This window comes from Enhydra lutris, unplaced genomic scaffold (genome assembly GCF_002288905.1).
Source record: "Enhydra lutris kenyoni isolate GAN:26980312 unplaced genomic scaffold, ASM228890v2 scaffoldscaffold1, whole genome shotgun sequence".
In the NCBI taxonomy this organism is placed as follows: Eukaryota; Metazoa; Chordata; class Mammalia; order Carnivora; family Mustelidae; genus Enhydra; species Enhydra lutris.
In genome coordinates, this window is record NW_019154085.1 from 28,594,242 (window position 1) to 28,851,871 (window position 257,630).

Consider the following 257,630-nt stretch of genomic DNA (forward strand, 5'->3'; position numbering starts at 1 on the left):
CATCGCCGTGAATGATGGCCCAGGCCTTCCGTGCTGCTGGCACTGACCAGCAACAACCAGGCCACCTGCCCTTTGCTTATAAGCCAGCAGGTGTCACTGGCCCTAGAGACTTGGGTTCCATTCCCAGCTCTTTCATGCAACATCCAAGTGACCTTGGGCAAATTTCACTTCTCTGACCAACATGTTCCTTCACCTTCCACGGAGATGACACCCTTGAATGTGTCAGGACATTTTCAGGTGCCAGTGACATACTCAACACTAAGGAGCTTAAACCAAGAGGAAAACTTACCAGCCGGTGAAATAAAGAAGTGGGAAATTATGTCCTGGTGAGTGCAGGCATTGCTGGATCCACGGATTCCAAGGGCAGTCTTATCATTGAGCTCAGCTTTCTTTTGCAGTGGTATCATTGTTCGTCAGGTGTTGCCCCTGCAGTGGAAAAGACCAAGTCTGCAAGTTCCAGGCTTACAGGATACTAGTTGGTTCATCGAGTCAAGCCGAACTTCCCCTCGTCCCAGGGGTTGAGTTTCATTGGTTCAGCTTGGGTCATGTGCCCAATCCTGAGCCAATCAGGAATTAGGGAATGGGCCCCTCTCACTGGCCAGGTTAGGTCACATGACCACACTTGGCAGGGCAGTGTCAGACCCAGCTGGAAGGTGCGCTGGGAGTGTAGAAAATGTCACCCAGAGTAGAGGGGGTCTGATACCAGAAGTGATGTAAGGTAACAAAATCATTGACAGTCACCAACAATTCCACTTATTAGAAGCTATTAGGAGAGTCCGATGAGCAAGGGCACATGAAGTCATTTTGGAAAATGCTACATCAGATTCCTAGGGCTATAATACATTATATAGAAGAAATGGAGGTAGATAGGTGGCCCCAAAGGTATTTGAATAATACCTCGTTTAAAAAATAACCAGCAAGCAGTTCATTTTTTCCTGAATCGCAGGCTGGCTGTCTCTAGGGTCAGGAAAGGAGAAGGGGAGGGAACACTAAGCAGGCAGCCATCAGCGCTCTGGGGAGGAACAGAGACCCAGGAAGTCACCATGTGATAGGGAGTAGCCCTCTGCCTACCTGTGCGTGCTGTGGGCGGTCTTAGTCCTCCAAGGCCCTGGCCACACAAGGAGACTTTGAAAGTGGGTAGGAACCTAACCCAGGTGGTCAGTAAACCCTAGGCAATGACACTTACTGAGTTCCTAACCAGAGGCAAAGCCCCACAAAGATGCAGAGAAAAACACCTGTCTTAGGGTTCTTCAGAGGAACAGAACCAACAGAAAGTGAGATGATAGATGATAGATAGGTAGGTAGACAGATAATAAGTGGGACAGGGTGGCAGGGAGAGGACTCGGAGAGGGACGGGTCTGGATAGGAACATAGGTTCTACCTCTGGTTGACCTTTGGTGATGCCAGACAGGCATCTCATGTCACCGAGCCTCGTTCTGGAACAACTGGGAGAACTAAGTGAGATGCGCAGTGCTGTTCAGTGAAGAACACCTCCCCCGCCCCACACTGTTACTAATAAACATAGGGCCAGTCCCTCAAGGACTATAGGACAAACTGAACACATGGATTCTGGAGAAAGCCCATCTGGGCTGGGGTCCATACTTCCTTTTTTTTTTTTTTTTAAAGATTTTATTTATTTATTAAAGAGAGAGCACGAGCCGCGGGGAGCAGCAAAAGGAGAGAGAGAAGCAGACTCCCCACTAAGCAGGGAGCCAGACCCAGCGGCTCCATCCCAGGACCACAGGATCATGACCTGAGCCAAAGGCAGACACTTAACCAACTGTGCCACCCAGGTGCCCCCACACTTTCCATTTATTAACTGGGTGAACTTGGGCAAGTTACTTAACCTTTCTGTGCCTCCGTCTCTCCTGCATCCACTGAGGGTGTGGCCAGCACTGCCTCGGAAGCTGATTGTGAGGACCTAGTGAGTTGATACCTGCAGAGCTGGGCACAGAGTGAGCCCCTCTTCACGTTAGTGGCTGTGGTTCCTTAGATGCTGATCCCCGTGACTCAGAGGATACAGGCTGTCCCTGTCATAGATTCAGAGAGGCCAACCTGCCCAAGACTGCCGCACAACTAGTAGGTCAACCTGCTACAGAGCGTCCCTCCACTGGGGAACCTCCACTAGGAGGCGCTAAGCGGGGGGGGGGGGGGGGGGGGGGGGGGGGGGGGGGGGGGGGGGGGAATGGTAGCAAGGGTCTGTGGCAGATCTCTTCCAGACGTTTAAAAATCGGCCGAACAAACTGAATGTTGATCCTTCTGTGAACCACATTGTCACATTTCTTTCTCTGCTAGCAGGAAACGGCCAGCACAAATGGGAAGAAATGGCCGGGGCGGGGGGATGAGAAAGTTGTGGACAGACTGGTGGGAACTCTGTGCAGCTCCAGGGGCCTGACCAAGGAGAGGGGAGGGGGGAGGAGGGAAACTCTAACCGGTAAAGGGCTTGGGGAACAAATCTGCCTTCAGGTCAGGAAGGGGGGTGCACAGTAGGGAGAGAACTACATGGGCACCCCTTCAAGAGCATCTAGACCATAACTGGCTTCTTTTTTTCCAACTTTGTCCTAATAAGCAAAAATATTTTTTCCAACTTTATGTCATTTACATATGAAAGCAACAGGGTTTGCTTTTGTAGATCTTATTTAAATCTCCTTTTATTAACAACCTTATTGATCTATCATGGACGTAACACCAAATTCATCCTTTTAAAGTGTACAATTCAGTGATTTTTAGTATATGCACTGTTTTGTGATCATCACAATCTAATTTAAATTTTTTTAAGATTTATTTATTGATTTGAGAGAGAGAGCACGCATGTGGGGGTGGGGAAGGAGGGGCAGAGGAGGAGAGAGAGAGAAACCCAAGCAGACTCTGTGCTGATCCAGGAGCCCCACATGGGGCTTTATCCCATGATCCTGAGAGCATGACCTGAGCCAAGAGTCAGTTGCTTAATCTACTGCGCCACCCAGGGGCCTCATAATCTAACTTTAGAACATTTTCATTTATCCCCAAAAGAACGACAGTGCCCCTTGGATGTCACTCCCTGCCTCTGCGGACCCACACCAGACAGCAACTGATGAGCTTTCTGTCCCCACAGGTTTATACAAATCACAAACATGGCATCAGACAATACGTGGTCTTTCGTGACCAGCTCCTCTCGCTCAGGCTGTTCTCAAGGTTCGTGTTCCAACACCTCTGCATACTTTACTCTTCTTATGGTTGAATAATATTGCATTGTGTGTATATACACCATATTTTGTTTATCCGTTAGTCAGTTGACAGGTGGGTTCTTTCCACTTTTTGGCTGTCATGAATAATGGTGCTATGAACATCTGTGTACGGGTTTTTGTGCCAACAGATGTTTTCAGCTCTCTTGGGTATAGACCTAGGAGTGGAATTGCTGAGTCATATAGTAACTCCACATTCAACTTTTTGAGGAACTAACAGTAGTAAAGTCGTTGTGAGTTTTCTTAATGCGGCTGACAGTTGCTTATGTGCAGAGAAAGGCTTCTTCAGAATGCACTGTGGCTTTTAAAAATTAACACTCAAAATAAAATTTAAAAAACAATTAAAATTAGGGGCACCTGCCTGGCTCAGTCGGCTAGGGCATGAGACCCTTGATCTTGAGGTCATGAGTTCAAGTCCCACATTGTGGGTAGAGCTTACAAAAAAAAAAAAAAAAAAAGAACCTAGTAAAAAACAAAATTTAAAAAACTAATACTCAGTTTCTTAAATTGCAAATTTTAAAACATAAGCATTTTAAAACTTTTAAGTTCAACTTATCAGTCCTATTTTCATCATAAATCCAGTAAATGTTAATAATAACTTTTAAGGGGACTTTGATTAATAATTGGTCCTCTTGGGGCGCCTGGGTGACTCAGTGGGTTAAAGCCTCTGCCTTCAGCTCAGGTCATGATCCCAGAGTCCTGGGCATCGGGCTCTCTGCTCAGCAGGGAGCCTGCTTCCTCCTCTCTCTCTGCCTGCCTCTCTGCCTACTTGTGATCTCTGTCAAATAAATAAATAAAATCTTTAAAAAAAATTGGTCCTCTTTTCAAAATTGCAGCTGCTCTCAGCAGTTTATGTTATATTTATTCATCCCAGATATTCTACTTCCTTTTTAAAGGGAACTGATTATTATATGTCAATTATATCTCATAAAGCTGGAAAAAATAAAGTAAAAAAAAAAGAATCCAGTTATCTTAAAAAAAGAGAAACCAGCCTCCCAAGTACTTTATTTGTAATCTAATAAAAATAAACATATAAATATAGTAAATTTGGGGGCACCTGGGTGGCTCAGTTCAGTGTCCAACTCTTGATATCAGCTCAGGTCTCAATCTTAGGGTCATGAGTTTGGGCCCCGCGTTGGACTCCATGTTGGGTGTGGAGCCTACTTATAAATACATACATATGGAACCCCCTGGGCGCCTGTGAGGTTAATGATGATAATAATAATAATAAATACATACATACAGCAAATTTAAGGTTTTTCATTTTATTTTATTTTTAAAATTTTAATGTTTTTAAAAAATGTTTTGGTTCTATTTACAATTCCAGTAAGAATTTTTTTCATTTTACTATTTTTTTATTAATTTCTTGTCAGCATAACAGAATTCATTGTTTATGCACCACACCCAGTGCTCCAAGCCATATGTGCCCTCCATAATACCCACCACCTGGATCCCCCAACCTCCCACCCCCTGCCCCTTCAAAACCCTCAGGTTGTTTTTCAGAGTCCATAGTCTCTCATGGTTCATCTCCCCATCCAATTTCCCTCAACTCCCTTCTGCTCTCCATCTCCCTATGTCCTCCATGTTATTTGTTATGCTCCACAAATAAGTGAAACCATATGATAATTGACTCTCTCTGCTTGACTTATTTCACTCAGCATAATCTCTTCCAGTCCCGTCCATATTGATACAAAAGTTGGGTATTCATCCTTTCTGAAGGAGGCATAGTACTCCATAGTGTATATGGACCACATTCGTCCATTGAAGGGCATCTTGGTTCTTTCCACATTGATGCTATGCCATTATAGCATCAATGGCGACTGTGGCCATTGCTGCTATAAACATTGGGGTACAGATGGCCCTTCTTTTCACTACATCTGTATCTTTGGGGTAAATACCCAGTAGTGCAATTGCAGGGTCATAGGGAAGCTCTATTTTTAATTTCTTAAGGAATCCCCACACTGTTCTCCAAAGTGGCTGCACCAACTTGCATTCCCATCCAGTAAGAATTTAACTTCAGAGTTCAGTCTAAATCAATTATTCAGCTGCCCAATGTATGTATGTATGTATGTATGTATGTATTTTTTTAAGAGTATTTATTTATTTATTTGACAGACAGAGATCACAAGTAGGCAGAGAGGCTGGCAGGGAGAGAGGAGGAAGCAGGCTCCCCACCAAGCAGAGAGCCTGATGCATGACCCGATCCCAGAACCCTGGGATCATGACCTGAGCTGAAGGCAGAGGCTTAACCCACTGAGCCACCCAGGTGCCCCCAATTTATTTATTTTTTAAAGTTTTTTTGTTTTTTTAAGTACTCTCTATACTCAATGTGAGGCTCGAACCCACAACCACCAAGCTCAAGAGTCCCACTCTCTATGACTGACCCAGCCAGGTGCCATTCAACTGCCTGATGTAAATTAGAATCTCAAGACTTGTCTTTTTTAATTTTTTTAAAGATTTTTTTATTTATTCATATGAAAGAGAGAGTGTGTGCAAGAGTATGAGCAAAGGGGGAGGGACAGAGAGAGAAGGAGAAGCAGGCTCCCCGCTGAGCAGGGAGCCCCATGTGGGGCTCGATCCTGGGACCCTAAGGTCATGACCTGAGCTGAAGTCAAACACTTAACTGACTGAGCCACCCACGTGCCCTCAAGACTTATCTTTTAAGCATCCTTCTATGCCAAATTATTTTAAAGGACTTGAAATACCAAGTAGGCACAATATGACACGGACAAAAATTAACATTGTTAGTTCAATTGTCTCAAGCAATTCTACACATAATTCTTTCTTTTTAGTCTATTTTTTTTATTTTTTTATAAGTACATAATGTATTATTAGCTCCAGGAATACAGGTCTGTGAATCGCCAGGTTTATACACTTCACAGCATTCACCATAGCACATACCCTCCCCATGTCCATAACCCCACCACCCTCTCCCTACCCACCTCCCCCCGACCCCCTTAGTTTGTTTTGTGACATTAAGAGTCTCTTATGGTTTGTCTCCCTCCTGATCCCATCTTGTTTCATTTATTCTTTTTTTTTTTAAGATTTTATTTATTTGACAGAGAGAGAGAGAGATCACAAGTAGGCAGAGAGGCAGGCAGAGAGAGAGAGAGGGAAGCAGGCTCCCTGCTGAGCAGAGAGCCTGATGTGGGGCTCGATCCCAGGACCCTGAGATCATGACCCGAGCCGAAGGCAGAGGCTTTAACCCACTGAGTCACCCAGGCGCCCCTTGTTTCATTTATTCTTTTCCTATACCCCAAACCCCCCACATTGCATCTCCACTTCCTCATATCAGGGAGATCATATGATAGTTGTCTTTCTCCGATTGACTTATTTCGCTCAGCATAATACCCTCTAGTTACATCCACATCATCGCAAATGGCAAGATTTCATTTCTTTTGATGGCTGCATAGTATTCCATTGTATATATATACCACATCTTCTTTATCCATTCATCTGTTGATGGACATCTAGGTTCTTTCCATAGTTTGGCTATTGTGGACTTTGCTGCTATAAACATTTGGGTGCATGTGTCCCTTTGGATCACTACGTTTTTATCTTTAGGGTAAGTACCCAGTAGTGCAATTGCTGGGTCATAAGGTAGCTCTATTTTCAGCTTTTTGAGGAACCTCCATGCTGTTTTCCAGAGTGGTTGCACTGGCTTGCATTCCCACCAACAGTGTAGGAGGGTTCCCCTTTCTCCGCATCCTCACCAGCATCTGTCGTTTCCTGACTTGTTAATTTTAGCCATTCTGACTGGTGTGAGGTGATATCTCATTGTGGTTTTGATTTGTATTTCCCTGATGCTGAGTGATGTGGAGCACTTTTTCATGTGTCTGTTGGCCATCTGGATGTCTTCTTTGCAGAAATGTCTGTTCATGTCCTCTGCCCGTTTCCTGATTGGATTATTTGTTCTTTGGGTGTTGAGTTTGCTAAGCTCTTTATAGATTTTGGATACTAGCCCTTTATCTGATATGTCGTTTGCAAATATCTTCTCCCATTCTGTCAGTTGTCTTTTGGTTTTGTTAACTGTTTCCTTTGCTTACACATAATTCTAAATCTTCCCGAAGTTGGTAATTACCTATTGAGAAGACATTGGAAGATTACCTTCCTGAGGACTATGGTGGGGGTCGGGGGTGGGTGGGCAACTCCTTTGGTGATGGAGGTTTTGGAGAAGATTTGTGTGTGTGATTCTTTCAGGCTGAGCCCCTTTTTGTAGCCACTATGATGCAGACTCAGACACTTACAAGGTGGGGACCAGATCGGCCACAACCTGGGGTCTGAGTCCTATCATAACTCAGTTTTCGTCTTTGTCACCAATCACTACCCGTTCTGTAGCACTTGTTTGGATTCAACCTATTGTCTATTTGCTGCTTCATTTTTCTTCGAATTCTCTCTAGGAGCCAGACTGGCTTGAGTCATGGCTCTGCCAATTACAGTTGCCCCTTGAACAACATGGCGGCTGGGCCCACCAACACTGCCCCTCCCTTTCGGACACGGTTGAAAATCTGGGCATGGGGCACCTGGCTGGTTCAGTGGGAGGAGCATGTGACTTGATCTCGGGGTCATGAGTTAGAGGCCCACATTGGGTGTAGATATTACTTAAATAAATAAACAAATTTAAAAAAAACCCTGAAATTTGTGTCTTAAAAAAAAAGGAAAAACTTTTTAAAAAAGAAAGAAAAGCTAAATATAACTTTGACTCTCTCCAAACTTAACTACTAATAGTCTACTATTGACCCAAAGTCTTACAGATAACATAAAATGTTGATTGACACATTTTGTACATTCTGTTATTATATATGGTGTTCTTCCAATAAAGTAAGTGAGAGAAAATGTTATTAAGAAGTCACAAGGAAAAGGGCTGCCTGGGTGGTTCAGTCGATTAAGCATCCACACTCTTGATTTCAGCTCAGGTCATGATCTCAGGGTGGTGGGATAGAGCTCTGTGTCTGCTTGAGATTCTCTCTCTCCCCCTCTCCTCCTGCCACTACCCCCCATCTAAATAAATAAAATCCTTAAGAAGAAGAAGGAAAAAGAAAACATTAGGAAGAGAAAACATATTTACATTACTGTACCATATTTACTGAAAAACATCCACATATGAGTGGACCCAGGCAGCTCAAACCCGTGCCGCCCAAGGATCAACTCTATCAGCCCTGTGACCTTGGGAAGACATTTAACCTCTCAGTGCCTCAGGTTTCTCAGCCATGAAGTGCAGGGGAAAAAAGGAACTGCTCAGAGGGTTGGTCTGAATATCGAATGAGATCACCTGTGTCCAACTCTCCAGAACAGCGCCAGGTCTCTGGTGAGCATAGCTTAAGGGTTTGCTGTGACTGTCGTTGTTGTCACCATCATTCTCACAGAGGGCACTATCCACGGGCATCTAAGTGGGGTCTACGTGTGTGAGGTCATGTCTGACTCAAGGTCACAGCTTCCAAGGTCATTTTTTTAAGTTTACTGTTATTATTATTTTTTAGTAATCTTTACACCCAACTTGGGGATTGAACTCGTGATCCCGAGATCAAGAGTCACATGCTCCTCCAACTGAGCCAGTCAGGCACTCCCTAAGGTGATTCTAATGACCCATGTCATCCCTCTGCCATGTCAAATGTTCCCTCTATAGGGCAATGCTTCAGGCATGGCCTGAGTTCCAAAGCCCACGGTTCCTACCATTGTGTCCAGGTCTGGGTGTTTTGTGAGATGTGTTGATGGCCCTTTAAGAGGCGGTAGCTGGCTTCCGGTTGCCATGGAGACAGCTGGACGCAGCCTGGGTAGCAGAAGGCAGCATGTCCTCTAAACTTCAATCCACAGGTGGGAAGAGGGCTGTTGGCACTGGAAATTGAACAGGCATCTTCTCCTCTTCTCCCCCACCATCCTCCTTGAGGTGGCCTTGGGGATTCTGCTTTGGGGACTCCTATCCCACCCCTGTCCCTCTCCCCAAGATTGCCATCTCAGCCTCTCCTCCCTCCCTAATCCCCAAAGCCAAGGACCACCAGCCCTCAGCTGAAGAGAGTCTGCCAGCCCCAAAGGCCAATGCTGAAGCCATCCACTTCCTCAGCACCCTCGGTGAGCCTGGACAGTGGGGGCAGTGGGGGCACAGATGTGGAGAGGAAGGAAGAGACAAGGCCCAGACCTGGCAATGTCTCTCTCAGCCTTGATTCCCCTGGGACTCAGAAAGGGTTCAAGGGTTATTGATTTTTTTTTTTTTTTTAAACACAGAAAGGTTTTTTTGTTTTGTTTTGATTTTTTGTGTGTGTGTTTTTTAAGATTTTTTTTATTTATTAGAGAGAGAGAGAGCATGAGCAGTGGGGAGAGGGAGAAGCAGGCTCCGCACTGAGCAGGGAGCCTGACATAGGCTCCATCCCAGGACCCTGGGATCATGACCTGAGCTGAAGGCAGATGCTTAACTGACTGAGCCACCCAGGTGCCCCAATAATTGTTTGTAAAGATTTATTTATTTGGGGCACCTGGGTGGTTCAGTCGTTAAACCTCTGACTCTTGCTTTCAGCTCAGGTTATGATCTCAGAGTCCTGAGCCCCATGTCAGGCTCCCTGCTCAGCCAGGGAGTCTGCTTGAGATTCTCTCTCTCCCTCTCCCTCTGCCCCTCCCCACCCAGCTCCTGGGCTCAGGCTTTCTCCCTCTCTCTCTCTAGAATAATAAATAAATAAATCTTAAAAAATAAATAAATAAAATAGAAGATTTATTTATTTATTTATTTGAGAGAGAACACAGAAGGAGAGGGAAAAGCAGACTCCCCGCTGAGCAGAGAGCCCGACATGGGGCTCCATCCCAGGATCCTGAGATCATGACCTGAGCCAAAGGCAGAGGCTTAACCCACTGAGCCACCAGGTGCCCCTATTTGTTGATAAATGTCAAGAGAAGACCCCAAGGACATGGGGACTCGGGGTGGTGGTGGGGTCTTCACCTGCTGTCTGTTGTACAGGCTAACGGAGGGAAGGCAGGAGCTGCCTGGGACCCAGGAGATGAGGAAGGGGTGGGTGGAGACGGTGGGGCCCTGCGGGTGGGGGGGTTCTGAGAGTTGAGACCCAGGAGCTGGGGCTTTATCTGTGCCCATGGGAACCTCCCCACCCCCAGAGCAGGAGGAGCTGCAGATGCTGCTGTTCTCTGAGACTCTGGCCATGGTCTCGGACACGGGGGAGCCTCAGGGAGAGCTGACCATTGAGGTGCAGAGACGGCAAAACAAAGACGAATTTGGTGTGATGTCACACTGCCTCTTCGTGCACGCCTTTAGCCATGGCTTCATGGACAAGATGCTCTGCGGAAACTCCCTCCTGGGTAGACTTGTTGCTGCCTGAGGCTTCACCTCCGTCCTTCCTCCCTCCCTCCCCCCTCCACCCCCATTCCTAGGACCTTCACTCAGAACCCACCCTGGACTTCACCTTGAGACCAGAAGGCAGCTAAGAGGGTGTGCAGGAGGTGGGGGTGACAGGGATGTTAATCATAGCTGCAGACTTACGACAAGAGCACCTCTTAGTTTCCCTGCAGTCACAGTCCCCCTGCGTCCTCCAGCCTGGGCCCCCACCCTCCCGCCCTACGGTCTCCCAGCCTGTCGCCTGTGATGAGGTCGTAGTGACGCAGCCTTCCTCTCCTGCCCCAGGCTACCTCTCATGGAAACTGCATGTCATGGAGCAACATAGTCAAGAGTTCATCAAGGTACCTCCTGGAGCCCCAAGCCTAGAGCCCAAACCAGGGAGAAAGAATGGAGACCCGGGGAGGGAGGGAGGGAGGGAGAGAAGAATGAGGGGACACAGCGGGATGTCACCCCCAGCTCTCTCCAAGTTACCCTGTAATCCTCATCACACTTGGAAACCAATCCATCTGGGGCAACAGGTTGCGTCTCACGACCTTCTAATACACGAACCCTGGGTCCAGTCCACCCAGGGGCTCCCCAGGCTGAGAGCCCAGTAGCTCCGTGAGGACCATTTGGGCCAGCCTTTCCCAGAGCCTGGCCTTTTCCAAGGGCCCGTCACCCCCTCACCTCCAAATTCTCCTGCTCTGTGCCTCCCACACCCAGCTGCAACCACTTCATTAACTTCTGGAACAGGACCAGTTTTACACGCTGGAAAGCGCTCGTGCCTAAGAACTTTCCCACAGAAACTATACCCCACTTTTAAAATCCATGTTCTGAAGGGCATTTGCTTTTTAACTTTCTATTACACCATCATATGCCTTCTGGTCTTGAACTTCGCTACAAAGCGAAGATTTTCTACCCAAATTTCCCTCAGTTTTCTCATTTCTAAAGGAGAACGGGGCAAGGCGACCTGTGGGGGTGCTGTTCATGTTCAATCGGGACCCAGGCCAGCTCCTGCTTCTCCCCTCCCTGCTCTGGCCCTTAGTTTCGCGTCCTCCCCATGGAGAGGAAGATGACTTTGGTGAAGCAGGATGACCAGCTGACCATGACCAGAAGTGTCAAGGAGGGGGAGGTAAGGCGAGAGACAGGTAAGGGCCGTTCCCCACATCCTCTTCGAAGCCAAGAGCAGGGGCCAGATTGTGTTAGGACGGGAGCCGGGCATGGAGACTCGGCAAGGACCCTATATGAGCCCAATACCTGGCTTTCCCGTCCTCCCCACCCCTTCCCAGATGGAAGTCCCTGACCCAGACTTTTCCTGAACAGGAAGTCAAGACCGAAGTGACTTTTATCCCAGGGAGCTCAACCACGGGCTTCATCTCTGAGGCTGCCAACCTGGTGTTGCTGAGGGTGATGGCCTGGCGGCAGACGGTGCCCAGCAACGCCCGTTTCCTGGCCTTGGACACGGAGGGCGAACTCTGCTACTCCACTTACGTGAGGGGTCTCCCTGGGTGGGGGACTTGGCCTTGGCAAAAGCCAGGAGGGGCACGGAGGTCGCCGAAGCAGGGGAAAAGACAGCTTCAGGGGAGGAAGAGCGGGTGGGCTGGGGCCCTGCCGGTGGGACTTCCAAGGGCAGGAGAAAGCAAGTCTTCACGTGTTCAAAGATCACGTGGGGGCAGGTGGCATGAAAAAGAGGAACCAAATCGGGGAGCAGTTGAGAAGCAATGCTTCTTGCCCAGAAGTCAGTCCAGGAAAAATAAACATAGCGGAGGGCTGCTTTTAAAAGACGTATTTTTTTAACATCAGGAAATGCACCATTTCCAACTGCATTTTTATTATGTCTCAGACCTGAAGGGTTCCTTTTTTTTTTTTTTTTTCTTTTTCTTTTCTTGTGGCTAAAACTTCATGATCGACATACCTAGGACTTTCTGCCACGTGCGATTTTAAAGCTATGCTGCTAAGCACACATTTTGGGGGCTGATTTGACCAACTTTGTAAATGACATTCCAGTCTTTTCTATCACAAACATGACAAACGGCAGTGTATTTGATACAAACAGGCCCATGTCACTTCCCCCACCTTCTCTGAAACACAGGTCCTGCATTAGCTCCTTTCCGCCCGTGTCCACAGCTGCTCCCGGCATTTTAAATTGTAACGACAACAGGGCGGCCTGCAGCAGGGGCCACAGATCTCAATCTAGCCCCCTCCTCAGAGCATCATGGACCCCTCCCTCAAAGAGCCTCCCCACGCTCCCTGACCCCACCTCCTCAGGCTCACACCTGTTGGATGATCTCATCCCGTAACTGAATCTGCCAACCAGGAGAACTTGGTCATCAAGATGATGAGGGGAGCGTAGGGCGAGTGCAGCATGGAACTGGCCTTCTACAAGGGGACCCCCACTTAACTTGGGGGTGCGATTCAAATCCTGTGGTGGCTGAGGGCCTGGACAGCCAAGGGTTGTTTGTCACTGATAAACAAGGAACGAAGCAGCAAGATGGAGAAGAGGGCCAGGGTGAGATTTGGGGGAGATGCTGGTGGGCATCCACCTCACCTCCCTCCCTCTTACCTTGGCTGCTGCCAGCAAGACCTGGGCTTCCAGAAGATCCAGGTGGACCGCCAGCAGGTAGAGGTGTTCATCGTGGAGCAGACCGTCCACTCAGTGAAAGGCATCCCCAATTCCTGCCAGTTCTATCTGCTGTCGGATGGGTGAGCTACTGACAGTGGGGGTTAGGGGGCAATGTGGAGCACAAACCTGGGAGCTGGATCCTGGGGGCGGGCATGGGGCCAAGGAAGACTACTGTCTCTGGGGACACGACCAGGAAGAGCGCCCCCCTGCTTTATCCACATCATTCATTCTTTTCCACATCATTCACACATTTACTCCTGATTCGTACCATGTCCAATCCGTGCCCAATAGGTATGCTTCCCTGATGCAGTCTCGCCCAAACCTCACCAAGGAGCCCTGAATGGCTGAGAAAGTCAATGCTAACCTCACAAGGCCTAAGGCATGGTAGCTAAAGCAGCTGCCACCGCTGGGTGTAATACCAAAAAGCACCAAGGTCTGAACAACGACACTGGGTAGAATCAATGTGCGTTGGGGGGAGAGAGGGACATCCTGGCACATTGCCAAGTTGTCACTAGCCCAGCACAGGAGCGAAATCATGAGAAAACTGGGGAGGGAGGGGGGGAAGAATTTGTTTCTTGAAATTTCCAAAGAGGTATTGATAGAATCATTACATTGGGAAAACAAATAATCGGAACATCGTTGGCTTCCCTTATTTTATAACTTAGCATGTTGTTTCGATTTGGGGGGTCACGAAGCAGCAGGCTCGTGAGGTTTTTTTCTTTTAAGATTTTATTTATTTGACAGAGAGAGAGATCACAAGTAGGCAGAGAGGCAGGCAGAGAAAGAGGGGGAAGCAGGCTCCCTGCTGAACAGAGAGCCCCATGCGGGGCTGGATCCCAGGACCCTGAGATCATGACCTGAGCCCAAGGCAGAGGCTTTAACCCACTGAGCCACCCAGGCGCCCGTGGTGAATGTTTTAGTGCACACCAGCACACATCTTCAAGCGCACAGACAAGACCCAGTTTGAAAAGCGGGTCCATTATCTGGGGACCTAGGAATGAACATGACCCTAGAACTCAGAGATAAGTGGTGTTGGGGAAGCAGCAGCAAAGGGAGGCCCCCAGAACCGCTGTCAGAGGGGTGGGCTGGTGTAGGAAGACTCCCACTCTCACACCTGCGTTGTATTCCAGGCACCTGGCCAAGAGAATCCAGGTGGGTTCCCCCGGGTACTGCCTGATCACCCAGATGCCTATCTTGAGGGAGAAGGGTGAGTGAAGCCGCTGGCTGGTGGAGACTTCACGGAGAGGTGGGGAAAACAGGAACCTTCCGGGATGCAGAGGCTGGACTGAGTAGAGACGGGGAAGTTTTGCCCTCCAGCCCCTGACTCCAAGGCAATTAGGGGAGGATCATTTTGCAAGGACCCCCTTCCAGCAACTCTGGCCATCTGAGCAGAACCCGGGGCTCCACCTGGGACTGCAATTTGAGTATTCTTGGGCATGCCCCTGTATCTGGGGAAGGTTCTGGCGTGAGAGAGTGCCGCCTTCCTCCCTCCGCACCCAGATGAGATTGAGCCTCGCCCCGTATTTGAGAAGAAGCCCCTGGTGTGGGAGGAGGATATGGAGCTCTACTCGAGGTTTGTGGACCGTAAGGTGAGGAGAGGCTGCAGCCAGCCTGGGGTCCCCATTCCCCCCTGCGCATGAATTCCACCATTACCGATGCCACTTTGTGCCTGCTTGAGAGGCACACCGGGACGGTTGGGGGGCCCTCCTTGGAGCGAAGGGAGCGGCGGAGGGGTGCTTCCGGGGCGCGGGGTCCCGGGTCCCGCTCAGGCTCGGTCCCCGCCAGGAGGAGCTCCGTCTCAGCCACAGCAGCTACCTGCGGCAGCACCCCGAGGCCCAGGCGCTCATCTCGGACTTCCTGCTCTTCCTGCTGCTGCGCCAGCCCGCAGACGTGGTCACCTTCGCCGCGGAGTACTTCGGCCCCTTCGCGAAGCGCCACCCCCCGACCCCCGCCTTGCGCTCCTCCCACCGGCCCAGCCCCTTCCGCTCGCTGGACCCCCGGGACCCCTTGCACTAGGCGGGGCGCGGCGGGCGGGGACCAGCCGGAAGTCGGGCCGTAGCCGGGGGCGCAGCGGGGAACCGGAGGGACTCACCCCGGAGGCGCGCCTTGCGAGCTGCGGGTTTTTTTGGGGGGGCAATAAATGGGCCCCATCCCCGCAGTTCCGCTGTGGGCGCGGGAACTTTCCCTGGCCAGAGTCTTGTGTCTTGGCTAAAAAGAGGAACTGTGAACAGAGTTTATCCAGCGAACTTCACGCTTCTTCCAAGATGCTATAATCAATACTCCCATTTTACGGGTAAGAAAAGAGAGGCGCGGGAAGGTTAGTTAGTTAGTTAGTTAGTTAGTTAGCGGGAGTCAAACCTGGACGTTGGATGCTAACGTTAGACTCTTAGTCCTTAGGTTTGTAGGGATAAAGGGGCAGGGCTTCTTGGTGCCCCGAAGCATAAACCAAATTACCCTTCTTCCCGCCCCCACCCCCCACAACCAAGAAAAAGAGCAGGGGCTGCTGGGGGATCCGGACCACCATGGGCCTCGCTCATCACCTCTGAAGCCTCCCAAGACATGTGGGCCGCCAGCTCTCACCTCCACCTCCTTTTCCACTGACAGGAACCCCCAAGCTGCTTTCAGGGTCCCCAGTTACTGGCTCCCTGAGAAAAAAGGATAGGCAGGGAATCATCGGCTCCAGTCTGGCCAATGGCTTGTTTCTGCCCAGGGCTGGCCACGGCTCATCTGCAAGTATCAGGCAAGCTTCTCCAGGACAGTTGGTAACGGGCGTGCAGGCCGCATCCCCCCACTTACCCACTCATGGGCCTGCCTCTTCCAGCTGAGGGAACCCCCCACTTCCCCGACCCCCCAACCTCTGCCCTGTGATGAGGGCAGCCATGACTGCAGTCTCGGGGCAACGAGGCTTCATGGAGAACTATGACTTGAATTAAGCCTTAAAGAATTTTTCTTAAATATCTTTTCTGTCCTCATCCCTTATTTCAAAAAGAATGCATGTTCATTAGAGGAAACTGAGAAAAGGGTGCTAAACCAAAAGAAGAAAGTGAATTCACCCCAGTTTCTCAGCCTAGAGGCAGCTCCTCTTAACATTTGGCAAATATGCTCTTTACTCTTTTTTTCTGATGCATAAAAGTGGCCCATGTTCCTTTAGCATTTACTCTGTGAAGTAGTTGTTTACTGTCTTAACATTACCATTTTTTATTATTGAAGTATAGTTGCGATACAATGTTATATTAGCTTTGTGTTCAGCACGTTCTTAAAATTCCTTTTTCTAAAGACAGTTTGACTTTAGGGGCGCCTGGGTGGCTCAGTGGGTTAAGCCTCTGCCTTCTGCTCAGGTCATGATCCCAGGGTCCTGGGATTGAGCCTCGCATGGGGCTCTCTGCTCAGCAGGGAGCCTATTTCCCCTTCTCTTTCTGCCTACTTGTGATCTCTCTCCCTGTCAAATAAATAAATAAAGTCTTTAAATAAATAAATAAGCAAAGCAAAGATTACTTTGCTTTAAAAAAAATAAAATAAAGACTGTCTGACTTTAAAGATTTTATTTATTTGCCAGAGAGAGAGAGAGAACAAGCACAAGCAGGGGGAGCAGCAGGCAGAGGGAGAAGCAGGTTTCCCGCTGAGCAGGGAGCCCCATATGGGACTCAATCCTAGGACTCTGGGATCACGACCTGAGCTGACGGCAGACGCTTAACGACTGAACCACCCAGGTGCCCCCACGTCAAGCACTTCTACATAGAGTGTTTAATCTGGTCTTTAAAACTCCAAGGGACTTTTTTTTTTTTAACAAAAATGAAATCATACAGTAATACATGCTCACTGACTGATAATTACATACTTAATTATATTCTTTAAAAGTTTCAAACTTTACAGATAAGGCTGGAAACTTCTGGCCCCAATTTCTTCATGTTTTGTAACCTTTTTCCTGCATTATAACTGGCTTTCTTTCATTTAGCAGTGTATTTTGAAAGAGTTCCATGACATTATACAGTCTTCTGTTTTTGATGACTCTACCATAATTTTTTAAAAGGTTTTTAAAATCCATTTTGAGAGAGAGAGAGAACACGAAGGGGGAAGGAGCAGAGGGAGAGGGAGAGAGAGAATCCTCAAGCAGATTCCACACTGAGTACAGAGCCCAATGTGGGACTCCATCCCAGGACCCTGAGATCATGACCTGAGCCGAAATCAACAGCCTATTGTTTAACTGACTGAGCCACCCCGGTACTCCAAATGGCTCTACCATAATTTAACCAATCTCTCCCCACTGCCTGCTTTTTGTCTTTGTTTTGGTGTAGGGGCTGGGGTTTGGCTACTATAAACAGTACTGCATTGAACATTTCTCTAGCAAAATCTTCACACAGATCAATAATTATTTACCGAAGGATACGTTCTGAGAGGTGTAATTGTTGAATTGATCTTAAGGCTTCTGTTTCACGTTCCCAAATTCTACATGGGTAGGATTTCTATTAAGGATCAGCTAAAGCACTCCAGGCAGAGAAAATGACCTGAGTAAAGAGTAAAAGTAGGAAAGTGCCATGTGTGATTACGGTCCATCACTACGGGCCACAGATCTTCCCGAAGTGATGAAAATGGTCTGTACGTGCCACATCCAATATGGTAGCCACTAGTCATATGTGGCCACTGAGTGCTGGAGATATGGTTCATATGACTGGGGAACTGGAGTCTTACTTCAATTTCAATTTGGCCACATGTGGCCAGTGGCTGCCATATTGGACAGCGACAGCTCTCGAACGTAAGGTGTCTCCATTCAACCTGACAGCTCATCAAATAGTGGGTCCCTTCCACGTGCCAGGGTCATTCTGGGCAGTGGGAAATCATCAGTGACAGGACAAAGTTCTTGTCCTCATGATGCTTACAGATTCCACAGGGAAAGAGAGAGTAAACACAAGAAGTCCTTTCATATGTGCAATTCGGACATTTGTGGAAAAAGTAAATAAAGCCAAGTCGTGGGTAGACAGTGACTCAGGGTTGGGGGCTTGACTTCAGAGAGGACCCTCCCAGCATCTCAGTTGAGCTGGGATCTGAACGAATGCCAAGGAGTCCAATCTGCGGAGAGCTGTGATGGGAAAAACATTCTAGGCAGAAGGAAGAGCAAGCAAGGACTCTTGAGCATGTTGCTGTCAGGCCAAGAAGGCTGGAGCACAACAGGGCGGGAGAGGCTGGAGTACCAGAATGCTTAGTCATCGTGATGCAGGCAGGGCTGGGTCACAGAGGGCCTCCCCACCCCGCGCCGGCCCCGCAAGTTCACTTCATGTGTGGAGAACTGAAACCAAAGCTGCTTGGCCCAGTGCACCCAGAACACTCTACAGAGATCTAGACAGTCATCTCCAGTGCCTGATGTTCTGCAAGAAGGAGGGCAGTGACATCTGACCCACTGAGATCCTTCCTCTGTTGAGCTCCCTTATATCCGGCGGCTTGCTGTGGGAGAGTATCAGGTCCAGGCCCTACCTGCATGGCACACAGCCAGCCTAGAAGAGAAGCGACATCAGTCAAGGGTCCCATGAATGAATGTATGAGTGCAGAACATGGCAAGTGCTAAGAAGGAAACGTATACACACAGCAGTGGAGGGTTAAGTGTGCACTTGACCTGGCGTGGGAGCCCCAGGAGACAGAGGGAAATGAACAACTATAATGAGAGCAAATGCTAGATGGCACTTATTATTTTAATCCCTCTACACATGGTAATTCATGTGATTCTCACAACACCCCTGTGAGGTCAGTTCTATTATTGTACCCATTTCACAGATGAGGGAAACGTTAAGGCCAAGACCATGCAACTGGTTAGTGGCAGAGCTAGGATTTAGACCCAGGGACTCTGCCTTGAGTACATGTGCCCATTCACTCTGATAAACAGATCAGATGTGGCTCTCTGGAGACCCATCCCGGAACAGAGACGAGGCGTTATCCTGCTTTACATATTTCCAAAGTAGGCTTGACTGTTCACTGTCTTTCTCCTTCCCTGAATACCCAGAAACTGCCCGTTCCCTACTGCACGCCCCCTGACAGCAGCCTCACTGCTGAGCTGCTTGGGAAGGGCACTGTGCCTCATGAGGGAGCACAGAGCCTGGACCTGGCGAAATCAAAGAAGGCTTCCTGGAAGAGGTCACACGGGAGCTGCATCCTGAAGGACAAAATGCTATTTGCCAGGCAAATGGTGTGGGGGACGTTTGAGGAGGAAGCAGCATGTGCAGAGTCCTAGAGGTGAGAGGGAGAGACCTTGCAAGGTTTTAGCTACTGCAAGAGGTTCAGGATGGGATGGTGGAGGTTCAGGGAACCCAAATGAAGTGCTGCCTACCCTCCGGAGACTGACAGAGCCCGGAAGTGGGACAGGCAAATGCCCACATGCCTGCCTGCCTGTGTGTTTTTCTTTCCTCCCACAAGAAGCCATAGGTGAGCAGATAGACTAAGAGCGATGCTACAGATAGATGGAGCCCCACAAGAAAAGTCTTACATTTAGGCGCTGTACAACAGACTCTCAGCCCAACGTTGGTGACGTCCTTGGAAGGTGCTGACATGGCCTCCTGAATCTCTATGCCACGCCTCCTGACCTTTGATTGAATCTGCTGTTCCCCACAAACCAGCATTTGTGATAAAACCTGTTCTTGTTCAGTTTGATGGTCTCCTCATTTTGTTTTATGATCTATTGCGTGGAATTGTCCCCCATTATTCCATCCTCACAAATTTCCCATGTTTGAGCTCTGCTGAATCCCAAGGCTTGGGTGGGCAAGTGTGGGCACCCAACCACCAGAGGCAGCAATGTCACTAGCAGAAAATGTGTCTGGGGTTCTAAAGGACTGACAGTGGCCGATGACATTTTGGAAACCCATTTACAAAAGCAACCAGCTGTGGAGTGCTAGATGCATTTCTTGGGCTTCACAAACACCCTTTGGGGTAAATGCTTCTATTATCCCCACTTTCCAGGTGAGGAAACTGAGGCCCTAGGAAATTCCTGAGTCACAGAGCTGGTAAAAGTAAGATCCAAGGGACACCTGGGTGGCTCAGTCAGTTAAGCCACTGCCTTCGGCTCAGGTCATGATCCCAGAGTCTTTGTCTCTCTGACAAATAAATAAATAAAAATCTTTAAAAAAATATTTTTTAAAAAGTAAGATTCAAACCCAGACCATTTTATTTATTTATTTAATTTTTTTTTTTAAGAGAGAGATCGAGAGTGCGACCGCAGGCAGACAAAATAGCAGGCAGAGGCAGAGGGAGAAGCAGGCTCCCTGCCAAGCAAGGAGCCCAATGTAGGACTCGATCCCAGAATCTTGGGATCATGACCTGAGCCGAAAGCAGCCACTCAACCAACTGAGCCACCCAGGAGTCCCGGTCACGTTTTTAAATCAATGTTATTGAAATATAATATTCATTCAATAAAACCCATCCTTTTCCTCCATTTTAAATACTGAAATAATTGCAGATTCATGCTTAACTGTAGGAAAAAAATTGAGAGAGACCTCAGGTACACATTGCCTACTCTCCCCAGTGCTAACATCTTGCAGACCTGTTACACAATGTTATAGCCAGGATTTTTTTCCACTTTTTGGTGGGTGGCAAAATGTATGTGAAATTTATCCATTTAACCATCTTTGGGTGTATTAATTCAGTGACATTCAGGATGTTCACACTGTTGTGCAACTATCACCACCATCTACTTCCGGAACACTATTATCGTACTAGAATAAACTCTAGACCCACTGAACAGTCAGTTCCCCTTCCCCCTTCCCCTAGATCCTGGAAACGATCCTACTACTTTCTGTTTCTATAAATTTGTCTATTCTGAGAAACTCATGGAAGTGGATATGCATGCAATATTTGTCCTTCGGTGTCTGGCTTATCTCACTTACCATAAAGTTTTCAAGACTCATCCATGTTATATCTGTATCAGACTTACATTCCTTTTTTTAGAAAGATTTATTTTTATTTACTTCTGAGAGAGTGGGGAAGGGGCAGAGAGAGAGAAGGAGAGAGAGAATCCCAAGCGGACTTCCTGCTGAGCAGGGAACCCAACCTGGGGCTCCGTCCCACAACCCTGAGGTTATGACCTGAGCTGAAACCAAGAGTCAGATGCTCAGCTGACTGAGCCACCCAGGAGCCCCCAGACTCTCATTCCTATTTGACGCTGAATAATAGTCCATTGTATGAATAGATCACGTATTGTTTATTTATCTCTTGATAAATATTTGGGCTGTTGCTGCCTTTTGGCTTTTGTGGAAAATGTTGCTATGAACGTGGGTGTCAAGTGTCTATTTAAATCCCTGCTTTCGATACAACCAGGATATTGACATTGACATAATCCACTCATCTTTTTCAGATTTCCTGTTTCATTTGTACTCATTTGTGTGTGTGTGTGTGTGTGTGTGTGTGTGTGTGTGTGTGCGCGCGCGTGTGCGTGAAGTTCTATACAATTTTATCATGTGTGTAGGCTTGTGGATCCACCACCAAGGTCAAGATACTTGAACGGCTCCAACACTAAAAGGATCCTTCAAGTCACCCTTCCATGATCACTCTCCACCCTCTCCACCCTCCACCATACCCACTGGGGTCCACTAATCTGACTTTCACTTCCAAAACTTTGTCATTGCACAAATGTTCTGTAAATGGAACAATACGGTACGTAACCTTCTGAAATAGGCTTTTTTCACTCAGCATAATTTCTGGGAGATTCCTCCAAATAATTGTGTATTTCTATAGTTTGTTTCTCTTATCGAGGCATTACAATCCATAGCCTGTAGAGCAGTTAGTGTAATCATTCTTCTGTTGAAGGACCTCTGGGCTAATTCTAGTTTTTGACTATTACAAATAAAGTTGCAACTTATATACAGATTTCTGTGTGAACATAGTCTTAGTTTCTCTGGGATAAATGCCCAGGAGTACATTCTCTGGTATAGATATACTATAGTTTGCCTAACCATTCATCTAGTAAAGGACGACAATGTGGGTTGCTTCCAGTTTGGGCTATTATGAATAAAGCTGCTATAAAAATTCATGTGCAGATTTTTGCATGAATATGAACCATTTCTCTGGGGGAAAATGCCTAGGAGTGCAGCTGATAGATCATATGGTAGTTGCATCTTAGGTTTTTTAAAGAAATTCCCAAACTCTTTCCAGAGTGGCTGTACCATTTTACCTTCCAGCCAGCAACATATGAGTGATCTAGTTTCTTCACATCTTTGTTAATATTTGGTATTGTGACCATTTTTTCTTTTAACTACTCTGATAGGAGTGTAGCAATATCTCATTAGCATTCTAATTTGCATTTCTCTGATGGCAATGATGCAGAACATCTTTCCATGTACACAGGATGTCCATCTGTACATCCTATTTGGTGAAATGTCTGTTCATGATTTTTGCCCATTTTTAAATGGATTGCTTGATTTTTTCACTGTTAAATGGTAAGAGATTTTTCTCTTTGTAGAAAGATCCTGGTCCTTTGTCAGATATGTGGTTTGCAAACATTTTCTCTGAGTCCTTAGCTTGTCTTTTCATCCTCTTAAAAGGGTCCTTCACAGAACAAATGGTAATTTTGATGAGGTCTGGTTTATCGATTTTTTCCCTTATGGATCATGTTTTTGGTGTTGAGTCTAACAAGCCTTTATCTAGTCCTAGATCCTGAAGATATTCTCCAACTTTTTTTTCCTAAATATTTTATAGTTTTATATTTACTTTTAACTCTGTGATCCATTTTTTTTTTTAATTTGACAGAGAGAGATCACAAGTAGGCAGAGAGGCAGGCAGAGAGAGGGGAAGAGAAGCAGGCTTCCTGCTGAGCAGAGAGCCCGATGCGGGACTCGATTCCAGGACCCCGAGATCATGACCGGAGCCGAAGGCAGTGGCTCAACCCACTGAGCCACCCAGGCGCCCCTCTGTGATCCATTTTGAGTGACTCGGGCTTCATGAGAACTCACTGTGCATGGGCAGGCTTTGCTATTCTGCAACAGCTCCAGATCCAAGGGGGCCACCATGCAGATTTCTGGAGCCCTAGCTCAGTAGCTTCCCTCTTATTGATACTCTACAAGGAAGCTCTGCTCTTAACCATTACACTGTACTGCCTCTTCTGTAAGGTAGAGGTTGTGCAGGTACAGATCAGTCATTAGTCAATTATACTGACTGAGTCCAGGTAAAACTCCACAAAAGATGTGGTGAAGAAGACCTCTGACTTAGGATTCTCCAGAAAAACAGAACCAATAGAAAATATAGACAGATAGACAGATAGCTATTAAGGAATTGGTTCACATGAGTATGGAGGCTGAGGAGTCCCAAGATCTGTAAGCTGGAGAGCTGATGGTAGTGTAATTCCAGTATGAGTCTGAAGGCCTGAGAACCAGGAGAGTCTATGGTCTAAGTTCTAGTCCAAACTAAGCTTGAAGGTAAGAGAAGCCCAATATCTCAGTTCAAAGACAGGCAGAGAGAGTGAACTTTCCCTTCCTCAGCCCTTTGTTCTGTTCAATTGGGTGGACGAGGCCCACCCACATCAGGGAGAGAAATCTGCTTTACTCAGCCTGTGGATTCCACTGCTAATCTCCTCCAAAAATACCCTCCCTCACCAACACATCCTGAATATTTGACCAAGTATCCGGGCACACTATGACCCTGCCAAGTTGACAATAAAATTAACCCTCACAACATCCTACCCCAGCCATCCCCACATGAGCCCAAGGTAGTGATTGGGAAATTTGAGACAGTGGCAGCATGTTGAGCAAAATGATTGCACAGGGACAAACCATGACGTCCCTCTCTTCCACGTGACCTATCATTCACTCTTCTTCCTGAGCCCCCACCTCTCCAGTCCCTCCAACCTCCCCCATCCATGAGGAGCCAGGAAATCAGTTGCCAACACCCCCTATCCAGCTCCCAAGCTTTGGCTAAAACGTTTGAGCCCACATGGGGATATCATATCCTGGTTCATGGCTGGGCCCCAGAGCTTGCACCTGTTTTCTCTGGATCTTGAGGTCTCAGATCTTGGAGTTGGAAACCCCAAAGATTGGTTTTGAATCTTTCTTGGCAGAAAAGGAAGGCCACAGGATAGAGGATGGGAGTGGACCTGGGAAGAAGAAGACCCTGAGGGAGGAAAATGACGGGGGCACAGGACAGACAAGGAAAAACAATCGGGAACTGAAAAGAGTCTTAACCCCCTTTCATCCAGAGGATACAGACTGATAACACTCAAGTGGAAGCTAGCCTAAAGGAACATTTTGTTTAAATTACACAGTATCTTCAATTTGGGGGGCCTACGATTCAAGAAGCATATGTTGCCTAAAACTCAAAATCTTCCAATATCCTTGACAGATCAGAAGACGTGGTGACAGCGGACACACATTCTCACAGGACAACTGGCTACAATTCTGTAGGCATGTCCCCTTTGGACAGAGTATGTGTCTTTTTTTTTTTTTTGACAGACAGATCACAAGTAGGCAGAGAGGCAGGCAGAGAGAGAGAGGAGGAGGAGGCAGGCTCCCTGCTGAGCAGAGAACCCGAATGCGGGACTCGATCCCAGGACCCCGGAATCATGACCTGAGCTGAAGGCAGAGGCTTTAACCACTGAGCCACCCAGGCGCCCCTGTGTCTTTGGTTTTGCTGCAGTCTCCCCACTCCTGTCACCCACCGACGCTGAGTCTCGGCGTCATTCCTCATTGAACTCTGAACTGGCACTGTTTTTCTTTTTTTCTTTTTCTTTTTCTTTTCTTTCTTTTCTTTTCTTTTCTTCTTGTTCTTCTTGTTCTTCTTGTTCTTCTTGTTCTTCTTGTTCTTCTTCTTGTTCTTCTTGTTCTTGTTCTTCTTCTTCTTTTTCGGATTCTATTGATTTAGGGGCGCCTGGGTGGTTCAATGGGTTAAGCCTCTGCCTTTGGCTCAGGTCATGATCTCAGGGTCTTGGGATCAAGCCCCTCATCAGGCTCTCTGCTCAACAGGGAGCCTGCTTCCCCCTCTCTCTCTGCCTGCCTCTCTGCCTACTTGTGATCTCTCTGTCAAATAAATCAATCGAATCTTTAAAAGAAAAGATTCTATTGATTTATTTGACACAAAGAAAGAGCACAAGCAGGGGGAGCAGCAGGCAGAGGGAGAGAAAGAAACAGACTCCCCGCTGAGTAGGGAGCCTGAAGCGGAGCTCGATCCCAGGACCCTGAGGTCATGACCTGAGCTGAAAACAAGAGTTGGATGCTTAACTGTCTGAGCCACCCATTTGCCCCCCAGGCACTGTTTTTCTGACTCCCTACCTGTCTCATATTTTATCTGACCTTCCTGGCTTTCTTGGGCCCCTACTCTTTTGACCTCTTCACAAGTCTGAGCCCTTCCAGTAACAGAAGAAACAAGTTCAGAGAAAGGTACGGCCTGGTGATAATCTTGAGTGACTCAGTGGCAGAATCGGGACCAGAGTTCCAGTGCCTCATTCTTCTGAGGCTCTCCTTGGCCTGAGTCTTCAAGGCCTGTCTCCAGGCAGTGCCCAGAGCTCTTCTCCTCTGAGGCACTCAATGGGAAACTGAGGCCTGCTAGCCATCAGGACTCCCACTGCTGGGGACTCCAGACTGAAGAGAAGGGCCTGACTGCTTGTGTGGGCAGGGAGTCATGTGATCTGGACATGAACGTCTGAGTAGCAGGAACTGTCTTGAAATCAGAGCTACATTGGGAGACACAGACCGAACGGCACTTGGAAGGGGGCCAAAAGTGTGGTGGGCCTCAGGCCAGGAGGGGAAGGAAAGTTCCTGCATTTCGGTCAACGAGACTCTTCCGCCAGAGCTCGCCACTTCTGCCTTTGGAAAGTGTTTCACAATGTGTGTGAGGACAGCTGAGATCAGCTGAGGGTGGAGAGGAGGTGTGGGCTTGCACACGGACGGGCAGGCACCAGCCCTCGGAGAGAGAGTGTGTGTGCTGAGTGGCCGCGAGCATCCCACTCGCACGCACAGTGCCTGAGTCTGCCATCCTCATGACAGGTGAGTAGCCCCCCTCCAGGGCCAGAGTCCTAAAAGGGGGTTGGGAGTAGGGGAGAGTCAGGGACTGCCATGGGTATCCTGGCCTCGACCCAATTCCAGACAGTAGCCTGGGGTTGGGCTCTTTTCATCCCCAAGTGCTGAGCGTCCCCTTTGTCTGTTCTCTGAGGATTTGGAGTTCCTGGAGCTTACCTGTCTGATGGAGGAGACAGGGTGAGGCCACGGGGCTTACATGTTGGCATCAGTGTGCCCTCCTCAGAGCCCAGTGTCCCCCTCTGCATCCTTTGTGGCAGGAGAGACCTGGATTTGAGAATCTCTCTGCCCACATGGAAGGAGAGTAATTCTAGCAGCTGTACTCCCACACATCTTCTGAAATATTTGGTTGGTCGGGGCGCCTGGGTGACTCTGTAGGGTAAGCGTCCAACTCTGGTTTTCAGCTCAGGTCATGATCTCAGGGTAGTGACACTGACCCCCAGATTGGGCTCCATGCTCCGCGTGGAATCTGCTGGAGATTCTCTCCCTGTCCCCCTCTCCCTCCCCCTTGCATGCGCTTGCTCTTTCTCTCAATAAATTAAACAAACAAACAAAAAATAAAATCTTGAGACATTTGGTCAACGGTTGGAGGTGATGGGCCCAAGATGGGAATCAAGGGCCCCTGTTCACATGGGTCTTAATCTCTCCACTTTGTCAGGAAGCTGTAGGGGGGAAGAACAGAGAGCTTTACACCTGGGCCACCAGAAAGAAACCAGGCACTCACCGCCCCTCCTTGGGGCCCTTTGCAGGTGACAAAGACCCTCAAAGACCAAGCAGGCCCAACTATGGCTCCATCTCCAGCCCACCCAGCTCAGAACCACACGAGCAAGAAGCTCTTAGAACAACATACCTGAGTGAGAAGATCCCCATTCCCGACACAGAACCGGTGAGAATGCTGGAAACGTCCTGGGGTCTTTCAGGACTGACAGGATGTTATAGGATCTCACAGGCCAGGGGAAAGAGATCTTCTGAAGACCATGGGAAGTCCCTTCCAGCTCTGAGCAGCAGTGACTGACAGTGGCGACTGGTCCTCTCCTGTTTCCATCCTTAGCACTTACCTAGGGGGCTCACATTTTGTCTAAAAATGATCGAGTGGATTTCTGAGCGAATCTCAGCTTTCTTACGGACAGAAAGGGACCTGGAGCAAGTTCAGGCTGGAGCCTCTAGGATTTCTTGTGGTACTAGAGAAAAGGACCAGGGCGAGGACACCGGGAGAAGTGACGGAAGCTGCAGGCTACTTTCTAGGATGCTGTCAGCCTGCTCTTCCAGAATCTTCAGCAGATCCTTAGGCTGCCAGGCCTTGCCCTGGAATGGGATGGGGAGATCTTAGGCTCAGTGGACTCCAGAAGGGAGGGACTGTGGTTTGAAAAGGGACTGGAGAAGGAGGAGCAGGACCAGGGAGACCCCCTGGAAAGACCCCCTCTGGGCTCTGAGGATCTGCTGAGTTAAGCATGAGGCAGACTGGTCAGTCGTAGGCCAGCTGCCAAACTGGACAGATCCAGAAAGCAAATCCACTATGACTCAGCAAATCCTGCTGCTTCCTCCCACTCCATGCCCTCCACCCCAGGGTGGCAGCTCCAGGAATGGGGGAAAGGAGGAGACAGGGCTAGATAGCCTGGGGCTGATGAGCCCAGAGGGGTTCAGCGGGGGCCCCAACATCTCCTCCCTTCACTCCCACCTGCAGGGTACATTCAGCCTGAGGAAGCTATGGGCCTTCACGGGGCCCGGCTTCCTCATGAGCATCGCTTTCCTGGACCCAGGAAACATTGAATCGGATCTTCAGGCTGGCGCTGTGGCTGGATTCAAAGTGATTGAGTCGGGGCACCCTGGGGAGGGCAGAGCCCCCCCCACCCCGCAATTTGACACACTTCCCCAGAGTGGACTCCATGGCTGGTGTTGGGGGGAGCAGGCATCAAGTTCAAATGGACCCAAAAAGGGCCCCCAGGGCTGCCCTGCCAGTGTGGGCCGTATGGGGGAGGGGTGCTGGTCTTCTGGCTCCATCTTCTCTATTCCCTCCCCAAGGGGTGTCCTTGGCTAGAGGGTACCAGCAGCAGCTTGGGGTTGCCAAAGGGTTCCCCACCCCCCTCCCGCCCACCCCTCTATTCCCCCTCACCCCTCACACCCACACCCCCCCCCCACCGAAGGCCTCTCCCTGTCTTCTCACAGCTGCTCTGGGTGCTGCTGTGGGCCACAGTGCTGGGCCTGCTCTGCCAGCGGCTTGCTGCCCGGCTGGGCGTGGTGACAGGCAAGGACTTGGGTGAGGTCTGCCATCTCTACTACCCTAAGGTGAGCTTGGTGCGCCTGGACAGGGAGCACCCACAGACCCCAAGCCCCAAACAGCTATATACAGCTTCCATGGTCAATAAACACATCATCTCAAGTGAGGCATCACAAATCCATTTGATAGATGGGAAGACTGAGGCTCAAACTAATAGCACACAGACTGAGAGAGATGTTAGAGATACCTGTTCGTTTTACAGGAGGGGACATTGAAACCTGGGAAAGTGACTTGCCCAAGGTGCAAGTTAGGTAGGCATTGGCTCGGGATGGTCATTGGCTGGAGTGGACACCGGGGACCCTGCTGCCGGTGACGGTCCCGGTGGGAAAACAGAAACCAGGCCACAAGATATTTCAAAGGTATTTAATGCAGGGATGCAGTCACGAAGCTATGGGAAGGGCTGGAGGAGCAAGGAAAGGAGGTGTTACCCAGGGATCAGAAAGCTGCTGGGCAGCTGCCCCAGTCATCATTTGCTGCGAAGCTTCTGGAAGCACAGCCACCAATACTGAGAGAGCCCCAGCTGCCAGGTGCTCTTGCTGGCAACACTGCCAGGAACACCCCTAGAAGTAGGGGGGAAAAAACGATCTCTCCTTGCCTTTCAATCTCCCTTAATTGTTTCCTACAAAATCTAACTGGAAGCCAGCCGGCGAGGCTGGCAGGCGTCGCGAGCCGGCTGCCTGCCCAACCTTATCATGCAGGGTACAGAAAGCCATGGGACATCAACAAATAATGAGGATAACTGGCCCATCATTGGTAAAGGGTTGCCTCTTCCCCCCAGGTGCCCCGCACGCTCCTCTGGCTGACCATCGAGCTAGCCATCGTGGGCTCAGACATGCAGGAGGTCATAGGCACCGCCATTGCGTTCAGTCTGCTCTCAGCCGGACGGTACCACCCCAACGGGCCCCAGCTCTGCAGTCCAGGGACCTCCCTGGACTTGCCTGAGTCCCTTTGACCCAGCCGAACCCTCTGACTTAGAGCTGTTGTGCTGTGTTGCTGGCTGCCCCCGGGGGGGGGGGGGTGTGTGCATCAGAGAGATGCTGAAATTCTGAGAGACCCAGAAACGTGGAGTGAATTGTCTCAAGTCACACAGATGCCAGTCACCACTAGGGCTTCAGAACTGCAGCCCCGAGCTCCAGGCCAGGCTGGTTCCGCACCCAGCTTGGCCTTTCCTCGTATTTTGTATCATTTTCCCATCCCCAGCAGGCTCCGCTCCCCTCTCCCTTAGCTGCCTGGAGCCACGTGGGTCCCTGCTCCCAGGAGGCCAGATTCCACAGTCTCCTGCCTGCGGAGGTCGGGGGTGGGGGGGCGGTTTCCAGACCCTTGCCTCTCCGCTGGGCTGACCCTGGCCACTCCGGTTTCAGAATCCCGCTCTGGGGCGGCGTCCTCATCACCATCGTGGACACCTTCTTCTTCCTCTTCCTTGACAACTACGGTGGGTGCGCCGCTCCACTCACAAGCGACGGGGTATAAACCACGCTCTGCTGTACTGAGAGGAGAGAAAGGCTCGCAGCCCGCTCACTCCGGCTGTGTGTGGACTTGAGCGAGTTACTTGGACTTGGGTTTCTTCATCTATACTATTACCAATCGCTTACAATTGTTGTTGGTGTTGTTACCCTTTGCTTTCCCCCTAGGGTTGCGGAAGCTGGAAGCCTTTTTTGGATTCCTTATTACTATTATGGCCTTGACCTTCGGCTACGAGGTGGGAAGCCAAGGAAGCCAAAGCCGCAACACTCCCCTCCCCCTCCCGCCCAGGCCATTCCTCCCGGCCCCCTGCAGAGCCTGGGAGAGGGAGGGGGACAGCGGCTTTTAGCCACGCCCCCTAGCGGCCAGGGTCCGGGCGGATGGTGGGAACGGCCGGTCACCCAGGGCTCGGCCTGACCAGGCGTCTCCCCACAGTACGTGGTGGCGAGACCCGCCCAGCTAGCGCTTCTTCGGGGCCTGCTGCTGCCCTCGTGCCCGGGCTGCGGCCGTCCAGAGCTGCTGCAGGCCGTGGGCATCGTCGGCGCCATCATCATGCCTCACAACATCTACCTGCACTCGGCCCTGGTGAAGGTGAGCCAAGCTGGGAAGGGGAGGGAGTGATGTCTGCTCCCCTCCGCCCGGCTCTTGCTAGTGCGGCCACCGAGCCCGGAGCCCCGCCCCTTTGGCTCCCGCCTCCCTGATTTCAGGCGGGAAGTGATTCATTCTCTACTTATTCAATGTGTAGTAATAGGGTGTCTACTGTGCGCTGGGAATCAGGGAACAATAATGAAAAGGCAGACAAATCATCCGCCTTTCTAGGGCTTGTATTCTAGTGGGGCGGACAGACCAGGAGCAAGTAAACAGGTAAAGGAAAGAATTATAGATTGTGGAAGGTGCTTTGAAGGAAGGAAACAGAGAAATATGATAATGACTAAGCAGGAGCTGCTTTAGAAAAGTTAGTCGAGAAAGGCCTTTCTAATGAGGTAATCTTTGAGACACAAAGGATGGGAAGGAAGATCAGGGGAGAAGATATTCCCAGTAGAGGGGATGGCAAATGCAAAGGCCCTTAAGGCAGGATATAACTGGGCATACAGGAGGGGGGTCAGCTGACCCAGGCCTGTCCCAAACTGCCACGGGGAGAAAGAAGAACTGAGGTTTGAAGGGAACAGAAGTAGAAGTGTGAAGATGGAGAATGTTGGGGGAGCTCTGAGGAACTTTGGCTCTTTCCTCCCCTCTGACCTTCGTAGTCTCGAGAGATAGACCGGTCCCGCCGGACGGACATCCGAGAAGCCAACATGTACTTCCTGATTGAGGCCACCATCGCCCTGTCTGTCTCCTTCTTCATCAATCTCTTTGTTGTAGCCGTATTTGGGCAGGCCTTCTACCAGCAAACCAATGAGGCTGCGGTGAGCTACACCTCCACACACAGACACAGCCGGCCTCCCCACCCCCCAAACCCTGCGGGCTCTGCTGGGGACACCAAGCAATGCATCTTAGCCCTTTGAGTGTGTCTGTCCCACACTTTCTGCACCGGTAGGGGAGGGCATCTGTGGCCTGGCCTCTGGCTGAGACCCCTCCCCCACTTCGCTGGGGAGTCATGGCTCCTCCCCAGACAACCTAAGGTGGGGGTTTGGAGGGGAGACAAGGCACAAACATCCAAAGGAGGTGACTGGGAGGGAGGAGCTGAGTCTTGGAGGACCCAGCAGTCCAACTGTACCTTGAAGGATGCCAGGATTTGTCCAGCCAACTGCGGGGAGGGTATTCTGGGAGTTGGGGCCTGCTTGAACATGAGCACAGAGTTGGGAAGGTTCAAGCAGTGCTTTTCTTCTCTGAGTCCTCTCTGCTGATCATCGTCATCATTAGCAGATAAACCATCATCCATTCAGCAAAGATTTACTGAGTATGTTATGGCTCAGACAGTGCCTCTACCCTGGGGACAGAGCAGCCAATGATACAAAGCTTCCTCGCTGGGTCTCTGGGATCTGGGACCTGTGCCTCTCTCCTTTCTCAGTGGGTTTTTGCCATGCGGGTCTGACAACTGCTAGCCAGGGGTGTGGGTGCTTACTGAACGCTGAGCACTGCAGGGGGTGGGGGAGGACTGGCCATGCCTCCGGGGATGCAGGCACTGCCACTGTCTCGCTCTGTGGCCTTAAGGACCAGGCGGTCCAGGCCTGTGCTAAGTGGGTCCAGTGTACGGGAGAGGGGGCTGTGGAGCAGCTTGGGTCACTGCCAGCCAACTCATTGTGGTAATGCCAGCTCTTACAAACCCAACAGAAAGAACCCTGGAAACCGGGTTCCTGTGTGGATTCTTCTCAATTTTAGATGTTGGCCACAAATTCACATTACAGAGGAAAAACATTCGTTAGTCAAGGAAACTGTCTGGCCGGATTCAGCCTGGTCACCAGTTTTCGACCCCTGGTTAAGGCCTGGCTGTCTGATTTTCTGAGACTGTGCACGTTACATCTGATTTTCTGAGACTGTGCACATCACCTTCCTACTGTCCCGGTGCCCACAGTTCAACGTCTGTGCCAAAAGCAGCCTCCACGACTACGCCAAGATCTTCCCCAAGAACAACCTTACGGTGGACGTGGACATTTACCAAGGAGTAAGCACCAAGCAGGGGTGGGATTGGAAGGTAACGGTCCAGCCCCAACTGGGCTCATCGCCACGCCCACCTCGGGGTGGAGCTGTGCGAGGGGGCGGTGCCACAGGTCTAACCACACCTCGCCCCGCAGGGCGTGATCCTGGGCTGCGTCTTCGGCCCGGTTGCCCTCTACATCTGGGCCGTGGGGCTCCTAGCGGCGGGGCAGAGCTCCACCATGACCGGCACGTACGCGGGACAGTTTGTGATGGAGGTGCGGTGTGGGGCGGGATGGGAAGGGCCAAGGGTCCCAGGTCAACGGCTACACTACTGGGGGGTCAGACAGCAGCCTCATTACTCCTTTAAGCAGCCCAGAGGCGCTATTTTAAGCCCCGCTTTAACGCTTTAACGATGAGAAAATCTGCAGAGAAATGAGGCTACTGGCTCAGTAGCTCACTCACTACTGGCTGCAGACCCACGATTAATAGGAGCCTTTACCCCAAAAGCTTAGTTTTAAGCATGCAGCTGTGGGGGAAACCCCTATTCTCATCCATCCTCTCTCTGCCAACTAGCATCAGAGCTGCTCCCATTTCAGAGATGGAAAAACAGGGGGTTCGCCCTGGTGCGAAATGGGCTGAGGGACGACAGAGGATCCCTCCTCTGGAATCCCTAGTCCTGAACCCCACCACAAAGGTGCCCCACTACCCCACACCCCAGGGCTTCCTGAAGCTGCGGTGGTCACGCTTTGCCCGCGTACTCCTGACTCGCTCCTGCGCCATCCTGCCCACGGTGCTGGTGGCGGTCTTCAGGGACCTGAAAGACCTGTCAGGTCTCAATGACCTGCTCAACGTGCTGCAGAGCCTGCTGGTGAGCCCGTGGTCCCTGGCACCCCTGCACCTGACGAGCTGCACAGGAACCACAGCAAACCTCCATACGCAGCCTGTCCCCCACCCTTAACACTCATCGAAACACACCTTGCCTCTAAGGCTCACAGCAGTTCCCACATGAACCACCACTGTCCCCATTTCACTGACTGGAAAACTGATGTACACCCTTAAGTGACTGGGGGCAGAGCTGGCATCCCAGACTGGGACCAGAGCGCCCAAATGCTTTCTCCTGCTTTGAAGCCTCACAACTTTGGAAGGCACAGAGGTGGAGAGCCTGAAGGCTCTGAGCGATGAGGGGACTTGGCCGAGGACACACAGGCAGAGCAGGACAGGAGCCCTGCTCCACTTCCCCCTTCTGGCTGCATTGTGAGGGCAAGGCCCCTCAGCCCCATCCTCCTGCTTCTCCCCAGCTTCCCTTTGCTGTGCTGCCTATCCTTACGTTCACCAGCATGCCGGCTGTGATGCAGGAGTTTGCCAATGGCCGGTGAGTACTGCCCACCCCCAACCCTGGACTTTCAGTTCTGTATTTGATCCTCACACCCACCCAGAGATAGGAATTACCAGCATCCAAAGAAGCTCATGAAGGTTAAGGAACGTGTGCAGGGTCGCCCTACAATCAAGAGTGGCGAACTAGGACTGGAATCTGGGGAGGGAGGCTATTTCTAGAACCTGAGCTCCTCACCGGCTCACCTCAGACTCTGCTCTTGCCAAATCACACCGGTGAGGAGTCTGGAGGACCCAGGAGACAGGAGCGGGCAAGTGGTCTGCTGCGCCAGATCCCACAGCCCAGAGAAGGTGGCTTTGCGCATGCCCTCGGTCTCCTCCAGGCTGGCTTGGGCAGTGGAGAGAAGGAAGAGATGCAGCCAGTCCTGAGCGGCATCCCTCCTGCCCCCAGGCTGAGCAAGGCCATCACATCCTTCATCATGGCTCTGGTCTGTGCCATCAACCTCTACTTCGTGGTCATCTACCTGCCCAGCCTCCCACACCCTGCCTACTTCGTCCTTGTAGCTCTGCTGGCTGCCGTCTACCTGGGCCTCACAGCCTATCTGGTACTGCAGGGCCAGAGGGTGCCTTGGGGATGGGGGAGGTAAGGAAAGGAGGCAAAGGATGGAGGGCACTGGGGAAAGGGGATTCACCTGGGCTTCCTGGGAGGTCTTGCTCTCTCCTGGACTCACATCATCCCTCTCCCAGGTCTGGACCTGTCTCATTGCCCATGGAGCCACCCTTCTGGTCCACAGCTCCCATCAACATTTCTTGTATGGGCTTCTTGAAGAGTAGAAGAGGGGGGAGATCTCTGGATGAACTCCCCACCCTGTGACTGGCTGGGGTTTGGGATGACTGGGGCAGACGGGCCTGCTGGGGTGTGTGTGAAGGCAGCAAGGTGGAGTGGGAGTTTTGGAGGCAGGCCAACCTGGATTCCGTAGGGACCTGCTGTTTCCTAGGTTGGACAAGTGATTAACCTCCAACCTCAGTGTTCTCATCTGTAGAATGGAGATAACACCAAACTTGCAATGGATGTAAAGCACTTTAACAGTGCCTGACACTTGGGACTTAAAAATAATAGTAATTCCAAAAATATTTATTGAGCGCCTATAGGAGTGACCTGACGGAGGGACCCAGTTGGGGCAGGACACCAGCTCTAAACCGGCGTTTAGGATAATCCGATGAATGCTCAATAAATGCTAGTTCACTTCTCGTCCAAAAGAGCGGGAGAGCAGAAACCGGGAAAGCACGAATCTGCTGGAGTAGCCTCAGACTTTCTGTACCACCCGCAAACCACATCCCAGGCAGTAAAACGGAGGCGCAGTTGTCCCCTCTTCAGGCACCGGGTCGTGGAACCCGAGTCCGTGCCTCGGAGGCCCAATTCATTTGCCATCTCCCCAGGGGACCCCGCGGCCCGGACTCCCACGACGCGCATTTAAAGCTCCCTCCGCCCTGACTCCCAGCTCCCCCTAGGGGCAGGGACGGTCCCAAGTGCCCTCACTCCCCGCCGCTGCCTTTCCCCTCCCCGCCAAAGAGGAGGAGGCGGGCGCTCGAGCCTCGCGCCCTGGGGCCTCGGAATCCGCCAGGCGAAAGGAGGGAGGTGAAGGGGGAATCGTGTGGGCGGGGAACCCCTCCGGCCGCTGGGAGCCGCCCGGCACCCCTTCGCCCCGTGCAAGGGTTGCACTTTATAGACGCTCCCTGGGCTGTTTCTAGGCTCCCCCAAGTCCCACCTCCTGCCTCTCCGGGTGTCTCGGACCCTAGCTCTTGAGCTGCGGAGAGCGGTGGCGAGAGGGGGCCGCCAGGCCTTTCCTTGGGTTGAGCCTGGAGCCAGCTTTGTGCCTGGAAGCACCCCCTTTTGCCCAAGATATGGTGGGGCAAGCTCCGCTTTCTGGTTGGGGCTCTTGTTTATGAGAAGAATTTCCTCTTTCTTAAAAGGGCAACGATGCGAGTGGGGCCCTCCAGGAGGGACGGGATGGGACAGGTCTGGTCCAACCAGGGAAACGGTGGGAGAGGGTGCAGGACCTAAGCTAGAAGGCCGCTGTATCCTCTTCTGGGCTCGGCCCTGGAAAAGGTGGGACCCACGCTAGCTGAAGAGGGGAGATGGATGGGGACCGGATAATAGGAGAAAGAGGCATCTTCCATTACTCCTCTCCAGCTTCCTGGAGGTGTCCCCTGCACACCCTCTCCATCTATTTACTATTAATTGGGTGCCATCCCCGTGACAGACGTGGGGGAGGGAGGTAAAGTCCCGAATTAAAGACGTCAGCTCTCAGGTTGCTCACACTTCAGCAGGGGGAGCTAGCTAAGTAGAGTGACAGCAAATCCAACAGCCAACAGCGGGACGAGGAAAAAGACGAAGTGTGTGTTAGGCACACCTGGAAAAGAGTGAGTCCAGGGCCAGAGCAGGTAACTCCTGAACAGGATTTTGAAAGCTGAATGGGTAAGGGGGGGCAGCCAAGGGAGAATGAACCTCCCAAGAGTGGGGGGCAGGTGTGCCAAACAGACATGCATCCTTGTGGGGAGTTCTTGGATCTGGTAGGGCAGGGGGGGGGTGGGGTGGGAACCCCAGAGGCATGAGCAGGCTGGCCATCAGAATAGTTAAGGCTGCCACTGAGAATGTGGGTGCAAGGAAGGCAGGGAGGAGAAGGGACCAAAGGATTAGCTACGGGGCTACCCTGGGCCTGGGCAAGGGGTTACCAATGAGGTCAAGCCAAGGTCTGTCATTTCTGGGCAGGGAAACGTTTACAAGGCGCTGTTCTCCACTCTCCCCAGTAGCTCTGGTTCTTCCTAGAGGGAGGGACTGGATGCTTCATCAGCCTCTCGGGTGGGAAGGGGCACCAGGATTCTCCCCCCTCACAAAGGGCGATGGGAGGACACCCTCCCTTTCTGCACTGACACCCCCCCCCCCACACACACTTTCATTTGGCTGGGTTGGGCTCTTAGCAACCCCATTTGGCAGATGAGGAAGCTGAGGTGTTGAATGCAAGAGACACTTGTCCACGGTTGCAAGTCAGAACCCCTCAGAGTCCTGGTGTTTCTGGACCCACCGCCCGCATCATCTGATTCCCTCTGCAGTACAAGGAGGAAAATAACGTGGCTAAAGCGCCCTCCAGCCGCTGGAGCAGTGCAGTTCCAGAATAGCAGCTGGGTGTGGACACCGCCCCCCCCTGCCAGGGAGGAAGCCCCAGGCCCAAGATCCTACTGCGTGGTACTTCTGCCAGTTCCTCGATGTCCATAGACAACCCCACCCACCGCCCAAACACACACACACACACACACACACGCACGCACGCACGCACGCACGCACACACTGCAGGGGACCTCCTGACTCCGTGTGGTAAGATACACCTGGAAGGCTTTGGAGCCTGGGAAGGTCTCCCAGGGGAAGAGGGCTTGGAGGAGGCTAGTGTTAAAGTTGGGAGGCGAGGGGGACTGGCGGTGGGTAGGCAGTGGGCAGCGACCCTGCCCAGTGCCGTATTCATTCGGGCAGCTACTTGGCCTCCCCAGGTTCCAGTCTACAGAGAGGGAGAAACGAAAGAGAGGAAGGTGAGCCGCCCTGCTCCAGCCATGGGATGAGGCCAGGGGTTCACTTAGTCCACCACATATTTCCTTTTGGGGTCAGTGCAAGATGGGCATCCGGAGATAAAGTTGACAACCCGCCCCGGGGCTCAACCGAAGGGGGAGGGTTCTCGGCTTGGTGGCCAGAACCCCACTTCTCCCCTCGCCAGAAGGCTGGCTCAAGTCACTTCACTTCTCCGAGCTCAGTTTCCTTATCTGTAAAATGGGAGATGTAGGGGGTCGTTCTGACGAGTGAACTAGATTAGGGGGCACAGCCGGAGCAGGACGCGAACAGAGCGCTCGCTACACGTGGGCGATTATTAGGATTAAATGCAAACCCGCCGGCGGTGTGGGCGCCACACCCACGGTGTGGGCCGCCTCCTCTCTTCCCGGTCGCCGGGCACAAAGCTGGCGCGCCTTCAGGCCGGCGCCGCTCTCCTACCCTGCAGCCCCGGCGCCGGGCCTCTCCCCTCCCCGGCTCCCCCGCCAACCCACCCCGCCCGGGCCTGGAGGACGTGCGCTGCGCTAGCACCAGGCGGCTGAACGGGACAGGACGCGCCCGCTCCGCCCCGCCACCGAGGCCCCGTGGGGAAGGAAGTGCTGGGGCGTGTTTGTCAGGGCTTGACGTTATTATTATTTTTTAAATGGTGAACACAAAATAGTCAGGAGAATGGAAAGAACTTCATAAACAAGAGAAACAAAAACACCCGCAGACCTCGCAGCGCGTAACAGGGGAACTTCCCTCCAGAAGAATCAGCGGGGAACCGCGGTCCCCGCGCCAGCTGGTGTATCCGTACACCCCAAGTGGAACGGGTGTTTCACATTGTATAAACAGCTAATGCTTGTGGACCCCTCCACCGTCAGAAATTGGGCCTGCAGGAATTAAGCGCCCACTGCGTGCTGGCACCGCGTGAACCCCCTCCCCAACAAGTACAGCGTGGACGGCGTGGGGAGTAGACGAAGGGTCTAGGAAGGCCTCTTGGAGAAGGTGGGGTGCCGTCGAGATCAGTGGGATCGGCTCCGTGAAGGAGCTGGAAGCGCCTTCCAGGCGGAGGGAACAGCGCACACGAAGGCCCTGAGGCGCTTAGGGGCTTGGTACCCTGCCGTGGGCGCGGACGCGCGGGGTACCCGATGGAGCAACCGGGCGAGGTTCGCAGGGGGCATTCCGGCGCAGGGAGTTGTAATTTTCACGCCCTACAGTGCCGGGCCACCTGGCCCCGAAACTGCGGTGGGTGTGGACGGTCACAGTCCGGTCAAAAGCACAATCTTGCGGATCTGCACAGCCTTTTGGAGCCGGCAGGGAGCCTTCACTCGCTCAAGACTTTCCTGCGAGGCGGCCTCTGCAAGTACTGAAGACCCAGTTTGCAGACCGGAGAGCGTTATTCCCGTTTCCCAGATGAGAAAACCACGAAGCGGCTAGTCTGTGGCCCTCGCACAGAGCAGGGGTGGAGCCGCGCCGCCCTCGGGCACTCCCCGGCGTGGGCGCTCGGGGCGGGTGGGGCGGGCCCTGGCCCGGGGCGCTCGGCTGTCTGGAACGGTGGGCCGGGAGCAGGTCCTGCCACGCAGCCGCAGAGGCTCGGCCCCGCGGGCGGGCGGCAGGAAGAGAGGCGACGCCCCCTGGAGCGCGGCAGGAACCCGGCCGGGCCCGCCTCCCAGTCAGCAAAGCCGAGCCGCGCCGGCCCCAGCGGTGATGAAAGCCGCGGCAGAGTCCAGGTCACGCCGAAGCCGTTGCCCTTTTAAGGGGGAGCCTTGAAACAGCGCCCGGGTTCCATGTTTGCATCCGCCTCGCGGGGAGGAAACTCCATGTTGTAACAAAGTTTCCTCCGCGCCCCCTCCCTCCCCCTCCCCCTTAGAACCTGGCTCCCCTCCCCCCCGAAGCCCGCGGGGACCCCCCCCCCCACCCCTCCCCTCCCCCCCGCGCCCCGATTCCGGCCCGAGCCGGGGGGGAGGCCGGGCGCCCGGGCCAGAGTCCGGCCGGAGCGGAGCGCGCCCGGCCCCATGGACAGCTCGGCAGTCATTACTCAGATCACCAAGGAGGAGGCGCGGGGCCCGCTACGGGGCAAAGGTACTGGGGCCGCGCGGAGGGGGCTGCGGCTGGGGCACCGCGGGATGGGAGGAGGAAGGGGCTGAGACCCTTCCTGGGACAGTCGCCGCCGCCGCCCCGGGCGCCCGCCACTGCGGAGCTCAGAACTCCCATCCGGAGAGGGAGCGGGGAGAGAGTTTGAACTCGCCGAGGCTCGGAGACGCGGGGCGGGGCCTGGAGCCACTTGGGCGCTCCCGAGTGCTCGAGATGGGGAAACTGAGGCAGGGGTAGAGAGTGGGTTCCTTCCGGGTCTCTCTGACTGGCATTGCGCGTTGCCCGATAGTCGCCCCCTCCCCCCTATTGGCGCCAATGAGGCTGAGAGATGGGGGGTTGAAGAGGGCGCCTTCAGGCCACCCGGTGAGGCTCCGCCCCGGGCCGCGGTCTAGTTGGGTCGCCGGAGGGGGCGCCGAGGTGACAGCGGGCTGGGGAGGGTTGGAAGGATCTCCCGCCAATACACAGCTACGATCCCAACAAACTTCCGCGTCACGCGTGGAAGCACTGAGCCCCTGAGAGGCGCAAGAGTAGGGCAACCACTTCTACGGGTTCCTAGCGCACCCGCGAGTTCTTTGCATCGGGCTGAGCACCAGGCGCCCCGGCTGCAGGCCCTTGGGCGCCGGGCCTGTGCACACACGCACCGACCGGGTAAGCGGTGCAGCCCGCCCGCCTTGGCCGGGCCCCCGGGGCTGGAGGGTCTAGGCTGGGCGTCTGCCCCTCCCTGTGCCGGTGCTGACCTCGGAGGCTAGGAAGCCCCTCCAGGTTCGCCCAGCTCTGGCCAGGGCCTAGCTCCGCCCGAAGGCAGGGGGCCCGGTAGAGGGGCGGTGGAGGGTGGGCCCGTCAATCAGGCGGCGGATGCCGGGCTCTAGGTCGGAGGTCTGGGCGGGGCGAGGGCGGAGGAGGCGGGGCCGGCAGCTGGCCGCGGGACACTGGCTCCAGGCCCCGGCTCCCTGCCTCTGCGCCCAGCCTCAGTAAGGACTTTGGACCCACGTGGGCGGTAAGGATGGGAGCAGGGCGAGAGTGGACGGCAGGGCCCCAGGCCCCAACCCTCCCCGGTTAGGGGCCCCAGCGAGCAGGGGCTGCTCAGGTAAGGTGGGTGTCTGGAGGCATCCCCGGTGGGGCTGATCCCACAGGAGGGATGAAGTTTGGTAAGAAAAGAGAAAGCCCACGGAGAGTAGCCAGCCCGCGGCCGGATGAGGGGGCCTTTGTAATCACACTGGGAGGATCTGTGGGTACCAGAGGGGTGGCCTGGAGTCCAGGCTGTCAGGAGTTTGCATCTGGGCATGGATGCACGATTCTGCCGGCTAGGGTGCACACCCCCACCTCGAGCCTCTCTGCTTCAGGTGACCAGAAGTTAGCGGCTTCTCAGAAGCCCCGGAGCCGGGGCATTCTCCACTCGCTTTTCTGCTGCGTCTGCCGCGACGATGGGGAGGCCCTGCCGGCGCACAGTGGGGCGCCCCTGCTGGTGGAGGAGAATGGAGCTGTCCCCAAGGTGCGTGGTGGCCCGTTGTGGGCATCTGGGCTCAGACTGGGGCGGGTTTCAGGGAAGGGGCTTTTCACGACCTGTCTGCAGGCCATATAAGGTAGGGAGGGCCCCTCTCCCAAGCCCTGTGCCCTCCCTACCAGGCCTTCCCAGCCTGGCCCTGAATGCCCTTAAGATTGCCACCCAGGCAAGGGTCCCTCAGCCAAGGGAACTCTGGATTTCCCCTATAAGATTGGAAGCTTTTCTCTCCCTTGGCTTCCCAGGTGGGGAAGTGAGGCCTCTAGCCAGGCGGCCTGCCCCAGGCCCCAGTTGGGGGCCGGGGGCAAAGCTGGGAAGGAGGTGGCCTCTCCCCACCATTCCTGTGTCTCCTGGCATAGAGGGCTGAGGGAGGGAAGACCCATGTAGGAGAACGGTGGGGCCTTAGGAGAGGCGCCCCCAACTACTTCACCCATCCCTGCAGCAGACCCCAGCACAGTACCTGCTCCCAGAAGCCAAGGCCCAGGATGTGGACAAGATCTGTGTGGTCATCGACTTGGACGAGACCCTGGTGCACAGCTCCTTCAAGGTGGGCCCTGCCCAGCAGCCCTCAGCTCCCTGGGTCTCTGAGGGGGGCCTGCCCTGGACTGGGGGCTGGGGTCGTCTCTGCAGGCCCCGCCCCAGCAGCTCCTTTTCCCCCCACAGCCAGTGAACAACGCCGACTTCATCATCCCTGTGGAGATTGATGGGGTGGTCCACCAGGTGAGGGGCTGGGTGTGGGGGGAGGCGGCGGGCTTGGCACCTGCCTTCCAGACCCCAGGCTCCTCTCATCAGTTCTGAGGACCCCAGGTGGGACTTGGCTAGAGGTGGAACAGAAGGGTCCAGAGGGTGTGAGACTTGCGCCCAGGATGATACATACCCTCGGGGACTTGGCCCGACTCCAAGGCCTGTAGGGAGTGGGGCTCCTCCTCGGCGCCCCCTTGCCCCCCTTGCCCGGGACCCAGTTCAAGTAATTCAGGATAGGCTGTGTGCTGTCCAGCCTGTTCTCCATTACTTGGCTCGGGGGCCGGTGCCCTGCTGCCTCGGGGTGAGGGGGCCGCCCTCAGGCCCCTTCGTTTGCCTAAGGCCATGGTGGGGCAAAGACTGGGAATTAGTGATTCCCCGTGAGGTAGGACCTGAAGCTAGAAGTTGGAGGTTCATTTTGATCCTCTTCTGGAAGGACAGGTGCTGGCCAAGTGGAGCCCGTGGGCCCTGGGACCAGCCTCCCTCCTGTGTTCCTTGCTCTGTTCCCTCCCTGTCCTCAGCCGGGCACCACCCCCCCCACCCCACCCCCACCCCACGCCCTGCCTGCGGGCCAGCAGTCCCCTCACCGGCCCACCCCCTAGGTCTACGTGCTGAAGAGGCCCCACGTGGATGAGTTCCTGCAGCGAATGGGCGAGCTCTTTGAGTGTGTGCTGTTCACCGCCAGCCTTGCCAAGGTGAGGCCCCCCCCAACCCCTCCAAAGGGCTCCTGGGGCCACCCGCTTCCCCTCCACCTCCAGCCTGCAGTCGGGTGGACCATTGGGTTCTCTTTGGGCCTGGATGACCCGTGTTCCACTCTATAGTACGCAGACCCAGTAGCCGATCTGCTGGACAAGTGGGGGGCCTTCCGGGCTCGGCTGTTTCGTGAGTCCTGCGTTTTCCATCGGGGGAATTATGTGAAGGACCTGAGCCGGCTGGGCCGAGACCTGCGACGGGTGCTCATCCTGGACAACTCACCCGCCTCCTACGTCTTCCATCCAGACAACGCCGTGAGTACTGGGCAGGACCAGGTTGGGGGACCGAGAGCCAAGAAGAGGGTCCAGCCGTGGGGGCTTCCTTGGCCTCCCTACTGCTGTGCTGGGTGGTGTCTGGGCCTAATGCTCTCCTGGTCATCTGTGCTTCCTGCCCTCGGGGACCTGTGCCTCCCCCCCAACACACACCCACTGCCGCTGCAGCTTTTCGGACCTTACTGATCATTCCATCCACTTGCTTGGAGGGGGTGCCCACCAGGGGCGGGGGGGTGCCTTCTGCATCCTGGAGCAGATTCAGCTTCTGAAAATCACCAGTTGTGACCTAGTCTTGGGTCCCAGAAACAATGTAGTGGGTCCTAGTTGGAGTTTTAAAAAAAACAAAAGAGAATAGAAAATATCGGAGGGCTTTGCACCCGGGAAGGTTAAGTACCACTTTATAAAACCGGCAGTGTATCGTATAGGTAAACGGAATTCACAGTGGGTTGCTGTCAGGAATGTTTGAAAATCTTGAGTCAGGGGCTCCCCGGGGGGTGGCCCGCCAAACAGTGGGTGCTCAGGGCTGGTCTGGATATCCTGTGCCCGGAGCCACCTGCTCTCCTTAGCACCGCGCATCCCTCTGCCCAGGTACCGGTGGCCTCCTGGTTTGACAACATGAGCGACACGGAGCTCCACGACCTTCTGCCCTTCTTCGAGCAGCTCAGCCGCGTGGATGACGTGTACTCAGTGCTCAGGCAGCCACGGCCAGGCAGCTAGTGAGGTGCCCTGGGGCCATGACCGGCCCCTGACCAAGGCCCACACCCCTCCCATGTGGACTTGTCCTTACAAAAACCCAGCAGCGGTGGCCCACTTCAGCCCTCAGCGGCATGGGGAAGTGGGCCCTCCCCGCCTGCCCGGCCAGGCTGCGCCAAGAGCAATGAGCCTCTGGGTCCCTGTGTCAGTGCCTTAGAACCTCCTCCTCCTCCTTGGGGGACCTGTGGGGCCCTGTGGGGCGCTCCCCCTCCCTCTCCCTCTCTTTGCTGCCATGTTTCTTTGCTGCCAAATAGGGCCCCTTGGCCCTTTCTGGTTCTACTTGGGGGAGGGGCAGGCTTCCTGCTGCCCCATGCCTTGGACCCCCAGCCTGGGAATGGTGGACACCAAGTGCCTTCCTTGCATAGAACCCTTTTTGCCCTGCCCTGTTTTCCCAGGGCCGTGATCGGGTCGGCTCTGGCCTGGGACAGTCTCCAGATGGCTGCAGTTGAGGCTGGAAGGGGCGAGGAATTAGCCTCCCCACCTCCTCCCTTGGGACTGGTCAGCCCCCACCCATCTCTGCCTCCTAGGAGGGTGGGGAGGGGAGATCTGTTATCATTTGGTGAAGGGAATGGGGTGTGTCCTGCGGGACCCCAGAGTCCAGCTTCTCTAGGCTCAGCAGCAGCTGAAAGCTGCTTCCCACACCGAGCCCTGACCTCTCACATCTGCCTTAACCATCCCAAGGCCCTGGGGCCACCACCCCAGCCCTGGTGTTGGGGGCAGAGGCAGGACCCGTTTGTGGTGCCATATAAATATGTATATGTGTATATAGATTTTTAGGGGAAGGGGAGAGGGAAGGGCCAGGGTGCAGAGACCTCCCCAGTCCTTCACCCCTTTCCTGGACCCATAAATTGTGGGGAGGGAGGGAAAGGATTTTTACGTTTTTTAAACTGCTATTTTCTGAATGAAACAGTCTGGGCCAAGGGGCCCCAAGCCCTGTCTTCTGCCCCTCACACCCTCTTTGCTCCAATTATTCATTCATTGAAAACACATCAGCACATTCTCTGTGCCCAAGGCTGTGCTAGGCCCACCAGCTGTGTGTGTGGGGGTCTCTGCATCTCATTGGTGCCCTCCCCCACCCACTTCATACTTCACTGGTGCCTTTCGGGGAGCTGTAGGAGGTGGGACCCTTCTTGGGGGGTTTGGGGGTCTCCAGGAAGCCTGGCCAAGCTGTCCCCGTCCCCCCTGTGCCAACCCACCCCTCTTGTGCTCTTCCCCCACCCCCACCCCCTGCTGGCTGGGGGCAGCTCCCAAGACATCCTGCCTTCCAGCTCTGACTTCTTTATCTGGAACCCCTTCCCCAAAATGCTGAGTCTGGAGATCAAGGCCTTGGGCTCTCCCCAGGGCTTAACGGTTAAGGGGACCCACATACCAGTGCCATGGGGGGTGTCCAATGGAGATATCATTGCCCCTCCGCCCCAGAGAGCTGGGGGTGGGAGGGAGGACAAGGTTGGCCAGAATCAGGTGACCTTCCCATTTAAGTGCCTTCTCTGTGACTGAGAGCCCCACAGTATGACAAGAACTAAAAACGCAAGACCCCCCATCCAGCCTCTGTGGTCACTGGGGGGACGTTGAACGGGGGGGGGGGGAATGGGGGTTGTCCTCAGGCCACACCCTCCAGGGATGTGGAGGGAGGGGCTACCCTGGCCCCCCCGCCCAGGCTTCAAGTGTGCAAGTGTGAGGTGGGCGCACAGTGGCGAGTGGACCTGAGCACACCGCTGTACTGTTTAATTATTCTGCGTCTCGTCGCCTGTTACCTGACCTGCAAAATGGAGAAATGCCCTCTTTGCAGAGTTGATTAAATGCCAGCACGCGGAGGGCTCGCAAGTATTAGCTGTAAAGTAAAGCTGGGCTGCGTCCCTAGGGGAGGCACTGGGAAGGTATTTGCAGGCGGGAGGGGTGTGGCCTCTGTCCCCGGGTAGAGGGGAGGGGCTGCGGCGGGCCCCGAGCGGGGCGTGGGGGCGGGGCGAGTTCCCGGGAAGCCAAGTTCAGCGCCAAACGGAAGAACTTTGGCTGAGGTGTCTGGAAGGGCAGGCAGGCGGAGGCGTCAAGGTCTTTGGGGGAGACGGTGGGCCCGGCGCTCGGTCTCCTTGACCTCCGCGCCTCTTTCCCCCATCCGCCCCTCCACGGCCCCTCAGCACCTACTGGCCGCGCCCTTGCACTGGCCTCCGGCCCACTTCCTGCCTCCGCCCCTCTGGCCCGGGCAGCACTTCCTTTGCAAAACCAGGCAGCCCCAGGCCTTGGCAGGAAGTGCCCTCACGCCCCTCCCCGCCCTCGCCTGCTTCTCACGGTGGCCGCTAGAGGCCTCTCTGTCCTCGGCGACTCCAGCCTGCCCTTCCCCCAACCCGGGGGTGGAGGGGGCTGGAAAAATGGGGGCCATCATCGTTTACCTACCTCCCGGGGGTGGGGTAGTTTTTCCCCCAATACACATAAACACATTGGAAGGAAGGGAGACCTGCTCTTCCAGAAGTTGGTCTCTGTCCCCCCAGCTCTGCCTACCCTGCCCCCACACCCCCTCATCCCCATACCTTGTGAATCCAGCCTCAAGTCGGCCTCCTCGCGCCCCAGATGCTGGTCCGTCCCCCAAGTTGGGGGTTGGGGGACGACCTCAGCGTGTGACAGCTCTGGAAAGCACCGATGTGGAAGGAAGCCCACAGCTCCCAACCACCCCACTCTGAGCTGGAGTCCGCTGGGGCAGGACAAATACCCAGCCCTCTCTGTCTCTGCCTTCCTCCTTTCCCCAGTACTACTGGATTTCTTGCTCTCCCAGTAAACACTGGTTACCCCCAAGATTTGCATCCAAGGGGCCCTGACATGCCAGGGAGTCGCCCAGGGTTCCCAGCTCTGAATGAGATCACAGCCAGTCTCTCCCCACCACCACCCACACAGCCTTCACCCACGTGGAGTTCAACTTAACCACAGGTATCTGCATTCACTGTGTGCTGGGCACGATGCCAGGACCCAGGGACACCCCACAATTGGGCCATCCCTCTGCTTTCGAGGAACCCACACCCCAGTTCTGAGAAAGACACCTGAGCAGACTAAAACCTGAAATGCGGAGGGCCTGGGTGCCTCAGATGATTAAGCGGCTGCCTTCTGCTCAGGGTCATGATCTCCAGGTCCTGGGATGGGGCCCAGAGCCCTGTCTGGCTCCCTGCTCAGCGGGGCGTCTACTCTGCCTTTCCCTCTGCCTTTCCCTCTGCCTCTCCCTCTTCTCCTGCGCTTACGTGCTCTCTCAAATGAATAAATAAAAATTTTTTAAAGATTATTTATTTATTTATTTGACAGAGAGAGAGAGATCACAAGTAGGCAGAGAGGCAGGCAGAGAGAGAGGAGGAAGCAGGCTCCCCCCTGAGCAGAGAGCCCAGTGCGGGGCTTGATCCCAGGACCCTGGGACCATGACCTGAGCCGAAGGCAGAGACTTTAACCCACTGAGCCACCCAGGCACCCCAATAAATGAAATATTTTTAAATAAATATATAAATGAATAAAACTTGAAATGCAATCAAAGCCGAGAGAGAGAGATTGAGAGAGAGAGCGAGAACACGGAAGGTAGGCAGCACAGGCGGCACTTCAGCCCAGCTGGGATGGCCTAGAAGCTTTGGACATGCTTCCTGCTGCCTTGTAGCTCAGAGGAGTTCGGGAAGGCGGAGCAATTCAGGTTAAAGGTGGCCCAAGCAAGGAGTGGCATCAGGAAGGAAGTGGGATGTCGGGACTGCCAGGAAGTGTGGAAAAGGAGAATTTTGGAACACCACACAAGGGAGGAAGGAGGGGAAATGGTGCTGGAGACAGGAGGAGAGGCCGAATCGTGCAGATCCTTAGGCAGACCAAGGGAGTGTGGCCTTCTTATGGGCGGTGGGTGCCATTGAGGAACACTGACTAGGTGGGGCGGTGCTCAAAGGCTGCAGCTGAACTTGGGAAGCTCAACCAGGGGGTCCAGTGACATGAGACCATATGGGGAGACCACAGTCATGGTCTCAAACATGGAGGACGGAAGCCTGGGCTGAGCCAGGGGCGAAGTGAAGAAGAGGATAGAAGGGATGGTTGTGAGAGACGAGATAAACTTGGCCGGAAGCTGTGGCTGCTTGGCTTGGGGGCTGGGGGCAGGGATGGCTGGGAGGGAGGAAGGTTTTGGCAATGTCAGCGGTGAGAATGTATGTAACGGGAGCCTGGTACGGGCAGATATTCACTATTCGCTTGTTACACAGGAGTCAAGGGTGCAGGGGAGCGGGCACCCGATAAAACGCAGCTGGCAGGGCTAAGAGCTGGCACAACCTCTTTGGGGAGCAATTTGATATTAGTGACCAACACTACTTTTTTTTAAATAAAGATTTTATTTATTTATTTGACAGAGAAAGACACAGCGAGAGAGGGAACACAGCAGAGGGAGTCGGAGAGGGAGAAGAAGGTTTGTCGCCAAGCAGAGAGCCTGATGCAGGGTTTGATCCCAGGACCCTGGGATCATGATCTGAGCCAAAGGCAGAGGCTTATACTTTATACAAAATTACTTTTGAGGGGCGCCTGGGTGGCTCAGTGGGTTAAGCTTCCAACTCGATTTTGGCTCAGGTCCTGATCTTGGGGCCTTGAGATCAAACACCCCTTCGGGGCTCCTCTTGCTCAGGGAGGAGCCTGCTTGAGCTCCTCTCTCCCTCTGTCCCTCCCCCAACTTGCGCTTTCTCTCGCTCTCTCCCATAAATAAATAAATCTTTAAAAAATTATTATTATTATTTTTAAAGTTTATTTATTTGACAGCGAGAGAGAAGGCGAGAGAGGGAATACAAGCAGGGGAAGTGGGAGAGGGAGAAGCACGCTCCCCACTGAGCAGGGAGCCCAATGTGGGGCTGGATCTCAGGATCCTAGGATCAAGACCTGAGCCAAAGGCAGATGCTTAATTACTGAGCCACGCAGGCGCCCCTAAAAAATTATTTATTAAATACAGATACTTTTTTTTTTTTTTAAGATTTTACTTATTTATTTGAGAGAGAGAGAGAGAGAGATCTCGGTGCGGGACTCCATCTGAGGACTCGATCTGGGAACTCCGGGATCATGACCTGAGCCAAAGGCCGTCACTCAACCAACTGAGCCACCCAAGCGCCCTGCAGATACCTTTTGATCCAGCAATTCTACTTTTAGGAATTTGTGCTGTGTATAAAATGTACATAGTATAGACTTGTATGCATAAGGATGTTAATTGCATCCTTGTTTGTGATAGCAAAACACTTGACATTAACCTGAGTGCCCGTCAGTAAGGGACTGGTTAAATAAAGATTGCTGTATCTATAGCAGAGAGTACCACCTAGTCTTGAAAAACAGTGAGTTGGAACTATTTGAGCAGCTATAGAATGATCTCCGGGACAGATGACTGGTAAATGAAACAAAGCAAGAGTCCTAAAATGGCGATGGTGAATTCTCATAAAGGAGAAGTACAGAAACAGACACAAATATATACTTGCTTATCCTCCCATTGGGGACACAAGAAATGAGAACTGTTCCCAATTCTGGGAACAGGGCTGGGGGACTGGGTGGGATTCCTCTACCATGGAAGGGACACATTTTATTATACATCTAATTTGAATTCTCTAAACCAGGCATGTTCATTAATTTTAAAATAAAAATCAGTTGAAAATATATAACACAGCTTCCTAAATATAATATCAGAGATAGAAATCATAGATTCCATTTCTTTCCTTCAAACATTCTTGGCAAAGCCTACCAGGTACCCGGCACTAGGGTTTGGCAGTGGGCTAACAGATGTGGTGAGGAAATCAGGTGTTGAAAAAGCAATTACAGAATGAATATTATAAAAGAAGAAGTTGGGGTGCCTGGGTGGCTCAGTGTGTTAGACCTCTGCCTTTGGCTCAGGTCATGATCTCAGGGTCCTGGGATCAAGCTTTACTCAGCGGGGGGCCTGCTTCCCCACCCCGCTCACCTGCCTCTCTGCCTACTTGTGATCTCTGTCAAATAAACAAATAAAATCTTAAAAAAAAAAAAAAAAAAGAAGAAGTAAAAAGTGGTAAGTAAGGAATTTAAGACTTTCGTGCTTCTGGTGTCAAACTGTCACCCCAAGATGACTCCTAATTACAAAGGGAAGAATGTGCCTTTACGGAACCTAATCAAGATGTAAGATACACTTTCGGTTTGTGGGCAATACTGGGGGAAGAGGAACAAATTAAATAATACACAAGGAAAGAGGGGTGCCTGGGTGGCTCAGTGGGTTAAGCCTCTGCCTTCAGCTCAGGTCATGATCTCAGGTTCCTGGGATCGAGTCCCGCATGGAGCCCCGCATTGGGCTCTCTGCTCAGTGGGGAGCCTGCTTCCCCCTCTCTCTCTGCCTGTCAAATAAATAAATAAAATCTTTAAAAAAAAATACACAAGGAAAGACTCAGACAAATCCCCAATGTGAACACACGATGAAACATGTGTCCTTGACTGGGGTAAGTCAACATCAGGAAAAAAGAGGAGGACTGTTCTAGATTTACAAAATACTGAGAAGACGTCCTTCTCAAAGGAAATGCAGGATCTTAATTTGATCATGAGTTAATAAAACCAGTGGTTAGAGTCCTTCTGGGACCAATGGCAACATTTTAACTATAGGCTGGATAGAAGATGATGTTAGAAATCACTGTGAGCATTTTCAGGTGTGAAAATCACATCATAGTTACAGAGAATGCCCTCATTCTTAGGATAACATGTGATAAACATTTTGGGTTCAAGCATCATGATATCTGCAAATTACTTCCAAATATACTGACTTCCATTAACGGGACTCCTTGAGTGTTGAGTATTATACTGTTGCGCTATTATTTACACTTTTCTATATATTCAACATTTACCGTAAGAAAGAAATGGGGAATGATTTTTTTTAAGATTTTATTTATTTATTTGACAGACAGAGATCACAAGTAGGCAGAGAGGCAGGCAGAGAGAGAGGGGGAAGCAGGCTCCCCACTGAGCAGAGAGCCCAATGCGGGGCTCCATGCGGGGCTCGATCCCAGGACCCTGAGATCATGACCTGAGCCGAAGGCAGAGGCTTTAACCCACTGAGCACCCAGGCACCCCTGGGGAATGATTTTTTAAAACCTATGTCCCCCCAGTAGGAACATTCCTGCACTGTTGGGGGGAATGCCAAATGGTGCAGGCACTTTGTGGAAGACAGTATGGTGGTTCCTCAAAAAATTCCAAACTAAACTACCCTATGACCCAATAATCACACTGCTGTGTACTTACCCAAAGAATACAAAAACACTCCATTAAAGGGATCCCTATGTTCATGGCAGCATTATTTACAAAAGCCAAATTATGGAAGCAACCTAAGTGTCCACTAATAGATATGTATATCTCTATATTGGATATATCTCTATATATCAATGGAATATTGATCATCCATAAAAAAAATGAAATCTTGCCATTTGCAACAACATGGATGGAACTGGAGAATATAAATACGAAATAAGTGAGTCAGAGAAAGACCATGAGCCTATGACTTCACTCATATGTGAAATTTAAGAAGCAAAAGAAACAAATAAAGGGGAGGGAATAAAAGGGGCAAACCAAGAAACAGACTCTTAACTCTAGAGAACACACTGCTGGTTGCGGGGGGGCGGGATGGGAGAACAGGTGATGGGGATAAAGGAGTGCGCGTGTTCGAGTGATGTGTTGAGCACTGGGTCATGTATGAAAGTGTTAAATTGCTTTATACATCTGAACCTGATATAACACTGTATGTGAACTACACTGGAATTAAAATTAAAAATAAACAAACAAACAAAACATATGTTCTCCCAAACAATCTTGAGGCTAAATTAAAAAGTCAAGAAGCAAGGGGTGCCTGGGTGGCTCAGTCGGTTAAGCGTCTGCCTTTGGCTCAGGTCATGATCCCAGGGTCCTGGGATTGAGCCCCACATTGGGCTCCCTGCTCAATGGGAAGCCTGCTTCTCCCTCTCCCATTCCTCTGCTGTGTTCCCTCTCTTGCTCTGTCTCTCTCTGTCAAATAAATAAGTAAAGTCTTCAGGAAAAAAAATAAAATATTTCTTTAAAAAAAAAAGGCAAGAAGCAAACTGAAGAAAAGTACAGCATAAACGACAGGCAGATTACCAACCTTAATACATTAAACATATAAACAATACAACAAATTAATTAAAAACTCACAAAGTAGCCAAAATATATACATCTTAAAATGGTCTGTTCCACTGGTAATCAAAATAGCATAAATCAACAAACACAGTGACTGTTTTCTTTTTGGCAGTCAGACTGACAGAGATTTTCTTAAATCTCTCGACATCCTCCCCAGCAGAGGCTAAATTCTCTGTCGAGAAACAGGCAGTCTTCTGGGCTGCGGGTCATACAAGAAATTAATGTGACTTTTTCAGAGACCGATTTGCCTGTTCACGTCCTTGATCCAACAATTCCAATTTTAAGAGTTCATCCCAAAGAAGTAAGAAGGGATGCAAGCCAATGACAAGGATTTAGCGGTAAGGGGGTGCTTGGCTGCCTCAATCGGTTAAGCATTTGCCTTTAGCTCAGGTCACGGTCCCAGAACCCTGGGACCCTGGGACTGTGACCTTGGGCTCCCTGCTCAGCAAGGAACCGGCTTCTCCCTCTCCTGCTGCCCCTCCCCTCTGCCTGTGCTCACTCTCTCTCTCAAGTAGACAAATAAAATCCAGAAAATAAGAAAAAAGATTCAGCAATAAGAATACTCACCACGGGGGGCCCCTGGGTGGCTCAGAGGGTTAAAGCCTCTGCCTTCGGCTCAGGTCATGATCCCAGAGTCCTGGGATCGAGCCCCACATCAGGCTCTCTCTTTGGCAGGGAGCCTGCTTCCTCCTCTCTCTCTCTGCCTGCCTCTCTGCCTACTTGTGATCTCTGTCTGTTGAAAAAATAAATAAAATATTAAAAAAAAAAAAAAAAAAGAATACTCACCACGGCATTCTTCGTAGTACCAAACAAACGGATATAATTTGGAAGTCCGATAATGAACTATTGGTTATATAAACTATGGTCTCTGTCTAATGGGTTATCATGAGACATTGAAATGCCGTCAGGAAGTAACATATAACATGTCACCATAAAAAGGATAGGTAGAAAAATAGATATTAGATACATAGAGTACACACTCACGGCATATGTACTTGAAAGAAATCCTTAAAAATAAATCTCTTGAAAGAGATACACCACAATAAATCACCGATTTATTTGTAGATTATCTCTATAGTGAACTTGTCAATGAGTTTTTCCTTTCCTTTTTGCCTGTCTGCATAATTGAATGAATATAGACTCCTTTTTTAAATGATTTTATTTATTTATTTATTTATTTATTTATTTATTTATTTCAGATAGAGACAGAGAGAGCAAGAGCAAGGGGAGGGGCAGAGGGAGAGGGCAAAGCAGACTCCCACTGAGCAGGGAGACCCATGCAGGGCTCCATCTTAGGACCCCGGGATCATGACCTGAGCTGAAGGCGGATGCTTGCCCCACGGAGCCACCCAGGCATCCCTAGACTTCTTTTCGTGCAAGAAAAAAGATGTTCTTTTAAAAAGCAAAGTAGCACCTGGCGTGTGTTTGCTCCTCTTCGCAGACTGTAGGTGAGCACGCTCCCACGTGCACACACACCTACACTTGGCCTCCAGAACTCTGGGGAAGCTGCGATCAGGAGGAGAGGCTGCCCTCACCCCGCCCACTCCATCCCTGCCCTCCAGAGCACCAGCGTTTGGAGGGGACAGGAGGATTTCTGCACAGGTGAGGGTTGGGGGCCACTGCTCAAGGTGCTGATTTGTCGGCTTTTGCGGACTTCAGAGAAAAGACCCACCCCCAAAAGACTGCCCTGGTTTCCAGTCATCAGTAAGGATTAGGGCTTGGAAATGGAAGCCTTGGCTTCTGGGAGAAAGTGGCAGAGTCCAAAGGCACTGATTTATGGCAGCTAATAAACACGCCAGGTGGAGTCAGTGCCCCGGAAGGGGGTGGGCAAGAAGAGCACCCATGCCCCCTCTGAGTAAGTGGCACTCCGAGTGAAGGAGACCTGTACCAGTGCCAGGGTCCCTTCCATCTGGGAGGGGTCGCAGGTGTGAATCCCTGGGCCTTCCTCCCTACCACCTGCCCTAGGAGCCTTTTTCCCAGGGAATGAGGGAGGACTGCCAAGCCTTGTCATCTGCGCTGGGAGGAGGAAGGGTCCAGGCTCCCCTGCCTTCCCTGGCCACTCATGCCAGCCTTGCGCAGTGAGGCCATGAGCCTTGGGCAGAAATGTACCCTATTCCTGGAAGCTTGCTCACGCCCAGCCAAGGGTGGGGCCTGCTGGCTCTGGCTGTCAGGCTGTCGCTGGGCTCCACCAGCTCCCAGGGACCTGGCGGACACCTGCCTCCCCACCCCCTCACCCATTCTCAATCTCTCTCTCTTTCTCTCTCTCTCTCTCTCTCTGGGGCCCTATCTTCCCTTATATGGTGAAGGCAGTTCCTAGAGGAAGGGGGGTGGTGGGGACAAAGGTCGCTCTCCTGCAGCCAGCTTGCCACAACTCCCTGAGACCTCCCAGGTGGCAGCTGCCTCCCCTGGACAGGTAAGGCAACCCTGTGGGACACTGGACAGCAGGCTGTGGGAGACGACAAGACAGGGGTCCTGGCTTCTCCCTGGCAATGTAGGGCCTCCTTAGCACCCTGGAGAGGAGGTGAGGGAGGGGCTTGGCTTTCAGGAGCGTCTGGAAAGAGCAGGAAGCACACTGTGGCTTCCTGGGCCTCCAATGAAAGAATTTTTCAGTTTCCACTCTAGACAACTGCTCATTCAGAGGTGCACCTGATGCTAGCTTCACCTCAAGTGTCCAACCATCCCGATTGCTCTGAATGGAGACAATCTGGAGACACAGGACTTTGAGATTTAAAATTTGGACACTCCTAGGCAAACCAGGACCCGTCACCCTGACCTCACTCTGCCTCCCTTTCCCCTGCCCCACTCCGTTTCTCTGCCCATTTGTTCTTTATCTGAAACCATTTATTTCTTTGTGCTGCCATTCCCCGTGACACTGCTGGGGCCTCGGCGCCCTTGGGTCCTCGGGTGTGAGCAACAGTCATCAGGAATTGAATGGGCAAAGGCAGAGAGAGGCAGGGGGCTGGTGACTGGCAGGGGCCTTTTGGCCCTGATCCATGCCTGGCCCCCCAGGCCTGAGCTTGTGTCCCATCTCCCCTCCACCAGGACCCACCATCTGGCCTTACCAGCCATGGTGGCTGAAATGGGTGGGTAGTGGGGGAGGTAGAAGCCAAGTCCAGACCAGAATCCTGGGACATCTGTCCACCCCTTCCCAGAAAGCCTGTGAAGGCATCCCAGGTCTGGAGGGACAGAATCTGCAGGCTGGGACGCTGGTGTGTGTCCTCTCTCCCCGCTCTCCTGGGCTTGGGGAAGCAGGAGGCTGTCCTGGGTTTTAGGGCCTGCCGCATCCCTGTCTAGCTCATAAGAGCATGACTGGGGACTGAGAGCAGTGACAGTTCCCCGCAGGTCTCTGAAGCTGGAACACTGAAGACAACGGGGTGGCAGTTAAGCAAGGAAAGATGGAACCTGGGGGAACAGGAGCCCTATCTCCCAATAGGGCTCCAACATGGTCCACCCCTTCCATTCCACCGTTCTGACTTTAAGCCCTGGGAACATTTGTTGAGCATCTACTATGTGCTAAGAGCTGGGGAGCTACACAGATGACACTGTTTAGGTCCTTGACCTTGGAGACCTCAGACTTAGAAACAGATCCTTTCATTACCATGTGGTCAAGGGGTCAAGAGAGGCATAGGTCCAGGGTGCCTTGGAGCCCCCGGGAGGGGCCCTTGGTCTAGCCTGAGGATTCTGGGAAGGTCTCCTGGAAGAAATAAGAACTAAACTGAGTCTAGAGGAGCATGTAGCATTTAGCGATGTGAGGGAATGTGGGGAGGGCATTTGGTAAAGGGAAGAGCAGGGGTAAGGACATAGGCGGAGGGAGAGAAGCAGCCTGGGAGGACCAAGGCAAGCAAACAGTCCAGCATCACTAGAAGGCAGCGAGTGAGCAGAGAGAGGCAGGGGCGCGTTGGGGGCAGGCTGGAGAAACATTCATGTGGACAGAGGGGCAGGAGAGGAAGGGGTCCAGGGTGTTGCACAGGTAACCGACTTTGGGGCGTGGGAGGAAAGGTGCCCTTCCTCAAGTAGGAGGCAGAGAATACTGGGGACCAGAAGGGAGGGGGGCAGCCAGCAAACTCCGGTTGAGGGACGAGGCAGTGCATACCCAAACCTGGGGCCATGCTGTGGGCATGGGGGGAGTGAGGAGCCCGTAGTCCTCCTACCAGATCAGAAGCAACAGCCTCTCAGGGGAGGGCTCACCCAGGGTGGGGTGCAGAAGCGTCTGCTCGGACCAACACGGATGAAAGCAGGAGCTGTTGGAGAGTATCTGGGAGGGCACCTTTGGAGTATGAGCTCACCTCTCAGAGCCACCCCCCTCAGGATCCCCTTGCCCCCCACCCCAGTGGAGGCTCCCTCTTCCCAGTTCAGGCTGCAGGAGGTCCCGAATCCTGATTTTCCTCTAGGGAGGGAGGCTTATCCAAGTCCCTGACCCCCCAAATCTCCACTCATCCAATGGGCAAGAAGTGCCTCCTCCTGTCTACTGTCAGTTCCTCTTGCTGCTCACTCCGAGGATCAGAGCATGTCCCTAGAGGTCATCTAGTTGACCTGACCCTCCCCCCATCCCTAGATGAAGAACTGGGACTCATGTTCATTCAGCCAGGGAGTGCCAAAGAGTCTGTCTCAGAGAAAGGAAGATGTAGACCAAGGTGGAAAATGAAGTAACACAGAAAACCTTTTTCTCCTTTGTACCCAAACTGGTCCTACTGGCCCAGGAGTCCTGGGAACCTGCGGTCTCTGGGGTTGAGAAATGCCTCAGAGAGGGGCCATGGCCCACAGGGGCACTGGACAGGACCCAGGCACCAGGGGTTCCAACAAACACAGTGCTGGTGACTGGACCTGGTCCCCTGAGCTGCCAGAGGGGTTGCTAATCAGAGGCTGGGCAGGGAGACCTTGCCCCAAACTCCAGAATGCCAGGGAGAGATGTCACCCACCCCTCAGGACTCAGAAGAGGGTGTTTCCCAGCAGTAAAGGACCAGGTCATTGTTCTGAGAGGTGACTCAGAGTCAAGGTGCCATGAGAGATTAGATAGGGAAGTTCCAGGCTGTCAGCACGGGAAGCCTGACCCTTGGGTCCACATGACCTTTCATTTGTTGGTCATCAATCCAAGGAGCATTCAAGGAGTCTTCTTGGAGGGCAACTCTGACAGGTTGTGGCAGGCTGGGAGGTGGGCTTGGTGGGGAATGGGGGTGACCTTCAGCTTGACAGGGAAAGGCAGGAAACCAGGGATGAGAGTAACGGGGGACAAACGGCTCTCCACCCTGGCTAATATCAGAGTCTCTGGGAAGTCTTTATTTTAAAGATTTTACTGTGTATTTTAAAGAGAGACCAACCAAGTGGGAGGGTTAGGGGAGAGGGGGAGAGAGAAAGAGAGAGAGAATCTCAAGCAGACTCTGCATTGAGCATGGAGCCCAACATGGGGGAGATCATGACCTAGGCCCAACCAAGGTTGGACCCTTAACCGACTGAGCCACCCAGGCACCCCTCTCTGGAAAGCTTTAAAAACACCCATGACCCGCTTCCCAAAAGGCAGCAAATAAAGTACCCGTGCCTGGGCCCCACCCAGCCTAATTAAATCAGAGTCCCTGGGGATAGACCTGAGCATCATCAAAGCACTGATATTGTTTAAAAGCTCTGTAGGTGATGCTGGCGAGCCCCTGCAGCAGGGCACAGAGCCACAGGTGAAAACAGAATGAGCCGTAAAAGATACCATAAAAGAAGCTTGAGGAGGAAGGTTTCTTTCAGCTCAGTGGGTGAAGGCTGGTTCACACACAGGGAGAGTTCACTCTGTCAACCACCCATCCATCCACCCACCCATCCACCCATCATCCATCCACCCATCCACCCATCCATCATCCATCCACCCATCCATCCATCCACCCATCCACCCACCCATCCACCCAACCCATCCATCCACCCATCCACCCACCCATCCATCCATCCATCCACCCATCCATCCACCCATCCATCCATCCACCCATCCACCCCCATCCATCCATCCATCCATCCATCCATCCATCCATCCATCCATTTACCCACTCTGCAAAGCGCCCACATGGTGTTAGATGCTGGGGGTTCAGTACTGAGCAATATGGTCTCTGCCCTTGTGGGGACTAGACCTTGAGCACCACCACAACAGTGACCGAGGGGTGTTTGGGGATAGCTAGGAAGGAACATGAAACTGCTGCATATACTTTTTCCTATCATGGTAAAATACACATAAGATTCATCATTTTGACCACCTTAATGGACATAGTCCAGGGGCATTCAGGACATTCACGATGTCTGCTACAACCAGCACCACTGTCTAGTTCCAGAATTTTTTCATCATCCCAAATGGAAACTCTGTGCCCACTAGCAGGCCCTCCTCTGCCCCTCCCTCCAGCCCCTGACAGCCACTGATCCACTCGCTGTGGGCATGGATTTGCCTGTGCTGGATTGTTCATATAAAGGGACTCACACAACACATGGCCTTTTGTGTCCAGTTTCTTTCACGAAGCCTAATGTTCTCAAGGGTCATTAGTGTTGCAGCCTGTATTAGCGCTTCGTTCCTTTTTATGGCAGAATAATATTCCATTGTGGGAGAGCCATATATATATATACACATATACACCATCTTTTGTTGATGGATATTTGGGTGTTTCTACCTTTTGGTTATTGTAAACAGAGCTGCTATGAATCCCAAATGCACGTTTTGTTTGAACACCTGTTTTTTCTTTTGGGTGAATACCCTTTGGGGCCCTTATTTATTTATTCTTTGCTTTCCTTTTCTTTAAACCTGCATGATTTTTTTTTTTTTCCCAGTCAAAGGATTAGAAAAACTGTTTGGGGCTAAAGAAGGGCCTTGAACGGTAGGCTGAAGAGTGGGGGTTTAATCAGTTAGGTATTAGGGAGTCGGGTAGGGGTTTGGGCAGAAGAGTGACAAGATCGGAGTGTGGTCGGGGGAACACTAGAGGCTCTGCCCTCAGCCAGCTGGGGGCGGGGGTTGGAGCGCCAAGCCCTCGCCTCCCCAAGTCCCTGAGCCCTGGCCTCCCGCTGGAGCTGTCTGGAGGAGCTCTCCAGGCCTGGGATGGAAGGGCAGCACCAGATGCACCAGAAGCACCTTCCCAGCTTCTCATCCCTTGCTCCCTGTCCCCTAGGCTCCTCCACCATGACCAAACTGAGTGACCAGGTCAAAGGCTCCCTCAACGTCACCACCCCAGGGGTGCAGATATGGAGGATCGAGGTGAGCTCTGCCGGGGTGCTGGGGGCTCTGCAGGCTGGGGTGCACTGAGGGAAGGGAGGAGCCTGAGGTTCCTCTGCCTTCCTGGGGTGCAAGCCCTTGGTGCCTATCCCCAAGGCGGTCTTCCTCTCTTCTCAGACCTCCTCCTACTATCCTCCTTTTCCTCCTCCCATCGTCACATCCATTCTTCGGGTCAGCTTCCTCAGGCCCCTCTCCTGCTGGTTCTCTGCCTCTCCCAGCTCTCCCTGGGGCCAAGGGCAGCAGGACAGCTGGGGTTCCGGGGGTGCCAAGATGGCCCCTCTGAGCTCCCTCCTCTCCCTAGGCCATGAAGATGGTGCCTGTTCCTTCCAGCACCTTCGGTAGCTTCTACGACGGTGACTGCTACATAGTCTTGGCTGTGAGTGGTGGGGGGGGGCGGGCATGGGAGAGGCTGAGCTGAGAGCAAAGGCCTCTGTGGCATCAGGGAGGAAATTTGAGGCTGGGGGAGGGGAGAGGAGGGCTGGCTGGGCTTTACCCCTAGCCAGCATTCCCCGGGTGTGCCAGGGGCTGAGCCAGTAGGACGTCACCCTACCACGTTTCCGACATCCACGGTCCCCTTCGTCTCACCTTCTGGGTTTTTGCCACAACCTGTACTATTGAAGGCATTTCTATTTGTTCTTATATTGCCTCACTTTTCACATTTAAATCCACTTATTCAAAAATGCAACTCCCCATCATGATCATGATGAGTGGAAGGCAGGGTCCCAGGTCACAAATGGAAAGTAGCTCTAGAATATTTACTTAATCCTTTCCTACGCGCATTTGTACACCCCCCAAATCGCCTCACAGGCCTCTGACCCCCCACCCCCCACACACCTCACCTTGGGAAATGCTGCTCATGAAACCAACTTATTTCCAAGATGAGAGGAGCAAGACCTCGAGGGTCTCAGAGAGTCTGTGGCGGGGCGGGGGGCGGGCCTTCAGGGTCCTGACCACCAGCCCGGCCGGCTTCCCCGCCTGCCAAGCTCACCCCCGCCCCTGGGACCCAGGTGTGCGTGAAACCTGGCAGAGCAGGGAGGCGGCAAGCAGGCGGGTCTGTGAGCCCAGGGCCTCGGGCGCACCGTGCATCCCCTCTCCTCCCTAGATCCACAAGACGGGCAGCAACTTGTCCTATGACATCCACTACTGGATCGGTCAGGCCTCGTCCCAGGATGAGCAAGGAGCAGCTGCCATCTACACCACACAGATGGACGACTTCCTGAAGGGCCGGGCCGTCCAGCACCGCGAGGTCCAGGGCAACGAGAGCGAGGCCTTCCGAGGCTACTTCAAACAGGGCCTGGTGTACGGATGGGCGGCGCTGCGGGCGGGGAGGGGCCAGGGCGCGGGAGGGGACCAGCTGGGGCCTTCGGGGAGCCTCTGAGGGAGACCTACCATGGGCCTTTGGAGACTTCTGCTCTTTCCGCTTCCCCACTCTCATTTATGTTGCTGCCCCATCCCTGGTCTATCCCTCTGAGTGTCTTTAGCTGCCCCAGAGGCTGTTGTGAAAGTCTGTGCACCATGAATTTTTGCAGATCAACCCCTATTTGAACATTCTGGAGAGCTCAGTGCCAAAGGAGGCTTCCAGGACATCGCAGCAAGTCTTCCATCTGGCCCATGGGCAGTTGACTTGCTCCTCCATTCCCTAAAGCAGCACTTTCCACTAAACACTCCGATTGCTAGCTTTTCTTGAAAAGCCTAAAGTTCTGGACTCTGGGCTTTTCCTGTGGAAACACACGGTCAAGATCAAGTTGCAACTGACCAGTAGGATAGGCCAGAAGCTCTCTGCTGAGCCACAGTCCCCACCCCTCCCCTTTGTCTTGCTCCTCTTGTTCCCACACTTGGAGCAACAGCCCACCCCTGTGGGCACTGGAGCAGGCTGCTCTCTTGTCTGCTTGGGCTGCCCTAACAAAATACCACAGAATAAGTAGTTTAGACAACGGAAATGAATGTTCTCACAGTTCTGGAGGTTGGGAGATCCAAGATCAAGGTGGTCAGGTGATTGGGTTGCTGGTGACAGCCCCCTTGCTGGCTTGCAGACGGTCACCTTCTCACTGTGTCCTCCCATGGTGAGGACAGTGAGCAAACTCTCCAGTGTCTCTTCCCATAAAGGCACTAACCTCATCACGGAGACCCACCCTCAGGACCCCTACTAAACTTCATCAAAGTCTACCCCCTCCCAAGGGCCCCATCCCCGAATACCACCACACTGGGGTTAAGGCTTCAACAAAGGAGTTTGGGAGGAGACACAATTCAGGCCGCAGCACACACACACACACACACACACACACACACACACACCCGCCTCCGAGTCCTGTCCTGTCCTTCCCCAAATCCACATCACCATTTGCCCTTCTTTGCGGGGCAGGGACTGCATAGGATGGGGAGCGAGGCATCTAGGACGCAAACTTTAAGAAGGCTGAAGAAGGCACGCACAGACAGGCGGAACACTGACCTTGCATTCCCATGACCCGGAGAGGGAGAGCCTCAGAGCAGGCAACGTAGGCACCTGTGCCCCTCATCCTAATCTGGGGCCCCGCCCTCAGCTGGGCTGAGCCCCAACACCTGGGCTCTCTCACGCTTCCCAGCCACTCCCTCCCTTGGGTCAACTCCTTCTCTTCTCAGGATCCAGAAGGGGGGTGTGGCTTCTGGCATGAAGCACGTGGAGACCAACTTCTATGAGGTCCGGCGACTGCTGCACGTCAAGGGCAAGAGGAATGTGGTGGCCAGAGAGGTGGGCATCACCCAGGGCCCTGGGGCAGGGCCTCCTGTCTCCCCTCCCAGCCTGGGCAGAAGGAGGGGATGGGAGGTGGGGATGGGAAGAGACGTGGATTGGGGCAAGTATCTGAGCAGAGGGGTCCTGTGGCCCTCCAGGTGGAGGTGTCTTGGAAGAGTTTCAACTGCGGGGATGTTTTTCTCCTGGACCTGGGGAGGATTATCATCCAGTGGAATGGGCCGGAGAGCAACCGCATGGAGAGACTCAGGGTGAGCCCCAGCACTAGCCCTCTCCCCAGCTGCGCTCTACCCCCGCGTGGTCCCTCGCACCCGCGCCTCTCCTGCCGGCCACACTCGCCAGACTTCTGCCAGGCCCCTCGCGGCTGACTGCCCTGGACAGTGTGTTCAAAGGTAGATCTGAGTCTCCGTGGGGGTTCGCATGCGTTCCCGTGGCGTAACACGGCCCTGCTGTGGGGTGGGTCCCGTGCCAAGCGTAAATGAGGTAGGCAGAGCCTTGGCGCTGGCCTCCAGCCGGCCCTTGAGTGGGGAGAGGAGCTGAGAAGTGAGGGGTGGGTGTGCGGCACTGGGGGTTCTAGGAAGGCTTTCAGGAGAAGGTGGGGTGGGGTGGAGAAGGCCCTAAGGCAGGGGAGAAGTGGCTGGGGTGGGGAGGGCTCAGGGTGGCGATTGCAGGGAGCTGGGAGAAGAGAGAGGTCTCGCTCAGGCTCTTGGAGCATGTTCTGTGGCCAGGAGGCCGTAGGAGAGGGCTGGGGTCTGTTCCTGGTGCCCAGGAGCTCTGAAGGTCGTCCTGACTTCTGAGGGGGAGTAGGGGTATGGAGGGGCTGCAGGCCGTCAGGGAGCCAGCAGCCACCTGTGTGAAGATGGGGATGGGAGAGGTGGCAGGGCCTCTGGGACAGTAAGCAGGGATCCGCTGGCCTTACCTGTGTGGCCAAAGGGGCCGAGGAGAGAGAGGCATTGTGCTTGAGTCCCATGGAAGGGACGCAGTCCCATTTCCTGAAATGGGAAAGGAGACACAGATTGGGGCGGGTGGGGGCGGGGGCGGAGGGGGGAATCAAGTTCAGTTTGGGGCATCTTGAAACGGGTTATCATGGAAGTTGGGAAAATGAGAAGAGAGCGAAGAGCTGCGCTGGGACAGAAATAGGAGGAAGCCCCGGGTCAGGGGCTGGGTGGGGACTGAAATGCCAGTCCCCAGAGCGGAGGCCATCGGACTGAGAAGGGGGAGCCAGGGTGTGAGTGTGTGTGCGTGTGTGCACATGCGTGTGAACACACTTGAGGCCGTGTAGATGCACATGTGTGTGTGTCCGTGCACATGCAAGCTCATGCTGGGGCAAAGAGACTGAGCCCCCCGAGATCCAGGCTTCCGCTTTTGTCCCCAGCTGTGAGTAAAATCACAAATTGCAATGTCAAAATGGAAGGCCCAGCAAGTACACCCCAAACAACCTCCTGCCAACAAGAAACCTGCTTTCCCAAATGGGGTTCACTTGGTGACCTCACGGGGGGGTGTAGGCAGGACAGATGCCTTGTCCCCGGGGTGCTGGAGTGGGGGCTGGGTTCTGCAGGCGCGGCTGGGGGGGCAGCCACAGCCCCTGCCGCCTGCCTCCCCCCCACCCCAACCGGGGCCTTCACGGGTCACTGGGCCCTCCCTGCAGGGCATGACCTTGGCCAAGGAGATCCGAGACCAGGAGCGGGGTGGGCGGACTTACGTGGGCGTGGTGGATGGGGAGAATGAGAAGGAGTCCCCGAAGCTGATGGAGATCATGAACCATGTGCTGGGCCAGCGGAGGTCCCTGAAGGCCGCGGTGCCCGACAACGTGGTGGAGCCCGCGGTCAAGGCCGCCCTCAAGTTGTATCAGTGAGTGTATGCCCAGCTGGGCTCTTCGTGGCCACGGGGCATCCCTCTGGGGGCTGGGCTGTGGGACCCCTGCACCCCCAACCCTGCTGTGCCTTTGTTCTGCAGCGTGTCTGACTCGGAGGGAAAGCTGGTGGTTAGAGAAGTCGCCACAAGGCCACTCACCCAGGACCTGCTCAGTCACGAGGTGCGAGAATGTGGAGACCCCCAGCCCCAGCTCCCATCCCGCTGCACGCTGCCTGGAATCCCCCCAGCAGGATCACGGCCGGGGGCTGGAGCCACTTTGGTCCCAGCAGCTCTGTGGTTGGACACCGCCCGCAGGCTCGGGCTCCCATACGGCATCTCTCCCCACCAGGACTGTTACATTCTGGACCAGGGGGGACTGAAGATCTACGTGTGGAAGGGCAAGAATGCTAATGGCCAGGAGCGGACGGAAGCCATGAACCAAGCCTTGGTGGGCATGGGGGTCCAGGAGGGGAAGGGACAGAAGCAGACGCAGCAGGGAGGGGCAAGTGGGGTCAGACTGGGTGTAGCACCAGGCAGAGGCCTTGGAAAGCTCTGGGCCTGACCCAGCTGGGGTGCTAAGGGTCAGTTCCATAGCCGTCTTGAGGGTTCTCTGTATGTCGGGGGTGGGGGGGGAAGGCTCCAGGCAACCTGGGGGCCCCCTCTCAGGATATGAGCTCCCACCTCAATTTGGTTCAGAGAAAGGAGGGAGAAACGGCGACTGGCCTTCCTGCAAGCCTTCCTGCAAGCGGGGAGTGGGTTGGTCGGGGGCTGGGGCCAAGTCAGAGTTTGGGGTCATTATTAGAGCTAGACTCAGTAACCCTAGCTGGCTTGGGCTCAGCGTTAGAATGGGGATTGGGCTCAAGGTTGGAGATGGCAGCTGGGGATTGGGGTTAGAATTGAGGTAGGCTCAGGTTTGGGATCTCTTTGGGGCTTTTGTGTTGGGACCAGAGCAGGGTTTAGCTTTGGGGTCAGCACTGGGACTGGGGCCAGGTTCAGGTTTGGGCTTGGGAACCAGGGGTAGGTTTGTGGTTGGGTCTGGTTGGGTTCGAGCTAGGCTGTGGCTTGCTTTTGGGGGCCTGTGGGGGTTAAGAGAGGGACACAGCCCCAGCCAGACCTTTTCCTTCCCAGAACTTCATCAAAGCGAAGCAGTACCCACCCAGCACACAGGTGGAGGTGCAGAATGATGGGGCCGAGTCGGCTGTCTTTCAGCAGCTCTTCCAGAAGTGGACTCTGCCGAACCAGACTTCAGGCCTGGGCAAAACCCACACCTTGGGCTCCGTGGGTGAGGACCAGCCCAAGGCAGGAGTGGGGCTCGGAGGGTGCCTACACCTGCCTCCTTGCCTGCTTCCCAGACACACCCCTTCCATGTGCGCCCCCCCCACCCTTGGCTCTGGGCTCCCCCAATAGGGTGGGGGCACGAGGGAACACGGGTAAACTCAGCTGTCCCAAAAAGGGAGCTGAGAAGCACCTGTCTGTCCTTTGGAATGGGGTTGTCTCCCTGGAAACCAGACAGCGTCGGTGTCTCACCAGACAATATTTGCTGGAGGCAAGCTCAGGGCCAGGCCCCTGGAGGAAGATAAAAGGGCTGTTTCTCTCCTGGCTCCTCGGGGAGGCCATGGTGAAGCCCGAGTCTCAGGGTGGGAGACGGGGGTTCACATTGTAACTGCCACTTTCTAGCTCTGTGACCTTGGGAAGACCTCCTATCTCTCTAGCCTTGGCTTCCCCATCTGTGAAATGGATCTAAGAATTGTAGCCATCACTCAGGGCTATTGTGAAGACCCTGGGGACCTCAGCTGCTGACAGCTGGTGTCCTGATGCCCCTCCCCCTTCAGCCAAAGTGGAACAGGTGAAGTTTGATGCCACATCCATGCACGTGCAGCCTCAGGTGGCTGCCCAGCAGAAGATGGTGGACGACGGGAGTGGAGAGGTGGAGGTATGGAGAGGGCAGGAGGCTGGGGCTGGGTGGGGTGAGGTTGGCAGAACCCGTCCCTGCCCTCTTACTGGCCTGGCAATGGCCCCAGGTGTGGCGCATTGAGGACCTAGAGCTGGTGCCGGTGGATTCCAAGTGGCTAGGCCACTTCTACGGGGGTGACTGCTACCTGCTCCTCTACACCTACCTGATCGGCGAGAAGAAGCACTACCTGCTCTACATTTGGCAGGTTAGGTCCTACCCTTCCCTGTCTGGACCAGGGCCAGCTCAGCTCCCACTCCAAGTGGCCCTCACCTTTGAGTTGAATACCTCCGGTGATGGGGAGCTCACCCCTTTTCCATCTTGGGAGTGCTTTGGCTATGAGATCCCATGGGCACAGGGTACCCCCATTCACGACCCTTGCCCCTTCTCTGAGTTCTTGGAGTCTCCCTTCCGATTTCCATGGCTTCCAGAAATTCCCTTCCTCTGCTCAAAGCACCGTGGGTTTCTGGGTCCAGATGTGAGTGTGCAGGGAGATGCTAGGGTGCTGGAGGGAGTGGTATGGTAGCCTTGGTGTTCCCCCGACTAAGAAGGGGAGGAGGTCTGGGGTTAAGGGCGAGGTAGCAGGGGAGCTAGGGTTGGTGGGGGGCTGGGAAAGGATTAGGTGTGGGGCTGGGATCAAACGGGTCTGGGTCACGTTGGGTTTGGGCTATGCCCAGGGCGCTCTTTGGTGGGGCAGACAGTTGGGTTTGGGGCCAGGTGAGAATCAGGGATGGAGTTGTAGCTGCAGCTGGGGACGGGCTCAGGGCTAGGGCCGACTGCGTCTCCCCAACTTCCATCGTGCTTGTCCCCAGGGTAGCCAGGCCAGCCAGGATGAAATAGCAGCTTCTGCCTATCAAGCCGTCATCCTGGACCAGAAGTACAACAACGAACCAGTCCAGATCCGGGTCCCGATGGGCAAGGAGCCACCGCACCTCTTGGCCATCTTCAAGGGACGAATGGTGGTCTACCAGGTGTGGCTGCTGGTGCGCGGCGCCTGGGAGGACCCATGATTGCGGCCTGGTGGGCAACAGGAGATGGGGAAGGAGGCCTGGGGTGGGGGCGGGGGGTGCCCAGGGGTGAAGCGCATCCTCCACGGGCAGGACTGTGTGAGGCCCCATCCCCCATGTGGAACTGGCAGTAGAAACCACCACACCATAGGAACCAGTATGCAATAGGAATGCCCAGCATGGGCAAGTCCGTTTCTGTCTACACCCCCCTCCACCCACACCCAGTCCTCTGCATGACAAAGGCACCACAGTGAGTCTGTCCAAGGGCATCCGTGCCTTCCAACGCAATGGAGCAGACATCTGCCCTCATTTAAGAAATCAGCTGTTTCTCGAGCACCCAGGAGCCTGCAGCCCTCTGCAAGGCCTGTGTTCCTGTGTTCCTGTTGCCAGTCTTGTTGGGAGAGTGGAGGACAGCCAGAGGCACCATGTGGTTCAATGCAGAGTGTAAATACAATAATCTGGGGCAGGCAGGGAGTTTGAGCCCGAGCCCGAGGTGGGGTTTGGAGGGGCTCTTGACATGAGGGTCAGAGTTGAGGCGCTTGGCAGAGGTAAAATGAGGGCTCAGAGAAGGGGATCCGTGACACGGAGCAGGGAGAAGCCCGGCTGAGCTAAACAGGAGGGTCTGGAGAGAGCAGAGTGAGTCTGGGAGGGCAGTGTTGAGCTGGTTCTAGCCTATAAACAATGGGAGCCATTGAAGGTGTCTGAGCAGGGGGGTGCCGTGACCATTTGGAAAGGCTAGTCTGGGGATGATGTGGAAGAAGATCTGGGTACAACCACACCCCATCCAGCCTCTCCTCCACTCTGTTCTCCGTGCCTCTTTCCAGAATCTTCCATGGTCTGTACTAAGTTGCTCCCACTGCTCTCTCTGCAGGGAGGCACCTCGAGGGCCAACCAGCTGGAGCCAGTGCCCTCCACCCGGCTGTTCCAGGTGCAGGGAACCAGAGCCAACAACACCAAGGCCTTTGAGATCCAACCCCGGGCAAGCTCCCTCAACTCCAATGACGTCTTCATCCTTAAGACCCAGTCCTGCTGCTACCTGTGGTGCGGAAAGGTGTGTGCAGGGCCTGGGGGCCTCCCCTTGCCAAGTGGGTCTTAGGGGGTCCCCAGGCCTCAGGGGAGCCCCTGGCCTGTAAGTCCTTCTGGCTCATTTCCCAGCTGCCCTGAGCCAGTCTCCATCCCCCCTCATATTCACTGCCTCTATGCCTGGTTCAGTCTCTCTCATTCTTTTTGTCTCAGCCACCCCTGTCTCTCCCAGTGTTGGTCTGTCTTTGAGTCTGGGGCTCTCTCCATTATCCCCATACCTGTCACTGCCTCTCCTGGATCTCATCTTCTTGGATGTCTTCTCTTGCCCTGTAAGGAGAGTGCAGACTCCTGTCCCCTCTGTGTGCTACGGAGTGTCAAGGACAGAGGAAGGGTGTGCTTGGGGTCCTGATCCGGGCAGGAGGGACCCTCTTGGACCCAGGAGTTCTGAGCCAGTAAACATGGTGGAAGGGGGGGTTAGCCGTGGCCGTAGAGATGGTCTCCCCCAACACAGCTGACTCCCTTTCCCCAGGGCTGTAGCGGGGACGAGCGTGATATGGCTAAGATGGTTTCGGACAACATCTCCAGGACAGAGAAGCAAGTGGTGGTGGAGGGACAGGAGCCGGCCAGCTTCTGGGTAGCCCTGGGTGGAAAGGCTCCCTACGCCAGCACCAAGAGGTAACTATGGGGTGTCTCTGCCCCCAGTTTGCCTTTTTTTTTTTTTAAAGATTTTATTTATTGGAGCGCCTGGGTGGCTCAGTGGGTTAAAGCCTCTGCCTTCGGCTCAGGTCGTGATCCCAGGGTCCTGGGATCGAGCCCCGCATAGGGTTCTCTGCTCGGCGGGGAGCCTGCTTCCCCTTCTCTCTCTGCCTGCCTCTCTGCCTGCTTGTGATTTAAAAAAAAAAGACTTTATTTATTTATTTGACAGACAGAGATCACAAGCAGGCAGAGAGGCAGGTAGAGAGAGGAAAGGAAGCAGGCTCCCCGCTGAGCAGAGAGCCCCATGCGGGGCTCGATCCCAGGACCCTGGGATCACGACCTGAGCCGAAGGCAGAGGCCTTAACCCACTGAGCCACCCAGGTGCCCCACCAGCTTGCCTTCTGAGGCTGGGGAGCCTCCCAGCACCTCCATGCCTTGGCCCAGAGCCTGCAGTGGGCACGGACTGAGGACTCTGTGTACCAGGTCCCCAGAGCTACAAGATGAAGGAAGAAGGGACAGCCCATTGGGCCCTCAGACCCTTTGAGCCCAGGGGCTGTGTCTGTGCTGGTGTACCTGGGGCCCGGTACAGGGGCAGGGAGGACAGTTTCTTGGCAAATGGTGTTCACCAGCTAGGAAGCAACTCAAAGAGAGGGCCAGGGCTTGCCCTTGCAGAAATCTGCCAGAACCCCACTCTTTAGTCCTGACACAGGACCTGGATGCTGTGAAGCCCCAGCCGGAAACACTCTTTCCAGGGGTTTTTCTAAAGAAAACGCAGGGTCCACTATTCCCCCACCCAGAAGCAAAAGGGCATTCCTGCAGTGGCAGGAGGAGGCCTAGAAGGAAGATAGCAGGACTTCCCAACAGTCCTACAGAAAGCCCCGGGAACGCACGTCCTGTAAAGGCAGTGGGATTTCTCCCTCAGAGCGCTGTCGGACTCCCATGTGAGGAGGGGGCCGCTTTTTGCGTGATCACAAAAAAGAGCATTTTCCTAGAAGCTGGGCCTTCCGCGTCAGAGTCCTGTGTCCTCCGTTCTTCTTCTCGACACCTTCCTCCTCCTGCCACAATTTTCTCTGCATCCTGCAGGCTGAAGGAGGAGACTCTTGCCATCGCCCCCCGGCTCTTTGAATGTTCCAACCAGACTGGGCGCTTCCTGGCCACGGAAATCCCTGACTTCAATCAGGATGACTTGGAAGAGGATGATGTGTTCCTGCTCGATGTCTGGGACCAGGTACGGTTGAGGCCTGGGGCCCTCCCTTCCCACCAGCTCAAGCCCCAGGGCCAAGAAATAGTGACTTTATGGACAGGTAAGGTTTGGCCTTCTCTTGGCTCCCTCATTCGTCCTGGGAGTAGTACCCTGGACAACAAGAGCCTAAGAAGAAGGAGGAAGGTAGAGAGGAATTGTAATTGGCTTTATGAGCGGCATATTTCCCCAAAGCCCTGTTTCTTTCACGTGGCAGGAGCATGTTTTTAAGGCTCTGAGGCTCTAGAGAGGTCAGGAGTCCCGCACTGGTAGCGTCTCCAAGTAGAGGGCATCTGTCCAACTTCTTCATGTCCCAGATGCAAAGTCAAGGCCAGATGGGGTCACTAAGCTTCACTGTTGGTCACTGGAGCCTGGAGGAAACGAGGTGGAACGTGGTGGGCCAGGGAGCACGGGAAGGCCTGCCGGAACTCTGGATTCCCCACAGGTCTTCTTCTGGATTGGGAAGCATGCCAACGAGGAGGAGAAGAAAGCCGCAGCCATCACGGCCCAGGAGTACCTCAAGACCCATCCCAGCAGCCGTGACCCCGAGACCCCCATCATTGTGGTGAAGCAGGGACACGAACCCCCCACCTTCACAGGCTGGTTCCTGGCGTGGGATCCCTTCAAGTGGAATGTGAGTGGCTACCCCCAACCCCAAATCCTTCTAGCCCAGCAGGATCTTCTCCAGGAGGCTGCTCACGGCACACCCCAAGGGCAGGGCAGACTTCCGGGCTCTTCTATTTGTTGTGATAGATGACCAGTGATAGATTTTTTAAAGGGGACTGAGGGGGCCTCAAATAAAAAGGCAGACTGTATTAAGTCCATGAAGCCCTCTGGTGAAGGAAGAGGGAAGGAAGTCGATCAAAAACCCAGGCTCGGGACGCCTGGGTGGCTCAGTCGGTTAAGCGGCTGCCTTCAGCTCAGGTCATGATCCCAGCATCCTGGGATCAAGTCCCACATCAGGCTCTTTGCTCGGCAGGGAGCCTGCTTCCCCCTCTGCCTGGGCTGCCACTCTGCCTGCCTGTGCTCTCTCTTTCTCTCTCTGACAAATAAATAAATAAAACCTTTTAAAAAAAAATGTACCAAACTTAAATAAAAGTTGTAAATCAAACTTCATAATCCTTTAAAAAAAACAAACAAAACAAAAACCCCAGGCTCGTGGGTGCCTGGGTGGCTCAGGGGGTTAAAGCCTCTGTCTTGGGTCCCAGTCATGATCCCAGGGTCCTGGGATGCAGCCCTACATCGGACTCTCTGCTCAGCAGGGAGCCTGCTTCCTTTTCTCAGTCTCTGCCTGCCTCTCTGCCTACTTGTGATCACTCTCTCTCTGCCAAATAAATAAATATTTATTTTATAAAATAAATAAATAAATATTTATAAATAAATAAATATTCAAATAAATAAATACTTATTTTATAAAAATTTATTAAAAAAAAGTCTATCAAAAACCCAGGCTCATGACCGTGCCTTTCTTGAGCACTGGATATAGCTCAAAGCTGATGGATATTCTTGCTAAGAGCTGTACTGACCACTTGAACTTAAATTAACTAGAGTTAAACAAAATTGGGCACCTGGATGGCTCAGTCGTTAAGCATCTGCCTTTGGCTCAGGTCATGATCCCAGGGTCCTGGGGTCGAGCACTGTATCAGGCTCCCTGTTCAGTGGGGAGTCTGCTTCTCCCTCTCCCACTCCCCCTGCTTGTGCTCCCTCTCTTGCCAGCTCTCTGCCAAATAAATAAATAAAATCTTTCAAATAAATAAAGCTAAAATTAAAGATTCAATTTCTCACAAGCCCCAAGCTAAGTACATCGTCGTTCCCTATGGCTAGTGGCCCCAGGTCAGAGAAAGAACATTTCCATCGTTGTAGAAATTTCTTTGGGACAGTGTTGGTGGATCCTCAAGCCAGATGGGGATGACACATGTCAGTTCTAAAGGACGGACGAGTGTCTCCCTGGCACCTGCTTCTAAGCAAAGTGGGTCATACATGTGGACCTTACCTGAGGGACAGTAAGACTTCCACACGGTTCTCCTGAACTGGCCCCGGACAGAAGCAGAGAGCAGGTCGTCAAGGCGGAAGCCCGTGCGAGTTTTCTGCAGGAAGGAGGAAGGCCAAAGGTGGCTTTGGGTTCACGAAAGTGCGTAACAGATGATTTGAGGGAATTAGAGCTTAGATGAATTTCCTCAAATGCATTTTTTGAAAGCATTTGTTCAGGGCTTGAGGGGCTGGATTAAGTCTTGAGTATAGATTAAACAAGTCTCCAGGCTGCAAATCTAATGGCCAGAACTTCTTAAATTCCTCTCAGGGTCCCTGGGCCCAAGCTCTGGCCGCCCTTCCTCCCCTCCAGTCTGTGCTGGTTTCCCTTGCTGGCCGAGCGCCATGCTTGGGGCCAGGCCCTGGACATGTAGAGACATGCGGTTCCTCATGGAACCAGGGTTCCTCTGACTCCCTTCAGCCCTCTGCGGCAGGGACTCCTCCAGGCTCTGGGAGGAGCCCCCCGTTCTCCAGGCTGCCCCTATGTTCCCCAGAGCCTCCTCGGCGGAGGCAGCATCTCCGGCCTGCACGTGCCTCTGAAGGCGGACTCCGTCCTTGCGTGGGGCCGAGCAGGGTCTTCCTGACTACTCAGCCCCGTGGGTCTCCACCCTCACCATTCAGCCTCCTTTTTCAGGGTCCCTGCCCCAGTCCCCACCTGAGTCCCCCTCCGCCCCTTTCTACCCCCAGGCCTGAGGCCAACCTTCTTTCAACCCCCTGAAAGGAAGAAAATTCTGCCATGCCCTCTGCTGAGAGCCGGGTCTAACTTGTAATTGGGTTTATGTGCAGAACACCAAATCCTATGAGGACTTGAAGGCGGAGCTTGGAAACTCCAGGGACTGGGATGAGATCACTGTGGTGAGTATGGGGCAGGCGGCTAACTGACACAACCCTGTGGGAGTTGAGAAATTTCCAGAAAAGACAGCTGGGCCCTGGGCTTCCTTTTCCACGGGGTCCCCCCACCCCCACCGGCTCAGAGAAGTGCTTCTCCCTGTTGAACTTCAAGGCCTCCAGCTGTTTCTTCTGCTCCGTGTGCTAGTCTGAGCATGAGTAAGAAAGCCTCTGTCCGGGTGATGGGAGCCAGGAGCGAGGTGGGGACAGCCGGTTAAAACACGGATCCCAAAGTCCCGCTCAGTCCCCCCAGTTCTGGTGCGTGGAATCAGGCTGAGCCCGGGAATATGCCTGTTTTAAATGAAGAGCTAGGGAATTTGACACAGTTCGTCCACTTCAAGAAAGAATGATTTGTCTACTGTGGTCACCCCTGGGGTCCTTTCTCCAGGGGCAAACTGTGGTCTCTCAATTAGTGACCAGAACGGCACTGAGCCCATGGGCGCAGGGTTATGGGACTCTGAAAGCAAAACCTTTCCTTCGGGAAGTTCACAGGCTCACAGGGGAAGGAGCCCCAAGCAGACTTTGTAGAAATGTGTCCCGAACAAGGTTTCACAAGCACGTGGGGTCATCAGCTGATAAGTCTGCTTCCTGGGCCCCACCCGCAGGCTGAGTACCCCGTGTGGCCAATAAACCCTTCTCACTGGGCCGATGGTGTGGCAGGGAAGCATGGACGGAAAGGGCAAGGCTGGAGGAATTTACTGTGACAGTGTCATCACAGATAAGAGAAAGAGGGTCATAAACGTCCAAGGTGGACCTTGAACATCTGTGGGAAGCCATGGAGAGAAGTTCATAAGTCATAGAACGAAATAATCATCTCGGACCCACGGGCTCTGGTTGGATACAAACCACCAAGTTGTAGCTCCCAGGTCAAGCAGGTGTTGTGCTCTGAGGAGTGTGTGTATGGGCAGGTGGGGGCAGGTACGGAAGGCTTCTTGGAGGAGATGCCCTAGAATCAGTGCTGATTCTGGAGAAAAAAGGCAGCCTGGGAGGGAGCCCCAAACCCACAGAATGAACCAGTGGTTTCCTTTTCTTCCCTAGGAGATCGCCAGCTCTAAGCTGGACACATTCAATATGAACAGCAACCTCGTTTCTGGGCCTCTACCCATCTTTCCCCTGGAGCAGTTGGTGAACAAGCCTGTGGAGGAGCTCCCCGAGGGGGTGGACCCCAGCAGGAAGGAGGTAGGTCAGCCTCTAAGGGGAGGGTGGAGAGAGCTGGTGGGCCGTGGGCTGCACAACACTGACGGTTAGGTGAGTAGGTGCTGGGGATGTGCTGGGAAACAGAGCACATCTGGTCCCCTCCTTCCCGTGAGGGGACCTCTCAGTGGGGACAGAGGGTTCAAAGGACCCTGATTACACTATGATTTCATTTCAGTGATGATGAGTGCCACAAAGGTGACGTACAGGTGCGGTGAACGGTCTTCCAAGAAGGAAGCTAACTCAGTCCGAGGTTTCCTTCTGAAAGGTGACCAGGAACTATTCAGGCAAAATGGATTATTCCCGGAGAAGGGGACAGCGTGCGTGGAGCCCGGAGGCAGGGAATGGGCACAGAGGGCAGCGTGGCTGTGGTGTGCGGAGCCAGAGAGCAGCAGGCCGAGGGGCCGGGGGCCTAATGGAGCAGGGTCTGCTATGCCCCGTTAGGGAATAAGGTGTCTGTCCTGAAAGTGGACAGGAGCCATTATGGTCGAAGCAGGGGTGCAGCGGGAGTGGCAGTCAGGTTTATGCCTTTAAAAGACCACAATAGGGGCCCCTGGCTGGCTCTGTTGGTAGGACGTGTGACTCTTGATCGCGGGGTTGTCAGTTCGAGCCCCATGTTGGGTGCTGAGAGTACTTTTAAAAAGTTTTAAAAAGTTAACAAAAAAATAATAAAGATTTTATTTTTAAGTAATCTAGAGTAGGTAGGTGGTGGCTGGGGGAGTAGAGGAAGGGAAGTGGTTTAGAGGAATTTTAGGAGGTCAAGTCAATGACACTGGGTGAAGGGTGTGTGGGTAGGGGAGGAGGGAAGGGAATCATTTTTGGAGATAAAAAGACCCGGGGTCAGACTGAGCTTAGAGGGGGACGACCGTGAGTTTGAGGGTAGCCATGCCATTTGAGGTACGTGGGGACATCCGGGGTGAGGCATATTTGGTGCCCAGGCTACTCAGAGACCTGCTGAGGCAGAGACCCGCCAGCGTGCAGTCCTCCTGGTGGCTGCGGCTGCAGACCCACGTGTGTCACTCGTGCAGAGAGAGTGTGGCAAGAAGAGAGCTTGTTAAACACCCATTTCCAATATTCACTCCCACTATAGGAAAATCCAAAATGGGTGACAAATCTAGCTTCATGGGGGGATGGAGAGACAATGTGCTCTGGGTATGATAAACCATAAAGAAATCTTGCTAATGAATTAAGGAATCTGTAGAAGAGAGATGCCCGATTTCTCCAACAAGTCTGCTATGGGTTTGGGCTCCATACATGTTTAAGTGTATTGTTCCCAGAGCATCTGTGTCCTGCCCTTCACCTTGGCGGCCATGTTCATGCATTCTCTCCCCGATGGACCCATCTGTGTCCTCGCCGGAATGTGGAGATGACCCCAACATACTTTTTGTAACAGTGATGCTGTGAATATTGTTTGCCCAGCACCTTGTACGTGGGAAGTGCTGCGTAAATGTAAGCTGTTATGACCACCTGGGAAAACTGGAGGGAGGGCGAGTGACCGGCCTGATGTGACTGACATAGCTACGGGGCAGCCGAGGCAGAGCCAGAGCCCGGTCCTCAGAGCCCGGTCCTCAGAATCCTGCCGCTCCCATCGTGTCACGTAGCCTGATATGTTTCTAAAAGGCGGTGCAGCCAGTGTCATTGAACCAGGTGACTGAGCGGAGGCTGAACGGATGGTGAATTCTGACCGGGACCAACAGAATCGAGACACCCCCATCATGGTAGACAGTCTACAAAATCTAAGATCTTTTTTAAAAAGTCAGTAGTCTGTTGCTGTATTTTTTTTTTTTAAGAGATTCATTATTTGAGAGAGAGAAAGAGAGTGAGCGAGTGCAGGTGCAAGGGGCGGGGGCAGAGGGTAAGGGAAGGGAATCCCGAGAGATTCCTCTTCTAGAGCGAAGTCCAAGGAGTGGGGCTTGATCTCCAGACCCTGAGATCATGACCTGAGCCAGAACCAAGAGTCAGATGCTGAACCGACTGTGCCGCCCAGGCGCCCCGTACGTTCTTGTGGGAGAGCCGTCGGTCAATGTTAAGTGGAGAGAGTAGGAGGGGTCTTCAGACCTCTGTGGCGCTGCAGACGCGGAGGGGAGCCCGCGACAGGGAACGGTGGGGCGCAGGGTCTGGCTGCAGGCAGTAGCAAGAGGATAATCTGGGTGTTTGAGTATCAGTGAGTAAGCCGCAGAGAGGCGGATGTGGGTATGGGTGAGGCCAGTAATCAGCTGGCAGGACCACAGAGTCCAAGAGCAGGACAAGAGGAAAGATACAAGTCCACTGGGATGGGCAGTTCCTGCTATCCACCTTTGGGGTCAGAGTCCAGAAGTCTCGGCCAAGCTGTGGAGCCAGCCTGGCGGGGGCCAGAGACAGACCTCGGCCTCCGCAGTGAGGGACCCGGGCCCAGGCTCTGCTACAAACTGGAGCTTGAAGTCCACCTACAGAGGTTGTCTGAACTGTTCAGTTACGGGCTCTCTGCAGAGCTGGATCAAACACTGTCCTGGGGCGGCGGGAGTGGGGGCTCGTATTGAAAAGAAACCCATGACTCTAACCACCTTCTTGGTGCCTGGGGAGCAGAGATGAAGGCTGGGAGATGCTCTTGGGTGCAGTTTCAGTTTGGGGTTCTCACGTTGAGTGTGCCTTGAGGATACCTGGCTTGCCTGAAGCAGTATCACCTGTTGGGGGGCTAAGGTCATTTCAGGCAATCCCCTCATCTAATGGAGAAAGATACAGACGCCTGGCTTAGAAAGCTGTCTTCCAGTCCTGATTGCTAAGTCAACAGTAAAAAGGTAGAATTGTGCTAGCCAAGCTTCTGTATCATTCATAGGTTGGGAGAAGCTGGTAGAAGTCACCCAAATATTTTGTTTCCTGCTCAGAATGGCCAGGGGTTTTGCAAGTGCCACGGCTGTATCTGCACGCTAGCTAGGCTGCTGTTTGCTCTGGGCCCACGGTGCTGGGGCGGGGGCTGGGGTGGCCGGCCTGCTCCCGAGATCCCTAGCAAGGCAGGGCCCAGGAGGGCCAAGGCCCTCCCAAGGGTCATGGTTCTCGCTAGCAGAGCTGGGTGTCCTTCCTGTGGTGACAGCAACTGGGTCTCAAACATTCAGACCTGGGCAGATTCCCTTCCTGGCTCATCTGCTTACCCTGTGGGCCAGACTTAAAGGAAGAAGGATCCTCTCGCTTAGGGTCACTGTTTACTGAGTACAGACAGATGAACAAGATACCTTGTTTCCAGTACCCTTTCATGAGTCATACTGTTTTCATCCCCGTAAAAGCATTACAGAGAAGATTTTTCTCAAAGAGAGGAAAACTAAGACGTTCTCAAAGCTAGAGAATTCCCTAGCCAAGCGAAGCCAAATGTCCCAATTCCCTTTGCAGAGCTAGGGTGCTCTTGGAGCTCAGTCTAGTTCATGCTCATCATGTTCCACATTCAGGGATCACACTTCTTGGAGCTCAGCATACCACCTGGCTTCTCCCCGTCTCTTCCCGGGGTCTCCAGACATTACCTGCCCTGTCCTTCAGGTGATTGCTCTGCCACACCTACAGGACTCGCTGTAAACCCTGAGGTGGGGAATGTGACCGTTGCCCTCTGGTTCCTCTTCTTCTAGGCACACCTGTCCATCGAGGATTTCACCAAGGCCTTTGGGATGACACCCACTGCCTTCTCTGCCCTCCCTCGATGGAAGCAACAAAACCTCAAGAAAGAAAAAGGCCTGTTTTGAGAAGCAGGAGCGGCTGTGGTTGGCGAGCATTTCCCTACCTTGCTTGCAGTTGTGTTGTTTTCATGACTGGTATATTAGTCCTATACTAATTTTGAAGTGAAATTTTACCTGTGAGCAACCGCTCTACTCTTCCAGAGTGGTACCTCCATAAAGAGACTGCCGTCCCAATTTCAGCTCTTAAACAGGTGGTCGCATTGTTTTGACTCTGGCGTGGTATGTCACTCTTGATCATCCTGTTCTAGAGCCTCCCTTCTTAGAGAAGAGCGAACACTCCACAGGACATCCTAATTCTGAGGAGTACTCCCTAGGTTTCCCTCCTGTAACTGATGTTTAGCCATGAGAGTGGAAGGAAGCATTTTGTGGTTTCACATCTTTTCCCAAGTAATGGCTTTTCTTTCTCACATACTCTCCTCACTGACTTAAGACGAGAAGTTAAAGGGCCCTCCTTTGCAAGAGCTGAATGGCCTGGGAAAGGGCCCTGTTAGGAAGTTTCACAACACTAACCGGTCCCCAGCGATAGCAGCACACCCACTGGGTCCAGAATGGAGGTCATTTCACCCCCGGTCTGGTACTAATAAGGCAAAGAGCTTAGCTAAGGCCAACGCCGAGTTTCTAAGCTGTTATCCAGAACCTCTGCCACGCTCCCCGAAGGGCCATTTGTCGGTCTGCCCTTCCATTTTCTTGAAGGTGGAAGGGTGCCGCATGGAAGTCCGAGTCGGAAAGCCAACAGAAAGTGGTTTCACAACCTCAACACACGGTGGTTAAGTGTCTGCAAGGATAAGTCCTTTCCAGAAATAACAGTCAAACCAACGCAAGGTTAATAAAGGCTTTAATTTCACACACACAGAAAACTCTATGCATAATTTAAAAAGGAAAACAAAAACAAGGAAAAACCGTAAAGGATACAGAGGAACAGTTCTGCTAAAACACAGATAAAGTGCCGCTCCATACGAACAACATAAAGAATCAGAATCAAGTCACTCTGAACACAAAGAAAGAAAATCACCTCACAAATAATGTGGCCAAAGCTGCCAGCAAATCTGGTAGTGGCTCAATTAGGCAAAGTGTAGGACCCTTCCTCCTGTCTTCCTCTCTATAGCATAAGTAAACAACACTGACAACAGGCCAGAGGAACTGGGATGGAAGGACAAGGTCCGAGAGGGAGGGAAACCTGGGGACAGGAGGTGTGTAGTCTCACTCCCCGTATTGCCTCTGTTCTTGAAACCGGCCAGGTCAGTGGAATGCTCTTGTTTTGGCGTCTGACCTTCTGAACCTGGGTCTTGATCCAGACCTGCATCCCCTCTACTGTTTCACCAGTGAACATGCCTATACTTTGAACCTCTTAATTACTTACTTTATGAAAAGTTCAATGTTACTAAAATCAACTGCTTTATACTTATACTGGCACACTTTTTATTAAAAATTTCAAAACCTCAGACATATAGCACACATGGAAAGAAAAAGTTACTGTGTATAAATATGCTACAACGGAAGAGACAGCCAGAAGTCCAGTAATCAAGCATGCCGTAAAGGAGTCAGTGAGTGCGGTGACAACAGCAAAAGAAAGGTCACAAAACTCTCAAGGCCTACCAAACTGTAGTTTTCCAATAAAATCTGTATGTTTTCCAGATGTTAATAAGACATACCAACAGAGACAAAATTAGGATTTTGAAGTACTGCATTCAAAAGACATCAGATGGCAGAAATCCATTAGCTTTTGTACTACTTAGGGAGCATTACTCAGTGGCAAAGCAAGATGGGGAGAAGGAAGAGGACACGCCTGTTTCGTGGGGGATACTCAACGGGATTGCCCGTGGTACTGGGTTGTTGATTTTTCTAAAAATCTCCAGATATATACAAGATCCAAATGTACTTGGGAGATCTAGCTCTGTTTCCCTGATTTAAAACTCCACCTATGGGGGTGTGGGGTGGGGGGGCTGCCAATTAAAGCAAAGAGAAAAAAAAAAGGAAGTCTGGATGACTAAGAGCATCCACTGTGGTCATTTCAGAGGACAAAGAAGAGTAATATTTTTGTTTTAATATAAAGTCTTTTCAGATCAGGAATGAGTTTACAAATTTCTTTCTGTATGTTTCCAAACCTCACCCCCAAGCTTGCTCTATACTCGTAACACTCAACTATAGAGATGTGCCAAAAATCTCTCAGGTGTTTCCAAATCATTTTCATCATATGACTGTGTCTGTAGCTGTACACGCGCAGAGCTATGTTCATAGAGTTACATAACGGTCACTGCACTATGGAAGAGTAAGTAAATTCATGAATTCACTTGCTGAGGTTTTAATTCTTAAAGTTTCTCTTTTGGAAGAATTCTACACTTGAACAAGAAGAGAAGTAAAGAAATGTAGTCTAGTATTTGCCTCCCAGAGTTAATCAGCTGTTCTGTAAGTATCACTGTACAATTCTAAAAACGTAAACACATTTACATTTATTACATCTGTTACTGAGCCATTAAGTTAGGCCTGAAATTAACAGCCCATGGCAAGTAAACAAATAGCTTTTGGAATCAAAATATAAATAGAAGAACAATTCATGGACTTGCTGCTTCTTATTCTCTCCTGCTGAGACGAAGCGCATGAGTGTGCACACACCTGTAAATACATTCCCCGCAAAACAGAGTCTGTCTTCTCACGGGCCTAAATTACAGTCATGGCTACTAATTAGGGACGGCAGCCACCTGGCCACATGCAGCTTCCAATTCTCCATAATACTAGGTGATAAGAATCAGTAAGTTTGAATTTTAGCTTAGTTTTCCCTTCCAAAAAATTTCAGTTAAGATCAGCTGTCTGCAGAAGTAAGTGCTGTCAAGTTCCAATTCAACATCAGTTAAAGTAATGTAACCATTTTTGGTATTTTCAGTAGAAAGGTGACTGGGTAGGCTGCCTGGGACTGAAGCACTCTGTCCCTCTCTGACTTGTCCCTTCCCAGCGCCAACACAATCAAATGCCCCATTCCCCCGATTCTGAGCAAACTGATCATACTGTGCAAAAAAATAATATATTATCTACTTACACTTTTTAAATATATACAACCAGCTCAAAAAAACAATAAACCCTTTTAATGCGGTCCAGCTGAAATGTCCACCTGTAGTCATGAACCCAAATGAGAACTAAAGCGTAGTGAAAGGGGGGATAACGGAGCACGGGGAGGGAGGGACGCTGACACGAGCACAACAATGCACGGCTACCGAGAAAAAGTCAAGCCCCAAATTCGCAAGCACATTAGCAGTTAAGATAATTCATCTACCTCAGTAACCTATTTTCAACTAGCAAGTCCAGCCCAAGAAATGAAGATCAAATCCAACCAGGTTTCTGAGCCATGAGTACTTCTAAACCACACACACACACACACACACACGCGCGCGCGCGCGCGCGCGCTACAAAAAGCAAGTCAAATGAGGGCACTTCATGGGCATGGAGCTTATGGCATCATTTCTATTTTTTTTTTAATGCCCTAATGCATCCCCACTTCAAAATGTTTCCAGTCATTTCTAACAGCACCTTTCAAAGCTCTCAAATGCAACCACGCAGGAGAAGAGTCCTAACTAGCTATCGAATTTGATCACCACTTCACTCATCTGGGAGAAAACCAGTTATTTTCGAGCAAAAGCTATTGTTTCTAAACCAAGTATTTTCCTCTGCTCTGTTCTGCTCACGTGCAGCCGACCAGCACACCCTTTCGCTACATTCACTGTGGTAGTGTGTAGGTACACGGCGGGAGGCAGAACATTCATCTGTAGTTGAGCAATGTGCTGGGGCCACTTACAATGTAAAAACCAAGAATTTTAGAACAAGTTACTATGTCAGAACATGTCCAAGTGTGGGGTCTGGAGCTCTCTTAAGGTGATCTTCTAGAAAAGACGTTGCACCTCCTGTGATGATGGACTTTAACATGTTTCTTCCCCTTGAAAAACTGAGGTGGTTTTTGTCCCTACCTCAGAACTGAACCAAGAATTCCCTCCTTATTGAAAAAAAAAAAAGTAAAAAATGAAAGAAAATACTGAAGGTTTTTTTGCTACACTTAACTGTGCAAACCTAATGATTCCTAGGCTTACAAAGTTATTCTGTGGACAGAATTCACCCCTCGAACTCATTCTTTTTGTGGCTTCCCCGGCTCCCCAATATCCACGCTGGTCATGCCAGCGGAGTGACTACTGTGGCACGGACTGCTGCACCGCTGCTTAGCCTCAACTCAGAGCACCTAAAAAGACAGAATATATTATACACCTTTGTTATCTTTTGGTTCTTGAGATTACTTAAACCAATCTCATTCTCGTTCTCATCCTGTTTTTAAGGGGAAAGATAGCAAATGATTAAATGCTCAAGCTTCATCCTAAGCTCACGTACTTAATTTCCCACTTGCAGTAGGGCTCCTCGCGGTCCCGAGTGTTTAGCTTTCACACAAGAATCCTCAGACTGAACTCTCCATGTATGAGAGACAGATGCCAGCATTCTTCCTTATCCCCAAGTGTCCTTGCTGGGGAATCCCAACTGGGATATTATTTTCTTACCTCTTAAAATTTTGGTTGCAATCTTTTAGGGCAATGCTTGCTCCATGGAAGAATGACACAGAAGAAAAGGAAAAGATTCTATCTTCACTACCATAATAATACAGATGACATACAATGTATATACTGTGAAGGATATCTTTTTTAAAGAAAATACAAAGTGTACAATGAATACCAAACAGGGGACCATAACCCATTCCAGAGCACCAACAATCCATTTCTTGGGACTGCATGTAAACAGCAAAAGCGTTACAAATCCATGAAGTAATTTTATACAAAAAAGCTCCTCAAGTCAGGCGGCAGAAATGCCTCTCCTTGGCAAGGAGGACAAACTGTCATTCGTGTAACACGGAGAGCTGGATTTCCAGTGAACTTTACTAATAAGAAACACACATGAAAGATTATAGACTTGAGTGAAACTACTCAAGGAACAGAAAAGCTAAATGCCAACTGATATGTACATCTTTCCACCTCTCTCAGGTGAATGGACTCTGACACCTTCATTTCTTCTCCAAACTGCTGTGCTATTCGTTCTGAGCAGGCATACTGCGGTGGCTCATCCCAACTCTTTAAGGCTCCATTCATTCCACGTGTATGTGTGCGCATACGTATGTATGTATGTATGTATATATATATACACACACACATACATTTACAACATGTATTCCTAAGACAAAAGGAAGTGCCACTCTTGTAGGAGAAAGAGAGGGTTATCAGCTACAGATGTGAGACCAAAGTTTCCATAAAACAATTAGCATGGAGCGCTCCACATAATTGCAATTTTCGTCTTTTGGTTTGGCCCTGAGCTGTTTGTTGCTCCCGCATCAAGTAGAATTCCGAATTCTCCTCCTGCAGAGGTGAGGTGAGGTGGGCAGCAGTAAGAAGGAATACGCAGTGCACACTGCCGACCCAGGAGTCTGTTCCTCACAAGGCCTGACGAGTGGTCTTCCCCACTTCCATGCTAAGTGCCTGAGAATTCTTTTCCGTTTCCAGCAGCTCATCAAAGATCTCCCTTAAAAAAACAAACAAGAAACAAAACAGGATATTCAGTGAGCAAAACTGAAGGACAGACAGAAGATAATGATAAAGAGAAGATAATGATAAAGCCTGCACAATCCCACTTGGTGCCTAAATTTTATTAAATAAGCAGCTCATTTATTTGATCACTATCTTAACCCCACGTGCAGATTTTTGAGAACACTGGAGGCACAATGGCACTGGCTACCCCTGGTAACAATGCTATGTAGTTCCCAGCCATCCAGGGAACGCAGATCTTCTAGCTGCTGTAACTGGAAGGTTTACGAGAGGACAGCTTTATTATAGAACAGTCTCAAGTTCCACACCTCAACACTACTGTGAGACAAGTAATTAACATGGAGTTAAGACATCAACACATGGGGCGCCTGGGTGGCTCAGTGGGTTAAGCCTCTGCCTTCGGCTCGGGTCATGATCTCAGGGTCCTGGGATCAAGCCCCACATGGGGATCTCTGCTCGGCAGGGAACCTGCTTCCCCCTCTCTCTGCCTGACTCTCTGCCTACTTGTGATCTCTCTCTCAAATAAATAAACAAAATCTTAAAAAAAAAAAAAAAAAGACATCAACATACAAGCCCTAAGCAAAGATAACAAAAGTCAAAAATTGTCAACTAATAACTGATTTGTCCTTACGGGGGGAAAAAAAAAAAAAAGGAAAAAGAAGAGTTTGGGAGATGTTCAGCCCACAGCTCCAGACCTGGCAGTATCTTACTTGTGCATATAAAAGAAGATATAACCACTCCGATCCCGATCGCTCTGCACAGAAGCCTCTTGGATTTTAGACACCTCGAGATCATTGTAAGTATACCACGCCTGCTTCTTAATGTCGTACACATCACTAATGTAGTGACCTAAAATAAATAAAATCTTAAAATTGTGGTTATTAAAACACACTGCATTTTTCTCAGGTATAGAAAGTTTTGGAGAGAGAGAGAAACAGCCCCCCCCATCCACCCTATCCCCAACATTTCTAAGAACCATTCAGAAAAAATGTACAGGAATTTAAGGGAGAAATATACTACACCAGCACAACTTTCTGGATAAATACATATGTCTGCATATATATATTTACATACAAACATAAAGGGGAATTTGGGTCGTTTATAAATAAAGAAGAAAGCTGCACCTTCAACACAATTCACACTGAGTGTGATCAAAGGAAAGATTTAAAACTTCTTCTTGATGCATTCAACTTCTAGCTCACGGAGACAGGCACAGAGCAAACTAACAGGGAGGAAATGCTGGCTACCTCATTTGTAAAGCGCTGAAATCATCGCGGCCGTTTACCTGAAGAAGAGGTGCTGCCGATGTGGCTGACCACACTAATGAGTCGGTAAGAATGAGGAAGATTTCCTGTCTGGAAAACACAAGTGGGCACGACCTTTAACTCTTCATTTGAATAAAAGCAAAACACTAAATTAAATCTATTATCAAAGCTAACAAGGCCGAGTTTCAGTGTGTGTGTAGTCAAACTCAATAAAAAAAAATCCAGTGTTTATATTTTTCAAACCTTTTGACCCAAGAATTCTACTTCCAACTAAGAATTCATCCTAGGAAATTCCAAAGGAGAATTCCAAAAGGAGAAAAGAGAAAAGAGTACACGTATAAAATCATTCACTGTAGCATTATCTCTAATAATGAAAAGTTGAAACTAACCACAGGCCCAATAGCAGTGGAGTGGTCAGTGGGATACCAACGCAAGGCAGTATTATTTAGTGGGCCAGCAACGCGTTCACTTGTTTTTCAAACCCACATGAATGCACACAGTAACCACAGCTCTAGAAAAGCAGGTATGTTAATGATTAAGTACTGGAAAACACAATGAACAAAATGAAAAGAGCTGCAGTGGTGCTGCAGGGATTACGGATAAACTTGTACATTCTAAATATTTTTTAAAATGCTATTAAAATACTGTTAGTAGAAAAATTGTAAAAACCTGGAAAGTGACATTCATGCACTGCAGGTAGCACTATAAGGTACAAATTTGGGGAAGGAATATAGGTATATGTAAACCAGAAACCATTAAAATGTTTCTCAACTTTGAAGCAGTAATTTACTTTTGGGAATTTACTCAAAGAAGAAAATCTTAAATACAGAAAATATTACAATCATCCACAGTTCCTCAATGTATTTTTAAAGATTTTTCTTTTTAAAGTAATCTCTACACTTAACATGGGTCTTGAACCTACAACCCTGAGATCAAAAGTTGCACGCTCTACTGACTGAGCCAGCCAGACACCTCCCAATGTATTCTTTATTACAGCAGAATAACAGAAACTTAAATATTTGTGGTTAAAAATTAAATGAAATAAACAGTATGTTGATCTGAGGCAATATAGTACATACAGCCAAATAAAATGCTTATAAGTAATCTTTTACATCTAAGCAGAATAAAAACTGTGCTTATGACGTTTTATTTATTTTTTTAAAGATTTATTTATTTGACAGAGAGAGAGACAGCGAGAGAGGGAACACAAGCTGGGGGAGTGGCAGAGGGAGAAGCAGGCTTCCCGCTGAGCAGGGAGCCTGATGTGGGGCTTGATGTGGGGCTTGATCCCAGGACCTTGGGATCATGACCTGAGCCAAAGGCAGATGCTTAACGACTGAGCCACCGAGGCGTCCCTGTACTTATGACGTTTTAAAAGCACACTTGGAGGTAGGGCTAACAAAATAATATGTAAAAATGTTAACGGTAGTTGCATTAGGATAGTGGAGTTCTGTGTAATTAAAATTATAAAATTGGTAAATGGTAAAAAGGTAATTTTTCAGAAAAAAGAAGGGCAAAAAAAGTTTATAATGTATTCTAGTTTAATGTCTTTAATCCAGGAGTTTTTACTAAGTAACAACCAACTAGTTCTGTTATTTCACTTTAAAGATAATACAGTTCTGGCAGAACTATGGGTGAATTCATATATATATATATGACATCGAGAGCCATGTTACTCAGTTACTACCTCACACACACAAGAGGGAGTCGGGATATCTTTCTAGTTTTGTTTCATTTTATTTTGAATCTTGTGTATAAGAAATGAGGAGCAGGGCGCCTGGCTGGCTCAGCTGGTTAAGTGTCCAATTCTTGGTTTTGGCTCAAGTCATGGTCTCAGGGTCCTGGGGTCAAGCCATGCATTGTGCTCTGGGTACAGCAAGGAACCTGCTTGGGATTCTCTCTCCCTCTCCCTTTGCCCCTCCCCTCATCCACAGGCTCTTTCTCTCTCTTAAATAAGTAAGTAAATAAGTAAATAAAATCTAAAGTGTAAAAAAAAAAAAAAAAAGGAAGAAATGAGCAAAGGACAAGAGAAAGTGAAGAGCATCTGATGACTGCCACAGCAGACACTGCCAGTTGGGCCTTGGAAGAAAAACAGCAGGAGAAGTAATGCCGGCAGCCTGAGCAATCCTCCTGAGGGAGTTAAGCAGCCTACCTCTGCATTTCTTTTTAGTTCCTCCGCCTCGGCTTCTGTGTACTCCATGTCTAAAACATCCTCATTGCCAGAGTCCTCATCGGAACCCAATGAATCCAGAAAAGAGTTGTTAAATTCTGCAGAATACAAAGTATTGTGAAAGTTCTTAGAATAGACACAAATGATATGATTAGAAAGGAAAAAAAAAAACAACAACAAAACAGCTTGGGCTACTTATTTTATCATCCTAAGGAAACCTAAAACTTTATTAGGATTTCAATTTACCCAGCCTGCTCTGGGAAGTAACAATTCAGGTACCAGGTATCTGAAACAGAAATGTCCCTTTTCTTTTAAAGAAATTTATATGAAAGGGATATAATGCTAATAAGAAAGGAATACAACTGAAAAAAGGATTATGATTTCACAGATAACCCAATTTCACTACATGTCACATTATATAAACTGTGTGTTAGATTTCAAGTACTTGGTATGCGTCGTAGGTGCTCCCAGCAAATACAAATGATACAGACAAGTGACCGTGAAAAAAATCGGTATCCTTTCATGTTCTTCAATATTACATCTTTTGAAACTTAACAAATACAATGGAAATTTAACCTTTTAAAAAAAAGATTTTATTTCTTTCTTTGAGTGGGGGTAGAGAGAGAGAGAGCACAAGCAGGGGGAGGGAGAAGCAGCTCCCTTGAGGTACGGCTCGACCCTAGGACCCTGGGATCACAACCCCAGTGGAAGGCAGACACTCAACCGACTGAGCCACCCAGGTCTCCCTGGAAATTTAATCTTTAACTTAAGTTTCACTAAAACACACTACACTAACAACTAAATTCAAGATCTGCTTTTTTCTTTAATAAAGTGTTTCCACTGGCAGAATCCATCTTTATGAATGACTTTAAATAAAGAATCACGGGGGTGTGAGGGTTGGGTGTGCACTGGGTGGCTCAGTTGGTTAAGAGGCTGACTTCAGCTCAGGTCATGATCTCACAGTCCTGGCATCAAGCCCCACTTTGGGCTTCTTGCTCAGTGGGGAGTCTGCTTGTCCCTCTGCCCCTCCTCCTGTTCATGTCCTAATAAATAAATAAAATCTTAAAACAAATAGAAAAACCCCAGAATCATTTGTACTTAAGTGTCTCTTTGCTTTAAAATACAATTAATTCCGGGGTGCCTGGGTGGCTCAGTGGGTTAAAACCTCTGCCTTTGGCTCAGGTCATGATCCCGGGGTCCTGGGATCCAGCCCCGCATCGGGCTCTCTGCTCAGCAGGGAGCCTGCTTCCTCCTCTCTCTCTGCCTGCCTCTCTGCCTACTTGTGTTCTCTCTCTGTCAAATAAATAAATAAAATCTTTAAAAAAAGATAAAATAAAATACAATTAATTCCACTCAAATCACAGTATAGAGTTATTTATAAGACATGAACACCTAAGAATGGGAAGAACAGAAAAAGAGACTGTAACATCAGAATTCTGGAAGCTAGAAAGCGGATGGTGCCTGACTTAGCAGACCTAGGAAAGCCAAAGCCAAATCCTAAGCCAGTAACAGAAAATCTGAGAACCAATCCAATTTACATCTTGTTCAAAAGACATACAGTGTCGAAGTTACCAGGTACCCTTGAAACTGGAGGCTAAGGAGTAGACAAAAATAAGGATTTGATGAAAAGTATTTGAGAAACACACTCTCAGGATCCCCTCTCTCCCCACTTCATGCTGCTGAGCAATGAGAGAAGTCTGGAGTTTTAACCTCTGGAGAGGATGAAACAGTGTCTGGATAAGGGATGTCAGGCACATATTGAAAACAGCGGAGGCAGCCACAGTTTGCATGCGGCCAGATGAATGTGACCTCCAGCCCTAATGCTCTCTTTGGCTCCCGAACTTTGGCAGCCACATTTTTTACCTTTAGGCAAAGGCAAGAGATGAGAAAACTCTTTTTTAGGAATCCGACCAGCCCAAGAGAAAGGCCTAAATAATATTAACATCATCCCCAAAACAGTTCTGCCTTGTAAAAACTCAGAGTTGACAAGCTCTAGCTTTCATGTGCTCAGGGCTTCCAACCAACCTTTTAGTCTCCTTTTCTTAATCATGAACCTACAGCCAAGGACTATGGTATCTGAGGAAAGTCTCTAATAAATATAAAGAGCATAATAACCACACAGGACAGAGCAGCTGGAGGAAACAATCTATTCAGGGAGAAGAAAACTTCAAATAAACAAAGGAACTATACTTAATATCCTGCATATTTGAGATGGTATTGCTTCTACGATAACCCCCCAAACACTTTAAAAAAATTAAATCATTAAAAATAATATTTCACATGCTTTTCTGAGTGTGATACATTTCACCATTAAAACAATGTAATTAAAATAATTTCCACACCTTGAAGACTTAACTCTGTTGCTCTTTTGAGGTCATCATCTTCTTTCTGTTCCCAAGCTTCCTAAAGGGATAAGAACACAACTAAGGTTTTACAAGGTATTGAATAAACTTGTTTAAGGAGTATAAAACGAGCTGTTCTGGAAGTATTTTCTAATAATGTTTTCCATAACCTAAGGAATGTTTGGAATATGACTTTCTGAGGGGTGTGGAGAAATTCTCCGCTTTTTCCAATGCTGCCCTCTAAAACATAACCTTGGGGGTTAAAAAGGCTTACATGCGACCTTCTCTAGTCAGTGACATCTGATGTGCTAACCAAAAGCCATTCACTGTGACGCTGTGATGTAATTTCCGTTCTCCTTCCATGTCTGAAATACCTGGCACACAACAGGATCTACTTGGCAAATGGCTCTGTTTTCTTTCCTCTAATTTACAGCTTTTGCCAGTTTTCATGGTGTAAACACTCCCACTACGTATGGCCAGTCTGAAGCTACCGAAGGGATGCTGAGCGTGCAGCTGGGAGGTGGCGAGTATGCCTGAGCTGATGGCGTGTGGGCTCCAGCACATCACTGGCCCCAAGTCTGGGAGAGTATGACAAACAGTATTTCCACAAGACCATTATTCAAACACTTCTATTTTGTTCTTGCTAAAAAAAACCAAACAGGCAAAACAGAACAAAACAAAAACGAAAAACAAAAAAACCACACAAGATACATACTAGATACATGGTGAAAACAAAATGATTTCGTTGTCTGTGGACTGTTATTTCTCTTAATACATCTGAGGTTCTCTTAGGAAAACAAGTACCTTTGAAAATGTCTCAACTGGATGACTAATTGTGAAAATACGGAAATGTTGACTGTAAAAAATTTTTCCCTCTCATCTGCAGAGAAAATATAATTTACAAACTTCATGCATAAATGAAGAAACAATGTAATGTAAGCAGAATACTTTTCTCAAGTCTAGACTTGTTTTTCAAGTTACTAAAGTATATAGGAAGCTCAGAATGAGCTATTCTGCCTTAAAGTCCTGGGAGCAAGAACAGTGTATTCAAAAAAGAAACAGATATTCTCTAAGAAGAAATATGATTAAACTTATCCAGCTCTCAAGTCTATGTGGAAACCCAGGTGGTGAAAGAGTCTTCCAGCTGTTAACAGAATGATGCAGGTACACCGAACTAAAGAAACCTCATCTTATATTTCTCAGCTATGGAAATAGGTTTATAAGATAGTTTTAACTGGGTCAGCTGACAAAAAATAGGATCCCCGTCTTTTGTATATGAAGAAGAGGGGTGCTGAATTTTCTCTTTTCTCCACTATAAGGAACTATTGTTAAGAAATCAGACCTTGGTCTTTAGACTAAAAATAAGTTTTCTAAAACAAATGATCACTATCCATTATTTATAAAATGGGTGACATGAATGCAACTTGATGACCAGGAGGCTAGGGAGGTACTTCTTGTAAATAAGAGGATACAGAACAGCTGGTTCTGAAATCATTTTAAAGTAGCAGTTCTCAACCTTGACTAAACACTAGAATCACTGCGGGAAGTTTTAAAAAATGAGGAAAGCAAGTCAGGAGGGAGGGCAGAGAGGGGGAGTCAAAGGAAGCAAGAAGGAAGGAGGAAAGGGAGGGACAGGGGAGTGAGGAGAAAGAAAAAAAGGAAGGAAATCTAGATGCCCAGACCACATCCTAGGATCAATTCTATCAGAATTCCTGAGGGGAAGAACAACCCAGGCATCAGCAGTTTTTAAAGCTACCCAGATGATATTAATGTGTAGTTAAGATTGAACCCCACTGTTCTAGACAAATTCGATTTTTAAAAAAGATTTTATTTTTAAGTAATCTTTACATCCAACAAGGGGCTCGAACTCACAACTCCAAGATCAAGAGTCACATGTTCCACCAACTAAGCCAGGCAGGGGTCCTAAGTCAAAAGCGATTTCTTGACCTGGTTATTTGTAAACATTAAAAATGTGTTTATTCTAAGGAGTTCTAGTAAACTTTTCCTACTAACATGACTTGCATTACATTGGATTAGACAACCGTGAAGACATCACCTTTCAGTCAGATACCTCAGGCAACTGCAATGGTTGCAACCAACCAGGTCTGGCAAATATAAGCATGAAGAACTAAATGTTTCAGCATAGGTTATTATATGGGGCGCGCAGCTGGCTCCGGTGGAGCGTGCGACTCTTAATCCCAGGGTTGTGAGTTAGAGCCCCATTTTGGGTGTAGAAACTACTTACAAATAAAATCTTACAAAAAATAGATTACTGTATAAGAACAGATAAATGTCAATGGCTGAAATATGAAATTTCAGATAATATTCCTGAGAATTTCATTTTCAAATAATTCACAGGAAAGGATTCACATTGTGAGAAAGTGATGAGAACACTTCAATGCCTTAAAATATTAGTGACAAAATCATGGTGGTCCGCTGGCTGTTTCTATAGCTTGCAAAACAAACTTGGACTGGGGAATGATCTCTATTAACCCACCTTGCTTTTAGCCAGGAATGAACTATAGTAATGGGAGGTTATCAACAATACATTTTATTGCATTTGGATTTTCAAACAAAACCCACAAAAACCAAAAAAACCATCCCTGTTTCTATTTCACACCCAAGGCAAAGCTCAAAGTTTGTTTTGATGTATCAATGATCTACTGTATGTAAATCACTTGGGATAATGCTTGACACACAGTAAGTGCTTAATACACATTAGCTGTTGTTATTCCTGGGGAAGACAGGTATGGAGAAAATAGCAGTATAATCATCTCTTACTTGCTCTTGAAGGCTCTGAGCCAGTGCCTGCTGAAGCTCCTGCTCTTCCCTTTCACGCTCCATATCATACTGCTGGAGCCAATCGACCTCTCCTTGAGATCCTTCTGGAGTTTTGTTTTCTTTATTCTCATCACAGTCTTTGGTTATCTCAGTAAAACTGGCAGAATCTGAGGAAGCAGAACAGGACATCACAGAAATCCTGGCTAATAAACTGAAATCTCTGGACTATAGTGACATCTACTGTTCAGAGAGAAATTTACCTGAGCCTCCTACGTCACTTGCTTGGGACACATGACTTCATCTTACTACATCTGATTCATGGTTTCTCAGTCTCAGCACTACTGACATTCTGTTTGAGGGGCTGTCGTATGCACTGCAGAAAGTTTGGCAACATCCTGGCCTCTATCTACGAGATGCCAGTAGCACCCCTCTCCCCAAGTAGTGAGAACCAAAAATGACAGACACTGTCAAATGTTCCCTGGGGGACAAAACTGTTCTTGGATGAGGATCACTGATCCACTGCAATGGTTCTGAAACTTAACCAATCAGAAGCATTATCGTTAAGGATGGAGAGAATGAATAGCTATATTCACAGCCAGTCATAATGTCACATGACCAAGTACTAGGAACAAAGTATTGTTTAGAGTAAATGAAATAAGAATTAGGCTACAATGATTACATTAATACTGAGATTTTTTCCATCATTAAACTGTATGTCAAAAGAGTGCATATTTTCACATTAATAATCAAATAAACCCTGTACGTATTTTAAAGCCAAAAAAGCTACATGAAATATGTAATAAACACCTTATGTACTGCACAAATATAGGACACAGTATATATGTTTAAAACATTCTTCCAAGGAGGTAAGAAAAAAATTAATCTTTCATTTTTTCTCGTTCCTTCTCAATCTCTAGAACACAGCTAGCGAGGATAAACAGTATAGTCATGATTTTGTTCTGGTGAAACAGATTTTGTTCTGTGAGACGAGCAACATTTCATTATAATTTTAATACAGATAAGAGTGGTAGATATGGGCTTTCTCTTTCTCTAACACTTCACAGAAGCAAAAATTCTCATCTTAATAAGGAAATTCTCATAAAAAGAATTTAATTTATCAACAAGAATTACCTTTACAGATTCATTTTATATGGACTGCTTTAAAATCAGTATATGCTTGGGGTGCCTGGATGGCTCAGTCAGTTAAACGCTGGACTCTTGATTTCGGCTCAGGTCATGATTTCAGGGTCTTGAGATTAAGCCCCACATTGGGCTCAACACTGGGCGGGGAGCCTGCCTAGGATTCTCTCTCCCTCTTTTCCCTCACTTGTACTCTAAAATAAATAAATATGAAAAAAAAAAATTAAAAATAAAAATAAATATGTAAGTAAATAAAATCAGTTTATGTGCTTTACCTGCCCTAATACTGCATTTTAACTACTTAAATGATAGACACTTTTCCACAGCACAGACTATAAAGTCTGAAGTTTACAGCACCTCTTTTTTTTTTAAAGATTTTATTTGTCAGAGAGAGAGCGCACAAGCAGGGGGAGCTGCAGGAAAGGCAGAGGGAGAAGCAGGCTCCGCAATGGGCAAGGAGCCCAACAGCGGACTTGATCCCATGGTCCTGAGGTCATGACCTAAGCTGAAGGCAGACACCTAACTAACGGAGATACCCAGGCATCCCTGAAGTTTACAGCATCTTGATTTTAGACTCTAAGTAAGTAGTTCATCATTTTAAAATTATATTGAATTGCTGACTGAATATTTACCATTAAAACCAACTCTGAATACTCATTAAAAGAGAAAAACCCTCAGGATATATTAAGGGTAAGAGCAATATGATCCCAATTTAAAAAAATTAATATAGAAGATGTCAGTAATTTCTTCGTTCCCCCATTCTTAGAGCAACAGTCATTTCCACAGTCTGGTAGGGACAGCTCTGAAGTCTATTTGACCCTGCCTGTCCCTCTGGCCTTAGCTTACTGCCCCAGGAATGGATATTTGAGTCAACCAATCAGATTGTTCCTGGAAATCTGGAACTGAGGCATTCAAAGTTAGCTGATGTTGAACATTTCAAGTGGAAGAAAGATCTGGGAGTTAAGGCTGCTATTTTAGGGCCAAGATAAATATTACTTTTATTACCAAAATATATGCAATTTTAAAAAGTGACAGAGGTAGAATTTTTCTTAATCAATAATTCTCAGCATTCCATTTATCAATGTGCCCCCACACAATCGTAAATTATACTATCCATGTGACAGAGAACCAATCAGGAACGTTTCCATAAAAAAAAAAAAAAGACTATTTATTTGTGTGTGTGTGTGTGTGTGAGAGAGAGAAAGAGAGAGAGAGAGAGAGAACACGAGAGAACACAAGCAGGGGAGAGGGGTAGAGGGAGAATCAGACTCCCTGCGGAACAGGGAGCCCAATGTGGGGATCCGGGCTCCATCCCAGAACTCCAGGAACATGACCTGAGCTGAAGGCAGACACTTAACCAACTGAGCCACTCAGCACCCCAAGGAAGTTTACTTTGAGATAAACAAGACAGATTTATCTCCAGGACAAGATTATCAGATGTATACAAACATTACTTAAGATCTATGGGAACAAATATAACCATGGAATAATGACACAGCTTTAATACTGGATAGAAGGAAAACCATGTGTTAAAACTCAACATTCTTACACTGAATACAGATTATCTGCCTCTTCCCCTAACCCAAATGAAACCTCCTTTCCTACAGTCTTTATTTCAGTGAATGGGATCACCGCACACTTTTTTTTTTTTTTAAGACAGAAAGCCGGTATCATTTTTTACTTACCCCCTCATATCAAATAAGTCATTATTTCCTATCTCTTAAATCCATCAACTTCTTTCAAATGCCAAAACCTTGGCTTAAGGCACCATTAGCTTTTGGTCTAGACATTGCAGTAACTTCCTAACAGGTCTCAAAGGATTACTTTGGGTTCTTTAATTTATGTGCTACATTGCAGCCAGAATCATCTTTTACAAATACAAATCTTTATCAAACACTTGTTTGCTTAAAAATATGCAATAACTTCCTAATGCTTTTGAAATATAAGTCCAAACTTCTAAACATGTCTTCAGGCCACATAAAAGCTAGAGAATACATGTCTTTCTTTTGCTTTTCTTCCTCAACACCACGCTCCAACCGTGCAGATCATTCTGAATTTTTTTTTTTTTTAAAGATTTTATTTATTTGTCAGAGAGAGAGAGGGAGAGAGAGCGAGTGCAGGCAGACAGAATGGCAGGCAGAGGCAGAGGGAGAAGCAGGCTCCCTGCTGAGCAAGGAGCCCGATGCGGGACTCGATCCCAGGACGCTGGGATCATGACCTGAGCCGAAGGCAGCTGCTTAACCAACTGAGCCACCCAGGCGTCCCTCTGAATTTTTTTTTGTTGTGCACTAACTTGCCAGTCTTTCTCACATCTGGGTCTTTGCAAACACTCTTCCTTCTAGTGTCTGGAGACAGCGAAACCTTACTTGGCCAGTCTTCCTGCCCCTCCTGAGTTGATTCACAAGACAATCTGTTGGGTCCCAAATATTTACTGAAAATCTACTATGCATTGGGCACTGTTGTAGAAGGTGAGGATATAATGATAATTAAAGGAAGATGGCCCTTGTCCTCAAGGAGTTTAAATACAAAGGCTCTGAGATAAGAATGAACTTAGCATATTTTGAGGGACAGAGAGAGACAAAGCCACTATGGCTAAGTAGAGTGAAAGAGTGGGAGAGTGGACATATGTCATGTTGTTTGAGGGGCTGTCGTATGCACTGCAGAATGTTTGGTAACATCCTGGCCTCTATCTACTGGATGCCAGTAGCACCCCTCTTCCTGAGTAGTGAGAACCAAAAATGACAGACACTGTTAAATGTTCCCTGGGGGACAAAAATGTCCTTGGATGAGAATCACTGATCTACTGCAATGGTTCTGAAACTTAACCAATCAGGAGCATTATCGTTAAGGATGGAAAAGAATGAAGAGCCATATTCACAGCCAGTCATAATGTCACATCCAAGAAGCTGGGATGAAGTGTAGTGGCAAGTCAAATAAATTTTAAGCAGAATAATAATGTGATTTATGCTTCAAAAAGATTGCTTTGGGGACGCCTGGGTGGCTCAGTTGGTTGGATGACTGCCTTCGGCTCAAGTCATGATCCCGGAGTCCTGGGATCGAGTCCCGCATCAGGCTCCCAGCTCCATGGAGAGTCTGCTTCTCCCTCTGACCTTCTCCTAGCTCATGCTCTCTCTCACTGTATCTCTCTTAAATAAATAAATAAAATGTTAAAAAAAAAAAAAAAAAAGATTACTTTGGTTGCTTTGTTCATCAAAGAAGGTCTGGAAGGACCTGGGTGGCTCAGACGGTTAAACAACTGCCTTCAGCTTAGGTCATGATCTCCAGTTCCTGGGATCAAGCCCTACGTAGGGCTCCTACCTCAACAGGGACTCTGCTTCTCCCTCTCCCTCTGCTTTTCTCCCTGCCTATGCTCTCTCAAAGGAATATATAACATCTTAAAAAAAAAAAAAAAAGGTCTGTAGGGGGGCAAGAATGGTGGAAGAGGCGTTAGGAATCATTTATAGTGGCTCAGGTGAGAGACAGAAGACTAGAATTGTAGCTATGAAGATAATAAATGGGTGGATTTAGGACATATTTAGTATATCTGACCAGATGGACTGAAAGTAAGGTGTGAAGTAAAACAGAAAAAGTTAAGTGAGATGTGTTTTTTGGCTTGAGTAACTGGATTTATGATGGTACCATTTGGTGACATAGGGAAGGTGTATTTGGCTGGAGAGTGGGGAATGAAAAATTAGTCAAATGGACTAATTTTCAAGTAGGCATCTCAATAAAAAAATTTAAAGCTCATGGGAGAGAGATCTGGATTAGAGGTACGAATTTGGTTATGTGAGGCTGTGGTAAAACACGAGATCACTCAGGGAGAAGCTTCAGCAGAGAAGATAGCTAAGGTTGGTGTCCTGGGAATACTCCAACAGTCAGAGTTCTGAGGTGAGGAGGGACGGATAACCGAAGTGGGTAGCTGGCTTAGTAGGAAGAAAACCCCCTGCCAAGTGTGGTATCATGGAAGCTCAGAGAAAAAAAGCTTATAAAAGTTTTAAATGTTAAGAAGGGAGTGGTGAATTATGTGAAATACTACTAATGTAAACTTGACAAACACCACTTCAGTGGAGTGATGGGGAAGAAAACCTACTTAGAGAGGGTTGACAAGAGAATGGGGAGGTGGTGAGAAAACAAAGAGAATGAATAAAACAACCTTTCAATATTTTGCTGTGAGCAAAGAAAGGGGGCAGTAGCAGTAGGGGAATGTAAGGTCACAAGAGGGTTTTTTAAAGATTTTTTTTTTTTTAAGATTTTATTTATTTATTTGACAGACAGAGATCACAAGCAGGCAGAGAGGCAGGCGGGAGTGCGGGGGGGTGGGGAGTGGGGGTGGGGGTAGGAAGCAGGCTCCTTGCAGAGCAGAGAGCCTGATGTGGGGCTCTATAGATGCCAGGACCCTGGGATCATGACTTCTGCTGAAGGCAGAAGCTTTAACCCACTGAGCCATCCAGGTGCCCCTAAAGATGGGGTTTTAATCACTTTAAAATTAAGACAGACAAAGGGTGCCTGGGTCCCGGATCAGGCTCTCTGCTCAGCCCGGAGACTGCTTCCCCCTCCTCCTCTGCCTGCTTCTCTGCCTATTTGTGATCTATCTGTGTGTGTGTGTGTGTGTGTGTGTGTGTGTGTGTGTGTGTGTCAAATAAATTAAAAAAATCTTTTTTTTTTTTTTAATTAAGGCGGACAAGAATTATTTATTTATTTATTAGAGAGAAAGAGAGAGACAGCAAGAGAGGAAACAAAGCAGGGGGAGTGAGAGAGGGTGAAGCGGGCTTCCCACCAAGCAGGGAGCTCCATGCAAGGCTCAATCCCAGAACCCTGGGATCATGACCTGAGCCTCAAGCAGACACTTAACGACTGAGCCACCCAGGTGCCCCAGACAAGAATAACTTAAAAGAGAGGGAAGACCAGATGCAGGAGAGAGAGTGTAAAATTTCAAGAGAAAAGGTCTTTAGACGGCACAGTGGGTGAAATTCTGAATATGAATAGAGGGACTGGCCTTACATAAGAGCCAGGCTAGTTCCTCTGTAACATAGGCAGAGTTTTCATCTGACTACATCTCTCCTCTTTGAAAAGCACACAGCTTAGCTATAAAGCTAGAGTGTGTGTGGAAAGAGAAGTGGAGATTTGAGGAAGACATAACAGAGAATGAGAAAAGAAATTTACTAAGGAAGTATGACAGAACTGACTAGTCACATTTGGTGCCCACTTAAGAGTGCAGTCATGAATAAGAGAGAAGTCTAGTCAGCACGAAATTGTGATTTTCTCCAGTAACCTTCAGTTTTGTATGGAATACAAAACTAGTTGAGCTGGGAGCTAGGCTGTGTCAGGTGACTGTGACAAAAGAAAAGAGAGGAAGGAGAGGAGAGTACCAAGATTGGCCCACAGGATGGGAAAGTGACAAGAGTTGCTCAATAGCAAAAAAGAATTTTTTTTTTTTTTTTTTTAAAAGTAGGCTCCACACCCAGCATGGAGCCCAACATGGGGCCTGAACTCACAAGCCTGAGATCAACACCTGAGCCAAGATCAAGAGTCGTACACTCAACTGACTGAGCCACCCAGGCACCCCCCAACTGGAAATTTTAATGACATCAAGTTATCACTGAAAACAGAACATAACACTAAGTAAGCTGGAAGGAGAGAAGGATATACGAAATCAAGATTTCAAAGGCAGTACAGTTACTGATGAAGACAAAGTCAAGGGGATCAGTTCTCAAACTACCATGCATCAGAATCATTTGGAATCAAAACACCAAACACTGACTCTTATATCCAGAGTTTCTTATTACAGTAAGTCTGGGGTGGGGCCACAGATGCATTTCCAGCAAGTTCCCACATGATACTGATGATCTAGGGACATACTATGAGAACCACTAATTTAGGATAGGACTTCTATCAGTGATCAAGATGGGGTACGAAAAAGATTTAGAATTAAGATCAGGAATTAAGAAACCAGGCTGTTGAAAGGACCATTTATGAAGATGCTGAATGCTCTAAGAATGTTGATAAGAGAGAATGAAAGGTAAAAGACAGCTATAGAAGGAGAAAATAGGAGGCAAAGTTTGAGGTCTTATACTTCAAGGAGCTGGGATTTTTGCAGGATAAAAGGAGACCAAAGGGATGGAGATGGCAGAGGGCAACAAGGAGAAAACCTATCCCATCTCCAGGCTCTGAATTATCAGGGTATAGGGGAAAAAACAACTTATACTTAAAGAACAGTAGGGCAATCCATAATGGTAGTCTTTCAAAGAAAAACTGGCCTTGACTAAATACTAACAGGACCTAACAACTAAATGCAGTGGGTAAGCTTTGGGTGTACACACATACACATACACACACACACACGAATGAGACAATTGGGGAAATGCATATGGACTTCATACTAGAATTATATATGGAAACACTGTTAGAATTGTTAGGGGCGGTAACTGTTATGTAGGAAAATTTCCATATATTTGGAGATTCAGGCTGAAGTGTTTTAGGGTGAAATATGTTACCTGCAATTTCAAACAGTTACTTTAAAAAAGAAAAGTGCATGTGTGCACATGCGTAGTCTGCAAAGATGGCTTCCAATGAACTAGAGAGTATTGTCACTGTCGGTATTGGTACTCTTGTGTAGTCACCCCAGAGTGAATCTGGGTAGATTCTCACTGTGACTGCTTTAAGAACAAAATGTGGTGGAACTGATTCCCTGCTAACTCTGAGCCTAAACATTACATTAAGGAGGCCAGGCAGCTTCGTCCCCTTTTGTGCTCTGGGAGCCCTGAGCTATCATGTAAGAAGCTGGCTAACTTGCTGGAAAGATCATGTGGAGAGGGACAGGCCCTGAGATTACGTGGAGATGAAAAGATGAAGAGAAGAGGGGGAAGGGAAAGAAAGAATGGGGAGGATATCCAGCCACCCCAATGGACCTGTCCAGCCAACATCACTAAGGTGCCTAGCTGAGCCATCTTGGATGTTACAACCTAGTCACAACCAGACAATCCAGAGTTACAAGAGATATTAAAATGTTTTAAGATACTAATTTTGGGTAACTGCCGTACAACTACATACATAGACACACACGGTGAGGGGAGAAAGCAAAGGTGAAAAAATGTTAAATAATCAATCTATTTAATTTCTCTGTGGATTTGAACACTTTCAAAATAAAAGACTTACAGTGGATTTTGATATTTGATCATTCCTTGGTTTTATTGTTAATTTTTAAAAGTATGACAGTGGGATTGAGGCTGTGTTTTTTAAAAAAGAGTTCTTTTAGAGACACCTGGGTGGCTCAATTGGTAAAGCATCTGCCTTCGGCTCAGGTCATGATCCCAGGGTCCTGGGATCAAGTCCTGCATCAGGCTCCCTCCTCAGCAGGGAGCCCGCTTCTCCCTCTGCCTGCTGCTCCCCCTGCTTGTGGCCCCCACCTCTCTCTGACAAAAAAAAAAAAAAAAAGAAAAAAATCTAAAAAAAAAAAAAAAGTTCTTTTAAATATATTAAAATTTTTACTGATAAAATTATCTAATATCTGGGATTTACTTCTAAATAATCTAGGGGATGGGGTGAAGAAGGAAGATGGGATATATATGAAGCAAGATTGTCTTGTTTATGATAATTATTGTTAAAGTGTTTTAGGGTAAAATATGGTATCTGCAATTTCAAACAGTTGCTTTAAAAAAGAACATTATTGTTGATAACGGATACAAGGGGGAAGATTCATCACACTCATCTCTCTACTTTTGTCCTTGCTCCATGTTTCCTGTAAGTTAAAAAAAGAAATGTTGCAGTAGAACCAATGTCTTTGGGTTTCAGTTACAGTAAGGTGAATGGAACAGTGATATTAAAGAAACAAGAAACAAAAGAAGGCGTGCATCCAACTGGGGAAGACAGTCGCTAGAGAACAGGATTTTATTTAAAAAGGCTATAAAGTACTTACTAATAAGTTTGTTCTCCCCAAAGCTGCTATATGGTTGTAAGCCACTGTGGTTATTAATGATTTTGATAACTCAGTGTTCTCCCCCACTGGCACAGAGAATCTAGAACTAACTATACGTAAGAATAACTTCCTTTGTTAATTTTAGGGAGATGTAGGACTGGGCAAAGATGTGAAAGGAAGAGCTGAAAGCAGGAATTACTGGCAAAAGGCAAAAGCAGTAATGTTAACCAATGATATCTGATGGCAGTGACTGTAAGTTTAATAAGAGAAAGGGACGTCCTAAGGATACTTGCATCAAAAAGGGAGGAAAAAAAGGACTATCTATATCCAAAAACCATCAGCTTTTTGCATCCAATTAGACTGAGGATATACTAATTCTTACACCTTTACTTGCACATAAAGTAATTCACAATTGATGAGGCTTAACCCCAAGAATACAGAAAATAATTGTGATTTACTACTATTCTCTTCACCTCCCAAATTCTAGGCTTAACATACTGAAACACATCAGTTACACAGACAGATAAACATACATATTAGGGATATCTGGAGAAAAATATTAGAGTTGGTTATAGGACGAGGTAGTAAAAGTTTTCTACCTAAAAAATCTTTAAATATCCGCAGTGTACAAGGCAAGGAGGGTCTGTTTTTCCCATTGACAGACTGAAAAATATCAAAATATGAATAATTACCACAAAATAAATTTTTATCTGTATAGCACTTTACACTATATATGTATATAGGTGACCTAACATTCTACTCACAATCTTCTGAAGTATGGCTGGTGTATCCCCGTATAGAGATAAGAAAATTGAGCACCAAAGAGGTTAAATCGCCTGTTTAGAAAATTCTATGGGTCATCTGGGTGGCTCAGCTGGTTAGGCATCCAAATCTTGATTTCAGCTTAGGTCGTGATCTCAGGGTTGTGAGATCAAGCCCAGCATCGGGTCCATGCTCAGTTTAGTCTGTCTGTCCCTCTCCTGCCCCCTCTGCTCCTCCCCTTGCTCTTTTTCTATAAATGAATAAATAAAACCTTTAAAATAAATTCAGAGGTAGTGAGTGGTACAGCCAAGATGAGGGGCTTTAAACCTAACCTCTTAGTTCAGGGGTCTTTCTACCGTTATAAAGGGATGAATCCAAAGGAGAATGGAGAACTTGAATTATTTTATACACTAAAACCTGGTACAAATTCAGATATAGAAAAATGAGGAAATAATTACAGATTTCTGAGAGTAGTGGGGAAAAAAAAGTGACCAAAAAAAATGACATATTTACTTAACTGCACAAAAGAATCCTAACTTTTCTTCTGATGTACACTTAAAGGGATACAGCATACTTTACCAACAGCCTCTGGAAACTACTCACAATATATACACTTCTCATTTTTTAAACTGATTTTTTTAAAAAAGCATGAAAATATGATTAGTTCTATTACCCGGATCCATATTACCTCCCATTATTTACAAGCCACTTGTCCCTATAAGGCTTCAGAACACAGTTGTGCCTTAACAGATGTTTATTTTCATTAAACCTACCAGGCTCTGTGACTGTTTTCGGCTTCTCAGTCTCCACAGGGTCTTGATTTTCAGGCATTTCTTGAATATCATCTTCTGCAAATCCGGTATCTGGGCTGCTGGTTGGTTTATCATCATCTTCATGACTCAGAGTTGGTGAAGCTTCTCTCTTACTCATCTCTAACACAGCTGCTAGAAGCTCTTCTTCGCTCATTCCGTCAAATCCGGAGTTTTCCAATTCAGACTTATCAGGATCTACCCTACATGATCTTGAATCCTGAAAAAGAGAGTCACTTTTAGAGGAAACCTGATTGTCTGAGAGTACAGCAATCTTAGAGTTTAAAGTGAGTTTATTTATTTCTAACATTTATTTCTAAAATGTTTCCTCTCTTTGATGTTTTGAGTTGACAATCAATAGCCAATATATGAACTCACTGGCAAGCCTAATTTTCTTCTAATAAATATATAGGGACACATGTTTATTCTACTGATTACAGTAAGTGTTAAGTAAAGGATTTGGGAAATACATAAAAAATAAAATAAATTCACTCAAAATCCATCACTCAGAGATAATTACAGTAAGTATTTTTGGTGTATTTTCTTCCAGATGTATGTGGGTCACACTATGGACACTGTCACCACACCTAGTATTTTTCTGTTTCTAAAAATTATTTTATATTTTTAAATTTTTTACTTAAATTCGATTTAGTTAACATACAGTGTATTATTAGATTCGGGGGTAGAATTTAGTGATTCATCAGTTGCATATAACACCCCGTGTTTGTAACATCAAGGGCTCTCCTTAATGTCCAATTACCCCATTCCCCCATTCATCTCTCCTCCAGCAACCCTGTTTGTTTCCTATCATCAAGAGTCTCTAGCAGTTTGCTCCCTGTTTTTATTATTTTATTTTCCTTGCCTTTCCTTATGTTCATCTGTTTTGTTTCTTAAATTTCACCATACGAGTGAAATCATATGGTATGTCTTTCTCTGACTGACTTCTTTCACTTAGCAAGATACCCTCTATTTCTATCCACATTGTTACGAATTGCAAGATTTCACTCTTTTGATGGCTGAGTAATATTCCATTGTATGTATATACCACATTTTCTTTACCCATTCATCCGTTGATGGGCATCTGGGCACTTTCCATAGTTTGGCTATTGTGGACACTGCTGCTATAAACATTGGGGTGCATGTGCCCCTTCAGATCACTATGTTTGAATCCTTTGGATAAATAGTAGCATAATTGTTGGGTCACAGGGTAGTTCTATTTTTAACGTTTTTGAGGGACCTCCATAATGTTTTCCAGAATGGTTGCACCAGTCTGCATTCCCACCAACAGTGTAAAAGGGTTCCCCTTTCACCACATCCTCACCAACATCTCTTCTTTCCTGAGTTGTTAACTTTAGCCATTCTGACTGTACACCTAATATTTTTTCCCTAATATTTCTATTTAAATGCTGAGTCACCATGTTTTTCTTTTTTCCAAATGAGAAAAATAAAAACATCAATATTATATAAATATTCAGAAGTTATTTTCTGACGAACTTTCTCTCGTTTCTGGGAGTACTTCTGACTTTCTACCATTTCTCACTCAAGGTGAACAGCCAAAAACTATCTTCAGCTTTGAAATAAGATGGGAAACAAGCCAATAAAAATTTACTAAATTGTTATCTTAATAAAAGGGAGATTTATAATCAGTCACATGAAATGATGCAAACTCCTAGGGAAGCTTGTATCTTCAAAGTATTAACTATCATTATACGTCAAGATAGAAAATGATGAAGTTATGCCTTCTCACATTATTTAAACCTCTACATTACCTGCTTGACTGTTGATGTAAAACATTTACTACAGTCCCCCATATATTTTTTTTATTATTTTTTATAAACATATATTTTTATCCCCAGGGGTACAGGTTTGTGAATCGCCAGGTTTACACACTTCACAGCACTCACCATAGCACATACCCTCCCCAATGTCCATAACCACACCCCCCCTCTCCCAACCCCCCTCCCCCATCAACCCTCAGTTTGTTTTGTGAGATTAAGAGTCACTTATGGTTTGTCTCCCTCCCAATCCCATCTTGTTTCATTTACTCTTCTCCTACCCCCTTAACCCCCCATGTTGCATCTCCTCTCCCTCATATCAGGGAGATCATATGATAGTTGTCTTTCTCCGATTGACTTATTTCGCTAAGCACGATACCCTCTAGTTCCATCCACGTCGTCACAAATGGCAAGATTTCATTTCTTTTGATACAGTCCCCCATATATTAACAATTAGTATTAAATAAAGCAAATGATTACTTCAGGACCCACACGAAAAAGTAGCTCTGAAGATTAACAGGAGAAAGCAATTTACCTGTCACTGCTAAAGTATCAATCACAGAAACAACCCAAGTGTCCATCAATGGATAAATAAAAATGTGGTATACATATACAATAGGATACTATTCTGCCACAAAAAAAACAGAACACTGCCATTTGCAACAAAATGGATGGACCTTGAAGGTATTAAGCTAAGTGAAATAAGTCAGAAAGAAAAAGACAAATACCATATAATCTTGCTTACATGTGGAGTCTAACAAAACAAAACAAAACAAAACAAAACCAAACCCCACCAAGCTCACAGATGTAGAGAACAGACTACTGGTAGTTAGGGGTGGAAGCCTGTGTGTGTGTGTGTGTGTGTGTGTGTGTGTGTGTGTGTGTGTGAGAGAGAGAGAGAGAGAGAGAGAGACAGAGACAGACAGACAAATGGGTAAAACAGGCCAACTTCCAGTTATAAATAAGTCATGAGGATGATGAGGATGTAATGTACAGAATTAGACTACTGTTAATATTTTATTGCAGATTTGAAAGTTGCTTAAGAGAACAGATCTTAGAAGTCCTTTCCACAAGAAAAGAATTTTTTTTTGCTAACTATGTATGGTAATGGATGTTAACTAGACTTACTGAGGTAATCCTATTGCAAAACATATAAATACTGAATCAATATGCTGTACACCTGAAACTAAAATGTCAATTACACCTCAATAAAAAAAGTCCCAATCCATTTTTATTTTTTTTAAAGATTTTATTTTTTTAACAGAAACATAGCAAGAGAGGGAACACAAGCAGGGGGAGTGGAAGAGGGAGAAGCAGGATCCATGCTGAGCAGGGAGCCTGATGCGGGGCTGGATCCCAGGACTCTGGGATCATGACCTGAGCCAAAGGCAGATGCTTTACGACTAAGCCACCCAGACACCCTGTCCCAGTCCATATTTTAAACAGACTGGTTTTGTAGTTACAGAAAGTATACTCTTTCAAACTAGTGTTTCAACAGACCCATTCAGTTTATGAATTTATGATCTACGCTATTTTATTAAGTTTGCTTAAAAAAAAGTTTGCCAATGCTCGTTATAAAGGCATTTGTTTGGACAGTAAGAGCTATACAAATATTTGTCAAGTATTTTGATGAGAAATTACTTACTTTTTCCAGGTCTTCCGGCTGCTGTTCACAGCCTGACATTTCACAGATTCTCTGGCTAAGGGCCACAGAGCGCTTCAGCTCATCCTCACTGTCTGAATCAAGGCATAAAGCCAAGGAGCTCTTGGATTTGAAGGGAAAATTCCTGTAATTTAAGAAAAAAAAACCTCTATGAGTCTGATAAATTAACATTTGTCCTTGTTATTCCCTTGATGTGTAAATACCAAAATAAAAAACTTTTCCATTATGGAAAATGATTTACAGAGAAAAAAAGATATAGCGAAAGTGGTATATTTAAGCATTACCTTTGCCCCACTCCAAAACAGCCATGCTTTGAAAATTTGACAATTGTTATGCTATAATAAAATCCATCTGTAAACCAATCACTTTGTGCCTTTTTTCTTTTAATGATCAACCCCAAAGTTTTTGTTTTTATAAAGCAAGTTCTCCACTGAATGCATGCAGACATAGCAATGAAAAAATGTTTTTGACAACACTGTGCATGAGGGCTAATTTTTGATCTTTTAAGTTATGATCCATGTATTTTAAAATTAACAGTAACATTCCACTTATCCAATTATATGTAGGTCAGACTTCTGGCAACCTCTACCTTCCAGAACACAGGGATTCAAAAGTAAGAAAAAAGGCTTCTGAGAAAAGCAGTAGTTTCAAAGCCAATGTACTTTACTCTTTAGACAGGGACCCTTTCTTTCCCAGGAAATGGTGTAAAATAACATAGCAAGTTCATCAAGAAATGAGAGCTAGGAAATGAGAGAGAATAACCACAAAAAGGGCAATAAAGAACTATGAAGTCATTTAATATAAACTGTTTTATAAGAATTAAAAGCCTCTGAGGGCATTACCATATTAAAACACAGGGCAGTAAGTGACACTCATAATGCTGATTCTAAGTCATTAAAATATATTTAAATTATCTTCAGTGTTTTATTTAGGAATAGAAGGAATTCTGTAAGGTTACAGAGTATATAACCATCTAAAATGGCTAAGCATCTTAGAGATTAATGCTTAAAAAAGCAATATTAAGCTATGTAAAAATTTGTATGTGGAATATCAAATATCATTCTTCAGTGATACCAGATAAGTAAGGTGTTACTGCATTGTCTTCTAAGTGAGCTGAAAATAAACCAAAAGAAAAAGTGGTAAAGGTCAAAGAGCACGAACTTCTTCGATGGAGGTTAACATAAATTCATATACTATACTAAAAAAAAAACCACTAAAATGGCAATTGGAAAAATGCAATTAATCTAAATGTAAAAACTGTAAATAAACATATAGAATGATGGCACCAAGAAATAAGAGGCCACAATGGAAACCAGGAGGATTGCATAGCAATGTAGATCAAAGAAAAGAGGCAAGTGGTCAGTGATAAACCCAAACATAGTCTGTGGCTGAGAGCACCCAGGTTATCACTGCACTCCAGCCTATACACTTAAATAGCCTCCCATTATGTGCTCAAAAGGGTTTTCAGTATAACTTAGAAATAGCCAATTAGCCATCTTAATTCCTCATTTCTGATTTCATGCTCACCAAGCAAAGCTGAATGTATTAATTTGTTTACCCATGTAAACACTTTGCTGAAGGACGGTGACACCTGGCTACAAACATACCAGGGTCAAATGTGACAAAGGACATTGCAGAAGAACCAACGGTATTCTTGTTCGTAACTCAGCCTCTTTTAAGTTTGATCGGCATGACAGGTCTTCGAGGGCCTAATTATCCTTTATTGACCAACTCTCAAATTCTCATACCAGTAGACCCTGGAGAACAGATGACCATGCCAAATATAATGATGCCCAATGAAACCCTCTCCTTCTTGAAACTATAGTGATTTGGTACATAAAGAGTGCATTCCATTAATAATTACTATATTCACAGAAGGCAGCTTGCCTGTAGTAAGGAAAAATATTCATCCTGTAAATGCATCACTTGCTCACTTTCTAAGCAGCCAAGTGGTATTGCTCATTTGTATCTTGAGAACGGGCAAGAGTATTCATATCGGTACCATTTCAGATTTCTAGTCATGTTAGTCATCTGGTTTTAATTGCACTGAAAAATAATTAACAGGAGGAAAAGAAAATAGCAGTTCCCAAATATCATTTTATGGTTATATAAGCCCCCCAAAGCCCTTAAACAACAGAAGTGTCTCTTTTCTAAAAGTACTTTGGGACATCAAATTTTCAGAAAAATGAATTTTAAAGATAAATGACAACCAAGTCATTTAGAACTGTTTAATCAGGAACTGTGGTTCTAGTTAAATCATAGAGGAGCTGTATTTTTTTTTTTTAAAGTATCTGCTTCCCTTCTTGGACAAATTTTTCCATCTTAAGTAAAAAATATAGAACATCGGAATAGCTACATTTCACCGTGTGTTTGTTTCCTTGTTGCCTTTCAGAATTGCTCCAGTTCAGTGTCTAAGATAGGAAGTCCCAGACTGGCTAGCAACAGGTGAAAAGATATTTTGGGAACCCCATGTGTAGCTTTGAGGAACAGTGCTTTATACCAACAGTGGTTATCTATCCCTTCAGGCCTTAAAATCCCTTGTCATCAGCCAATTTCTATAGTTGTAGGTTGAAAATATAACGGATTAACAGATGATTTAAGAAGTTTAAAAACAAAATTTTGAGAAGATCATCTGAATGTGCTTCATTCTGTTAAAGATTTGTTATATCCTAGGTTATACTTCAAAGCAGATTCAGGAAAATTACAAAGTATAGTAATACAGAGCAGTTATCATGCAAAGAAAAACAAAGAAAAGGGGAGGGGATAATCTTGGAAATTAGGGTAAGCCAAATCCTTAAAAATACAAATTTTGGGTACACAAGAAATATAACTCACTTTGAAGGTGTAGAAGGGCTGGTGATGCAGGAATTCACCATTTGAGAGGCTTTCAATGGTCTAGAACTATCAGAAAATTAGAAAATATATAATGTATATAATTACATTATTAAAAAATATATTTAACTTATAAACTGAATTATTCTATACTATAGCTCCTTATATATCCTTTTGAAAAGCAAATAATTATAATACTTCTACTAGCAATAGAGGCCAAAAGACAAAACAAATCACCATCTGTAGGCTCTTCCTGATCCAATGATCTAAAAAAACAGCATTGGAAATGAAGTCAAAGGTAATGCATATGAAAGAACAACTTGGGAAAAATTATCTTGCCTCAGTTCTTTACTTTTAAGCAATAAAATAATAATAGCTCTCATTTATTGAGGACTTACTGGCTCTCAGACACTGGAGTAAGAGCTCATGTGTACTACCTCACTTAATGTTCACACCATCCTATTATTTCCCCATACACAGGTCAAAGAACTTGTCCAAAGTATTCAAGCCATTCCACTGTGGAATCACAGAGCCTGGTCTCAGGCCTGTGATCATAAATCACCCACACTGAGGGCCACAAAGAGTAACAGTTCTACCAGCAGAGGGCAGTTTGCATTAAGCAAAAACATCTATTCTGATGAAAGCCCGTAAGAGAAAACCCAGAAACACTCAAGACTCTGGGAAAATATCTTTATTAGTAAGAGTCCTTCAGTGTAAACTTACACAATGTAGCATATATTTCAATTATTAATCCAAGGAAAATACATTTTATAAAACTGAATCAATTATCGTTAGCAAATACATTCACCTTCTGAAAGGTCTATTTATTCTACGTTAGCCAAGAGACCTGGCTCTTCCAGTTACTAACTGCATCGTGACCTTAAGAAAATCACTTACTCTCCTTGGATCTTCTCTGTAAAGCTAAAAATTTAGACAAAATCTCTAAGATCCTTTTCACTTCTAAAGTTGGAGAACTTTGTGATTCTTCCAAATTAGAGTTCAAGTATAAAAAAGAACCACAATACATGGCTCCTAAGTAATGCAACAAGAGTAATGCAAGAAAGAGCCATGTTCAGAGAAGTCCTAAGGTCTTCCCAGCACACATGAGGACGCAAAATCAAAAGTAAAGGTTATTTCTTTTATCACAGAAAAATTTCTAGGAACCGCAGAAGTTCTTCATTCACACTGGTGATAATACATTTATGAAAATACAATCAATCTGGGGGGCACTAAATCAAATTTAGTACACCATTTCTCAAACTTGCATATCCCAAAGAGTCAGCAAAGGCATTTTAAAAAATACTTATTTTCAAGACCTATCTCAGATCTACTAAAACAGAACTATTAGGAAAGAACACAAGAATTAGTATTTTTTAGTGTTCAGTGACTCTTATGAACAAGCAAATTTGATTTATATTCCCCAAATGTACCAAACTTGTCTTCTAGTGATCTAAAAGATTAAGAGCACTCTCTAAAAAGGTTAACTTATTATGAAAGGCAATTAATGTACTCAGAAAAACTTTAAGCATTTTATTTAATTACTTCCATTAGGCAATTTGACACAAAATCCCAAAATAAAGCAAAATTAACATCTCCTTCTTGGTCCGATTTTACCTGAGAGTCGTGTTATCTAGTTCAGTCATTGTTTTGATCAGATACTAAAGCCCTTCTACTTCAAAAGGAATGGTAAAGAAATTCTCTCTCAAGGACTTACATTGCCATATGTGCACTCCAACCAAGGGTGAAGGGTGGTTTTGTATTTTCAGTGCAATGAGAGGATAGGGTCAGGTATCTTGGGATGATGACTTGCTGCCCAATCTTGTTGTTAAGTGAGAGAGTAACATTGAAGCTATATCGTTTCAAATGCAGAATGAGGATCCTGAAAAACAGGAGATGACACAACTAGTTCACACATAAAAAAGCTAGCTCTCTTACCAGTAACTAACCATGTTAGACAGTTCTTGACTTAAAGAATAGTTTTGGCTAAAGATCCTTCAAAGAACGTTTACTGAATAGCTGCCACGTGCCAGGCATTATGCTAGGTACTAAGAATATAAATAAAAATAAAACATGGGCACTGGGTGGATAAATGAGGTCTGGGTAAAATATTTACAATGCTCACAGAAAAAAAAGAAAAAAACCACCAAATAAAACACATTGTATTTTAAAATGTTGGTATTGGGGGGCACCTGGGTGACGAAGTTGGTTGAGTATCAGACTCTCAGCTTTGGCTCAGGTCATGATCTCAGAGTCATGAGACTGAGCTCCCAAGTTGGGCTCCACACTCAGCATGGAGTCTGTATAGTTTCTCTCTCCCTCTGAGCCCCTCCCCGATTCCCTCTCTAAAATAAATAGATAAATCCTAAAAAAATATATTTTTAAATTACTAAAATGTTGGTATTGGGTTAAATCCTTAAATTATTTACTTTAATGTTACATAGTTTACAAAAAATAGGCATTATATAACAATTAATGGTAATCTAAAAGTGTTAAATAGCCCTTATGTTTGACGGTAAACATTAAATTTTTCACGATGATTTTTAACAAGAACTGTTTTTTTTTAAAGTAGGCTCCATGCCCAGCATGGAGCCCAACACAGGGCTTGAACTCATGACCCCATAATTAAGACCTGAGCTGAGATCAAAAGTCAAACACTTAAGTGAGTAACCCAGGCACTCTTGACAAGAGCTGCTCTTATTTCAATGTGTAGCACTTTCTCTGGAAAAAAGCTAAGAAAGAAATAGGAAAGTTTTCTCAACTTACAAAAAGTTCTCCAAAATTTACATGCCAAATCTGGGTTGCGGGTCTGAAAAGGCTTTTAGCTCTGTAGAAACACTTCTTTTTAGTTACTATTGTGCCAACCTTTTCACCTCTGATACAGACCATAATCTCTGCTTGATGGACTAAATATATTTCATAGCCCACAAGAACACTTTAAAATTTGAATTTCAGAACTCTTATGGGAATAAACCTCAATTCTAGGCAAAATAATGTCTGCTTTATGGAGAACGGTTTCCTTTCTTACCGTATGTATCTTTATCACAGAAGCCATAAACTAAAAAAATTGTAAATTAAAGTTACTATGTTTTTCTTTAGAAAGTATGTTAGAACTCATAATCTTCAAATTCACAACTTGAGAGAACACAAGGATCTAAATGGTATAAAGAGATTAAAACTAATGTCAAATATTTCCACTAAATGTCCAAATAATCCTACCAAAATAAAAGGTAATATAAAACAGACAGATGATAGTCAAAATCACTTTTCTACAAAGATGAGGTGGACTAAAACTGAACATATTTGATAAAGATACCCGGCCCTTCAAGAATAAAAGTAAACTGGCTTTAATACTGAAATGCAAAAGTCTGACAATCAGGATTTATGATACAAAGGCTTCTAAAGTTCAGAATAAGTAGACCTGTAACACAAGCGACCTACCAGAAAAAAAGGAAAACCAAGGGAAAAAATTTCCCTTGGTTATTTTTTTTTTCTCACTAAAAGAACAAATAGCTAGACACTAGAAAAAGGATCAGACATTCAGCTTGCCAGGTCAAACAAGTATTTCAAATTGTACATGCTTCCCTTAGTTAATGACAGCTGGTAACAATCAATCCTTTGCCTTAAGGTTTGTCTCCTCCACCTCCTGCCTCAAAAACACTCACCAATAGGAAAGAATAAGTCTCTCGAGTAGGAAATGGTCAATATAATACTGCTATGATTTAGAAAGTCATTTCTTTAAAAGAAATTCATTTTCTAGAAAAGAGATAATGGAATGTAAAAGAACTAGTCTCTAGGGGCTAGGTTCCAGAAACTCTACACTTACAGAAAAGTGAAGCTAATAAAAGAAAGTAAAGCACTTTGCAGGCAAAGTGCCACATAAATACTTAATAATAACAACCTTGTTTGTGGTTGAGATCTATTCTTGGAAAGAACTAGAAGCTGCACTATAATCACATCATATTTTATCTAACTAGTTTGGTTTTATGTATGTTTACACAGAGCTAATGTAAGTTAATTTCATTTCTAATTCTGAATTGTTTTGATTATAGGAAACTTACTAACTTACAAGATGCTTTGAATAAAGGAATAAAAAAAAAAAACAAAAACCCACAAACCTCTGCAGAAAACTACTCTTCTTGTTTTATTTTCATGCACACACACGTATGTATTTGTGGAAGATTTTTACTGCAGGTTTCGGAGAAGAGGAGGCTAGCACATAATCACACTGCAAATTATAACTGGATGTCATACATTACCAAATTAAAAATCTACTACCTAGTCCCTACCATTGTTCCAAAGTCTCACCAGCTATGTCCTTACTGCCATCTTTCAAGGAATCTCAAGTGACTTCCCTTGTTCAGCATTCCAAATCGTCTTCCTTTCTTACACAAGAGCACCCTAACCTTCCATCTTCTACCTTCTCCTACCTCAGCTTTGCTTTCCCAATCCATTCTAGTGAGCCACTAACAAGTAATATCTGTGAGTACTTTAAAGAAGAAAAACTGAAGAGCAATTCATTTTACCTGGGTAGCCTGTTAAATTTGTGCCTGACAAGAGCACACTTCCCACCACACTTCTCACAGGAATACTCAAGTTCTTCTGCCTGTAAAGAGACAAGAGGGAAAAATAAAGAAGCATGAAGTTGAATCAGCACTACCCCATTATATGCTAACACTCTTTTCTAGTCAACTAGTTTAGTGCAATGACAACTCCAACCAGTTTAAATTTTGTGTCTAGAGTCACAAGCCTTACTAAATTGACCTAATCCTCAAAACAGATATAATATCATGCCCTATTTCAGAATTCCTAATTTCCTTTTTTACCATGGAAACATCTCAATTTATGACAGCAACTAGACTCTACAGTAGCAGATTCTCAACCTTTTCCCCATGGATGCACAAGAACCACTGCCAAGAGTATATCCAGATTGTAACATTTGGCCATAGCAGAGATAAGATCACCTTTGGGTTAGGCGGAGTTCCTGGTCTGTTAGGTGTAACTCTACCCCTTTCTTATAATGGAACTCAATCTTCTGGTGACAGCCCACTAAGAACTGTTCTAAAAGGACCAAAGTTTGGGGTGGATATCATTACCTAGAGAAAACTGAAACAAGAAATCCTTAAAAAATGGGGGTAAAGATACACAGGAAAAGCTTCAAATTCTATGATAATAACAGGAATAGTAAGGAATGATAAAACAAAAAGAAAAGCAGAGTATTTATCTTTGGGTGGAGCTGAATGTTCATCATTTAAAGAACAGAATTTTTTTTTTAAACCTCAGGAAGACAACCCTGCCTATTTGCTACAACAAAACAAGACCCACTGTTAAAGAGACAAAGGGTGATCCTGGCAAATTTCCTCGGTTATAAAGGACTGCTACACAACAGGTCCAATTATGCCCCCAAAACTTGCTGAGTATCTGTGACAGTGCATCACAGAAACATATTTATCTACAGTTTTGACTAAACATGACTTTTCCCTTTTGTTTCTAACAGGTTACATACAACCTAAGGAAAAGAAAAGAGTATTTTTTCATTCCTCAGATCTTAGATACAAACTCATATAGCATCTCTAATTTTTACCAACACTACCAAATTTTAGCACATGCTTCAAGTTAATATTTGTTTACAAATAACTGCTTCTAAGGTTGTCTAAAACACCTGCTATTGAATTCATGTATATTCTACTTAGCCAATCAACAGTCTTCTTCGATGAGTTAACAATTAGATTTATCAAGCTCTTAAAATTAAATTTTATAAATATTTCTCATTTGTTTTTCCCTTCATGTAATTTTGTTGAAACTCTGTCTTAAAGAAACCAATTTCAAATACAATTACCTATGCTATATAAAACTTAGGTATGTGAAGATACCAAAAGATATTATTTACCCTAAAGAAAAGATCAAGAGAATCTTGAATTGAACGAGGAGGGAGTGGCTTCTTCCTTCGAGGAAGGTCAATGGAGAGGTCATTAAACTGTTCTCTCTTGGGAATAATCTCTCCACATCTGTCCGAATAAAAGAAGACAAATGGAAGCATTTAGAAGTCCAACTGTGCAATACAAAATAAATACAAATATACTTCAGAAACACTGTGCCTGCAGAGAACTTCGCAGGTACTGACAAAGACTATCCTTAGTTGATAAGCAATATACAACACGTGAGACTTGCAAGTATTTAAGTACTTTATCAGAATGCTAATTTTTTTTTAAAAAGCCCCAAAAGCTAAAAACACTGAAGTACGACATACACATAGAAAAGTGAACCAAAGTTGTACAGTTTCATGAATTATCAGTACAGTTTCACGAATTATCAGTTAACACCACTTACTTAAATCAAGAAATAAAACGTTATAAACTCCCTAGAAGCCCTCTCACGTGCCCCTTTCCAGTCACTATTCCTTCTCCCAAAAGATAACTATTATCCAGACTTCTAACACAACAGGGGAGTATTGCCTGTTTTTGAACCTTATATAAATGAAAGCATACAGTATGTTTAGTATCTTTTGTTCAACATGATTGTGAGATTCAAACATGCTTGCTGCACGTGGCTATAGTGCACCTTCACTGTTGGCTTACATTAAGCTGCTCTGAGCACACCATAATTTATCTACACTACTGATGGACATTTGCATTGTTTCTAGTTTTTGATTATACAAACAATGCTTTAAAATTCTATGTGTTCAGCAACTCTTTCTGCTCACAGGTCCTGTACCCGTGCTTTAATAATAGAAACACCTTTTGCACTGAAAATAAAATAAAAATCCTGTGTGTTCTTAGGGTGCCTGGGTGGCTTAGTTGGTCAAGCATCCAACTCTTGGTTCCAGCTCAGGTCATGATCTCAGGTCATGAGGTCAAGGCTCCATGATCAGCACAAAGTCTGCTTAAGATTCTCTCTCTCCCTCTGCCCCTCCCCAAGCATGCACTCTAAAATAAAATAATCTTTAAAAAAAATTCTAGGTGTTCTGGTGAATTTCTATTAGTAGAACTGTTTGATCACTGGATATATTTCTACAGAATTTTTAAAAATGGCTCAGAGATCAAAACACTGTACTTATCTGGAAGCAAATTCTGTTTTTTAAAAATAGTTTTAGTTGATGTTTTTCCTTCTCTCTGTATAGCAGCATTTTTAGTAATATTCAATCTCCTGCCCCAGTTGAAGACTGGAGATCTTAAAAATATATCCTTCATTCAGCAAATATTTGAGTGCCTCTATCTGATAGGCAGAATTCTAAGATGACCCTTATCCTTTGTATAATTCCATCCCCTTTTTAAATTTTTTTTTTAATTTTTAAATGTTATTTATTTTATTTATTTTTTTAAAGATTTTATTTATTTATCTGAGAGACAGAGATCACAAGCAGGCAGAAAGGCAGGCCGAGAGAGAGGGGGAAGCAGGCTCCCCACTGAGCAGAGAGCCCGACGCGGGGCTCGATCCCAGGACCCTGGGATCATGACCTGAGTTGAAGGCAGAGGCTTTAACCCACTAAGCCATCCAGGCGCCCCAAATGTTATTTATTTTTTGACAGAGATCTCAAGTAGGCAGAGAGGCAGGCGAGAGAGAGGGGGAAGCAGTCTCTCCGTCGAACAGAGAGCCTGACATGTGGCTCGATCCCAGGACCCTGAGATCATGATCTGAGTGGAAAGCAGGGGCTTAACCCACTGAGCCACCCAGGTGCCCCTAATTCCATCCCCTTTAAAGAGAACTTGTGACCATGATGAGCTTTTACTCCCATGATCAAGTTGCTTTAAGACAAAGGGATTTTGCAGATATGATTAATGTTACTAATCTTGAGTTGATTAAAAAAAAGGAGATTATCTGAGTGGTCAGACTTAATCACTTGAGCTCTTTATTTTTTATTTATTTATTTATTTATTTTTTAAAGATTTTATTTATTTATTTGACAGAGAGAGATCACAAGCAGGCAGAGAGGCAGGTAGAGAGAGAGGAGGAAGCAGGCTCCCTGCTGAGCACAGAGCCCAATGCGGGGCTCGATCCCAGGACCCTGAGATCATGACCTGAGCCGAAGGCAGCGGCTTAACCCACTGAGCCACCCAGGCGCCCCCACTTGAGCTCTTTAAATCTGGGTCTAGAGGTCTCAAACAGAGGAAGTCAGGGATTCAAACTCAGACAGGTACTGCTGACCTGAAAGAAAACCAACAGGACTGCTGTGAACTGCCTCTGGAAGCCATAGAGCATGAACCTACAGACAGCCTTTTGTAAATGAGTAGTTGCAGCTAACAGCTGGGAAGAAAATGGGGACTTCAGTACCACAATCATAAGGAACGAAATCCTGCCCACAACTTTAATGACTGTGGAGGGGGATCCAGATGAGAATAAGCAATACCTTGACTTCAGTCTTCTGACACCATGAGCAGAGAACTTGACCACACCCTACCTAGACTTCTGACCTATGGAACTGAGTTAATAAATACTGTTCTGAGCTGATGAATTTGGGCAATTTCTTAGGCATCAGTAAACATGCCTCCTATATGCCAGAAACTGTTCTAGTAGCACTGGGGTTACAGCAATGAACAAACTCAAGATAAAATACCTCACTGCACAAAGCTATATTGGAGGGAAAAGACAGTAAAAAAACATATAAGTAGGGGTGCCTGGGTGGCTCAGATGGTTGTGTCTGCCTTTGGCTCAGGGCACGATCTCAGGGTCCTGGGATGGAGCCCAGTGCTGGGCTTCCTGCTCAGCAAGGAGCCTGCTTCTCTGTCTCCTCCGTGCTCCTGCTCCCACCCCCACCCCCACTATCTGTATCTCTCAAAATAAATAAATAAATAAAATCTTAAAAAAAAAAAACCCAACCATATAATTAATATGTATGGTATGTTAAAGTGATAGTGATAAGTGCTAAGGGAAAAAAATAGTGAAAGATCAGAGTAGACGGTTGGAATTTAAATAGGGTAAATGTCTAGAAAATGCATTGCTGAGCAAATGGCTTTTACATAAAGATATGGAGGGGAATATGGGGAAAGAGATTCTGAGATAAAGGGACGAGTAAGTGAAAAGGTCATTAGGTACCAGGATCTGGCATTAAAAAAAAATAAAGAAAGGAAGTTAATTTGGTAGGAACAGAATGAGGAAGGCCAAGAGTAGCAGGAGATCAAGCTAGAGTTAACTGGGGGAAGAGAAGCTGCTAAAAAACAGATCATACAGGATTTTGCATATTACAGTAAGAAATTCAGCTTTTATAGGTTAAGGAGGAGAGGGCTAACATGATCTAACTTCCACTTTAAAATGGCTAATGTGTTCAAAAAAGACTAAAGAGAGAGACAGGATAGAAACACAGAGACCAGTTTAGAAGGTATTCCAACAATCCAGGCAAGAGATGATGGTGGCTTTGATCAGAATGGTGACAAGAGGTCAGATCCTGGGATATACTCTGAAGGAAGAGCTGAAAGGATTTCCTGACATATGAGATGGAGGGATGCAAGATAAAGAGAAGAGTTAAGAAACACACCACGTTTTTGGCTGATAAACTCTGAGTATGGAACTGTTATTACTGAGATTTATTACTGAGCTAGGGAAGACTGCAAAAGGTTTTATGGAGAATACCACTTAGTTTTAGATAATTTAAGTTCTTTGAATGGAGAATTCTTCATATTCAATAATATACTGCCATACCAAAATACCTTATAAAGTAATTGAAAACAATTTAAACTACAGCATTTAAACTACATTCCATTTAAACTACAACAGTTTAAAAAAATAAGTACACTTGGCAAATTGTCCAAACTAACCTATAGTGAGATGGGACAGAGGCTAAACAATGGAAATTACAATCTGAGGTGTATGCGATCTTCCGAGAGCCAAAAACTATTTTGTGTCTTAAAGAAAATTGCTAATGAAGCAACAAAAGCAAGGTCTTTAAGGAGGTGGTTGTACCACTGCTGCTGTGGCCTCACAGTGTCTTGCTGCCACCCAGACTCGCCACACTCTTGGGCCGCTGCTCAGTCTACCCGCCCGGAGTATCTAACATCCCATGTGCTATGTCACTTCACGCACAGTGCACACACCTCAAACATCCACCCAATATCTGGGTGCTGTGTAAGGGGAGTGCCTGACTGATGCCGCTGGCACAGGACAGCAGCCACTACTTTGATGCGGCCTTCTTGCTTCTTGTGCTGCCTGTAGCCATTTCTGTCAGGGACCACTGAAATTTTCCCATAAAAAAAAATGTGGTTGGCACCCCCACAATTAAGTAACAATAATTAAAACTTTGCCTAACCTGAACAAATTTGTTGGTAAAGTATGTTAGAAGAAAAGGAAAAAATAACTAGCTATTAACTGCTGGTGGGCTCTCCGGCTTTTAGGAGGTGGACTACATTTATAAGATGTGGACATTTTGGGACGCCTGGGTGGCTCAGTTAGTTAAGCCGCTGCCTTCAGCTCGGGTCATGATCCCAGGGTCCCAGGATCGAGTCCCACATCCGGCTCCTTGCTTGGCAGGGAACCTGCTTCTCTGCCTGCCACTCTGCCTGCTTGTGGGCGTGCTCTCTCTCTCTTGCTCTCTCTGACAAATAAATAAATAAAATCTTTTAAAAAAAAAAGAGTAAAATTTGCCTTTAAAAAAAAAAAAACAACCAAACCTGGACTATAGAGATGTTTGGTAGAATCTATACATTTATGTGGCCTTATGACAAAGAAAGGAAGAATTAAAACCTTCTAAAAGAATTTTGATCACTTGCCATAAAGAATTAAAAGGACGGAGAGTTTTCTTAGAGGCTACTTACGCTTTACAGATGATGGAGTGCTGAACCTCAAACTCCAAGTTAGTAATAACAGGGCAGGTGTACACTCTGGCGGCTGAAATATCTGACGAATTTTCTTCTCCAGGAACAGGTTCAGTCTTCCAAGTTTTATTTAACTTTTCCATGTCCTCTTTCAGCTGGTCTAAGCACTGACTTAAAAATTCATGAGCATCCTAAGAAGGCACAATATCTTTAATCATAAGATCAAAACATTTCCTATCACAGTGACAGCTTGCTAACACTGTGACTTACACAACTAAAGCACTTGGAGGTCAGTACCATATGTGAAAAAGGTCAGATTTACTCTAACAATCTGGGGGTACATATTTTGTGAATAAGACTAAATGACACTGCACCTGGTGAATCACCTAATTTTACCTCTGAAACTAAGAATGCACTATATTATTGTATAGTGTTGTATGTTGTATTACACACACAACACATAGTGTCTTATTACAAAGACAACACTATATGTTAACTGAACTGAATTTAAAGAAACATTAAAAAAAAGAATGACAGATTTTATATTCTTAACTACCAGTTGGATTAGCATGAATGAATAAATGAATCACTCCTTTAAGATAAAGTATTTTTTTTCTAAAATAACCTTTGTAGCTAAAAGAGCCTAAGCTCCTATTATGGCAAATGAGATTTGTATTTTCCAAATATGATAAAATACACAGAAGAGTCTTATTAACCCTTAACGTAAGTCCTCAGTTCTTTCAACCTGTGATGAACACACGTACACAAATCTCATTTTAAAATGGAAATTAGATAATACACTGGTATCATTTCAATTTCCCTTATCTCAAAAATGTTTAAAAACAATTAGTACTCACATTCTGCATATAACCAGAGAATCTCTCTGCCGTAGCGGAAATGGCATTTTTAACCTTCTTGAGTAAATCTTTTTTGGTCTCTGAATTACAGATATCTTTTTTAACAAGCAAGTGTGCAAAGCGTCTGTTAAAAGAAGAGACAAGTTTGGTGTTATTTTACAGAAGTTTGGTTAGCATATTTTAAAGACTGTTAGCAATGGCACATAAAACTTTTCAGTGTCTATAACTCTGCTACTCCATAATCAATAAGGTAAAAGGTTACTTAGTAAGAATGTAACAATTACCTGATAAGTGCATTGAGTGGAATTTTCTTCCATGGGATACCTTGCTTAAGCAAGTCATTTGCAAATGATTGAAGTGAAAAAAGAGATTGTAAGATAGCATTCATATAGCAGGTATTTCCCAAATTGGAGAAGCTGAAAATGAAAAAATAGTACTGTTGAAGATTACAGTAGTTCCTGACATATGTTCATTAAAGTAGGGGGTTCTCCAGTACAGCACACATCAGAATCACATGGAGGGCTTGTTAAAATACATATCACTCGGCCCCAAATAGAAACTGTAGATCTAGACAGCGAGAGTGCAAAACTGTGCATTTCTAACAGGACTCCAGTTGATACTGATGCTGTTGGTCTGGGGACCATACTTTGAGAACCACTGGATTATAAGATTATAATAAGGAAAATTATACATTTTCAAATGAATGCTAAAAATAACTAGGGACTTATCCAAAGAGATATTTGTTCTTGTTTATAATTTTAATTTTTTCCCTGAGATTTAAATTTAACTTAACTCATTTCTCTTTTGTATATCCCCAGAAGTAGAACAGCTGGGTCATAGGATATATGTGTTTAGGTTTAATGGGTATTGCCAAACACTTTTCTAAAGCAAACTTTTAAAAAAAACTTTTATTTAAAAATACTCCCTTGGGGCACCTAGGTGGCTCAGTGGGTTAAAGCCTCTGCCTTTGGCTTGGGTCATGATCCCAGGGTCCTGGGATCGAGCCCTGCATCAGGCTCTCTGCTCTGCAGGGAGCCTGCTTCCTCCTCTCTCTCTGCCTGCCTCTCTGCCTACTTGTAATCTCTGTCTGTCAAATAAATAAATAAAATCTTAAAAAAAAAATCCCAAACTCTCAAAAAGGTTGCACAAGAATATTCTTTATCCATATTCACCAACAGTTAATCTTCCGTACTATACGCTTTACCATTTAATGCACCTCTCCCTGTATTCCTCCTGAACCACATGAAAGTAAGTTACATAGATCACAGCTCTTCAGCCCTAAATACTTCACGGTGTATTTCACAAGAACAAGAAGATTCTCTTATATAATCAAAGCAAAGTTAGCAGCTTTATAAAATTTAATGCTGATATGCTCTTATCTAACATACATTGACATTTGTGAAGAATACAACCTCCCCCACCCCACCACTGGTTTTTAATAGACTGTTCCTCATGTTGGGTTTGCTATTTCTTCATGAAGAGATTCAGTTCAGGCTGGAAAAGCACATAGTGACACAGTGATACTGTGTCCTTCCAAGGGTATCACACTCAGAGGTACATGATATTCCTGTGCTGATCACTGGCGATGTCAATTTTGAATACCCTGGAGAACTTCCACTTCAGACTATGAGAAAGTATCAGGGTCTGGAATTATCCTACTGTCATGGACAATGAAAAAAAACAGTGGACAAAACACTGAACAACAGGCAGCACCAAGACTGTGATCCTTAAGAGAAGGGAAACAAATGGTGTACGTACATCCATTATGCAGGGTTTCTGGCTGCAGGCAATTTGTGAACTCTGTCCAGGGAGGGGTACCCAAACAGAGCCTAGAAATCATGCTGTACTGAGGTGAAAGAAACTGGAGTTTGATAGGCTGAGGCTGCTAAGATTTCTGGGACAGAGTATCTGAGAGGAGGGAGCTGTACAAAGAACTCCAGAAATACGCAGTCTGTTGAGTATTCGGCTGAATACCAGCCTGTGCATGCTTGCGGTAAAACCCCATGACACCAGTGAAGAACTTCAATTAAATAATGATTACTGGGAAGCTATTAGCAGAATAATTCCCAGAGCTCATGCAGGACCCAAAATTGTTTGAGTTCCCACCAGAGTGGAGAGACTTAGGTGAACTCATAGGACATTACTAGAAATCCCAGAGGAGCCATGATTTAGAAAAGGAATTAAATTAGTCTTAGAATAAAGTCCTCTCTAGATTTGACACTAAAGAGCTTAAACACACGTCTCAGAATAATCAAACCCAACTGCAGATATTAAAACAGCTACTATAAATATGCTTCAGGTGATGACAGGTACAAAGGAAAACATTAAACCTTTAAAGGAAAGAAACAGAAGATACAAAAGAAGAGCCCCAAATTAATTTTAGAGATGGAAAACACAACAGATGAAAATATTATTGAATGAGATTACCAGCAGATTAAACACTGAAGAAAATACCAGTGAACTTGGGGACACAGCAACTTAAAATATAAAAAGTGAAGTATCTATATATTTTATGTCATACACAAAATTCAGATTAAAATATTATAATTCAAACACATAAAATATTAAATATAATATTACACTTTAACATATTCCATTTTATATATTTGAAAGTTTATACATATAAGCAAACATGTATTTTATTATTTCTTTTTTTCATAAAAAACAAAAGATAGAATGCTATATAGTGTATACTCTTTAGTGACTTTTTAAATTAAACACATACTTTGTTATTTTCAGGTTTCTTTTTTAAAATTATAGCCATCTTAGTGAGTGTAAAATGGTATCTCATTTTGGCTTTGAGTTCATATACCTTCTTCAACTTTTTATACTTTCTTTTTCAGAGCTGCACAATTTTCCCTTGTTTCTAGAAATCTGCCCATTTCATCCAGTTATCTAATTTGGTGGTGAAATCATAGTATTGTCTTAAAAGCCTTCTTACTTTGGTAAGGTTGGTGGTAATATACTAACTTCTGTTTCTGATTTTAGTTATGTGAATATTCTCTTTTTATCAGTTTAGATAAAGGTTTGTTGATCTTTTCAAAGAATCAACTTTGTTGATTTTTGTACTTCTCTTGTATTTCTAGTCCCTATTTTATTTCTCTCTAATCTTCCTTCTGATAACTTCTGGGTTTAGTTTGGTCTTCTTGTTCTACTTCCTTAAGGTGTAAAGTTAGGTTATTGATTTGAGGTCATTTTTTTAAAATCATGATAAAATACACATACAATTTACCATTTAACCATTTTTATAAAAAAATTTTTAAGCAAACTCTATGCTGAATAGGGCTCAAACTCATGACCCAGAGATCACGAGTCACATGCATGCCCTACTGAATGAGCCAGCCAGGCGCTCCACTATTTTAAGGTACACAGTTTCAGATCCATCAAGTACACTCACAATATTGTACAGCTATCATCACTATCAACCTCCAGAACTGTTCCATTTTCTGGAATTGAAACTCTGTACCCAATTAATAATAATTCCCTATTGCCCTCTCCTTGGCAATCACCACTCTACTTTCTGACTCCATGAATCTGACTATTCTAAGTAATTCATGTAGGTGAAATCATACAGTTTTTGTCCTTTGGTGACCAGCTTATTTCACTTAGCCTGTCTTTAAGTTTCATCCATATTGTACCATGTGTCAGAATTTCTTTCCTATTTAAAACTAAACAGTGGGCACCTCGGTGCCTCAGTCAGTTGATTGTCTGCCTTTGGCTTAGGTTGTGATCCCGGGCTCCTGGGATCGAGTCCCGAATCAGGATCCTTGCTGGTCAGGAAGCCTGCTTCTCCCTCTGCCTCTGCTGCTTCCCCTGCTTGTGTTCTCTCTCTTTCAAATAAATAATTGAAATCTTTTTAAAAAAAACTGGTTAAATAAAGCTAAATAGTATTCCCTTACATGTATAAAACACATTTAGTTTACTTACTCATGCACTGGACACTTGGGCTGCCTTCACCTTTAGGTGAGACATGGATATATAAATATCTGTTCAAGTCACTGCTCTCAGTTCTTTTGGATACATACCCAGAAACAGACTTGCTGGATTGTATGGTCATTCTACTTTTAATTCTTTGAGGAACTGCTATACTATTTTCCATAGCAGCTGCACCATTTTACATTCCCACCAGCAATGTCCAAGGGTTCTATCTTCTTCACAGCCTCACCATCTCTTTTTTAATGTAGGTGTTTCCTACTACTGATATCCCTCTGAGCACCGCTTCTGCTGCATCCCATCAATTCTGGCATGCCGCTAGAGCTTTCATTCATCTCTAAATATTTTTAAATTTCCCTTGTGATTTCTTCTTTGACATTACTGGTTAAGAGTGTGTTATTTAATTTCTACATATTTCCAGTTCCATCTGTAACTGATTTCCAGCTTCATTTTATTGTGGTTCAAAAAGATACTTTAGATGATTTCAAACCTTTAAAATTGAAACTTATTTTGTGGCCTAACATATGGTCTCTCCTAGAGAATGTTTCATGTCCATTTGAGAAGAATGTGTATTGTGTTGTTGCGGGGTGGAGTGTTCTATATACATCCATAAGATCTAGGAAATTTAGAGTGTTGCTGAAATCCTATATTTTCTTATTGATTTTTCTGCTTACATATTCTATCCATTATTGAAGGTGGAGTACTGATCATATTCAGCTATTATTTTACAACTGTTTTTCTCTCTGCAATTTATTTAAATATCTTGCCTATTGTGTTGCCTGGGTGACTCAGTCGGTTAAACGTCTGACTCTTGATTTCTGCATAGGTGATGATCTCAGGGTCGTGAGATCGAGCCTCCTATCAGGCTTTGAGGCTGCTTATGATTCTCTACCTCTCCCCACTGCTTGCATGTGCATGCACTTAGTCTCTCTAAAAAAAAAAAAAGAGCTCAGAGAAAAGAAACAGGTAAGCAGAGAATAAAGTGAAATAGTTTCACTGCAAATTTTATGTTATTATCTGCTAAGACATTAAGCATATATATTATAATGGATAAGCCAAATTGGAAGATGTCACTCATTCAAGTAAAAAGATAACCTTAAAGCTGGTACAAAAACAGTAATTTGAGTAATACTGAAAACAAGCTGATAGTTTGAGGAGAGCAATTTGGTAATAAAACATTTCAAAGTGCCTTCCTTTAATCTAAACGAAAATACACTTCCAAGAATTTATCCTATAGAAAAGTTTCAATAAATTTTAAAAAGATATGTATATGAGAATGTTCATTCTAGCCTGGATTGTAAAGGGAAATCTAAATGCGTACTAACATGGTTGAAGGTTATGTATTAATATATGAAGAAGGGGGCACCTGGGACTGAGCCCTGCATTGGGCTCCCTGCTCAATGGGAAGCCTGCTTCTCCCTCTCCCACCCCCGCAGCTTCTGTTCCCTCTTGCTGTGTCTCTCTCTGTCAAATAAATAAATAAAATCTTAAAAAAAAATACACACACACACACACACACGGGTATGTGTGTATATATATATATATACATATTATAAAAAAATTTTTAAGCAAACTCTATGCTGAATAGGGCTCAAACTCATGACCCATGATTAATGTGGAGTGATAAAATTAGGGAAGAAAGAATAGAGCAAAGTGGTTAAGAATGCAAGTGGAGGGGAGCCTGGGTGGCTCAGTCAGTTGAACATTCAGCTTTTTTTTTTGGCTCAGTCATGATCAATCGATCTCAGGGTATGAAATCAAGCTCTGCGCCAGGCTCTGGACTCAGTGTGGAGTCTGTTTGAGATGCCCTCTTTCCCTTTCCCTCTGCTCCTCCCCCTGCTCATGCATGTCCACTCTTTCTTTCTTTAAAAATAAATAAATAAAATCTTAAAAAAAATAAAAAGAATGCAAGTGAAGTCCAACTGACTAGATTTACTACTGCTGTATCACTGACTGTATCACCTTGAGAAAGTTAACTTTTCTAAGCCTTGGTTACTTCATTTGTGAAAGCAGATTTTTGATACATCTAGCTCACAGTGGGGCTGTGAGGATTTAAAGAAAAAAATCTATTTAAACACTTAGCACACAGTATTTGTCATATAACAAACACTTCAGGTAAGACTGCTACTATTATCATTAGTTATTAATTATGACATCTTTATGCATTTAATAAAATTTTAGCATGAAGGGGATGGGGAGGTTATACATAAAATAGTGTTGAAGTATCCTAGGAGTATGACGAAGTGTATGTGATTGGAGAATACGCCTTTTCTACTTAATGATTAGTATGGTCTATACAAGCACTTTTTTTCGAAGTTCAAAAATTGGAGACTAGATAATGGAGTTATCATTACTTATGGTGTGATGAATCTTTGATAAGTGAGTGCATATTTGAGAACTATAATTAGTATGACTCCTTTCATCATTTTTTTAAAAAAAAGATTTTATTTATTTATTTGACAGACAGAGATTACAAGTAGGCAGTGAGGCAGGCAGAGAAAGGAAGAAGAAGGCTACCTGCTGAGCAGAGAGCCTGATGCGGGGCTCGATCCCGGGACCCTGAGATCATGACCTGAGCTGAAGGCAGAGGTTTTAACCCACTGAGCCACCCAGGCGCCCCTCCTTTAATCATTTTTTTGACATCAAGCAGAATATACTTCAGTTAATGACTTAATAAAAAGAAAGCAAACTATAAAGAATTTACCTACCCCTGCAGTTGCTGCTGTTGGTGAGAGGAAAGGGGCACTCTTGGTTTGTTCCAGCCAGTGTAATCCTGGTTACACCTCAGTTTTTTAACAGAAAGAGGAGCTGGTTGAGGAAGAAATCCCAAACTTCTTTTGGCAGAGGGAGTTTGGCTTGAAACATTAGTCCTATAAAAAAGAACAGATAGTGCATAAGCAAAACAATTTTGCACACTATTTTTTCCCCTAGCAGATTCAGAGAAGTCAGTATCTGGGAAAAAAAAAAAATTCTAAACTTGAAGAAATATCAGTAATAATGGTCACCTCCGGAAAAACTCCCCAAGTGTAAATTAGCAAGTCTGTCAATAGACAGCTGAAGAGGCATATGATACGATACCTACTTAACCTATCATTATTCATGACTTGAGAAAAACTATAATATAGTTTTACTTTGCTATTTACTTTTATTCACTTAATGGATGTGATACATCAGTTTTCCTAGTCTTAAAAACATTTAGGCAGTTATTTTTTTTCCTATTACAAATAACGACACAAAAATACTCTTTTACATCATCTCCTGGAGAACTTCCTTTAGTTTATATGCTTAGAAGTGAAAATGTGAGAAGTAAGCATTTTTAATTTTTACTTTTCTGAGACCTTGTAATTGTTTTCCAAAAACGCTGTACCAATTTTCATTTCCACTAACAGTGAACTGCCATTTCACATGGTTTCCATTAATGAGTGAAACTGATCTCACTGTTGTTCTATTTTGCATATTCCTGATTACTGCTGAAGTTGAACGTATTTTTACAACTGTTTGTTATTCTCTGAACTGCTTCTGTGTACCCTTAGTTTTATATTGGGTTCTTAATGATTTGTAGTTTTCCATGTATTTCATATTCTAATCCTTTGTCTATTATATGTTCAAAGGTGTTTGGTTTTTTTTTTTTTAAGATTTTTATTTATTTGACAGAGAGTGCAAGCAGGGGGAGTGGCAGGCGGAGGAAAAGGGAGAAGCAGGCTCCCTTGCTGAGCAGGGAGCAGGCTGTGGGGCTTGATCCCAGGACACTGGCATCACAACCTGAGCTGAAGGCAATGCTTATCCGACTAAGCCACGCAGGAGCCCTGTATATGTTTTAAGTCTTTTTTTTTTTTTTTTTTTTTTAAATATTTTATTTATTCGACAGAGAGAGATCACAAGTAGACGGAGAGGCAGGCAGAGAGAGAGAGAGGAGGAAGCAGGCTTCCCGCTAAGCAGAGAGCCCGACGTGGGACTCGATCCCAGGACCCTGAGATCATGACCTGAGCCGAAGGCAGCGGCTTAACCCACTGAGCCACCCAGGCGCCCATTAAGTTTTAAGCCTTTACACAGTTTTTAATCAACCTTTTATGTTTTTTTTTTTCTTTTAGAATTCAGTTTTTACTGGTTGTTCTGAGGAGCAGTAGACATTTCAATTTGTACACAATTCGTAGTGTATGTACCAAAAATCTAAAAAATCATGTAGTTGTTAATTATTTTCTAAAATTTCTTCCAGTGACCTTCCAGCTTAAAATTTGAAGGCAAAGTTTCCTTAATCAAGTACCAATTTATGATAATTAATACCTGATAATTTTTCTTACCAAGTACCAATACCTTCAAAAGGTGACATGCTGTTACACTGTTAAGTCCCACTAATTTGCAATTTAATATCATATACTCTACATACTCAAATTTTCAATCTTGCACAGGACATTAACAAGGTTACTAGGAAAACTGGACTGCCAGGACCAAGATGTTACAGAGTGTACAAAATTCTGACACGGGGAGCCAGGATCAAGAAGTGGTTTACTTTAGGAAAAAATTCTACCAAAAATATGGGGAAAGAGTAATTTAAAATGTTCATGACCTATTAAACGCATGACTGACCCCAAACTGCCATTTAGTATGCTTGGTATTATGGGTTAGAAAAAGTATCCCATCTAGGAAATGTTAAGCTGACACCCAAGACAATCAAAGCCTCCCATATTTGATATCCCACTACTTTCTGGCTGTACCAAGAAAAAATTAGGAAATGATTTAACCTCTTCAAAAAAATTACACTTAAAAAAATGGGATGTGGTGGGATTTCCTCCTTAAATATGTTTCTAGAGCTACTAAAAAACTTGCATTTATAATATAATTGATAAAAATCTTTCTCTAGATTATACAAGAAGGGAGAAAGGGACCACTGATAAGACATGGTTTATGGTTATTAATCACATGTGGTTTTCTCTCCTGCTTCATCTGAGGCTGGACGCTCCTCATTTTTAGCTTCTCCATTTTCTTTCTTTTTAAAAAAGCTTTTAATTATTTATTTAAGAGAGAGAGAGAGAGCGCGCCCAAGCAGAGGGAGCTACAAAGAGGGAGAAGAAGGACCCCCATTGAGCAGGGAGCCCAACATAGGGCTCAATCCCAGAACCCTGGGCTCACAACCAGAGCCAAAGGCGATGTTTAAATAAGCCACCCAGAGGCCCCAGTTTCTGTTTTCTGCAGGTAAGTCTTTTGTTTACTGGTTAGCCACTTTAGCCTGTTTCACTTTGCTCCCCTTTTCTCCCTTTGTTTCAACTTTTTTTTTGTCTGAAGGTTTATCCTTTCCTACTGCCTTTTTCTGGCTTTGTTTTGCAGGTTTCCCCTCCTCTGCTGCCTCCTTGGCACCCCCCCCCCCAACCACAGAGCTGACCTCCCTCTTGGGCATCCTGGTTGCAAGCCACAGCGCAACTAGAGCCTCTTTGCAAAGCTGGGCTGCCTGGCCACTGACCTATGGTTTCAATTTTTGTGTCTTAAGAATTAATTTTATAATTCTGTAATGTAAAGTCACAGAATATTTTCCTCTAGAAGTTTTTTAAGATTTTTATTTATTTATTTGACAGAGAGCACAAGCAGGGAGTGGGAGAGGGAGAAACAGGCTCCCTGCTGGTAGGGAGCCCAATGCAGGGCTCCTGCATTGATTCCAGGACCTTGGGATCATAAGCTGAGCCAAAGGCAGACACTTAACTGAACAACCCAGGAGCCCCTCTCCTAAAACTTTTAATTCTCATCTTCCTCCTACTTAAGTCTTTAATCTCCCTAGACTTTCTTTTTTTAAGATTTTATTTGTAAGTAATCTCTACACTCAATGCAGGTCTGGTACTCACAAATCCAAGATTAAGGGTCACAGGCTCTACTGACTGAACCAGCTAGGTGCCCTTACCCTAAAGTTTATCATTAGCTTTCTATTAGTTTTATCTCTTACTGTGCATTACTACACACCGCAAGGTGTATTTGCTTCCATCTTTTTTCATCTTTATATTGTAATTGTTTCTTTTAAATAGAATATAGATTATTTTTCTTCCTTTAAAATCCAGTCTTTTTTTTTCCCCCCCTCCAGTCTTTCTCTTTAACTGGAACATTTTGTATTTATATTTAATGTCATGACTGATTTGGACTAGTAACCTTAATTTTTTTTTGGATTAGTAACTTAATATCCGTGTACTAATTCTATCACCTTTGTCGTTTCTGAGTATTTATTAATTTTTCTCCTCCATATGAATTGCATTTTTCTGCTTGTTTGTCTGCCTAGTATGTTTCCTTGGATGTCAAACATGGAAAATTTTATCTTATTGGGTGCTAGATACTTTTGATTTCTATAAACATTCTGGAATTCTGCTCTGAGATGTGGTTAGGTTACCTGGAAACAGTATGTTATTTTGGGGTCTTTGCTTTTAAGGTTTCTTATATGGGAACAGAGCAGCAATTAGTTCAGGGATAGATTTCCTTGCCAACAAGGCAAGACCTTTCTTAGCACGCAAACTCCTGCTATCAGGAAAAGGAACGATGTCTGGCTTTATGTGAACTTCAAGTATTATTCCCTTAGATCCTGTGGGTGCTTCCTTCCCAGGCCTTGGCTAGTTTTCTCACCTGTATAAGCTGATCAGCAGTCAACCAAATACTCAAGGGGGACCCTCTGCAGATCTCTGCCATTCTTGCTCTGTGCAGTTATCCCCTCTCGTCTCTCTTCTGTGAATTACAGATGCCTTGGCCTCCCACGACTCCTAGTTCCATTTCCTCAACTCAGGAAGAGCACAGGGCTCTGCTTGGTTCCCCCTTCTTACATGGCAGCCTGGGAACTTTCTCCAAGAAGCAACGTGGGGCAGTCATAAGGCTAATTTCATTTGTTTCCCATCTCTCATGGATTACTGTCCTTCATTGCCTCACGTCCAATGTCATGAGACCCGTAATATTTCATGCATTTTGTCCAGGTCCTCAGTTGCTTCATGAAGGAGGGCAAATCTGGTCCCTCTTACTCCATCTTGGCCAGAAGTGGAAGTTACCTTTAACTTTTTAATATGTGTTACTTGAGTTCTCAAAAGTAACTTAAAATGTATTAATTGCCCTACACTCTACCCCACTCCTATACTTCTCCTTATTGTCTAATATTTTATTAATTTTTTTGCTTCAAGCCTATCCTCATTTTATAAAAACTATCAAACTATTTAGATGTATAAAATAATCCCTAATGGATATTAGTAATAGTATTTGCCTCTGGAAAAATAAACAACTAGGAATTAAAATAGAAAGGGAGATTTACTTTCCACTGTATGTACCCTGCAACTTCTAAAGTTTCTACCATATGCACTTATTAATTATACAAAAGAATTTTAAAAGTATTTAGATATTTAAATATGCTTTTATAATTTTTTTGCTGATATTTTCATTCCTTCCTTTGTTCAGTTTGCTTCTTGCAGAAAAACTGTCTCTGTATCTAAAAACAGCATTATTTGTCTGCACTCTTGAATTTTAGCTTAGCTGGGTATAGAATTCTTTTATGCTATTACTCCAGTGTCTTCCGTTTCTGTTGTTGCAAATGTCAATCTCCTTTCCCTTTATAAATGATGTATTTTCCTTCAAGGAGCTTTTAAAATTTCATCTACAATGTGGATTTTTTTTTTTTTTTTTTTTTTTTTTTTTTTTTTTTGAAGTATCTGCTGTTTGGTATTTGCTAAAGCTTTACACTGTGTGGACTTTCATCACTTTCATCCATTGTTTCTCTGACAAATTCCTTGTCTTTATATTCCTTGGCCTTATTTTCTCCAAAATGCTATTAAGACATGAAAGATAGGGGTGCCTGGGTGGCTTAGTTGGCTAAGCCTCTGACTCTAGGTTTCAGCTTAGGTCATCATCTCATGGTTGTCAGATAGAGCCCTACATCCAGCTCTGTGCTCAATGGTGAATCTGCTTAAGAGTCTCTCTCTCCCTCTCCTCCCCCCCCCCCCCCCCCCGCTCATTTTTTTTTTTAAAAAAAAAAATTAAAAAAAAAAAAAAAAAAAAAAAAAAAAAGACATGGAGGATACACCATGGAGCCCAACATAACTCTCCTCATTTCACTGCACACTAAACACTTTCTCTCTGTGTTGCATTCCACAATCAGGCACTCCTGACTTATTTAGTAGTTGCCACAGTGTGGACCTCTAAGCTGCATGGGACTTTGGAGATTCAGAACTCCTGCCCCTATGCAGGTAACACAAATGCCAGTCACTGAAATTCCCATTTCTGTGTATTTGCACTCTGCTTAGGGAACATTAGGCAGGCAGCACATTTATGGTTCCAAACCCAAAGTGTTTTGCCTTGGCTTATTAGCACAGAGAGCAATTCTGAATTTGTAGCTTTATATAAGAAACCAAATTCTGGCCTGGGGTCATGTTCAGTTCCCTATCTCATGCTGGTTTCCTAAACACTTGACTCTAGTCTGTTTTCCATGTGCCCTATGACTTCAGTCTTTACTCAGTATCAGTTTTTTCTCACTGATTTGGAAATTTTCACTTCATCTTTGAACAAAGCTTTGCATTAAAAAAAATTTCTTTCCCTTAGCCAACCTGATGTGCAGTGAATTCTATTATTTTGAGGGGAAATTTGTACATTTAATTATTTACAAACTAAATTTAGTTTTTGTAAAAACTTGGATTCCTTTAAGTTTTTTTATTTATTTTTTAGTTTAATTTTTTTAAAAAGATTTTATTTATTTATTTGACAGAGAGGTAGTGAGAGAACGCAAGTAGAGAGAGCCACAGGCAGAGGTACAGAAGCAAGCAGGCTCTCTGCTATGCAAGGAGCCCTATGTGGGGCTTGATCCCAGGATGCTGGGATTATGACTGAGCGGAAGGCAGCCACTTAACTGAACGAGACACCCAGGCACCACTAAGAATCTTCTAATAAGCAGATATATATCTTTCTCTTAAATCCAAATAACTTAGTTACCAGTGCAGTTATAAAGTGAAATACCACCCACGACTGAATATACCTAAAAACACAGTATCAAATTCTTTACTTCACCTCAATCATTTGAGGTTTTTTTTTTTTTTTAACTACTTTGAATGAAATGCTACTAAAAAACAAAGTATCCATAGGTCATTATATAGCCTATCTATTATACATCACCATTACACTTACCTTTTTATATTTACCACTGCCCCTCTGGACTACATTCCAAGATCATACCTTCTTCACAAGTACTCAGCAGTTGTCTTATATATTTATATTCAGTAAGTCTCAAAAAAAAATTAAACTTTATCTATAGGATCAGCAGTTAAATTTCTGAGCAGCCTTTTTCAGTAAAAGATACTAATTGTAAAAATATGTACAACTTGTTTTTTTAAAGAAAATGTCTCAACTTTTGGTAGTAGCTTAACAAATACACAGGCAACGAAGGCAGCTCAAAAATGCCTTAGGAGAGATCTTAGTATGTTCATCGCTTGGCATGATGGAAAATACACTGGTCTAGAATGTGATCACTTTGCCAGTCACAACCTATGGCCTCAGTACAAATCTCCCTAGACCTCACAGTTTATTCATTTGTTGATAAACATAAAAAAAAAAAAAAAAACTTAAAAAGAAACATCTGAAAATTAAAACATTTCCAGAGTACTGTCTAACTAAAATGTCATGGGTCTCTGATTCTCATCAATTTTGTTATTTTAAAGTATTCTCTTAGACCATAATGGACAGCCTACCCCCTTAATTCAATATTCTGAAGAAGAGAGCACTTCAAGTTCTTTACAAAGTATATAACCAACACATACCTGTCTAAATTAGTGCTACCAGAGGTGTAGTCCTTGGATCCAGTTCTGCTACCATAAAAGGATGATGACTGTAAAGGTAAAAGCCCTTTAAAAAAAAAGGAAAAATTTAATTCCTGAATCAACCATTCAAATTCACTTAGTCGTAAAATTATGCATTAGGCCTCATATTTAACTCTTTCCCCCCCTTTTTCTTCATCAAAGTAATATAGATGCATGTTAAAAGATCAACACTTTGGAAATGTTATTAACAGCAAAGAACACTCTCCTGCCCCAAAACTCTACAAATTATGCTTCTAAATTCTAACCATTTTTTAAAACTTAAGTTTTCCTCATTTCTTTCATATAGGTAGTTTCTACTATTTAATTTATTCATTATAAATAGTTATCAGTTACCTCCATTATGAAAAATTAGAATTTCTCATTTACATCACCCAATTCTTGTTCTCTTCTCTCCTTATTCTCTTGTTAGTTTCACCAATTACCTTTGTAACTTTAACACACTTAAAGCTTCTACATTTGGTTCTATGAACCTTCTTATCACATGACCACTTACTTCCTTCTCCCTCCTCTTCCACATCAACTTTTGAAAGACATACCTTAACTTCAACATTATTAAGGCTTATTACATCTTTAAGCATTCTGTTTTCTAATTATAGGTTGATTATAAAAGCTAAAAACCCATAAGTGGAGTTAACGTGATGTATTATTATTTCAGAGGTAAGAATTATATTAGATCCTTCTTTCTGGAGGAGTCAGATCTCACAATCCTATACCACTAAAAGAAGAATGTTCCTAGAGTCCTAATCAAATGAATTCTCTTAAACTCTCAAAATCATGCCATATTTTAGTTTGCTTCAATTTAATTTCCAGCTGACATATAACATTCAAATGAATGCCACATGGATGAGTCTCTAAGGAGTTCAGAGGATCAGAGAGATATGTTAAATGTGGGAAACACTGACATCAATTCGTGGACAGTCTAACTTTTAGTTTTTGTAAAAACAGGGTACAAGGTGAGCTTAACAGCTGCTTTAGGCCATAATTCCAAGATCTTCTGGAACTTCTAACATGTAACAACAACACTGATAAAATTCAGTTTCAGCCCCTTTAACTCCTTGGATTCACTCTATGATCCAGGTACTTTGATAATGAAAGAGTTTCATTTTAGGCAGTTAAATAGGGAAGAAGGTAAAGGTTAGATTCTTTGTCAAAAGAAAAAATATTCCCTTATATTTCTAATACTTTAGCCAAGTACTGGATACAAATTTGGCACCCAATAACTGGTACTGAATCAAGCAGTACTCCTGAATAATGTAGAGAGGTATGTCTCAGTTTAGGTTTTTATTTCTAATCTAAAACAATATATCATATAATAAATGAGGATCTTATATTAAGACCAAATACTTACCTGATGTCCTATTCTCTTCTGACTGTTTCAAACTCAGCTGCTTCTCTCTACTGCTGGTTAAATACTTTCTGGAAGGATCTGTCATAGCCTTGTTGTTCCTACAGTTAATGATTTAATTCAATATATATACATACACACACACACACACACACACACACACACAGGTGTATAAAGACATAGTTATCATTTCAGAATATTTACATTTCACATACAGTTAAAAATTTCTTAAGTCACATTTCCCCCATCTATTATTCCCAAATACCTGAACCTACACAAGTGGAACGGGACCATCAGAGATGTGCTCGTGCTTTGATTAAAAGTGCTAATTTTAGAAGGACCATTGTGCATAAAGCCTGTGGCACATAATGCAGATACTCTACCCAGATTCCCTCTTACCCCATTTTTGTGTCCTCTCTTCCATGCCAATTTAGGTATGTATTTGACAGCGAGTACTTAGGGTTCTTTTTCACAGATTGTCCTCAAGCTACTAGAGATCCTTTGCCTACACTCTGAGAGAATCACAGGTAAGGTCAAAGAGCCCAGCTCACTTGCCTTGGATTAGAAAAAGTTAAAGTGAAAAAAAAAATTTTTTTAAGGTGAAATTTATATAACAGATTTTCTCTCTGGAATTAGATCAACCTCTTTTTTTTTTTTTTTAAGATTTTATTTATTTGACACAGAGAGATCACAGTAGGCAAAGAGGCAGGCAGAGAGAGAGGGGGAAGCAGGCTCCCTGCTGAGCAGAGGGCCCGATGTGGGGCTCGATCCCAGAACCCTGAGATTATGACCTGAGCCAAAGGCAGAGGCTTAACCCACTGAGCCACCCAGGCGCCCCATAGATCAACCTCTGTTATATTAACCTCTGCTTGATTTCGTGTGAGAACACACTCAGGCTTAATTCTGACTTGCTTTCCCCACTCCCTTCCTGGTATCCCCTGGGAGTACTTTCTTAATAAAATCTCCATTTCAGGGTCTGCTTCTAGAGAATTTGATCTACAACAGCTGGTTCTAGAAATGGGCCTAGGAAGCACACGTCTATGGAAAATATTTTGGAATTGGACTACTTATTTGGCAATAGCAAAATAAATCTCACTGCTGGCGATAACACCTTTGGGACCTTATAGTTTACAATTACTGTGATTTTTCATCTGTAGTGAATTGGGATGGGATAAATGAGAAGAGAATATGGCTCGTGCAGTATCTCTAGCATTCAAGAAATGTGGTAGATCACACAACGGATCTTATTGGGGTTATAGAAATGTTCTAAAACTGGATTATGGTGACAGTTGCACAACTCAATAAATTTACCCAAAATTACTGAACTGTACATTTTAAACAAGTACATTTTATTTTTAAAATATTAAAATAAATATTAATATTAAATTTTAAAATTTAAAGATACATCCCAAATTATTCCTTTCCTTGCCATAGATCCCCCATCAAGAAACGCAGTCTAGTCTATATTCCTATCCCTTCATGGGGCTGACCTTGTGATTTCCTTTCCCCAAAAGACTCCAAAAGACATAACAGTGTATAAGTCCTGACTGTAAGGCTAAAGGCACCTTGCAAATTTACATTCACTCTCTTGGAACCCTGACATTGCTATGTGAATAGCTCTAGGCAAATGCACCACATGTTGAAAGACACATGGCCCAATCACCCTCATCACCCAACCAATAGGCCGACAATGGCCAGTCTTATGGGTAACGCCATTGTGCACCAACCAGCGACTAGCCAAACCAACAACTGACCATGTGCATGAGAAAATGAGAGAACCCAGCACCAATCAGCCAATTCTGGCCCTGATAAGCAGAACCACTCAAGTCTCCATCAACTCATAGGCAATAATAGTTATTACTATTTTCTTTTAAAGTTTTTATTTATTTATTTGACAGAGCGAGGGAAACAGCAAGAAAGGGAACATAAGCAGAGGGAGTGGAAGAGGGAGAAGCAGGCCTCCCGCTGAGCAGGGATCCTGGCGCGGGGCTCGATCCCAGGACCCCGGGATCATGACCTAAGCCAAAGGCAGAATCCTAACGACTGAGCCACCCATGCGCCCCAACAATTACTATTTTAAGTCACTAAGTTTTGGAGTGGTCTGTTATACAGCCACAGATAACTGATATATGTTATATGGAATAATAACCATAAAGACTACAGAACTGGTTGGGTGTTGCTATGAGTACTGATCTGCTCAACTATAATGATAGATTCAGTTGAGCCAACTACCAACTTAAAGACAAAATACCATGAAGAATCACTCATCCAAAGACAGTTGCAGCCCAGATCTTTAGGATTTGAGAACAAGACCTGGCTGTTTCCAGCAAAGAAAGTACACACTCCTTAACACTACTCCCGGCATAGGACTAAGACCTGAAGAGACTGAATCTGACTATAGGTCGTCAGTCAGAGCGAGGCATCATGAACTGGGTGCTAACATCCCCTAAGAGCCGTAAGACCAGGAAGTTACAAAAGTAATGCAGCATTAATATGGAAGTGATATATCTGGGATGAGTTCTAAGTAAGCAGGAATATGAAACAAGAACAGGCTTTATAAGTACTCCCTATAACCAACTGAAAGAGAAGAAAAACTTGGCCTAATTCATGGATACATCATCTTGCTGTCTTGCTAGAGGATAAAAATGAACTGCTGCTGCATTACAGACCCATTGGGGGCGGCCCAAAAAGACAGCGGTGAAAGGAAAGCCTCCAGTGTGCAGAATTTGAGAGGTACACTTCATTATCCACTTTGTGTGAGAAAAGAGTGGGCCATGGATTCCTGGATAGGGATTCCTGGATACAGGATGGATAGACAGAAAAATCTGCATGGACAGTCAGCGGCCTGCAAGTAGCAAGCCTGAAAGATCAGGGAGAAATGATTATGGAAAAGGTGTATGAACAGCCATATGGAAATGTGTACACTTCATATTAGCCAAAAGGCCGAGAAGCGATTGGAAACGTGTACAAAGGGTGAGGATCTTTTTCACATACTAATGCTCATCAGAGAACTCCACTAGAGAGACATCGAACAATCAGGTCCTGGTTCCCAGAGGGGGAACTTTTTTTCACCTGTGGGGACAGTAAGAATCCCATTTAATCTATAGCTATGGCTGCTACTCATTTTGGGCTCCTCATGTTGGTAGAGCATCAGGCAAAGAAAGGAACTGCCATACATCAGAAGTAACTGACTTTGATTATTATAAGGAGGTGCATGGCTGATGCTAGATAACGAGGGCAGGAGGAATACGGAGTAACAGGGACTTACTAGGGAATCTCTTAGTGTTTGTCACATTCAGTTTTAACTACAAATGGGCAATTTCAGCAACCATGGCCGGCACAAGCACATAGTGATCAGGGGCTCATCCCCACAAGGATGAAGATCTTAGTTATATCACTAGGCAAATCACCAAGACCAGCAGAAGTATTAATGGAGAATGCAGCAAATCTAGAATAAATGGTAGAAGAAAAAGATGATAACATCGGTTACAACCTCAAGGCTATCTATACAAATAAGGACAAAAAGGACTATAGCTCATCCCTCTAATCTTCCCTTTTTAGGATTTTCATGCAGAAATTGGGCAGCATCAATGTGAAGAATCTGCGATAACATGGAATGAACTTAATACTTATGCTCTATCAGAGCCCTTCGGACCCCTTTTTATAGTGTTCACACCTCCAGACTATGTGTTTCAACACACCTGCAGTTCTTCTTTAGAGGACTGCCTTTGGGCTACTTAAAATACTTTGCCCAATGGGCAGAGCCACAGAAACAACGACCGTACAGTATGAGAACATTGAAAGCCCCCTTCCTTACTTCAAGTTGGAACAGGCTCAGTGCCCCCTGCTGGATCGAGATGAAGCCTACTCTCCCTGAGAGACACCCTCATAGGCTTCCAGCTTCCGTTCCTTCCCTGTCTTACTTTCTTCACTTTGATCTCTCCTATGAGCACTTTCTTAACAAGTCACTTGTACAAGTATATTAATCTAGAGTCTTCTAGGAAACTCAAACTTCAAAAAAATCTAACTGTAATATTGTGAGAAGTGTTATTAGCCCAAAACAAAGATCAGAAATGCAGGGCTCATGGGACAGAATTCTAAGTGGATAAAGTGGGGTGATCCCAAAGTGTGGTGAATGTGGTGAACTGGCAGGCAACACGCTATTACAATTACCTTTTGGTGCATCTGTCCCATGAAACCTAGAAAGCTAAAACACTCCGCTTCCTAGTTATTGTTCAAGATGTGAAGTAAGAGAAGATAAATGTTCAAGATGTGAATTAAGATAATTACATATAACTGAGTAATAGCTGGAAAGTGGAAGTAAGGCAGAGGTCATGTGTTCTCTCTGTGATGGCAAAAATCATTTTGGAGGTGTCTGATTTCTCCTTAAAGATTTCTCATCTTGGTAGTGGAAGCATGGCTCCAAGATGACAGTTTCCGACTCAGCTATTCACTTTGATGACAACCAGCAGCATCTTTGGTGACCTGATCTGGGGCACAGCTCTCAAAATCATTCTGAAAGTTTAACACACGGGTATCTTTTCAGCTTTCCTAATGATTCTGTAAATCACTTCATAGTCTCTAAAGGCAAACACCTTTGTGTGTAAACTAGATAACTGAATTTTGTTTCCTACAACTAGACCCTGAATCCACAAATGCTGTTATTAGAAGGGGGTGCTGCCATAACAAGCCTGAATTACATAGCACTAGCCACAGTAGGAAGGTGGAGAGTAAGGACATAGATATTACATACTGGAAAGCAATGAGGACTGTTACATTGCACCAAAATATTTATAAAACTGTTATCTGTAAGGGCCCCTGGGTGGCTCAGTCGGTTAAGTGTCTGACTCTTGGTTTCAACTCAGGTCATGATCTCAGGGTTGTGAGATCAAGGCCCATATCAGGCTCTGCACTCAGCGGGGAGTCTGCTTGAGAGTCTCTCTCCCCTCTTCCTCTGCCCCTCCCAGAACTCACATACGTGCATGCATGCACACTCTAATAAATATTTTTTTTCACTTCTTAAAATTGTTATTTTTATTATTTATTTATTTTTATTTCTTTTCCGCGTAACAGTATTCATTGTTTTTGAACCACACCCAGTGCTCCATGCAATATGTGCCCTCCCTAATATCCTCTAATAAATATTTTTAAAAAACCAAACAACCCTGCTATCTGCAGTCCTGAGAAGCAGACTACATACTTACTGAACCTATAGCTCTAAAAGTGAACCAATAAGAACACTGGTCTGTGGTTTCAACAAGGTCCTTTTCAAGACAGATAAATTCAGGTAAGGGCTAGCCACCTTATAATCAAGGAATGTAAGGCCCAGAATTGAAACTGTGGTAATTTGAGACCATATGGGATCAAAAAAATCCAATTGCTTCTGATTCTCAAACTGAGGCAATGACAGGAGGTAACTGAGGAAGTAGTTTGTGGGGAAAAAAAAACCAAGAACTCGATGTTAATATTAAGGGAAACATGCTAAGGGTATACAGCAACATTCTATATTGTCTTCACATGTTTTCTGTAAAACAAATTATTTCAAAACTTAAGAGTTTATTAAAACAAAAAATCCAAACAACAAAAATTTTGGCCCCAATTCTTTCTCAAGCCTATAAAATCCTGTTTGCTCTACCTTTAAAGAAACTTCTAGCTTTCCAGAACTCCTAGATTTCTGGATACTTCCAAACTCCCAGAACTATATCAGCATGAAGCAGGCTACAAAAGCTGCAAGGCCCCAAGGAAGAACAGTCTTCAAGATCCACTTCAGCTCTGGCCTTGAAAGATAACAGACAAAGGAAATCTACCAGAAGACAAAATTAGGAGTCAAATGAAGTACAATGAGGAAGGGAGTTTCTCCCAGAGGATAGAACAGAGACTGCTATAAGGACTAATCAAGAACTTACTCTGCTACTTTCACTGTCTTCACAACCTCTGCCTACCAAGATTTTATTGCTGCTACAGAACAGCAATTCAAGTTTCCTATTCTTGTCTTTTCTAAATGGAAACTTTTACTGTGGTTATCCTACGCCTATGGCAGCAATGTATAATGATATATGTATGGAGATGGGAGTGGGGAATACAGATGAACATGGCTTTTAGGGTTTTTTTAGGTAACAGACCATAAGGCACATCGTTGAAGGCACATTTAGACCTATGGAGAGAACTACACATCACCCAGAGATCCTGACTCTGAACTGGATACAGTGACTAAACCTATGGGAAGAACAATTAACAGATCTATTTCTATGGCCACAGGGGTAAACTACAGCAGACTGTCAATTGTTCCCAAATAACAACTGTACCGTTCTGCCATAACAGAATTTGGGCTAGGCTAGGTATATTTTCCAGAGTTTCTCCTAATTTGATATAACCATATGACCAAATTCTGGCCAATGTGCACTGAAGTGGTGTGTACAATTTCCAGCATAAAGGAAAACAGTATGCCCTGCCTTTGTTTCTTTCCCCATTCCCACCAACAGGCATGCAGAAATGAAAGTGGATGCTGAAGCAGCTATCTTGGTTCACAAAGTGGATGTTAGTTATTAAGAATTATAAATCAGTAAGATAGAAGGAATCTGAGTCCATGGTGACTGTAGTTTCAGATGTCACACCAGTCCTATCACCTACTCAGTTTTACATCTGTTATAGCAGCAGAACAAAAATTCCCATAAATACATAAAGTTTCCTTGGCTTTTTCCCAACTTCCTTCTGGTGACCTTTAACCTACAATACCAGTTCCTTGACTATCAGCGGATTTTTGTTATGGTACTAATTGACCATTTGCAATGATGTGCATGGAGCCAGAGAGTATTATCTAAGCAAAATAAGTCAGTCAGAGAGATAAATACCATATGATTTTACTCATATGTGTAATTCAAGAAACAATCTAGAGAACAAAGAGAGGAAAATCAAAAAACAGGCTACAGTCTCTTAACTATAGAGAACAAACTGATAGTTACAAGAGGAGAGGTGGGTGGGAAGATGGGTTAAAAAGGGGTTGGGGATTAAGGAGAACATGTGTTGTGATGAGTAGTGAGTGTTGTATGTAAGTGCTGAATCACTAAATTGTACACATAAGTATCACACTGTATGTTGACTGAAAATTAAATAAAAACTTTAAAAAAAAAGGTATTAACTGAGGTATTTCATAACAGTGTAGTAAATATTCTCCCCCAAACAGTTAAAACCAAACCAAACCAAACCCTCTCATGATGAGGAAGAGACCAGTTGGTGACTGTCCTGCTGTGGGTCTATCCTCTTTTGTTCAACCAGAAAATAACTCTAAAAGATTGATGTTCCTCGCCTAGGACCCATGTCTGGTTTACAGCACACCCCCCGCCGCTTTTTTTTTTTTTTTAAGAGAGAGAGCAAGCTCATGGGCCGGGAGTGGGGGTGTGGGGATGGTGCGGGAAGGAGAGAGAACCTTAAGCAGGCTTCACACCCAGTATGGAGCCCGACATGGGGCTCAATTTCACAACCCTGAGATCATGACCTGAGCTGAAATCACGAGTTGGATCCTTAACTGACTGAGCCACCCAAGCACCCCGGGTTCACATCCTTTTACTCCTAGGCTAACTTTTCATGGGTTGGGGGGATCGCAAAGGGAAGGAAAGAATTCACAACAGAAGAGCAGCCAACGAGAAACATCTGTTTCAGGGGCACCTGGGTGGCTCAGTCGGTTAAGCATCTGACTCTTGGTTTAAGCTCAGGTCATGACTTTAGGGTCATGAAACAGAGCCCCACATGGGGCTCTCTGCCCAGTGGAGAATCTGCTCCCCCACACCTTTTGCTCTCCCCTCATTCATGTACATTCTCTCAAATAAAGAAACCTTTAAAAGATTTTTAAAAATTTAAAAAAAAAAATCTGCTTAGAGTTCTTTAATTCTATTCTTCCTCTAAGTATTGCAGATTAAAAAAAGCTAGGATGGCAGAAGGGCAATGAAATAAGCAGAGCAACAGCAATGGCCAAATACTCTATGAAGCCTGTAATCTACCATCACCAAAATACTTTAAATTCTTTTTTTTTTAATTTTATTTATTTGAGAGAGAGAGAGTAAGCAAGCATGAGGCGGGTGGAGGGGCAGAAGGAGATGGAGAAGCAGCAGACTCCCTGGTGAGCAGGGAGGCCAATGCAGGGCTCCATCCCAGGACCCCAAAATCATGACCCGAGCTAAAGGCAGACCCCTTAAGCAACTGAGTCCCCAAGGTGCCCCCCAAATACTTTAAATTCTATTCTATCTTTAGAATTCTCATAAACTGAACCCCTCTCCCCACCGCCAATTTTCCATAGTGAGTGTACTTTCCAATATAAGAAACACTGACCTAGCACCATAAAGGTTTTTTTGTTTGTTTTTTAAGGATTTTATTTTATTTATTTGAGAGAGAGAAAGAGCACAGTACAGGGAGGGGGCGTAGGGCAGACAGGGAGAGGGAGAAGCAGACTCCCTGCTGAGCAAGGACCCTGACTCAGGGTTCGAATCTCAGGACCCTGAGATCATGACCTGAGGTAAAGGCAGATACTTAATGGATTGAGCCACCCAGGCACCCCTAGTGCCATAGGGGTTCTTAAAGCAACTTACGATGATGAATCATTTTCCTTAGGGTAATCTTCATTCAGTTCTGAGCCAGATAACATTCTTTTCCTCTTTTCAGTCCTGTAGAGGACAAAGAAAAAGTTATTTTAAAAAGTCATAATTCATACCATTAAAAAGTATAAACCAACATACTCAAGGACAGGAACTGTGATTACTGCTGCTTAGTTCTCTAAACCATATTTTGATTAATATACCATATATCTGGGGCGCTTGGGTGGCTCAGATGGTTAAGCGTCTGCCTTCAGCTCAGGTCATGATCTCGAGCCCCTTGTCAGGCTCCCAGCAGAACAGAGAGTTTGCTTTGCTGCTTCTCCCTCTCCCTCTGCCTCTCCCCAACTTGTGCATTCTCTCTCTCTTTCTCAAATGAATAAATAAAATCTTTAAAAGATATATACTGTATATCTGCATGCTCAGTATTTATCACTAACATAAATCATAAAAAACCCATTACTAATTACCTACTAAAAATATATATTTTTAATAAAATGTATAGTTTCTTCTAACATATTTTATGAACTAGACAATCTCCTTTTTCTCAAAGTATCTGCCTTTCTAAAAGGCCTAAAAGACATTTATAAATAGCCACAGCTAATGACTAAGAAAAAGAAAGTAAGTCTTCCATACCTATTTTCTAATAACCCTGATCTAAGAGGGGTTGATGTAGATGTCAAAGAGGGAATTGTCCGGGTGACAGTTATTCCACTTCCTGTCGCAGTCTTAATTGATCCTCTACCTGGATTACCAAGAACTTTTCGAAATGGAATATCATCTTTAGTTTCCAAACTTCCTCTTTTTGAAGACGCCTGTAAGAGTAAAGTTTAACATAGCTAAATATTCAAATTAATTGGCATGCTTTTAGATCACTGATTCTCATGTGGACTCAATTTTAAAAAATAAAACTGAAAACCCATCTCCAGACATTCTAGCCTAATTGGCCTGGGGTGGAGCCCATTCATAAGTAGTTTTTTTTTTAAAGCATTCTCACTGATTGTAATGTACAATCTGTATCAGAAATTGAACTTGACACTAATTTTCTTCTAGCATGCCTATAAATTTAAAATTTTCACAATATGACTAGAGGCAGAAAGGAATTTGCTTTAAATACCTGACTTATTAAGAAAAGACTCAGATACCCACTATGTGATTCTAGTGATGAGGATGAAAACCAATCTTCAGAGAAAAAAAATCCAATTATGCTTTTGATAAAGTAACATAGTGTAGGAAAAAGAAGCAACGATAACATTTGGTTGCCACAACTTAAATGCAAAGTTATAAATACCTCATATAACTTTTGATGGGGAGAATGAATGTAAGAGAGAGTCCCCTGGCAGATAATGAATCAAAGAATCTACCTTAAAGACACAGCAAGAACATTCAGAGTGAATATAGCAATTTAAACATATTAGTTGGGAAATAGTGCTTTTGACCAGCATTCTGCCAGTAAATTTCATAACTAGATTAAAAGCTATGTGATTTGTCTATGGAATAAATTTCCAATTTCTTTCTTTCTACAGAATTACATATGTTAGCATAGAAAAGAAAAAATCTTGGAGATCACCTGAATGAACAGTTTTAAAAAGTTAGAATTTATTTTCAAATGGGTGATACAGTCTCAAGATTCAAAAATCAAAATACTATTATCAAAGCCATTTCCTGGGAGTCTCATTTTCATCTACTGCCATATATTCAATTCTTTCCCATTCTCTTGTCCCTTATAAGTATTCTTCTTTATGCAAATGTAAAGCAATTTTATCCTTTTTGTTATACATGTGGTAGAATACTGTATGTATGCTGTTTTGCATTTTTTAATCTTTTTGACCATGAGCTCTACTTAGTAGAAATATTTTACATCACAACTACTATAAGTACATATAAATAACCAAAAGTTTCAGAAATCAATACTTACCCTTACTATGTACAATACCTCCTCAATTGATTTTCTATTCTGTTCCTTTTTTATTTAATCCCAGTTATGACCCATAATATTGACTTTACAATCCCACTGATAAAAATCATTACTTGTGAGCGTGTAAGTATTTGCTGGTCATATATGATAACAGCTATACATTTAAATATTCTAACAGTTCAAATTTCTACCCATAGATGAATCTCAAAGTAATTACAATGAGTGAAAAACCTAGACAAAAAAAATTACACAATGATTCCATTTATACGAAACTCTAGAAAATGCAAACTAATCTGTAACGACAGAAAGCAAACCAGTTGTGGTTTAGGGATGGGGCCAGAGAGAAAGCAGGAAGGAAGAATTACAAAGAGGGAGGAGAAAACTTTTAAGGGGTATGGTTCTGTTCTCTTGGTTGATTATGGTGATGATTTTACAGGTATACACATAAGTCAAAATGTATCAAATTGTACACTTCAAGTATGTGCAATTTAGAGCATGTCAATTATACCTCAATTAAAATGTAAAAAAAAACCCCACAACATATTTAAAAAACTAACAAAAATAAAATCTTATTCATTGCATAGCAAATGAACTAAGTAATCACCTCTCCGCACATCCAAATAGAACTCATCAGTTTACTTACAGGATGGTTTCCAGTTTTTCTTAGTTTATGCCCGGTTTCTCTACAGAATAAATTTTCAAAGACATAGGTCTGCTAAATTGCAATAGTACAAAGGAAGTCTTATGACTGTTTGAATATTTATCAAAGAGAAACTATTTAAAAAACAAACAGAAGACCTCAATAAAACACTCTGATATCATACAGTGTAAGGGTAAAGTTCATAATGCACAAAAGACCCAAAGGACATCACAGAAATAATAGTAGCAAACATTTATAGCATTGTTAGTATATGGTACTGTAGGCTAATAAGCACTTTTACATGCATTATCTCATAGCAACCCTTAAAATATTACTGCTGCCCCAATTTTACAGATGGAGAGTAAGGCCAGGATACTTAAGGAACTTCTTCAAAGACCCACAACTACTAAGTATCAGCACCAAATTTCCAACCCACATCTAACTCCAAAACTATGCTTTTTAAAAACTACACTTTACTGTGGTTCATAATGATGACCATGAGACACAGAGCATAAATTATACGTTCAGTAAAACTACATGTAAGAAGGATAGGATGCGATAAATTTTGAAAAGATGTTCATAATAGAGGCACCTGGATGGTTCAGTCGTTAAGCATTTGCCTTCGGCTCAGGTCATGATCCCAGGGTCCTGGGATTAAGCCCCACAACAGGCTCCCTGCTTGGTGGGAAGCCTACTTCTCCCTCTCCCACTCCCAATGCTTGTAATCCCTCTCTCACTTTCTCTTTCTCTCTCAAATAAAATCTTTAAAAAAAAAAAAAAAGATGATCATAGTAACAGTTGATTATAACTTTTATTTTTTTTTTAAATTTTATTTATTTATTTGACAGAGATTATAAGTAGGCAGAGAGGCAGGCAGAGAGAGAGGAGGAAGCAGACTCCCTGCTGAGCAGAGAGCCCGATGCGGGGCTCGATCCCAGGACCCTGGAATCACGACTCGAGCCAAAGGCAGAGGCTTTAATCCATTGAACCCCCAGGCTCCCCAATTATAACTTTTCCTAAAAGCTAGAAAGATTCAAATGAACATACCTGATTGTCTGAGTAAGAAAGCTGCCTGTTGGTTTCCTTCTGTGACGTTCTGCTGCCCAGAATAGCTCCAAAACTACCAGACCCCTGAGAAGGTTTCATGGCTGGTAGGGGGGAAATAAATAAATAATCCCACATCATTTACTTTAATAAAGAGATTAGTCATCATTATAGAATACTGAAAAAACAGAAGCATAAAAAATGAAAGTGCTTAACAACCAATTCTTTCTCAAAGTATATCTGATACAAACAGTAATTAAAATTCAGAGCTAGATTCTCAAGCAAAAAATGAAATAACATGCACAAATTTGGGAAGATGTAACAGAAAAATAAAATTTTAAGTGCAAAATGAAAATGCTAGAAATTCTCCTATATAAATACCTGGTAATTAACACTACAGAAAATTCAGTGACTATGTGTTTATGGCATGAACACTGACAACAGATACCAAGGAACCATGTAACACATGAGTTGGTACTAAATGGCAAGCAACCATAATTTTTTTTAAATTTTATAAGGAAAAGTAGTGTATCAAATACATATTAAATACAAGCAAAGTAGCACTGCTACCTCTTCATTTTCTAGTATTTTTATTATATTTAAGTTAAAAAGCTCAATTAAAAGTCTGTCAACTCTAAAATATTAGTAATAAAGTTCTGCTAGAGAGCTGGAGACTAACAGTAATAGTGGAAAACTCATTTGAAGCACTAAATTCTTTCTTTCTTTTTTTTTTGTTAAGGATTTATTTATCTGACAGAGAGAAAGAAAGCAGAAATGGGGGAATAGGGGAGAGAGACGGAGGCTCCCCACTGAGCAGGGAGCCCAATGCAGGACATGATCCCAGACTCTGCGATCAGGACCTGAGCAGAAGGTAGATGCTTAACCATCTGAGCCAGTCAGATGCCCAGTACTCCATTATTTCTTAAGAAAAGGTCTATTAAGGGGCACCCAGGTGGCTCAGTCATCAAGTATTAGTATTATATTGGATAGTAGGGGAGAGGGTATCCTTGCCTTGTTCCTTATCTTAAAGGAAAATCTTTCAGTTTTTCACTGTTGAGTATGTTAGCTGTGGGCTTTTCATATACGGCCTTTATTAGGTTAAGGTAGTTTCCTTCTTTTCCTGGTTGGTTGAGTGTTTTTATCATGAGAGGGTTTTGAGGGGTACCTGGGTGGCTCGGTTGGTTAAGCCTCTGCCTTCGGCTCAGGTCATGATCTCAGAGTCCTGGGATCAAGCCCCGCATCAGACACTCTGCTCAGCAGGGAGCCTGCTTCTTCCTCTCTCTGTCTACTTGTGATCTCTCTCTCTGTCAAGTGAGTAAAATCTTTTTTAAAAAAAAAAAAAAGGGTTTTGAATTTTATCAAATACTTTTTCTGCATGAAAAGAATCACATGGCTTTTGTCCTTCATTCACTCATCTGGTACATCACATTGATTTTTCATATCTCGGACCATTCTTGCATTCCAGAAATAAATCCCACTTAGAGAGAGAGAGTATGCATACGGGGGCAGAGGGACAAGCAGACTCCTTGCTGACTTCGGAGCCTGATGTGAGAGGGAGACTTAATCCCATGACACTGAGATCATGACTTGAGCCAAAACCAAGAGTGGGATACTTAACTGAACTGAGCCACACAGGTGCCCCAGTATATAATCCTTTTCATATACTGTTGAATTCATGGCTAGTGTTTTGTTGGGGATTTTGTGTCAATATTCATCAGTGATACTGATCTACCAACTAGTAATATTCTTTTGTAACTGTTAATAGCAAACCCTGGGAAGATCAGTGCTCACCCGCATGAAGTCTGTTTTGATGGACTGCATCTAGAAACAACCTCATTTCCTCTGCATCCTTACTTGGTACTTTGTCAATAGACAAGAAGCTGTTATCCTGTAGAGTTAACATTAGGCGGCTTTGTTTCGCTCCACTCGGTCGAAGCACCACATTTTTAATGTTATGACTTAGCTAATCAACAGAAAAGGAAAACTGTTATTGTAAAAAATGTACAGGAACAAAGTATAGTAAGTTGTATAAGCCATACATTTTCTAAATTACATTTCTTAGTCTTTCCTGTATTAATTTAGGGTTTTTCCTCCAACCAGAAAGAGTTCCCATTTCTTGATACACTTAAAGATTTCATGTTTAGGAAAGGCAAACACCTACTATTAAAACTTATTTTACAAAGTAACCCTAGCACTATTGATTTTATGGTAGGGAATTGGGTATTTTCAGCCATAGTTGTAAAACTAAAAAACTAGTGAGTTAACAATTTACAGAGCCTAGATGGTTACACTAGCACTAGTTTAGAAAGCCATATTGTGTTAGAGGCTTTTTCTTTCTTCCCCCTTTAAAAAACAAAACAAAACAAAAAACACAACACCTGTAAAATATCTGGCAATTGGTGTAGGTAGCTGTAATTTAAAAGGATTTATTAATCCAAACTATAACCTGCAAAAGAATTCCACCTCTCAAAAACAGATCAAAACAAACCTTTATCAATGTGAAAAGACATCTTCTTCTATCATCTATCTATCTATATGTATGTATTTTTTTAAAAAAGACTATATTTAAGTAATCTCTATACCCAATATGGGAATCAAACTTACAACCTTGAGATCAAGAGTCTCATGCTTTACCCACTGAGCCAGCCAGGCGCCCCTATCTTTCTTTCTTTTTTAATCGTGTAAGCAGGCTCATTTAACTTTCATTCAATCATGAAGATCATGAGCACTCTGAACTCTAAGCTCACTTCTTCCATTCCCTAGAACTGGCTCGATAATTTGTCCTATACTCTCCCAGATTCTGGCTATGTGCTATGAAGTAATAACTTTCATTTTCTTTTGGCTGAAATTTCTCCAAGACCAAATTAAATCTTGCAGTTTACTACCTAAATAATTCTTGCCAACTAGGCATCTTTATTCTCTAATGTTCTCCCTCAACAGGCATATACAAAGGTTTCAAAAGCTGCCTTTTGCTGAAGACATACCTCTTGAATAGCATAAAGAAATAAGTAATAGTATTTTATATTTTTTAAACTGGAACTGATCTTTGTCAATTTTTAGATAAGAATGAAAATTTTATCAGACTTAATTTACATTCAAATTTCAAATGATATATACATATTCAAAGTGGGTCTTAAATTCATGTCCTTCAGTAAAAATTCTATCATAAAGCACAATAGTCTCAATGGCTTTAACTCTGAAATACTTAAACAAGAAATTTAACATACGAAAGGAAAAGATCACATAAAACAACTATTTCAGATCAATATACCACTTTTTAAAAATGAAAGATATATAAGGGAAAAAGTTTATGAACAAACAAGATGAGAGAATAATCTTGAATTTGAAGTCTTCAACAACTGAAAGTCCTATGAAGCCTGTAGTTTTATTAACTACCATATGGTGAGGCCTTCCATCTTTTCTCTAAGTCCAGACCTCTCTGCTGGAGTTCCAGTACTATTTACCTAACGCCTACTAGATACCAACATCTGAATGCCTGACACCTCAAACAACTCATTTCTCTTAATCCTCCCACCCCAATTCTTTCCCTCTGCTCCCTACCAAGACATGAAAGGCATGGCCATCCATTCAGAAATTTGGGAATCTTCCCAGTCTTTTCTTTCTCACTCCCTAAATCTAATGAGTCAAGTCATCTTGAAATCTCTTCAAATACATTCTTTCTTCCTCCTGTTTCTTCCTGCTTTCTTATCCTTTAATCAGGACTTTTATTCCTCATGGGAACTCCCACAATAACCTCCTATATGTCCCTATTCTTCCAATATCTCTTGAAATGGTCATCTGCCTAGCCTCTAAATGAAAGTGAACTTGAGATTCTTGACTCCTTAGAATCTAAGATCCTCTTATTATGACTAGTAAGATACTTCAAGATCTGGTTCAAATCTAGCTCTTCAGCCTCTACTTCTGCCATACAATCCCCACTGTCCATTTATTTTAAAATAATTTTCTGGTTCCCTAAGGGTTGATTCACACTTGCATGTGTTTATCCACGGATAGAAATCATCTCTGCCCTACCTCCACTGTTTGGCAAACTCCTATTTATCCTCTAAATGCTCAGGCACAAACCATTCTCTTCTTTGCATTACTTCAGTGTCTCTGAAATATTTTTACATCTGAAAATCCTTCTGATTACGCCTAAGTTTGAGAAGAAAAGCATCTCGTTCAGCTCCGTATTCTTAGCCCTTAGTACACTACCCACCACAGTAATCTGTAGGTGGTTAGCAAAATAAATGCTGAACGGAAACTGATCTAGAACTGCGATGAGGCTGGAATCACAGGCAGAATCCTCACGCTCCTAAAGAACTATGTTTGCTTAAATATTTAAATATTTACTGACTGCTACTTTGGGCTAAGGACTGAGAAACCGAATCTCTATTTGAAAAGGAATCTTTCTTTCACTGAGATGACCAAATAGTAGATACATGTATGTGGCAGAAACGACTATTGTTTCTACTTCCCATGTCACCACCTCCAATCTATTTAAGATTATCTTTGATACACAAAATCCTAAGCAATTTATTTTCACAGTTCAAATGTAAAGAGAAATGGAAATTTTACCCTAGCTCTAGGGTTCTCAAGCATAAAATTTCATAAATTGTTATTCAAGAAAGTACTTCAGTTTAGAATGAATATTATACTTTTGTAGTATCAAATTAACAAATACGGAATTTTAAAGTGCAGAAAAATGATACTGCTTTCCTTAAATCATATCAAGATGAGTAGCTCTTAGCTATACAGAATAAACAGTATAGAAGTAAAAATAAAATTAACTATTTTCTGCAGTGATAAAACTATGAAATTCTTCAAAAGTTTATAGTTAGAAGAAAACATCCGTAAGAATGACCTTGAATAATCATCCTTGAAAGGTCCATACCACAACCTTTGGCAGGATTATTTAGGAAGTAGGCATTAGTTTTAGAAGACACTAGTAAGTGCTATTCAAAGCTAATACTACACAGTGATGAATCTATTATATATACTAAGGAAAAACAAGGAATAACTAAAGTTATCCTATTGTAGTTTTTAAAATAGCTTGATAGAAAACTCAGTTCTCTCAGCTTCCTCCTTGTTTTCTTTTCAATAATGGTGACTACTTCCTGCTCTTTATTTTACACCATCAACGATGCTATTCAAAAATTCATAAAATATGCACACAAAACTTAGTATCCAAGAAATAAGAAGAAACGTTAATCTAGGAGGAGGGTTACCATTACACTTACTATGGTACAGAGAAAGTATTCACTAAAGGGTGTGATTCAAGATCTATTCCACATCAAAATACAGTAATACCTGAAATATCCTTGGAATTCCTCCAGTATTGTAGTGAACTACTAGGCTGACTTTATTCTCTTTTTCCACAATTTCAAAGGACCCTTCTTTCCATTTCGTAATTCCAGTCTGCATACTTCGAATTCTGATAGGACCGTGTATCTTCAGAGGAGACATACTTTCTTTAAAAATAAATTGCTTCTAGCCAAATTAAAAAGCAAAAATACACCTTCACCTGACAGATTCTATGGAAGAAAAATAAAATAGTAAGTTAAAATTCACTAAGATAAGAGTGATTAAGAGTTTGAAAGAGCATATAATAAACCATGTTATGTCCTTCTATTTCAATAAACTACTTTTTCTTAAGCATTCTTAAAGGCCTTGATTAGCTGATAGGCACAAAAAAGACAACTAAATTATCACAAACATCAGTGACTAAATCCACCCACCTTTCTTTCTTCTCTACATGTTCCCTTCTTTGCATATGTCCAGTATCTATGCCCTAACAGTGCTTAAATTTTGCATTTTGCACTATCAATTACCAGATTGGTGCCACAAAGGCATGTCAATCAGGAAAACAAAAGATTCCACAAAGATTCCAAAGTGATTGCCCACAGCAGTATAACTAAATTTTATCTTCCTTCATGAATGCTGAAGGGTCTTGAATTTCAAATGTAAGTTAAAAAATATTTTCAGTCAGCTGACTCCATTTCTTAGAATGGAGTTCCTTTCAAAATACCAAAATCGTATCACAAAACAATTCCTTCCACCAGGCAGTAGGATAAGCATATCCACACGTATTGAAAACACTAAGTGAATAAAAAAAATTTAAGAATAATCAAATTAGTTTAACTTCCAGAATTATATTGAGAAAGTAATTTATTCTCTAGGCGAAACAAACAAACAAAACTCTCTTCCTAAGAACCAACCTAGCACTTATGCTTAATATTACCATAAAGTGGAAAGAATCTTTACCAATTTTATCTTTGACAAATACTCAAATTTCTGAATGAACTTCTAAATACTTAAAAATTACTTACAGCAATAAAAAATATCTAAGACCTTCAAACTAGCTTACCAAATATCAGCAAGTAAATACAACTATAATAGCAAAGAACATTAAGTAGTATTATGTATATACATAAACATATGCACAATCATCTAAAATTATTAAGACATTTTATTTATACTCTTTCCAACTCTCTAAAAACAATGCTAATACAGGGGTGCCTGGGTGGCTCAGTCAGTTGCGTGTCTGCCTCTGGCTCCAATCATGATCCCAGGGACCTGGGATTGAGCCCCTGCATAGCTGTTGAGCTCGAGCTCCCTGCTCAGTGGAGAGCCTGCTTCTCCCCGAACCCACGCCCCCTCCCTGCCATCCCCTCCTCAAATAAGTAAAATCTTTAAAAAAAAATTTTTTTTAAACATTGCTAATACAGACTCTTGCTTATAATTTAAGAAATTAAAAATCATCATACTTTGCCTATCCCTGAACAACTAGAAAAGCTTAAAAAAAGTAGTATACAAAAGAAAAACACAGGAGACCTAGCTATTAGGAGATAGCTGTCCCTAATTTATAACTTCCCTTTCTAACTATTAGTCTTCTCAACTGTAAATAGGAATAGAAAATGCCATAGTGTTGCATAACTAAATGAAATAACACACATTTGGCACCCAACAGATAAAAGCTTTAATATGAATGAAATCAGTATTCACTTTCTGAATTTATTCTTTGCCTGCAACACCTTTCTCTAAAGACCTCCAATAAATAAGCTGTTAACAGGGGGTCAAACTCAACTGCCTAGAAGGGCCATGCAGGTGACATGACTGAAGTAGGCAAACCATAAAAACTACTAGTGAAATCTAACTAATTTTACCAGGTAGAATTAGTCAACTCAGTTATTGCCACATCAGCAAACTTTTCAAGAACATGAATTCCAAATATTTATACAAAACTTCCCATTTAAAATTGTGGGCAATGATTTCAAATTTATTTTTATAAAAGCTACAAATCAAACAAAACCCCTATACACAGGATACAGCCTGGGGCCCCCTAGTTTGAGGCCTCTAGGTACTGTAATATCAAATAACTGGGAGTAAAATTTTAAAAAAGATGTGAAAACACTTTGAATAGTTAAAAGATGTTATGCATTTTAAGTCCTCCATGACTATTCACTTATATCATCAAATTTCTTGAATGCCTACTTTGGCCAGATTTAGATAGGATAATTTGCTAGGTATATAAATCCATCAAAGTAACAAAGTCCACTACTATTTAAAGACATGTTAACACGGCACTGCTCAAACTAGTAACTACAGAATTTGGACCAGCGATGCGTGTTTATAATACTTTTTTTGCAATCAATAATTTGGTGCTTCATTGTCTGGATGTGACCTTAGACTTCTTTCCACTCTGCTCTCAACACTGTCAAGAATATGTTACCCTTCTCCTACCCCAGTTGTCCATCCAGAAACATAGGAGTTAACTCCGATTTCTCTTGATGATTACTGGTATTGAATTGGAAATGGAAGATCACGGTAGAGTCCTGTCAATTCTACCTCCATACACCTTTCAGACATCTTTATTATAATGAACTGTAGATCAAATCACATCACTCTCCTCCTTAATATCATTCAACAGTTCTCCACTGCCCTCATAAATAAACAATAAAATCTAGACTCAATAAAATCATGACATAAACACCCTTTATGATCAGGGCCTACTTACCTCTCTATCCCCCACAAGCCCTCCAAAGCCAGCTATCTGAACTATGTAATTGCCCCCCAAAAGCCTTAATGTTCTCATACCACCATACTTTTGCATGCACTATGGTTTACCTCTGAAGAATTTGTATGGACTCTCCCCATCCCCCCAAAAACCCCTGTGATTTCTTCTCTTGGCTATAAAATCAAGGCTCAGCTTAGATGTTCTCTTCTTTAAGAAGCCTTTCCTAGCTACCTTTCCCTTTTTCTCTCAATCCCATATTCACACTGAGACTATTTCAAGCTTCTGTATTCTCCTGCTGTACCCTGTGCTTGCTTCCAGTATAACATTGTATCATAAACTGTTTACTTCTTTGTCTCTATCTACACTTTGCTATTTGAAGACAGTGAATATATTCTTTAAACTCTGAGTCCCCATTATGGCAGTGTCTGACACACAAGAAACAAACTTATTATTCAAGAATAATGAAATCAGTACTATCAATTCTATTCAATTTACTGTTAAAATACACAAGAGCAGATACTGAAGCCATAAATCCCTCTTAAATGGCCAATACAGGGTTATATTTACTAAACTCTTTATAAAAGTACCACTAGGCACTGTAATTCATATAACTCATGTTTTGAACACTGCATCTAAACTTTTCTACTAAATGCAAAGCTGTCTTCATATCTTTTTTTTTTTTAAAGATTTTATTTATTTATTTGACAGAGAGAGATCATAAGTAGGCAGAGAGGCAGGCAGAGAGAGAGAGAAGGAAGCAGGCTCCTTGCCAAGCAGAGAGCCCGATGTGGGGCTCGATCCCAGGACCCTGAGATCATGACCTGAGCCGAAAGCAGAGGCTTAACCCACTGAGCCACCCAGGTGCCCCTGCTGTCTTCATATCTTAATCAAAATTCAGTAAGAGAGGGGCTCGGTCAGTTAAGCATCTATCTGCCTTCAGCTCAGGTCATGATCCCAGAGTCCTGGGATGGAGTCCCACACTGGGCTCCCTGCTCAGTGGGGAGACTGCTTCTCCCTCTCCCTCTGCTGCTCCCTCTGCTTGTGCTCTCTCTTGCTCTGTCAAATAAATAATAAAATCTTTAAAAAAAAAATTCAATGAGACAAAAATCATTTGTGGAAAAACGAGAATTAATATGCAGTTACAGAATGCATTAAAGCAAAAACATTAGTAAACCTGCTTAAACTGGGATTCATACTATTCATTGCTCAATGAAGAAACTCCATTTTAAGAGTTCTGCCAAATTCCCTCACCTTTCCTGAAATGTCATTAGGGGTGAGGGTACCAATTAAAAGAGAAAACAAAACCCCATTACCTTAGTGTTTTCTTTATAGACCAAAAGTAAGTAAAGGTCAATGACCTTAAATTCCTCTAACAAAACATATTTTCAAAAATTATATTATTCAACAAAATTGGAGGTGAAGATTTCCAAGTTCACTAAAGCACATGAGAAAAAACTTTATTGCTTACTTCTGTTTCTATATATAATTTCTCTGTACAATTCTCAAAACATTTTGATGCAAAGATTTAAGTATATGAAATTTTACTTCAGATACTGAACACTTCCTTGACCATTTCTACTAGCAACCGTTCTTTCCTCTAAGGAAAAAAAGAAGACCCTAAAAGGTACAGGACATAAAATTTGTAGAACCAACAAAACTTTTTCTTAATCCCTTAATGTAGTCCATTCCTGGCTCTTGCACTAAATGAATTAACTATATCTACTTTTATACATTCATTATACTATCAAGGTTTGCCCTATTCTATTAAGAGAAAAAACAAACAAACAAACAAAACTAAGTTTCTTTTTCAGTATGCAGCATGATCCAGTAGTAACAGTTAAACTTTCTATGAACCTAGGCCAATGAGAAGGTTTCTTTGAACTCTATGATGCTAATTCCATATCAAAGCAACATTACTAAGACAAGGTGTAACAAGATCAAATTATTCTTTAAGTAGGTCCAGATAGAGTCCTCTTTCCCTAACTTTTCTCACAATTATTAGAATTACTGTTTAACTCTGAGCATTCTATGAAAGCTCAATCAATAATATTGACAAAAATGTTTCCGTACCCTGTACGGTTATTTAAATGCACATATTTTAAGTACTACTCTGAAAACATCCTTATGTATGGGGTGTTCTGTGGTAGACCAAACATGCTAAAATAAAACCATTACTACAAAATAGAAGAAAGAACTGTTAATTCTCGCCAATTTGCATACTCTTGGAAACATACATCCAAATAAAAACATTACTTACTTTTCAGTGACTTTTACTGAAAAACCCTATGTAATAACAATTCACCTTTATTCTGATCCTTGTGCCAAAGGCAATGCACTCTTCTTGGGGAACTACTCATATTTTGCAGCTATGCCAGTTCTCCGGAAGCCATCAACTCAGCTAAAGAAAATATAAGTGTGCCTTTTTAAAAGAATCCAATTTACCAAAATTAAAATTAAAAAAAAAATCAATCATTTTATACAACAAAGATGAACTCTTCTTGATTATTTAAAAACTACAAGCTACCTTACTAAAAACATTTAAAATATAATGCTTAAGATACACACATATATACACCATCGACTTTAGGGATTTATCTGCTGTGCAAAATGAGGGACTCCAGGCCTGTACCTTATCCATTTGTGTTCTTGGTGTATTTATCCCTGCTACATTTTGAAACTAAGAGGGCAGTGAAAAAGAGTATATTCTTTGTTGACTTTATAAACATTGTTACATAATGATGTCTTAAGTCTGAAAATACTATTTCCATGATGTGCTGCTACAAATTTCAAAAGGTGAGTAAATTTGGTTTTTACTTTTCTTTATGGGTTTGTTCCTCAAATTGAGGCTCTCTAAGCCTCAACTGTCCCTGAAGTTCTAACCAAACATCTTTCACTGCCCTCTTGAATGCTACAATATCAACTTTAAACTCATTTGTTCACTTAGTAAAAAAATGACTGAGCTACTTTAATTTGACAGCACCGTGGAAAGAATACAAATGTGAGGATGATACAGTCCATGCCCTCATTATCAGAGGCTCCCAGACTTCTCTACATTTTCCTTCCACCATCATTCCAGAAAAAAAAAAAAAAGAAAGAAAGAAAAAGAAAAAAGAAAAAAAGAAAAAAAATTAGCATCAGCTTTTCCCTCTTTCTCATTCATCTGAAACCCAGCCTTTTCATAGCTGCTACCCTGATTCGGAAACTCCTCATTTTGCCATCACTCCCACCTAACATTTATTATGCAATTACTGACTAAGCATAGTGTTAAGCATCATGCATGCATTATCTCATTTAATTTTCCCAATAATCTTAAAAGACAGGGATTATTATCTCTATTTCACAGATGAGGAAACGGAGACTTAGATTATCCAGTTATGGATTCATTAAAAGACAAAACTAAGTCTAACACCAGAACCCACATTTTTAACCACTACCACAGTGCATCCTCATCAATGATTTGCAGCAACAATCACTTTCCAGTCTCCATTCTCTCAGGATGTTTCTATCCAATGAATCCTGTGCCCTACAATGCCCTTCTAAAGAACTACTCTCTCTTGGCAAGTAAAGAGTGCACTATTTGTCTCCTTAACTTTCTCCTAAGTGATTGGGGGCGGGGGCAGGAACCTACCTTATTTCTTTTGTACTACAAAAAAATAAGACTTAGTAAGTGCTAACTACTTGTTACTGAAGCCAATTCTCTCCCAAACATTTTTTTAAATTTTATTTTACTATGGTAAAAATATTTAATATGAGATCTATCCTCTTAACAAAACCTTAAGTGTACAATACGATACTGTTAACTAGAGGTACAATGCTGTACAGCATCTCTCTAGAATGTTCTCATCTTGCTTAACTGAAACATTCTCCCTGACTGAAACATTTTTAACGGCTCATCACTACACATAAAATTAACCCAAATGCCTTTCTGTGTTTGGCACTCATACACTTCCTATATTTATTTCCATTTTTCAACACAAATCCTGTTCTATATACACAAATTATTAAATTTTAATACTTTCCACATCCACCAACAATAACTTACTTAAATATGGAACTTTCCTTTATTTTTGGAAATCTCATCCTCACTATGCTCATAGTTTAACCTGTTGGTAAAATATATAAACCACTGTTCTGATTTCTAAGAGCTTTCTTTCCTAAAAAGATCCATAAAACAAACGCAGAGATAAAATTAGTATATGACTAAAAGGGAGAAATCGACCTAGATAAAGTTTATCTTCAATTCAGAGCCTACAATCTGAATGATTTTTATGCCCTAAGCATGAGTAAAATCATCCATAGCTGGAAAACTCTTGGGTTATTCTCTTTTGCATCCTTTAATTTGTCAGAAGAGTGAAAACGTTCTTGTCATCAGATGACATCAATAAACTAGTACTCCAAAAGACATGATGGTTCCTAAAACAAGCTCCAGTTTACTTATTTACTTAACAAATTCTTGAGAAATAAAAATGAAATAGCTACTAGCATATATTCTAATAGGATACATGCTTTAAATAATCACACAATATATAATTACAAGTTCTAAAAAATAATACAAATATAAAGTCGTGACAAGACATTATAATAGAGTACCTGATTTAAGACTCGGTGGGTAGAAGGAAGAGGCAAAGACTAAGCTAGTATTAAAAAATGAGTTAAACAGGGATGGTTGTGCTGGAACAATCAGCATGTGCAAAGGCCCAGTAGTTGGAAAATAACCTGGTGTGACTAATGAAATGAAAAGCAGTTCAGGTAGAGTTTAGTGAGCAAGAAGGGGCTGGAACAAGATAAAGCTAGTGAAGCCGGGAAGAATCAAGTTATGTAGAATCCTGTAGACCACAGTAAGGATTTTGAATTTTATCCTAAATATAATAAACAGTTTAGTGATGGGAAACCCACTGAAGCAGAGAAATAACATGTTATTGTTGAATGGAGAAGTGATTGTTTGGGTTTGGGGAGGAGAGTAAAAGGAGGAAGAATGAAAGAAAATAGGGCAGACGAGAATACTGAAGTGTTGCAGCTTATAATAACAATTACAATAACAATGGTCATTGGCTATTTACTGTGTGCCATGTGCCACTTAATCCTCATAACAATCAAATAAAATGATTATTAGTCCCATTTTTACAGATGAGAATATAAGGAACCAGTGACTAATTAAGTCTGGGTGAAAGATTTGCAGCTTGAGCTCAAAAAGTGATACTGAAGATGTACAGAAATACATTCAGACATACAGATGAGCCTTGAACAACATGGGTTTGAAATGAATGGAGTTACATATACACAATTTTTTTTTCAATAAATCCAGTACTGTAAATGTATTTTCTTTAAGATTTTCTTAACACTTTTGTCTAACTTATTTTATTCTAAGAGTACAACATAAAATATATATAGCATACAGCGTACGTATTAAGGGACTGTTTATGCTACTGGCATTCCAGTTAACAGTAGGCTGTTAGTAGCTAGGTTTGAGGGGAGTCAAAAGTTACATGCGGATTTTCGATTCGAAGGGGTCCATGCCCCTAACCCTTGCGCTATTCAAGGGCCAACTGTGTTGGATATAGAATAAACAGAACTTAAAAATACATGGGATGAAGTAGAAGTCAAGAATGGACTTCAAAAAAAAAAAAAAAAAGAATGGACTTCAAGTTTCTAGCTTATGTTAGTTGATAAATGAATATGCCACTTAATGAAATAGAATACTGAAGGACAAAGAATTTGGGATACAGAGAGAAAAATTAAGACTTTGGTTTTAGATGTATCATATTTGAAATTCCTAAGGAAAAAAAAATCAAGTGGAGATGTCAAGCAGACAACTGAACTGGTTATTTAATATTGAGCTGAAAATAAAGGGAAAAGGCTGGAAATTAAAATTCTTAAGTCTTCAATATACAGGTGGAATTTAAAGCTTAGGACAGAAGAGTAAAAGGTGAACAAGACCCTCACACTAAACCCAGATACTCCATTTCACTTCATCAAACATTTCTCGCCGTGATCATCGATTACTTTGATGTCACCAGGCTTTACAATCCTCATTCAACTTTATCTTTCAACAGAATTCAACACTATTGATTACTTCTTTCATCTCTTTTTACAAAAGACTCGCCCTCCTCTATACAGTTATTAATCACCAAGAATCCCTCCGTGCTCCATCCTGGGTCCGTTTTTTCTAGTACTACACTCTCCTTAGGCAATTTCATCCACATGCATAACTTCACTTACTATCAACATGGCAGAGGATATACACACATTAGTTTATACAGCCTGCCCAAAACTCTCCTCTGAGCTCCAACTGCCCCCTTGACAGCCTGTCTCAAGCATCTTTTCCAGTTAGAGACTTGTTAGATACTGCCTACCCGCCCCTCACAAAAGGCATTTAAATAGAGCCGAAATTTTGAAGACGATTACCACAAAACCACTACAGGCCAACTCTCCAGAACACAGGATTTTATCATCAGTGATCATTTCCTTTCATGGATCATGACCTAAAATAGGTAAACCTGACAACCTGGTCTGATAGCTAGAAGACGCGGAACAACCAAACGCACGACAAAAATACAATTCCTGCGTTTTAGTGATAAATGGTTCGGAAAGGGAAGATGCAGAATGGTCAAGAGTGAACGTCCAAGGCCTGATGGGTGCGCGGCAACGGAAGACACCTGAAGAGACAGTAGGCCTTGCCAAGGGGCGAGTGGCGGACGACGACAGCCCCCAGCGAAAAGGGGCCAGGTTTGGGTTGCGGAGGAAGAGCGTGACAGTAAAGACCAGGTCAAAGGAGAGGGAAAGCCTGGGGGGGAACCCAAGAGGAGTACCTGTGAGGCCCTGGGAGCGTCGTAGGAGTAGGGGTGAGCTAAGCAGCAACGGGGCGAACTCCAGAAGAGTGAACACCGAGTGGGCGGACCGCAAGCGGGGAGGGGGGGCCCCCGGGGGGAGGGGGATCTGGGGAAAACGGCTCAGTTGAGAAGCTCGTCCGCCGGGCGCGCCTTACCTGTACCTGCGAGTCCGGAGCCCGGCACTGGCCTGCCGGAAGCACAGAGTCCGCGCGGAGGGGGAGGAGCCGGGGGTAAGGAAGGAAGGGACACCGGGCACGTAAAAGAGGGGCCGCTCACTCCCCCTAGTCAGGGAGAGCGGCTGATGGCGGGAACTGTGACCACACGCAAACACGCACGCACGCACGCACACTCGACGCGACCAGATGAAGCGCGTGCGCGCAAGCCTACAAACTCCGCCCCTCCTGAGCCTTCGTCCCGCCCCAGGACGGAGCGAAGTCTGGACGAGACAGCTCCGCCCCCGGCGTGCAGTAGTACGCATGCGCACTATCCACTTCGCGCCCTGTGGCCCTCCCACCATTTCCCTCCTACACAGCCCAATCGGGCATGCGCACTACTTGTCCTCCGAGACTGCTCGGCTTTTCCCGCCCTTCACTGGCCTCTGGAGGAGAGTCAGAGTTCACGCCCCTCTTTGGGGATACCTGCTCGCAGCCAGAGGATGCGGGGACTAGTAGGTGGGGGACGTCCTTCTGGCCCAGAATCTTAAGGGGCAAAGGACAGACTTTTGGATTGTAAACTCCGCCGGGAGCTGGGAGGCGGGAAGAGGTGTGTGGGCGGGGTCAGGGGTGAAAGGTCATAGGGCTGCGAAGGGGGCGGAGCGAGCCGGAGGCGGATGGCGGCTGCCGCGGCTCTTCATCTTTGGCGGCAGAGTCACTGAAACGGGGACGCGGCTGCGACGCGTCCGGCAGTGGGAGGAGAGCGGCGGCCGCTCCCAACATGCACAGCCTGGCGACAGCTGCGGTGAGTGACTGGGCGTTCCGGCCTGGGCCCAGACCCCCTCTAGCCCCGAGTTTCGGCCTGCTCTCCCAGGTCCCCGTGTGGGGCCCGGAGTCCAGCTCCTCCTGCCCTCAATCTGCGAGGCCCCGGCCCCCTCCTCGTCGCGCCTTGACTGTGGTGGAGTCGGCCCCCACTTTCCTCTCTGTTGGCTCTCGCGGCCTCCTGCGCCGCGTATCGCGTTCTTTTCCGGCCCCGGGGCCTGGTCCCGCGCCGGAGCGCCTCCCTCGCGGCCGGGACGGGCCATTCATTGATTCATTGCGCTGACCGACGGTTTCAGGGTGCCGGTTGCGTGCTGGGCGCGGGCGGGGATGAAGGGGAATTCCGTGGTCAATCTGACACGGCCCTTGCTCTCGGAACTCACTGCCCGGGCACTTCGCAGTGGGAAGGAAATGGCTTCTAACTTACACCACTTGCTTTACAGGTGGAAAATAGGAGACCGGGAGAAATGAATAATTATCATGCCCGACTTAACGATCCTCTGCGCTTAAAACATTTTTCCCACATCTCATTTTACCAGGGCGATCTCTGGACAAGAAAAATGGATCGTGTAATACACCTGGCTGAACTAATTTTTTGGCTTTCCATTGCATTTAAATAAAATCCAGACTCCTTGCTGTGGCCTACAAGGCCCTCCCTCTACCATACGTACCATACGGTCTTTACCCACGTTTACGGTCTTATGTCACTTGCTCCGTAAGCTCCAGCCACATTGGCCTCCTGCCCATCCCTTATACCTGTGCTTTTACATTCCACTTGCACTTTCCGATCTCTATTCCTGGGACGCTCTTCTTACCATGTACCCCACCCCCCCCAATTGCACACGCACATACACACTCAAGCATATGGGTGTAACTGCCTCTTCTTCCCTGGGGTCTCTTCCTAAATCTTCCTAGAGTAACCTTCCCTGACCACTCTATTTAAAGAAGTTCTGTAACCCCCAACTTTCTTGTTAAAAATATCTTTCTCAGCGCTGATCTCAATTTTGTCATTTTTGTATTCATTTACTTTCTTGTTGACCTAAGGGTAAGGAGGAAGTCCCGGGGTCCTGTTTACATGGTTACCCCAAGTGCCAGGACAGTTCCTGGCACAAAGTAAGGGCACAAACACTTTGCTGGATGAAAAAGTATGTATGAGGGAGATGACTACTGAGAGCTGGATGAAAAAGTATGTATGAGGGAGATGACTACTGAGAGCACACACCCATAATGGGAAAACGAGATCGTATGATTGGAGTGCACTCTTCTGAATACTGGTGGCATTTATCAATTACACTAAGATGAAGTGACTGAAGGGGGTAGTGTACTGACATTGCGTTATCAGGCAAATGACTTAAGTATTAAATAGAGGACCAAGAAAATTGCTTTTACTTTAAATATAGAAAGTGAAAAGGTATGCTGAATATGACCCGACTATAGAATATATTGTCATTTCCAGGGCCAGTGGCATCTCTGCCCCTGTTGCCATGTTTCTAAGTATTTGTAAGTACTCAGAGTGGATACCTTTCCATCTTTCAGTTAGGTGATTGCAACTTCCCCAGCATTTTTGTTTCTTCTCCCAAATTATACATGTAATTTGGGAAGAAACAAGTCAGATGATGAGGTTGCTGAGGGACACCTGGGTGGCTCAGTCAGTTAAGCCTCAGCCTTTGGCTCAGGTGGTGATCTCAGGGTTCTGGAATCCAGTGCTGCATCGGGCTCCCTATTCAGCAAGGAGCCCGCTTCTCCCTCTGCCTGCTGTTCCTCCTGTTTGTGCAGGCGTGTGGGCGCTCACTCTCTCTGACAAATAAAAATCTTTGGGGGTGGGGGGAAGATGAGGTTTCTGCTGGTAGGGGAGGGGCAGTTTACACAAGGGATTCTTCTAATCTTGGCTTGTCTAGTTCCTGGACATCTGATTATATCTTCTCAGGCTTTGATACTAAACTGCTTTTTTCCCCATGACTCTGTAAACTCTATTTCTATTCACTTTCTTTTCTTTTCACTTGTTCCCTAATGCATCTTTTTCTTTCTTTTTTTTTTTTTTTTTTTGATTTATTCATTTATTTTGAAAGAATGGCATGGGGCCAGAGGAGGGCAGGGCAGAGAGAGAGAGAGTCTCAAGCAGACTCCCTGCTGAGTGTGGCGCTCCACCCAGGGCTCAGTCCCACAACCCTGAGATCATGACCTGAAATCAAGAAGTTGGATGTTTAACCGTCTAAACCATGCTGGTGCCCCAACCTAATGCATCTTTTGAATAGCCATTAGAGCTGTGGTTCATTACTTGTGATACATATGCAATACTTGTTTCTTCAATTACATTTACAGTGCTTTACATTGATTTAAAATTTAAGCTTTTAGATAGATTTTCATCTATTAATGCTATTGGGCTCCCGCAGAAGCTCTTAGAAGTTCCTTTGTACCACTCATTCACTAGACTATTTGGTCACTGAGGAAATGGAAGCATAGAAAAGTTGAGCCACCTCTTTCCCAATCCTTCACGCATTCTTATAGACTAAACTGCCTGTATTACTCTGATCTACATAAAGGACAGTAGTGGTGTATATTACTGGAAACTGAGAAGAGTTAATGATAACATGCAACAGTTCCTACAATAATCTAAGTTACTTGAGAAGATTTTTTTTTGTTTAATGATGACAAGTTTTATACTTGTGTGTACCTTTATTTTTCTTTTTTAAAATAACAGGTAAGGGATGCCTGTGTGGCTCAGTCGGTTAAGTGTCTGCCTTTGGCTCAGGTCATGATCCCAACATCCTGGGATCAAGTCCCACACTGGGCTCCCTGCTTAGCGGGGAGCCTGCTTCTCTCTCTACCTGCTGCTCTCTCAATCTCTCTGACAAATAAAAAAAATAAATAAATTTTTAAAAATAAAATAACAGGTAAATCATCACTTCAGCTAGGGAGATAGTACTATCAATGGAGAATGTGATCACGTGAACATAGGATTTTATTCACTAAAGGGAAGAACTAAGAATTTGGCAAGTATCTTAAATTTTGACCCTTGAATAGTATTTTATTAGGCTAGAAATACACAATGTGTGCTTGTCGTACTTTATAGCATACATTTTAATGTTGCCATTATTGCCACCACACAATATTTCTCACATCGGTGAAATAGGGACAGAAATACCATGCAAGATTATCCTAAAGATGAAATAAGAATATCAAAGTACTTGGTAGTTGGCTGGGTATAGTCCTTGTTTATATGACTTGCTCCCATACTTGAGCCTTGGGGCTATAATTCTTGCCTCAACAAAGTAACAAATCACTTTGTTGTGGACCTTGGAGGTTGTTTCAGAGTAGTAGAACTACAAATCTTCCTAAACTATGTAGGTCTTTAATGAATGTTATGCTAGGTGGCTAAAATAGTCAAAGGTAAGCCTTTAAGAGACTCATTGGCTATGCATTTTTAAAAAAATTTCCCAATAGGAGACCCTGGGTGGCTCAGTCGGTTAAGCGTCTGCCTTTGGCTCAGGTCATGATCCCAGTGTCCTGGGATCGAGTCCCGCGTGAGGCTCCCTGCTCCTTGGGGAGCCTGCCTCTTCCTCTCCCTCTTCCTGCCACTCCTCCTGCTTGTTCGTGTGTGCTCGCACTCACTCTCACTCGCTCTCTGTCAAATAATTTCCCCGCTAATTTGCACTGGCAGTTTTAACATCCTTATATACGTGTTTTCCCCTCATTTTCCACCGAACCAGTAGCATCATCAGTACATCTTTTTGTGGGAGCTCTGCCAGACTCCCAGATGCTCTCCTCTTCGGCAAGTAAAAAGAACATTGTGCACTCCGAGGGATCTGATTCATTTTTTTAAAAAAAGATTTATTTATGTGAGAGAAAACAAGCAGGGCAAGGTGCAGAAGGGGAGCGGGGGGAGAAGCAGACTCCCCACCGAGCAGGGGACCCGACGTGGGGCTCAATCCCAGGACCCCAAGACCATGACCTGAACTGAAGGCAGACACTGAACCAACTGAGCCACCCAGGTGCCCCGTGAGGGATCTGATTTAAACACTGTCTCCTCCCGTGTCTTCCGTTGAAGCTTCAAGCAAATTGCCTAACCTTTTTGGTTGTTCATTTCCATTTCTGTAAATTTTTTTTAATTTACTTATTTGAGAGAGAATGAGAGAGAGCATGAGAGGAGAGAAGTCAGTGGGAGAAGCAGACTTCCTCCTGAGCGGGGAGCCTGATGTGGGACTTGATCCCGGGACTTCAGGATCATGACCTGAGTCGAAGTTGCTTGACCAACTGAGCCACCCAGGCACCCCAACATTTCCATTTTTTTTTTTTTCAAAGATTTTATTTATTTATTTGACAGACAGAGACCACAAGTAGGCAGAGAGGCAGGCAGAGAGAGAGAGAGAGGAGAAAGCAGGCTCCCCACTGAGCAGAGAGCCCGATGCGGGGCTCAATCCCAAGACCCTGAGATCATGACCTGAGCCGAAGGCAGAGGCTTTAACCCACTGAGCCACCCAGGCGCCCCCCAGCATTTCCATTTTTAAAAAGATATTTTGAAGAATATTCTGGCCCTTACAAAAATATGAGGATAATGAAGCTAATGTAATATTTCCCTTTGGCATTATTTAGAAAGTGTGTTTTCTTGGATTATCATCATTATGTAGACACCAAAGCTACATGTTGAGTCATTTCCAGACTTAGGAAAATAATTTCTCATTCAGTCTTATGCCATTCCTTCCTTTTTTTTTTTTTTTTAAAGATTTTATTTATTTATTTGACAGAGATCACAAGTAGGCAGAGAGGCAGGCAGAGAGAGAGGGGAGGAAGCAGGCTCCCTGCTGAGCAGAGAGCCCGATGCAGGGCTCGATCCCAGGACCCCGAGATCATGACCTGAGCTGAAGGCAGAGGCCTCAACCCACTGAGCCACCCAGGCGCCCCTGCCATTCCTTCTTTATTTGCTGTCACATATTTATTGGTAGGAAAACCAACAGGTATTTTGGCCCTTGAATATAAAGTTATATTGAGAGATTTGGTTATTTTCTGTTTTAAAAATCAATATCATTTTTTAAATTTACTTGATGGGGGGTATGTCATATTTTGTTCCCATTTATGGATAATGTGGGTCTTTTTTTTAAAGTTCTGAATATCTTGCTTCTTTTCATTTAGAGTCCAGATCTTTCAGAGATAGAAGACCAACTGTCAGTACCCTATGTTTGTGACACTTAGAGTCAACCATTAATGACTGACTTTGGCAAATGTCTTGCCTGTGTTAAGCTTTGTTGAAACAAAAAAGTTACTTGAAATACATTTTTCAGATCCAAACCATTAAACAGAAAAGAGGAGAGTGAGTCCCTCCTAAATTTTGATAATGTAAACATTTTTAAAACATGTCTGTTACAAGGAAAAGGACCACTAACTTTAAGGAGGGTATATCTAAAAATATATAGTTATGTATGACTTCTAATCTTGGAAATAAGCATTGAGGATGATAACTAATAGTACAAATCATACTTCTCATAAATGATTTTCTGGTTTCTGCGTGTTTTTTTTTTTTTAAAGATTTTATTTATTTGACAGAGATCAAAAGCAGGCAGAGAGGCAGGCAGAGAGAGAGGGGGAAGCAGGCTCCCCGCAGAGTAGAGAGCCCGATGCGGGGCTCGATCCCAGGACCCTGGGATCATGACCTGAGCTGAAGGCAGAGGCTTTAACCCACTGAGCCACCCAGGCGCCCCTCTGCGTGTGTTATTGAACCCACTGTTTATCCAAGTCCAACCGTTAATGAGCTGTATTAGAATATTAAACTTAGAGTTCTGTATTAAGTTCTTAAAAAATAATTTTTTCAACTTGGATCATTGTGATTGCAGTCCTGTAGACCATGTAGGGCTCACTGATTGTAGAAAGAGGTAGACAACAGTTCGAATCTAATTCTGCCATATACTCACGGTGTGAATTTGAGTCTGCTAAACCTCCCTGAATCTGTTTGCTCTTGCAATTTTGAGAATAAGGGGAGGTAATAATCCACAGTGATTGGTACATTGACACAAGCAAGGATTTGTTTAATACATGTCACCACCTATAAATAATTTCTAGAAAAGACAGTCAATCTATAGTGGCAGAATGCTTATCCGTGGTTGCCTAGGACTGGGTGTGGGGTTTACTGAAAGAAGTGCTAGAGAACTTTTAAGAACGGTGGAAGAGGTCTATCTCTTGGTTGTGGTGGTGGCTAGTCAAGTGTGTAGATTTCTCAAAATCGAAATATACACATAAAATGGGTATGCTTAAAACTTTATGCAAATTAACCTTGATAAAATTAACTTTTTAAAAAAGATTTTATTTATTTATTTGAGAGGCGGAGAAAGGGGCAGAGGGAGAGGAAGAAGTAGACTCCCCACTGAGCAGGGAGCCCACTGTGGGACTCAGTCCCAGGACTCTGGGATCACAATCTGAGCCAAAGACAGATGCTTAACCAACTGAGCCACCCAGGCGCCCCTAAAATTAACTTTTTAAAAAGATCTCTTAGATTAGTCTCTCAGTCACAACTAAGAGCTAAATAAAATAATTTCCAAGATTTTAAAGCTGCTGGGACTTTAATAATCATAGTTCCCTTATTTTACCAATGATAAAATTGAGGCTTGGGTTAGTAAATGACTTATCCTAGGTCATACAGTTATAGAAATGGCAAAATGTGTTTTGAAACCATTTCTGGCTCCAGTCCAGGGTGTGTTCCACTTACTGTATTTGTGTAGTTACATGTAAACCAGGTCTTTTCTGTTCTTTAACTTAGTAAACAGGTTTTTAATTCTGGATCGTGTATAGGTTTCATAGGGTCTATGAATTCTTTGAAATTATGTGTAAATTTTGTGGAAAAGAAATTATGTGCAAAACCATTTACGCTGGGGCACCTGGTGGCTCAGTGGGTTAATTTAAGCCTCTGCCTTCCACTCAGGTCATGATCCCAGGGTCCTAGGATCGAGCCCCACATTGAGCTCTCTGTCTGTGCCTACTTGTGATCTCTGCCAAATAAATAAATCAATAAAATCTTTAAAAAAAAAAAAAACAAAACCATTTGCGCTTGTCTGATTCAAGAAGTGTTAACCTCTGTTCTTGTGGTATTATCCTGTTATTTTTAATATGTTTAAGTTAAATAGTCTCCAATAGAGAATTCATAGATGAATTGCTTATCAGCCACTGAGCAGTTTGTGCTACTAGTTGTGGAGTTCCATATCAGCCACAGTCTCAGAAAGTATTAGTAAATCATAAGTTAAAAGAATTTTAGCAATTGGCTTAGGAATCTTTAGAGGTGATCTTTAAATAGAGAATGGGAGGAGGAGGAAACCTGCCATGGTTTACTCATAGTTTCATCAGTTATAAAATGAGGATAACAACCATGTTATTCTGACCATTAGATGAAACCATGTTTTTAAAAGTGTACCTGGATGCCTGGGTGGCTCAGTCAGTTAAGTGTCTGACTCTTGGTTTTGGCTCAGGTCATGATAGGGTTGTGAGATCAAGCCCTGCATTGGGCTCCACATTGGGTATGTGAATTGTCACCCTTAGGGTGCCTGGGTGGCTCAGTCAGTTAAGCATATGTCTTTGGCTCAGGTCGTGATCCCAGGGTCCTGGGATCGAGCCCTTTGTGGGGCTCCTGGCTCATCAGGGAGCCTGCTTCTCCCTCTCCCCCCTGCTCATGCTCGCGCTCTCTCTCTCTCTCAAATAAATAAATAAATCTTTAAAAATAAACACATCTCCCTCTGCCCTGCTCGCGTACACATGCTTTCTCTTTCTCTCTCTCTCAAAAATACATACCTGTGTAAATAAAGTGTACAGTATAGTTCTGTTTCGTCTCTCATTCACCCCACTCCCTCTTTCACTTCTCACACCCTTTTAGGAACACCTCGATTTCTACATTCTCATATTTTTGTGAAAGGTGTGCCTAATGATCCTTGGGATTTCGAAGGAGAGTAGGATACATTTGGGGGTTTTATTACCATGAAGATCTAGTGAGATGCTGGAGTTATGCTTTGGAATTTTATTTAAGGATAATGTCCAAAGTATTTCATCAGTTGTTAATATTAGTACAGGTGACCCTTGAACAAGGTGGGTGTTAGGAGTGCTGACCCCAATCCCTGCACACAGTCAAAAATCTGAACATGCAACTTTTTTTTTTTTTTTAAGATTTTATTTATTTATTTGACAGAGATCACAAGTAGGCAGAGAGGCAGTCAGAGAGAGGGGGGGAAGCAGGCTCCCCGCTGAGCAGAGAGCCCGATGCGGGACTTGATCCCAGGACCCCGAGATCATGACCCGAGCCGAAGGCAGCGGCTCAACCCACTGAGCCACCCAGGCACCCTGAACATGCAACTTTTGACTGCCCCAAAACTTACCTCCTAATCGCCTACTAGTGACTACTAACTTTATTGATAACAGTTAATTAACACCTATTTTGTAGGTTATAAATATTGCATACCCTATTCTTATTAAAGTAGAAGAAAATGTTAAGGCAAATTGTAAGGAAGAGAAAATATACTTAGAGTACTGTACTGTATCGAAGAAATCTGCATATGAGTGGACATGTGCAGTTCAAACCCATGTTCAAGAGTCATCTGTACTTATCAATATGTAACTGAAAATGTAAATATATTTTCCTTTTTTTAATTTTCCAAAATAACTAAACTTCTGCATGTATTATAAAATTACCTGTTGATATATGTGGGGGAGGTGTGCGTGTGTTAGTGTGCGTTAGTGGCTATCACTAGCTGGATTATTCCCATGTGAACCATGATTTGACATAGGGAATTATGTCAAATGGTCTCACTGACTTTCTTATTAAAATGATGATCAGCTATCTTGTAATCTCAATTAAGTTGAGAATTTCTCTTCACCTCAATGGTATCATTCATGGTGCTGATTGTTTTTCAGATTCTGCTGAACTCATAGCAGTGACATTTCAATTTTTGTCTGAGATGTTTACATATTCCCTGTCTCTTGTCTAGGTCACAGGAAATGTTTGTTTGTTTGTTTGTTTGTTTTTTGAAAGTCATCTTTAGATCAGACCTAATCTTTCAGGCAGGTGAGAAGCAACCTTAGCAAAGCAGTTAAGAGAACAGACTCTGTTGCCAGGCTGCCTGGGTTCAAATTTTGACTTTGGCACTTAAGTGTTAAATAAGTTCTCTGTTCCTCAAAAAGTGAGGGTGGTGACAAGTATTTATTTGGGACGGTGCATGACAGAGTAAACACTACATGTTAGCTCCCATTTTTATTTTCAGAAAAAATTGTATTTATTCCATAACAAATTGGTATTCGGTGGGTTTAAACTAAGTCCTGCTATTAAGTTGGGAGCAAAATTCACCAGGGATAATGTAAAGGAGGGTTCTTATCCCAAGTATTTCCTGGCATCAGACTGCCCTCACTGCCTTCCCATTGCTAGAATGGCTACAGAGCCCCTAGCTCTCTTGGAACCAAAGCCCCATGGAAGCTGCAGTTCCTGTAAGTAGCCTCAAAAGTTTGAGTATTTAAAAAAAAAAAAAAAAAAAAAAGTTGGAGTGTTGCTGGCAGCAGGTGGCCATGACCTTAGGTACCCAAATTGTCACCAGGCATTGGCCCTTTAGGGTGTTCACATCACTCCAGGGGCACCATCCCTTTGCTGGAGTCAGGCGGGCTTTGGGAATGGAGTGTGTAGGGGCGGGGCCTGGTGTCCAGTAGCGATGATATGCTGGAGTGGGGGCTACCGGTCCATCCTGCTATTCACCTGGGGCTCCCCAGGGCAGCATGAGGATAGGAATTCCAGATACGAGTCGCAGGCTGGCTCTAGTGGGGGCAATAGAGCTTACTGCTGGTGGTGTCCGGGCAACAGGACTTTAGGGAGAGTTGCATGAGTGTGACTAATCAAGACAGATGCTGTATTGCTGGGGGAGTGTCTGAAGCCCCTTTAGTTACTGGATTGTGGGTCGTCCAAGGGACTGGGCAGGAAACCCAAAGCTAAAATTTTAGCCCTTGTTTCCACTGAGCTTTTAAGGTGATGTAATACTCGAAATAAACATACCCTGTCTTCTGGTGGGAATTACATTTCCAAAAATAATTTTAAGTTGAGGCCCTATGTGGAGCAGCCTGGAAAGTGCACGTGGTGGGTCAGTCCTGCTTTTGCTGTTAGGGGATGGGAAGGACTGCCCTGTTCCTATTGTTGCTGTGGGAGCCTGTGTTTCCTTGAGGAGCATCACTGGAGGAAGCTACAAAGCACCTTCTGACAGATTACTCTAAGGCACTAAGGAAGACTTGAGCTGCATGGTATTTCAGTCCATTTAGCAAAACGCCTTGTGGTTCATTCTTTCAAGCAAGTGAAATGATAAACATTAAGCTAAAAGCTTATCATCAAGCTTCCATTTAGAGAAGGCTGCTGTTCAGCTTGGGTAGAATGATTGTGAGTACACCTCATAGTCTGTCTTAACTTTTGTTCTTCAACAAAGACAGTTGTCCTCTCAGTTCCTCATCTTTCCGTATGGACGATGGTAAGGTTGTCATTCTGTCACACTAAAGTGTGGTGGGAATGTGTAAATGCCATGGGAAGCTGTAGTTCCCATGGCAGTTCAAGAAGGCACTGGAATATGCAACTGCATACTTGGTGAATTGAGCAGGTTAATTCCTCTGAGTGTTAGCTCTCTCATCTACAAGTGTAGTTGCCTTTTTTCTACCAATTCACCCTGTCTACCTATCTATTCTCCTTGGTTGGGGGAATTAAGTGAGAAAATATTGGGCATAGAGCTAGAAATCATGAGTTTGTTAGGACATTAGAACTAGAAATAGCAATGGTAATCATTTTTCTAGTCTATTATCTTATTTTCCAGAAGAGTAATTAAGGAACTTAACCAAGGTCACAAGGCTGTTTGACAAGTATGGAGAATTAAAGAAATGCTCGGGTTTTTTTGGAATGGTGTGATGCTTTAGTACAATAATGAAAGAATGTTCTCTCTGTGGCCCCTACATGAGTAAGTAATGAGTGATTCTCAAAGGGACTGAGTTAGAGTATGTATAAGAATCATTAGAAGGGGAGCATTTCCAAATTACATAGGTTTTCTGCTCCATGGAGGAGGATGCTGGAATTACTGCAGAAGGACCAGCAATGGGTGGAGAGGGTATAAATTGTTTTCTTTCAGGAACTATTATAGGTATATGCTTTAAAAAAGTTTAAGCTATGCAGTAGATTTTATTGTATACAACAAAAAGTAAATTAGGGCACCTGGGTGGCTCAGTTGGTTGAGCTTCCAACTCTTGGTTTTGGCTCAGGTCATGACCTCAGTGTCTTGAGATTGGGTCTTGAGATTAAGCTCTGCATTAGGGTCTTCCTCCAGAGTCAGCTTGGATTCTTCCCCTCTCCCTCCCCCTCTGTTCCCTCCACCCCCCACCCCATGTGCTCACATGCTCTCTTGTGTGCTCTCGCTCTCAAATAAATAAATCTTTTTAAAAAAAAAGTAAATCTCATATATAAATCTCTCAGCAGTAATTACAGTTTTTTGTTGTAGTTACTGTTATGTGTCATTCTAGAAACATTGTATATGAATATATAAGAATACAGTTGTGTATATTAATGGATTATATATAAGGTTCTGTACTTTTTGTGTTTTTTTTATTTTGTATCAGCACATATAGAGCTATTTTTTAAAAAGGCCTACATAGTATTACAAATATAGATGTACCCATACATATTTAAAATTTCCTTTGATAGAAATTTACTGTTTCAAGATTTTGCTTTTAAAACAATGCAGCTGGGACACCTGGGTGGCTCAGTCGGTTAAGCCGCTGCCTTCGGCTCAGGTCATGATCCCAGGGTCCTAGGATCAGAGTCCCACATCGGGCTCCTTGCTCAGCAGGGAGCCTGCTTCTCTCTCTGACTCTGCCTGCTTGTGCTCGGTCTCTCTCTTTTTCTCTGAGAAATAAATAAGTAAAATCTTCAAAACAAAACAATGCAATAGTAAACATCCTGGTGTATCTTCAGTACAGCCCAAGTATACTTGGATAAATTCCTAAACATGGAATTACTAAAGGATGTATGCATTTTAGATTTTATTTTTTAAAGATTTTATTTATTTATTTGACAGAGAGAGCAAGAGCACAAGCAGGGTGAGTGGTAGGCAGCAGGAGAGGGAGAAGCAGGCTCCCCGCAGAGCAAAGGGAGCCCGATGTAGGACTCGATCCCAGAACCCCAGGGTCATGACCTGAGCCAAAGGCAGTTGCTTAACCAACTGAGCCACAGGCACCCTGCATTTTAGATTTTGATCGATTGGCTTAAGTGTATATATTTAGAAAAGCTCTCCTGGTATTTAGAAAAAAATATATTCCTTCTAAAGCGGAGTAAGACTTGGTTTGATTCTAATGAAATTCACATGTTTACTTTCTTGTTTTCACTTAAAGCCTGTGCCTACTGCACTGGCTCAGGTAGATAGAGAAAAAATCTATCAGTGGATCAATGAGCTGTCCAGTCCTGAGACGAGGGAAAACGCTTTGCTGGAGCTGAGTAAGAAGCGAGAATCTGTTCCTGATCTTGCACCCATGCTGTGGCATTCTTTTGGTACTATTGCAGCACTTTTACAGGTGGGTATATATCTGGGAGTTGCAGGTCAGTCCTATTCACCACACTGTCTCTCTGCCTTGGCTCAAATGATTTTGAAGTCTTGAGTAGAATGATTCTTTAAATGTTAGCATTTTAAGAATCTGTTTTAGAAAAGTGTAAGGTGCTTGTTGCAATGCAGGTTAATAGATCTCACCCAAAAGATTTATTTAATCTGAGATTAAAAATCTGTGTTTTTAACAAGCAGCTGCCCCATTCTTAAGTCATTCTGATGCAGGCAGTCTGAGAACCACACTTTGAGAAACACAGCTTTAGGACTACTACAAGACATTTCTAGGTGTCATAGGAGAAAAGGTGGAAGGCAGAGTATAAGAACTGCAGAGTATATTCTGGTGAACAGAAATGTTAAGATATAACAGCTATAGGATTAGAAGTAGGTATGCTTGTACATTAAAGAATAAATCCCTGAAATGTGGTTCTGACTGTAACGGTCATTGGTGAGGAATAAGTTGATACAGTATAATCCTAAAATACCAAGATAATGGCATAATCATCCTTTAAAGTATTGTCTAAAATTCCCAATAATTTTTCAAATCTGTTATGTAAATTTGCATTCAGTTCCTACTTCATGTAGCCAAGAAACTAATCTTTTTAAAATTTATTTTTTATTTTTATTTTTTAAAGATTTTATTTATTTATTTGAGAGACAGAGAGTGAGAGAACATGAGAGGGCAGAGGGTGAGAGGGAGAACAGACTCCCCGCTGAGCAGGGAGCCCAATGTAGGACTCAATACCAGGACTCTGGGATCATGACCTGAGCTGAAGGCAGTCACTTAACCCAGCTAAGCCACCCAGGTGCCTGAAACTAACCTCTTTTTTAACTAAGTATAGTTAGCATACGATGTTCTATTAGTTTCAGGTGTTCAACATAATGATTCAACAGTTGAACAATTCTGTACTCACTGCTTATCACAATAGGTATATTCTTAATCCCCAAAACTAATCTTTTTTATAGGAACATTTTCAATAACAGTTTTACAGTTAAAATAAAAGGAATTGTATACAGCAAATCATCCCCTTTGGATAGAGATTATACATATTCACTGCATATATTCCTATTCTTATCTCTCCCTTTTTGTAGTTGCTACCTGACCAAACTCAGACTGCTTTCTAAGTACTGTGGCTGATTTACTGACACTTATTATCTGACCAATTATCTACTCATGGTAACTTAAAATAGGGTGTTAACAAAAAGAAGGGATTATAACAGCCACAGCCCCTCAAGCAAAGGCCTCCACAGATGCTGGATGTAAGAGGAAATATAGGTGACCACAGTTTCCTCCAGAGGAATCTTCTAGAGACCTATGTAGAAATGTCACATAGTCTCAGGTGTATTTGTGATGAAAAGATAGGAGCATTACTTATTTTTGCTTGGACTTTGATGATTCAGCTACAGGATATATGGAATTAAGGGTTGGGGTTTGTAGGGTTTTGCTTTAATACCATCAAAATTAATTGTGAAATAGTTATTCTTTATTCATCTGGTGCTGGTTTCCATTTTTTAGGAAATTGTAAATATTTATCCATCTATCAACCCACCCACTTTGACAGCACACCAGTCTAATAGAGTTTGCAATGCTCTGGCATTACTACAATGTGTGGCATCACACCCAGAAACCAGGTGAGTGCTTGGATGAGTCTGGCAATGGAGGTTTGTATCAAATATGGTCTTTTTCTGATTGATGAGCGGAAGGACATGCAATAGGAGTAGGAAGCACGTGCGTAGATGTGGATCTTGAGGATTCTTGTCTGATTTTTTTTCCCCTGAAGAATTTCTCTTCTCTAATTCACCAAGTTTTCATGTAGTACCAGTATAGTATTGTTTATTAGTTCTAAGTTTTTTTTATTATGGTAAAATATATATGACATAAACTTACCATTTCAGCCATCTTTAAGCATAGAGTTCAGTAGTATTAAATATATTTATAATAGGCAACTATCCCCACCATACATCTCCTTAACTCTTTTCATAGTGTAAAACTAAAACGGTACCCATTAAACCGTAATTGCCCATTACCATACCCCCTGTAACTATCATTCTACTTTGTGTCTCTTTGATTTTGACTACTCTACTACCTTAGTTAAATGGAATCGTTCAGTATTTGTCTTTTTGTGCTTGGCTTATCTCATTTAGTGTAACATCCATATTGTAGCAGATGTCGGAATTTCCTTCCTTGCTAAGGCTGAATAATAATCCATTGTCTCATTTACTTTTTACCCATCCATTTATAGCAATGAACTATTAAGGAGTGTTCACGGGGTCTGTGGCCAACTCAGTCAGTAGAGCGTGTGATTCTTGATCTCAGGGTCATGAGTTCAAGCCCCACATTGGGGGTAGAGTTTATTATTAAAAAAATTAAAGTAAGAGTGATGTTCACATCTCAAGAAAGATCAGGCATGTAGATATTTCTTCCTCCTGAATCCGTGGTAGGCATCCCTATGTAAGGCACAGTGCATGGCATTTACTACCAGTTCAGTAAATATTTGACCCCAATATTTTTTTCCCATTGAACCTAGTTTGGCTTCATAATCTTTCTTAACACAGGATCCTAGGTAATCTGGTAACAGATCAGAATTGGCATGCCAGTTGGCATGCTACATCTGATAAGAAAAGGGAAATCCTGTTCAATAATCCTGTTTTGTGACCTTTATGGTTCTAAGGCATTTAACAGTCATCTTATTAAAGTCTTTTGTCTCTTTATCAATTATAAAATCTGAGTGTTAAGTTGGCACTGACATCACAGAATTTCAGAGAAGTTACTGTGAAAATTATTCTTAAGCACTTAAGGAAAATGCAAGAGTACTTTGAGTGTTAAAAATTTAAAGAGTTTGTTCTCCCATAAGATTAGTTATCTATAAATAATACAAAGTAATAGATTGGTTCTATATTAGTTGCCTGAGATACTAGCTTCAGATTACAATGTTTTTAGAGGGGCACCTGTGTGGCTCAGTTGGTTAGGCCTCTAATTCTTGGTTTCAGCTCAGGTCTTGATCTCAGGGTCATGAGATCGAGCCCCAAGTTGGGTTCCACACTCAGCATGGAATCTGCTTGGGATTCTTTCCCTTCCCTCTCCCTCCCCTTCTGTTCCTCCCCCCCTTGCATGTGTGCTCTCTTTCTCTAAAATAAGTAAATCTTTAAAATGTTTTTAGAATACTTAGTATATCAGAACTACTCTAACAAAAAAAGAACAGTGTGCATTGAAACATAACAGATAGGGGCACCTGGGTGGCTCAGTGGGTTAAAGCCTCTGCCTTCGGCTCAGGTCATGATCCCAGGGTCCTGGATAGAGCCCCACATCGGCCTCTCTGCTCAGCGGGGAGCCTGCTTTCTCCTCTCTCTCTGCCTGCCTCTCTGCCTACTTGTGCTCTCTGTCAAATAAATAAATAAAATCTTAAAAAAAAAAAAAGAAACATAGCAGATAAATCTCATAATGGCTGCTTTGTTTCTTCATCTTGGTTTATAATGTTTTGTCTGACTTTACCTGTGAATATTATTATTCAGTCATAAATTAGGTGAGGGAAGGCACCTAGGAGATTCTCCTGGGCAGTTAATAGCATTTTTATGACCTATTTTTTTAAAATCCACAGTTGGATATTTTATTAGTTTTTTAGGAACTTGGTACTAATTACAGGGAAAATTTTGTATTCTCTTAACCATAAACCTAGAGTAGATTTTTTTAACCGTTACATTGCCATTTTGAGCTAGATTTTGTGGTGGGAGGAAGGGGAGGAAAGGGGGCTCTCCTGTGCACTGTTGGATGTTTAGCAGCATTCCTGGCCTCTGCTCACTGGATGCCAGTAGCACCCCATTGGTTGTGACAACCAAAAATATCTCCAGACATTGTCACACGTACCCTGATGAGCAGAATCACCCCAGCTAAGAACCGCTGGTCTAACTAATGACCAACAACTCTTTTCTAGAGATTCCTTGGTTAGGTGACATTACAGGCCCTAACAAAATAAACTGCCTGGAAATTGAATGTTCAGAATCCTTAGAAATGAACTCTGAGCTCTGATTGGGATTATGTTTTTCTTCCAGGTCAGCATTTCTTGCAGCACACATCCCACTTTTTTTGTACCCCTTTTTGCACACCGTCAGCAAAACACGGCCCTTTGAGTACCTTCGGCTAACCAGTCTTGGAGTTATTGGTAAGTTATTGGGGTGGTTTTGCAAGTCTGAAATCTTTGGTGTTTTGTTTTTTATAGCTTTTGTTCCCCAATTGTTCATTTTTGTCTTCGAGGTTGAGTCTATTTTCACTAATGAGGGCATAATAATAAATAGTAATAAATAATAAATATTTATTAAGTAATAAGTAAATAAGTAATACAGTGGTTCTTACCAAGTACCATTCTGATTGTTGTTAATAAGGGTGTGAAGACCCAGCATTTGGGATTAAATTCAGCATATGTGTAGAAACAATTACCGGAATCATAGGGAGAATAAAGAACAAGCTGAAGTCAACAAAGAGTATTATTGCAGAAATAAGAATTTGAGTTGGTTTTTTTTTGGAGGGGGATGCCTGGGTGGCTCAGTCTGTTAAGTGTGCAACTCTTGATTTCAGCTCAGGTCATCATCTCAGGGTTGTGAGACTGAGCCCCTATTGGGTTCTGTTCTGAGTGTGGTGCCTGCTTGGGTTGTTTTGTCCTATAACTACAGATGTTCATCCTCTATTTCACCTTCTTAAATTTTTGCATGCCAAAGGTAATGTTTCTATGTATATTTACTATAGGAGATGTGTCTAAAGTACATTTTACTCAACAAAATAATATATTAGCTGTTTCAGAGCTTAGACTCCCAGATAATAAAGAACTGTCTTTGGATTTATGAAAAATAAATACATTCAAGAAGGGTTTCTTTTTAAATTCCCTTCAGTGTCTTTTTCTCATAGTTTTTGCTCACATGCTGGCCAAACAGTAAGAACATCGATTGTATAAACTTTGGTTATTGTGTTTATGTTCAACCTGTTTTCATATCCCTATAATTATAAACCATAGGTCAGGAAGTATACTGTAAGAGTTTAATACTTCTATCGCTTCTCGACCTTTTGGTTAAGATCAAGTGTAATGTCTGTTCTTACCAGTTGAAAAGTTTAGTATTTCTGAGACATATTTCTCAGAAACATTTTATTGTACATTTAAGGAGTAGCTGCTATCTCCTGTACTCCACATGAATGTTACTGTTTTTTACATCCCCTCCAAAGTAGTAGTCTTAGTTAGAAACATTTTTCCCCAATATATTTTATAATTTTAAGTATAAAAATTTCTCATGTAGGATTTAAAACATGAGTAAGCCAAAAGAAAACAGTTCTATCATTAATTCCAATTTAAATTGTCCTAGTTCTGCTGGTATTTTTGACCACAACAGGCAGATGATGCATTAGGAGATGTTAGGATAAAGTTAACTGTAGGGGGATAAAAAAGATATTTGTATATATTGGAGAATGATGACTGCATTAACATCCATCACCACACATGGGCTGGCTCAGTTGACGGAGCATGGGACTCCTGATCTCGGGGCTGAGTTCACGTCCCACATTGGGTGTAGAGATTACTTAAAATCTTTAAAAAATCCAGCACCACACATAGTTAAAATTTTTTTTTCTTGTGATGAAAACCTTTAAGATTTATCATCTTAACAACTTTCAAATATGCAATACAATATTGTTACTATAGTCACTGTACATTACATCTGCAGGGCTTCTTTATAACCGAAGGTTTCATACTTTTTGACCACCCTTACCCATTCACCCATCCCCAGTTTTTTACTAAAAAAAATTCAGTGGAATTAATAAACCTCTAACCAGATAGACTGGGAGAAAAAAAGAAAACACAAATTACAGGTTCCAGGAATGAAAAGGTGTATGTTATAACAGACTGTATAGACATTAGAAGAATAATGAGTACTGCTAATAACTCTAAGCCCGTAAATTTGACAACTTAGGTGAAATGGACAAATTTTATGAAAGATTCAGTCTGCCGGACTATACTCAAGCGAAAATAGACAATCTGAATAGTTTTACATCTATTAATTTGTTTTTGTAGTTAAAAACCTTCCATCATAGAAAACTCCGGGCCCAAGTGATTTCACTGATGAAGTCTAACAAAAATTTAAAGCGGAAATAACCAATTCCACAAAACTTTTCCAGAACATAGAGACTTCTAAACTCTTGATGAGGCCAGCATTAATTACTCTGAAATAAAACCAGAAAAAGACATTATAAGAAAACTATAGGCCTCTATCCCTCAAAAACATAGATTCAGAAATTCTCAACAAAATGTTAACAAATCAAGTCCAACAAAATGTAAAAAGGATCATCATGATGAAGTGGGTTTATCCCAGGAACGCATGGTGGTTTAACTTTCAAAAGTCAGTCAATACAGGGGCACCTGGGTGGATCAGTGGTTTAAGCCTCTGCCTTCGGCTCAGGTCATGATCTCAGGGTTCTGGGATCGGGCCCCGCATCAGGCTCTCTGCTCAGCGGGGAGCCTGCTTCCCTCTCTCTCTCTGCCTGCCTCTCTGCCTACTTATGATCTCTCTCTGTCAAATAGATAAATTCTTTAAAAAAAAAAAAAAAGTCAGTCAATACAGGGGTGTCTGGTTGACTCCGTTGCTAAAGTATGCAACTCTTGATCTCAGGGTTGTGAATTCAAGACCTATAGTGAATATAGAGATTATTTAAAAATAAAATCTTAAAAAAAAAATCAGTCAATATAGTTGGCCATATAAACAGACTAAAGAAGAAACAATGTATAACCATTTCTTTAGTTTAAAAAATAAAAAGCCTTTGATGGTACTCAGCATCCATTTATGATATAAACTCCAGCAAAGTAGAAATAGAGGGAACTTTCTCAATTCAAATAAGTTTAAAAAATAAATCCTACAGTTAAGATCACAGTTAATGTGAAAAACCAAGCATTGTCCCCCCAAAATTGAGAACAAGACAAAGATATTTATTCTCACCACTCCCGCTCAGTATCATCCTGGAAATCCTACCTGTTGCAATAAGGCAAGAGAAAAAAATGAAAGACATACAAATTAGAAAAAAATTAGATTGTTCATTTTTATGTGCTAGCTAAAACAGTCAGAAATTGAAAATTTAAAAACCTACCATTTGTAATAGCACCAAAACATGATGTAAGTCTTACAAAAGATGTGCAAGATCTATAGCTAAAAAACTACAAGGCAATGATGAAAGAACTCAAAGAAAACCCAAATAAATGCAGAGATATACCGTGTTCATTGATTGGTATATCAGTGATTCAGTATTGTTGAGATGTTCGTTCTCCCCAGACTGGTTGTATAGGGTTAGGACAATTCCAACAAAATCCCAGAACTTTTTTTTCATGGAAACTGACAGGCTCTTTCTGAAATTTACGTGGAGAGGCAAATGAACTAGAATATCCAGGGTTTCTTTTGGTTTGTTTTAAAAGATTTATTTATTTATTTTAGAGAGAGTATGTGTGAGCCCGGGGAGGGGCAGGGGAAGAGGGGAAGCAGAGCCCAACATGGGGCTCAATCCCAGGACCCTGAGATCGTGACCTGAGCTAAAACCAAGAGTCGGTCATTCAACAAACTGAGCCACCCTGGCACCCCTAGAATACCAGTTTTTAAAAAGAAGGACAAAGCTGGAAGATGTATACTACCTAATTTCAAGACCTACTGGAAAACCAGTTGTCAAGATAGTATAGTATTGGAGAAAAGCTAGACTTCTAGATCAATGGAGCAGAACTGGGGAGTCCAGAAGTTGACCCATACAGATATGGTTAATTGATTTTTTTTTAAAAGATTTTATTTATTTATTTGACAGACAGAGATCACAGGCAGGCAGAGAGAGAGGAAGGGAAGCAGACTCCCTGCCAAGCAGAGAGTCCAATGCAGGGCTCCATCCCAGGACCTGGGATCATAACCTGAGCCAAAGGCAGAGGCTTTAACCCACTGAGCCACCCAGGCGCCCCGGTTAATTGATTTTTGACAGAGGTACAAAGACAGTTTAGTGGAGAAAGGATAGTCTTTTCAATAAATGGTGCTGGAACAATTAGATATCCATATGTAAAACAAGGAACCATGATCTATACCTTGTACTGTATATAAAATTAGAATGGGGGCACCTGGGTGGCTCAGTCATTAAGCGGCTGTGTTCGGCTCAGGTCATGATCCCAGGGTCCTGGGTTCGAGCCCTGCATCGGGCTCCCTGCTTGGCCGGAAGCCGGCTTCTCCTTCTCCCATTCCCTCTGCTTGTGTTCCCTCTCTCGCTGTTTCTCTCTGTCAAATAAATAAAATCTTTAAAAAAAAAATTAACTCAGAATGGATTTTAGACCTACATGTAAAGTTAAAATGAAATAGTAATTGGACATCTGCTTTAGGGCATATTAGTGAATTATGGTATATGCTGGTTGCTGTGGCATTTAAAGATGTAGCATTTGTAGATTGCCAGTTCTTGTTAAATGATACTCCTTTCTCTTCTAAAGTGATTGATTTTGGTTATTACAGATCTGATTAATCTAGGCCTTTTCGTATAAAAGCTAGTTGATACATTGGGCAGCTTGGGAACCAGTCATTTGTTTAATGGGGCTCTGCTTCCATATGTACAGAATGGAGAAATTAACACTGAACTATGTCTGTTGCCTGGTCAATGGTGTCAGGTTAAAACTCAACAGAATAGAATTGGAATGAATTTTAAAAATCATTTGTTCCAATTCTTATTTTATAGATAAACAGAGGCCTGTAAAGAGGTGGTAACTTTTACAAATTTAGGCAAACTAGTTGTGGAACTAGGATTAGAGTGTGTGTGTGTGTGTGTTATTTGGGTATACCCTTCCATGTGTGCACTTCTTCAAGAAAGTGACAGTTAAACAACCAAGAAGCAATGTTTGTTTATGTCCGAATATCCTTTTCTACTGATAGGAAATTCTTCTCTCTTACCTAAAATAAATGGAGAATAGATGGTGATATTATTGTGTGGTTGTCTACCAAGAGTGATAGAAAAATGATTTAGAGGGCTGACCTGCTGCTAACTATGTGGTGGACCAAACTTGGTACCTGATCTTTTAAATGCTGACCGATACATTTCAGTCACCGTGGGCTTTCTCTTCCTTTTCTTTTCTTTTTTTTTTTTTTTTTTTTTTTAAATATCAGTTTGAATCGGATTCTCTGGCATGAACCCCAGTTTGTGTTCTCTGTTATTTAAGTTCCACAACTAGCTGGATGAACCCTACAAAGTTCATTTTCATTAAAAACCCTGACTCTGAAACAATTTTGTTTGTCCATATTTTCTTTAGGGGCCCTAGTGAAAACAGATGAGCAGGAAGTAATCAACTTTTTATTGACAACAGAAATTATCCCTTTGTGTTTGCGCATTATGGAATCTGGAAGTGAACTTTCCAAAACGGTATGTGCTTTTCAACTTAGATTCTGTATTGTGTTGGCTCTTGGACTGCTTCATGGTCCTAGGATCATTTTCTGTGTCCCTTGGGCTTTTTGAAACTTCCCTGTATTTATTTTCTTTTAGATAAAAATTGTTTAAAAATGATCATTTAAAAACCCCAACCCTTAAGAGGAATATAAAGTTAAACAGTGAATTTCTCCCTTTTCTCTGAACCCACTTTTCCAAAGGTGTATTATTCTGTACGTTTTTTTTTTTTTTTAATTTCTTTATTTGAGAGAGAGAGTGCATACATGCGTGAGAGAGCATGAGCAGCGGGGGAGAGGGAGAAGCAGGCTCCCCACTGAGCAGAGAGCCTGACACAGGGCTTGATCGCAGGACTCTAGGATCATGACCTGAGCCGAAGACAGACACTTATAAGAGTGAACCACCCAGGCACTCATTATTCCAGACATTTTTTAATGCACACTCAAGTGTATACATATTTGAGCTTCTGCTTACTTTGATTTTTAACCATGAATGACAACGTGACTGGGTATAAAGTTCTTACATAATTTTCTCTGTCAGAACTCTGTTGCCATAGCTCTGTTGTCTTCTGATATTGAATATACAGTGAAATCTTGGGGCAGCCTAAGTTTTTCCTTTTCTTGGTGAATATGCTTTTTCTGTGTGGATGTCTGTAAGCTTTTATTATTTTATTATTTTATGTTCATTTGATAATCTTACATCAAATTTTTTTCCAAAAGAGCATATTCTTCGTGTCTCTTGTTAATTTTCATAGTATTTTTCATTTGTTTTGGCCTCTCACTTCGGCAACATCAGTTATGCTATATATATATTTTTTTTTTTTTTTTTTTTTTTTTTGACAGAGAGATCACAAGTAGGCAGGCAGAGAGAGAGGGGGAAGCAGGCTTCCTGCTGAGCAGGGAGCCCAACGCAGGACTTGTTCCCAGGACCCTGGGATCATGACCCGAGCCAAGGGCAGACACTTAACCAACTGAGCCACCCAGGCGTCCCTCAGACATGCTATATTATATATCTTTTCTATCTTTTTTCCCCTCTAATAGCTTTCTGCTTTATTTTATGTCATTTTTTTTTTTCTCAAGGCTACTTTTCCATGTTGCTATTTTTAGCAATATCCAACCTCTGCTTCTATAGTATGCGCAGTCACATTGAATTAATTAATATTTAATGCTGAGTTGGATGTAAGCAGATGTAATGATTTTTAAAATTTTGTATTTTTAACATGCAATACAGGGGCACCTGGTAATCAGAAGAGCACGTGGCTCTTGATCTCAGGTTTGTGAATTCAAGTCCCATGTTAGGTGTAAATATTACTTAAAAAAATAAACTTTAAACGTGTTACAGATACAAAGTAGAAAATTCAAGTAGTACAAATAAAAGTAAGTCTCCTACCTCAGCCTCTCAATTCTCCCTGAAAGTAACCAGCATTACCACTTTCTTGTATCTTTCTGGAAGTAGTTTATACGTGTGTGTGTGTGTGTGTGTGTGTTACAGCTTAATTTTGTATTGATATTTTCCTTAGTGTTTGCCTTCTCACTTCTCGTGTCTTTTCAGCTCTTCTTCGAAATTTTTATCCTTTTTGAATTGTTTTTTGATATTTTTTAAAATCCATGTTTTCTTCAATTTCTTTGAAAATGTAGGTAATTATTACTTGTTACCTCTTCTCCAAGTATGTCTGTGCAAACGTCTTCAGTTGGGAGCAATTCTACCCAAGATCGCTATTTGTTTAAAAATAATGGATGGAAAGCAAGGTGGTAGGAGCTCACACTGGCATACTTTTATTTTTTTTTTATTTTTTTTTTAAGATTTTATTTATTTGTCAGAGAGAGAGAGTATACACAAGCAGGCAGAGAGGCAGGCAGAGAGAGAGGAGGAAGCAGGCTCCCTGCCAAGCAAGGAGCCCGATGCGGGACTCGATCCCAGGATCCCAGGACCATGACCTGAGCCGAAGGCAGTGGCTTAACCAACTGAGCCACCCAGGCGTCCCACAAACTGGCATACTTTTAAATCAAGTGTTTTACCTCTGAGTATTTTCTACCCACACTACCAGTCTGGGGTATATGTGTTAGAGAGGTATCTATACCTCTGTATTCATTTTTCTGCTTAAACACATAAAGGGTAAGTGACGGTTGGATCTATATGTGTGCCTGTCTCATTTCTTCCTTAATTTTAGAGGGTTTTGTTAATTTCAGTGGGTTTCTGGGGCAGATTCAGAATGGATACAACTGTACTCTGTCATCTTATATTAGTGGTTGCCTGTGAATAGGTTTTTCAAGTTGGTTTCTTATAGATGGAGTAGAAAAAGACCCCTTTCTTTTGTGGCATCTCTCCTTTTTTCAGGAGCCTCATTCTAATGATCCCTGTTTACCTTCTTTGTGCATTACTGGAGTTAATCCATTCTGAGTACATGTAGGTTCCCATTAGCTTATATGGCATATCCTGCTTGGTATGGTGAATAGCTCCTGGCTTGTCTTCCTTTGCTCCATGCAGGCAGAGACCTTACCACATTTGCTTTTTATGTACAATACTTAGTCTAACACCTTGCTCTAGTAGGTGCTCCCTAAAGCAGAGGGTCTCAATTAGGGATGTGTGGAATGATCACCTGTGAAGTGGTTTTTGTTTTTTGAGGGGAGAGTGGGTACGGGGGCAGTGGGGAGCAGGGGGAAAGAATCTTAAGCCGGGGCACCTGGGTGGCTCATTTGGTTAAGCAACTGCCTTCAGCTCAGGTCATGATCCTGGAGTTCCGGGATCAAGTCCCGCATCAGGCTTCCTACTTGGCAGAGAGTCTGCTTCTCCCTCTGACCTCCCCCTTCTCATGCTTGCTCTCTCTCTCTCTCTCTCTCTCTCATTCTCTCTTTCAAATAATAAAATCTTTAAAAAAAGAATCTTAAGCAGGCTCCATGCCCAGTGCAGAGCTCAACGCGGGACTTGATCCCACAACCCTGAGATCATGACCTGAGCTGAAATCAAGAGTCTGACACTCAATTGGCTAAGCCACCCTGGCACCCCAGTGAAGGGTTTTAAAACCGGACTTGCCCAGGCCCCATCTCTGACCTACTGAGTCATTCTCTATGGTGATAAAGTCTGGACATTGGTGTGTTTTGTTTTGTTTTTTTTAAAGATTTTATTATTTATTTGATAGAAATCACAAGTAGGCAGAGAGGGAGGGGAAGCAGGCTCCGTGCTGAGCAGAGAGCCTGATGCGGGGCTCGATCCCAGGACCCTGAGATCTTGTCCTGAGCCGTAGGCAGAGGCTTAACCCACTGAGGCACCCAGGCGCCCTGGACATTGGTGTTTTTTAAAAACTCCCCCCCAGGTGAGAGTATGATGTAACCATTTTGGGAGACCATCTGGCAGTATCCACCATCAGCATAATCCTATGCTGTGACCCAGCAGTCCCACTCTTGGGTGTATTGGCCAAGAGAAAGGAGTTCTTATGTACATCACAGTATGTAGAAGAATGTTTATAACAGCATTATTCATAAAAGATAAATTGTAGTATAGCCACAGAATCAACTCCACAGTAATGAGGAAGAATACTGATAGAGGCAGGATAGTTGGTGCTCATGGGGATGCTCCTAGAGATAGTTGATGCTTATATATTGAGCAAGAGCAGCCAGCACATGCATGAATTCGTACTGTATGATTCCATTTAAGTGAAAGTCAAGAATGGGCAAAACCACTCAGTGAGGATCCGTCTGAACAGTGTTTACTTCTCAGGGAAGGGTTTATGGTGTTTTTTGTTTTGTTTTGGTTTAAGATTTATTTGAGAGAGAACGTGCTCAAGCAGGAGAAGGGACAGAGGGAGAGGGCAAAGCAGACTCCCCATTCAGCGCAGAGCCTGATCTGGGGCTCCATCCCAAGACACTGAGATCATGACCTGAGCCAAATTTGGACACTTGACTGAGTCACCTTGGCACCCTCTCAGGGAAGGGTATTGACTGAGAAAAGGCACAACGGAATCTCCTGGAGTGCTGGAAATCTTTTGTATTTTAATCTGCTTGTGGTTCCTAAATGTGTACATAGGTAAAAATGCATTAAGATACACTGAAGAGGGGTGCCTGGGTGGCTCAGTGGGTTAAAGCCTCTGCCTTCGGCTTAGGTCATGATCCCAGGGTTCTGGGATTGGGCCCCACATCGGGCTCTCTGCTTAGCAGGAAGCCTGCTTCCCTTCCTCTCTCTCCACCTGCCTCTCTGGCTACTTGTGATCTCTGTCTGTCAAATAAATAAATCTTTAAAAAAAAAATACACTGAAGATAGTGCACTTCAAGCACTGTACACATTTTACTGTGTGTATTTCCTCTCGTTCCCATGACAAATGCCCACGCTTGGTGGTTAAAACAACACAAATTTGTTCTCTTACAGTTCTGCAACTTAAAAATTATCAATCAGTTTCACCAAGCTAAAGTCAGAGTGTTGGTAGCGCAGTATTCCTTCTGGAGCCTCTAGGAGAGCATGCCTTTCTTAGCTTTTTCCAGCTTTGAGAATTACATTCTTTGGCTCACGCTCTCCTCCTCCATCTTCAAAGCCAGCTGTGTAACGTGTTCAGATCTCTTTGTGCTCTGTCATATCGCTTTCTCCTATGTGATCAAATCTCCCTCCACCTCCCTCTTATAAGGACACTTGAAATTCTGTTTAAGGCCCTCCTGGATAATCGAGAATGATTCATCTCCCCAAGATCTTTTTTTTTTTTTTTTTTTTTTTTTTTTTTTTTTAATAATCTCTACACTGAAGATAGGACTCAAACTTACAACCCTGGGATCAAGAGTCATGTGCTCTTCCAACTGAGCCAGCCAGGCAACCCTGTCCCCAAGATCCTTAATCACTTTTGCAGAGTCACTTTTTCTGTAGAAGGTAGCATTCACCGAGTTTGGTTATTGGGACCTGGATATCTCTGGGGGCCATTATTTAGCTCAACCACAATTTTATACCCAAGTAAAATAGTAGAATAAAATAAAACAGTTGCCACAGCTGGTTCTGATGAGCAGCCAAGGAAGGGAGTCATTAAAATAATTGTTTGACTTGAATTAAGCTAGTATTTTTTAGTCCCTTCTGTGCAAGAGTTAATTGAATTTAAATTGAGGATATTCTTATGTGTGTATGTGTATGTGTGTATACAGGTAATTTTTTAAAATCAACCTATAATGTTTGTTTCAGAGGTATAGGACTGTGATTCATCAGTCTTACACAATTCACAGCACTCACCATAGCACATACCCTCCCCAGTGCCCATCACCCAGCCACCCCATCCCTCCCACTCTCTCCCCTCCATCCTCCCTTAGTTTTTGTTTCCTGAGATAAAGAGTGTCATATGGTTTGTCTCCCTCTCTGGTTTTGTCTTGTTTCAATTTTTCCTCTCTTCCCCTGTGATCCTCTGCCTTGTTTCCCAAATTCCACCTATCAATGAGATCATATGATAATTGTCTTTTTCTGACTTACTTCACTTAGCATAATACCCTCTAGTTCCATCCACATCGTTGGAAAAGGCCAGATAAAATTGCGGATATTCTTTACTATTGTTGGAATAGTGTTAGAAGGGAGGCTTCAAAATCTTAATTTTTAAAGATCTTTTAAAAGTAGAAAAAGCCTGGAGCCCCTGGGTGGCTCAATCAGTTAAGCGTTTTGATCCCAGCTCAGGTCTCAATCTCCGAGTCATGAGTTCAGGTGCTGCACTGGGCTCTATACTGGGCATGGAGCCTACTTAAAAAAAAAAAAAAAAAAAAAAAAAAAAGAGTAGGCAAAGCTCTGATTACCTCATTTGGAAGAGATGAGGCACAGCTGAATTTCTAAACTCATCTTTGTTCATGGAAAAAGAGGAAAAGCTCTGTATTCAGAGGAGGTTTGGACCTCAACTCTACAACTTCGAGGTTTTGTCACTTGGGACCTTAACCTGACAAGTTATTAATTAGCGCTTATGCCTGGCACACAGTGTTTGGTAACTGAAAAAGTATCTACATTTTAAAGAATTTCATAATTACCCAGAACCTACTCTTTTACGTAAAAAGAGAGTAACAGTGGTACCTACCTCATAGGTTTATTGTGAAAATGAGGCAGGGGCACCTGGGTGGCTCAGTTGGTTAAGTGTCTGCCTTCGGCTCAGGTCATGATCCTAGGGTCCTGGGATCGAGTCCTGCATTGGGCTCCCTGCTCAGCAAAGAACCTGTTTCTCCCTTTCCCTCTGCCTGCTGCTCCCCCTGCTGTGATGTGCTTTGTCAAATAAATAAATAAAATCTTAAAAAAAAAAAAAAAAAAAGAAGGCATGTTATACCTTTAGGAAATACTTTGGCACACAGTAAGTATTCACTATGGTAATGTGTTTATTATTAATTTTGTTTAAACTGTGCATTACACATATGGTTGGGGTCTCTGCTTAATTTTCTGCTTCACAATTCTTCCTGGACAATGAATCGACCATTGGAAGACAAGTCTGAGCAACGTTTTGGACTCCTTAATTTTTGTTTTTACTCCAGGTTGCCACATTTATCCTCCAGAAAATCCTCTTAGATGACACAGGTTTGGCATATATATGTCAGACATACGAGCGTTTCTCCCACGTTGCCATGATCCTGGTGAGTTCTTTCATCTAACCCCTTTGAAGTTACTTGTGATCACACAGCTTAGTCCCTTTGCAGCCGACACTGAACAGCTTCTTGGAACCTTGTGTGACGATTCTTAAAATATCTGATCTCTGATGTCAACTGGGATTATTTTGTGTCTGTGTGTTTTTTCCTACCCCAACCCTTTCTGGGGGAAAACAGGGTAAGATGGTCCTGCAGCTCTCCAAAGAGCCTTCCGCCCGTCTGCTGAAGCACGTAGTGAGGTGTTACCTGCGACTCTCAGATAACCCCAGGTAAACATTTATAGGATTTCTAGGACTTTGGGGAAATGCCCTGGTGAATAGTTGCCTCATCTCATGGCATAGTTCCTGTATCTTTAGGGTTGGGAAGGGATATAACGATAATTAGTCTGGCAGAACTTGATTAAATCCTTTTAAAATCTGAAGTGCTAAATTTAAAAATCCATCAGAGTTTTGGGGATGCCTGGCTGGCCCAGTAGAGCATGTGGCTCTTGATCTCGGAGTCGTGAGTTCAAGCTCCACGCTGGGCACAGAGCGTACTTTTAAAAAAGCCCATCAGAGTTTTCTCTCTGTCACTCTGTACCCTCCTCTGGAATTCCAGAGAGTCCAGACAGTTCCCAGGGATCCTTATGATACATTACTCCTGTGGTTTGAGCTCTCTGTTGCTGCCCCAGGTGGTCAGGATGATAAGTATATTTTCAAAGATCTCGTAAGAAAGGAATGGAGCCCAGAGGGCACTTGAATTATATTTTCAGTTCTCTGATTCCTGTAAAGTCATTGAGCTAATTATTTTATCTCCCTATGTTCATAATCTTTCTGTCAGAAATCATACATTGTAGATACAGTGCATTTTAGAAGTGTTTGACCTTTTGCTTTGTAAATCCATAATTCATGCTGAAAGCCACTTGCTTAGGTTCTGCTAAACCACATAATGGGGCAATTTCTGTGTTCCTAGGAGTGGGGATAACTCGATTTAATGTGAGCTCAGCCTTCTGCCCCTGAGGTTATTCAAGCCCGAGCTGTTTCTTCATCATTTTTTCCTGTTCTTCAGTGGTTCCAATTTTCTTCAGTTTGAAAATATGTTTCTTTAAACTAGTCTGAGTACAAAAGCTATAACTATTTAAAGCAGTTTTATAAACCATTAGCATTTATCTTTTGGAGGTTTTCAGATTTCACTTTCCACTGGTCATCTTTTAAAGAAAGTGAAACATTTGAAAGTTCATCTGATAGTGTTGCCACCATAGATTTGTTTTTACATCTCATCTCTTATTAAGCATTTTAGTTATAAAACTGAAGCAGGGGCGTCTGGTGGGCTCAGTCAGTAGAGCATGTGATTCTTGATTTCAGAGTCATTCATTTGAGCCCCACATTGGACATAGAACTTACTTTTTAAAAAAAGGAAAGAGAAAAAGAAACTGAGGCAGTTTTTAGAAAGACACAAAATCATATTAATTTAGAATTAAAGTTCACTAATTTATCATACTGTGAGTTGGGTCATCTCCCCTATTCATGTACTGATTTTGGAACTGTTTCATTTACTATAACCCATCGATTTTTACCATGAGCATATTGACATTATTTAATGGAATAAATCAGTGAATTGAACTGTTGCACCATTTCATTCCATTTTGCTGTGTCTTGGAATTCCACATTGAGCCATCATCCTGAAAATGTTCACAGGTGATAGACCCTGGAGATCTGAGCCCATAGCTAATACAAGTTGTAAGGAATTTTAATGGATTCTTAAGATAACTTGACTGAACCTCATATTCCCGGGATTCTGTATATTTATGTCTATGAAAGGGCTTTTTCCCTGTCCCCCAAATGTGGGTTTATTTGCTGGTCTCCCTGGTTGGCTTGTTTGTCTCTGATGTAGGGCACGTGAAGCGCTCAGGCAGTGCCTCCCTGACCAGCTGAAGGACACGACCTTCGCCCAGGTGCTAAAAGATGACACCACCACGAAACGCTGGCTTGCACAACTGGTGAAGAACCTGCAAGAGGGCCAGGTCACCGATCCCCGGGGCATCCCCCTGCCCCCTCAGTGATCCTCCCCCACCCCCTCCTACCACTCCCCCAAGTTGGGGAAGGGAGGGGGAACCCGCGAGGAAAACAGCTCAGGTTTTACCGCTGACCAGGAATAGACAACCTCAATGCTGAACTGCACTGGAGAAGAGGGGCGAGGTCACCCCGCTGGGGTGAACGGGCTGCCATCTTGGGCTGCCTCCGGGACCCGGGCTCCCTCCGCTACTCCCAGGAGATGGGCTCCTGACACAGCAGTCTGCCACCACAGCTCCAGGAGGGTGTCAACACCAGCAAATGCTGTGTCTGCAACGTGCCAGCGATGGCCCTTCTCCCTGACCCGTACTAGCCACTGGCGGGGAGGGGGACGTGGCGGTGGTAGCACGCTAGGCATGCCGAACGCCTGGGACCAAGCCGTGTGGCGGTCTTCTATTTTGCCTTCCTGGAAGACTCAAGACGTGTCTCTTCATCCTCTCTCTCAGTATTTGTTTACTTTGGTCTCTTGTTTTTGATGTCAGAGAGAGGTGTGTTTAGTGGACACGAGCTGTAATACTCAGCAGAACTTTGTCAATTGGCACTGTTTACAAGTCTGTTAGCTGCATAAGCTTAATAAAAAATTGGTCTGGGCATTACATCCCCTCTAGCAGGCCAACAGCTGCATGAACTGTGGGGAGGAACGGGAGGCAAGGGAAGGATAAAGCCAAAGGACAGCAGGACCCCATCGCCTCTTTCCCTTCCCTTTCCGTTCTTCTGCCCCCAGTTCCAGATGCCACAAGGACCCTAACCTTGTTTCTGGCTCTAGCTGCTAGCTTTTCCAAATCTCAGTGCTTTTCCCTTTTCCACATCCCTCCTATTAAACTTCCAACAGACGTCTTAATTCATCAGGCTGTCCTGGAAGGGTATTGTACTGGGGGAGGAGAGGTGGCTTGGGCCTCACCTTCAATTCCAGTCCTCAGAGAGGTTTCCTGGGTAACTTTTAAAGGGGAAGGTGCCTGGGGACCAAGATGACAGGCTGCTTGATCCCATTCTTTAGTATGAATTTCTGCAGCTCCATCTGTGTTCATGATTGTACTTGAAGTGGCATTAGCTGAATGAGTTCATCTTACTCAGATTTAAGACAGAGGTCGGGACTCTGCTTCTTCACTGTCTTTTTTTTCCCGACACATTCCCTATCGGTCTATGGGAATTACAGGGTTGCCACTAAAGTACTTCCTCTTGTTCATATCGAGTCAGTGAAACCCCCTTCCTTCTTTGGAGCTCCAGATGACTTCACAATCCAGAGACTTGAATCTGTAACGCAGTGCAAACTGCCTTGCTTTCCCCCAGTCCTTCCCTCTGCCAACACCTGCTCTCTCTCTCTCATCCCCACCTCCAGTCAAAGATGGGATTATTAATCCAACTCTAGAGAGAGACGAGGTATTTTCTGTCCACATCTCCCCAGTGAAGGTATCTCCGAACAGTTTGGGGAGGGTCCGTCTGTAAGGAGCAAGCTCCGAGAAACCTCTGTGGAGGCAGTTCGGCCAACCCAAGGGCTCTTCAAGCCGACTTTCACAAGGGGAGCCGGCCTTGTTAGTTGGCTTCTGTCTCTAGAGCCGACAAAGTAGTAATTGAGTAGCCTAGATGTAGGAAGGGTAGAAGAAGCACTTACTCCCCTGCCTTCCAAAATGAAGAGGAGAACCAGGTGAGCTCTCAGTCTCAAGCCTGAAGAGAAGAGGTCTTGGAGGAAGCAGAGAACAGCATGGACTGGACAGACGTCTGGACTTCCCTCAGCCCATAGTTTCGTGAGCTGGAGAGGCCAGCTGAGGGATCTCTGATTTTTGCCAACTGCCTTCCTGCTGAGCCAAAGTTTTCTCATTCCCCCTTCACTGGGGAAGCAGCTGAGGCCCAGGGCCTTGCTCCCTGGGAAATTCTCTTCTCGCTCCATCTTCTGGTGCATTGGCCATGTTACTGTGCCAATAGTGTCTTAACTCCTGTTCCATCTATTCTCAGCTGGCCTTGGACCCCACCTAGGAGTTGGGGGAGGGATGAAAATGGGTATTATTCCTTGTAGTTGATCCTGATGTCATGTGTGTATAAAGAGACCCCTCCCTTCATTTTTTTTTTTTTTTTGTTTGTTTGTTTTCCATCCCTCTCACTCCCTAACAGGATTGAAATAAAACCTGTTTCTGTTTTTATAAAAATAATTTTTCCTTTAAACTGGAGACTTGATTTTGTCAATATAGAGACCTCTAGGCACTCTGGTCACATGATCCTGGTCCCCCTGCCTCTGCCATCTGTTCGACACAAACACACTGTTCTGCCAAGAGGGCAGAGATGGTTCCCCTGTGGCTGGGTCCTTTGGGAAGAGCCCTGCTGCCGGATGAAAGCTGTTGGGGAGGCTGGGGCAGTACCGTTTATCTGGTTCTGTTTGCTGAAACAACCTCACTCCTCGCGGTCATGGCCAGAGTTTAGTATGGTGCGGGAGAAACCTGAAGTGAAGAGGTAGCACTGGAAACAATTTATCACAGACTTTAATATACTTTTCCTCCCTAGTTTCAAGACTTAGCACACATCCCCAGAGTTTCCATGCCTGCTTCGGGCACTCAGCAGGACAGAGGTAACTACTTTCAGCTTTTTTCCAAGGCATCAGAGGGCCCATGACTGAGTGGTGGAACAGGGCATGGAGAGGCACTGGTAGCCTTCAGAGCCTGCCTGCCTTCCTGTCTACATAGCATTCCTTTGCTCACTACTCCTGCTGCTCAAAGGCTGAGATAGGGTTGGGGGGGGTGGATATACAAAGGTATTGCTGTCAAAAGCCCAAGGAATAGAAAAGCATACAATGAAATGAAACTCCTAAATGCTGTGAAATTTAATTTTTTTTAAAATTATTTTAAAGCATTTGTTTCAAAAGCTAATAAAACAGATGAGTTGAACAACACAAGTAACAAGCCTAACTTAATTGATAAACAGAACACTGTACTCTAAGCCAACAGTGTGCATACTGTCTTCAGGCCAGAAGCATTTACTAAAATTGGTCACAGTGGGCCATCAGGCCTCAGAAAATTTTTAAAAATTAAAATAATGTTCTGTGAACACGGGATTAGGTCACGAAAAAGAGAACTGGAAAACTCTAACTTTAAAAATAAACAGGCAGGGTCGGGGTGCCTGGGTGGCTCAGTGGGTTAAAGCCTCTGCCTTCGGCTCAGGTCAAGATCCCAGGGTCCTGGGATCGAGCCCCACATCAGGCTCAATGCTTGGTGGATAGCCTGCTTCCCTCTCTCTCTCTGCCTGCTTGTGATCTCTGTCTGTCAAATAAAAAAATAAAATCTTAAAAAAATAAATAAAAATAAACAGGCAGGGGTGCCTGGGTGGCTCAATGGGTTAAAGCCTCTGCCTTCAGCTCAGGTCATGATCCCAGGGTCCTGGGATTGAGCCCCGCATTAGGCTCTCTGCTCAGCGGGGAGCCTGCTTCTCCCTCTCTCTCTGCCTACTTGTGATCTCTGTCTGTCAAATAAATAAAATCTTAAAAAAGGCAGTTTATTTACAGTTCTAAATAACCCATGGGTCACAGGAGAAATCACAAAGTTAGAAAAAAAATTGATAAGATACATCATATCAAAATCTGTGGCATACAAGTAAAGTAATAGTGAATATGGCTTTAATTCACATGTTATAAAAGAAAGGCTGAAGTCAGTGGTCTAAGTTTTTATGTCAAGAAACAGGATAACAAATTCAAAAAATAAGAAAATACAAAAAAAGCAAAAGCCAGTGAAATAGAAAACAAATCTCCAGGAAAGAAAAATCAATGAAATGGGAAGTCATTACCTTGAAAACATCAATAAAATTGATAAAACCTTAGTAGACCTTAGATCAGACCAAAAACATTTTGGAAAAAGGGACATCACTCATATCTTACACTCACTAATCTTCCATGAAGTTCAGAGACTAGAATAAGGGCACAGGTCCTCATTCACTTTTGAGGCCACCAAAACCCAGCAAGGGTATCACAGGAAAACCAGGGGTTGAACTCTCCTGTGAATGTAGATGTAAAATTCCTGGAAAAAATAGGCAAATCAGATCTAAGAGGGAAAAAAAAAAAAAAAGATAATACACCATACCTAATCTGGGTTTACTGAAAAAAAAACCAGGTTTGATTCAATATGTGAAAAATAATCAATGTAATTAACAATCAACAAATATTAGTAAGGAGAGAAATAATTGTCTAGGCAGATACACAAAAGAACACTACAAAATTCAGTACCCATTCATGATTAAAAGAAAACACTTTAGAAAACCGGAATTAGGAGGGCACATCCTTAAATCTAACAAAAGGTATCAACAAAAATGCTATAGGAAACTTCCGAAAAAAATACAAAGTCCTCCTCCATGAAATGAGGATTGAGCCAAAGATACCCACTGCCACACCTTCAGGTATCATACCGGTTCAAGCCTGTGTGATAAACCAAGAAAATACAAGGATCATAAAGGTAAAAAAATTTGCTGACAATATGACTATGTACACTCAGAATCTGCAAACTCAGAATCTGCAAACTCTTAGAATGAAAGGAATTTAGCAGTCCCAGAAAAGTCAATATGCAAAAAAACAAAACAAAACAAAACACGTGTTTCTAAATAACAAGGAATTTCAAAAATATAACGGGGAGTCTGGCTAGCTCTTTTTGGAAAAGTGTGTGGCTTTGATCTCAGGGTGGTGAGTTTGAGCCCCATGTTGGATGTAAAGATTACTTGGGAAAAAAAGGGGGGGGGGGCGCGCCTGGGTGGCTCAGTGGGTTAAAGTCTCTGCCTTTGGCTCAGGTCATGATCCCAGAGTCCCGGAATTGAGCCCCGAATCGGGCTCTCTGTTCAGCGGGCAGCCTGCTTCCCTTCCTCTCTCTGCCTGCCTCTCTGCCTACTTGTGATCTCTGTCAAATAAATAAAATCTTTTAAAAAATAGCATAAGAAATCAAATAACTCAAAATAGATACATTGAAAGATGTGCAGAACTTTTACATTGAAAACAACAAAACACTCTTGGAAAGAAACATCTACATAAATGAATGGAAGGATATATCTTCTCCATGGATTAGAAAACAATATTGTAAGGAAGCCAGTGATTGATCTTCTGATTAAACTCAGTTCTAAGTAAAATCCCAGCAGGTTATTTCTATGAAATTGATAAGCGGATTCTAAAATCTGTATGGAAATGCGAAGTGCCAAATAGCCAAGGCAATCTTAAATAAGGACAAAAGTGAAGTCTCCATTCCCAGATGTGTTCCTTTAACTTTCAGCCTTTTTTGTTGTTAAGATTTATGCAGCAGTTTATTTTTTTAACAACTTTTTGTAGACCTGTGTCTTACAAATAGCACATACCTGTATTTCGTTTCCTGACCTTTTCTGAAGGTTTCGTCTCTGTGCAATATTATACCGTTTGTATTTTTTATTCTAATTCCATCATCTTATTCTGATTTAATACCTCTTTGTTCCCCTTCACCTTGAGTTTTCTATTTTTAATGTCAGAATTGAGGAATGGCTGTATATTCTCTGGTCCTTTGAAGTTATGCATCCTGGCTTTTAATTCCACAAATGGCCTCATATTGATGATTTTTTAAGTGGAACTTAATATTTTGAACTGCATTTTTGACCACGAAGAAGATGGTCTTTATTTAAGTTTGATTGGCTTGGCTGCTTAGACTGGGGAATTGGTCTCTGACTCTCTTGTCCTGAGAAGCAAGATGTTTAGGGCATCTCCCTGTGTATAAGGAGGGGAGTCTAGGTTTGTCTGTGTGGCAGTCGGAGAGGACAGTGTTTAGGTCTCCCTCTTTGCCAGCTGCCCCATCATTTCAATTTAGGGCTTCTGGGCCTTTCCTGGGCATGGTTCCCAGAAAATCCCTCTGCTGCTGCTGCCCTGATCAAGTTTCTGGGTCTGTTAATAATAGACAACAGCGGGGGAAGGGCCAGGATCATTATGGAAATAGGAACAACCAAACCACATGGACTGTTCCGTACCAGCCCCCCACTCCAACCCTGTCTGTCTACTCCCCCGCTTAATCTAAAGATCACCCTGCAGCGGGCACGTCAGCTACTCTTTGGAGCCATTCTAACCTTGTAAAGGTCTCCCAAGTGCCTGCCCCCCAAAATTAGAACACATGATCTGAGGAGGATGGGTCTGTTTATGAGAACACTGAAAAGGAATATTTAAGATCTGAACTCTCCCAGAAAATCCAGGAAGAATGAAAATTCCTCACCAAACACCCAGAAGGGAAGGAAGTTAGGCAGCAATTAGGCGAGGCAAATAGAGGCAAAACATACATATAATCCCGGAGTGTAGAAGGCATGAGCAATGTGAGGGAGAAGCATGGAAAACTAAGGACATAATGATGTTAGGGGAGGAGAAATGGGAGAGGAAGACGGGCTCTAGTAAATAAAACGTGAAGCCAGCGCCATTTAAATTTTGATGCCCCCTAATCTTTCTATTCCCCATGAATGGCCTCCCTCTTCAGCCTCCCCTCCCTGCATACTCTACTTCCTTTATCAAAACCTGCTCTCAGGCACCTGGCTGGCTCAGGCAAAAGAGCATGGAACTCTTGATCTCAGGGTTGCAAGTTCAAGCACCATACTGGGTAGTGAGATTACTTAAGAAAGTAAATAAACTTTAAAAAAACAATCCCAGGGGCACCTGGGTGGCTCAGTGGTTAAAGCCTCTGCCTTCGGCTCAGGTCATGATCCCAGGGTCCTGGGATCGAGCCTCACATCGGGCTCTCTGCTCAGCGAGGAGCCTGCCTCCTCCTCCTCTCTCTCTCTGCCTGCCACTCTGCCTACTTGTGATCTGTCTGTCAAATAAATAAAAATCTTTAAAAAAAAAAAAAATCCCAAACAAAAAACTCTGCTCTCAGGAAAATATGGAAACTCAACCAGTGAATTGTGGAAAACCAATAAAACTTCAGAAAGTACCAGTTGCAAAAATCAGAAACCCTCTTGTAAAATATAACACAGATACAAAACAATATGTAAAATGTATAGTTAGGGGTACCTGGCTGGCTCAGTTGGTGGAGCATGCGATTCTTGACCTCAGGGATGCAAGTTCGAGCCCCATGTTGGGTGAAGAGATGACTTTAAAAAACAAAACAAAACAAAACAAAAAAAAACGACTGGAGCACCTGGTGGCTCTGTTGGTTGGGCTGTCAATTCTTTTTTTTTTTTTTTAAGATTTTCATTCATTTATTTGACAGACAGAGATCACAAGTAGGCAGAGAGGCAGGCAGAGAGAGAGGAGGAAGCAGGCTCCCCGCTGAGCAGAGAGCCCCATGTGGGGCTCGATCCCAGGATCCTGGGATTATGACCTGAGCTGAAGGCAGAGGCTTTAACCCACTGAGCCACCCAGGCACCCCGGGGTCATCAATTCTTGATTTCAGCCAGGATCATGATCTCAGGGTCACGAGATTGAGCCCCGCATTGGGCTCCACACTGAGCATGGTGTCTGCTTGAGTTTCTCTTTCCCTCTCCTTCTGCCCCTCCCCCTCCTCCTGTGCGCTCTCTAAGTAAACAAATAAATAAAATCATTTTAAAAGTTACTTTTAGGGGCGCCTGGGTGGCTCAGTGGGTTGAAGCCTCTGCCTTCGACTCGGGTCATGATCTCAGGGTCCTGGGATTGAGCCCCGCATCGGGCTCTCTGCTCCGTGGAGCGCCTGCTTCCTCCTCTCTCTCTGCCTGCCTCCCTGCATACTTGTGATCTCTGTCTGTCAAATAAATACATAAAAATAAAAAAAAATCTTTAAAAGTTACTTTTAAAAAAGAAAGGAAAATGTATAACTGAATAAGTTACAAAGGGAAGACCCTCGTTAGCATCCGGGACTAGAAATTAGAATTTAGCCAGCTATTCCAGAAGCCAGCTATGTGCCCAACCCTATCACAACTCTCCCTCCTCCCAGAAGTAACCACAATCCTGACATTTATGGTAATCACTTAGGAGGATTTTATTTTAATGGGACTAAAGGTTTAGCTATAAATAATCACTAATGGTCAAATATTAGGCACTCAAAGGGTGTTTGGGGGAGCCCAGAGTGGTAGCCAGATCTCAGCACACTTAAAATCACATCATTTTGTACAGTTAGTTCCCTCTATGCCTAGATTAAAACACACCTCACTGGAAAGGAGGCACAGAAGTCCAAGTCCAGGGCTGTGCCCCGTGGGCTCAGCTGCCTGACACCCATCCACTGGGCCAGAAAGCTCCATACCCCACAGTCTTTCCAAGGCACAGCAAAAGTAGGTCCCAGCTCACAGTGCTTGGGAGAGGGCCAGGGACTACTTGTCTCTGCTGCTGACATGTGAGCCCAGGACGTTGCCAAGACTTCCCTGGGTCTTGGTCTCAGTGTATAGTACGGGGCCATAATGAAGCCTTTTATGATCCCCTATAGTCCTCTCCTAACTTGCTCCCCTGTCCTCAATCTTGGTTTCTGTTTCAGCCACCTGCTCGTTCACCTCGCAAGAAGCTCATCACCTTTCTTTCCCCCTGGGCGTCTTTCCAATCTTGTGCCCCACTTTTTGCCCTCGATTCTTACAATACCACAGGTCCACGTCCTCTCTACACACATCTTTATGAAGACATACACACGTCCTTGCACACTGGAGGTGCTGAACAAACGTTCCTAGAATGCATCCATGTAAAGAAAGACTGAATGAATTGTTTCATGCACGAATGTATGTATTCCTTCAATATTTAGCAAATGCCCAAAGTATACGGAGACACTAACCTGTCCCTCTACCCTCTAGGATTCTTCTCCTCCCTTTCTCCTCAGGTGCCTCCTTCCCCGTCCTATTTCTTTTTTCCTTCCCCTGTACCACAGAGCTAGACCGAGTTCTCTGCAAGGCAGGATGCGGAGACACAGAAGCCGGCCGGTGGAACAGACACCCTGGAAAGGAGCCAGATGAAATAAGGGCACAGATAGCTGTGTGACATGCAGGGAGAACCCGTGCAGAATGAAAAGCAGTGATTCATGGAGCACTGCAACTCAGACACTCCTCTGGCTTCACTCTGAGAGCTACTATAGGATTGGGGTCAATGAGGGCTGGCATCAAGACGAAGGGCAGCCTGGCTTCTCCTCCTTTAATCCTTGTCTGCCCACCCCTCCCCCAGTACTCCCTCCCATTGACCAGTGTCCTGGGCCTTTAAGAGTTGGAAGGGCTGGACTGAGGCGAGAGCTCATACCTCTCCCCTCCCTACTCCTTCCCTTTGGCTGCAAGTCCGCCAGTCACAGCAGCAAACTGCGGTAGAAAAGGGGAGGAAGCCAGCGAGCCAGCGAGAGAGGAGAGAGAGAGCCCAGCTGGGTTTCCTAGTCCCACAGGAGAGAGCATCGCACAGCTCACAGACACAGGACCACTCTCCTGCCCACGGTAAGGGCCCCGAAGGCTCTGACCAGCCTCTGCTCCAAACTCTGCCCTGCCTGAGTCCCTAACTCTGTCTGCCACATGCTTATCCCCGCCCTGATTAAATTGTACCCCGGACTCCTTAGCCCTAACATGTCTGCAAGGCTCCCACGTTTTGGTTCTCTCTAGCCCTCTGATTTACAGTTTCCTCCTGACTGTGGCAGTCGCCCCTTACATGAGGACCTCTTAGTTACCGCTCAGAAGTGAGCCCCATCCTAGTAAGGGAAGATAGAGATAGGAGTAAGGATAGATTCATTAACAGAATGTTGAGTATTCCCAAAGACCCAGGGGAGATGATAGAGATTTCCTTAGACAGAGCTGGGGTTTGAGCTCCCTACTTGTTCTTAGCCTGCTCCATGGGCCGGGACAGTTGGTTGGCATGGCCAAGGGCTGTGCTGGGAAAAGCACCTGCTTCTAGTCCTGATTCTGCCACACTAACCAGCTATGTGACTTTGGACAGCAGCTTCCTGATCTGTGATAGGAATTTACGGTTTCCCAGACTTGCGTGTGTCATAAGGGCTCTTTTTTTTTTTTTTTTTTTTTAAAGATTTTTCTTTTTTTTTTGACAGACAGAGATCACAAGTAGGCGAAGAGGCGGGGGGGGGGGGGGGGGGGTGGGGAAGCAGGCTCCCTGCTAAGCAGAGAGCCAGATGCGGGGCTTGATCCCAGGACCCTGTGATCATGACCTGAGCAAAACGCAGAGGCTTTAACCCACTGAGCCACCCAGGCACTCCAGGGATTCTTTTTTAAAATAAATATTCCTGAGCTCCCTCCTGGCAAATTCTGATCCTGTAGATTTTGGGTGAGGCTAAGGAATCTCTATTTGACCTAGGATTTCAATATAGCCAGGAACTTCTGGATTAGATGAGTTTTGAAAACAAGAGTCTTCAAGCTTTAACCTTCTGAAGGCTACATGACCGGAGCCATTCTGTCTTCTTTATAAGGATGAGGTCACCCAATAATCCTGCTCAGAAGCAAGAGAGTAGACATAATGATTCTCTTCCTTCCTGCCCCTTCAGAGAACCCTGAGACACCCCGAATTTCACCATAATGTCATTGGCACTATTGGCAACTCTGCCAAGGTCCATCTCTTACAGCCACCTGTAATCTGGGCAGCCCCGGCCACTTCCCACCTTACTTTGTGTCTTTTCTCTCATGTGTATTATAGAGGTCATCATCTGTGTCCTTGAGGATCTCCACATTCGCGTCTAGGAATGAACAGTTAAGACCCAATCTCATACTCTCAGTCTTCATCCTCTGCCCCTCACCTCTTGCTCTTGCTCCCACTCCCAGTCCTTTGTTCCTTCTCTCCCCTACTGCACCTGCATCACCATCCTTCCCATCCTACCTTCAGACACCAGAGGCAACACCATGACCTAGAACACCTGGGTTCTAAGTCACATTCTCTGGACAGTGTGTTTAGTCCATCTCCTAGGATACGGGGGAAGTGAGGCTGAGGGCAGGGGTGTGCTCCTGTGGGTCCTTCTCCCTCCTGGATCTCAGGCTCAGAATCCCCACAGAGGACGAGAACCCGACGTATTGGGAATTAGAGGAGAAAGAAAAAGAGGAAGAGGTGAGGGAAGGAGGAGTGGGGAGAAGGATAAGGAGAGGAGAGCACAGAGAGGCTGACAAGTGAGCAAGTAGGGGGCAGATGGGATCAGAAGAGAAGAGTGAGCTGGGAGAAAGGAAAAGAAAGGCACCAGGATGGGGAAAGGAGAGAAATGGGAAGAGAGAAAAGAAAAGCTATCAAGTGGGACATGGTGGGGGCTGAGAATGACAGAGGCAGGGAGACAAATTATCCATGTCCCTTGTTGGTTCTTAGCCCTGCTCTAACTGGCTTTCTAAGTTTTCCTTTGGAAAGAAAGGATTTTCCTTTTTTTTTTTTTTAAGGTTTATTCATTTATTTTAGATAGAGCAGGAGGAGGGGCAAAGGAAGAGGGAGAGAGAGGATATCAAGCAGACTCTGTGCTGAGCATGGAGCTTGATGTAGGGCTCGATCCCACAAGCATGAGATCATGACCTGAGCCGAAACCAAGAGTTGGGCATGCAATGGACTGAGCCACCCAGGGACCCCTGGAGAAAACCCTTTCTAAGGGCAGGGCCATGCTGAGATCACTGAGCTAGTCACAAGGAACCATGGTTCTGGTCCCACTTATATCACGTAATTCCTTCAATGGCTCTGGCACTTCAGCTAATCTTTCTAGCCCTTCTGTATAAAACAAAGTCCAAGTCTGACATTCTGTGGCTCCCTGAGTTGAAATTGGCCATCATATGGCCACAAGTCACCTGGATCTAGGTTTGAAATAGTGAGTCAGGAATGGGAGGAGGATTGGAAGAGCACGTACTTAGCCCTGGGGTTGGAAGAGTTTGGCAAGGATAAAATAATTTTCCAAGGCTTGTTTGAGAGGAGATAGGCTCCAAAATAGGGGTGTCCTGGCACTTTGAGCGGAGGCGTCCCATGTTTCAGGACACAATTGTGAGGTTCCTGGGTCCAGGTATAGGGGAAGGGAATTCTGTCTTCTCCCAGGGCTGAGATCCATCCCATCCCATGGTCCCTATGCCCCAGATATGGGAGCTGAAATTCAAAGAGGAGATAAAGCAGGTTGTTGGCAAGAGGGACCAGAATCCCAGGCTTCCCCCTTCCTCTGGAGTCTGGGGACCTGAGACACTTAGGAGAGACCTGTTAGTTCTGTCCTCATCCAGTTTTTGCGGGCTTTGGTCGCCAAGCTACATCACCAGCCCGAAAAGGGGAGCTGCGTTCCTGCCTCTCATGAAGCACTCTGGGTCCCTTCATCCAACCAGAGGCTTCTTCTGGTCTCACCCAGGCTCACTATATTCAGCCTCAGCCAGCAAAACCTTGGCTTTTTGGAACTATCGCAGGGTTCTGTCTCTCCTGAGGGCTGCCTTGAGTTATCTTTCCCACTTAGGTACAGACTGGCTCCCAACCTTCCCTTCTCCCTCTGGGCACCTGTGTATTTGTTACTCCTTTGAAAGCCTTCTCTAGGTCCTCCAGTCAGAGGAACTGTATTTTTAGTGACCTCTACTTTCTTCCTAAAGATTTAACCACCCTGGGTGACTTGATAGGCTCTTCCAGCTAAAGAGAGGCGGGGGAGCCCTGAGATGCTGTGTGACCCCAGACAAGTCACACCACATTTCTGGACTTCCCGCTTTTCATCTGTGAGACCCAGCAAGTGGAGCCACACCGTGTTCTAAGAGAGTACCAACTGAATGATGACTTTAGAAATGCTTTTCGTGTTTTAAATGCTCACCGTTGTCAAAATGTAAACTTATCTCTTAAAAAACGCAGCATCTCTATTCGAGTGCCGTCCCTCTGCTTATGCAAAGCATAGAGCTTTATGTTTCTTGCGCTTTGCTTCATCCAGAACGATTTGGTCAAGAGTTGATGATTTCCTAGAGGGCACAGCTCGAATCAATGTGGCTACATATCGAGCTTTCTGGCTCTTTTTTAAAGATTAATTAATTAACTAATTAATTTATGAGTGAGTGAGAGAGAGAGAGTGTGTGCACAAGCTGGGGGAGGGCAGAGGGAGAGGGAGAAGCAGGCACCCCACTGAGCAAGGAGCCCAACGCAGGGGTCGATCCTAGGACTCCAGGATCATGACCCAAGGTGAAGGCAGACGTTTAACCAACGGAATCACCCAAGTGTCCCCTCTTTTGCCCTTTCGAGAGCAGTTTGTTGTTACCTACTAGGGCGACTTAACCAGGTCCTAAATGAGCATGTATCTTAATGTGGGCTCTGTTCTTCAGGAGGCAGAGAAAACTTGAAACTGCATTTCTAAGACTATGTAGCTCACCTGGTCCATTAAGCTGTTGGGAACAACTGCTAGGCTAAGGCGTGTAAAGTGTGTCTTACCGTGGGAAGGCAAAAGAAGGTGGCTTGTGTAGCAAGTATGGCACAAGGGGTCACTTTAGAGGCAAAAGCAGCACTCTGCCTTGGCCCCTCTGGTGCCGGGGGTGGGGTGGGGGAGGAGATACAGCAGCTGGGGTGAGTCCCGTGGAGAAGAGAAGGCTAGGATATAGAGAGATTCCAGGTTCTGAAAGGGCGCAGCTAGCAAGATGGTGGTCCCTAATAATCAGGAGCTGAGGGGTGACTCTGGGGTTTTGGGCAAAAAGCCCTGCTACAACCCTCTGTGGAGATGACTATGGAAAAGAGCATTCTCTGTGGGATCAGACATTTGGCTTTAAATTCTGAATCCTTATGTGATCTGATGCAAGTTTTGTAGCCCCCTCTAAGCCTCAAAGTCATCAGACTCAAACTAGACGTACAAAAGAGCTAAAGACTATGTGGATGGGGGTGTCTGGGTGGCTCAGTGGATTAAGCGTCTACCTTTAGCTCAGGTCATGATCCCAGGGTCCTGGGATCAAGCCCCGCATCTGGCTCCCTGCTCAGTGGGGAGTCTGCTTCTCCCTCTCCCTCTCCCTCTGCTTTTCCCCCTGCTTGTGTTCTCTCCCTGTCTTTCTCTCTCTCTCTCTGTCAAATAAATAAATAAAATATTTTTTAAAAAGAAGAGTAGGTGGGTGAAGCTCCTGGCTCCTCATGCGCCGTCAGAATGCACAGGTTTCCTTCACTTCCTCCTTTAATCTCTTATTGTAAGATCCCCTGTATGAACCCAGAACGCCTCATTCCTCCTTGCTCCTCCAGGTGACTCCGGCACCAGCTGGTGGAGCAGTGGGTGATGGCGTCTCTGATGCAAGGCCGTGAGTACCCCAGGGGTGGGGAGGCGGGGAGGAGTCTGGACCCCTGGTCAAGAACGCCTCCTGGGCCCTCCACCCTTCCCGCCAGCTGCCCAGCCAGCCCCTTCTTCTCCTGCCCAGGGCTGCCCATCAGTGAAGACTTGCTGCTAATGCAGAAAGGCACGCTGATGCGCAAGGTGAGGTCCAAAAGCTGGAAGAAGCTAAGATACTTCAGACTTCAGGATGATGGCATGACGGTCTGGCACGCCAGGCAGGCGGGAGGCACTGCCAAGCCCACCTGTGAGTCATGTGGATAGCTAGGCACAGACGTGGTGGCGGGGGGTGGGGGGCAGGTGGGGATCGGACCCTAAAGAGTCCAGCAGCTTGAGAACAGGGGAGGGACGAGGGTCCTATGCTGTGTCCTCATGCTGTCCCTCTTACATCTACCTCTGAGCCTGTAGAGTGGGAATTACTATAGTACTTGCCTCTTAAAGCTATTTATGAAAATTCAATCCATTATTGCACATAAAAGGCTTAGGAGGGTTCTGGCTCATAATAAGGCTCAGTAAGTCCTAGGTTCTGTTTTATTATCATTATAGTGAGAGCATGACCTCATGCATCCGACGGCCCGGATCAAAGCTCTGGCTCGGCCACTTTCTAGCTGAGTGGCTTTGGACAAGTTGCATTAAGCTTTGGTTTCCTCATCTGCAAAATGAGGACTGAACGGTTCCTGCCTAGAAGGTTACAAGGACTTGGCAAGTTAATGTACAAAGTGCCTAATGTGTCACCTGAAGCCAGGATGACTTTCATAAATTAGCCATTATGATGAATATTATTTTTTAAAGATTTTATTTATTTGAGAGAGCACAAGTAGGGGAGCAGCAGGCAGAGGGAGAGGGAGAAGCAGGCTCCCCTTGGAGCAGGGAGCCCAAGGTGGGCTCCTGGGCTTGATCCCAGGACCCCGAGATCATGACCTGAGCCAAAGGAAGATGCTTAACTGACTGAGTCACCCAGGCGCCCCTATGGTGAATATTTTTAAGTATCATAAATGCAGCACAACCATGTGTATCCTCTTGGCCAGATGCTTTATGCCCCCTCTAAAAATGTGATCACAGGACGCATCTGAGAGAGTCCGCTTTAGAGACACAATCAAAGTTCACGAGCGCCAGCACCCCCAGCTGAGGAAAGGGGGTGGAATAATTTCTCTGGCTCTTTCCTAGACATCTGGAAAGAGGAGGCCCTCAAGCCTGGAATGGGGACATTGAACTTGGACATACCATGCTTTGGTGTAACTGCTTCTACCTTTAAGTGTGTTTCCACCCATCAGCCACACCAGGGGTCACCAGGTGGACTGGCCATAGATGGGACCATCCCTTATTTCAGACGAGGGTGCTGAGGGCTTAAGTCATTTTGGTCTGTGTCACACTGCCAGCCAGTGTCCTGAAGCCAGGTCTTGCACTCCCAGCACAGGCGCCTTGCCAGCCTGCCTCTGAACATGGCAGTGACTCACGGGGAATCCTGAATCCCAGAGATCTGCCTCTCCCTGTACTCTGTCTTTAGGGGTTTCAGCCTGTGGAGGTTGGGGTTCCTTCGACCCTTCGCCCCTGCAATTTGGCAGACTCTTGTTCCCCGTGTCCCCCCATTTCCTCCCTGGCAGTCTCGATTTCTGATGTGGAGAGCGTGCGGGAGGGCCAGGAGTCCGAGCTGCTGCGCAGCCTGGCGGAGGAGCTCCCCCTGGAGCAGGGCTTCACCATCGTCTTCCATGGCCGCCGCTCCAACCTGGACCTGGTGGCCAACAGCGCCGAGGAGGCCAAGATATGGATGCAGGGACTGCAACTTCTGGTTGACTTTGTCACCGGCATGGACCAACAGGAGCGGCTGGACCAGTATCGGCAGGATGGAGTCAGAGTGGGGGGCTGGAGGTCATTGAAAGAGTCAGATGCCACAAGCTAGAGACAGGCGGGGGTGCACTGCACTGGGCGGGGAGTGGCTAAGAGTCTGGATGGGGTGGGCAAGGGCACCTCAGGCCACTGTGAGGCAGAGGACATCAAAGGCATAATGGAGGCTTGGGATGCCAAAGGCATAACCAGGCAGAGGGTGGGCAGAAATCCGGCCTTTCGGGATGGGTGGAAGGGACGTGAGAGGCAAAGGACCCAACAAGGTGCTGATCTTGAGAGCTGAGCAGAAGATCCCAGTGGCATGAACTACGCCAGAACTAGGAAGCGGAACTTGATAGTGTTGACTCATTCAGGCTTCCTAGATTGTATTCACCTTCCATGCGAGGTCTTTCATTCATTTTTTTGTTGATTCATTCATTCATTCACTGTCTATGAAGCAGAAGGTATCAGGCACTGTGCCAGGCTTTTGGGGTGAAAAGATGAATGAGACTCAGGCATTGTTTTAGTCGGTGGAGAAAAGGGATTTGTGTAAATCATCTAAGTGCCCTGGAAGTGAACTTCCAGTGGACTGAAATTATTTGAGGGTATTCAAAGGAAGGAAAAACATTTAATTCTAGCTGAGAGAGTTCTGGAAAAACGTCAGGGAGGAAGTTGCATGTGAGCTGAGCCTTGAAAAGGAGTAGAACTTGAACATAAAGAAAGGAGGGAAGAAGGCTCTCCTGCCTGAGGGAATGGCATGAGGAAAGGCTCAGAGACATCAAAGAACAGGAGGGAGGACACTGAAGAGCAGAAGGGAGAGTCTGGCTTAAGTACGGGGAAAACAGAAGTGTGTTGAGGAAGGCTGTGGGGGGGCCAGATCGTGGGGATGAAGACCTTCAATCTAGGTTTAAAAATTTGGGCTTCTTTCTGTAGACAATAGGAAGAACCCTGCAGGCATCTGAGCCATGCAGGGACAAGATTATTCTGGAAGCTAATATGGAAAATGCACTGGCATGGAGGAGACACTTGTAGCAAAGCTAGGGGAGACAATGTCAGTGGATGAACAGACACACACATCTGCATACACAAACACACAGTGCTTTGGCCTTGACTCCCACCTGGATGGCTGAGTGACTGGTTCCAGCGTGGAGATAAGAACCAGGATGGCCGGATGAGTTTCCAGGAAGTCCAGCGTTTACTGCACCTGATGAACATGAAAATGGACCAAGAATATGCCTTCCAGCTTTTCCAGGTGAGTCTTTTTTGGGGAACGATCTTCAGAAGCCAGCCAAGGCCACGTTCTCACGCGGCCCGATGTAAGTGAGCCTATCTAGCATCACTCTTTATTGAATCTCTCCTATATGCCTTACCACTATGCCAGGTTCAATGGAGAGTGTAGGGCATGGTTCTTACCCTTCCGTCTTCTGAGAAAGATGATGCCTAGTCTTATGAAGGGGGAACAACCATATGTTACTGTGTCAGATCTCAAGGACATCTCTGTCCATGACCAGAACTTCCTAGGTGCCTAGTCACAATGGAAAAGTCCCACCGGCATGTGAATGAAATAGGAAGAGGGATCTTTAGACCTTTTAGGCACTTGCTGGGACATTTAACCCTTTCTAATTGAAATTTTTTCTCTAGTAGCAAATGGTAAGGCTGCCATTTTGTTTTTTACTTACCAAAGCGGCTTCTGTGAACACAAAGTGTCAGGACCCCTGGGAGAATTTTGTAGAAACATGTTTGTACCCACCTGTCAGCCAGATGGCCATACAATGTGCTCTTAAAAGGAATTTTCCACCATCCTCTAAACCCTCACTTGCAGGCAGCAGACATGTCCGAGTCTGGGACTCTGGAGGGACAAGAGTTTGTAGAGTTCTATAAGGCGCTGACTAAGCGTACGGAGGTGCAAGAGCTGTTTGAAAACTTTTCGGCGGATGGGCAGAAGCTGACCCTGCTGGAATTTGTGGACTTCCTCCAAGAGGAGCAGAAAGAAGGAGAGCGAGCTTCTGACCTTGCTCTGGAACTCATCGACCGCTATGAGCCCTCAGATAGTGGTAAGAGGGTTAGGGCGGAGGGGCACTGGACATGCGCGAGGAGGGGGACTTTAGAAAGGTCCAGAGATAAGCCACCTTCTGCCTAACTCAGGGAACGCTAAGCCCCACCCCTACCTACCCCAGCCCCTGCACAAGCAGCTTACCTCATTCAACCACTCCCAGGGAAGGAGACCAGCAGTTTCCTGCCCAGGTAAGACAGGAGTCTCCTCCATAACACTGCATCCCCCAGAAGGAAGATCATTCCATAAGCTCCCTTTCCTCCACAATGCTCATGCTCCACTTTTAGAGTAAGTTTGTCCTGATGTTAACATTTGCCCCCAGTGGAAAAGGAAGGTCCTTGGTCCTCTCCCTTTTGCTTCTTCATAAGCACCTGATTCCTTTTCTTACATCTCCTTTCATGGTTTCTGTTTGCTGTTTCTTTAAATGCTGGCTCCCTGCCCTTTCTTGAGCTTTCTCCAAATTCTCCAAGTGGTTCTGGAGTGGCTAAGCTCCTGGGCCAGGAAGCTAGTCAGTCTGACTGAGGCAGATGAAGAGGAGGCCAGTCATCTAGCTTCAGCAAGCACAGCTCAAATAGGCCCTCTCTGTCTTCAGCACTTTCTCCTTGTTCCTTCGATAGACATCACCTTGCCCTCCATCCCCTCCAGAATGAGAGGAATTTACATTAATAATAAATGATTTACAAGTTACTTTCACATCACTTACTTCCTCTAGCCCTCACTATAATCTTGTAAATCGAAAGCATAATCCTTATTCAGCTTCTGCTAAATATCCCATTAATGTGCTAACATCCCTACATGTCTTTTCTCATCCTTCCAAGGACCAGTTGAAGTGGCTTCTCTTATTAAGTCAGTTGTGCCAAAGAGGAAAACTCGAATTTAGAAAGGTCAAATGATTTGTTCAAAGCCAACAGCTAATGAGAAGAAGAATTGGGATTCAAACCCTGGTCACCTTCCCCTTACCTAAGAGCTCTGTTGAGCATGAGAATTAGAGATGAGACGGATGAGAGGTGCCTGGGTGGCTCAGTGGGTTAAGCATCTGCCTTCAGCTCAGGTCAAGATCTCAGGGTCCTGGGATCTGAGTCAGGCTCCCTGCTCAACAGGGAGTCTATTTCTCCCTCTCCCTCTGCTCCTCCCCCTACCCTTGCGCTTGTGCACTCACTTGCACACTCTCTCCCTCTCAAATAAATAAACAAATAAAAGATTTTGTTTATTTATTTGAAACAGAGAGAGAGCACAAGGTAGGGAGAGCAGCAGGCAGAGGGAAAAGCAGGCTCCCCACAGAGCAGGGAGCCTGGTGCTGGCCTTGATCCCAGGACTGAGGGATCATGACCTGAGCCAAAAGCAGACACTTAATGACTGAGCCACCCAGGTGCCCCAATATATAAAATCTTAGAGAGAGAGAGAGAGATGAGATGAATGAGAGCTGGACAATTGACCCACATTTCCTAGGTCTCAACTGCCACTCCTTCCATTCATTCATTCATTCATTCATTCACTCACTACTTCAGCTGATGCTTCTTGAGTCCCTGTCATGAGCCAGGACCTAGGCTCAGCCCCAGAGATACAGCAGAAGGTCCGACAAGAACGCCACCAAACAGAAAGGGTTGGAATCACTGATTCCAGATTCTATGTCTGTGCTCAGGGAAGAAAGGGGGCCGTAAAGCAATCATTTCAGAAAAATAAATAGAAGAGGAATGCATAAAGGTTAAGAAATAAGATCTTCTCTCTCCAGCGAAGGACCCAGTAGACATCAGTTACTTTTATTCTGCCGCGTGCCCCTCTGGGTGGTGTCCCCACCCCTGCACTCAGCTGTCAGGTACTATAGTCTGGCTACAGGGGTAGTCTCCTCCAGGGGACCTGGGCTCAAGGCCCCACTGTGCTTCTTACTAACTGAGTTATCCTGGCCAAGCTGCTTAACCCCAAAGAGGCTCGATTTTCTGTTTCGTAAAACACTTGGTGACCAAATGAAATGACAGGCATGAAAGGCATCCGGCAACAGTGGGTTTACTCTCTCAAGTTAAGTCCTTACTGTTAAGAATGAAACTTCCTGGGACGCCTGGGTGGCTCAGTTGGTTAAGCGGCTGCCTTCGGCTCAGGTCATGATCCCAGCGTCCTGGGATCAAGTCCCACATCGGGCTCCTTGCTCGGCGGGGAGCCTGCTTCTCCCTCTGCCTCTGCCTGCCTCTCTGTCTGCCTGTGCTCGCTCACTCTCTCTCCCTCTGTCTCTGACAAATAAAGAAATAAAATCTTTAAAAAAAAAAAAAAAAAGAATGAAACTTACTGCCTGACTTCCGGCCGTTCTCCACTATCTGTAGGCCTTGTCAAAGCTGGAGCGACGAAGCTAGGCATTGGGCTCGAGATGTTCCACCTCCCAAGGGCACTTTGGAGCAGTGGTCCCCTCAGTGAGACCGCGCAGTCCAGTGGGATGGGCATAGCTCAGACACCTGCCAGCCGGGGTTCGAATCCCAGTTCCTCCAGTTACTGGTTTTATTCCCTAACCTCCCTGGACAGATTCTATTCTATCTACCTCATCACGTTGGCGAGAGCATTCAGAGAGACACTGCATGGGGTGTCCCGGGCACAGAGCAAGTGCTTGGTACTTGTCGTTATTGTTGGTATCATTGGTGAGGGCTATGGAAGGAGTGACAGGGCCCTGCCCTCAAAGGGCCTAACTCAGGCCCTTTGGGCATATTATAGTCCAGGGGTATATCAGACAAACACTCTTGAAAACACCATATGGGAATTGATGCTAGGAAGAAACCCTCAGGTCGTAGCTGGAGCGGCTACACAGCCCAGGGAATGGAACACAGGTACCTTGGTTACGTAGCTAAAAATCTTTGACTTTGTTGGTCTCGGGGCCTCAGTTTCCCCATATATAAAATTAGCCCTTTACACTGAATACTATGCTGTCCCTTACGCTAACCATGAGCTCCATGTGACTATTTTTTTAAGTTTTTTTTTTTTAAGATATTTATTTATTTGAGAGGGAGAGAGCACTTGAGTGCGGGCACTCACATGAGCAGTGGGAAGAGCAGAGGGGGACGGGGAGGGACGAGCTGACTCCACGCTGAGTGCAGAGCAGCCTATGATATGGGGCTCAATCCCACAAACCCAAGCTCATGACCTGAGCTGGGACCAAGATGGATGCTCAAGTGACTCAGCCACCCAAGCGCCTCTCTGTGTGACTATTTAAATTTAAATTAACAAGGTACCGGGTGACTGTCTGTGAAGCCTCCGCTCTTGATTTTGGCTCAGGTCCTGATCTCAGGGTTTTGAGAATGAGCCCCGTGTTGGGCTCTGTACTCAGGAGAGTCTGCTTGGGATTCTCTCTCTCCCTCTCTCCCTCTCCCTCTGCTCCCACCCCCACTCTCGTGCACATGTGTGTTCTAACTTAAAAAAAAATAAATAAAATCTTAAAAATAATAAGATAAATTTAAATTCTCTAAAATTGGGGCATCTGGCTGGCTCAGTTGGAAAAGCACATGACTCTTGATCTTGGAGTCATGAGTCCGAGCCCCACTTCGGGTGTAGAGATTACTTCAATGAATAAATAAGTAAAAACTTTCCAATATTTAATGAATTAATTAATTAAAATCAAAATTTTTAATTCAGTTCTTCTGTCACACAGCCACATCTCAAGTGCTCAATAGCCACACGTGTCTAGAGGCTAGCGTACTGGACCGCACAGAAGAGAATGTCTCCATCATTGCAGAAAGTTCTATTGGCTACCACTGAACTAGAATGGTCTTCATGATTCTCCACGTGCCTTTAACTCTCCCTGAGGGTGGGGATGATTGAAATGACAGATGGTGGGTGGGGCACATTTGGCAGCTGGAGGCCGGGAGTGGACGCCATCTGAAAGGCAGGACCCTGGAGAGGGGCAAAGTGAGGGCTGCGCTGGAGGGGTGCTGGGATGCCCTAACTCAGAGCTTCTCACTGTAGCCTTCCTCTACTCTGCACCTCAGGCAAATTGCGACACGTGCTGAGCATGGACGGTTTCCTCAACTACCTCTGCTCGAAGGATGGAGATATCTTCAACCCAACCTGCCTCCCGGTTTACCAGGATATGACTCAACCCCTGAACCATTACTACATCAACTCCTCTCACAATACCTACCTCGTGGGGGACCAGCTTTATGGCCAGAGCAGCATTGAGGGATACATACGGTGTGTGGGGAGCAAGGGGAAAGGGTTCCCGCTCATGAAAGGGGGCCATCTGTGTTGTCAGTGGATAACAGGGATCAAAAAGGTGTTGTGGAGGGTTTGGGGCTGAGGACCCCTGGATTCCTGAGAGACTTGGAGGAGACGTTGAAGACTGACAGGAGGGTAGTACTGAAACTCTATGGGTAAATGGAGCTTCTTTCTCTTTCATAGGCTGTGAAACTCTCTTGGAACTCAGAGATCCCGACAGATTTATTTTGAACAGACGAAGAAACTAAATGTTACATGGAAGGCAATAGAGCACAGAAGTTAGAAACATAGGTTCTGGAGTCAGACCATATGAAGTCAAATCCTAGCTGTCTCACTTGGTGCTCTTGTTCTAAGTATTTAACCTCTCTGGGCCTCAGTATCCCCATCTGTGAAATAGGGATGGTAACAATGCCTATTCTGTCTGAGTTGTTGTGAGGACTAAATGAGATAATCCATGTGCTAATAGCCAATAAGTGATCACTGCTTTTACAGTGATTAATCATGGATTGGGTCAAAGAGTCAAGATAATCTTTGTAGTGGCACCAACTGATCTAGTAGCTTCAGGGTATAAAAGATGAGTGGAACATATTGTTTCTGCCCTAGGATGTCTAGTAGAGAAGATAAAGTATAAATTTACTGAGAGTTTGAGGGGGATCTGGCTGGCTCAGTCAGTACAGCATGCAACTCTAGATCTTGGGGGTCATGAGTTCAAGCTCCACATTGACCATAGAGCTTACTTTTTTTTTTTTAATTTGACAGAGAGCGAGAGATCACAAGTAGGCAGAGAGGCAGGCAGAGAGAGAGGGGGAAGCAAGCTCCATGCTGAGCAGAGAGCCTGATGTGGGACTGGATCCCAGGACCCCAAGACCATGACTTGAGCTGAAGGCAGAGGCCTAACCCACTGACCCACCCAGGTGCCCCCAAAGAGCTTACTTTAAAAACAAACAAACAAATTACTGAGAGGTTGACTAAGTCAGGTGTTGCAGAATGCCATACAACCAGAACACTAGAAGCATCACAAGGCAATACGTGATGTTGAAGGAAGATCGTGAGTTGGAGAGGGTAGGGGGTGGAAGTAGCATGGGCCACAGCAGTATCCCGGTGGACAGGGAAGGGTTTGCAGAGATGCAGCTTGCAGGGGTCTTGGGGACTAAGTGCCAGTGAGCACAGTTCTCCCCAGAGTGGGGAGAGAGTCCCTAGACAGATGATACAACCTTGATCTCTCTGTCCCTGGGGGCTTGGGGTTCTTGCAGGGCCCTGAAGAGGGGGTGCCGCTGCGTGGAGGTGGATATATGGGATGGACCTAGCGGGGAACCTATCGTTTACCATGGACACACACTGACCTCCCGCATCCCATTCAAAGATGTCGTGGCCACTGTGGCGCAGTACGCCTTCCAGGTAGGAGTCCCGGGTTGGGCGTCCTAGAGAGGGAAGATGATCTGAGGGAAGAGTGGCTGCCTCTGGATCTGGAAAAGGTAGATGGGGGCGGGGGAGGCTGTGTCAAATGGCCGAGACGGACAAGAGATTTTAACTGGGAAGCATCAGACAAATATTGAGGGATTGTGAATAAGGGTTGGATGTGTCACTAGTAGTTAGTAGTCCTAGAGCTAATTGCTAGGGATCAGTAACTCTTACTTCTAGTCACTGTCACCCTTATGCTTACAACTGACACAACACCCTAGACACTGACAACTGTCATCCATCTTGGAGAGGGTGGATAAGGAAACAGAAGAAGTGGTGGGTAGGGCTGGGGGACAACAGGAGTCTGGAGATGAGAGTATAACATGAACACATAATCAGGGGAATGGCCTAGCCTTCCCACTCTGAGCCTAAAAGCTCAAAGGTCCCAGAGGGACCTCGGCACAGCTGGTATAGGTCTGAGATTTGGGATCCCAACAGTGACTTTTAGATGTGGGGTGGGCCCCAGACCCAGCAAGACCTCCTTGATGCCCAGAAGAGGGTCAGAGGGGTTTGGCAATCAGGGTACTCCAAGTGAGTCACCAGGAAAGGTCTAGAGAGGAAGGGAGGTTCCATATTTTGAATCTTTGGCTCTAGTATTCTCTCCCTTCCCCATCAGACATCAGACTATCCAGTCATCTTGTCCCTGGAGAACCACTGCAGCTGGGAGCAGCAGCAGGTCATGGCATACCATCTGACCGAGATCTTGGGGGAGCAGCTGCTGAGCACTACCTTGGATGGGCTGCTGCCCACTCAGCTCCCCTCGCCCGAGGTAGGCACCCTCTTCCGCCAGCCCAGGCTCTGCCATGGCTTCCATACTCTCCCACCCTTGCCCCTCCATGCCCTTCCTGTTCCCTCCTTCTCAGCCCTCCATGGACCATCTTACTCTTAAATATCCTTGGAGACAATTTGAATTTTCCAAAAGTCCAATTGAAGGCAGAATGGTTGATAGGTCTTCTAAATTTTAAATCAATTATTTTCTTATTTCCTTTTTCAGTGGAATGATCTTGATTTTTTTTCCTGATGGCTCATAGGTGTATACATATTTGCACTTCTAAGAACACTTGGGGTCATTTTCTATAACCCTTTTATATGTCACATACAATAGGTATTATGAATGTCTTTTCGTGTATAATTTTTTTCCCTTTTAGTAGCTCTGTGGGATTCCATTTTCTGTTGTGAACCATTATTTATTTAACCAGCAAATAGTAAACATTCAGGTCATTGGTAATTTTTCACTTGTACATATAGCTTTGTCCATTTACTGCCGCCCTTCTTCTTCTTTTAAGATTTCTTTATTTGAGGGGCACCTGAGTGGCTCAGTTGTTAAGTGACTACCTTCGGCTCAGGTCATGATCCCAGGGTCCTGGGATTGAGTCCTGGATCAGGCTCCCTGCTCAGTGAGAAGCCTGCTTCTCCCTCTCCCACTCCCCCTGCTTGTGTTCCCTCTCTCGCTGTGTCTCTCTCTGTCAAATAAACTCTTAAAAAAAAAAAAAAAAAGATTTATTTGAGAGAAAGAGAGAGCACGAGCATGCAGGGGGTGGGTGGGTAGGGGCAGAGGGAGAGAATCTCAGACACCCTGCAGAGCATGGAGCCTGACACAGGGCTTGATCCCACAACCCTGAGATCATGACCTGAATCAAAATCAAGAGTAAGATGTTTAACCAACTGAGCCACCCAGGCGCCCTGTTCACTCTTTCTCTGAGATGGATTCCTAGAAGTACATTGCTGGGTTGAAGAGTACTTGTGTTGATATTTTGGTTATTACTGCCAAGCTGCCGTCTGGAAAAAAAAAGCAAGTTGCACTCTGACCAACAGTGTAAGAGACGGACCACAAATAACTTCAGTAGTAAGATGATTCACAGTGACAAATGTGGAAAAAAAAAAAGTCTAGGGCACCTGGGTGGCTCAGTAGGTTAAGACTCTGCCTTTGGCTCAGGTCATGATCTCAGGGTCCTGGGATCGAGGCCCGCATTGGGCTCTCTGCTCAGTGGGAGCCTGCTTTCCCCTCTCTTTCTAACCGCCTCTCTGTGTACTTATGATCTCTCTCTCTGTCAAATAAATAAATAAAATCTTTAAAAAAAGAAAAAGAAAAAAGAAAAGTCTAGGGGTGCCTGGGTGGCTCAGTGGGTTAAGCCTCTGCCTTCGGCTCAGGTCCTGATCTCAGGGTCCTAGGGTCAAACCCCGCATTGGGCTCTCCGCTCAGCAGGGAGCTTGCTTCCCCCTCTCTCTGCCTGCCTCTCTGCCTTCTTGTGATCTCTCTATCAAATAGACAAATAAAATATTTCAAAAAATAAGATAAAAAACAAGAGTCTATATTTTCTTCTTTTGAATTAATAGATATGATTTACCCACTTTTATTGGGGTTTATACTCTTTACCGGTATATAACAAGTTTTTAAATGTTAAAGACATTGATGCTTTGGGAAATTTCTGTTTTTTGCGGCCTTTGCTTTTGGATCATAGCATCTTCTGCCGTAGGGAGGATTTTAAGCTTTATGTAGTCAAATAGGACAGTCCTTTGTATGTCTTCTGAGTTACGGATGATAACAGAAGATGTCCTATTTCTTTTCTCTTCTTCTTCTTCTTTTTTTTTTTTTTTTGAGAGAGAGAGAGTGGGAGCAGAGGGAGAGGGAGAGAATCTCAAGCAGACTCCTCACCCAGCACGGTCCCCGACAGGGCGTGATCTCAGGACTCTGAGATCATGAGATGAGCCAAAACCAAGAGTCGAACACTTAACCAACTGAGCCACCCGGGTGCCCCTCATCTCCTGTTTCTAAAGCCTTTCCTACTTTAAGATTATTCAAAAAGATTCTTCATTTTCTTCTAATACTCTTATGTCCTTTCATTTACATGTAAATTTTGAATATGGGCAGAATCTCTATGTGTCATATGTGAGGTATTTTTTTTTATTTTGTGTTTTCCAGTTGGATAGAGATGTGACGAGTTGGCTTAATGACAGGAACCCCTACTGTACGTATCAGGCAGCCACCCCATGAGGACTCTAGCCCACTCACGTCTTCTGCCTTTGAGGTGGTCCTGTGAGAGCACTGGGAGCCGCAGGGCTCCCCAGGAGGGTCCCAGAGCAGACAGGGAAACAAGCCCCTTCATTTCTATCTCCAGGAGCTTCGGAGGAAGATCCTGGTGAAGGGGAAGAAGTTAAGGACACTTGAGGAGGATCTTGAGGAAGAGGAAGAGGAGGAAGAGCTAGAGTGCGAGCTGGAGAGGGAGCAGGAAGCCGACACAGAGCTGGAGGCCCAGCTGGAGTCTGAGTCCCAGGAGTTGAGCCCGCGCAGTAGGGACAAAAAGAAGGAGAAGGTGCGCCAGGAGGGTGGTCTTTCTGCTCTGGCATTTGGTCAGTCTGTATTGTAAATGGAGTTCATGTGTGGAGAGACCAGTGAGCCAGGCAGGGTGGAGGGCCAGGGAGCAAAATGCCCCTTGCCCCCAGTGAAAGAACTGTAAGGGGGCACGCATGGCATCACCATTTACTATCGTATGGAGAGAGATGGCAGTGGCTTTCTGACTTCTTTGGGCCACGAAATGGTTTGTGACTGAAATCTTACATGGGAACTCTGTGTACAAAAGGGATCGAAGCGGAGCCATCCCAGCTGAAGCACCCATTTGATCTCTCCTGAGTCCCCTGAGGACTCTTGAGACATCTTTGTACTTCTTGGTCTCTTTAAAGGCTAGTTTGAAAACCACTGGTGTGCGCGTGCATGCACGCAAGTGTGTGTGTGTGTGAGAGAGAGAGAGAGAGAGAGATTGTGTACCCGCACTATCGTACTGGGGCATAGGGCTTACTCAAGTGACTGCTGTGACGGCATCTGAAATGGGCTTAGAGAAGGCTTCTTGGAAAAGGTGAGTCTGAGAAGGGGCCAGAAGTAGCCAAAAAAAAAAAAAAAAAAAGGAGCAGAAAGAGTTGGGGAAGGTGAAGGCTCTGAGAAGACTGTGCCCAAGTGGCCCAGCTCCCTGTGGGGAAGGGGTGCCATTGGTGGGACAGCCAAGATCCTGGTTAGAAGTCTGCCTTTCTCATTCTCATGCTCTTCCTTGACTTAGCTAACTTCTAGCTCATCCTGTCCTCTCCGGGGCTGTGGTGTCTAGCTTGCTACCATGTCCAGGGAAGGAAATGGGAATTTAGGAGAAAAATGTAGAGATATTATTCTGGGACCCTCACATCCTTCCGGTGTGACTTCCCCGGACATTTGCATACCTCAACATTAACTGTCTGGGTTCATGAACATTTTGACCAAAATGTACTATTAATGGTTTTTTAAAAGGCGAGAGGTAAGGAGAACACCTCTCTACTTCAAAATAATCATCAAAAACCTGTTACCCAGAAAGTAACAGTAGAGCAGACCCTTTAAGCCCAGAGGCTGAAACTGATCCCATCAGGTTTCAAAGGACTGCCTTTATTCCCATTCCCATCCCCAGGTTGTGATGTGTCCGCTGTTTTGTCTGCCTATCTGTTGTGAGGTTATGGTTCAGGCTCCTATTTCCAAGGCTGGGTCCCTTCTCTTTTCCAAGCAGGTGAGGCAGGAGGGAGAACGCAAAGGGGAGGCAGTGGGCAGAGGCTTAGGTTGGATGGGGAAATTCAGATCCTGGCCATCAGCTCTTTTCCTCTCGGCTCGCTGAAGGTTCAATTCCATCTTCCTCTGTTTTCTCCTCTTCCAGAAATCCAAACCCATCTTGTGTCCATCCCTCTCTGCCCTGGTTGTCTACTTGAAGTCTGTCTCATTCCACAGCTTCACTCATTCGAGGGAGCACTACCGCTTCTATGAGACCTCCTCTTTCTCTGAAGCCAAGGCCAGAAGCCTCATCAAGGAGGCCGGTCAGGACCAAAAGGGAGAGCCAGGGAGGGGATTGGGATGGGTAGGGTCAGGCTGCTGGGCAGGAGGACGAGTCCCAAGAAAGAGGACCAAGGGCCTAAGGAGGGATGAGGGAGCTAAGTGACTCCTCAGAGCACGCACTGGGACAGGAGCTCTGAGCAGCGGGCTCAAGGCTCTAGGGGGAGGAGAGCTGGCCTCAGGAGATGCTGGGGACGAAAGCGAAGTGGGTAGGCAGTGTCCCCGAGGCCAGGGAAGTGGAGAGATCCCCCCATCACCGTCTACCTACTATACCCTCTATGCAGGCAACGAGTTTGTGCAACACAATGCCTGGCAGCTAAGCCGTGTGTACCCCAGTGGCCTGAGGACAGATTCGTCCAACTACAACCCCCAGGAACTCTGGAACGCTGGCTGCCAGATGGGTGAGGGGGCAGCAGCAACAGCGGGGAGGTTACATGCCCCAGGGGCCGGCCAGGAGGGTCAGGGAATGCTTGAAGGGTGCTAGGCTGAGAGAGATGCGATCTACGGAGGGTGTTCCCAGCAGGCCCTCGTATACCCAATCCATCTCCTTCATTCCCGGAAAGAGGGGCTAGAGGGCTCCTGAGACGTATGCTTCCCTCCCTTTCTCCTGGGACCCACAGTGGCCATGAACGTGCAGACTGCGGGGCTGGAGATGGACATCTGTGACGGGTTCTTCCGCCAGAACGGTGGCTGTGGCTACGTGCTGAAGCCCGACTTCCTGCGTGATGCCCAGAGCTCCTTCCACCCTGAGCGGCCCATCAGCCCTTTCAAGGCCCAGACCCTCCTAATCCAGGTACTGTGGTGAGCGAAACCGTGGGAAAGAACCTGGAGTGGCCAGGATGGAAGCAGGGGGTCGAGGCAGCGGGGCCTGGTAGGGACGAAGCGGGTGACGAACGCCTCAGGAGAGACAGGCGAGCCCGTGCATGGTGGGGATTTGAGAACCAGCTACCTAGGTTCGAACCTGCTCACTAGTGTAACTCCGGGCAAGTTCCTGAACCCCAGGCTCCTCCCCTGCAAAATGGGAGGAACGCTAGTCCCCCTCACAGGGTTGCTGTGATAGGTAATCTGAAAGTACCCAGGGCAATGCCTGGGGCCGAGTCAGGGCCCGAAAGGGTTTGCTGAACCTACCTTCTTTCAAACCTTGTTCAATTTCTACTCTGGTGGATTTTAAATCACACATAGGTTACTAGAGGGGCATATATTACTCAAAGCCAGAGGCTAGAGTGCCCCTCCCCCTGCCCCCCCACCACCCCCGGCGGGTGTAAGAGCGAGCTGGAGTGCGGCTGAGCTGAACAGGAACCAGTGAGTTTCCAGAGTCCTGCCTGCAGGTCATCAGCGGGCAGCAGCTCCCCAAGGAGGACACGAGTAAAGAGAGGTCCATCGTGGATCCACTGGTGAGAGTGGAGATCTTTGGCGTCCGCCCAGACAAAAGCCGGCAAGAGACCAGCTATGTGGAGAACAACGGTGAGGCTGGGCGGTGCTGGGCAGGGGTGAGGGGGGTGGTGGTGGGAGTTAGGTGGGAAGAACGTGGCTGTTTCCCTACCGCACTGTCCTCCCTGAAACACAGTCCCTGTCCCCACCCCCTCCCACCTCCATGGGAGGCAGCGTGTAACAGGACAAAGAATAAGGGCTTGGATGTCTTCGATCTGAATCCTGGTCCCTTACTTGTGAGCTCTGGTGACCTGGACAAATTGCTTATCCGCTCTGGGCCGCAGTCCCCTCACCTGTGAAATGCTGATCGCAGGGAAAATTGCGAGACCACAAGGGGACACGCCTAAAGCAAAGAACCAGCAAGGTCGCTTCCTTCACTCCCTCTCTCCTCCACCCTGCCCCAGGGTTTAATCCATACTGGGGGCAGACGCTGAGCTTCCAGGTCCTGGTGCCCCAGCTGGCCCTGCTGCGTTTTGTGGTCGAGGACTACAACCGGAAATCCCGAAATGACTTTATCGGGCAGTACACGGTGCCATGGAGCTGCATGCAGCAAGGTGGGCCGGTCCTCCCATCCTCCCATCCCTGCCACCACCACCCTGGCCCCGGCCGCCCTTTAACGCCCTCCTCCCCCCTCTGCAGGCTACCGCCACGTACACCTGCTCTCCAAGGATGGCATCAGCCTCCACCCGGCTTCCATCTTCGTGCATATCAGCATCCGGGAAGGGCCAGAGGGGGATGAATCCTAAGGTGGGCCCTTCTTGGGAAGGGTGGGTGCACTGGCTTGAGATGGTAAGAAAAACCTGGAAGGATGCTCCCGAAAGCAAAGAGAGGTGGTGAAAACCATCGTTTTGGACTGTGCATTCCTAAGCACAAAAATTACCTCACTCTTCCTAACAAGCACACCTAGGGCCTGATTTTTCACTCTCTTTCCTTTCTTCATTTCTTCACGTCTGTGGTATCCTTTCTGTCCCCTTCCTTCACATACTCTCTACTGGACTTCCTTCTTTCCTCTTGCCATAGGTTCAATCCCCTGCCCAGATCTAGCACTAATCTCTCTCGTGAGCCCTGGCTGGCCCAAAGGTTGGCTGCAGCTGGACAGCCCGAGAGGGGCCTGGACCAGAGAGACACAAAGAGGCACTACCCGCTCCACCCGAACCGCCTCAAAGCCCAGAGCCAAGGGAAAGAGAAATCGAGCCTCAAGGCTCCTCAGGCAAAGGCTGGGGGAGGATGGCGAACCCCCAAGACCATACTACGACTCGTGAGAAAACACTGCACAGCCCCAAGTCCCCACTGGACTGCTCTCCCCTCTCCCCACCTGTAATAATAGAGCTTTTCTACCCAGTTCGGCTTGAGTATGGTCTGTTGCTGGGCAAGAAGAGGAGGCATGAAGCTTGGGGGACACTTGGGGAGATAGGTGGGGCAGGGAAGGGGTGGAAAAATAAGTGTCCAGCCCCCACCCCCCGCATGTGCTACATAGAAGGGTACAGAAGAAATATGGCTTCCAAGGACGAAAGGAGGAGACAAAGGGTTACATGATCCACACCCTCCCGAGAGTTTGCCTGGAACAGTCTCGGTTTATGCCTACCGCCCCACTATAATTATTAAAAGTACCTTTTGTCATTTCCCCAGTGTGTCACAGTTTCAATGGTTGAGCATACGGTCACTGTGAGGAACTCACGGAATTCTGGATTACAGAGTCTCATCGCCCCCCTTCCCTCAAGTCGTGCGCCTTTCCCACTATCTTGTGATTTAACTCCTGTGCAGCTGCTGGGCCAGGCTGAGGATGGAGGCTGAATTAAAGCTACTTCCAGGGGGAGGCTGACTGCTAGGCCTACAAGTAGACCTCGGGGCTCAGAAATAAGGAGCAGGGCAAGGGCCAAGCCAGGCTCAAGGGCAGAGAGAAGGCAGACCCGGGAACATTTCGGAATCCCTCGGTGAAGATGGAAGGAGACGAAGGAGAGACAGAGGTGTGAGAGGGAATGGGCCAGAGCGAGAGGACAGCCTGGCTGTGCTCAGTCAGGGACATGGATGCGTTGGTAAGCTCGTCACCACTCTGTTTAACATGCTTCAGAGAGCAGGAGGCGCAACAGCACATGCGGTCAGATACAACTGTCTGGAGGGTGCTGGAAAAACACAGGACCAGACAGAGCAAGGAGGAAGGGGAAGACAGAATGGGCAAAAACCAAGGTCTTAGAGCCAGGAGCTCTGGGGGAGCGCTGAAGGAAGCGGGAACTCACGGGTTAGAAACATAGGGTGTCTCAACTGGAAATCAATCTGTGGTCCATGTCACTCCTTTATACGGCCATCAGCGTCCCGGTACTACTGCCTGAGCCCCCGAAACCTCGAAGCCAGCCCTTCCTTAGGCTCTGGAGCCGCAGGCGAGCTCTGCTTCCAGTCTGCAGGTCTGCACGTGTGGGACCACCCCCTCTGTGATGGTCGGGGAGGGGGCAGGCGCTCAGCCCTCGGGTCCCGTCGGGAGAGCAGCAGGAGCAGGAGGGCTAGGGTCCTCCAGCTGCACGTCATGCAGGTGCACCGTGGGGGTGGTGGGATCTTTCCCCACTCCTTGGTTCGGGTCGGCCTGGTCCGGGTGGTGCCGGCGCACGTGCTTCACCACCTGGAACTTCTGCTTGGCCTTGTAGCTGCAGAGGCGGCAGAAGAAGGGGTGCCGGTCGGTGTGGGTGAGGGCGTGATGGCGCAGGCCGGCGGCCCAGCGGAAAGCACGGTGGCACACATTGCACACGTAGGGCTTGGCCTCACTGTGCTTGCGGAGGTGGGTGCGCAGCAGGAAGCGGGTCTTGAAGGCCTTGCCGCACTGCTCGCACATGAAGGCCCGTGCCTCCCGGTGCCGAGTCTCCTGGTGCACACGCAGCGCGTCGGCCCGGTTGGTGCAGTACTCGCACTCGGGGCACTGGTATGGCTTCAGGCCTATAGGACGGGGCAGGGCCAACGGACAAAGTCACTATCAGAGCTGGTGGAGCCACGTGGAGTGGACCCAGGAGTCACTGGGATCCCGGGACAAGACACAAGCAGCACACTGACTCATGACTGCCATCTGTGGAATGTTCCAGCTCCATCTGGCATTTCTCTGCCCTCCTCCCAACACAGCCCCTTTTGCACAGTGAGTGCCCAATGGATGCTGATAACTAACTGGACCCCTGAGTAGCCACCTGACGGCGATGACCACTCACTCAGATACCACCTGGTTTCCGGATGGGGAACTCCAACCCCTTATGATCATGGGGTACCCGTGGAACTTGGGGATCCATTTAAAGAGAACTCCGTGTTCAACTCAGAAAGGAAAAGAAAATTCTTAAGGGGAAAGGATTAGAGGCAAGAGAGCGGCGTCCATAGGTGCAGAGCACCCTGAAACGCATCTGGTTATTGCCTGGACGCGAGGGGATCCTATGCGTAATACAGACACGTCGCCGTTTAGCCCCTCGCAGAGCACCTGTAGTTCCCGGACTCCGTACCCAAGAGAAACAAAGCAGCTAAAACAGGCAAACTTTTCATGTTCCCGTTACTCCTAGTAGCTCCACTGTGTCTGCAGTAACTAAGCAGACCTCTGTCAGCCACATTTATGTTGTGGGGCTCTCAGCAAGGGGTCGGTGGCCTAGGGCCGTGGTCAGCAGGGAAGCTTTTACAGAGTACACCCAGGCCCTCAGGCTCACCTCTCTTCTGATTCTCCCAGCTCTTCAGTGGGTTGGGAAGCTATTCTGGCCCATCAGCCTCTCCCCCACCCCTCAATGTGCACCCCGGATCTGAGTAAGGACATCCACCACCTCAGGGAGGCTGGGCGTGCCAGGAATGGGGGGGACCCCATGGGCCCATGGAAACCACACAGACTCACCTGTGTGCTTGGTCATGTGGTACTTGAGCTGGTTGACCCACTTGCACTTGTAGCCACAGTCGGGGCACAGATACTTCCGTTCCTCCCTATGGATCCGCATGTGGTACTATGTGGGGGGGAAGAGCAGAGTGTGCCTAGAAAATGCGCACACTTGGTCCTCGGTGAAGTTGCTCCCACCCCAGCTGTGCTCCCTCCACCAAGCGGGCTCCCCGGTGCAGCCACTCTGCCCACACCTAACCTGCTGGGCCGCCACCCAAACCCGCTGGGCCGAACTCTCAGTCTGCCCCTTCTCAGCTCTGCCACTTACTACCTGTGCCCAAACTCCCAATCTATTAATCTGTGAAATGAGAAACAGCTGCACTAACTCCACCTCCTGTGTTGCAAGGATTAAAATTACGGCAAGCACGCAATAGCGCTCAATAAAAGCCTTCATCACAGGCCATGCTCACATAAGGGCATCTCTGCTTTGCAACCGCGCTATGAAGTATCAGCACCTCCTTCAATGGGGGGCTGCTAGGGGGCTTGACGGAGATCCCAGAACTGATAACCAGGAGTAGGGACCAGAGGACCCAGGGAGCTTCCCCCTACCCCCCGAGCCCGTCCACCTTCACCTCCCACCACGCCCCCTCCCCGCCCTCCGCCTCAGTGGCTTCCCCCCACCAGCCTCACCTTGAGGCGGGAGGGGTCGGCACAGGCGTAGGGACAGAGGTGGCAGCGGTAGGGCTTCTCTCCCGTGTGGATGCGGCTGTGCCAGGTGATCTTCTGGCGGTTCTTGGTGCTGTAGGCACAGTCGGTGCACTTGTACAGCCGGGTGCCGCCGTGCCCCTTCACGTGGTGGTCCAGCACCAGCTGGTGGCGGCACGCGAAGTCACAGAAGGGGCAGCGCAGGGCGGGCTGGCCGGCCCCCGCGCCGCCCTCCGGGGTCTCCGCACCTGCTACTGCCGCCTCCTCCTCTTCCTCCTCGTGCTGCTCCAGGTAGTGCCTAACCAGGCCAGCGCGCTCCCGGGCTGCAAAGTCACAGAGCTGGCAGCGGTGGCTGAAGTGCTGCTGCCGCCGGTGCTCGTCCAGGGCCGGCCGGCTGGGGAAGGCCTCCTGGCAGGCCCCACACTCCAGTCGTGGGTGCTGCTTGCGGGTGTGGCCCCGCAGGCTGGCTGGGCTGGCGCATAGCAGCCCACAGCGGGAGCAGCGCAGGGGGCCCTCGGTGGCAGGGGAGCCCGGCGTGGTGGGGGGCGGCTCGGGGTGCCGGCGCAGCGCATGCTGCTTGAGTGCCGTCTCTGAGCTGAACTGCGCCTCGCACTGGGGGCAGGCGAAGGCGGGGGTGCCCTGGTGGCAGCTGTTGACGTGGCGCGTGATGTCATGTCGCAGGTAGCCGCTATAGTCGCACAGCGGGCAGAAGTGGGTGGGCGTCTTATCGTGGACCCGCAGCCGGTGCAGGCGCAGTTTCGAGTTGGTACCGAATGTCTGTGGGCAGGAGCTGCAGGGGATGCGGCCGACCCCCGTGTGGCGGGACTGGTGGGCCTCCAGCCGGTACCGCCTAGTGGTGGAGAAGTCACAGAAGGGGCACTGGTGGGGCTTCACTCCCTCGTGCTTGAGCCGCCGGTGCTGCTGGAGGCAGCGGCTCTGCTTGCAGGTGAAGCCACAGTCCCCGCACTGGAGTGGGGGCCGGGGCCCGCGGGCCGGGGGGGCGGTGGTGGGGTGCCTCCGCTTCTGGTGGAGCCTGAGGGTGGCAGCAGCGGCGGCGGTGAAGGAGCAGAGGCTGCAGTGCAGCTCTCCAGACTCTCCGAGGGGGCAGCCCCGGCTCTGGTGCGTCCTCAGGGCCCGCTCCTGGCGGCAGCTGAAGGGGCACGTTGGGCAGGAGAAGCGGGCCCCCTTCTGCTTTGGAGCCAGTGCCGTGTCCCCAGTCCTGGGGCTGCCCTCTGCACTCCCACTGCTGGGGGAGACAGAGTCCCCACGGCTCAGAAGAGAGGCCCCTCGCTTTCCTCCCCCGCCGCGGCCCCCCCGGCAGCCTTCAGCCACGTGAGAGGTGATGGAGGAGAGCCGGGAGCACAGGAACGGGCATGAGTGGCAGTGAAACTTGCCCTGCTCGAAGTGGAACTTCTCAGGGGTCTCTGCGGGTAAGGTGTCCCCAGACATGGAGCGTGGGCCAGGGGGCTCCTCTACTTCTTCTGGCTCCCTGGGAAGTGCAGCAGCAGCCTCTTTGGGGAACGCTGGCTCTCCTTCTAGCAGGGCGGGGGGGGACTTCACACCTTCTGTGTCCTCGGAGACCTGGGTACCTGGGGGCAGTGGGGAGCCTGGTCCAGGCAAAGCCTTGTTCTTCCTGAGCAGAGCGGGACACTTCTTCAGCAGGTGGGTGCTGAGGCCACGCTGTTGCTTGAAGCTGGCTCCACACTCGGGGCACAGCAGGGGCCCTCGGCGGCCCTGGCACCCGGTCCTGGAGTGCACACTCAGGGCTTTCTCCCGGCGGGTAATGAACGGGCAGTGTGGGCAGCGGAAGGCGCGCCCCTCTCCCTGGATGACTACCATCTGAACCCGCCCCTCCAGGACCAGAGCCTCGGCCTGCTCTTTGTCCTGCCTCCGCAGGGCCTTGAGCAGGGACTCCGACTCGGGGAACTGGGGGAGCGGAGTGCTCTCAGCGGGCAGAGTGGCCTTTAAGGCTCCCGCCCAGCTGTCAGGGGGCTCCTCTGAGGAAGGGAGGTTTTGGGGGGCCTCTGGGACTGGCTTTTCCAGAACAGGCTCTTCTTCAGCACCCAAATCAGAAGCCCCGGCAGCTTCAAAGGCAGATAGCTCAGTCAAAGTTCCATCTGGCCCTTCAAGTCTCAGGGGCCCTGCGGGATCCAGGGGCCTGAAGGCCACAGGGGTGATTTCAGTGATCTCCTCCAGGGGTGGCTCAGCCACAGGCTCCAGCTCTACGCCCAAGGCCTCTAGGTGCAGGGTGCACCCTCCCTCATCGACCTCCGCCAGACCGGGGCTGCCAGACAGGTCGTCACCCTGCGAAACCCCACTGCCATCCTGTCTCCCAGTGCTCTCCTCCTCGCTGGTCTCTGGCGGGGCCGGGTCCGAGTGGGGCTCCACTGCCAGCGCAGGGTCCCGGTCTGGCCCCTCAGGCGGGGCGGGCGGCTGGCTGTGGGGCTCGGAGTCCAGCCGGGGCATCGGGCCCGGCCCAGCCCCCTCGGGCTCCTGGCCAGCATAGCGGAGCTGCCACACCTGGTCGCCGGGCACATAGCCGTGGACCTTGCGCTTGTGGAAGAAGAGGGTGGTGTTGCTGAAGGTACGGTAGTCACAGAGCGGGCAGCGGAACTCACGCAGGCGGGTGTGCTTGCAGTTCTCGTGGCTCAGCAGCGCCTGCTTGTGGCGGCTCTGGTAGCTGCAGTAGCGACAGGGGTAGAGTGGGGCCGGCGGGCCTGGGTGGTGCTGGGAGGCCATGTGCTTCTGCAGCTCGTACTTCCGCTTGCACGCAAAGGCGCACACCTCGCACATCAGGGACTTGCCCTGGTGGCGCAGCTTGTGGCTGCTCAGCTGATCGGCCCGGTGGCAGCGATAAGAGCACTGGTTGCACTGGTATCTGGTTGGGGGGTAGGAGGCAAAGTGGCCAGACTCAGTCTCCCAGAACCCATGAATACTTCCTGTGGACAAGGCTCCGCACTCAGGGCAGGACTCGTGTCATCTAAGCCATTCTCTACCACTACCCCACAGACTGGGCATCTGCTTCCAAAGGAGGAGACTCAAGCACAGAGGTTAATGACCTGCCTCGGGTCACAAAGAAGCGAAGGGCAGACAGCCCACCTTCAGTGCTTGTGTTCCGACCCCTGCTCTATGTTGCTGCCACAGGGAAGACAGCACGGATCAGCCACCTGCTCTAGACTCTGAAGGAACTGCGGAGCTACGGCCTCACGGGGCTGGTGTCTGTGCCTAGATCCCATTCTCCCCCAGAGGCGTGAAAGCTCAGCAGAGACCCCCTGGCCAGCAGAGCCACAGCACAGTGGGGAACTTTGCCTGGATGAGGAACGTGGCTAGGATGGGGGGGTCGCAAGTGTTGTCTCCCAACTTTCCTAGGCATGGACTTTGTGAGAGCTCAAGGGACACCATCACGTCTGGGCCTGGACTCTGGGTCTATGCTCCTTTCCCTGAGCCCAGAGAGTTCTCCCCGTGCAGAGGGGGCCACAGGCACAGAAGCCAGCTACCGGCAATGGAGCAGAGACCAGAGGAGCAGAGAGCGGCACGGGGAGGAGTCATTCTGAGGCCAGGAGAGCACGGTGAGTTCAAGAGGAGGCTAGCTTAGCGTCAGCTTCCTGGGCGAGGGTGGGAGCGGGGAGGGCACACGCACTCATACCTGAGGTCCCCCGCGTGTTTCCGCATGTGCACACTGAGGTAATGCTTCCACTTGGTGACGTAGCCACACTCAGTGCACATGTAATCCTTGGTGTTGGAGTGGGTCAGCATGTGCTTGGACAGGTAGCTCACGTCTCGGCATGTGAAATCACAGAGTTCACACTTATGAGGTTTCTCACCTTGGGTGTGGGTAGGGGTAGGGATGGGAGGAGAGGAAACAGGTCAGACGTGGATTGAGGGGGTGCACAGACCGTGCTCCCACACGCAAGCTTGCCCTGATGCTGAGCATAAGCGAAAGCCTCCCTCACCGCCCGGTGTGTGGCTCCCAACGGTCAGAGCTGCTTCTGGCCCTCTCCCCGGCTCCAACATGGAGGAAGCCAGGGGGAAAGTGAAGACCATACTTTCCACGACCAGTCTTGCAAGTCTACCTGGATGCTATAGAGCTTGTTAGCTCTAATGGCCGACTGCTCCACTTACCCGAATTCCCTCCAGTTTTGCAGAAAAGGAGAAAAAAACTAGGCTAAGTAGTGGTTAAGAATTTGGACTCTGGAGTCCAACCCATTAATAAGGATATTAATAGCTAACATGGACAGAACGTGCATTATAAAAACGCCCCCTCTTGGGGAGCCTGGGTGGCTCAGTTGGTTAAACAACTGCCTCTGGCTCAAGTCACCATCCTGGGGTCCTGAGATCGAGCCCCATGTCGGGCTCTCTGCTCAGCAAGGAGTGTGCTTCTCCCTCTCCCTCTGCCTGCTGCTCCCCCTGCTTCTGCTCTCTTGTTCTGTCAAATACATAAATAAAATCTTTAAAAAAACATGTCTGCTCTTACTGACTCTTCCTGGCAGCCCTATGAAGCAGGTCCTAGGACTGCCTCATTTTATAAAGAAAGAAGGCGGGGCGCGGGGAAACCACAGAGCTATGAAGTGGTGGTTTAGATCCCAGCTGACTACTACTACGTGGGCTTGGACAAGTCACATAACCCTTCCGAGTCTGTTTTTCCTTATCTCCAAAGAGGGGGGCAACAAAAATACTGATTGCTCAAGGCTGGTGAGAAGATTAAGTAAGACATCCCAAAGTCCTCAGCGGTGCCCCGCAAGGACTCAAGGAAGAGCTGTCTATGGGATTGGGTAAGAGCTGGTGCTAAGAGGCTGGGGGCACGTTCCTTCAGGACCCTTCCCTGTGATCCCTGCCTGCCCACTCAGCCCGTTTCCCTGTGGTGAAAGGCGAGCGAAATGGTACTCTGGCTCCAGTTCTAACATTAGCAGTATGATCCCGCAACAGGGCATTTAAATGTTCAGTTCCTCTCCTTCACCTGCCTCCCTTGCAAGACTGTCTTTATGCATTAAATGAGACAATGTAAAAAGAACTCAGCAAACTATAGAGCACTGTAGAGATGGGAAATTTTATGAAGGGCCTTAGAAAAATGACCTTTGGTGACTAAGGCATGCACAGAAATGAACTGTTCACTGGAAACAATGGCTTTGCCCCAAGCTGCCTAAGAGCTATCCTCCTAAACTAGAATCTTCGACGAGATTTTTTTTTTTAAATGTCTTGTCAACCCACTGACGCTTGCTTAGAGATCGCAAGTGGGGCGGGGCCACAGCAGGAAGCTTAATCTGGTTGTCACTCAAAGCATCAGTATAATGCTGGCAACCAATTACAGTCTGAGTCAGCTCCCAAGGCTCTCTCATGTATGGGCGGCTTGGGCCACTTGCCCCTCATCTCCAAACCTGAATCACAAAGGAAGGTATCTCTCCATGACCTTCGGCTCAGACTACCTGGACTCCCATCCTAGCTTAACCATTTCACTAGCCAAGGGACCCTCATCTTAAGGCTCCTTTGTAAACTACAAACGGTAGATCTGGTTCTAGGAACGACGGACGCAGAGCCCCTTGTGGGCCTCGTATCTGGCACACGAGCCCAGCGACGGCCATGTGACCAGTGTGACTGCAGGGGCAGAAGGTGGGCTCACCGGTGTGCAGCAGCATGTGGCGAATGAGCACCCTCTTGTGGGCGGTGGCAAAGGCGCACTCGGGGCACTGGTGGATCTTCTCGTGGGCGTGCATCTTGCCCACGTGGTCCTGGTAGGCCACGGGGTTGAAGGTGGCGAAGGGGCAGAAGGTGCAGCGCAGCTCCTCGCTGCCCGCATGGCCCTGCTTCTTGTGTTTGCGGAACGCGTGCTTGTTGGAGCAGGCGAAGTCGCAGTGCGGGCAGTGGAAGGCATAGTGGCTCTTGCGGTGTGCCTCCATGGCCTCGGCGCTGGCGAAGAGCAGGGGGCACGAGTGATGGCGGCACTCGACAGCCCGCGCGCCGTGGCTCTCCTTCAGGTGCTTGATGAAGGCCTTGCGGTCGGGGGCCACGTAGCCGCAGCCCTCCTGAAAGCAGCGCAGGGGCAGCGGCCCCGTAGCGGCCGCCGCCGTGTGGCTCTTGAGGTGCTCCTTCAGGGCCTGGCTGAGGCGGAACTCCTCCCGGCACACGGGGCAGGCGTAGGTGTCCGAGTAGAAGTTGGAAATGTCCTCGTGCATGCTGGCCATGTGGCGGTTCAGCGCATTCCTCTCCACGGCACTGTAGTGGCACAGCGGGCAGCGGTGGGCCTTCTGGCCCAGCTCCCGCAGCAGGTGCGTCTTCAGCTTGCTCTTGCTGGTGAAGAACTTCTGGCAGTTGGGGCACTGCAGGCTGGGGTCGGGGAAGTGCAGGTGCAGGTGCTCCACCAGGTGTGTCCGCTTCTTGAAGCAGCGCTTGCACTCCGGGCACATGTGAGTCTTGAAGAGGGACTCGGTGCCAGGAGGCACGTCCCCTGGAGAGGGAAAGGGAGAGAGGGCTGTCGGCGAGATTCTCTGAGAAGCTGGGGGCTGGCCAGCTCACGGGAGAACCATGATTTGTCCGGACACGACGTTAGGAGGCCTTTCATCTCTCTCTGTGGGGAACCTAACAACGGCATCTCCAGCAGGGCAGGCTCACAAAGGGGGCGAGAAGTTCAAGTACTGAAGGAAGCCAAATCACAAGGATTTCTCTGACCTGGTTGTGGGCCCATCTGAAGTGCTTCCCCCAGCTCCCCACTATTCCCGAGCCTTTGTCTAGAGTTGCTCAAGAGAACAATCTGGAAGAAGCATTCTCACTCTTCCTGCCCTTGTTTGTGAGGGTAGGCAGCGGGATTGGCAGGGTTGGTTGGAAGGCCAAGAAACCCGCAGAGTATGTAAAAGGGAAGAGAAGAAGGTCAAGTACTCCTGCATCTAAACACTGGTTCACTGAGTTCGAGATCAGAGAGAACTGGTCATATACACAATCAGATCTTTTCTAGTCACTTGACAGGAAACGTGCTCTGTGGGGGAAGGATGGGTTGCAAATGTGGTTCTACAGAGTTGGAAAGCTGGGAAGCAAGGATTCAGAAATAAAAATCTTCGTGGGCCCAATGCCAGACAAAACAGGCTGCTGACCAGTAACCTCTGGCATCTTTATATAATCAATATCACCGTCTCCTTCCCTGCAAAAGAGCCTCTGCCTGAGGAAGACCAGCCTAGGAGAGCAACCCCTACTCTGTGTTTCTACCGTCTTTACCCATTTATCATTTTCCCACTACATAGGTCAAAGTGGAAGGGTAAGAACCAGAGGCCATGAACCAACACCCAGAAAACCAAACCCCAGAGAGCCTCAATGTCAGTGTCTCCACAATCCATTCCTCCCCACCACCAAGAGGTTCACGCCTAACCATGTCATTACCTTCTAACTGCTGAGCTCCCTGGCCCTTCTCCAGGCCTTTTTGGGTGTCCTTCAGAGCGCCACTCTCTTCTTCCTCCGCGTCCCCTTCATCCGCTGACTGCTCCCTGGGCAAGGGCGCCTCTGCTCGTTCTGATGGCTCGCCCCCTCTAGGGGGCAGTTTGGGAGCTGGAGACACATAAAACTTGATGTCTATGGGAGCCAACGACCGCAATGACTGTTTCTCCTGCTCCTCTTCCGGGCTGGCAGGACTGCCCCCTCCCCATTTAGAATAAGAGAATCTTGCGCTTGGATTCTAGGTCTATCCATTTATTACCACTCAAGACAGGAGAAGCTAAGCTATCATTAACACTCCAACCTAAAGCAAATCAAACCTCAGAGGACACCATCCTCACACCCCTTGAAGGCAAGGGCTTTGAGATCACTGCAGTGGGGGTAGGGGGCTGGGAGGTACAGACTGGGGAGACTGCACTTCCCTGGCCCGGGTTCCCAGGGCTAATGGCTGGCGGCTCAGTGCAGGTGAACATAGCCAGACCTCTAAACCGGTCTACTGAGAAGCTAAACTCAGCAATTCAGGGTCACACCCTGTCCCCTCTGATCCATCGCTCTACCCCTCCACAGAGGCGGTTGCTTCAATAAGGCAAAGGTGTAAGGCTATTTCCCAGGAAAGAGGGGTCTTCTCTTTGGGAGCACGGCACTGACTGGTCTCAGCAAGCCTAGGTCTTGTAGCAGAATCCTGGTCTCTCCCAGCCTATTTCCTCCTCCTCCTCTATTCACCCCATGCCCTCTTTTCGAGACAAAAAAAAAAAAAAAAAAGACCCGGTCTCATACCTGGCAGCAGCTCCTGGGCCGGAGGACCCTGCCGGGCAGAGAGCTCTCCCTGTGGCCCAGGCCCGTGGCTCCGCTGATGCTGCCGGAAGAGTTTGACGTTGGAACCCATAAAGCTGCAATGGTTGCAGTGGAAGGGGTAATGGGCCTGTCGGTGCAGCTCCATGGCCTGCCGGCTCCCGAAGAGCAGGGGGCAGCCCCGGAAAGAACACGGCACGGGGACCGCGGCATGGGCCTGCCTCAGGTGGAACTGCAGGGCCTTGCGATCTTCCGCGGAGAACGTACAGCCGGACTCCGGGCAGGGGAAGGTGGCGGGAGGGCCCCGGTGACTCTTGAAGTGGCTCTTCAGGGCCTGGGGCTGGGCAAACTCCTGTCTACACACGGGGCACGGCAGGGGGCTATCTGGCAGGCCCTGCCCCTGCACAGGGCCAGAGAGAGGGAGGTTGCCGGGGGTGAGCTCCTCGGAGCATGGGGGGCCAGAGAGGCCCGGCAGAGGCTGTATGAGGGGCTCAGCACACTGGTGCAGGGCCAGCAGAGTGGGCTCTGCAAAGCTCTGCTCACAGCGCTCACAGAAGTACACCTCCACCACCTTTACCAGGACACCTGCAGGCAGAGGACCGAAAGAGAAGCACGGCATCAGATGGAACAAGACTCCTAGGCGTTAGCTACTAGTAGAAAACGTAGGTGAATCTTTTAATATTGGTGGGATGCAGATAGACGTTAAGACTTATACGGGGATGGTAAGCCCCATAAGGTCAGGGACAGTCTATTTGCATGTGACCTGGGTTCCCAGTATGTAGCACAATATGCCAACATAAAACAGGTATTTAATAAACATTTGCTAAATGAATACAACAAGCATTAACCAATTCTGGAAAGCATTAAGGAAAGGCAATACGTTTGGCCCAAATGAAAACTTGCAGAAGAAGAAAATGACACTCTAAGGGTAATATCTGCAGCTTTTTTTTTTTTTTTTAAGATTTTATTTATTTGCCAGAGAGAGAGAGAGAGCGCGCAAGCGAGTACACACAAGCAGGCAGAGGCAGCGAGAGAAGCAGGTTCCCTGCCGAGCAAGGAGCCCGATGTGGGACTCGATCCCAGGACCCTGGGATCATGACCTGAGCCGAAGGCAGTGGCTTAACCCACTGAGCCACCCAGGCGTCCCATATCTGCAGCTTTGAATGACAAAGTCTTACTTTTTACTTTCTGGAAAGAGATTTTTTTTTTTTTTTTTCAAAGGCACAGTAATTCATAAAATGAAGAACATCTGTTTCCAAAAGACCCAAATCATACGAGTAATCACTGGCATTTCTTTAGCAATGGGCAGGACCTTGATAAAGAAAGGCTTAGGAAACACTCACTGGGTCCTCTAGCTGCCCTTCGAGAAGAAGGACCCAGAGTCCTGGGAGGTTAAGGACTGTGCTTGCTCATGGCGGAGCCTTGACTCCAGCCCAGGTTTGTGCCATTTCTACTCTGCTGGTTTTCTTTCCTTTTTTTTTTTTTTTTAAAGATTTTATTTATTTATTTGACACAGAGAGAGAGCGAGATATCAAAAGTAGGCAGAGAGGCAGGCAGAGAGAGATGGGGAAGCAGGCCCCCTGCCGAGCAGAGAGCCCAATGAGGGGCTCGATCCCAGGACCCTGAGATCATGACCTGAGCCTCAGTCAGAGGCTTAACCCATTGAACCACCCAGGCGCCCTGGTTTTCTTTTTTAAAAAAAAAATTCAGGGACGCCTGGGTGGCTCAGTTGGTTGGGCAGCTGCCTTCGGCTCAGGTCGTGATCCCAGCGTCCTGGGATCGAGTCCCACACCGGGCTCCTTGCTCATCAGGGAGCCTGCTTCTCCCTCGGCCTCTGCCTGCCATTCTGTCTGCCTGTGCTTGCTCTCTCTCCCTCTCTCTCTCTGACAAATAAATAAATAAAATCTTAAAAAAAAAAAAAAATTCAGTGCAACAATTCAAATGACACGGATGTACCTCCAGAAAGAATAACCAACCCCACCCTTACACACAGTTTGGTCTATATTGTTTTAGGCCTTTAGGAGTCATTTCTCTGCAATTTGCTGCCCCCCTCACCCCCTGCCACCACTTGCTATAGATCAGATACTTTTTTCTATGATTACCTTTAGATCTAATATATTTTTTTGTCCAATTCATAGTACCTCTGAGCACAAACACGTCAAAATGAGGGCTTGCCTTTACTAATGGACATTTGGGTCATTTGGAACCCTTGTAAGTAAAGCTGCTCTAGACATCCTCATCCCCGTATTCTTCTGCATGTGTGTGAGTCTTTCTAGAGGACGGAGCCCTGGAAATGGAATTTCTGGGTCAGAGTATGCATATTTTCAAATTTGTTATATAAATAAATTGACCTTCAAAAGGTTATGCTAAATTTATACCCTCTGTAAGCTGTAAGACAGTATCTGTTTTCCCACCAGCACTAGATATTATAAAAGATGTTTAATTTTTGCCAAAACTGAGAAACAACAATGGCATATCATAGTAATTATTATTTTTTTAAGGTTTTGTTGTTTTTTCTTTAGTAATCTCTACATCCATCCTGAGGCTTGAACTCACAACCCTAACATCAAGAGTCACAGGCTCTTCCAACTGAGCCAGCCAAGCACCCCTCATAGTTATTTTTAAGTGAAATTTATTTGTGTGTTACTGAGATTAAGCATTCTTATGGTTTTTGACTACTTTTATTCTTCTTTACTAACTGCATGTAGGTTTTTCTTCCCTCTCAAAAAAAACGAAAACACCCTTTTTCTTATTATGGAGCTCTCTGAATTTTAAAGAGATTAACCCGGGGTGCCTGGGTTAGCTCAGGTTATGATCTTGGGATGAAGCCCCGCCTCAGGGGTCTTGCATGTCTTGGGATGGAGCCCCACATCAGGCTCCCGCTTCCAGCTTCTCTCTCTGCACCACCCTCCTGCTCTGCTCTTGCTCTCTCTCTCTGATAAATAAATAATATTTACAAAAAAATAGAGTTTAATTCTCCCTTATATATTGCAACTGTTTTTCCCATGTTTGTTCTTTATTATTTGCTTCCCCACACAGAAGATTAGAAACACTCTATGATCAAATTAGCTAATCTTTTCGAGGATTTGTTGTCACCATACCACACTGCCAAGGGAAGTTGTGACAACTGTAGCCAGAGGATGGCAGTTAACAAACGGGGAAGTTACCTAAAAATAAGAAGTTGTAGCTATAGGAAGAATAAAGGGGAGAACCATTTTTCTAGCATAAACATAAATGCTCAACTCCCATTCCTGACAACACGCCTTGGATGAGTTACATATGTTACACACAAGAAACTAGGGCAAGGAAATACCAGATTACTTCTGGGAAGCCCTGCCAAGCCCAGGGTGGTAGAGACACTGGGCCTTTTGCCTAATCCCTGGCTGCAGTTCCTGAGTGGGAGGGTCGATATACTATAGGAGTAAGGATTGGGTGGAGGTGTCAGAAAGGTCTTCCCATCTGGATCCCTGCCTAGCAGACATGAAGTCCTTGTAGGAACAGACTCTGCCAAGAGCTTGGTACCAGCTTGTGAACCACCTTGCCAGGCTTCAATCAACATTCACCAACTGCAAATCAAATAACAACATCTCTAAGAATAAAAATAAGATGCTACCTTGTGTTCTCATCATATTTATATAGAAGGGTCAAAAATAGCACAGACAAAACCTCAGGGCTGATTGTCCCAGTGGCCTGCTAGCAACAGAGTGGGTACCTGGGGTCTCTCCAGGAGCACCTGGGGACAGGTTTCCAGCCACTGCTTCCACAATGATCTCCATGTTCCCTGTGTCCTCTTCAGTTGCTGTGGCCTCTACCAGCAGGCAGCCTGGGTCAGCAGGCAAAGGTGTGGGGTTCCCAGCAGGACAGGGACTCTGGACGGGCTCCAGGATTCCACGGTTAGAGAGAGATGGGGGGATCAGCAATAGCTCCGGGCATAGTCCATCCATCTCCCCAGTGTTGTTGGTTGGCTGTGAGTCCAACACGGGGTCTGTCATCACCACTGACTGGTGTTCTGTGGTCTCCTTATGTGCTGGTAAGCCTATGGAAGAGAATCCAAACAAATCAGAGTTAGAAATCTCACCTTCCTCCCCGCTGATGCCGGGGCATGGCCCAGTGTCTGCCCACTTAGGCATTTCCTTTGATGGTAACATGCCACACCTAGCTAACCTAGAAGTTTTCTTTTTATAACAATGTTCAGAACAAAAACTAGACAGATGCTAATAGGAATCAGCATCAGGAGAGAGCCAACAAGTTTTGGCCAATATATTAAAAAGTGAAGGTTGTATCTCTTGGAGCTAAGTGACCTTGGTGAAATCATTAAGCAATCTGAGCCTCAGTTTTCTTATGTGCAACAAAACTGGGGCCAAGGGATCTCAGAGGTCCCTTCCCCTCTTAACATACTATGATCTCACTATTCCTTACTATGGGTGTAAGGCCCTTCCTTCAGGATCTGGCCTGGCTGACCTCTCCAGACTCATCTTCCACCTCGCCCCTTAACAGACCTCTGACCCAGCCGTATCAATGAGCTGCCACTCCCCAAGCTCACTGCATCCTCTTTTGCTCCCATACACTCACACATGCCTTTCCCTCTCCATGTGATGGGCCTTTTCCCTTTCTCCATCTCTCTCATCTGGCTAACCAACGCCTGTCCTTTAAGAATCTGCACAATGTCACTTTGGCTATGAAGGCTTCTTGACACCGTTCATAGAAGTTACTCTCTCTGGGGTCCCACTGGCACCTTGTACCTAGCTCTGTTGGAAACTGTCACACTGCAGCGTTGTGACCTATCAGTCTCCCTCCCTAGATATGGAGCTTTCTGAGTACAACTGACTGACATTATCACTTCACTGAACACAAACCACAACAATCTATGTAAGTCAGACAGACGAGATTCTAGTGAAGAACTGTAGACACAGAGCTCCATCAGAGGAGAGTTAGATTTCTACAAGGATAACAAACCAGTGCCTCTCTAGGTATGAAGGAACCCACCTGGAGGAATATCAAACTCATTAACTATGGCCTCATATTGAAAACACTAGAACATAACCAAGAAATGAACGGCAACTAAACTGCATATCCAGTTATACAGGGCCAAAGTTACCTGAAGTCGAATAATTAGTAATGTATAAGAATGATAGTAATGTATAAGAATAACTAGTAATGTATAAGAATGTATTAGTAACGTATACAGTAATGTGTAAGAATGAAACTGAGTCATGCCCCTCAAGTGAGGGCTTAGGGCCAGGAAACCAGGTTGCTGGTGAAAATTCTGCAACTCAAAACCTCGGCTCAGGGAATTCAGAAGGTAGCTGGGAAGTGCACTTCCACGGTCAGAGGGTTCTCTGGAAACCATAGCTTCCACTTACTGAATATTATCACCACTCTGCGGGGAGCCAAGGAGGACTATCCGTCGAGATGGAGAACCTGAACCTTCAGCCGCTGGAAGGCGGGTAAGGTGGCAGACAGGTAGTCACAAGAGGCATTGAGGAAGAGAAAGGACAAATTAAGGTGGAGAGAGGGCCTGCGGAAAGAATGAGACCCGAGGCACCCGGGTTTCCACCTGCCTTTGGGCTCTGACTCACCGCGTGGCCTCAGACAGATACAGTCACCTCGCTTCCCAGGGCCTCAGCTTTCCTATCTATAAAGTGGAGGTGATGACAGCGTCCACATCGTTGGGCGGGAGCGGGAATCACAAGAGCCAGCAAATGGCAAGGCCGTTTTGTAACCTGCAAAGCTTGGGATGGAGCATCGTCATGATTACTGTCCAGAGGCGAGGCAGCGGATAGTCGGGCGGGGTCCAGAGCAGTGACGCGGCTGGGGCACCGGGACTGCTGCTGTGATGCGCCGGGGCCCCGATCGTCGGCGTGCTCCGTTCAGCACCTCCTCCCGAGGAGTCCCGCCGCCCAGGCCCACTCTCATCCTGGGGCTCGAGAAACTTTTGCCTCTGGCCCGCTCCACACGTACCCCCTCCTACTTCCCGCCCGGCAGCCGCTCACTCACCTCCCGGCCCAGGGCGGGCGGGAGCCGCGTCTCTATGGTCCGCCAGCCGCTGGAGCGGCCTCCCGGGACTCCCTTTGTGCGACCGCCTCCGGCCCAGCCGCCTCTAGGACTTCGGGCTGATGGAGGCCGCTCTCTCTTCCCCTTGTCGGCTGGCGGGGGTACTCTATGGTTTTCTCTGGCGTCTCCCCTTACCCCTTTCTCCAACCGAGAAGCCCAAGGAGTACCATCGAGAGTTGTGGGGCAGAGTGGCACGGCCCGCTGGGTGGGTGTGGCGGGAAGTAGGTGAAGGTACGCGGGGGCGGGGCCGAGCGGCGTTTCCCTCAACTGTGCGGGGCAGAAACCATCGAGAGGGAGGGCCAGAGAGTCATGGCGGTAAGGGGGCGGAGTGACGGGTTACTCCAAACCACGCCGCCGGAGGCGCGAGCTGGGGTGTTAAGGGGGTTCGGGAGGGGGCTTCTGGGTGTCCGACAAGGGACGGGATGGGGAAGCGCTTTGTTTGAGGCCTTCCATGCATAGATATTTTGGCATTCTGGGTTCTATTCTGAGCCTCGGCGGTGGTCTCGGCTGTCAGTTCACCGCCACGCGTGCCCCCTGCGCCCTACGCAAAGTGCAGAGGCCAGGAAGGTGTAGAAACAACGTAGCCTCCTGTCTCTTGGGATATCTAGAATTAGACTCGGTCACGTTTTATTGGGGGGAGTTGGGGGAAAAGCTCCATGGAGGAAGCAACAGATGGACAGGTCTTCTATTGGAAAGAAGGAAGGAATCAATTAGAATGGGCGTTCCGAGTAAAGACACCTGCTTGAGCAAGAACAAACTGGTTTGAGTATTTGTACAACAGGGAGTTTTAGGCGCTAAGCTATGAAAGATAGGTGGGCGCCGTGTTGTGGAGGGTGTTGAGTACCGGGCAGAGGAATTTTGACCTAATTCAGGGATCTGTTGAGAGCCAGCCATTGGAGGTGTTGCAGTAGGGAGAGTAATAGGATTGAAGCAGATTTAGGAAGGAAGTTCTGGGTCCTTGTGTAGCAATTTGGTGAAGCATTAAGATGACATTTCAAGAACTAAAATTAATCTTAAGGAGGCAGTTTAGTTGGGAGGTAATAAAGGGCTAAAAAGGACATTAACAATTGAACATGTAAAGGACAGGGTATTTCAAGGTCATTAATCATGGTGATAAGGCATGAGATTAGTGACAGGTCAGTGGAAGAAAATAGCTTCTTCGTTCCCTGTTAATTCTGGCCAGTGGGCTCCTTTCTATCTCAGCTACTCCCAGGGACCACAAAAATTCTTTCCGTCATCCTGATGAGACACTGACTACATTGCTTTCTCATGTTTAAACAATCTTCAGACCTAGTCCTCTGGCAGGAAATGAGATACGAACAGGATAATCAAGGGCAAAATGGAAAGAGGGGCCTGAAGTGTCGGCTCTTGCCTTCTAGCCCCTCCCTCCACCCCACAGAGAATATTGAAAACACAGTAGCACTCACCTATCCTTCCTGCACCCTGCTTCTGCAGTGGTTTTGGGGGAGGGGGGGACAAGGGTGAGGATGGATTGCAGAGTCTGGTTTCTAAACTGATCTTGTGTTTTGTCCCATTTCCACTACCCCCACCCCCAGGTTTTGAAAATGCCTCAGAGCCTGTAAGTTCAGTGTTTCCCTCTCAAGATGCCCCTCTCAGACTTTATTCTCGCCCTAAAGGACAATCCCTACTTTGGGGCTGGCTTTGGGCTTGTGGGTGTGGGCACAGCCCTGGCCCTGGCCCGGAAGGGTGCCCAGCTGGGCCTGGTGGCATTCCGGCGTCATTACATGATCACGCTGGAAGTCCCTGCTCGAGACCGAAGCTACGCCTGGTTGCTTAGTTGGCTCACCCAGCATAGTACCCGTACTCAGCACCTCAGTGTTGAGACTTCATACCTTCAGCATGAGAGTGGGCGCATCTCCACCAAGTTTGAATTTGTCCCCAGCCCTGGAAACCACTTTATCTGGTAAGTTTGGGAACCAGGGAGGGCTCCAAGAGTAGAGGAGAATGAGGGGAGCTGGATTTGACCCATTCATTCATTCACCCCACGTGGATCACTTTTATGCAGGTATCAGGGGAAATGGATCCGAGTGGAACGAAGCCGAGAGATGCAGATGATAGACCTGCAGACAGGAACCCCTTGGGAATCTGTCACCTTCACAGCTCTGGGCACTGACCGAAAGGTCTTCTTCAACATCCTGGAGGAAGGTGTGGGATGGCAGGGGCTGGCTTTGTTGTGAGGGTTGCAGGGATGGGGGCATTTGACATTGGAGCAAGGGAAGCTTGGATCTGAGCCCAGGGGACCAAGAGGGAAGCTCTTTTGGCACAGCTTGGCCTAATTGCATGGCAAAGAGGAATTACTGGCTTCCTCTCATCTTCTCTCTCCCAGCTCGAGAGCTGGCCTTGCAGCAGGAGGAAGGGAAGACGGTGATGTACACAGCCATGGGCTCTGAGTGGCGTCCTTTTGGCTATCCACGCCGCCGCCGGCCACTGAATTCTGTGGTTCTAGAACAGGGTCTGGCCAACCGAATTGTCAGAGATGTCCGGGAATTCATTGATAATCCCAAGTGGTACACTGACAGAGGTGAGCAGCAGCTGGGGTCTTGGCTGGGGTGTTTTTGATGCGATGTCAGAGCTGGGGAAACAGGCTGGTCTCTGTGACCAGACAGGGCGAGTATAAAGCTCTAGCCTACTTCCCAGAGATCAAGGGTAAAGAATAGTTGTCATGGGGGTGATTTCTTTTCACACTAAGGTCATCAGGCCACCAGGGGGCAGGGTTGGGAATGAATGTGGACATCTGGGGTAGAGTACAGGAATTCATTTTAGGTCTTGATGATCCTCTTGGCTGTTTCCTAGGCATTCCCTACAGACGTGGCTACCTGCTTTATGGGCCCCCTGGTTGTGGAAAAAGCAGTTTTATGTGAGTAGGGTCACATTTCCTTGTAATCTGTAAACTGGAAAAAAAAAAAAGGCTGTGGGGTTGGAAAGGGACTTGAATGTGGGGACTGGGGAACAGGATAAATGTGGGATATGAGAAGCGTTCGCGTGATAGAAGGGTTAGGTCTCTGAGACCCACCCAGGACAGCGAGGACAAGCATTTGGGTCTGAGAATGGATCCCCAGGTTGCCCACCTCCTGTCCTCCCATCCCCCACAGCACAGCCCTGGCGGGGGAACTGGAGCACAGCATCTGCCTGCTGAGCCTCACGGACTCCAGCCTCTCTGATGACCGGCTCAACCACCTGCTGAGTGTGGCCCCGCAGCAGAGCCTGGTGCTCCTGGAGGACGTGGACGCAGCCTTTCTTAGCCGGGACCTAGCTGCAGAGAGTGAGTGAGGGGAGTTTTGAGGGAAGGGGAAGGTTAAGCATATAGGAGTAAGTGAGGAGCAGTGGAAGAAAAAGGAAATCAAGAGGGCTGACTGAGGATGCCTGGGGTTGGCAGGAGTCCACGAGAGGCACTGATACATCGGGGAATGTGGTGGGAGTAGAGGGTTTAAGCAAAGTCATGACCAGCCACGCTGCTTTATCTCTGCCTCTCTCTAGACCCAGTCAAGTACCAAGGTCTAGGTCGCCTTACCTTCAGCGGACTGCTCAATGCCTTGGATGGCGTGGCGTCCACGGAGGCCCGCATCGTGTTCATGACTACCAACCATGTTGACAGGTAAGGAGGGGTGAGGCCCGCTGAGGCTGTGAGGCAAGACTGCACCCCCTCAGCACCTGAACCGTCATTTCTGGGGGGGTCCCAGCGGTATTTGTGTCTATGACTCTGCCTTTGCTGCCTTGTTCTCTTAGGCTGGACCCTGCCCTGATACGCCCCGGACGAGTAGACATGAAGGAGTATGTGGGCTACTGTTCACACTGGCAGCTGACCCAGATGTTCCAGAGGTTCTATCCAGGGCAAGCACCTTCCTTGGCTGAGGCCTTTGCAGGACGTGTCCTTCAGGTTACGACTCACATCAGTCCCGCCCAGGTACAGGGCTACTTCATGCTGTATAAGAATGACCCTGCAGGGGCGATTCACAATGCTGAGTCTCTGAGGACATGACGCACAGGCTGTGCTCGGCTCTCCCCCTTGGGAGCAATAAACACCTGCCACAGCACTCTGGTTTCTAACCTCCCTGGATGGGTACTTAAGTAAAAAGCAGGGGCCCTCAGGCATCCACAGAGGCAAGTGCTGGGGACAGAAGCTAAGGCCAAGTTGGAAGAGACACTATGGTAAACAGGGAAGTGTAGTCTTCCATTTAGATGCATTCAATTTTTTAAAAAATGTGGATGTATACGAAGGGTGTGTGTGCATGTTATGTTCCCGCATATTTTGCTTAAATGTGGCCTCTACCAGTTTTCCTGAACTCTACCACACTCACTGAGATGTCAGACCCGTTCTTATTCAGACCCTGGGCTCTTGGGAAAAATGGGACTTCAGAGGAAAGCCAAGGCTATCCTGCCACACTTGTCTTGCTAGAAATTCAGAAAGAGCCATGCTGCACAGGCTAGGCACTACTACTAAGTAAAGAGAGCCAAACAAGGCCAAGTCTCTTTATTGTCCCCCTGCCCCCCCATCCCTGCCCCCCACAGTACTGCTAGGAACCATCCTCAGACTCCAGGCTCAGGGGCTCCCTTCGAGTGCCAGGACGATAGGCTCCCCGACCCCGAGGCAGGCGGGGGTAGGAAGAACCCGGCGTCCGACCCTTGGAACGCTCCCAGCGAGCACAGTCCCGAGTCCTGCGGGGTGGGGGACCCTGCCAGTTGCCAGGGCCCTTCTCTTGGGGAGGACCTTCAAGACCTTGGCTACAGGGTTCTGGCTTTAGGTCCATGGGCTCCTTGAGGGGCCCCTCGGGAAGTGGCAGTTCCTGGGTGTCACTGGCACCTTTGTGGGCATGGCACTCCCCTCCCTTTAGGTGCCTCCGTTCGGGCTGTTTCCAGGGGCCTCGACTGGCCCGGGGGGGATCTAGCATAGCTTTCTGGGTTTCACCCAACCTTTGCTGATTTGGCCCAGCCCCTGGGATCTTCTCACACGTGTACTGGGAGGCCACAGGCAGAGGGGCTGCGGGGTTGGGTTGGGCAGTTGCTGAGGCCGACAGTTCTGTGGCAAGGGCGCTGGGTGGATGGGCTCCTCTGGAGGCCTCTACCGCTGACTCGGGCTCCACAGGGGCAGGAGGCTAGAAAGAAGTGAGCACACGTGGTGAGGGAGATGCAGTTCCCCAAAGCAGGGAACCACAGGCCCCTCGCTCACTACCGGGGCTTTCCCCACCAGCCTATAACCTCAAGGGCAGAACAAAGCTCACCCTGCGACCAGCAGGGCAGAGGGGCGCCGGTGGGAAGGTCAGCAGCAGTCAGGGAGGAGTGGGAAAGCCTGCCCTCACCTGCTGGAGGCTGATGAAGTACCGGTTCCGCTCAGCCTCAAGGTCAATGATGCCCCCCCGCTCCTGCTGCCTCTGGTAGAGCCGCCTGCGCTCTTCCTGTTGGCGCAAGCTCTCTGCGCTGGGCTGGTATAGCTCCTGCAGGGAAGGGAGTAGGACAACAGGGGGAAAAGTAAGCAGCAGAAGGCAGACTCGAACCCTGCTCTTTCAGGACCATGTCAGGAGATCCGCAAGAGGTTCCTGGGTTTGTCCCTCATATCTGGGCTCCCAGATCCTTAGCCTGGGGCAGAGCGCTGCATCTCTGCAGAAAGGTCCCACGCTGGAGCAGCCCAATTCCAGAGATCCCATTCAAGGCCAGCAAGATGCCATCCCTCCCTCCTTGGAGAACACCACTATTCCTGGCTCAGATGAGAAGGGAATCCCCTTACCATGGGCTGTTGGGGCTCAGGGGCTGCTTTCAATGAGGCAAGATCATACACGAGGGGCTCCCTGCACACCGGACACTGCACACCGACTGCCTTCTAAAAATAGAGGAGAAATCTCAGCCCTGCTTCAAAGCGCGCAGTGCTCGCCAGCTGCCCCAACCCATCAGCCAGCCTAACCTGCATGGGGCAAGCACGAAGGGCACTGGCATTCTGTTCAGCAGTGAAGCAGGACAGGGTGGGGGCTGCCTCCCTAGGCAGAGCTCTGGGAACTCTGAAACTGCATGCAGTGGGTACATGTGTATATCTGAATGCCCTTTTCCTCTGGACAGAGGTGAGCTTTCGCTAACCTCAGATATCCGTGACCCCTAAAAGGTGATGAGGCACTGGAGCAGAGGGGTAGGAAAGGATGTGATTTGGGGGGGGTCAGGTGAGTGCAGGGGCTGGTGTGCTGACCTGCTTGGCCTCGGCATGCTGCCGCTCGTGCTCCTGCTCCTGGCCTTGAACCTGTAGCTCACGCTCCATGTGCTGGATGTACCGGGCGAGGCAGTGGCAGTGGAAATAGTGGTAACATGGTGTTTTGGTAAAGGCCTCCTTCTCCTGAAGGGAGAACAGGCATAGGGCAGGGCCTCAGAGCTTTCACAAACCCTCCAGTGCCCGTCCTGAGCTGACCCCAGGTCCCAAGAGCGAGCCCCACCTGGAAACCATAGAGGCAGATGACGCACTGGCCATGAGGGATGTTGTTGTCTGTGAGGATTTCCTTCCCCTTCTGGGAGGAGAGAAGACACTGTTCAGACAAGGAGGCAGGGGCAAGAACTGTGTGCACAAAGCTTGTCACTTATTCCCAGGATGGACTGCGGGACCGTCTCCCACCAAGGTAGTGTGGTAGCGTTCATGCCTTTCTGTCTGGGTGAGGCTCCGTGGGCCTGGAATCAATTCCCCACGGCCCTGCCCCTCCTGCCCTATCTACCCAGCTGCAAAATTCACCTCCACTGATCTCCCAATTCATTCGATAACCTTTAATACATCTCAGGAATGAAAATAACAGACCTGGACAGAACAGGATGTTCTGGTGACACTCCTATCTTCTGGGACACCTTCTGTGGTTCACCCCCTCTGATGATCACTTCCCCCCAAAAAATTGTTCTTAGAGCCAGCTTTCAGAAAAAGCCAAGGCATGGACAGCCCCAACAGACAGAGAACTCAAAAGGTGTCCTGTTGGGCTACGAACTAACTCATGGGCGTGGCTGTCTAAATAGCTCATACTCTGGAATTCCACAGAGTTCCACGCTGCATTGTGGAAGCCGGCCTCAGGAGCACTACAGTGGTCTAAGCCCACGCTGACTCCAGACCGCCCACCTTCATTCTTTTCTGAACATTCTTCTTCAAAACTTAAAGCTGAGGAAAACAAGACTGTACTAAATTGTGTGTTTTTAATCCCAAGCAACAGAAGTTATCTGTGTACGTGAACTTGTAGCTCGGGGAAGTCCCTGTGGGTTGTTAACTTCATTAGGGTACAAAGTCTTGAGTAGAAGAACCAGGACTTTTTAGTCCGCTCCAAAGGCAGGCTAGCCTTCAAATGTTCATTCCTGGTGAGACCCTCTAAGCAAGGTCCCTATCTCTGGCTACTTTCGGATGCCATTGCCAAAAGAATGCACTGAAATGGAATCAAGAAAAATCCAAGTAAAAGAGGCAAAATCATAAGCATAGACCACTTGGGGAAGCTACAGAACTGTCGTTGGGGGGAATTCTTACAGAAGAAAATCTCTTTCTGAATTTAGGCCTCACCTCAACAAGGACTAACAATGAATGACCCCATATGTACGTAAGATTCTGGGCCCACTACCTCCCTTGAAAGAAACAGCTCTTGCAGCTTCCAGAGCTAGCACACCTCTTACCTCGATGAGTTCATAGAGCATGGCAGTACCCAGCCCAGCATTGGCCACCTGGCTCAGTGCCTGTGAAATCCTGGAAAAGGGCAAAGCACGCATTAGGCCTGCCCCCTCCTCTCACCAGACTGAGCTGTATCCCGTTTTCCCTGCTCTGTCCAGCCCAACTTACTTTTGGATCTGTTCATCTGAGAGTCCTCGGGGGTTACGGATAGAGATCTGTGGCACCTCATTGGGGTACTAGCGGGAGGAGATAAGGTTACTGCTAAAGTACCCACCGCAGGGCTTCTCCCCTTCCTTGCTTTGCTGCCCTAAAGCCGGGGCCTCACCTGTGCCGGGACCCGAAGCACCAGAGTGAAGCACACATACTGTGAATCCTGGTCTTCTGCGGTGGCAGGGTGCAAGGTGATGAAGATCTCCCACGGTGAGGATCTGCAGGTAGAAGAAGTTGGGGTTGGGGAAGTGACTGGGCAGGAGTTTGAGGACGGGGGAAGATGGGAGTGAGACAGTAAAGCGGGTGCAGGAAGTGAGCACTGGACGCTTTCTTTTGGGGGCGATTAAACGAGTTGTCTTGGTCTCCATGAGAACATTTTCTCTGAATCAAAGCTCAGGGATTCTGCATGGAATCCTCTCATCAGTAAGAGGACTCCTGCCACGTCTAGTCGAATACGTACCTGCTGTTTCCTTTAACCACCTGTAGTTCATCCAGATAGATAGACTCTAACACCTCGACTTCAGAAGGCAGTACCCTAGAGAGACAGGGGGAGATTGACTCACCATTACAGCTCTCCCCGTTAAAGCCTGCTAGAGCTCATGAAGGCTGGCTTTATAGGAAACTGGCAATCGGCCTGAGTGCGTGCTCTTGCTAACCCCCATAAAAATGGGGGAAATAGGTTTTCTGAAGTTGTCAAGTGGCCAGGTGGGAAGCATGGGAATCAGAGTTTAAGGGACCATTTCTGTCTACGGTTGAGGAAATGGATTCCTGGGAAGGAGAAATGACTAGCTCAAATATCAAAGTTTAACAGAGGCAGAACTAGAACTGGAGCCAGGTTTCTGGACTCCCTGTTTAAGTTCCATCGTGCTGCTGGTAGGCCAGCGCTCTGACTGAGAAATAAGATGTCCACTGATTCACATCTAGGTTATCAGTACCACTCCTGGCTTTCCCTCCACCACTGTTCATGCGAATGCCAGTGTCTACACATACTGCCAATATCAGTTGCCCTAAGCCTACTCAAAGGAGATACCAACCAGAACAGAAAAACAGATCTAGGTGATATAAAGGCCATGATGTAGTAGAAGAGCCATCAGCTTTGGAGTAATAGGCACCAATCAGCAGCTACATGATCTGAGTAAGTATCTCTGTAAATTTGAGTCACACTGTCTACCATATATAGATAATACCACCTACTCTCCAGGATTATTGTGAGGATAAAAAGTTGTTTATGTAAAGTACCTAATAATATCTTGGCCATGGTAGCTAATCTATGTTCTCTTTTCTATTTTGTATATAATCTTCTCCCTTAAAAGAAAAGAAGAAAGGATATAGTAGCATTCAGTGTATTTATGAGCCTTGCTATCTGGCAGATCTCGATCAACCTGGTTAGGTCAGGATCTGGTGGTCCTGATGTAAATGAGAGGACATACATGTTTAATGATAGAAACAGCTGCTGTAATGACATTGAAGATTAGTGATAAGCTTGAGTCCATAGCTCTCCCCAGGTAATGCATGTAAAGACGCAAGTTCAGTCTCCTTTCTTAATAGGTATTGTTCCCTCTTCATCCAGAACAGGGCTGCCCTAGCATGACTCATATATTACTGGTTCTCAAATTTTCTTTTTAAGTCTTAGACACCTCCAAATATAAAATAGGTTACTGTGGAGTAGTTTTGGTTGACATAAGTGTGGGAATCTCAGAGCACCACAAGTCAGCTGTGCAATCACTACTGCCCTCTCCATGGCTCGAAATGTCTCCTCAGAATCTTAAAAGTTCCACCCAAACAAGGTGAAAACCATGAGCCTAGAGGATCTCAAAAAGGACGACACTGGCCGGGTTCCCTGAACCAATAAAATACTGAGGTGTAACGTCCATTAAGAGGCCCTTCCATACTTTACCCACCCTAGCTGTGACTTGGGCCTGGATGTGAGGTATGGAATGGGATGATGGTAAGGTGGTGACAAAAAAAGTGGGGGGTGTCGGGGGATTGTATAATGTCCTAGTACTAAAAACGGTGAGATTCTTCAGAGTCAGATAACCTGGATTCCTAGTCAAAACTACGTACCTTTATAGCAAATTGATTTACGTCTTCAGGCCTCATCTAGTCCCCTCACGGGCCCACATCTTAGTTACAAAAAGAAGGCTTTTATGTTACAAATCCGCGGTGATCCTCTCAACTATTCTGAGGTAGATGCCACACCCACTTTTTTTTTTTAACCTCGGAGGACACTGACTCGCAGAACCGTGAGGTGGCCTGGTCAGCATCACACGCTAATAAAATGTGGAGTGAACCCACATTTATCCTATTTCCAATCCCAGAGTCCTTCCAGGTTTTGGTCTCTTGTTGAGAATGCTTCAGAGAAGGACTAGGAGAGCTTTTTGTGAGGTGTAAAGCTTTATTTAGACAATGGTCCTCAGTGCGGTCGGGGAGGGAGACGGCTGAGAAAAGCCTCGGCGGAAATAGGCTGATCCAAGGGGAAAGGGGGTCGGGGACTGGAGGACATCGGTTTCGGGAGGTAAAAAAGGCGGTGGGAGGAGCTGATAAGCAGACATCCTCCGGGACCCCGAGCAAATCCACTTCAGGACAATGGGAGGAGTGAGGCCGGAGAAGAGGGATCGAGCCAGATAAGGCGCAGCCCGAGCGGGCCTGACCGGCGCAGATCCGGCCTCTTCTCCCATCAGATCAGTGCCCCTCCACCCTCCTGTTCTGTTCCCCAGTACAGAAGCTCTCTTAGGAAGACATGTCAGCGTCTCTGTCATCCCTTTTCCCTCGCTCCGCCCCACAAGCCCGCCGTGCGGATCGTGCGCGGCCACTATGAGTCCCCCGGACCGGATCCAGGCGGCCAGCCAAAGCCCATGCCCCCAAAGTTACCAGTCCTCCTCCCCTGCAGCCGCCGACGCAGACGCCGCCATATCTTCTCCGGCCCACAGCCGGAACCGGAAATACTCTCGGGGAAGTCAGGGCTGCAAGTTAGAGGAGGGAGGGAGGCAGGGAGGCAAGCGGCCGTTTCTAGGCAACCGTAGACTCCAGGTCCTTCGTGGGTCCTGATGCCCGAGAGACGGTTCGGAAGTGCCCTAGGAAGTGCCTGTGGGCGGTCCGCCGTCTCTCCCAACATCTCTGAACGCCTTCGTCCTGTAAACCTCCCTGACCAGTTCCCGCGAGTACAACTCGTAGCAGTGGGAGTCTAAAGAGACCGGCGGTGGGGGTGGAGAAGAGTTATAAGTCAGGCAAAGTCTGCAGGCAGCCGGAAGGGGCGGGGCTGAAAGCCAGGGTCGACGTCCCTCGGCCTGAGGAGCTTGAAGCTCCTAGGCTGGGGGTGAGAGAGGGGCTCCGGTCTCCGAAGTGCGCGGGCAGGGGGCGTGGGAGGGGTGCTGAGGAGCCTGGAGGTGTCAGGAGCTTGGGAGAGGCTGGAAGAAGCGGGGTCCGTAGGTGAGGCTGGATGGAGGGGGCGGGGGCGGGTGGGCGAGGCTGGGCGGAGGGGGGCGGGGTCGGGTGGGCGAGGCTGGGCGGAGGAGGCGGGGTCGCGTGGGCGAGGCTGGGAGGAGGGGGCGGGGCCTGAGGGGCGAGGCCGGTTAAGAGAGGGAGAAGGAGAGGGAGAGGAAGAGGGACAGGGGGAGGGGTCGGGTGGGCGGGGTTGCGTGGAGGTGGAAGGGGGACTCGGGGTCCGGTGGGAACGAGATTGGCCTGGGGGACAGGAGGTGGCTGAAAGGGAGGGAGAACGACAGGAGGCGCTCTGTTCGTTCCAAGATCTCTACCCTACGATGTTTTTGAGAGCTGATTATTATGAAAAAGGAAAAGGCAAGGTGGCTAACATTAATTAACCTTTCTTCCATGCCCGAACCAGGCTTCCTAGATGCGTGGAACTGTCCCCGGGAGCTGTAGCCCTTCACCACCATCTCTACCTCCTTCCTTCTGAGGGAGCCTGAAACCTCTGTCATGGAAAAGTACCACGTGTTGGAGATGATTGGAGAAGGCTCCTTTGGGAGGGTGTACAAGGGTCGAAGAAAATACAGTGCTCAGGTGGTGAACAAAGAGGGGTATCTCTTGGGTGGGATTCTGTACTTAAAGCCACGGTGGAAAATGGGACCAGAATACCGACCTGTGTTCCTGAGGAACTGACTCCCTCATTCCTCTCACAGAGTATTGGGCCCTAATATTGGATTACTTGAGTTCAGATCCTAGATGAGTAGTTTGAACAAGTTACTTAAACTCTCAGTGTCTGTTTCCTCATCTCTACAATAAGGGTATTTATGAGTAGTATCTGATTAATGGAGTTCAAGGATTAAATGTGATTTGTGCTGAATTACTATACTAGTACAGTGTCTGGCATATAGTAAACAATAAATAAATTTTATGTTTACTGTTAATTTTCCTCTATCATACCATGTAAGAAGAGATTGACCACTTGAACGCTGTTCTTTTTTCCTCATTGTTTCTTCCTTCTCTTTCCCCTAAATCTCTTAAATCAGAGTTCTTTACCCAGATCAGAACACCTCTCCCAGAATCCACCAAAGGGATCTGTCTGGCCAAGGCTGGTGTTTCCTAGGGCAAGGGGTTGGCGGCGGGGAGGAGCTGGATAAGGCCAAGGTACCATGGGGAAGGGGAGTAGGAGACTGGTGAGGAATGAGAATTTGCTCTCACAATCGAAAGCCTGAATTCTGGAGCTCTCAGGTGAATGTTTCAATAGTGTGGTTAGGCCTTTACTCTTTTTCATCTTACCACTGACAGGTGGTGGCCCTGAAGTTCATTCCAAAACTGGGACGCTCAGAGAAGGAGCTGAGAAATCTGCAACGAGAGATTGAAATCATGCGGGGTCTGCGGCATCCCAACATTGTACATATGCTTGACAGCTTTGAGACAGACAAAGAGGTGCCCTTCGGTTTTGGGTCACCCTTCCCGGAAAAGAACGGTCCCAGAAATTTCCCGGCCTCAGAATGTATCAAGCTGGAGCCATCAGGACCTCTGTCTTCTCCTTGCAGGTGGTGGTGGTGACAGACTACGCTGAGGGAGAGCTCTTTCAGATCTTGGAAGATGACGGAAAACTTCCTGAAGACCAGGTATGTTCCCTAGGTTAAACTTCTCCCCTCCCCTGACGTCTTTTCAGCTTAAGAGACTGATAGGGAAAGCTGAGGGCACTGAGAGTTACCATTTTGAAAACTCCCAAGGAAAATGCAAGACTCTGGGTGTAAATGGAGACAGTGTGGTATGCCAGGAAATTGTGTGAACACTGGAGCCAAAGTCTCAGAGTACAAAGGCTGACCCTGCCACTTTCTAGCTGGTTCTTCAGGGGCAAGTTATTTTAACCTCTTTGTTCTCAGTTTCCTCATTTAAAAAATGGATATAATTATAATGTCTGTCTCATGAGGCTGTAGTGAAGGTTCGTGAATTAATCCATGTAAAGGGTTTAAAAGAGTGCCTGACACACAGCATTCAACATAGTTAGCTATTGTTATCATTATTATTATTATTTAAGATTTTATTTATTCATCTGACAGAGAGAGAGAGCACAAGCAGGGAGAACAGTAGGTTCTTCCCTTCCCTTCCAAGATCTGAAAGGGAGAGGGAGAAGCAGGCTCTCTGCTGAGCAGGGAGCCCAATGCAGGGCTTGATCCCAGGGCCCCAGGATCCTGATCTGAGCCAAAGGGAGACTCTTAACTGACTGAGTCACCCAGGCACCCCTAGTTAGCTACTAGTAATGCTGTTGATGTCACTAAGCACCTTTAGGGAAGAAGAGCTAGTGTGGTGGTATCAAGAGGACAGGAAAGGGTAAGGGTTGTGCTGAAGGCAGGATCCACCACCAAGATTTAGTGGTTAACAGCGGGATTGGGGCAAACATGTTCCCCAGCCACACTTGTTCTAGGGATTTCTCTGTACCTAGCAAGTAGACCCCCTCTGGATATCCTGTTGAAGCGTGCCATCTCCCTCTGAGCATTATTATTTGTAAGTCATCATCTTGCTCATTTTGTGTATCTTATTTGTTTGACCATGTCTCTTGAGAAAAAGGACTTTGTTTTATTTAACAATAGCTAATGTGTATTGAAGGCTTACTAAGTGCCAGATACCATTCTGAGCATGGTGTGCTGTAACTTCTTTAATCCTTGTAGTAACCCTATAAGGGAGGTGGTATTATTTTTTTTTAAGAGTTTATTTATTTATTTGAGAGTGAGAGAGATAGCATGAGCAGGGGGAGAGGGAGAAGCAGGCTCCCTGCTGAGCAGGGATCCCGATGCAGGAGGTGGTATCATTATTTTTTTTTTTTAAAGATTTTTATTTATTTATTTAATTGATGGGGGTGCAGGGAGAGGGAGAGACAGCGAGAGAGGGAACACAAGCAGGGGGAGTGGGAGAGAGAGAAGCAGGCTTCCCTCCAAGCAGGGAGCCTAATGCAGAGCTCAATCCCAGGACTCTGGGATCATGACCTGAGCCGAAGGCAGACACCTAATGACTGACCCAGCCAGGCGCCCCAGGAGGTGGTGGTGTTACCATCAGCTTATAAATGATGCATCTGAGAGGCACGGGATGATCTGTCCATCCATGGTTGTTTTTCTTCAACGAGTGAGTGAACAAATGAAAGAATGAATGAATGGGGGGCAAGAACTAAGGCAGGTGTCAAGGGAAGCTCTATAAGAAAGAAAAAGAAGAGATGATCACATCAATAATATAGGGAAGTGTCTTTGGGTTCCTCAGTAGGCTCCTTCCTCTGACCTCTCCTTTCTTTCTCCTACCTGTGTGACCCCTAGGTTCAGGCCATTGCCGCCCAGTTGGTGTCCGCTCTGTACTACCTGCACTCCCACCGCATTCTCCACCGAGACATGAAACCTCAGAACATCCTTCTTGCCAAGGGTGGTGGCATCAAGCTCTGTGACTTTGGGTGAGAGGTCTGACCTTCCGTCGCTGCCTCTCATTCTGCCGGGAGTGTTAGACCATATGCTTGACTTCCCTGGGCCTCACTGTAGAAGCCGAGCTGGAGACTGGGATTCCCATCAGGTGTTTAGGAAGGTGCTGTCTGTATAGGTTTGGGATAACTCACGAAGTGATAGGTGGTCACCAGGGCTGGTTTGTATTGTTCACGTTCTCTCTTCCCATTTCCATTCCATCATCTCCCGCAGATTCGCCCGGGCGATGAGCACCAACACAATGGTGCTGACGTCCATCAAAGGCACACCACTTTACATGTCTCCAGAGCTGGTGGAAGAGCGCCCGTACGACCACACTGCGGACCTCTGGTCCGTGGGCTGCATACTGTATGAGCTGGCGGTGGGCACCCCTCCCTTCTACACGACGAGCATCTTTCAGCTGGTCAGTCTCATCCTCAAGGACCCTGTGCGCTGGCCGACCGCCATTAGTCCTTGCTTCAAGGTAATGAATGTAGAAAGGGAGTTCACTTTGCATCAGAAACCCGTCTTCCTCTGCCCCTGTTCCCTTTTCCAAAATCTGGGGCAAGATTTTTTTTTTTTTTTTTTTTAATATTTTATTTATTCGACAGAGAGAGATCACAAGTAGACGGAGAGGCAGGCAGAGAGAGAGAGAGAGGAGGAAGCAGGCTTCCTGCTAAGCAGAGAGCCCGACGCGGGACTCGATCCCAGGACCCTGA

General features: G+C 46.2%; 11 protein-coding genes across 24 annotated transcripts in view; 8 read left to right on the forward strand and 3 right to left on the reverse strand.

Annotated features, from left to right (window-relative positions):
• The first annotated feature begins 7,679 nt into the window (after positions 1–7,679).
• On the forward strand, positions 7,680–15,178 carry LOC111138983 (ciliogenesis associated TTC17 interacting protein). The gene is made up of 10 exons (XM_022491079.1): positions 7,680–7,736; positions 9,170–9,293; positions 10,323–10,523; positions 10,846–10,901; positions 11,585–11,671; positions 11,863–12,030; positions 13,118–13,242; positions 14,293–14,369; positions 14,663–14,751; positions 14,948–15,178. The coding sequence occupies exons 1-10, from the start codon at positions 7,680–7,682 to the stop codon at positions 15,176–15,178; spliced, it is 1,215 nt and encodes a 404-aa protein (XP_022346787.1).
• Positions 15,179–25,784: 10,606 nt separating this feature from the next.
• On the forward strand, positions 25,785–35,259 carry LOC111143491 (solute carrier family 11 member 1). Its single transcript, XM_022497292.1, has 15 exons — positions 25,785–26,109; positions 26,889–27,025; positions 27,824–27,946; positions 28,306–28,425; positions 29,196–29,302; positions 29,779–29,849; positions 30,049–30,116; positions 30,314–30,469; positions 31,126–31,284; positions 32,394–32,483; positions 32,614–32,733; positions 33,177–33,326; positions 33,757–33,830; positions 34,242–34,395; positions 34,538–35,259. Exons 1-15 carry the CDS (start codon positions 26,103–26,105, stop codon positions 34,622–34,624), a joined length of 1,623 nt encoding a protein of 540 aa, XP_022353000.1. The 5' UTR covers positions 25,785–26,102; the 3' UTR covers positions 34,625–35,259.
• Positions 35,260–39,265: 4,006 nt separating this feature from the next.
• Positions 39,266–45,024, forward strand: LOC111141490 (CTD small phosphatase 1). Of its 2 annotated transcripts, none has more exons than XM_022494089.1 (7): positions 39,266–39,452; positions 40,808–40,956; positions 41,408–41,512; positions 41,629–41,685; positions 42,309–42,401; positions 42,528–42,713; positions 43,320–45,024. In XM_022494089.1, exons 1-7 carry the CDS (start codon positions 39,386–39,388, stop codon positions 43,446–43,448), a joined length of 786 nt encoding a protein of 261 aa, XP_022349797.1. In that variant the 5' UTR covers positions 39,266–39,385; the 3' UTR covers positions 43,449–45,024. The 2 variants fall into 2 exon arrangements, with proteins under 2 accessions (XP_022349797.1, XP_022349806.1); XM_022494098.1 differs by having other exon boundaries at positions 39,316–39,452; positions 41,411–41,512.
• A 13,725-nt stretch (positions 45,025–58,749) lies between these two features.
• Positions 58,750–77,158, forward strand: LOC111143241 (villin 1). The gene is made up of 19 exons (XM_022496850.1): positions 58,750–58,824; positions 59,144–59,218; positions 59,945–60,141; positions 61,462–61,570; positions 61,711–61,821; positions 63,219–63,421; positions 63,527–63,605; positions 63,774–63,872; positions 64,553–64,706; positions 65,257–65,357; positions 65,446–65,583; positions 66,188–66,346; positions 67,254–67,433; positions 67,935–68,080; positions 69,185–69,329; positions 69,787–69,975; positions 72,156–72,224; positions 73,296–73,436; positions 77,045–77,158. The coding sequence occupies exons 1-19, from the start codon at positions 58,750–58,752 to the stop codon at positions 77,156–77,158; spliced, it is 2,484 nt and encodes an 827-aa protein (XP_022352558.1).
• Positions 77,159–77,976: 818 nt separating this feature from the next.
• On the reverse strand, positions 77,977–162,222 carry LOC111142220 (ubiquitin specific peptidase 37). 2 transcript variants are annotated; one of them, XM_022495263.1, is made up of 25 exons: positions 162,049–162,222; positions 157,321–157,461; positions 152,357–152,580; positions 148,841–149,012; positions 147,053–147,153; positions 144,084–144,262; positions 143,445–143,519; positions 134,866–134,963; positions 133,458–133,542; positions 126,411–126,572; positions 120,054–120,185; positions 119,770–119,893; positions 118,913–119,103; positions 114,058–114,175; positions 112,694–112,773; positions 109,885–110,049; positions 108,174–108,239; positions 105,321–105,462; positions 101,865–102,120; positions 91,275–91,441; positions 88,494–88,554; positions 86,134–86,249; positions 84,002–84,071; positions 83,427–83,565; positions 77,977–82,693 (listed from the first exon to the last, which is right to left on the reverse strand). In XM_022495263.1, exons 3-25 carry the CDS (start codon positions 152,510–152,512, stop codon positions 82,606–82,608), a joined length of 2,943 nt encoding a protein of 980 aa, XP_022350971.1. In that variant the 5' UTR covers positions 152,513–152,580; positions 157,321–157,461; positions 162,049–162,222; the 3' UTR covers positions 77,977–82,605. The 2 variants fall into 2 exon arrangements, with proteins under 2 accessions (XP_022350971.1, XP_022350962.1); XM_022495254.1 differs by lacking the exons at positions 108,174–108,239; positions 157,321–157,461; positions 162,049–162,222 and having other exon boundaries at positions 152,357–152,549.
• Positions 162,223–162,552: 330 nt separating this feature from the next.
• LOC111144409 (CCR4-NOT transcription complex subunit 9) lies at positions 162,553–194,087 on the forward strand. Of its 3 annotated transcripts, XM_022498696.1 has the most exons (8): positions 162,553–162,850; positions 175,234–175,413; positions 176,956–177,071; positions 179,490–179,599; positions 184,730–184,839; positions 191,328–191,426; positions 191,616–191,707; positions 193,311–194,087. In XM_022498696.1, exons 1-8 carry the CDS (start codon positions 162,827–162,829, stop codon positions 193,477–193,479), a joined length of 900 nt encoding a protein of 299 aa, XP_022354404.1. In that variant the 5' UTR covers positions 162,553–162,826; the 3' UTR covers positions 193,480–194,087. The 3 variants fall into 3 exon arrangements, with proteins under 3 accessions (XP_022354404.1, XP_022354396.1, XP_022354412.1); XM_022498688.1 differs by lacking the exon at positions 162,553–162,850 and having other exon boundaries at positions 175,150–175,413; XM_022498704.1 differs by lacking the exons at positions 162,553–162,850; positions 193,311–194,087 and adding an exon at positions 192,596–192,789 and having other exon boundaries at positions 175,150–175,413.
• Positions 194,088–207,552: 13,465 nt separating this feature from the next.
• LOC111144832 (phospholipase C delta 4) lies at positions 207,553–224,350 on the forward strand. Its single transcript, XM_022499352.1, has 15 exons — positions 207,553–207,574; positions 207,692–207,850; positions 209,208–209,436; positions 210,550–210,679; positions 211,250–211,481; positions 215,446–215,647; positions 216,925–217,069; positions 217,749–217,901; positions 220,252–220,446; positions 221,800–221,956; positions 222,257–222,373; positions 222,593–222,765; positions 223,301–223,436; positions 223,808–223,957; positions 224,043–224,350. The coding sequence occupies exons 1-15, from the start codon at positions 207,553–207,555 to the stop codon at positions 224,147–224,149; spliced, it is 2,307 nt and encodes a 768-aa protein (XP_022355060.1). The 3' UTR covers positions 224,150–224,350.
• Positions 224,351–225,440: 1,090 nt separating this feature from the next.
• On the reverse strand, positions 225,441–242,239 carry LOC111143874 (zinc finger protein 142). Of its 6 annotated transcripts, none has more exons than XM_022497902.1 (10): positions 242,140–242,239; positions 241,506–241,873; positions 239,855–240,178; positions 236,128–236,727; positions 235,300–235,464; positions 233,552–234,376; positions 231,581–231,758; positions 227,920–230,812; positions 227,251–227,356; positions 225,441–226,328 (listed from the first exon to the last, which is right to left on the reverse strand). In XM_022497902.1, exons 3-10 carry the CDS (start codon positions 240,132–240,134, stop codon positions 225,859–225,861), a joined length of 5,517 nt encoding a protein of 1,838 aa, XP_022353610.1. In that variant the 5' UTR covers positions 240,135–240,178; positions 241,506–241,873; positions 242,140–242,239; the 3' UTR covers positions 225,441–225,858. The 6 variants fall into 6 exon arrangements, with proteins under 6 accessions (XP_022353610.1, XP_022353620.1, XP_022353601.1 ...); XM_022497912.1 differs by having other exon boundaries at positions 241,506–241,865; positions 242,140–242,156; XM_022497893.1 differs by lacking the exon at positions 242,140–242,239 and having other exon boundaries at positions 241,506–241,578; positions 241,722–242,095.
• Positions 242,240–242,437: 198 nt separating this feature from the next.
• On the forward strand, positions 242,438–246,437 carry LOC111141577 (mitochondrial chaperone BCS1). 3 transcript variants are annotated; one of them, XM_022494233.1, is made up of 8 exons: positions 242,485–242,511; positions 243,753–244,120; positions 244,223–244,362; positions 244,544–244,738; positions 245,011–245,074; positions 245,310–245,479; positions 245,695–245,812; positions 245,944–246,437. In XM_022494233.1, the coding sequence occupies exons 2-8, from the start codon at positions 243,801–243,803 to the stop codon at positions 246,194–246,196; spliced, it is 1,260 nt and encodes a 419-aa protein (XP_022349941.1). In that variant the 5' UTR covers positions 242,485–242,511; positions 243,753–243,800; the 3' UTR covers positions 246,197–246,437. The 3 variants fall into 3 exon arrangements, with proteins under 3 accessions (XP_022349959.1, XP_022349941.1, XP_022349951.1); XM_022494251.1 differs by lacking the exon at positions 243,753–244,120 and having other exon boundaries at positions 242,438–242,511; positions 245,944–246,430; XM_022494243.1 differs by lacking the exon at positions 242,485–242,511 and having other exon boundaries at positions 242,672–244,120.
• Positions 246,438–246,521: 84 nt separating this feature from the next.
• On the reverse strand, positions 246,522–252,963 carry LOC111141335 (ring finger protein 25). Its single transcript, XM_022493802.1, has 10 exons — positions 252,908–252,963; positions 250,497–250,571; positions 250,152–250,254; positions 249,995–250,062; positions 249,832–249,901; positions 248,631–248,702; positions 248,390–248,533; positions 247,940–248,032; positions 247,515–247,649; positions 246,522–247,310 (listed from the first exon to the last, which is right to left on the reverse strand). Exons 1-10 carry the CDS (start codon positions 252,946–252,948, stop codon positions 246,732–246,734), a joined length of 1,380 nt encoding a protein of 459 aa, XP_022349510.1. The 5' UTR covers positions 252,949–252,963; the 3' UTR covers positions 246,522–246,731.
• Positions 252,964–253,372: 409 nt separating this feature from the next.
• Positions 253,373–257,630, forward strand: part of LOC111143262 (serine/threonine kinase 36) — a 22,988-nt gene continuing 18,730 nt past the window's right edge. For 2 of the 3 annotated variants that reach the window (XM_022496894.1, XM_022496900.1), the window contains exons 1-5: positions 253,641–254,056; positions 254,765–254,905; positions 255,016–255,093; positions 256,777–256,907; positions 257,146–257,395. In XM_022496894.1, coding sequence (XP_022352602.1) covers positions 253,973–254,056; positions 254,765–254,905; positions 255,016–255,093; positions 256,777–256,907; positions 257,146–257,395 — 684 coding nt within the window. In that variant the 5' untranslated portion in view covers positions 253,641–253,972. Of the gene's footprint in view, positions 253,466–253,640; positions 254,057–254,764; positions 254,906–255,015; positions 255,094–256,776; positions 256,908–257,145; positions 257,396–257,630 lie in introns of those variants that run through there. The other variant, XM_022496887.1, reaches the window with a different exon arrangement.

Bases quoted from the DNA above. Each gene is read 5' to 3' on its own strand.
- LOC111138983 (XM_022491079.1), top strand. From the start codon at position 7,680: ATGGCGGCTGGGCCCACCAACACTGCCCCTCCCTTTCGGACACGGTTG. The intron at 7,737-9,169 runs GCATGGGGCACC...CCTCTCCCCAAG, and splicing joins GGACACGGTTGAAAATCTGG to ATTGCCATCTCAGCCTCTCC. The intron at 11,672-11,862 runs GTAAGGCGAGAG...TTTCCTGAACAG, and splicing joins GAAGTGTCAAGGAGGGGGAG to GAAGTCAAGACCGAAGTGAC.
- LOC111143491 (XM_022497292.1), top strand. The intron at 27,026-27,823 runs GTGAGAATGCTG...TCCCACCTGCAG, and splicing joins CCATTCCCGACACAGAACCG to GGTACATTCAGCCTGAGGAA. The intron at 31,285-32,393 runs GTGAGCTACACC...CGGTGCCCACAG, and splicing joins AGCAAACCAATGAGGCTGCG to TTCAACGTCTGTGCCAAAAG.
- LOC111141490 (XM_022494089.1), top strand. From the start codon at position 39,386: ATGGACAGCTCGGCAGTCATTACTCAGATCACCAAGGAGGAGGCGCGG. The intron at 39,453-40,807 runs GTACTGGGGCCG...TCTCTGCTTCAG, and splicing joins GGGCCCGCTACGGGGCAAAG to GTGACCAGAAGTTAGCGGCT. The intron at 42,402-42,527 runs GTGAGGCCCCCC...TCCACTCTATAG, and splicing joins TCACCGCCAGCCTTGCCAAG to TACGCAGACCCAGTAGCCGA.
- LOC111143241 (XM_022496850.1), top strand. From the start codon at position 58,750: ATGACCAAACTGAGTGACCAGGTCAAAGGCTCCCTCAACGTCACCACC. The intron at 60,142-61,461 runs GTACGGATGGGC...TTCTCTTCTCAG, and splicing joins TACTTCAAACAGGGCCTGGT to GATCCAGAAGGGGGGTGTGG. The intron at 66,347-67,253 runs GTGTGGCTGCTG...CTCTCTCTGCAG, and splicing joins GACGAATGGTGGTCTACCAG to GGAGGCACCTCGAGGGCCAA.
- LOC111142220 (XM_022495263.1), bottom strand. From the start codon at position 152,512: ATGTCTCCTCTGAAGATACACGGTCCTATCAGAATTCGAAGTATGCAG. The intron at 105,463-108,173 runs GTGAGTTATATT...CTTAAATTACAG, and splicing joins AGCCCTTCTACACCTTCAAA to GAATTTTCCCTTCAAATCCA. The intron at 102,121-105,320 runs GTAAGTAATTTC...TCTCTTTTTCAG, and splicing joins AGCCGGAAGACCTGGAAAAA to GATTCAAGATCATGTAGGGT.
- LOC111144409 (XM_022498688.1), top strand. From the start codon at position 175,195: ATGAAATTCACATGTTTACTTTCTTGTTTTCACTTAAAGCCTGTGCCT. The intron at 191,427-191,615 runs GTGAGTTCTTTC...GGGGGAAAACAG, and splicing joins CCCACGTTGCCATGATCCTG to GGTAAGATGGTCCTGCAGCT. The intron at 191,708-193,310 runs GTAAACATTTAT...TCTCTGATGTAG, and splicing joins CGACTCTCAGATAACCCCAG to GGCACGTGAAGCGCTCAGGC.
- LOC111144832 (XM_022499352.1), top strand. From the start codon at position 207,553: ATGGCGTCTCTGATGCAAGGCC. The intron at 217,902-220,251 runs GTAGGCACCCTC...TTCTATCTCCAG, and splicing joins CTCAGCTCCCCTCGCCCGAG to GAGCTTCGGAGGAAGATCCT. The intron at 223,437-223,807 runs GTGAGGCTGGGC...ACCCTGCCCCAG, and splicing joins CAGCTATGTGGAGAACAACG to GGTTTAATCCATACTGGGGG.
- LOC111143874 (XM_022497931.1), bottom strand. From the start codon at position 240,134: ATGACAGACCCCGTGTTGGACTCACAGCCAACCAACAACACTGGGGAG. The intron at 236,728-239,854 runs GTACCCACTCTG...CTCTGCCTGCAG, and splicing joins TGCTCCTGGAGAGACCCCAG to GTGTCCTGGTAAAGGTGGTG. The intron at 230,813-231,580 runs GTATGAGTGCGT...CCCCCCAACCAG, and splicing joins AAACACGCGGGGGACCTCAG to ATACCAGTGCAACCAGTGCT.
- LOC111141577 (XM_022494233.1), top strand. From the start codon at position 243,801: ATGCCCCTCTCAGACTTTATTCTCGCCCTAAAGGACAATCCCTACTTT. The intron at 244,121-244,222 runs GTAAGTTTGGGA...ACTTTTATGCAG, and splicing joins CCTGGAAACCACTTTATCTG to GTATCAGGGGAAATGGATCC. The intron at 245,813-245,943 runs GTAAGGAGGGGT...TTGTTCTCTTAG, and splicing joins ACTACCAACCATGTTGACAG to GCTGGACCCTGCCCTGATAC.
- LOC111141335 (XM_022493802.1), bottom strand. From the start codon at position 252,948: ATGGCGGCGTCTGCGTCGGCGGCTGCAGGGGAGGAGGACTG. The intron at 250,572-252,907 runs GTAACTTTGGGG...CTGTCTCTCTAG, and splicing joins GCTGCAGGGGAGGAGGACTG to GGTACTGCCTTCTGAAGTCG. The intron at 247,311-247,514 runs GTGAGGGCAGGC...ACTTCTTTCTAG, and splicing joins ACTTCATCAGCCTCCAGCAG to CCTCCTGCCCCTGTGGAGCC.